At 38.1% G+C, this 253301-nt stretch overlaps 2 protein-coding genes and 1 long non-coding RNA gene across 10 annotated transcripts; 2 read left to right on the top strand and 1 right to left on the bottom strand.

Moving 5' to 3' along the window:
* Positions 1–3423: 3423 nt before the first annotated feature.
* On the top strand, positions 3424–11827 carry FAM217A (family with sequence similarity 217 member A). The gene is made up of 7 exons (XM_081057365.1): positions 3424–3767; positions 4802–4954; positions 6561–6645; positions 6812–6825; positions 7445–7519; positions 7615–7682; positions 10308–11827. The coding sequence occupies exons 2-7, from the start codon at positions 4856–4858 to the stop codon at positions 11524–11526; spliced, it is 1560 nt and encodes a 519-aa protein (XP_080913491.1). The 5' UTR covers positions 3424–3767; positions 4802–4855; the 3' UTR covers positions 11527–11827.
* Positions 11828–14940: 3113 nt separating this feature from the next.
* Positions 14941–52469, bottom strand: PRP4K (pre-mRNA processing factor kinase PRP4K). 8 transcript variants are annotated; one of them, XR_013993887.1, is made up of 20 exons: positions 52269–52469; positions 42897–44096; positions 40126–40302; positions 37584–37631; positions 36345–36500; positions 34055–34136; positions 32509–32719; positions 29732–29805; positions 28176–28266; positions 27372–27519; positions 26179–26316; positions 25409–25562; positions 22616–22730; positions 21869–22020; positions 20648–20734; positions 18787–19526; positions 18227–18272; positions 17636–17723; positions 16818–16863; positions 14941–15120 (listed from the first exon to the last, which is right to left on the bottom strand). XR_013993887.1 is itself a non-coding variant. In XM_081057798.1 (16 exons), the coding sequence occupies exons 1-16, from the start codon at positions 52403–52405 to the stop codon at positions 19323–19325; spliced, it is 3174 nt and encodes a 1057-aa protein (XP_080913924.1). In that variant the 5' UTR covers positions 52406–52469; the 3' UTR covers positions 17728–19322. The 8 variants fall into 8 exon arrangements, 2 of the variants coding, with proteins under 2 accessions (XP_080913924.1, XP_080913925.1); XR_013993888.1 differs by lacking the exon at positions 37584–37631 and having other exon boundaries at positions 18787–18919; positions 19249–19526; XR_013993886.1 differs by having other exon boundaries at positions 14941–16863.
* Positions 52470–55642: 3173 nt separating this feature from the next.
* On the top strand, positions 55643–213845 carry LOC308500760. Its single transcript, XR_013993779.1, has 4 exons — positions 55643–55920; positions 83787–83914; positions 125143–125235; positions 212128–213845. It is a non-coding gene; the product is annotated as an uncharacterized lncRNA (long non-coding RNA).
* The last annotated feature ends 39456 nt before the right edge of the window (positions 213846–253301 follow it).

The raw sequence follows: 253301 nt of genomic DNA, 5'->3' as shown, positions 1-253301 counted from the left end.
TGCATATTATTAATTGGAAACTATTGTCCTGACTTTCTAAAAATATTTATGTAATTACACTAATCAAGATTCTATTGCAGTAAAGGACCAGCCATGACCTCGGCAATAATGTAGGGAAAAATAAAGGGAATTGAAGGCAAGAGAAGGGGTAAATGTAAAAATGTCAGAAGTATTGAAAGAGGTAGACTGAAACAGAAAACTTTTCCCTCCAGAGTAAATAGAAATTGAACACTGCTGTTACAGACATTTCTTTGCACAACTCTGGACTATGGAAAAAAAAAAAGTATATCAAAGAGCTTTCCAAAATAGTTAGCTGGTGGTCGATATGATCACCTTTGTTTGTCATAGTGGGAGAAACGGAGGTGGGCAGCAAGGCATAACTTCCTACTAAGTGACTGGCAGAAGGCTCTCCTTTCCCACCAGTTCAGACCATCTTCACTGTAATCAATGCAAGAGGAGCTTGTTAAATGCCATGAGACGGAGAACAACTATGTACCCTACTCCACTGGATTAGCTAAAGAGGTATGGGTTTAAAGTAAGGACATCCTGAGGCTGCCACTAAAAATTGAATCTGGAGTGGCCTTGGCATGGTCTAGAAGAAAGATGTGTTCTTTTGGGGCAAGGATTGATGATAAAGCTGGACCAGACCCACTATGCAAAACAGCCCACTGTCCAACAAATCCCCTCACTCTCGAGGCTGGACGAGAGCCCAACCAGACTCAAGGGTTTGGAGAGTGCATAATTCTCACAGTTGTTGCCCTTCTATTCACACTACCACATTTCACATTTAGCTCTCTGTCTTAGCCTTGTGTCCTCACCACTTAGAATTTAGAATGGTGCTCCCCTGTAAACACTCTACAGGGACTGTCCTGTCACTATAGTTTTAAACCTGTAATACTAAAAACCTCATCAATTCAACAAGTGGAAGGGGGAGCACACGTGATTTTGAGGCTGATGTCAAAGTGTTCAAAAAGTCTCCAGGGAAGAGAAGAGGAGTCAAGTGGAGATGATAAAAGGAAAGGAAGGTTTTAGGAATATGCTCGTCAAGGAAAAAAAATCTTAAAGCATGCATTAATGGATGACAAATCTCAGAGGGACTTTAAGGGATCAGGCATCAGCTTGAGCCTCTGAAACAAAAGGAAAAAAGCAGAAACATAAAGCAAGAAAGATGGGAGATGCGTAAGCTAGACATGTGAAATGCACACATGCATACTCACACATACACACAATTCTTGTGTCCTACGCAGAGAACATTAAAAAAAAAATCTCAGCTAGCTACATTTGTAGAAAATGTTAGTTGGAAATACATGGATCCTCATATTTACCCAAGTCACTATTTTTCAAGTAATTGTAAGTTGGGAAAAGTTACTTAACATATTTAAGGCTCAGTTTACTTACTCCCTTATGAAATAGGAATAACTAGTAGTAGCAACTTCATTGTATTGTAGAGTGTTAAATTGGTTAATCTGAATGAAGTATTCAACATTATGCCTGGCACATAGTAACCACACCATACTCTCTAGCAAATGTTATTTTGGAGTAAATTAATTATAATATTTATTGAGTGCCTAGTATATGCCAGCACTCCTCTGGACCAAATAAGGCCAGGTCTTGTCTTCGAGGTACTGAAAAGAAAATGAATGAGATATTGTAAACTGATAGTTATAATGTAATAGTGAGTAAGGAACTCTGAACAAATCATTATAATGTAACCCAAAATAGGGATCTTGAAGGAGGTAGCAATTCTTACCAAGGGATCAAGGAAAATGGTTTGTGAGCTAGTGCTATGTAAATAGGACTTAATTTAGGCAGGTAAAAGAAGGGAGGAGATTTTAAAAAAAAAAAGGAGCTATTACAGAAAAAGTAAACATAATAATGCATGTTCTGGAAGAGAGAGGGTATTTAGAAAAATTACAAATGTCTTGACATGTTTTGCATGTTGTAGGCAGTGGAAAGGTGATGAGCAGACACTTGAAACCTGGCTACAAGAATTTGGACTTTATTCTTTAGGCATAGGAGGGCATTTGAGCAGATCTGTGATTTAGATTAGCAGTATGGAAAAGTCTGAAGAAGGAGAGTACTTAAAAGGGAGAAGTCCAAAGAAGCCCAGGCTAATCTTATCACCATTAATTTATACTTATTGTGCTCCTAGTATGCACCCAGCACAGTTTAAAGTAATGAGGGCTCAGCAATGAACTGGACAGGGAAGGCCCCTGCCCTCATAAAGTGTTATATTCTACTGGGAAGAGACAGACAATAAAAAAAGAAAATGACAAACAAACAAGATTGTAAAGAGGATAGAGAAGAAATAAAAATAGGGTGTTATGAAATAGAGTAATATGGATGGGAAGGGCTTTTTAAAAGTGAAGTTAGGGAAGACCTTTCTGAGAGAAGAATGGAAATGCAGAGGAAGGAGACATACACCTCTGAGCTGGGAGTGGAGATAGGAGAGCAAATATTTGAGAAACCCTTGAAACTGTTCAACATCTGGTGTACACTGTATGTGCGTTTTTTCTGGGAAGATTCTCCAAGGAGCATGGGATTCCCTTCCCCCCAAATGTTAAGAACCAGTGCATTTAGTTGCTTAACAAAACATTTTGGGGGTTGAATGTAGAACTTAGTGTTCAATCCAAAAGAATTCAGTAGAATTCATCAGCAAAGGATTGCAAAAATTTCTTCTTCAAATGTCAGTGCTTTATTATAAAGAACACGTCTGGCAAACATTTTTAGTATTTACTTACATATTTACTTCATTATATATGTATATATAGTAATTCATATATAACTATATACTACTGTATATGTATATATACATATATTTCCTCCTCCCACTCCACACACTTATTTCATGGAACTCAAATAAGTGATATGAATTTGGGGGGCAAAATTGGCCTCCAGGGATCTCAATGTATCCTAGACAGAAAAAAATCAACTTTTGTTCTTCCTGTTGTGATACTACTGAGTGACCTGGAACTGGCCGGAGGTGGGCTTGCTCTCAGCAGGGAAACCTTCCTTCTTTCATTTTAAGTATTTACTAGATTACATGTTATAAGCATGGCTAAAGCTTTACATATATCCATGCATGTACATAGATTTAGCTTTGTCTGGCTTAGCACAGAGCAGAGCTGGCTTTATGTGAACAAGCTATGGGATGGAGGTTGGTGGGTGCCAGGGGCACCCTGGCTGCCACGCGGGGCCCCTCAGCCCGGCCCTCGGGGTCAGGGCCAAGGCGCAGGGAGTCCCGGCCTGGGCGTGGGGCGGTGGGGGCGCCGAGGCCGTGACCCGGGCCGCTGCGGAGGCCCGAGGCGGCCGCCCACCGCCGTGGCCCAGGGGGCGCCCTCCCCGCGGACCTGGCGGCCTGGTGACCCCCGAAGGACTCGGGGCCTGGGCGGCCGCCGACGACCCCACGGCCCCGGAACGCCAGTGGACCCTATGGAACGCGGGGCCGTCGTGGGCGCCCCTGCTCGATGGTAGTCGCTGGGCCCCCCGGCCGCTGCGGCAGCCCGCGGAGCCGCAGCCCCAGCTCAGGCTGGTCTCGCCCGGCCCGGCGCCCACCCGCGGGCCTCGCAGGCCGTGCACCGCCCGGGGGATGCGCTCGCGGCCCGCCGCCGCAGGCTACCCTCCCGGTCCTCCCGCTGCAGGAAGGCCGGGGCGGCAGGCGCGCCCGTCCAGCCGTTCGCCCCGCCAGCGGAGGGGCCCGGGCCTCGGGGCCACAGCGCCCTGGGAGACCACGCCGGAGACAACACGTGGGCCCTCGGCCCCTTGGGGTAAGAGGCCGGAGCCCGGAGCGCCCCCGGGAGGCCCCACCAGCTGTCCCCTTGCCCCGAACTCCCCACTGAGCGGCCCACAGCCGGGGAGGGAGGGGGCCCCCTCACACGTGGGCTTTGCATCTCTCACTTGCACCTTTTTCCGGGCACCCCACTTCCCCCCCGCCCCACTTTTACTCCCCCCCCCCCCGCCCCAGCCCTAACGCTCCTTCCCGGGACTCCCAGTCACAAAGGCACCCTTGTCTGTGGGCCCTCCTCCTGGTGCGGTGACCTTTCAAGGCACCGGCGCCCTCCTTCCTGGCACACAGCTGGGTGGCCCCAGGCAGTGGCACCTACTCAGTGACCTCCCTTCTTCATTCTTCCATCCCGGTGCCTGGTATAGGGCCGGTGGATCCACACTTACTGATTCAAAACTTTCCTGTACTGTGTTTTCCATTTCTCCAGGATACACCTTTCCCTCTAGGAGACAGTAAAGGGTAAACTGTTGTCAAATACACTGATTACTGCAGTAGCTTTAGTTTGTGAATCTTCCCAGATAGCCATGATTGCTTTACTTGTTATTTTACAGTTCTCTACTACTTCTGTCTTAAACAATAGTGGGCTTGAATACCATGATGCTGTAGTTAGGTATGGAAAATAGTGTTTGGGGCTGTGGGCTTTTTAGTGTCTCTGAAAAATGCATGCAGTGCTTGCTCAACCTGTAAGTAAGGTTAATCCCGTTTTCAGGCGGAACAACTGTTTTCAGTGATTAAAAGCAGGGTTCCTGGCCCAGTTTTATAAGTCCCAGATAATTCACCATATTTTTTCCTATTTGTATTTTATCTTCCTATCTGATAATATCTTTCTTATCACAGACCTTAATTTCCTTATCTTCTGTCAGACAGATCTTCCAATTTGCTTTTGTCTATGTTCCCCCACCCCCTTTTCTTGGTTTGGCTTGCCTCTTGTTTCTCGTTGATTTTATATTGTTTTCCCCACCCTGCACTCATAGTCCTTTTCTCCTGCTTTCTAAGTATTTTCTTAACCTCCTTTAGATGGGGAGCCAAAGTTCGTCTTTTCTTTAAATCAGCGTTGTACCTTACCCATAAATGTGCCTGTCCCACAAACTGTATAGGATTTTAAGGAAACAGAGGAGAAAAATGGGGAGAAGAAATGGTGAGAACTGTGACACCAATCTGAGTATGAAGGTGAGTGTTTGGGCAGCAGCTCCCATCGTTAAGACCTAACTCCCATTGAATCTTACTGCTGAATCACTTGAAACTGTCTCTTTGTGAGCAGTTTGTTCTGAGTTTTCCTCTGGCACATTTGGAATATCAAATGGAAAATTTTAAATTTCTTTTAACAAAGGAAAAGTTAACCAGTTCTCTCCAAAACTCAACATCAATTATAATTGGATTTCGTTTCATTTTCTCACACATATTTTGTGAAAAATGTTGGTAATATAGGTGGAATATCAAAACGTATAACCAATTCCCAACCTGTAAGGAATTGCAATCTAGCTTCATGTGTGGTTGAAACCTTCCTTACCAATTGACAAATTTAGTTACATTAATTTTATTGTGTAATCTCAACAGCACAGTTCATCAGCTTCCCTTTACCATGTTAATTCCCTCACATGTTATTTGTACATTAGTGTACAAGGGTTACATACATAGCTGAGAGAAGCTTGAGAATCTGTAAGGGAGGTTTTAAAAATACAAATAACTGGACCATACCCTCATCCTATTGAATCAGAATCTGTAGTATTTTTTCAACTATTATTTTTTAAAAGCTCCCCAGGTAATTCTCACGGAGAGACTAGACCCAAAACATAGTATTTCAGAGAGCAGATAATAATGTATTAATTTTATCTTTCAAAAATCTCAAAAGAAAGAGAATCTGCAGCCTACCTCCCAAGGTTCAGGTATCCTTCCCATCAGGAGATAACTTCTTTGTGGATCAGTTAAATCTTCATACTGTATACAAGCTTATTTCTCCCTATTCTTACTTAGTGTGGAGATGCCTAATACTACCTAACATTCTATTTGTATTTTGCTTAGTGTTGAACTTACAAAGGATTTTCTCATTTGAGATGGAAAACAACTGAGTTCATTCCTAAAAAAAAAATTCCTTTTTAAAATAATAAACCAATCACGTCTTCACTTTTCCTTTTCCAGAATAAATTATTGCAATCTTTCCTTACACACCCCCCACATTTTTGTCCCCATCACACTCAGCACAATGTCTGGAACATAAATATTCAGTACACATTAGTACCTTTCCCTATTCATTTTTTGGTTTTCTTTTGAGTGTTTCCTGAGTGTTTCTCAACATCTGGAGTTCAGAATGAGTAGTGGGCTGCTCAGTGTTGAGTGTAATATGAGGATTAAGAATTTCCTTTGGTTGATGGAAAGATTTTATAGGCTTTCAGATCTGATACTCAGATACAGAAAATTTGGTGAATATGCCATTGTGTACCAGGGACACACTGCACTGGACATTTTATTATATTTTTTAACTCAATTTTGTAAGCCTGTGTACCATTATTTTTAACAAAATGAGAATGGAACCATAAATTATTGTAAATGCTTTTCCATTTCCTGACTAATAAGTGTTATGAAGCTGATAATAGTTTGATAAGAGAACATTGCATGCTCCTCAAATATGCTGGTATTAACCTTTTAAGAGGGAGAGGGGGGTCATGAAGCTTTGTGCCTTTTGTCACATTCTACCCAAAGGACATGTAAAATTATGTACCTGAGCTTTTAAAATGTTCTTAACATTAACTTTATCTTAAAAGAAATATTCTTTTAGAACTTACCTCACTGGATTTTGGACTCAGAAGTACCTGTTCCTGAAAATAAAAACCTCCCACCTGGAAAGGATAATGCAGCAGGTGGTAAGAAATTCTAGATGTGTATATTTATACTTATATTTATAAATATAGGAAAATTTATATTCATATTTGTATATGAATAACCACTCATATTAAAGGGGGTTTATTTTTAGTATAACCAGTTTATGTAACTATTAATTGTCATTTTTTTCCATGTACATTCTTTCAGGCAAAATTAACAAGGTAAGGATAAATGTTTGGTTTTAAATAATTCACAAAACGCATTATTTTAAAATTATATGCATGTTCTTTAAAAAAATTTTCTTTCCTCATAGTTAAACTTTAAATTTTATTTCTGTAGAGTTCTTCAATCAAGTCAAAGCCTTTAGTGTTTTACAGGGCTGCAAATTGGTCATTAAATTAATATAAAAGGAAATTAACTTTGTAGTGAATATAGTGTTTTCTAGTCATTGCCGAAAGAAATAGTTCTCAGCCTTTAAGATATCTTGAAGCAGTTGGAATGGTTAATATTGTGTTTTGAAGAAGTGAGAAAATTAATCTTTCATTTACTTTTTTGAATCAAAATGTAAAACACTTAACTGTTAGTAAAACAGACAATCTTAATGATATTCAAAGCTCATTAGTTAACACTGTTTAGTTGGTATTTATAAGATGATACTGATTCCTACTGAAATCAGTAAAAACAAGTTATGGCTGTATGTATATCGGGAAGTATTGTAGGATTTTACTATAGATTGTTTGGTTGGAACTATATATTCCTTGGTTATAAGAACTATACAGTCTTAGAACATGAGTAGGGAGCAGAGATATATTGTGTTTAAAAGTCTTCTGTGCTTTATAGAACCATTTGGAAATTCCAATAGAGAAACTGATGCTAGAACTTAATTTGTCAGAGCGTGCTCACAAAAGAACACAGGTGAGATTTTATTCATCATACTCTTTTCCTAAAGTATTATTTTTTAAAAATGCATGCAGTTACTAAAATGTTGTCCATGGCTTTTCTGTTATCAGAATAGTGAACAAGAGATATTTCACTTCTGGAGTTATCCTCTTAAGGAAAGAAGTACCATGGAGACCAGGTGAGAGGATATTTTGTAAGCCCCTAAATTAGTGAAATAAATTTAAATACTGAGGAGTTGACTACTCATCTGAAATACTAGGACAAAAAACAACCAGAATAAAAAAGTATTATGTGCAAATAATACTCACCCTAAAATAGGAAGTAGCTGGCAGACACCACAGAAATAATCAGTATGTGGGTAACTGAAAGTTTACTGGGCTATTACAATCAGGGTTTAGATGGATTAGAGTTTGGACTTCTCATTGAAGAAAAAATGAATTGTAAGAGGAAAGTAATACTACTCCATGTGCCAGAAACAATTTGAATTCCTTACGTGTACTAACACTTTTAACCCTCACAACAATCCTATAAGGTAGGTAGTGTTACCACCATCCCTGTTTTACATATGAGGATATTGAGGCAGTGTGACAAGCTAAGTAACTTGCCCAAAGCCATCCAATTAATGAATGATGGAACCAGAGTGTACAAGTAACTTGGTTCACGCTCATAAGCACTGTAGGATATTGCTTCTCAGACCTTACTTGGATTTGAATTCTTAGTTTTTGGTTCTTAAACTTTAGTGTGCGTTAGAATCAGCTATAATGCTTCTTAAAAGTACAGGTTATGATTATTTGGAAATTAACATTTATTGAAACTATTATGTGTCACTTTTACATATAGTATGTTGTTTAATGGAGAGCTTGAGTTCTGTTCCTCTTTAGTACCTAGTTTTGACAATAGGGTGGTTCACCTTATAGTAGCTATCTCCTAGTCAGAGGGTTTTACCTCTGTGAGGCTTAGGATAAACTCCCCTACCTAATGCTAAAATCTGAGGGGCAAAACCAAGAAGTGCTAAAGGGATTGTCCTAATGGCCTAAGGGAATGTTGGAGCTGATGGGAATAGGAAAGGCTACTTTTACTAGGAAGAACTCAGCTGGAAACGGAGATTTCAAGGTAAAAGATCAAATGAAACGTATTGAATTCTATTAGACTAACAGAAAAGCAAGCACTTTATGAGTCAGGCAGACTTACGATGCAGGTTACGATCATAGACATGGGATCCCACCACCTAGGTTTAAATCCCAGTTCCACCACTTAGTAGATGTGTTACCTTAACCAGCCTTGCCTCAGTTTCCTTATCCATAAAAGGTAGAAAGTTAAAAGTACCTATGTCGTGGGGTTGTTGTCAGAACTAAACAGAATAATGTGTGTGATACACATTTGCTGTTAATACTGGGAAGGCCTAATAATATTATGAGTTGGAAGATTGGTATCAATGAAATATTGTATTACTGAGATTGTTCTCCTCGATATAACGTCAACAAGTAAAAAGAATAAAAATAATGATTTTCATTTAGTGTTTAACATTTTGCAAAGTACGTTTATATAATCGTCTTGCTTCTTAAACCACCTACAAAGTAGGTATTCTCATTTCTCCTGCCTCCAGATTCCATGATCTTTTTACTGTATTACATGGATTGTTAATTAGCAATTGTAGATTTAAAGTAATTTTCCTGTAGTTTTTGAAAGGCAAGTCAGTATACCTAGTTTTTAGATAAATGAATAAATTTTACCATTTTCTGTAGAAATGAAAGTATTTTTCAAAATCTTTAAAGATTATTTTGCTGTCTTTAATATAAACTGGCTTTAAAAGAAGATAGTGAGACTATACATATTTGTCAATTAATAGATCAAATTTTTCTTTTTCCCCCCTTCTTCTGCCCCCCCTTCTTTTTTTCCCCCTTTCTTCTGCCCCCGTCCCCCGGTTCAAGCTGTTGTTTCTCAGTCTGGTTGTGTAGGACACAGCTCCCTGGCGCATGCTGGTGTTATGAATCTTGCACTCCGCTCAATCAGCAGCCCAGCTCCAGGGAGAGCTGCTGTTCACAATCTTTGAGCAAGGTGCTCCAACCACTTGAGCCCCCAGGCTGGCCCCAAATTTTTCAATGTCAGTATTTCTAATAAGCTTAAAAAAAAAACAACTAACTATAAACTCAGTATTCTATGGCCTGGCCTTTTTGGAGTTCTCATTTTAACATAATACCTAGACGTATTATTCCTAAAACAAAAGAGTACCATCAGATGAAAATTACTATAGACTATATCTGGGGTAATTTTGGTTTGATAGACATTGTTTTGCTTCCTTTTTTGTTAGAATAATTTTAAAAAAACACAATGGCTAAAGTAGAAGCCTTTATTAAGTAACCTAAATATGTTCTTTAAGAGTTTCCTTTTATCTAATTCTGGGTCAATAAACATTTCACTATAATTTCACTTTGAGGGGGATAGCCTCCTTTTCAGACGTCATAATTGCATCTACAATATATTCATAAGCAAACAGATATAATTAGCCACTTTTAACCTAGTGGCCATTCATAGCCACAGTTAGCCATATGTAGTTATAATGATCTCATTACCTGTGCCTGCACAAAGAGATGTCCAGTTAATATTTAATCAGTAGTTTTAAAAAATGTGTACACTTAGAGCATATTTGGAAATTAACATATTTCTATTACATATAGATACACATATGCCATTAGGAACTAAACAGTAACCAGTCTTTGATAAAGTTTACTTATTCATTATTATTTTAATAGCATTTTAATTTTAGTCAACAAGCCATTCATTAATTAAATCATTTTTTAAGGGATTTCAAAAAACCTTCAATGGAAACTGGCTTTAATGTGACCAATAATCCCAAAAGGCTCTTCACTCTGAACCACTCACTAACAAGTGCTTCAGTCGATAAACAAGTTGGTTCTTACTCTGGACTACAGACTCCATTAGGTCTCTGCTGGCCCTATGCTGATGGAGATTTTTTTAAGGACAGAAACGAGTCTCATATTAATTTATGTTCAACTACAGAAAACAATAATGGTGAAATTTTATCTGCTCCAAACTGGAATTTGAAATATGGAAACATCAGTGTAGAAGAAAATTTAACAGATGAAAGTGATTTATCAGAAGATGAAAAAACAAATGATAATTTACTCAGCTATTTTAAAAAGATGGACCTGAACTTAAAGCCAGAAACAATAGAAAATGTTGAAGAATCTTTCACGGAGGAACCAAGTGAAGTATTTCTGTATCCTGATTTTCTCCCTCCTCCTTTCAATACTCTGGACTTGCACAAATTAGCCCTCTCAAAAACTGAAAATTGGAAAGCAACAGTAGACTCTCTAGAAAGCTGTACTGAACATTTGATAACTCGTTTACTGGAAATGGAACGCTTACAGCATATGACTATACAAAAAGAGAGGCCAAGACTACAAAATACCTTCTGTACTCCAGCGGTAACCGTTCGACCCTCTTCCTCCAAAACTATACCCAAAATGAGACAGCCAAAATTTTCTGACTCTGTGATTCTTCAGACAACTTGTATAGATAAAAGTAGAGAAAAAAAGAAAAACAGTTCTGGTTATTGCAAGTTTGAACAAAATGCTTCAAAATGGAATTGGAGCAATGCTGACAGATATAAATGGAATTCTAGACCACCATCTCTGAAAAGTTCATCCACAACAAAACAACTGATGGCATCTTATGATGATTTTAAGAACCCCAAAAGCTCCATTTTAAATCCATGCCAAGAACTCTCAACCAAGCCTACTACTGCTCAAACAACTCAATCACTGGTTAAAGTGGTCTCAACAAGATCTTGCCTGCCAGCAAAGTCTCCAATACCAGTTTCACCCATACCTCTGACTTTTCCTGAAAATCTGAGGGAGGAAACTAAAGGGTCAACGACAAAAAAGAGATTTTACCAAAAAAACATACTATTGAGCAGACCATTCTACATTCAGAAGCTAAACTGTTTATCACCTTCATTTATAGTCAAGGATAAGTGCTCACCCATTGAGCAAAAATAACTTGTTTTTTCATACATCTGAATGTGAGCAAATGTATATCCAGGAATCCCAGCTAAAATATGGTTCATCATTCTGAGATGCAAGTATTAAACACACACACACACACTCACTGTGATATATGGAATAGAACTTGTGGAAATCACTGCTGAGGTATCTATATATCAATCCAAGGGCTTTCATACTGACATACTTGACAATCTTTTGCATGTTCCGTTTCACTTAGTAAACTATTCTATTTAAAAGATTTTTTCGTTGTGATTCCCAATATAATCCCATCATCAATAAATAGTATAATGGACTTATTGCTGCTATAATTTTCTTGTATTGTTATACACGTTACAGTTACCTCTTTCCGTGATTTTTTTTTTTTAATTTTTCCCACTCTGCTTTTTTCCTCCCTTCCCATCTCCACAAATCTCTTTTGTCTGTCATTTTGACTTATCCTTTGGGTATTTGGCCATTAAAAGCTAAAGAAGTTGCTATTTTCTTAAATTAATATACAAGATCCTGCAGACCCTCCTATGAATCCTTAGAAACTTTCCACTTCCCAGTTCCTTTGTCATTTGAAAGCAAGATCAATTTTCTTTGGGGCCTAATTACAGGTTTGGGCATGAAACAACCCCCTCTCCCCCTCAGATGTAGTAGTCTTTAAATGTCCAAGGAAAAACGGGAAAAGGTCACTGTCCACAGAGCATTCAGAATCTCATGTTAACAGGATTCCCTCCACCCCCCCCACCCCCCGCGGCTCCTTGTTGCTAGAAGTCTTAATCCTGGTTAGTTGAAACTCTAAGCTAAAGCTTAACTCATTAACTGGTGAAAAGGGAAACTACCTGATTGACACTTACTATACCTAAGAATCAGAGAAACAAAAGTAGACTCCTGGGTTTTACTGCAGGCTTACAGAAACAATCTTTTGGAATGGGGCCCAGGTAACGTTAACGCAAGTGGTCCACAGATGACACTGAAAAACACTGTAAAGGAAAAACTTGATGAAATGTGCATAGATCAGAGTTTGGATGTTTGGGGGCGGGGGGGGGGGAGGGTAGTGTGCTTTGGTTTTAGTGAACGGTTGGTGATTTCAAAGTAGTTTTTCTTAAACATTAAAGTAAAGCCACACATAATTAAAACTTCAAACATTACCCAACAGTAAAATGAAAAAAGGCCTCTTTCCATCCCTCAACCCTCCGCACAAAGGCAGTAAAATATTGTTTTTGTGTGTCAGCCCCCAAATAAGACGGAATATTTGAGTTAGGAATGGATGAGGTGAATTAAAGGACAATTCAAATAAATGTTGAAGAGAGCAACTGAAGTTTTAGTAAAAGAGTAAGGCTCAAATAGTTTTCTTAAGAGTCAAAGAGTATGCTTAGTTTTTAGGTTAATTTCAAAGAATTTTCTGGAACCATATCAACACAGCAATAAAAAATAAATTTAACTGTTCAGGATCCCTTGTTATGTAACAGAATTTTACCTAAATCCTATGCAATTTGTGTCATTATCCAAAGTGGTATAACATCCCTTTTGCAGAATAATACAAAAATTAACTTATACTTTCACTCAATTCCAATTGACAATGATCTTTCGTTTCTCCTATGAACTGCCTTGACTCTTCATTCTTAACAGTTCTAACTTGAGTCCTGAACCTTATTTACCAGCCCTTTATACCCATTCTCATTTCTACCTTCCTCATGTTTGGGTTTTATTCCTTCACCTTCTGGCTATAAAGATGTATTTTTCTTTGCAAAAACTTCAGGAAGGGACATGATTTATACCCCAATGACCCCAAAGGATCATTGCCTGGCATGCCTGGCACGTAGTGTATACCCTTCAAAGTATTTCATTAAGGGATGGACTTGATCCATCACTGAAGATTGTTATTCATGACATGGCACTTAGCACTGGCTCCATAGCAGACTGCTTAATTCACACCCAGGCTCTGCCACTTCACAGCTCTTTAACACCTTGAGCAGGTTTTTTAACCTCTGTTCACTTTCCTAATTTGTAAGGTAGGTAGAATACATATCTCATAAAATCATGTGATGATTGAGTAGTGGCAGATTTAAAAAATGTATCAAGAGAAAACAGGAACGGTGCAGGACTGAATGGGATGAGCCGCCTTAGCACCTATCACTGGAGTAACAATTCATAATAAATGCCTTGCTTCTTGCAAGGCATGTATCAGGCGCCAGGCAGGTATGGAGTAACAAAGATGTAAGCCCTGGTTTTCAGTAACAACGTAGTGGGAGAGGGCATGGGAAATAAGAGGTGGGGAGTGTGTTTTCGAGGCAGACGTCACAAGGATCAGTCTGTCAGGGGTTCCATGAAGTTGATTCCTGCACTAAATGAATGCTTTGGTCCTTTGGAATGTGTTGGGGGGTATGGATACTGATAGATAAGGGCAAATTTCTTATTGGAAACAACCAGGTTACTTTATGTAGGATGCCATTAGACCTAAACAAAGAGGAGCTGCTGTTAACACCAGATCGTTTTCAATTAGAATACAAAATTGCTTTAAATTATGTAAAACATTAGCAGCATTGCAAATCTCAATTATGAAGCAAAGTGACTAATAATTTTAACATGATCATTTAGTAAAAATAATAGTTGCTGGGGACTTTTCCTACGTGTTTAAACTGAGCCCTAAAATGAGGCAAGTACTAGTATGTAGCCATTTCAAATTCATCTTGTAGAATAATGGGGGCAAAATATTTGGTTCATTTAAATAGGCAATACATAGGAATTTGGTGGAGAGAAAAACTCACCACAGGCTGGTGGTGGCGGGGGACCTGCAGTTACTAATTTTAATGTCCTTTGTTAAGTATTTCATTCACTATTTTTAAAAGCTGAGGATGCTTCCTGAAGAGAAAATAAAGAGTGGGTAGGCTGAGGATGAGAATCAGGCCTCCGCATCTGCAATGGACCAATTTACTTAAATCATTACAGAAAAGGGAGTTATCTCATTGCTTATTGTGCTTCCATTAGCAGGAAAACCAAATCAGAAAACATGTAAGAACAAGAATGTAAGAACAGGAATACAGCATTTGGTGTGGTGTTCTGCACTTCGTTGCTCAGTATATGTTTTGTCTGAAAGGATGGTCATACTAAACTGGCAGTTTGCAAGCTGCAGGTTCTGCCAAGTAGTCTGGTGGTAAGCTTCTCACCACACTTCTCCCTCCCCTTCACTGAGATTAACAAAGCACATCAGATGTTTTCTGAGAACTTCTAAAGTAATTATTTAACTTTAACCTGGCAGTTCCCAATCATATTTTAGCACAGAATACTTTTTGAAGCACATGTGTGAAAACATGAGTGAAACAGATCTAAGAAACGGGTAAGATCTAAAATCGGGTACGAAATGGTGTCTTTCAAACTCAACGCAAAATACCAAACTCAAGTGAAGGAAAAATCAGGACACAATACAGTAACAAGATGCATATTTTATTGTTTTCCCAATCAGCTGACTGGGAACATTGCTGGTAAAATGCAAGTTACAATTCAAATACCACAAACAATTAGAATACATATTGAGCATGTTCAGATTTCAGCTTCCATATCTTGATCACTAAATGAAAAGATTCTTCAGAACAGTCCCTTACCCTACATATAGAAGGAAAAGAAAAATTAAAGATGCCATGATGTCATGTATCAAAATAACTGGAAAACATTTTAAAACTCAATTTAGTGTACATTATTGACATGTGAAAAACAGATGAATTTGTAGTGAACACTTTTATAAGGAGGACATTCCATCTAGGAGAAGAATGACAAAATTCATGTTGAATATATACTTGAACTACAATACTATGAAGAAACAAAGACTTTATAAAGGCCAATTTCTACTGATGTCTTTATAACTAAGGGAAGGAAATGATATATTTGAATATCTGGCTTTTCTCTTATCTCCAACATTTAAAAGAGCATTCTTTACTGTTTGGCCTAAATTTTCAGATATGTGATTTTTTTATTTCTACATTGCCAGCTAGAGTTCTGCTACAAAATGATGAAGATGATAACATTTAACTATAGTAAAAGAAATGCAGATATGGAACAAACCTAGGAACATTATATTTCACTGCCTCTACCACATACCATAAAATATTATATAGTTTTTTTCATATTATAAAAATGTCCTGACTATTTGTTTTAGTTAGGGAAAAAAGTGGTACTTAAAATGGCAAAACATAAAAATTATTTTAAAACAAAATTATTTTGAGAGAAGTAGAGTGGCACGAGATAGGCACTGGGGAATAAAGAAACAGGATGCTTTTAATAAGGATTTAGGGGCGAATATAAACACTGCGGTGGTCTTCAAATTTATGACAAGATGCTCCATCCCTTCAAAGCCTCAAAACTCCAACCTAATTTGTGATAACCTTCAAGAATAAGGTCTACCTGGAGAACGGTGTCTAAAATGGATATACTTTCTAAAATCTCAGCTATTGTCCCAACTACAGAAAGTATGACATCTTGAAAGCTATGGCCTAAGATTTATGAATCCTGAAGTCTGACAATCACTTGATATCTTTTTTGCCACAAAGTATAAGGCAAAAACTTAATGAGAGAGTATTGTATTTGAAAACTATATAGCTACTTTGAAACATGAATGCAGGTTTTTAAAGTATTCACTAAATGACCTCAATCTAACAGAGGTCTTGCAGAATTCCAAATTTCTGCCTCAGCAAAATGACAAATTCTAATAACATCTTACATATAAAGACGGCTTACAGGGATCCTGTCGAATACATCAATCCAGAAATGCTTAATTTGGGAATATCAAAAGTCTACAGCATGTAATCTCTCATTTCCCTTAAGAAAAATTGACAATGGCTCTAAATAGTTGGCCTACTTTAAGACCATGCATGACTGGAATGCTTGTTAAACAAAAAGTTATTAAAGGACAAGTTGGAGAACAGAGTATTAAATGAGTTGAATTGTGTTCTAAAAATCTCAGTTTCTGTTCTTTTGCATCTGCCATGGAGATAAGATACCTAAAGCTGTTTCCCTAATAATCCTTAGGAAACTATTTTGAAAACCATGTGTTAATGTGTGGAATCTCACGACCCAAGAGTCTTTTGTATCACTAAATTTGACCACTATTTTTATTTTGGGGGAAGGGAGAAGGCGGAAGAGGCAGGAAGCATGATAAAACAATCACTTTACAAATGAACACAATAGCACTACTATTCTAAGTACCAAACATTAATGAAACCCAAATCATAATGCTGAAAACTAAAAAAATCAGACAAAATTAAATGGAGGATTCTTTTTTTTTTAAATTTTTATAGGACAGAAACCTTAGCTCATGTCTTCTGGTTGTCATCATCTTCCACTGAGCTGCACCTAAAACACAAAGAACAAGTAACAAGCAACTTTGTTTTTAAAGAATATGCAACAGTTTTGAAGGCATAAGATGAACTGTTTCTAGTGGAAGTTAACTTACTTAAATAATTACATAAAATGAAGCCATGAAAATCACCAGAAGCATCAAAATATTAACTATTTTGAATGAAAATAACTACAAAAGACTTGAATATGCAGCATATTGTCACCAAAATAAGTAACGGTGGGAAATCACACCCGTGTCACTAAGGTCACAGCTGCACCGGTGATGCCTCACTTACAAGGCCTCACGCGACCTGACGATGAACACAACCTTGTATTATACTCTAGTAAGTCTAAACCGTGAAGAGATGGGGTGTAGATTCAAAGCTGGCTTATTATATCATCTATCACCTTCCTGGCTGTAGTCATTTCATGTCTTTAAATGGAGCAAAACCCACCAGAAGAATGCTGCTACTCTGATTTTCCATTCTTGAATGCACCAAAATGTGCATGCTTGTTGTAATTAGGTGCCTGGGTGAATAAAAAAATCCCATTTACAATTTAAAAATATTATTTAAGCCCCTAAAATATGATTACTTTCCATATTCCTTAGGGAGACAAGAATTATTTTTACCACCCAAACAGAAAAGATTATTACAAAAATTTCTGAAAATTCTCTTCTACCATGTTAAAAATACAAATTCCTTTGTGCTGCAAAACGAAGCTGATTTACATGATTTTGTTTTAAACTGTTGCTAAATGTTTATCTACACATGCTGTCAGAAATAACCTTGTTAAGAAGGTGAAGCTGGTGTCTCAGCAAATCAGACCCCTTGGAGAAGGCGTTGAATGGCCTGTGCCCCGTTTTCCTTTTTTCTCTTTCCGCACCATCAAAAGGAAAAGTGAGAAAATAGCAGAAACATTAGTTAAATCCTGAATTATACCCTATAACCTACAGGAATTATCTCACTACACTGAAAGCTGACACTATTTGTAGAATTTTTTGATGAAATAATTAGGATCCTGATTAATAAACTTTTGGCTAGGTTTACATCTTTAGCAAATAATTCTTTTAAAAAGACTTTAAGGGAGAAACAAAAGGTTGCTTTCAACTATTTATGGTTTACCTGACTTACCAGCACTGAAGACAAAAACTTTTAAAAATGGCTACAAATGCCTTGTTCACAAAAGACTTTATTATCTAGTGATGCATACTGAGAACATACAGAAGCCTGCATGGTCCACTTCACATGCAGTAGAACAATCTCCACTTTACAATAAGTGAGTGTCAACTGTTTTATGCAATAGACAACACTTTAAAGTCACAGTCTTAAAGAAAAGCTTCATTTACAAAAGAAATAAAAGGTAAAGAAGCAATTACCGCTTTTAAAAAGCAGCTGCTTTGTTCAAGAGTGGAAGGTTTATGCCTGTATTGAAAGACAACATGATCACAAATAATGAAAACAATGAACAAATGAAAAACACTTTTACCATAAAGCAGTACACTTTCAAAATGACATACAAATAGTTAAAAATTTCATTATGTCATCTATCTAACTTTTAAATATGAGGACTTTTCAGAATTAGACCTCAACATTTGTAATTAGTAAATGAAAACTAAGCATTGTTTCTATGTCACTAGGAACTGTATTTAACAAAATGTATATATAAAGTCTATAGCAAGTTGATTTTAAAAAATTAAAGTTAATTAGAAACAGTACACTGAAGGCGCTTTATCCATCAAGCGCATACTCTTCCAATTTTAAATGTGATGAACAGAACAGAAATTGTAACTATGCCACAGTTGCAATGCCAAAAATAAAACAAGATCAATTATCACACATGCAGGGAATTCTGCCACAAAGCTAATATCCCTCATTTGTCAATTGTTCCAATAAAATAACATCTTAAAACACCAGTGATGTTGATGGTTTAGCTTACCTTCAGTGTACTGAATGTTGTACACAACCTGCTTTAAAAGGAGACCATCCCTGCAGGCAGGCTCAAGAAGGAACAGACCCCTTTCGGCACTGACTACCCCAAGGGCATGCTGCTGTGGCCTGCACACACACACCTAGGAAAACGTGAATATAAACAGCATTTATGCTGGCCATTGTACTTGAAGACCAAAATGAAGCCAAGTCTGCTAAAAGTAAATCAACCACCCAGTATTACTACTTATTTTATAACAGATGCTTCTGTCTTTTATGTGAACTGCAACCATATACATTAGCACTGTAATGTTGTGCAGTCTTGGCAGTTAAAACAGTTCTACAGTGAAACTTCACATAAGACACAAAACAGATTAACTAACATTTCTAAAAGAAATATCACCCTTGGTGTTAATTCAAATATATCATGCTTCCTCAAATTTGCTGGAGAAATATTTATAAGTTTATATACATTAATAAACTGCTGTGAAATTTCTTCAGTCTTTGTATTTAATTACTCAAACCCTTGGAGCTTCTTCATCTCGTTTAAATTTTTTCCTGGATAAAGGCATGCTGTAGGGCCTGGTTGATGCTAATTCGTTTAGCTGGGTCCAACATTAGGATCTGGTCCAACAAGTCCTTTAGCTGGTGTACTTTTTTACGTTGGTCTTCAGGAAGTCGCTGGCACCCAATCAAGTCAGCCAACAGGTCCTTAGTTGGATTAATAGTGCTCATGACAGTAACTTTCTCCTAAAAATAATTTAAAAAATACATATCTCTAAATAAAGTTACTAAAGGCATATGACAAATCAGACTGTTCTGTCTACCAAAATATTAATATATAATATATTACCGTCTACTCATTTAACTTTTATGTCGCTTCCTCTATCCTCCGCATTTTTTCAATAAGCAATCAAAAAACTTAAATGAAAAAGGTTAATTCCAAGTTAGCTATGATACTTTAAAAAAGCAACATCATTTTGTAATAATTTTGTAAAAATTATGACAACTGAAAGGAACTCTAAAACATAGTTAGGTAATTAAAATTTGAGAATTCAAAAACATTTTTAAGTAATTAAAAATAACACAGTAAATCCTTGCTTTGAATTGTGCTTTCCCTACCCTGAAGTGGGAACAGACAAATATGTAAACTAGTTAATACCAGGAAGTGTTATTAAGTGCTCTGATAAAGTTAGGCACACATAATATAATGGGGCAAAAATAAAGAAGTCCTTTCTTCAACCTAGAGGTTTTAGAAAAGTTCGTACAAACTGTGTGTTTCACCTGAAGCTTGAAGTTGAATAATTTTTTTTTAGGGGATGAGGAAGAACAGGAAGCAAGTAAGCTCAGGGTGGTGTGTGAACAAAGGCACTGAGGTCTGAGACAGCATTCCCTTTAGCTAACTGCCAAGTGTGGAACGGTTGGTTTTATGCAGTACAGCAAAGTGAGGGGGAACTGTTGAAGATGGCAGAATCCATATCACAGAGGACTTAGTCTGTCATTCTGAGAAATTTAAATGTATTATCTTATAGGTAACAGGAAGCCAATGCAGGGAGAGTAATATGATCAGATTTGTTTTCAAAAAGATCACTATGACAGCTGTATGGAAGCTGGATGGGAGGCCAGACCATTCTTGGGATCCTTTGGGATCCAAAGGAGAAATGAGAATGGCCTAAATATGACCTATGATAAAAATGAACTCATATTATAAACATTTTTAAATCTCTTAATCTTTTCCGTAACTCGATGTTTTATTCAGGAATTGGTTAATACCAAAATTAAGTTATTGTTAATGTTTTAAAATATTCAGAGCTCCTAGCCCAGCTCATTCTTTAATAACATTTAATATGGCACCCTTAAAAGAGACTTACTCTCTCTGTTACTTTATCAACTTCTATGTACATGAAGTTGAGGTTTTGATCAAAATGTTGGTCTTTGAATACACCTTTCCGAATCATCTGGAAATAAAACAAAAAAAAATACAAAACTTAAGTTTTGAACTACCTCAAAACAGTCTGGCTTACTAACAATCTGATATATAACAAGTCACAAATATTTACTTTCTCTGGGTTTCTCATTTGAGCATAAAATTATTATATTTTCCCAGGCAGTGACTTAAACCAATTATGGTATCAACTTGTGCTTTCACTATGCCAAATTAAGGATTAAACAAAGACTTAAAATCATTTGTTCTTAGATAAGAAAACTGTTACACAATTGAGGCCTTTTCTCTAAGCAGTTAAGAAACAGTGACATTTTTCAAATTATGTTCGAATAGCCCTAACATGATACAGCCCTAAAACAAATACTAACATAGCTAATTCCTGTGTAACTTATTCTAAACAAGTCCAACATAACATAAACTGAAATCATGAAAGTCTAAAACATGGCCCCCAGACATTTTTACAAATCCCTTAAGTTCTTGCTTTGCGTTAAACAGAAACTGATATTACAGCCGAAGCATTATGGATTGAATTTTATGTTAGATGTCATTTCAAGTGAATTGTCTTGGTACCTCCTTTTCCCAAATAACTTCCAATCTTTAATAAACTGATCACCATCAAGTTCCTCTTTCAATGTTCACCCACTGCTTCTCTAACAACTGAGCCCTTCCTTACATCTAACTAACTTGACCTGCATCATTTTTCATCCCAGCTCTCAAGCACATTTGGTGCTGTTACCAATAGGGTGTACTCCCAAGAACACTGCTGCTTCTGGAAGAACAGACACATGAAACAGTCATTCATATAAGTATATGTTGTTTAACAAGTTTCCGCTCATCAACCTTCTTCCTTAATTATAATTCTACTCTAAAGTATAGGTCCATACTGTCTGCTTAATTCAAGAGGGAAAAGAAAAGCACAAAGACAGACTTTGGCGGGAAGAAGGAAAACAAAAGTTCTCTTATTCTATTCTGATAGCTCTTGGCTGATTAGAACCAGAAATTGAGAAAGAGCTAAACAATCATACCCACATATCTGCCTCTCGGACATTGTTTTAAACTCACTAGTGGTGCCAGCAATCCATCAGTGTGTCCAGAGGAAACTGCTGCTAAGACGTTGAAAAGACAAATGTTCACACTAACATCCTACCTTATTCGGCATCTTTCCTTTGAGGTCCATGGCGAGCTTCAACATGTGGTTATTGGTTTTGCCAGGAAATAAAATTTTTCCAGTATAGAGTTCATATAAGGTACAACCTACAGACCACATATCTATACCATAGTCATAGCTTTTACCTATAACTGAAAACAAAATGGAAGTTTTAACCTATGATGATAAAACAATCAACAACTATTGATTTCCATTAATGGGGGATTAATTTAGCTTGAACTTGTAACCAGAATCTGAACACCTCACTTTGGCATTAGTTTCATGTTCTTTCCTATTAATTCGTAACAGAAACTCTTAAACACATTCTTAAAAAATGAGAGAATGGGGAAGGAATTGAAGGGGCAGAAAAAAAACGTGTATTTCTTCTCTTTTTTCATTTCACCTTTGGTGGAGGTGCTAACCAGCCTCAACCAAGGCAACAGGAAGAGAAAAAACAAAGGTCCCACACAATTCATAAATTTGATAATCAGACCTTGAGTAATCAAGAGCAGTCTTCTAAAGTCGAGGATTTTCCACAACTGTTTTGCTACTCTTGCCAGACATGACCAAGACTCCTGTCACAACTACCATCATTCCACCTGAGGAGGATGAACTTGCTATGGTTCCCTTCCTCAGGAATGACTTCGTGCAGCTGCTGAAGTGCGACGAAAACAGTACTTAGACATTCAATAAACTGTTTCCACTGCATATGGTGGCCCAGGTCAAAGGACATTTGAAGAAACTTACTGATTTCAGGAGCACGATAAAATCTACTGACAAGATAAGGCGTTATGTCATTATCCGCAACATGCGAAGCCGACCCAAAATCGCAGAGCTTTAAAATAGTTTTTGATTCATTAACCTGCAAAACATTTTATCATGAGTTTAATTCATGCCAGGAATAATTCAGACAATCAAATAAAAACAATTGGCTTTGAGAAGTTATTTCCAATACTGAGAACAAAATCACTCATTTAAAAATTCCTTTTATAATTATTTTATAACTCAATTTCCTAATCATGAAAATTAAGAGCTACCATATTTTTGATTGTAATTAGTAAAAGAACTTTTTCCAGTGAGGAAATAGGGGCTAATACCAAGTAAAATTAATTTTAACCAATGCTATTTATAAAAGGGTGGGATAGTAAGAGAAAAGTCTCTCTGAAGCAAAGGCATCTTCTAAAAACCCCAGAATACCTGAATAAAGTCAAATTACTACTTAAAGAAACATGAAAACGTTCATTAACAAGGGATTGGACTTAGATTAACTTTCAGTTGACTTAAGCTAACTTTCAGTTACCAGAAAGTTGATGGCAATGACAACAGATGGATGATTCAGATTAAATTTGGACGCACACAAAAAAACCAGGATAAGCATTCTTCATCAGAAGATGCCACACAACATCCCAAATTTAGCAATCACTTAAGTCTAAAAATTATTAAATCCCTTAAATATAAAGAAGGTATTAGTCAAGAAAATGTTAAATATGTTTGGCAAAACCGATAAACATGAACTCTATATTAGTCGTTTCTTTTTTCCTTTGTAAATACTTCAACATACACAGTAACAGTGACATCTGCTGAGAAAGGCTGGAGTTGCTCCCATGACTGCTGCCACTCATGAGTCAGAAGCATGTTCAGGATTAACAAGTGCAGATAATTCATATTCCAGAGTCCCTTCCCCCCTTCAAAAGAGACACACACAAATTCCGAGTTGGGACTTGAACTTGGCCTACTGTTCCCACCCAAAAGAAACATAACACTTGAAATAAATAGCCCTAGGCACACTCTACTGGGACAACATTAAGATTGGTCAGTGTTACAGACTGGTCCATTATAGATATTAAGAATTAAGCTAGTAATAGAAATGATTATTTTCAACTGTCACATCAGTAAATGTTCTCTTCATCTGGGGGAATCAAGAAAACAGGTATCTTCAAAAGGAAAAGGACTTTCAAAGCTTTTTAAAGTATAAACTGTACTCAGCTACTTAAGAATGCAGTTGCAATACCCAGAGAAAACCCCAGGACCATTTTAAAATTAGAATCTACTAGTGGAACTCTAAAATGCTGTCAGTAATAGCAGGGGATCCACACGTGGGAGCACTTCAGTTTGGCTACACAGCTTCTACTGCCCGTAAGGAATGTGGTACTTCTACCACATTGATGGCTGAAATCGTCGGCTTAAAGATTTGGGTTTTCACTTAACAACTCCATGTGGTCTCTGATGTCTGTATCTTCCTTTATCAGGAAGATGGGAAAACATTCTGTGTCAGAAATCCATGTGAAAACCTATTCTAGTTTAGCATCAACTCAAGGAAAAATGAAATTTAAAAACAAAAACTTCTAAGATACTGGCAAATGTCTTATTCTTTAATTTCCACGTGGGGTGGTTCACTTCACTCTCTAATCATCTTTCAACTACATATTTTATAATTCTTTGATATAGATGGTATTTAAAAAGAAGAAAAATTTAAAAAGAAGAAAAAAGTTGAGGTAAAAATCAACTATGAAGCTGACTTAGGCAAGACAACAATTAATTCATAACGTACCTACCATTTCACTGTAATGACTCAGCTGCTCTAACCAAGTTATATTCGATATGTAATACATTATAAACTACAAACGCAGACCAAACATATCAAAATGGAATGCATCATTATTAATGTGGTAGTATGGAAGGAAATACTTTAATGGTATCATAGTCGTCTTCAAGTGTGGAATATGTTACTGGAAGAAGAGCTAGGAATTCCCCAAGTTGTGAACATGCCCCCAACTCTGACCACAGAATAACAGGGTGAAGAAATGGGAATGGGGAGGGGAGGAGTGTGTGGATATAAATCACTTCACTATGAGGATATATATTTCTCAATTTCAGAATCATAAATGTTGTGAAATCTGCATACTACCAGGGACCAGAAGCCCTTAGTTAGGAGAGGGCAAGACTGTGAAAGGGATGCCTTTCAATATAATGCCCATCCACAACTTGAGCCTTTACTGTGTTTGCGCTCCCAGAAGTTACAGCTTCTAAAGCAATACAGAATAAAGGAAAAAAAGAGTTACTCCTGGGGACCTTTAAACTCAACTCCAAGTATCTGCGTAAGAGGGTAATTCCCTTACATGTCCCTAACTCTATCAGTCTGTAAAATTCCATTAAATGTCCCTAATTCCATCAGTCTATAAAATTAGATAACAAAGAAGTACAAACACTTATTTCAAAAAGCAACATGTGCAGCACTTTTTTTTAGATACCACAGGAAGTCCATCATTACTACATTAGAGCATTCTTGGGATTTGTGTGTACTCTACACCCATCAATCAGAAAGAAAAAATTGGGACAGTGACCTATTTCCTCTTTCTATATACTTTAAAATTTCATGACCCAATTTCCAAAAAAGTAAAAATTGGTAAAGTCATTTTGAATGGGAAATAAATACAGTGAACTTTTCTTCTGTGATGTCATTTCTAGAATAATACAATGGTAATCTCACATTACTCGTAAGAAGATACACGGATGTACAAGGCAGCCTGACTGACTTACCAGGATATTGTCTGGCTTGATATCTGCATGCAGGATATTGCATCTTTTAAGGAGTTTCAATGCCAAGAACAACTGCTGACTATAGGATCTTACAGCTTTAATATGAAGACCAACATCCTTACCATATTTTTTTAACACCTCTCGTAAATTCATACTTTTAGGAGAGAAAAAAAAAGTTACGGGTTAGAATGCAAAATGAAAATAAACAGGCAGAAAACATTTAAGCATAAAGTAAAATCAAGTCAAATTACAATGAAAATGTCCTGTTCAATAACCACCCCCCAAAAAAAGTTTGATAAATTATTCCACACTGAAATGAGAGCATATGAAATGGTGTGTACATGACACAATTTTCCAAAACTCAATTTTCAAAACAAATAGAAGGAAAGATGTGCAATGGTAAAAATCATACTGATTTTAGAATGGGTTTACATTTGAAAGCCTAACAATGAAGCCATACTTTTGAAGATCAAAATCGTATTTCTAATTCCACTATTCCCTTTTCTTTTCAATTCTGGCTTAATTCTTCCTTGAAGTATTTAATTTTCAGAGAATCTTTCTGTTAAGTTGAAGGCTAAAAACGATTAGTGCCTGGCACATAATATACAGTATAATGTTTATTAACGTTAATGATTGTCACAAAGTCAGCTTTTATCCAAAAGTTAAAACAAAAACCAGAGCTAAAAGAAAAGAAAAAAAAAGAAAAACGAAAAAAAAAAAAACCCACACCAAATACCAAGAAAATCGTTGCACAGGTTTTGACACTGTACCTGAGAGGCTCAAACACAAGGCAGAGATGCTGTTTGTGATAAAAGTGTCTGAAGAGCCGCAAACAATGAAATTTGTCATCAGGATCAGCATCATTAAGTTTTTTCAAGAATTCTAGTTCTTTTAAACCAGTTTTTTGCCTGGAATGAAAAAGAAAATTAGGTCAAAATGAAATACATTTGCTAGTTTCAGTCTGATGTATCATAGGTGATATGTTAGTTTGCATTTTTTAAAGTAGTAATAAATCTGTTGAGAAATGACAAGTCTCTGTATCATTAACACAACACTTTATACTTAACCAAATACTGTTTTCATGGAGTTAATTTCCAAAATAACCAACCAACAAAACAGAAACACTGAGGAACAAACCCAGCTTGCTGGAAAGCAAATCAATCTTGCATTTTTTATCTCAAGTCTTATTGTATACAAGTCTTGGTTCCTTAAGAGTCTAATTAAGGAATGTCTTACCAAATTTTAATATTTGGTTATATTCTGAAATTCTAGTTATAATTTGTCAATAAGCTACATTTTAAAAAGTTAGTGTTTATAATACAAAGGTTGGGGATTACCATCAAAACAAAGCAAAAAGAATTTTCTAAGTCTCGGGCAGCCTAAGACTTCAGTATAAATCTACCTGTCCTTCCTGGTATTTCAAAACATGGTAAGTTGATTTTTAACACCAACTCAGTGTGTGGTATAGATTATGCTTTAAAACATATGTGTATGGCAATTACCTTTATTAAAGTAAAAAGGCACAACAGAGAAAAGATACAAATATTTCCCATAACTATCTGATAAAGCAGTTTTCAGTTTGCAGGCCACCATATGCTCAGTGACAGCTAATCAATATGATCCTTTTATTTCTCACCTCTGGTCTTGAGCTTAAGATATTCACAGCAAAAGATGGCCATAAGACAAGCAGTAGAAGGAAGGAGTCTAAGTTGATATTAGTGCACATAGTAGGAACTGAAATGCACTGAAATGAATTAAATACAAATCAGCCTATAGTTCTAGTACTTCACATATAACACAAGGCTATAAATTAAAATTGAGTCAAAAAGAAAGGCTTCTGTCATTTTTCAATTGCAATACTTGTTTTATACAGATCGTTACACTTTTTAAAATGGCATTTAAAAACGTTCATTTGTGAATACCTTGTTCCTAAAGGTTTCATCACATATTTTCCTGAACTTACATGAGCTCATTATTTCTGATGATCTTTACAGCCACTTCCTGGTTGGCTCTCGCATTATCTCTGGCACGTACAACATTACTGAATACACCCTGTCCAGTGTAGCCATACACATTGTAGCGCTTATCTAGTACTTCACCTATGTTCACACCTAAAAACGTAAATTAAAAAATTAGAATTTTTTACCAAACAAAACTGAGATACATAGAATAAATCAAAAAGTAGGAAACACAGTGCAGTTACTTTAAAAATGTATCAAATCTGTGTGCTTGGTTTCCTAAATACCATGGAGAAGCAAAGCCTTGCCTCACTGGTCTTTCTCTTTCACAACGCGATTAAAGTTGCATGTCCACTTCCAATCATTACAAGGAGTTTCTGCTGTCCTATCAACTGCTGATGATTTTAACACTGAATAGGGATAAAATGTGCCTGCTGAAGTGTTTCCAACTTGTAGGTCTGCATGACAAATACTGCATGACTGGTATGCCAAGTTCCCTATATGTTGTTTTTCTTGTCTTAAGATAAGTAAGTGACATACCTCATCCTCTGGAACATTATCTCATGGCTGAAAAGAACTGAACAGATTTCAGGTGCACATCACGTCTTTACCTGGCTTCAGTCTGTGATGTTTCTGAGCTCCTTACTGGAATACAATGTGGATTCAGCAGCAGCTAGATGTACCACACTTTTTAAGTGATGGCACCATGATGTGATTTTCAGAGTTCTTCAATGTGTGAGTGCATCAAGCAACATACTTCTACAAAATATTACAATGGACTCTAAAATTAGTAAGAATTGTGAACTTACGATAATAGCCTTCTGCATCAGTCCAGTTATCCCTGAGGTTGGGATTCTCTTTAAAATCTTTTCCAATGCCAGCAGCCCGAAGACGAGCACTCTGAAATTAAGGAGGCAACATGAGCTGTTTATCAACTAATCAGGCAGAAATTTAAAGCACTTCCTTTAAAACAAAAATGGGTGAAACCAGCTGTAATTTAATGGTCATATTTTTATGGCAAATTAAATAAAGTCTTATCACTCACGTAAATGTGACATAGATGAAACGTGATTGCCAAAATCTCTTGCATCACAAATCTCTTGCATTCATAACAATGCTCCTACCCACCCCCCCAAAAAAGGAAATGAACGAGTATCTTCAAGAACTTTTAGGAATATGACTAGGGCATCATAAATGAAAATAAAAACTTAAACTACATCTATTTTCCCATAACTAATGATAGAGGAGGACAAAAATTACAGATGGGTGGGTATTCAGTTAATAATCAGTGTCCAACTCTCTCTCCTACCAATTTTCACATTTCTTTTATTGCCTTGTCCATGTAACCACCCCTTGCTTTTCTTCCCTTATATGCATGAAATGTCACTGGCTGTACTAGATGAGTCTGTGTGGGAAACTTAAGAGTCTCCAATACTTCTGAAGAGCCTTTATTGAACATCACTCTCCATGGTACCCAGAAAATCATTCAGTATGATGCAGACAAATGATGATGGCTCAATAATTATTTCATCCTATCTTAACCCTTTTTTTGGGGGGTATTCCTGTTCCAAAATATATGTGACACATTACTTAAGCCAATTACCAACGTCGCTGAGTTCTGGGCACTGATTGCTTATCTTATTCCATTTTTAATTTCCGTTAGTATGTTTCTCCTTCTCACTTCCCCTTACCAAAGCTTCCTTATATTTCACGTTCTCTTAAATTTATAATGAAAGTGGTCTCATACTTTCATTAGTTTTTAAGACTTTTTTTAAAGAAAAGGCACTGATAAAAATGGCTAACAGACCAAAATTTCTTAACTCTGTCCTTATAACATTTTCAACTCTTCAATGAATCAGGCTCCAAATCATTAAGTTCTCCATCACCTACAGTATAAAAGCCCAAAGTGAGCTTTGTTCTAACAGACCTTTTGTTCATCTTGTCTCATCTATCTCACACACACACACACACACACACACACACACACACACACACACACACACCCCTTTGTAAATCCAAGAAAAAAGTTGTTTTACAAAAAGTACACGTTTAAGTCATTGTGTTTAATTTTTACGAAGCTCTCAAAGTGTTCTGCTGTACTTATTTTAAAATTTGACTGAATTTCAGACTTTGAAAAGTTGCAAAACTAGTACAGTTTCCAGATACCCTTCACCCAGACTGCCCAACTGTTAACATTTATTAATTTGCTTTATCCTCTCTCTCTCTCTCTCTCTCTCTCTCTCTCTCTCTCTCTCCATATATATATATATATATATACATATCTGTATCTGTAGCTATATTTAGTTATCTACAAATACATATTTGTTATATATACTTTTTGTGTTTTTATGACAAAATTACTTACATCAAAATATGCAGCAAACATATCATCAGATTCTGTAAACATATCAGGTGCCAAAAGCTTCTTCTGAGATGAACCTTAATGAAAATTAGCATTAATATTTGAAAAATGAAGACATACAAATTAAAGCACAAATAATAAGTCAATGGAAAATCACTAATAGCAATTCAAATTTTTCTTCCTCTTGCACATCAGTTTTTCATTAACACCCAACTTAAAATCACTTTATAACACTTAAGATATATAAAGCTATCCACTTTTTATTAAAAAAGGGTGCATTTCATAAAATTGAAAGACCTAATATCAATTATTTCACCAATGTTAAATTAATTTGCTAATAGCTAAACAATGATTATGGAGTAAAACAAAAAAACTCTTTAAAAAAATTACATTTCTAAATTCCAAGTTAAATCTCAAAAGGTTAATATCCTCACTACAGACATAGATCTATACATATTTCTCTCCTAAGAAGTCCAATAACCTCATAGAAAACTGGGCAAAAAAAGCTAAAGAGTTCCCAGAAAAAAAATAATGCACATTAAAATTGCAATTGTATGAGACTGGCTAAAAACCCCAAAGTATAACAACATTCTATTAACAAGTCTCTGGATAAACAAGTACTCAGACATTTGTTGTGGGATGGCAAAAATTGTGCAACCATTATAGTGGGAAATTTGGAAATATATAGCAAAACAATATATTCACTAACTCTTCTGACCCAGCTAGCTATCCCACTTCTAGGAAACCATCTGAAAGACACAGTAGCAAGCATAAAAAAAGATGTAATGTACAATACTATTATAACTAATGCTCCAACTGGGCACTCCAAGTTCCACTATAGAAGACGGATTAAATAAACTGGCACGTTATTTACACTGAACTAGTATGCAACTGTAAAAAATAATGAGTATATATAGTATGCTTTTTTGTGTGTCCATGTAGGTAGAACACAAATACATACACAGGAAATATGTTAATAATTTTTAAAAATCCAGAAATTAAAAATGAATAGCAAATGAAAATAAACCTAAACCTATTACACTGGCAGTGTAACCACACAGGAGAATTATTTCAAATGACTTTAAAACACATTTAAGACTTTATACCTTGGAATGCATCCTAAAGACAAAAAGAACCATTAAATTTCAAATTGCATTCAGATTTAATTAAATCATACTGACAACTGTGTATGAAAATTTCAAAATAATAACCTGAGTCACTGTGTTATCGGAACAAATTTTTCACTGTAAAAGAAATAGATATATAAAATCTAAAGTTAATAAAAACCCCACAATCTCACATTTTAACTGGCAATAACAGTATAAACTCCTCCTTTCCAAAAATGTATGTATTTCCTATCCATATCCACAAAAAAGGCCAAGGAGTAATGGGTACCTCTAAGCACCCTGTGATCTCTAAATGGTGTTTCCTAATAACTGGAACCAGGGTTCCTTGGAGCAACAGCTGATCTGACTGTGGTAAAAAAGGAGTCAGCTAACTACAAACTGGGCCAAATTTGGCCCTTGTTTATTTTTGCATGACCCATCTGTACACGTTTAAATGTTTGGGGGGAAAACATGAAGATTTTTTGACTCAGAAAAATTTCATAAAATTCAAATTTCAGTGTCCATACGCTTTTTTGGGGAACACAGCCCTACTCATTCATCCATGCTGGTTATGGCTGCCTCTGCTCTACAACAGAGGAGTTCAGTAGTTGGAACAGAGAGAAAAAGTTTCAAATAATTACAAAAGCCTACAATATTTACTATTTGACCTTCGACGGGCAGAAAATATACCAACCCTGACCCAGAAAATAAAAAAGCACACTATACAGTATGGGTCAAAAGACATTAAAAACCACTTAAAAGGGCTCCCTCCGTGCCTCAGATGAAGAGAGAACAATCTGAGCTTCAAAAAGAAAAATGCTAGAAATGGATTGAAACACAAGAACAAAACAATACCAACTAAAACCCAAGAAAAACAACCAAAATCTCACTGGTCATCTGTGGAGGTTGCTAGGGCATCAACTCTATTCTATGCCCAAAATTGGTCAATAAAGGAAAATAATCAAGCATTTACCATGCCTGTCCTGTATAAACGACATTTTGGAGTGACCAAAGAATGGAAAACACGACAAGCACACACCACATGCCACCTGATGTACACAAGTACACACCACCGCTGATGAAAAATGTTTGCCAAAAAAAAATTAAACCTAAATCTACTGAAGTCTCTAACACTAAGAAATACTGAAGATAGAGGAAATAAGACAAAAGACACAAGAATGAGGTCAGAAAGTCAGAATAGAAAAGTTTGCAGGACACATGACTGTGGTCTCTTCGAAAGTAAATGGCAGGGGGAGGATGAGGAAACAAACTATTACGACTCAGAAAGACTTAAGAGATATTCACCCCCAATATAGTTTGTGCATCTTATATGGATTATGATTTAAACCAACTATTGAGTCTTTAACAAAGATACAAACGGAAATATTTACAGATGAAATGAAAACATGGCTAAGCTTTGCTTTAAAATACCCTAGCAAGCAAAACAAAAGGTAATGAGTATGAGGGAATTCAATATACTTTTCTGATTATATAACTAATAAAATACATTTTTAGAGAATGTTCACTGGGATACACTGAATATTGTATTACTAAGATCAGCAGGAGCCACACTCCTAGTCCCTTTCACTTTCCCCATCCCAAAATAATCTCTCATGAAGTTTACGGAGCTAAAAATTCAGAGAAAAGCATGGGCAGAACAAAAATCTAACTTACCATTATTTTGTTCAACTGTCATTAGATTATGCTTGGCTTTTACCGAGGCCTCAAATGTATCAACATTTTCCCGTTCATACTCTTTAACATCAGCAGCTACCCTTTCCAGAATGTCGTCTGGAGAAGGTGACCGTGTACGAGTACTGCTCTGGGGGCTGCTTGGTTCAGATGGCACAGACATATTGCTATCTTCAGCAAGATATTTATATTTCTGTAATAACAATACATTATTTTCATAAAATCTGATGTTATCTAAATGCATTTGCTTAGAGGTGCTGCATTAAAAAGTTAAGAGTCAAATAAAATAATGTTAAACCTTTTTTAAAGGTACTGATGCCTTGATTCAGATCCACAATCCCTTATACAGAATTTCAAAATCCATGAAACTCTAAAAAATGTTTTTATGTATGGTGTACCTTCATTAGGTAGCAAAAGCTGACCAGAGCAGATGTGACACTATTTATAGTTTAATTTATCTCCTCAGCGTGAACATAACATGCCTCACTGCAGAAACACTAATATATTTGATGATGGGGTAATGTTCTAGACCCCACCGACAGGGTTAATACACACAGATACCTTTCTAAAATTCAAATATTACTGAGTTCTGAAGCATATTTGGCCCCAAGGGTTGAAGATAAAGGATTGTGGGCCTGAGCAAGAACAAAAAAAGATTCAAGCAAGTTTTAAGGGCTCTCAGTTTGAAAACAATTTCATCAGTGCCCCAGAAAGTTAAGTTTCCTCTGGAATTCCCTACAGCCTCTGGTGATTCAAGTTCTCCCTTCACTCTGACATACGACCACCTAATTTATGGTTTGCTATGTGTATTTAGGTGAGCTGCCACGACTGTCCTGTCCTTTGTCTGCTGTCCTTATAGCACCTACACATTTTTCATGTATTTCAAAACTCTTTGTTCCCATCATTAGAAGAAATTCTAATAATGATGAGAGAAGGCACTTTACAGGGACTGCCATCCACAAAGGATCTAGTGGCCATGGCTTTATCCCAGGACAGCCAAGGAAGAACTGACAATCTCCCAAGGCAGCGAACCTTATCATTAAATGATTTTATCAAAAACTATGTATAACACCCTTTCCCCACCTAATTTTTTAAATTGTATAGCTCTAAACTAGTCTTAAAATTATTTTTGAAATGTTCCAGTTAAAAAATCACATTTGCATTAGAAAATTTGCCATTTTATTAGACATTAAAATGTTTGATTTTTGTCCCCCCAAAGTAACAGGCATAATGTATGCTAAATTAAATTCCTCCAATTTATTCAATACTCATTTACGAGGGCTTGTCTGTTCAATTAACTTAAAAAAAGCAAATTACAAATTTTATGTCTTAGAAAAGAGGTTTATATCAGAATCCTATGTATAACAAAAAGGGCAACCATTTCAATTTTATTAAGAAACTATCATTTTTCAAGACCTATTGAAATCGTTACCACTATCACTTCTTTGTTAAAATAAAAAAACCTTTATCTTACTAAAATAGTGATTATTTAAAGAGGACTGAAGAAAATTTTACTAAAATCCCATACCTGAACAATTGCTTGCCTTTGTATCCTTCTCTGTTCTATCAGGGCCTCTTCATCTTCTTCCTCTACATCAAAGTCTTCAAGGCTTATAAAAATAAAAAATAAAAAATCACACATACATGTAATTAATTTCAAATATCCTTAGAGATTCCAAAATCATTAATTTTTATGTTTTAGAAATAAAAGCTGGAAAACCTAAGTCACCAGTAAGTTCGAGCAAGTTTTAAGCCATCTTACTCTCTTTTACTTTCTAAACTGTCTCCATGCCTGGTTTGGAATGCTGGCAAGTAACTTAACCTTCTGTCTCATTTTTCTCCTCACCTATTTCATGGCACCAAAACTGGGAACAAAAGAAAGATCCCTAAATTTAAAAAATTTCATCACTGGCTCTGCCATGGCCTTAATATTAGTAAAATCATTTCATCCCTCTACTATCAGTTTTCACACCTACAAAACAAGAGGGTTGGGACAGACAAGTAAATTTCTGGGTCACAGAACCCTTTGAAAGCTATAGTTCTTTCCCCTATCAAAAATGCACATGTAAGCATTTGCATACAGTCTGAAGGGGAATGTGGCTCTACTTCTAAACACTGCCCTAGACTGGTCCCAATTGTCCACAGAAGAACTCCTTCACAACCTGTAGGATCCCTGCAGGTGCAGCTTTTGCTATGATCTGCTCAATCTTCACTGGAGAAAAGTAAGCAAACTGTACTCTGAGGGTGTCAGATTCGATGCATGAGGTGTGATCAAAAACTTTGGTGACTGTTTAAAAAAGCTATTACAGTAAAAGACACACTGCATTAATCCCCCTCAAAATACTCCCTCTCACTTCAAACACACTTATCCCATTGTTCTTGCCACTTTCTGAAGCAGTTCTGGAAGTCCTCTTTCGTGAGTGTCTATAGTTGCGCTGTCATGGCTGCCTCGATTTCCTGAATCATTCTGACTACGGGGAAGAGCCGAAGTCACACAGTGCCAGATCCGGTGAATAAGGTGGATGAGGACACACCGTAATGTTTTTATTTGACAAAAATTGTCGTATACCAGACATGATGATTTATGGCACACTTCAAAACATACCTCTCAATCGTAGCTCACACCCGACTGACTACACCGAACAAGCTGAAACTTGTCACACACTGTTACTAAACTTCAATGTGCCACTTCCCAGATTGAAGATCCCTGCCTTTCTGTTGGATGGCACTTGGTAGCAGCATTCACCGTATTTTATAATCACAACAGAAAGGCTCTGTGTCACACATCACTTCTGGTACAGCAATTTCTGTCAAATAAAAACACTGCGGTGTGTCCTCATCCACTTTATTCACCAGATCAGGCACCATGAGACTTGTGGCTCTTCCCCAAAGTCAGAATGATTCAAGACTTCGAGGTAGCCACGACAGCGCAACTAAAGACACACACAAAAGGACTTCCACAATTGCTTCAGAAAGTGGCAAGAACAATGGGATAAGTGTGTTTGAAGTGAGGGGGATTAATGATAATGTATCTTTTACAGTAATAATTTTTTTTATTTAAAAATTCACCATATCTTTTGATCACACCTCGTATGACACATTTGTCCCACTCAATTTTCTTATCACCTAGCTCTTTAATCAGGATTTCCTGGTCTTAGCACTACTGACATTTGACACTTAGTTCATTGTGGGGAGCTGTCATGTGCACTGGAGGGTACTGAACAGTATCCCTGGCTTGTAGCCACTGGATGACAACATAAAGTCTTAGACATTGCCAAATGGGGAGGCGAAATTACCCCCATTTGAGAACCACTGCTCAAAATAAGTTTTACTTATTTTTAAGATGTTCCATTTCGATAACATTTTTAAAAATTTCCTCACTATACTGTTAAACACTGAAGTGTTTCTGCATTTTTCCATTTTAACAAGCATACCTGACACCAGACAGCTTCAGCTGCAAAGAATTGTATCATTTTACACAAACTAAAAAAATCTAAAATTAGTATTAAAATTTCCCCCACAAAATTGGTAACTCAGATTGGGAGGACTATCTAATACGTCTGTTGTTCCTAATAAAAATAAAGAAGGGAAAGTTCATAATAAAATGATGGCCCAATATTCACTCTAGCCAGTAAATTCAGAAAACAGTAAGCTCTGCCATATAACCTATAAAATATGAACAAAAGATTAACTTTTACATTTAGGACCAAATGAAGAAGGGCTTGCTTATAATATTCAGGTGGAAATTAAAGATTTTCAAGTCAAACAGTGTTTCTCTAAATTAGAAAAAGAAAATTATGAGAAAATTTCACTCTTACTTATCATCAGATGAAGATTCTTGTTCAACTTTCATTCCTTCAGAAAGACTTCCTTTAAATTTATCTTCCTTCACTTTGCTTCTACTCCTACGTCTACGGCCCCCCCGTGATCGAGACCGCCTTCTCATGCGTGATCTGCTCCTCCGACCTCTGTCCCTATTTGAGGGGAAAAGATGAAGTCTACATTATGAACGACCAAAAATCTAGTGCCAGCCATCTCTATGAAGTCTGACAATTAAGTTCGCAAACTTGCCATTGTGCGCTTACATTGACAGCACTATACAAAATGCTCAGTAAGGTTTCATGACCTTGGTGTATCAGTGTCTCACAGCTGTGTTCGTGTCAATATGTGGCAGTATCTTGCTGAGTTCATTGTTGTTGCATGTTTTTGAGTGCCGTCGTGAGAATGTCTAAGCTTGAATTAGAGCAACAAACAAACATTACGTTTCTTGTTAAACTTGGCAAGAGTGGAAGTGAAATCAGGGACATGTTAGTCCAAGTTTATGGGGATAATGCCATGAAGAAAATGGCAGTATACAAATGGATTAAACATTTTTCTGAGGGGAGAGAATGCATCGTTGATGAAGAGGGGTCAGGACTACCAGTAACAAGCAGGACTGACGAAAACACTGCAAAAATTTGTCGAATTCTGTGTCAAAATCGTCGGCTGACTGTGAGAAACATAGCAGACCAAGCAAATATCTACAGAGAAACATTTAGGAAAATCTTAACTGAAAATTTTGGCATGAGAAAGGTATGTGCAAAAATGGTACCAAAGGAGCTCACCAATGAACAAAAGCAAGCAAAGGAGAGTCAAAGCTTGCCAAGACCTTTTGGAGAGGCAAGACAATGTTTTGGGCCATGTTATCACTGGTGATGAAACATGGTGTATCAATATGACCCTGAAACAAAGCGTCAAAGTGCACCATGGAAGTCAGCCAATTCTCCTTGACCAAAAAAGTTCAGTCAGTCCAAATCGAGTCAAAACGATGTTGCTAACCTTTTCTGATATCAGAGGGATTATTTCTTATGAATTTGTACCAACTAGACAAACAGTTAACCAAGTTTACTATTTGGAAGTGCTGAAAAGGCTGTGTGAAAAAGTTAGACAACCTGAACTTTTCACCAACAATTCATGGCTCTTGCATCACGACAATGCACCAGCTCACATGGCACTGTCTGTGAGTGAGTTTTTAGCCAGTAAACAAATAACTGTATTGGAACACCCTCCCTACTCACCTGATCTGGCCCCAATGCCTTCTTTCTTTACTCGAAGAGAAAGGAAATCTGAAAGGAAGACATTTTGATGACATTCAGGACATCAAGGGTAATACGACAACAGCTCTGATGGCCATTCCAGAAAAAGAGTTCCAAAATGGCTTTGAAGGGTGAACTAGGCACTGGCATCAGTGCATAGCTTTCCAAGGGGTGCGCTTTGCAAGTAACCGTAGTGATATTCAGCAATGAGTTCTGTGGCACTTTTCTAGGATGAGTTCGCAAACTTAATTGTCAGACCTTGTATACTCTCCAGCAGGAGATAAGAGGATTCTGGAAAACTCACTAGCCTCAAAGAAAAGATGTATAGTTGCTGATATATTATTCTATATTATCAGAATGGAAGAAAGCTTCTATTCAGCTTTCTCATTGCTTAACTTTATATCATAACAAGCAGCAAGGAAGAATCAAGCTATCTGAGGAGTCTTCAAATGAAAAGATAAATAAGCAGCAAAAGAAATATGGGAAGAAAAGAAGTACAGCTGATTCTTGAACAACACTGTTTCAACTGCATGGGTCCACTTATATGTGGAATTTTTTTCAATAAAGGATTCTCTCTTAGGATTTTCTTAATATGTTCTTTTCTCTATTTTTATTGTAAGACTACAGTATATAATATATATAGCATACAAAACATGTTTTAATCAACTGTTTATGTCATCTGTAAGGCTTCCAATCAATAGTAGGCTATTAACAGTTAAGTTTTTGGAGAATCAAAATTTATAGGTGGATTTTTGATGTCTCCTATGTTGTTCAAGGGTCAAAACTACATGTAAGAAAATAAAACAGAACAAAAACTCCACAAAATAAACTCATCTTTGACATAAGAGGTGCTATTTCCATAACACAAAAGTTAAATGTTATAACAGCAAACCAGGTCTTGGAAATAAAATGAGCTAGGAGGAGGGAGCATCGGAAAGATAAGATGGTAGAATGAGAAAATCTTAAATTGAAAGTAGAACAAAATGACAAACATAAAAGATGAGTAAGAAAAAAAAAAATCTGTGGAGTAATACAGAAGGTCCATTGGAAGGGGAAAAGAACCCAGAAAACAATGGGAAAGCAAACAAAAACAGAAACGTAAAAGAGAGATTTCCCAGAATAAGCAGCCATAATCTCCCTGCTTTAAAGAGCCTATCTAGTGCCCAGCAAAATTAATGGGAAAAAAAAGTCACACATTAAGGCACATTATAGTAAAATTTCAGAACACAGGACATTTATTATAAAAAGAAGAGGAGAAGGGCAAAAAGGCAAGTCCTGTAAAAACTGCCCAGAATAGGACTTCTCAATAGTAATATTGGAAACTAGGAAACAGTGGAATAACAATTTCAAAATTCTTAAGGAAAAGTGATTTCAACCTGTAATTCTATTCCTTGACACATCAGCAATGAGAATAAAAGGCATTTTTTAGAAACACAGGTCCCCAAAAATGTCCTTTCATGTACTTTCTTCAGGAAGCTATAGGAGATGCATTACCAAAGCAAGGAGGTAAAACACCGAGTAAACATTGGACAGAGGAACTTGGAATCACAACATAAGAGAGAACAAGGCAGGGGAAAAGGGAAAACAAATACTACAATGACATAACCGTATAAATAGGCCCATTGGTCATTTTGGAGCCAGAAGACTAGGAGCATTAGAATTAAGGTCCCCCGACTATTTGCTCGGCAATGAACAATATGATCATAATGATTGTATCTGGAAGGGCACAGAAAGGTGATGAAATCAGGCAGAAGAGAAACATGTGAGGGATAATACTGCCCCAAGTAGAAAATCAATAGATAATATAGAAATAAACGAAAAACTTAAACATACACACTCTTAAGACAGCACATTTCTACTTCTAAGAATCTAGTATACAACAATACTCAAGATAAGTAAAGATATATCCAGTGGCTACAAGATAAGCATTTGGTGTAGTCTCTTTAATGTGTAGGTGTATTTTTAAATTGCTTCCCTGCTTCAGAAACCAAGCTTTTTGATTAACCAACTAACTACTGACCACTTGTGCTTCACATAAAATGGTTTCTACTACTGCGAATTAAAAATGTCTTTCACACTTACTGAGGATATCATCTCAAAGTTGTGTTCTTAAGGGGACCAAATACAAGTTAACAGAAAAATAAATACAGAATTACAAGACAGACAGGAAACGGGGCTGCTTATTTATTACCCTATGATCCATCCTGATAGTTAAAAAAAAAATTCTAAACCTAGTTCATTTAGTATTTATCTTTTTAAAAAATAGAGGGAAAAAAGTCCTACGTTTTAAATTGAGTTATTAATGAACACTGATTTATTTAAATTTGAAGGAAAACTATATTAAAGAAAAATCAATGCATATGAAATATCATACATTGGTAAAAGGAAATTACATGGGATCACAGCTAATTTTTTCACAGAGTAAACGGTCTTTAAGAAAACCTACCGACTGAACTGATATGGAGCTTCAAAAACATTCAGAGTTTAATGAAGCAAAAGGGTAACATATGTAATATGTCTTTACCTTCTCCGAGGAGACCTGCTTCTTCTTCTGGGAGACCTGCTACGCCTGAGTGGGGAACGAGACCTCCTTCTAATGGGAGATCTACTGGCTCTTCTTCGGGTTGGAGACCACCTACTGATCGGGCTGGCATCTTTTGATCTTTCACGTCTACTGAGGATATCATCTCGAGGTCGTGTCCTTAAGGGACCAAATACAATAGAAAATAAATCAAGTAAAAGTAAACGAATTTCTTCTACATGTAATGAACATCTTAAGAAAGGGCAAGCCATTACAATGATTATTTTTCAAACGCTTTTTTGTGCTTTTAGGTATTTTTTTTCTAATTTTCTATAACGTTTATAACTTTTGGAAACATTGAAAACAATGTTACTGGGGAAAAAAATTCTGTCTTTTCAAAATGTTAGAAAGAAGACACTTTTAAAAATAAATCATCAGGGGTGGCCGGATGGCTCAGTTGGTTAGAGTGCCAGCTCTGAACAGCAGGGTTGCTGGTTCGATTCCCACATGGGATGGTGGGCTGTGCCCCCTGCAGCTAAACATTGAAAACGACCACTGGACTTGGAGCTGAGCTGTGCACTCCACAACCAGATTGAACAACTTGGAGCTGATGGGCCCTGGAAAAATACAGTTCCCCAATATACCCCAATTAAAATAAAATAAAATAAATTTTCACACTAAAAATGAGAAGAAAGTAAAGATAGTAAACACAAATTAACATGTTTTGTAATGAAACAAATTCAAATGATTACAAAAACACTGGTATTATGGTAGGCACACAATAAAAAGTCTATTTACTCAGGTCTCACAATTTGAATAATTAAAGACTTTATATTGTTAAAGCCACCGATTTTAATTTCAGATAAACAACTCAAAACTTCTCAAATATTCCATTTTCTAAGTTTGAAGACTGTTGACATTTTTGCAATTAAGTCTTAATTTTACTATATCAATTACATATAATAGCACCTTACAATTAACATTATCACAGAACAAAGAAAATATGTAAGGGTTTAGGGAAAAGGACAGTGCATCTAGTCATGAAAGTACATATTGGTATAAATTTGGCACTAACTTTCTAAAATGTAAATGTACATAACCTTACACTTTTTGAGATTTCACTTCTGTGAATCTATTCTACAAAAAAACTCAACACATAACCTGTGGATATCTTTACATATAATCACAAGAAACTGGAATCAACATAAATTTTCATCAGTTTCAACAAGGGAATGATTAACTGTATTATGGAATATCTACACTGTGAAATATGTTGCTGTTATATACAGAATTTTAAAAGATCTTTATGTATTATCACAGAAGTGTTCAATGAAAAAAGCAAATCATTGTTAGAAATAGTATGATTCCATTTTTGTAAGAAAAAAAATTCATATAATTGTATGGGCATAGAAAAAGACTAGAAAGACATATTCTTCTTAAGAGTGGTAGTGGACGAAAGAAGGACAGAATTTACATGCTTCTGCATTATTTGAATTTTTAATATTTCTTCTATAGTTCAAAAAACAATTTTTGTTTCAAAAATTTAACTCTAGTCCTTAACAAACTCTTCAAAATTTCTTTCTCAAACTGAAAGAAAACTGACAGAGACCAGGATAATTAAGAAACACTTTAGGTAACATAACCCGTAAAACTAACAACGGGCTCAATGAAGGAAAGCTAAAGGAAGAAAGGAAAGGCCATTTTATTACAATGTCACTTAGAAGTAAAGAATCAAGAGGCTCTCTTAAGATAGAACATTTTGAAAAGAGCATTCTTGAAATTTCTTGAAAATATGACTTAAACTTCAGCTTATATTTATACACACTAAACATTAATATGCAATAATAAATAGCTAGGAATTCAGATTATCTTTACATAGAATAAGGCAGCAATATTTTTAAGCGAAACTTGGCCAATAATTTTACATGCCTAATTACTGAACATACAGATATTTTAAAAATCTGTTTCTAAAGTAGTTTAGACTAAACACTCCCCGCGCCGCCCCACCAAAATCCTTTCTGTGCCTTAACATATTAGTTCTATGATCCTAGTAAATAACCTCTCAATCTATTTTTTCATTTATAAATTAAATGAGTCACTCCAACTCATGAGGAGAGATAATTACCACAATTTATGAGAAAAGAGCCGATGGACCAAATGTGTGACACAAATATGATTTTCATTATTATTGGTAAAAAAGAAAATCTTTTCTTACTCTATTCTTCCTAAATTTAAGAGGACTATTTCTTTCCAACTATGAGATTATATATGAATTAGTAACAGAAAAAAATTTCCACTTCCAATTTTGGGGCTAAAAAAATTAGTTCCAATTTAATTGTTAGAATTCAAAACTACGCCAATTCAAGAGACTAGACAGATCACAATTCTTACAACTGATACTTCCCTTTTTCAAAGTTAAAAATACCAACCTATAATACTGTTCAATGAATTCCAACTACAGAAATTACTCCCTCATCATAAACGAGTATACATAGTTTTAACAGCCAAATTAGTTGGATTTAAAAGAATCTGCAAATTAAGACACTAAATTAATAATTTGAAAAAAACCTGATTCTGTCAACAAGTTCAGTATTTATAAATTACCCAAAATCAAGATACACACTGACAAAAGTGCGAGTATTAATATAGTGGAATGGATAATTAAAACTATAAATCTCATTACTTACTATCTCCTCTTTTATTGTCCACGAATTCTAGTTTCTTTAAACTCTGGTGCATTGGTAAAAAGCACTAGCGTTTTGAAAACACATTACCTTGGAGAAGAAAGTCGTCTCCTTTCTGGTTCTCTTTGTTTTCTTTCCAAGGACCGGCTCTTGGCTCTTCTACCAGGAGACAGAGTTCGAGAAGGTGATTTGCTCTGCTTAGACCTTCTATCATTTAAAAGTGGAGATCTACTTCTTCTTGATTTATCACGTTGTTTTGGAGACAAACTTCTTCTTTTCGGACTACGGCCTGGTCTTCTACTGGGTGACCTATTTTCTTTCCCAGAAGAAGCATCTTTAGAGGGAGATTTAACTGGCTTTTTTTCTTTATCAGTTTCAGACCGTTTTGATTTTCTCTCTTTGGACCGTGACCTTCTGTCTTTGGATTTACCTCTTAAGTCAACTGGGGACCTGGATTTTTTGCTTCGATCACGACTTCTACTTTCATTTATAATTGGGGATTTTTTCCTATCCTTTGACTTACTTTTATCGTCAATTTTAACCTTGTCATCAATAGGAGATCTGGCCTTCCCAACTTTCTCTTGAGATCGCCTTCTTAGGGTAGGAGATTTTGATTTTCTTGCTTGATCCTGAGACTTACTTCTTTTGGATGGACTTTTGGACTTTTTCCTCTCCTTTGATTTGCTCCTAGTTGTCTTCTCTTTAACTATTTCAACACCTCCCTTAGTTTTCTTTTTATCAGACCTATGTCTAGTCCGTTCTTTGGATCTGCTTTTACTTCGCTTTTTTGTACTATTTTTATTGTCTATAAGTTCAAGTTTCCCCTTTGCAGTTGAAGATCTAATACTAGACCTATTTCCATTTCTTGCCTTTTCATGAATTTCTCCCTCTTCTTCAGAGCCAGACTCATAACCTTGTAATATGAGCCCCATTCCAGATTGGACCTTTCCTTCCATTAACTCATTATCAAGTTCAGCTTTAATCAAGGCTCTCTGTTTTTCCAAGTCTTCCAGCAAAGCTAAGTCATCAAGTTTAGTTCTTTTTGCTGGAGACATCCCTTCTTTGTCAGAAGCATCAATAACCTCTTTTCTTTTGTGTTTCTTATGTTTATGCTTATGTTTATGTTTTTTATCCTTGTCTTCTTCTGAGGAATGTTTATGTTTCTTATGTTTACTTCTGTGTTTATGCTTCTTTTTTTTGTGACGACTGTGCTTATTTTGAGATTGATCTTCCGATACTTCTCCATTTTCTTCATTTACACTTTTTTCAGAATTATCAGCATCCTCCATCCTATAAATGTATCAAAAACATTTTAAAATCGTATCATTTACCAAGCATTCAGTCAATAAAATAATGATAAAATACATCTCAATGTAATACATGAAATATTTTTGTAACAGCTTTAGACATTTATTTTAACAGTATATGGCAAGAAATGAGTTAAATGGTGACTTAAACTTTAATTTGTTTCTAATGGTTGAACTCAACTACCAAAAGTAGTAGAGGAAATACATAACAGAAAAAGGGAATCCAAACCAGGTAAAATGTTAGTATTGATTTAGTTAAAGTCACTCAGTAACTTGATTAGTAAACCAGCATTTCCCACACAGACTTAACACCAAAGGAATCCCCCATTTTCTTTTTTCATAAAACATACATACATATATCGGGAGACAAATGTCTTTTTCTACTTGAAATTCAGAAGCATCTTTTTTTTTTTTTTAATCTCTAGAGCCAATATTGAGCCATACCCAAATAAGCCCTCTATCACATGCATTGGTGACTGATGTTGACAAATATAAATACACCTCCAAGGTAAACTAACCGGGGGTTTTAGAACTCTTAGCCTGCTGTAGCCACTGAGCAATCATGTGGTATTAGGTTGAACCACATCAAAGGGTCTTTTGCAGGTCAGCAAAATTAGCAATTACACAGAGTTCAACCCAATATTTGTTCAGTGGGCTATTTAATCGCTCTAAATTTCAAATGAGAGATTAGTTTCCCAAAATATGTGCATATTAATAGGTGGCTTTTGGGCTATGCTGAGTTAAAGAATTTATGCTTCTAAATTATTTTGTTAAATCCTTGCTGTTCAGTATTGCCAGATTAAACACAGACTACAACAGCAATATTTAATTTTCCACTTTAAAGTCACTCCATAGTAAATCATCACATCCTGGAACATGAGACCCAAACCAGACTTTAAATTATCTGGATTCAGGCCATCATATTACTTTTGTAGGAAAATACGGTTAATTTTGTACAAGTCCTTCAAATTATATACTCCTGTACTTTTAGTAAGTTTATTATTTGTGTGATACAAACAGCTTCTTGCAAGTTACGAATTAATGAATCTATTCACTCAATCTCTTTTAACATTTATTAAAATCACTTATACTTAGTGTAGACGTTAAGCTAGAAAGCAGGAAAACGAAGACGTATAAGACCAACACTTGCCTCCCTCAAGGAAATTACAGTTCAGTGGATAAGAAAGTTCCATAAAACACTGGAGAAGTGTAATGATAAAGATATGAATAAGGACGTTATAGGAACACTGAAGGATAACCTAAAATCATTTTGAAATGATCAAGGAAGGTGTCTTGTAGGAGATCACAGGAAAACCCAAGCTATTAGTTAAGCAAGATCTTTGTCTTTATCTGGCAGGTACATGGATTTAAAAATAACACTGTAACACTGTCCTAGAGAACAAGTAGATAATTACCAGAAGGGGAAAGGGTACTCTAGGGGGGGAAAGTGACAAAAGGAATAGTTACATGTAGCAAACTACAAGCAGATCAGTGTAGCCAGGGCATCAAACTTGTGAAAGAAACTGATCTAATAGAGGTTAAGATCTCAGTGGACCAATTCCAGGAGATGACAAGACATACTATGAGATTCTGAGAGTGAATGGTTTAGATAGAGTTACAGGCTCACTGGAGTCAAAGGCCCAGGAACTGCAAGGTCAGGTTGCTGGATGGGTTGTCTGTAATGACACTGCCATTCTGTCAGGGGCTGGCAAGAGGCTGGCTCTCGAACCAGGTCTGTGGTTCAATAAAGGACACACTGGAAGTATGCTTGAAAAGTTATTAACTGACAACAATGAGGAGGTATGGAAAACATATAACTACCACATGGCAAGAACTTTAAATTTTTAGATGTCAGACTGCCAATCTCCATTTCTGGTACTATACTGTGGCGGGGGAAAGTATTGAAGAGAGCTACAGAGAAAGCTGTGTCTACTGGTGAGTCAGGTTTTAGTTTGAGCTGACGTCTTTCTAATGGGGTATATAGGAGACATAGAATAGTGTTCCCTGGATCATCAAATATTCTCAAAGACTTGCAAAAAATAAAGTATAATATCTCTGTATTAACCAAAAAAAAAAAAAAAACCACACCCCAATATGGCTTGATTGTGGAGAAGGGAATCACAGATTTAAGTAGAAGATACAAAGACATTTCAACTTTGTATAGGGTACACCCTCATATAGGCAACTACGTTCCTCCCCAAGAAATCTACAATCCCACAATCCAGAAGTTGGGGTATATGTTTATTTCTCTGAACCTTGACTTGCAGGGGGAAAAGTCAGAGAAAAATTGAATTAGGCTAATTCAAGATATGGAAAATCTTTTTAAAGGTTAAGAATGATTTTCAGGTATGTAAAATCTAAGTGCTCAAAATACAAAGTTCAGGGCACGCTATCTAAAGACCCTCTAAATATTTAGAAGAAAAAGGATAGTTGGGTGGTTAAGCAGTCTCCAGAGCCAGACCACCTGGGTCCAAATCCTGGTCACACTACTTAATAGTTGTGTGGCCTTAGGCACTTTTAAGATCTCTGAGATCTGCGGGCACCCTATGTATAAAACAGAGAAAATATAAAAATAGCACCTACCTGGAAAGCATGTTGTGAGGATTGCTCAGGGTAATAGATGCTATTAAGGCTTACAACAGTGCCTAGCACGACCCAAGTGCCCCAAAAGTACAGTGTTATTAATGTTCATATACTGGATATATTTCCTTATCATGACACTGGAGCTGGCAGGGCTAATACTAAGAATCGTATTTTAAGGAATACTGTCAAAGAGCATGTATTCTAGAGTCTAACTTGTTAAAATGTATAATATTAAGCAAGATACTTTGTGCCTCAGTTTCCTCAACTGTAAAAATGGGGAAATAATATTGACAAATCAGAAGTTTGTCTTGGCAATGAGTTCACACTCTCAAGAAATGAGTTCAGCTCTCAAGAAATATTGTCTCTCTGTCTCTATGACAGATGAAATGTTAAGGTTTAGGGAGGTTTAAGGAACTTGTCTAAGGTCACACATGCATCAAGCTAGTGAGAAGGCTGACATTACATTCCAAGTTAGTCAAGAGCTCTTCCATTTGATGAAAGATGCTTTTAAAACAACAGAGCATATCACTACTCTGTGTGACACTGATTATCACTACTCTGTGTGAAACCGATTATTGCTTCCTACCTATCCAGAGTAAAAACAAAGCCTTTACAAGGCCCCATACTTGCCCAATCTCCCCAGCACTCTGAACCTACTACTTTCCTTCCTCACTCACTCTGCTTCAGCCACACTGCTCTCCTTGAAAAGGTATACTTGTGGCTCAGGGCCTTGGTACTTGTACCTGTTTCCTCTGCCTGGAATACTTTCCCCTGGTTCCTTTGTCAACCTTAGCTCTTTGCGTAAATTACACTTTCTTAGTCAACTTTCCCTGACCAATTATTCATTTTAATCACAACCCCCACCCTACCATACACACATTCCCTTTCTTTGCCTAATTCTTCTCCAAAGTAATTGCCACCACCTAATATTACTCCTGTTTGTCACTCCCTATCATCATATAAACCCTATGAGAGCACAATTTATAGTAGGTACTCGAGAAGTTGTTCTGTTCAATTAAATGATTTATATAGAATAACATATAATAACATTGTATTCATTAGACTACAGCTGGTTTATACTGGCTATACTATACACTCTTACCTCTTGACAGTAAACGTTTTGTTTTTGCTTGCGTATATATATCTCCAGTGCTTCACATAGTGTACACACCTATTTCTTGAATGCAATACCCAAACGATTTAATCACACCCCCTCAAACCCCCAAATCCGCACTTTTCTAATGTTTTCCACAATTTACAAGTCTTCCAAAAAGTTTCATTCAAAATTCTTAAGAGTTTACCCACAGAGGAAGTAATTTCCTTCAAAAGATTATCTCGCTCCTAAATATATGGTGATGGAAGGAGAACTGACTCTGGGTGGTGAACACACAATGGGATTTATAGACGATGTAATACAGAATTGTACACCTGAAATCTATGTAAATTTACTAACAATTGTCACCCCAATAAAATTAATTAAAAAAAAAAAAAAAAAAAAAAAAAAAAAAAGATTATCTCGCTCCTAAAGCTTCTGAGAATCAGGACCTACACCATGATGCCCAGTGTTACTTAGTCAATCTCTTGAGTGACCCCAGTATCTATTGTAATTTAATGAATGTTATCTCAAGAAATGAGTAGGGTACTGACAAAAATGCTACAAGCACTCAGGGCCAACTAGGTTAACCTTAATAATCCTAGAGTTCTCCTACAATGGGTTTGGGCACACCAGACCTTCACCCTCTTCAAGTGATCTCTAAGGCAAATTTCACAGAAAATAACAACTGAAGTCTGACTAGGTAAATCAGGAAAACCTGAACTCAACGAATCAATGACATAACACATTACATATAATAATCTTGTGCTAGGGCAGCTAATTTGTCAACAACTTTCTTCTAAAGCTTTAGGGAAAGGTTTCTTGTTAAGAAATCTGATAGTCTTCTTCACAAGTACCCTTATGGTAGCTACGTCAAAATGCTTACGTCATTCACCTCACTTCATCTCATCATGTAGTCACTATATCATCACAAGGGTGAGTACAGTAAAGATATTCTGAGAGCAAGAGACCACTCACATAATTTTTATTACAGTATGTTGTTACAATTGTTCTACTTTAGTAATAGTTATAACTATTAAGTTCTACTTTACCACAGATGTGTATGTATAGGAGAAAACAGTACAGGTATACCATGGAGATACTATGGGTTTCGTACTATACCATCGAAATAAAGTGAGTATCATGATAGTCACATGGATTTTTTTGGTTTCCCAGTGCATATAAAAGTTGTTTACACTATACTTTTGTCTTTTAAGTGTGTAACAGCATTATGTCTAAACCCAGTACAATCCTTTATTAAAATATACTTTACTGCTCAAAAATGCTAACCATCATCTGAGCTGTTACAATAGTAACATCAAAGATCACTGATTACACATCAACATAATATAATAACACTAACATTTGAAAGATTGTGAAAATTACCAAAATGTGACAGAGACATGAAGTGAGCAAATGCTGTTGGAAAAATGACATCGACAGACTTGCTCCAGGGCAGGGTTGCTACAAATCTTCAACTTGTAAAACATATTATCTGTGAAGTGTAATAAAGCGAGGTATGCCTGTATAGGGTTTGGTACTGTCCGTGATTTCAGGTATCTACTGGGGGTCTTGAAATGAATCCCCTGTAAGGGGGACGCCTATATATAAATTCCATACATATAAATTTACATTTTGCAATTTAACGTTACACATTTAGCAGGTACATATCTCTACCAACCTGGTCTGTGACAGGTTCATCATAAAACAAAACTGAGAGCTGAGTAACATCCTTTAAATCACATTATTTGGAACAGAGCTTAATTAGAAGTGCTGACAATATGGCACTGTTTAACAGTATATTATTTGTTTTTTCAAATGCAATATACAAGTTTCACCATTCAAACTATCCAGGTCTCAGGGTATCTAGCACAATGAGAATAGCCATAGAACAATTTTAAAATAAAGTGACCAATTACCAACCACTAGTGTTATTTTAACTTCCTGTCACATGTTGTTTTCAATGAATATTCTTTTTGACATCTTATTTGGAGGGCATGCAACTTACGCTTTGAAGACAGAGAATGGTGAGCAAAGCGAATGCCATTGCTTCTTTACAAAGAAAGTAATTCGGCCTGTTTCTCTAACAAGTTAAACTACTTTAATACAGAACTAGTTAGATGTAAAAATAAGAATGAATTAAAAAGACCAACTGGTGTTAAAACAAACTCTTCAGCCTACACCTTTTCCAGATTAAGTTTGGGAAATGAAGCTTCAAAGAATTAGAACTGTTACATCAAAAAATTAGAACTTTTCCAGATTAGGTTTGGGAAATGAAGCTTCAAAGAATTAGAACTGTCACATCAAAAAATGGCTTTTTCTGGGACACTAAAAATAAGTAAAAATGATTTCAAACCTTAAAGGCTACTTTTAAAATTATCCACAATGTGTAGTGGCAGACCAGACAGTATAGTAGTTAGGAGCAGGGATCTAGAACCAGACTGCCTGGGTTTAAATCTTGGATCTGTCACTTAGTATGACCTTGGACAAGTTAACTTAATTTCTGTGCTTCAGTATCATCATCTGTAAAACATGGGCGATAACAGTATCCACTACCATAGGGTTGTTATAAGGATTAAAGGAGTTAATATCTATTCAGTGCTTTGAACAGTACCTAGTACTTATTAAGTGCAAATAAGTCAATGCATATAAAAATGTAAATGTTTAAAACCATGAAAAAGGCTGAGCTAAAGAGACTGACAAATATAAAAGTCACTAAACAGCCTTCAGGAAACTTGAAAACTGCTTTTTATATATACTCTTTCTAAATGTTTTACTTTGAATAGATTCCATATAAACTATTCAGTGTCTTCTAAAGAACTGTTTAGACACTATATTCCAGCATTCACTATGAGTAGTATACACACTTGCTTTCATATCAAATTATTCTTTGCTAATCATTTTCAAATAATTGAAAGTGGAACACATATAGACCAAATATTCCATTTGTACCAAGTGTTCTGTGGGAAGTGGAGGTAGAATTAAAGACTATCTCAGTGTCATTCATATTGCAGAGACCTAAATAAAGTTATTTATTACTGTCAAATGTAGGATTTCAATATGGGAATAAAATATGCCTGAACCACTCCTCAAAATGAATCTGAAGCGTCCCTGAAATCAAATGATTGGCCATATCGCTTTAGAATTCTAAACAGATTACTACAATAATCAACTGCATAGCATTAGGTTTGTACTGTATTGGCATAAATACTGTAACTATGCCACACTGTGAACTCGACAGAAACAAAGGCAAAGTCCTGTTGAAACTTTAGAATCCATTTGCTTTCTTCTAAGTCAAACTGTGAAAATAATAAAGCAGCTTTCAAAAACCCTTTAAGAAAAACTTAGTGTAATTCTGTCTAGCTGAGTAAAGCAAATGATTGAAGGATCCAGAACTCTTGCACAGCAATGAAGTGTTGGGCCGTCTGGTGGCAAAGATTTCTCCTATCTTTCAATCCCAAGTTGCTGGGAGACTGTATCTACCTCTTTCCAAAAATGGCTGGTAACAAATCAGATAATGCTCATGCAAAGAACGGTCGCTACAGGAATATTGTTTTAAAATCTATCCTCTTTTATGTTCTTCAATTTTCCTAGCATAAACACAAAAAACAAAATACCGCTTTCAGTTAAGCAATGGTTAGTTAGCCTTTGCAGCATATACAAGTATGTTTTTACTCGACCACATCGATTCTTACATTAGCTTAATTATACACAAAGTACTTGGGTTTGGAAGTAGCTAACAATTTCCACTACTTTTTCCACTAGTTCTCCCAAAGAAGCCTTACAAACTCAGGACAAAAATGCCAGGTCTCAAAACCAAGGACTTAATCTTACTTTGTCTCACGTTAACAAATTAGCAAATGCTGTCGATGGGCAGGGGAGAGGGAAGGGGGTGGCCGGGGGATACCGGGAGAATGCTGGAATAAAGAAAACGGCTGGGGAGACGAAGTGCACACACTACAGCAGGGGATGGTCAACCAGGATGGCCTCAGCACCCCTTTTCCTCTCCGCTTTCTGGTTCTAAAACGGACACCAGTAGCAGGACAAGCCAAGGACCGCATGCCGAGAAAAGTCTTAGGGCTTGCTCCGCTGCCGCCACTGCCCCTTGGGTGCCCACCCAGGGCGCTCCGCTCGGTCCCGGAGGGGGGAACAGGAAGATGCGACCGCACCTTCGGGGTAGCCGCCGCGCGCACGGGACCTGTAGGGGCCGCTCGCGCCTATGCTTCCCAGGGCAACGACGCGCGGCAGGCCGCGGCCGCCTCCGACCCAACAGACGCGGCCTCGGGGGCAGCGAAGCTTGCAGGCCGCCCGCCTGCACCGCACGCTTCCCGCCCCACCACGTATCGAGCGGGGAAAGGCAAAGTTTGGCTCTCGCCGTTAGGCCTGAACTTTCCCGCCCTACTGTGCAAGTCTCCACCGTTTGCCACTCGGCAGTCCCCAGGGCTCCGGCCTGCCGTACCCCTCAAAGAGACTACTTACTCTGGCTGTTCCCGCAGAGACTGAGCCTCCGCAGCGGCCATCTTGAACTTCCTGACTCCTCGGCGGCGGTGGCGGCGGCAGCCCGGACCGTGGAGGCTAGTGGAAGTAGAGGAAAAGGGAGCAGAGCCGTCGCGCATGTGCTAACCGCGTAAAGAACCGTGGAGCTCTGAGTCCGCTCTAAGAATCCGGATATAAAAGTGCATCCGGGGACAGCGCGCACGAACGTCATGGCGCAACTTCCGGGACGAAGGGGCATCGGGAGGTGTAGGCGGTACCTGCTAAGGGGCTAAGGCCGGGTTATTTGGATTTACTAGTCAGTGTCCGAACCGAACCCTTAGTTCTCGAAACTTGCTGGGGACGAATACGAAGGGATTGAGATATCGGTATCAGGTGTGCGGCTCCGGGGACTCGTTTCACTGTGGGCGCAGAAGTTGAGTTAAAAGTCTCAAACGAGGGCAAACAAGGTGATACTGCTTCTGGACTGCGTTGGAGGCATAGTGAATGCCTTTTTACCGGCTAGTTAATTCTATCAGAGGGAAAGTTTGTGGAAAGGCATATTAAGAAGACCGTAAAGTTACGGCCTCACCTAGAAAATAAATGTGTTTTACTATGTAACTATTATTGATACATTTATTTGAAACATTTGAACTATGTTTCAGCTTTTGCTAAATCCGGGGGTAAGGATTCAGGAGTCATTAGGGTCAGTGGTTCTGTGAACTGAATTAGTAATGTTTTTGGTTCACATTATCTGATTTGTGTTTTTCTATAATAATGAAGTCTACAGTAATAGGACTAAATTAAATATTATATGAGAAAACATTTACTGGCTCTTGGAGAGATTTCAGCACCATGTAGGATTTTACATACTCTGTGTGCGCGTATCTGTCTCCTCTCTCTCTCTCTCTCTCTCTCTCTCTCTCTCTCTCTCTCTCTCTCTCTCTCTCTCTCTCTCTCTCTCTCCAAAAAAAAAAAAAAAAGAAAAGGAAAGTATTATTCCCCATAATCTAGAACCTGAAAGCAGACTGATGATCACTTTCATTCTTGTAATCAACTGATTTGGAGTTTATCCTAGAATTTTAAGGTCGGAGTATTGGAGCTTCTTATATATCTTGATTCTCAACAGGGAAGAGTTAGAAATAGTCTTACAAAATAAGTACAGTAGTACCCCAGTTTTTGAACGTCTCCGTTGACGAATATTTCAGTTTACAAACACTAAATTCTATGGATCTATGGTATCATTAGATAGTAAAATTCATGCTAAATTTGCAGTTTTAGGGTTCGATTTTAAAGGTCTGGAATGGATTAATCCATTTTGCATTACTTTCTATGGGGAAACCACGCCCGGTTTTTGAACGTTTCAGAACTTGAAGGGTCTTCCGGAACGGATTACATTCGAAAACCGAGGTACCACTGTACCTGGTTGGTTGATTCCCAAGCATGTTAAAATGTTAAACGTTTTCCCCTCATACACTCCATTAAAATAGAATACTAAATTAATTCTTGGATAATTATTGATTTTTGTGGTTTCCCCCCACCCTCCATTGTAGCATTTTTTTATAGTACAATCCTTAATTATATTGTTTTCATGAAGGATTTCTCTCTTTCTCCTTAACAATCAGGTTCAGGTATAATAATTTGAAAGATTTCTTTCAAAGGGAAAAATTTTCAGAAGTATGTTAAAAATGGTTTATATTTCAACCATATATTTATTTATGTACCAATAGTGTATATGTTGGGATTTCACAGTTCTAATTGTTCATAGCATTAGATTCTCATCCCTATATAATTGTTCAAAAGTATTATGAATTCAGCCTTGTATTTACCATTTATTATATTATCTGCTCCCTGTCTCCATGAAGGCATGGCCATGTGTCATTGTGTCAAGAAGAGCTCTAATGTTATTAAAATAACAAACATTAGTAAATTATTTTTAAACAATTTTAAAATTAAACGACCATAGTGTGTTTACTATAAACCTATTACAGATCTCTTCTTGGAAATAAATGCAAACTTATAAGACATCTCATATTGGATATAAAATTGAATAATATACTTTTAGGCAAAGGAAGCCTAGCAAACTGGTGTGAAGAAGTAAGATAACTTGCTTGTGATGACTCAGTTTTAAGTGTGAACCCAGGATTTGAACTAAAATCTAATTCCTGAGTGTGTGATCTTTACTTCTTACCATGCTGCTTCCCACTGAAATGTCATTTGTTTAGCATTTACTTATTGAGCACACAGCTCTTTGATATTTTTTTTTGAGTAATGGGAATGAAAAGACTACTGGATTGGCATCCAGAAATGTCTTGTTTTTCTCAAGGTCCGGAGGCTGTAGTCTCTTTCTTGTCGCTGACTAGTGGAGAGCACATAGGCCTAGCTCAATTTCTTCAACCATATTATCTTCCCTCCTCTACGACTCTTGACAGTACGCTTAATGTGAAGATTACACCAAGCACACTGAATATGGGGAAGCATAGGTGGGGGAAATAGTCGCTAAGGTTGTTAAGGATTGAAGCCAGATTATGACTGGCTAAAGTTTAGATTTGGACAAAGTATTCAAATTTTTAAAGAAAGAACATAGTAAAAATAAAGTTTCAGAAAATGATACTGGCAAAATATTTTCTTTAAAATTTTCTCACCAAATTGGCTTGCAAGGTACTACCAGTTTGGAGTACAGTAGGAAGGGGACTTGTGAAGGATTCAACGGAAACTGCAGACAGCCTGGATAGCCAGAAATAACGAACCGGGGAGTCCTAGAGCAAATTAAGCCTGAAACATCTCTGGAGGCAAATATGACAAAACTGAAGTTGTCCTACTATGGGCACATCATGAGAAGGCAGGGTTCTTTGGAAAAGACAAGAATGCTGGGGAAAATAGAAGGCAGCAGTAAAAGATGAAGAGCAAGTATGAGATGGATTGACTCCATAAAGAAACCATAGGCATGAGTCTATAGGAGCTGAACAGGGCTACTGAGGACAGGATGTTTATGGAAATCATTCATTCACAGGATTGTCAGTAGACGGAGCCAGTCAATACATAAAGCACACACACACATACGCACTATGTTGCTATTGTAATTTTGGAAGAAGAGCGTTTTTTGAAGGTGGAGTTAAAGCAGGCATGCACTTACAACTTTAATCATTCAGCAAGCATTTATTAAGCGACAAACTTCAGCCCAACTTTCCATTTTTCAACTTGAAGCACAGTGTTTCATTCTTGCTGCTTTCCCTCGGCTTGTTTGAGGACCTTTGCACCGGAATGCTGCCCTGGCAGGCGCCATTTCGTAGGACAGCGCCAGAGGCGCGGCTCGGCGGCTGAACACGCCCGCCGCAGTAGTTCCCCGAGGGGCGGGGCCTCGGCGCGCGCTCGCCCCCGGAGCCGCGTGCGTGCGTAAGTGCGTGCGAGCGTCTGAGGGAAGGGCTCGGCGGACCGGAGCGGGCGCTCGTTCCCGGTCAGGGCCGCTCCGGCCCGGAAACCGAGCTGGGCTGAGAGCTGAGAGCCTCTGGTCAGCGTCCGCACCGCCCACCCGAGGAATCCGCTCCCTCGCGCGCTGAGCCAGCTCTCTTCAGCCGCGGTCCGCCTCGGCGCTATGACCGCCATTACAGTCCAGGCAGTTTTCTGGAGTCGCCGGGCCAGCCGGCTGACCCGCCTAGTAAGTAGATGGAGAGGCCCGTCGGTCCTGCCAGGCTCCGCGTCCCTAACACACTTTCTTGAACCCCGCAGAGGCCGCATTCAGTAGAGCCGGGTGGACTCTTCTGCAGCAGAGTCTTGTGAAAGCCAAGGGTTCGGCTCCTTACCACTAAACAGTATCAGAAAAGTGAATGGCCCGGAGACAAGGTTTTGTGGACATGCATGCGTTTTTTTGAACATTTCGACTTTTGCTTACCATCTTTGCTTTTTAAGTATTGTTACTTTCATACAAGATACACATAGCAGAAATAGTTTGGAAATATCTTTGAATTATGTTCCTCCCGTGAAAAGGGATTACTAAACTAAGCTACTCTTGACATCCAGTTAAGCTGTTAAAAGGCTCATTATATCGTAGGCTACAAACAAAAATAGAGTATGATAAAATCCTTTGAAGAAAATTGCACATGGAGGGTCCCCAGATGTCAATTAAAAGAACGTAGATTATCTTTTCAATAATACTTAAGGTTTTATCTAGTTTAAATCTCGACTTGGAATTAATACTGTGTTTCCCCGAAAATAAGACCTAGCCGGACCATCAGCTCTAAGGCGTCTTTTGGAGCAAAAATTAATATAAGACCGGATCTTATAAGGTCTTATAGAGCTGATGGTCCAGCTAGGTCTTTGTCCTGCAGGGTCTCCTGCAAGGTCTCAGCTCCTGCTCCCCACATAAGAACACAGGACATGGTGAGGCCAAAACAGAACATCAACGGAGCCATAGGTGGGGAAGTCATACCACTATGGTCTCACTGGAGGCTGGGTTTACATGACGTGCGACCTGCTGTCCGCTTTGCTGCCAATCAACCGACTCTTCGATTCTCCTCGATTCTCCTTCACTCTCCTCGGCTTCCCTCTGTAGCGGCGGCAGTTATATCAGTGGCCAATGGCTCAAGTGTTACAGCTGACGGCCAACCAGCCACAGGTGAGGGCTATCTACTACTGGAGCCAGCACCTCTCCACATGAGGCCGAGAGCCTAGAACCTGCTCTCTGGGGCTCTGTCCCCACAGTCTTATTTTCGGGGAAGCACAGTAGCTGTTTGGGAAGACAGTTTTTTCCTTCATTACAAAACAAAAACCTTTGCCTTTGTTCCATGAAAATTAATTCTGTTTTTTGTTTTAAAACAGTCCTGATGTGTTCGTCAACATCTGGAAAATAGGACAAAGCAAAAGGAAACAAAAACCACTCAGTTCCATTACCCAAACTGAACCAACGTTAACTTACTGGCTAATTTTAGTTTTACTTCCATATGAAATATTAAATTTTCTTGTACTCATGTATATAATGTGATAGTTTGCTTTTTCATGTAACATGCCCATCAATTTTTACGTAATTCTAGTTTTAGTAAACGTTTTATAGCTACGTGATATTCCTTTCATTTATTACTGGATGTCCTTTCAGTTTTGCACTATTGTAAATTACTATGATGAGGCAGTATCTAGAATAGTATTTAGAACATTCAAATCAGGTAGACCTGGGCTTTTCCACTTGCTCTGCAACTTGAAACAACTTATTAAACCATTTTGAGCCTTAGTTTTTGCACATGAGTGACAAGTTCTCATCACATAGGGTTATTACGAGAATTAAATGAAATAATCAAAGTGCTTGGAGCATATGTTGGTTAATACTAGCTATGTCTAATAGGAAAGGTTTTGTTTTTGTTTTTATTAGTTTATTTTCTGTGTCCCATACGGTTTATTTCAAGAATTTGTATATAGTCAAATTCTATCAACACTGGATGTAAGAGATTTTATACACAGCTTTTCATATATTTTATTACATAGTAATACATAAAAGCATAAATAATACATAAGTTAGAAATCTTTTTTGCAATAAGAAAAATTGAAAATTGTCTATAATCTTATTACCTATAGATAACTTTTTATTCACATTTTATAATAGGACTTATCCTTTCTCACTTTTTATACATTTATATATATTAATGATATTTTTAAAAATAGTATTGCATTATAAATTCACTTTAATAACTTGCTGAGGACAGGAAAGAGGTCACTGTGAAGAAAATATGGTGATTAAAGAAGTAGGAAATAAAGCTGGAAAGGGATCTTGTAGGATTTGCATTTCATTTACAATTTACTGTACAGAGTAGAATAAGTCAGTAGAGGAATGACATTTAATTTGTTTTAGAAGGTTTGCTTTGCTGCTGTATGCAGATAGACTGCAGGGGGTCAGGGGAGGAAAGGTGGAATCCAAATTAGTGTAGGTCTGTAATCCTGGTGAGTGATGGTGATGGTTTAGACCAGGGTGGAAGTGGGAAAAAGTGGTTGGATTCTGGATATATTTTGGAAGGACAAGCTATAGAACTCACAGATTGATTGGATGTATGGCGTGAGAGAGATGTAAAGGTTTTTGGCTTGAGCAATGGATAGATGTAACTGCCAATTACAGAGAGAGACTGAAGGAGGAGCAGATTTTAAGTGGGAGGGGGGAGGCTAGAATAAGAGTTCTTTTTCAGTCGTATTACATTTCAGTCTTAGATGCCTAATTGAAAGTGGGGTCTTAAAGACTTCAATTATTGTTGAATTGTCCATTTATTCCTTTATTTCTGTGAGTTCTTGCTACATGTTTTTTGGTTCTTTTTATTATGTGCATACATGTTTATAAATGCAGTATCTTCCTATTGGATTGATACTTATTACAAAATGTCCTCTTTCTCTAGTAATATTTTTTAAAATTTTAAACTTCATTATTTTAAAGCCATTCCAACTTTCTTATGCTTGCTGTTTGCATGATTTGTGCCATTAAATCTAAAGTGTTTTTCTTGTAGACAGCATATAGCATATAGTTGTGTCTTCGTTTTTTTAGTCTATTCTACGGTCTACCTTTTTATTAGGTTTTTTACTCCATTTATGTTCAATGTTACTGATATAGTTGGATTTATGTCTCCCGTTTTACTTTTTGTTTTCTATATGTCTCATCGTTTTTTGTTCCTCTATTCCTCCTTTACTGCTTTCTTTTGCATTAAGTGAATATTTTTTAATGTAACAGGTTAATTTCTTTAAAGATTTTTTTTACTTTTAAAAAATTTATTTCCTTGGCGGTTGCTCTAGGACTTGCCATATGCATCTTAACCATCTAGAATCAGTTTCAAATTAATAGTAACTTAATTCCAATGGGATTAAAAACTTACTCCAATATAATTTTATTCAATTTCCCTGCTTTTGGTGATATAATTTATATATACATTGTATCTATAAATGTTATAAACCCAACAATCCATTGTTATAATGATTATATCTTTTAAAGAAAGGAGAGCACTACATATTTATAGCAATTGTTATATTAACCTTATTTATTATTTCTGGTACTCTTCATTTCTTGTTCTTGTGGATTCAAATTACAATCTGGAATAATTTTTTTTAGCTAAATACAGCTTTGCTCCTATCCACCTCTTCTGTACTGTTATTAGCAAATATGTTAAATTTCTATATGTTACAGGCCAAACTGTATACACAACACACTCGCGCGCACACACACATATACATACAGTTTCATTCATGTGTTCTAAATCAATTTTATTTAAAAAAATTTTATTTTTCAATTACAGTTTACATTCATTATTATTTTATATTACTTTTACGTATACAGGCATACAGCATAGTGGTTAGACATTTACATAATTTATCAGTTGATACCACCAATAAGCCTAGTAACCACCTGGCACCATACATAGTTATTACAATGTTATTGACTGTATTCTCTATGCTGTACTTTATATCCCTGTGACTATTTTGTAACTAACAATTTGTATTTTTTAATCCCTTCAGCTTTTTCACCCTGGCAACCCTCAGTTTATTCTTTGTATCTGAGTCTGTTTCTGTTTTGTTTGTTCATTTATTCTGTTCTTTAGATTCCACATATAAGTTAGATCACATGGTATTTGCCTTTCTCTGTCTGACTTATTTCACTTCGCATAATACCCTCTAGGTACATCCATGTTGTCACAAATGGTAAGATTTCATTCTTTTTTTATGGCTGAGGAATATTCCATTGTATGTATACACCACCTTTTCTTATTCCAATCATCTATTGATGGGCTCTTAGGTTGCTTCCATATTTTGGCTATTGTAAGTAATGTTGCAGTGAACATAGGGATGCGTATATCTTTTCAAATTAGTGTTTTGGATTTCTTTGGATAAATACCCAGAAGTGGTGACAATTGTTAGTAAAGTTACATAGGTTTCTGGTGTAGAATTCTATAATACATCATCTATATATCACATTGTGTGTTCACCACCCAGAGTCAGTTCTACTTCCATCACCATATAGTTGATCCCTTTTACCCTCATCTACCATCCCTCTCTCCCCTTACCCTCTGGTAACCACTAAACAATTGTCTGTGTCACCCCCATAAACTTTAATTTAAAAAAAAATTGCTATTTGAGTGTATTATGTATTACCTTGATAAAAATAAAATATCATTTAAAAAAGAAAAAAAAAATACCCAGAAGTGGAACTGCTGGGTCGTAAGGTAATTCTATTTATAATTTTTTGAGGCACCTCCATACTGTTTTCCATAGTGGCTGCACCAATTTGCAATTTCACCAATAGTGCACAAGGGTTCCCTTTTCTCCACATCCTCACAAACATTTGTTTGTTGATTTATTGATGATAGCCATTCTGACAGGAGTGAGGTGATATCCCACTGCAGTTTTAATTTGCATTTCTCTGATGATTAGTGACATTGAGCATCTTTTCATATGTATGTTGGCCATCTGTATGTCCTCTTTGAAAAAACGTCTATTCAGGCCCTCTACCCATTTATTAATTGAATTGTTGTTTATTTTGGTGGTAAGTTATATGAAATCTTTATATGTTTTGGATATTAACCCCTTATCAGATATATCATTGGTGAATATCTTCCATTGAGTAGGTTGTCTTTTTTTACTGTTTATGGTTTCCTTTGTTGTGCAAAAATTTTTAATTTGATGTAGTCCCATTTGTTTAGTTTTTCTTTTGTTTCCCTTGCTCAAGGACATGTATCAGAAAACAATATTACTAAGAGCAGTGCCAGAGAGTTTGTTTCCTATATTTTTTTCTAGGAGTTTTATGGTTTTAAGTTTTACATTTAAGTCTTTAATCTATTTTCAGTTTACTCTTGTATATGTTGTAAGAAGGTGGTCTAGTTTCATTTTCTTGCATGTACTTGTCTAGTTTTCCCAACACCGTTTATTGAAGAGACTGTCTTTACCCCATTGTATATTCTTGCCTCCTTTGTCAAAGATTAATTGACTATATAGGCGTAGGTTTATTTCTGGGCTCTCTTTTCTGTTCCATTGATCTATGTGTCTGTTTTTATGCTAGTACAACTTTGTTTTTCTTTCTCAAGATTGCTGTAGCTGTTCAGGGTCTTTTGTGGTTCCATATAAATTTTAGTATTTGTTTTAGTTTTGTGAAAAATGCCATTGATAATTTGATTGGGAGTGCATTGAATCTATAGATTGTTTTGGGTGGTATGGACATTTTAAAGGTATTCTTTCTATCCATGAGCATAGTATATGCTTCCATTTATTTGTATCTTCTTCAGTTTCTTTCTTCAATGTCTTACAATTTTCTGAATACAGGTCTTCTGCTTCCTTGGTTACATTTGTTCCTAGATACTTTATTCATTTATTTATTTGTGATGCAATTGTAAATAGGATTGTTTCCTTAATTTCTCTTTCTGATAGTTTGTTATTGGTGTATAAAAATGCAACCAACTTCTGAATATTAATTTGTATCCTGCTATATTACTGAAGTAATTTATCAGTGCCAATAGATTTTTGGTGGAATCTTCAGCATTCTCTCTATATAGTATGTCATCTGCAAATAATGACAATTTTACTTCTTCCTTTTCAATTTGGATGCCTTTTCTTTCATTTTCTTTCCTAATTGCTATAACTAGGACTTCCAATACTATGCGGAATGAAAGTGGTGAAAGTGGACATTCCTGATCTTAAGGAAAATGCTTTTAGCTTTTCACTATTGAGTATGATGTTAGCTGTGGGTTTGCTGTATATGGCATTTATTATGTTGAGTCCTCTACCCTCTAATTCCACTGTGCTGAGAGTTTTTATCATCAATGGGTGCTACATTTTGTCAAATGCTTTTTCTGCATCTGTTGATATGATAATATGACTTATATCCTTCATTTTGTTTATGTGCTGTATCATGTTAATTGATTTTACGGATGTTGAACCAACCTTGCATCTCAGGAATGAATCCCACTTGATAATGGTGTATGATCTTTGTAATATATTGCTGAATTCAGTTAGCTAATATTTTGTTGAAGATTTTTGCATCTATGTTCATCAGGGATATTGGCATATGTACAGAGGGTGCCAAAAAACGTATACACATTTAAGAAAGGAAAAACCATATTAAAATTACACTGATGGTAATCACTTTGAGCACCTTTTGTAACTGCAGAAGTCAAACGTGACGTATTCATCTTTTGTTATCGGTATATATTGAGTGTTACAATTTTAATACAGTTTTTTCCTTTCTTAAAATGCGTATACATTTTTTTGGCACACTGTGTGTGTGTGTGTGTGTGTGTGTGTGTGTGTGTGTACAGAGAAACACACAAGGTCTGACAATTAAGTTCACGAACTCATTTTAGAAAAAGTGCTACATACCTCATTGCTGAATATCACTATAGTCACCTTTGAAGTACTCCCCTTGGGAAGCTATGCACCAACACCAGCACCTAGTCCACCCTTCAGAGCCATTTTGGAACTATTTTTCTGGAATGGCCATCAGAGCTGTCATTGTATTACCCTTGATGTCTTGAATGTCATCAAAAAGTCTTTTCAGTATTTCCTTTATCTTTGAGTATAGAAAGAAGTCAGTGGGGGCCAGATCAGGTGAGTAGGGAGGGTATTCCAATACAGTTATTTGTTTACTGGCTAAAAACTCCCTCACAGACAGTGCTGTGTGTGCTGGTGCATTGTCATGATGCAAGAGCCATGAATTGTTGGCAAAAAGTTCAGGTCGTTTTTGTCTAACTTTTTCATGCAGTCTTTTCAGCACTTCCAAATAGTAAACTTAGTTAGCTATTTGTCCAGTTGTACAAATTCATAATGAATAATCCCTCTGATATCAAAAAAGGTTAGCAACATCATTTTGACTCTTGATTTGAACCGACGGAAATTTTTTGGTCGTGGACAATTGGCTGACTTCCATTGTGACGCTTTGTTTCAGGGTCATATTGGTACAGCATGTTTCATCACCAGTGATAACATGGCCCAAAACATCATCTCCCCTCTCCAAAAGGTCTTGGCAAACTTTGACTCTCCTTTGCCTTTGTTCATCGTTGAACTCCTTCAGGATCATTTTTATACACAGCTTTCTCATGCCAAGATGTCAGTTAAGATTTTTCTGTTTCTCTATCGATATTTGTTTGGTCTGCTATGCTTCTCACAGTCAGCTGATGATTTTGACTTACAATTTGCCAAATTTTTGCAATGTTTTCATCAGTTCTGCTTGTTACTGTCTGCCCTGACCCCTCTTCATCAACGATGCATTCTCTCCCCTCAGAAAAATGATTAATCCCTTTGTACACTGCCATTTGCTTCATGGCATTATCCCCTCAAACTTGGACTAACATGTCCCTGATTTCACTCCACTCTTGCCAAGTTTAACAAGAAATTTAATGTTTGTTCATTGCCCTAATTCAAGCTCAGACGTACTTGCAATGGCACACCAAAAACACGCAACAACAATAATGAACGCCACTCAGCAAGACACCACCAACCGTCGACACTGATATACCAAGGTTATGAAACCTTACTGAGCTGTTTGTACAGTGCTGGCAATGTAAGCACACGATGGCAAGCTCGTGTGTGTGTGTGTGTGTGTGTGTGTGTGTGTGTGTGTGTGTAATCTCTGTCTTGTTTTGGAATCAGGACAATGCTGGCCTTGTGAAATGAGCTTGGGAGCCTTCCCTCTTGAATTTTTGGAATAGTTTGAGAAAGATAGGTGTTTATTCTCCTTTGAATATTTGGTAAAATTCACCAGTGAAGCCATTTTTGTCCAGGACTTTTGTTTCTTGTCAGTTTTTTGATCACTGATTTGATTTCGTTAGTAGTAATCAGTCTGTTCAGATTTTCTGTTTCTTTGAAAGTTAGTTTGGAAAATTGTATTTTCTAGGAATTTATCTATTCCAGATTGTCCAATTGTTGGCATATATGTAGTTGTTTGTAGTATTTTCTTATAATCCTTTGTATTTCTGTGGTGTCATTGTCACTTCTCTTTCATTTCTCATTTTACTTATTTGTGTTGTTTTTTTTCTTGATAAGTGTGATTAAAGGTTTATCAATTTTGTTTATCTTTTCAAAAAACTGACTGTTGGCTTCGTTAATCTTTTGTGCATTTCTTTTTTACTTTATTGCATTTATTTCTGCTCTGATCTTTATTATGTTCTTCCTTCTCCTCACTTTTGGGTTTGTTTGCTGTTCTTTTTCTAGTTCCTTTAGGAATAAGGATAGATTGTTTATTTCAGAATTTTTCTTATTTCTTGAGGTGGACCTGTATTGCTATGAATTTTCCTTTTAGAACTGCTTTGGTTGTCTGCCATAGAATTTTTGGGGTGGTTGTGTTTTCATTTTGATTTGTCTCAAGGTATCTTTTTATTTCTTCTTTGATCTGATCATTAATCCATTCATTACTTAGTAGCATGTTATTTACCTTCCATGTGTTTGTGCAATTTCCAGGTTTTTTCTTGTAATTGATCTCTAGTATCATACCAGTGTGGTCAGAGAAGACAATATCATTTTAACTTCTTAAATTTATTTAGACTTGTTTTGTGGCCTAACATGTGGTCTATCCTGGAAAATGTTCCATGTGACTCAAAAAGTATGTATATTCTGCTGTTTTGGAGTGAAATACCATAAAAATATCAATTAAATCCATCAGGTCTAATGTATCATTTAAGGCCACTGTTTTCTTATCGATTTCCCGATTGACTGGAAGATCTATCCTTTGTTGTCACTGGGGTGTTAAAGTCCTCTGCTATGACTGTATTACTGTCCATCTCTTCCTTTATATTTGTCAGTATTTGCTTTATATTTTAGGTGCTCCTAAGATAGGTGCATAAATATTTACAAGTATTATATTCTCTTCTTGGATTGATCCCTTTATCATTGTTTAGTGTCCTTCTTTGTCTCTTTTTATACCCTTTGTTTTAAAGTCTATTTTGTCTTCTATAAATATTGTTACACCAGGTTTTTTTTCTATTTACATGAAATATCTTTTTCCATCCCTTTACTTTCAGTCTGTGTGTCTTTCGATCTGAAGTGGATCTCTTGTAGGCAGCATATGTATGGATCTTGTTTTTTTATCCATTCAGACACCCTATGTCTTTTGATTGGAGCATTTAATCCATTACATTTAAAGTAATTAAGGATGGGTATGTAGTTATTGTCATTTTCTTATTGATATTTATATTTTTTCCACCTTATTCTTCTTAAAGAATTTCCTTTAACATTTCTTGTAATACTGGATTGGTGGTGATGAACTCTTGCTTTTTGTTGTCTGGGAAGTTCTTTTTATCTCCTTTAATTTTAAATGATAGCCTTGCTGGGTAGAGTAGTCTTGGTTGTAGGTCCTTATTTTATCTCTTTGAATATTTTTTAAATTTAATTTATTTTTTTATTAGAGTTTACTGGGCTGACAATTATTAGTAAAGTTACATAGATTTCAGGTGTAGAATTCTGTATTACATATCTATAAATCCCATTGTGTGTTCACCACCCAGAGTCAGTTTTCTTTCATCACCATATATTTGATCCCCTTTACCCTCATCTACTACCCCCTCTCCTCGTTTACCCTCTGGTAGCCACTAAACTATTGTCTGTGTCTCTGAGTTTTTGTTTCTCATTTGTTTATCTTGTTCTTTTGTTGTTTTTGGTTTATATACCACATATCAGTGAAATCACATGGTTCTCTGCTTTTTCTGTCTGACTTATTGATCTTAGCATTATATTCTCATGATCCATCCATGTTGTCACAAATGGTCCTATTTCATCTTTTCTTACCACCAAATAGTATCCCATTGTGTATATATACCACAACTTCTTGATCCATTCATCTATCGAAGGATGATGGTTGGTTCCATGTCTTGGCCACCATAAACAAAGCTGCAATGAACATTGGAGCACACGTGTCTTTATGTATAAATGTTTTCAGATTGTTTGGGTACATACCCAGGAGAGGGACTGCTGGGTCATATGGTAATTCTATTTTTAATTTTTTGAGGAACCTTCACACTACCTTCCATAGCGGCTGCACCAGTTGCATTCCCACCAACAGTGTATGAGGGTTCCTTTTTCTCCACACCCTCTCCAACACTTGTTACTATTTGTCTTGTTGATGATAGCCATTCTAACTGGGGTGAGGTGATAGCTCATTGTGGTTTTTATTTGCATTTCTCTGATGATTAGTGATGTTGAGCATTTTTTCATATGTCTATTTGCCATTTGTATGTCCTCTGTGGAGAAATGTCTCTTCAGGTCCTCTGCCCATTCTTCATTTGGGTTGTTTGTTTTTTTGTTGTTGAGTTATGACTTCCTTGTATATTTTGGATATTAGCCCCTTATTGGAGGCACTGTTTGCAAAAATCTTCTCCCATTCAGTTGATTTCCTCTTTATTTTGTCGATGGTTTCTTTTCCTGTGCAGAAGCTTTTAAGTTTCATATAGTCCTATTCATTTATTTTAGCTTTTACTTCCCTTACCTTTGGAGTCAAATTCATAAAACGCTCTTTGAACCCAAGGTCCATAAGTTTAGTGCCTATGTTTTCTTCTATGCAGTTTATTGTTTCAGGTTTTATGCTTAAGTTTTTGATCCATTTTGAATTAATTTTGGTACATGGCGACAGATAGCAGTCCAGTTTCATTCTTTTGCACGTGGCTTTCCAATTCTGCCAGCACCATTTATTGAAGAGGCTGTCTTTCCTCCATTGTAAGTTTTTAGCTTCTTTGTCAAAAATTATCTGTCCATATTTATGTGGTTTTATTTCTTAGTTCTCAGTTCTATTCCATTGTTATACGTGTCTGTTTTTCTGTCAATACCATGCTGTTTTGATTATTGTTGCCTGTAGTACAAGCTAAAGTCAGGGAGTGTGATACCTCCAGTATTGTTCTTTTTTCATAAGATTGCTTTGGCTATTCAGGGTCTTTTGTGGTTCCAAACAAATCTGATGACTTTTTGTTCTATTTCTTTAAAAAATGCCATTGGGATTTTGATGGGGATAGCATTAAATCTGTATATTGTTTGGGTAATATGGCCATTTTAACTATGTTGATTGTTTCAATCCATGAGAACGGAATGTTTTTCCATTTCTTTGTGTCTTCTTTAATTTCTTTTATAAATGTCTTGTAGTTTTTAGCATATAGGTCTTTCACATCCTTGGCTAACTTTATTCCTTGCTAGTTTATTCTTTTCTCTGCAATTGCAAAAGGAATTGTCTTTTTTTTGTATTTCTTTTTCTGAGATTTCATTGTTAGTATATAGAAATGCAATGCACTTTTGTATGTTCATTTTTTAGCTGGCCACATTACTGTATTCGTTGATTGTTTCCAATAGGTTTTTGGTGGAGGCTTTAGTGTTTTCTGTATACAGCATTATGTCATTTGCCAAGAGTGACAATTTAACTTCCTCATTCCCAATTTGGATGCCTTTTATTTCTTTGTCTTTCCTGATTGCTCGATCGAGGACTTCCAACACTATATTGAAAAGCAGAGGTGATAGGGGACAGCCCTGTCGTGTTTCTGAAGGTAGAGCAAAGGGCTTCAGTTTTTTACCATTAATTATGAGATTAACTGAGGGCTGGTCATATATGGCTTTTATTATGTTAAGGTATTTTCCTTCTATACCTATTTTATTAAGTGTTTTAATCATAAATGAATGTTGTCTTGTTAAATGCTTTTTCTGCATCAATTGATATAATCATATGATTTTTGTTCTTTATTTTGTTTATGTGATGTATCACATTGATAGATTTGCATATGTTGAACAAACGTTGTGCCCCTGGGATGAACCCCACTTGGTCGTGATGAATCATCTTTTTAATGCATTATTGCATTCGATTTGCTGGAATTTTGTTTAGGATTTTGCATCTGCATTCATCAGAGATATTGGTCTGTAGTTCTCTTTTTTTGTGTTGTCCTTATCAGGTTTTGGTGTTAGGGTAATGTTGGCCTCATAAAATGAGTTAGGGAGCACTGTCTCTTCTTCAATTTTTTGGAAGAGTTTGAGCAGGATTGGTATTAGATCCTCTTTGAAGGTTTGGTAGAATTCACTGGTGAAGCCATCTGGTCCAGGACTTTTAATTTTGGGAAGGTTTTTGATGACTGATTCAATTTCGTTACTGGTGATCGGCCTGTTTAGATTTTCCAGTTCTTCATGATTCAGCCTTGGAAGGCTATATGTTTCTAAGAACTTGTCCATTTCTTCTAAGTTATTAAATTTGGTGGCATATAGTCCTTCATAGTATTCTTGGATAATCCTTTGTATTTCTGTGGTGTCCGTGATAACTTCCCCTTTTTCATTTCTGATTTTGTTAGTGTCTTCTCTCTTTTTATCTTAGTGAGTCTAGCCAAGGGTTTGTCAATTTTGTTAATCTTTTCAAAGAACCAGCTCTTTGTCACATTAATTTTTTCTATTGTTTTTTTTGTTCTCTATTTCATTTAGTTCTACTCTGATTTTTGTTATTTCCTTTCTTCTGCTGACCTTGGGTTTCACTTGTTCTTCTTTTTCTAGTTTTTTAAGGTGTAACATGAGGTTATTTATTTGGGATTTTTCTTGTTTCTTGAGATAGGCCTGTAATGATATAAATTTCCCTCTTAAAACTGCTTTCGCGGCATCCCAAAAATTTTGGTAGGATGTATTTTCATTGTCATTTGTTTCTTTGTATCTTTGATCGCTCCTCTAATTTCTTCTTTGACCCAGTCGTTCTTTAAAAGTATGTTGTTTAATCTCCATATATTTGTGTTTTTTCCTGCTTTCTTTTTGCAGTTGATATCCAATTTCAAAGCTTTGTGATCAGAGAATGTGCTTGGTATGATTTCAGTCTTCTTAAATTTGCTGAGGCTGATTTTGTGTCCCAATATATGGTCTATCCTTGAGAAGGTTCCATGTACACTCAAAAAGAATGTATAGTCTGATGTCTTAGGATGAAGTGCTCTATATATGTCAATTATGTCCATTTCATCTAATGTGTCATTTAGGGCTGCTATTTCGTTATTTATCTTCTGTTTGGATGATCTATCCATAACTGTCAATGATGTATTTAAGTCCCCTAGTATAATTGTGTTTTGGTCAATTTCTCCTTTTAGTTTTGTTAGTATTTGCTTGGTATATTTCGGTGCTCCCTGATTGGGGGCATAAATATTGATGACTGTTATGTCTTCTTGTTGTATAGTCCCCTTTACCATTATGAAATGTCCATCTTTGTCTCTTGTTATCTTTTTCACCCTGAAGTCTGTTTCATCGGAAATCATTATGGCTACACCTGATTTTCTCTGGTTACCATTTGTATGGAGTGTCAATTTCCACCCTTTCACTTTGAGTCTATGCTTGTCCTTGTAGCTGAGATGTATCTCTTGTAGACAGCATATGGTTGGGTTTAGTTTTTTGATCCAATCTGCTACTCTGTCCCTTTTTATTGGTGAGTTCAGTCCATTTACATTTAGGGTGATTATTGATATGTGAGGATTTTCTATCACTCTGTTTAGTATTCTGGTAAGGCTGTGTCTCCATTGTTTCTTTGCCTTTTTGTTGTTGTCTATTATTTCTGTGTGGTGGTATTCTACGATGTTTCCCTCTGTTTCTTCTTTTATTACAGAATATATTTCAGTTCTGGATTTTTTTTTTGAGTGGTTACCATTAAGTTTATGTAAAAGAAAGTTTGATATTTAGAGTATTCCATTTTCATCAGCATGCTTACTATCTCCATTCTCATATTCCGGTTCAGGCCTTTACTCTCCCCCTTTTTATGTTTTGGTTGCAACAAGTTGTACCTGTTGATGGTGGTTGAATAGCCTCCTTTAGTTTTTCTTGTAGTGCAGGTCATGTATTAGAAAATTCCTTCAGCGTCTCTACGTCTGGAAAGATCTTTATTCCTCCTTCGTATCTAAAGGATATTTTGCTGGATATATTATTGTTGGCTCATAATTTCTGTCTTGTAATAGTTTGGTTCCACTGCCTCCTGTCTTGTAGAGTTTCTGCTGAGAAATCTGATGATAATCTAATGGGCTTTCCTTTGTAGGTTACTGTCTTCTTTTCCCTGACTGCCGTGAGGATTCTTTGTTTGTCATTGATTTTAGTCAGCTTCAATACAATGTGTCTTGGAGAAGGCCTGTTGGGATTGAGATAATTAGGTGTTCTATTTGCTTCTTGGATTTGAGGATCCAGTTCTGTCCACAAGTTTGGGAAGTTCTCATCGATTATCTGTTCTGAATATATTCTCTGTTCCCTTCTCTCTTTCTTCTCCTTCTGGTATGCCCATTATTCTTATATTGCTCTTTCTGATGGAGTCAGAAAGTTCCTGTAGAGTTCTTTCATTTCTTTTAAGTCTCAAGTCTCTTTCTTCTTCCATCTGTGTAATTTCCAGGTTTCTATCTTCGATGTCACGGATGCTTTCCTCCATCTGGTCAACTCTACTACCTAAGCTTACTATTTCATTCTTAATTTCTTCTATTGAGTTCTTAATGTCCAGAAATTCTATTTCGTTCTTTTTTAAATTTCAGTCTCTTTGGTAAAATACTCATGTTGTTCTTTGTTTATGTTTCTGAGTTCATTAAACTGCCTTTCTTTATTTTCTTGCATCTCGTTGAGTTTTTTCAGAACCTCATCTTGAATTCTCTGTCATCTAAGTCACATATTTTCATTATCTTTCAATTCATTTTCTGGAGACTTTTCATTTTCTTCCTGAGTTGTCTTGTTGTCTTGGTTATTCATGGCAATTAATGATTTATTATTTCTCTTCCTAGACATCTATAGAAGTGGGTTTTGCAACAGGTTGATAGGAAGAGGTCCTTTTTTGTATTCCAACACGTGTTGGTAGAATGTCTTATTTTCTCTCTGACTGCAGCTCTTTTTCTTCTCTCACACTGTAGTGTTACGTTTTCTCTGCACTATTCCAGCTTCTCCAACAATGGGGGGATTCCTGGAAGGCGGGCTTCTCCTTTGTTAACAGTTCGCCTGCATCATAGGGCACCGCGTTCCTGGGGATGCAGAGAGCTTTTGAAGTTCCAAAGGTCCTCCTGCACCAGATTCAGAGCCCCTATGTTTCAGCAGTTCTGTTTACTCCTGCAGGGATCCGCCCAGATAGGTGGGGCCGGGGTAGGGGTGAGTTGTGAGAGGTGGCCCAGAGCAATGGCAGCTACCACCACCACAGCCGGTCCTGCTTCCATAGCTCCCTCCCCTTAGCCGGAACTAGTTGGGCTGTGAATCTGTGTCTGCGGACCACAGTTCTCAGAACTGCAAATATTCTGTTCTTTTGATCCGACACTGCTACTTCTACTTCTTCCGACACTGTTCTTCTTCTAATACTGGGCAGGTGGTGGCTGAGTGAGCTCTGGGAGTGCTGAGAGGGGGCGGCTAGTCTTAGTGCCTAAGGCTTCTGTCTCTGCGGAAGGAGGGCTTAAACCACCATTTCAGCCTTCTTCCCTCAGTCTTTGCTCTGAGGTCCCTGCCGTGAGGGTTGGGTTCAGCCGTGTTATATGCTATCCCGTCAGCCCTGTGCGCCATAAACGGAGCCCTAGCAGTCCGAGTTCTTCCCTCTCCCGCAGCTGCAGTACTTCTGGGATGCAGAAAGCTTGGATCACTGAGCTAGGTCTGCGTCCTGCGCCCATGTGGCTCCGTCACCGCACTTCTCCCTTCCCTCCTCCCCGCTCACGCGATTCGCCCACCTTTAGGTGAATTCATTAGTGAACCTCTTCGTCTTGGCTGTCTGCTGTGCAGGGAGTCCTTTGTGGAGTAATTGTCTAATTTGTTGTAAATTCCAGGGGAGATTTCTAAAGGCTCACGCCGCCATTTTGATGACGTCTCCTCTTTGAATGTTTCATTTCAATCCCTTCTGGCCTGCAAAATTCCTGTTGAGAAATCAACTGACAGTGTCATGGGACAGTGTCATCTCTTGTATATAGCTAGCTGCCTTTCTCTTGCTGCTTTTAAGATTCTATCTTTGTCTTTAACCTTTGGCATTTTAATTATGATCTGTCTTGGTATGGACCTCTTCAGTTCCTCTTATTTGGGACATTCTGCACTCCCTGGACTTGTATGTCTGTTTCTTTTGTCAGGTTAGGGAAGTTTTCCATCATTATTTCTTGAAGTAGTTTTTTAATTACTCTTTCTCTTCTTGTGGTACGCCTATTATGCGAATGTTATGCTTGATGTAGTCCCAGGTGTCCCTTAAACTCCTCATTTTTTTGGGTTCTTTTTGTTTTTGCTGTTCCGATTGGATATTTTCTGCTACCTTATCTTCCAAATCGTTGATTGAATCCTGTGCATCATCTAATTTGCTATTGATTCCTTCTAGTGTTAATTTGCTATTGATTCCTTCTAGTATATTCTTTATTTCAGTTATTGTATTCTTCATTTCTTACTAGTTCTTTTTTATGGTTTATTTGTCCCTTTTATTTATTTTTTATTTTATTATTATTATTATTTAAAGATTTTATTGTAGAAGGGGAACAGGACTTTTTGGGGGACAGTGTGTACTTCCAGGACTGTTTTCCAAGTCAAGTTGTTGTCCTTTCAATTTTAGTTGTGGAGGGTGCCATTCAGCTTCAAGTTGTTGCCCTTTCAGTCCTAGTTGTGGAGGGTGCAGCTCAGCGCCAGGTCCACTTACCGTTTTCTAGTTGCAGGGGGCACAGCCCACCATCCCTTGTGGGAGTTGAACCGGTAACCTTGTGGTTGAGAGGTCGCACTCCAACCAACTGAGTCATCCGGGAGCTCAGTTCAAGGTACTGTGTTCAATTTTAGTTGCAGGGGGCACAGCCCACCATCCCTTGCAGTTGTCAAGGAATTGAACTGGGAACCTTGTGGTTGAGAGCCCACTGGCCCATGTGGGAATCAAACCATCAGCCTTCGGAGTTCGGAGCATGGAGCTCTACCTCCTGAGCCACCGGGCCGGCCCTCTGTGTCCTTTTTAATGCTTACCTTCATTTTGGTGAAGTTCTTACTGAGTTCCTTGAGCATCCTTATAGACATTGTTTTGAATTCTGTATCTGTTAGATTGCTTGCCTCCTTTTCATTTAGTTCTTTTTCTTGTGTTTTCTCCTGTACTTTCATTTGGGACATGTGTCTTTGTTTCCTCAGTTTGGCTAGCTCTGTATTCTTATTTTTCTTTCTATATATTAGGTAGACTTGCTAGGTCTGCCAGTCAATATTGTGGCCTTATGTAGTAGGTGTCCTGTTGCGCCCAGTGATGCCATCTCCCTGATCTCCTGAGCCAGGTGTTCCAGGAATGTCTCTTGTGTGAGTTGTGTGTACTCTCCTGTTGTAAGTGGGTCTTGATTCATGTTGGCACATCAGTGGGTGGGATTGACCCTCAGGTTTACTGGCTTTGAGGGTTGCCCTTTCCCACAGCATATGAGCTGCTGTAGTGGGCTGACCCAGGGAGCAGGATCCTCCCCAGTGACCTCTGGGTTGTGGCAGGTGCCACAACCACCCTTTGGGTGTGCTGCTTGGGAGCTAATTGGGTGGTGTTCTGTTGTGGTCTGATGCCATCCACTGGGTGTGTTGGTTCTGGGCGCTCTTGAGAGGGGCTGCTGTACAGGCCAAGGTCAGTCACTGCCTGGGACTGGCCCAGGGCTACCTGTAGGTGCTACTAAGACATCCGTGTTTGGTTGCTGTCTGTGCTGGACCTGGAGGTGCGTGGGAGTGGCCACACTGTGATTTGAGGCTTGCTGCCACCAGTAATGGGCCTGGGTAGCTCAGTGAAATGCCCTGGGCACCCCAAGATCTGCTCAACATTACCCTAGGGCATAAATTGCTCCACAGACTAAACCAATCAAATTCAGACTCATTTGAAAGGATAGTTTCTGAGGTTAGTATTTGAAATTTGATCTAACCCCTGGTGGGTTCCAACCAGCAGTCTTTTTCCTTGGTTCTCTCTAAAGAAACTAGCTGGCCTTCAGTTTAGCCTATATGCTTAATGATTCTACCAAGTTCCTCAGTTGTTTTTCGCCACATCTTGTGTTTTTGAGAGCATCTGTATGCTTGAATTTCCTACACTTTGTTGCAAATGAAGTTAGTTCTTTTGGGAAGAGATTAGGAGCTATCTGTGTTACAGCCTACTGCACCCTCCTGGCCAATCTTTAATGTAGGACTGTGGAGCTGGGAGTAGGGACAATGGCATGCTTCTCCCTGAGTGACACCTGGTTTTAAGAGCTAAGTGCTCACTGGAATGTGACAACAGTAGCCTCAGGTCCTCTCTGCTTGCTTTTCCCAGGCCATCTGCCTTAGGAGCCATGGCAAGGCAGTTATTCTCATTAGTGCCACACTCAAGGTAAAGCCTTACCCCACAAATGGGAGCTGGGCCAAAGAAGAGAGTCTCACCTCTTGGCTGCATTCTCCTAGCACTTAGTCTTAACAACAGGGAGCTGGAGGCAGAATGAGAAATGTTGACTTCCCTCGAAACTAGCCCTCTGACTGGGAGCGGGGGGAGAAAGAGCCCTGTGTTTTGGGCTACACCAGTTGGGGTGGAGTTTCTGCCTCTAAGTTGGGAGGGTGAGAAGGAAGTAGCAGGTCTCCATTCAAATACCACAGAGTCTCACTGATTTTACCAAATTGTAGTAGATTTTGAATAAATGTTTATTTATTCGCTGTATGCCATTAGGATAATTTACGGAGGCTTTAAATGATTGTTTTAAAAATACTTTTTACCAGTTTTGCTAGTGAGTGGGTTTGTGGAATTCTTCACACTGCAATGCCTGTGAATGTCTAATGGTAGATATTAAATAGGCAGTTGGATAGATAGGTCTGGAGTTTGGTAGTGAGAATAGGGCTGGAGATAGAAAATTTGGAGACATGGTATGTGCATGGCCTTTTAAGCAATGAAATTGAAAGAGCTTACTTATGCTCTGGGAAAGAGGATAGATGGAGAAGAGGAGTATAGGCAAGGTTTTAAAGGCCGCGCTTATTTTAAGGTGGTTGGCAATAAGCACTGTCACTTATATGCTATTGGGAAAAAAATATTAAGTCTACATAAAGCATTAGGAGTCATTTAACAATTTCCTTAACTGTTCAGCTAAGTAACACATGTGACCTTGGGTGAGTTGTTTTATCTGTCCTCAACTAAAATGAAGGAGTGGAGCTAGTTGAATACCAAAGCCTGTTTTGTTTTCTCTTCCCCCCCATCTGCAATTCTTTAAAATCAAATTACTACAGAGTTTTGCTTTTTCAAATTTCAGGTTCTCTACAGATAAATGTTTACAGAATTTTTTTGGGTGGATACTCAGGAGAGGGATTACGAAGTCATATGGTAATTCTATTCTTAAGTTTTTGAGGAACCGCCATACTGTTTTCCATAGTGATTGTACCAATTTACGTTCCCATCACCAGTGTGTGAGGGTTCCTTTTACTCCACAGCCTCTCCAACACTTGTTATTCCTTGTCTTGTTGATGATAGCCATTCTGACTGGGGTGAGTGATATCTCACTGTGGTTTTGATTTGCATTTCCCTAATAGCTAGTGAAGTTGAGCATTTTTTCATATATCTGTTGGCCGTTTGTATGTCTTGGGAGAAGTGTCTATTCAGGTCTTCTGCCCATTTTTAATTGGATTGTTTTATTATTGTTGTTGTTGAACCGTATGAGTTCCTTATATATTTTGGATATTACCCCTTATTGGAGGCATTGTTTGCAAATAACTTCTTTGATTCAGTTGGTTGCCTGTTTGTTTTGTTGATGGTTTCTTTTGCTGTGTAGAAGCTTTTTAGTTTGATATTGTCTCATTCATTTATTGTTGCTTTTACTTCACTTGCCTTTCAGATCAAATTCATAAAATCCTCTCTGAACCCAAGGTTCATAAGTTTAGTACCTATGCTTGCTTCTATGCAGTTTATTGTGTCAGGTCTTATGCTTTAAAATTTTTGATCCATTTTGAATTAATTTTGGTACATGGTGACAGATAGCAGTCCAGTTTCATTATTTTGCACGTGGCTTTCCAGTTTTCCCAGCACCACTTACTGAAGAGGCTGTCTTTTCTCCATTGTATGATATATGTGCTCTGATGTTCATTGCAGCATTATTTACAATGGCCAAGACATGGAAACAACCAAAGTGTCCTCGATAGATGACTGGATAAAGCAGATGTGGTATGTATACACAATGGGTTACTACTCTGCCATAAGATGAAATACTGACATTTGCGACAACATGGGTGGATCTTGAGATTATCATACTAAGTGAAATAAGTCAAGACAGAAAATGTCAAGAACCATATGACTTCATGCATATGTGGGATATAAAACCGAAAGCAATAAATGAACGAGACAAAGATGCAAAAATTCATAGGCACAGACAACAGTTCAGTGGTTCCTAGAGGGTCAGGAGGGAAGATCGGGTGGTAGAAAAGAGTAAAGGGGATCAAATATATAGTGACAGAAGGAGAATTGACTCTGGATGGTGAACACACAATGTGATACATAGATGAAGTATTATAGAACTTGAAACCTATGTAATTTTACTAACCATTGTCACCCCAATAAATTTAATAAAAGGTATTTCAGGTTCTTATATATAGTCCTGTGCTCAGTGCTGGCCAAAATTGAGTGGAATGGGCTTGCTTATGCACTGATGGTAGGAGTGAGTTTAGTAATGTGCCTCAGGATCCTTACAGATGTAAATGCCACTTGACTCAGTAATTCCTCTTTGAAGAATATCCCTCAACTTTACATTTTGTTACAAAGTACTCTACCGATGTACTCTAGAGGGTTTAATATTCTATAGGCCTCCACATCACCAGTCAAACTAGAATGTTGATGTGTATGTCATTTCTCAATGACTTTAGAAGCTTTTTGAAGTTTAGGGAAAGATGATTTAATTTTTCAAGTAAAATATTTGCCTAGAAGTCAAAGCACTTTGTATTAAAATTTTTAAAATTGCAATTGAAAACACAGCAATTTGCGAAATAAACCTCTGTGTGTTATGTTCTTCAATAGGTGAATGGATAAGCAAACTGTGGTACATCCATACAATGGAATACTATTCAGTGATAGAAAGAAATGAACTTGAAACCATGAAAAGACATGGAGGAATCTTAGTCTGTATTGCTAAGTGAAAGGAGTCTGTAAAGGCTTCATACTGTATGATTCCAACTATATGACATTTTGTAAAAGGCAAAATGGTGGAGACAGTAAAAAGATCAGTGGTTGCCAGGATACAGGGGGAGGGAGGGATGAGTAGGTGCTGGAGTTTAGGGCAGTGAAAATACTCTGTATGATATTGTAATGATGGATACATATCATTATACATTTTTCCAGACCCCAGAATGTACAAGACCAAGCATGAACCTGAATGTACACTGTTAGTTAATAATGTGTCAATATTGGTCGTTAATTGTAACCAATGTGCCACACCAATATAGGATGTTAATAATAAGGGAGCTGAGGACGGTGGGGTGAGAGAGTATATGGTAACACTGTATGTTTTGCTCAGTTTTTCTATAAACCTAAAACTGCTTTAAAAAATAGTCTATTAAAAAAAATCTCAACTAGCAAATTTGTGAGGTAGACCTCTAGATGTTGTAAGTGTGTGTGGGGGATTGTCTTTGTATTAGTGGAAGGAGTCATAGATAACTAGATATAATTGAAGTAGTATTCTCTCTTTTATTTTTTTTTATTTTTATTTTTTTTAGTTCCAGGTGTACAAAGCAATGTAATAGACATTTACACCCTCACAAAGTGGTAAGCCCCTCCCAGTCTACTATCCCTCTGACACCATATATGGCTGTTACAATTCCATTGACTATATTCCCTATACTGTATTTTACATCTTGTGAATATACTGGGGATGCCAAAAAAATGTATACACGACTTATATTGAGTATTACAAGTTTAATAAAGGTTTTTCCTTTCTTAAAATTCATGTACATTTTTTTTGGCACACAGTGTGTGTGTGTGTGTGTGTGTGTGTGTGTGTGTGTGTGTGTTTATAGTTAATTATTCTACTTCAGCTTCAGGTGTATAGCACATTGGTCAGGTATCTACACCGTCTATGAAGTTATCCCCTTAATAAAACAACTGTCCATCTGGCACCCCATATAGTCTTTAAAATATTATTGATTATATTCCCTATACTGTATTTTATATCTCCGTGAATATATTGTAACTACTACTTTGTGCTTTCTAATTCCTTCACTTTTTCCCCCATTTCCACCCCCTCCCATCTTGTAACCATCATTTTTTTCCTATTATCTCTGAGTCTATTTCTGTTTTGTTTGCTCATTCTGTTCTTTAGATCCCACATACGAGTATAAGTGAGATGATATGGTATTTGTCTTTCTCAGTCTGACTTATTTCACTTAGCATAATGTTCTCTAGGTCCATCCATGTTGTTGCAAATGGTAAGATTTCATTCTTTTTTATGACTGAGTAATACTCCATTGTACAAATGTACCACAGTTTCTTTATCCAGTCATCAATCAATGGGCATTTCGGTTGTTTCCATGTCTTGGCTATTGTGTAAAGTGCTGCAATGAACATCGGGATGCATATGTGTTTTGAATTGGAGTTTTGGATTTCTTTGAATAGATGCCTAGGAGTGGAATTGCTGGATCATAAGGTAGTTCCATTTTCAATTTTTTGAGAAACCTCCACACTGTTTTCCATAGTGGCTGCACCAATCTGCAATCCCACCAATAGTGCACGAGGGTTCCCTTTTCTCCACATCCGCGCCAGCACTTGTTGTTTGTTGATTTATTGATGACAGCCATTCTGACTGGGGTGAGGTGATATCTCATTGTGGTTTTTATTTGCATTTCTCTGATGATTAGTGAGGTTGAGCATTTTTTCTTACGTCTATTGGCCATCTGTATGTCCTCTTTAGAGAATTGTCTCTTCATGTGCTCTCCCCATTTTTTAATTGGATTGTTTGTTGTTGTTTTTTGTGTTGAGTTGTATGAGTATTTTATAAATTTTGGATATTAACGCTTTATCAGATATATCATTGGCAAATACCTTCTTTCATTCAGTAGGATGCCTTTTTGTTTTATTGATGGTTTCCTTTGTGAAGAAAACTTTTTAGTTTGATGTAGTCCATCTTTATTTTTTATTTTGCTTCCCTTGCCCGAGGGGATATTTTAGTAAAAATATTACCAACGGTAATGTCTGTTAATTTACTTCCTATATTCTAGGGGTTCTATAGTTTCGGGTCTTACGTTTAAGTCTTTAATCCATTTTGAATTTATTCTTGTATATGGCATAAGAAGATGGTCCAGTTTCACTTTTTTGCATGTATCTGTCCAGTTTTCCCAGCACCATTTATTAAATGTACTGTCTATTCTAATGTAAAGTCTTGCTTCCATTGTCATAGATTAAATGAACATATAGGCAGCAACATTATTTCTGTCATATTATAATAGCTTATTTAAACAATTTTATGCCTTGTAGTGGAGTTAACACCAGCCCTTTTGTATGTCAATTATATCTCAATGAAAATCGAAGAAAAATAAGGATTTAACATCAACCCTTTAAAATGCCTTTTTATACATTCTTTTCTATTTTTTTTTTTTGCTATTTGTAGGTCTATATTATTAAATTAATGAATTCAAATATAAATTCCAGTACATTTCATGCGACCCTGACATTTATCAAAGGAAAGCATAATGTCCAGTTCTTTTTCTTTCCTGGGGGAAGGCTTTGAAGCTCAAATTGCAAGCTGGCAGAAATAGTTTCATTAGAGGTATATGAGCACAGGCTTTGCCAGTTTACTAGCAACACAAAGAGCACCCCTAGAACCACATTTTAATTTCATTTTAAAGGATAGATGCCATTATAGTTTTGAACCAGAAATGAATACCAACTCAGATGAAAACTTCAACAGCTTTAGAATGGAGATTATTCAGAAAACAAAGAAAATCTTGGAAGGATGCCTTTTCTGTTATCATTATACAGAGTGCTCCCAAACCCAAATTCTGTGTGCACATCCTAATCCCAGGTGGTCATGGTGATGGTCTTCATGTGCCTACACACGAGAGGCAAGTCCACTGAAGAAGCTGGGCAATTCCTGCTAAAGGGCCATTCTTTCTTGTGGCTAATGTCCTCCATGCTCAAATCAGGTGGGAAGGATAAAAAGATCCATTTGAGCACTTTATAGCTGTTGGTTTAAAGTTTCAGTATAAAACCTCAGAATCTTGGTAGCATTCAGTGTCCAAAGTAGTTTCAAAATAGAGAACTGATAAAAGGCAGAAAAGAAGGAAGAAATGACAGTAGAGCTCATCTCTTAACATGTGATGGAAGAAGCCTTTTTTGTAGCTTGATATTTTAGACCAAAGCTGTGCTTCAGTGACATTGCAAATGTCAAAAGAGACATTTTCGATTTACAAGTTACTATTGTAATTGAGATATGACTGCGTAGAACTTAATGGAAAGAGTTTACATTTTACAAAATGGATTAAAGACTTAAAGGTAAAAGTAATCATCACTGCTTGACATGGAAAAAGTATTCTTGACACAAAATGATTACGGTGGTGGAATCTTGTCATAAAGGAAAGAAATCAGCCATCATACTGTTTTTTTAGTGTCCACAACGTTTGCTTTTCTGTGAAGGTGAACATGGAAGAAATCGCAGGACACGTCTCATTATATTAACTTATTTAAGTTGCTGCATGGTAAGACTTGGAGCATACTGGTAAATTTAAGGCACTTCTTTTTAGTTTTTGCTCTTCTTATCTGGTCATCTTAAATGAAATTCAGCAAATTGTATTTTGTGTGTAACTGTTGTGGCACCTATGTTTTTTGGTGCAACTGGTTATGATTAGCCTCTTATAACTTGCATAATTTCAGGCAGTTTGATATAATTCGGTATGATCAAAGTATGTGGGAATAAAAATGATTTTCTAATGTATGCATTGGATTGTCTCTTCATCTGTTTTTGAACTCATGTCCATAATTTTCTACACGTCTTGACAAGCCTGCAGTCTGTTTACTAGAAGCGCACAGTGGTAAAGAATACAAGGACTGCTCTTACCATGTGGTGCCACTGCCTGATTTGTACTGAGGTTCTAGCAGTTTCACCACCTTTGATTTTGCATCATCAGTACAATATCAACATAGCCAAAATGGCAAACAGCATCTTAATGTTCTTATGAAAGTAGTTTTGACATTGTGAACCCCGTGAAAGGGTTTTAGGAACTCTGAATGAACATGGACCTCACTTTGAGGACCACTAGGGTAGTTAGAAAAATTAGTGAAATAGACAAAATGAGGAGGGATTACTTTTTTTTTTTTATTTATCTACCTAGGTTTATTTATTTATTTATTTATTTTTATAGTTTTATTTTATTTTATTTTATTTTATTTTTACATCCCTCACACCGTGAACCCCCTTCCCCCCATCCACCACCACCCCGACCTCACACCGAGCCATCACATTATACACATAAAATTATAGTTGGCATTCATTAATGTCCAGCCTCTGGTGTACAATGCCATGACCAGGCATCCACAGCATCCCTGAGGTGGTCTCCCAAACAGGACACATGTCCATCGGACACCCAACAAAATCCCCAAACACTATTGAATAAGTTCCCCAAAGTAATTCTCAAAAAACCCTGAGGCCATCCTGTGGTCACCAGCCGCCCCCCAATCCCTTTACTCTCCCCCCATCCCCAACCCCCTCCCCCGCCGCCCATCTAACAACTCTCGGTTTTTTGTGTCCCCAAAACTGTTTCTGATTAGTTCATACACATATTCTTTTCTTTAGATTCCGCATATAAGTGAGATCATATGGTACTTGTCTTTCTCTTTCTGACTTATTTCACTTAACATAATGTTCTCTAGATCCATCCATGTTGTTGCAAATGATAAGATTTCTTTCTTCTTTATGGCTGCGTAGTACTCCATTGTATAAATGTACCACAGCTTCTTAATCCAGTCATCTACCGATGGGCATTTCGGTTGTTTCCATATCTTGGCTATTGTGTAAAGTGCTGCAATAAACATAGGAGTGCATACAGATTTTTGAATTGGAGTTTTGGATTTCTCCGGGTAGATGCCTAGGAGTGGAATTACTGGATCATAGGGTAGTTCTATCTTCAGATTCCTGAGATACCTCCATACTGTTTTCCATAGTGGCTACACTAATCTGCAATCCCACCAACAGTGCACTAGCGTTCCCTTTTCTCCACATCCGCGCCAGCATTTGTTGTTTGTTGATTTATTGATGATAGCCATTTTGACTGGGGTGAGGTGGTATCTCATTGTGGTTTTTATTTGCATTTCTCTGATGGTTAGTGAGGTTGAGCATTTCTTCATATGTCTTCTTGCCTTCTGTATGTCCTTTTTAGAAAAATGTCTCCTCAAGTCCTCTGCCCATTTTTTAATTGGGTTGTTTGTTTTTTTGGAGTTGAGTTGAGTAAGTTTTTTATAGATTTGTGATATTAATCCCTTATCAGATATATCATTGGCAAATATCTTTTCCCATTCAGTAGGATCGCTTTTTGTTTTATTGATGGTTTCCTTTGCTGTGAAAAAACTTTTTAGTTTGATGTAATCCCACATGTTTATTTTTGCCGGTACTGTTAAGTAGAACACCGTGCGCGGTTAACAATTCTGGGGAAGACTTCGGCTACATGGGAGAGAGCAAAGCTCGTCACCATGCGAGCCACCAGGAATAGAAGTCCAAACACTTCTACCTGCTGCATTCTGGTACCACGGCAGTGCTTTCACTCAGAGAGGAGACAGTGCAAGATCAGCTCCAATAGTGTATGCTGGCCTTCTGTGGCCAGTGGGGCCACCCCCTGCCCCCGAACCCCCTCTCCTCAAGGCAGCTGATGCATGACAGATGCCCTGCACACACCCTTCTTGTGCTGCAGAAGGACCCAACACTTCCCCTGTGGAGTCTGAAATACTGAATGCTGGAGCTGTATCTGAGGGCCATTGAGACTCTCACTTAAGCAGAACAAAGGAGAGCACATTGAGCCTGAAACTGAAATATTTTCCCATGCCAGGTGATAAGCTCCACACAGGCTGTATTCCAGATAAGGAATATTCCAGGCCCAAGGCCCATTCTTGTGTGTCTGAGCAGGATGGAGGGACTGTGGCCATGAGACTGCCGTTCCTGACAATTATGTGTGACATGCCACCACTACAGTCTTACCTAAGGCTTCTCTATTGCTAACCTAGTCTAGTGGCTTTACTTTTTCGTTGTTCAAGTATTTGGCCCTATATTGTGTAATATTTTCTTGTTGAAAATTACAAAATGTAATTGCGTAGATGTTTGCTTTTAAAAATAAGAGAGGGAATTAAGCATAATTTAAAATTTATAACCCAATAGTAGTGAATCCAAAGTAGTAAATAAATGATGGATAGCTGTGTATTACAAATGTCCTCAAGACCAAAGAGCATACAATCAAAACTTCCAGGACATATGCCATTTTTGTGCATTGGGGAAGCGTACCATCAGTTTCTGTTATTGCTTCCTTCAGTTATTTTGTGCCTACTTAGACATTATGACATTAGTGTATATTGATCTGTAAATACAGATTTGACTTATATCTGTACTAACTATAATTCACAGAATTAAGATATTTCCCGTTGGTCTTCATAATTATTTTGAAGATTGTAGATCATGTAAATGTATATGTTCCTGTGCTTTTTTTTAGGCAGATAAAAATTGGCCTGAGATTCCCAAGCATCTCAATGTCCATGCCCGCAATTCCTATTCACATTTGTACACTGAATGTGAAGAAAATGAAACAAAATAACAACAGCAACAAAACTGCATGGATATGTAAGTGACTTGCTATTAATAGACAATCTAGGAATTATGAAAAACTATGAAATGAAAAATAAGTTATGTATAATTCTACCACCAAGAAATAGTTTCTGTTAACATTTTTCTATATTTCTTTCCAATCCTTTTTTTTCTGGGTTTTTCCTTTAAAAATTATTTTTTAGATCTAATATGACACTTATGTAGGTTATTTTTTGTCATTTAAAATTTGGGTAGAACCAGTGAAGAGAGCACAACTTGGACGAAATAAAAAAGCTATTTAATTTTTTTTAATTAAAATATTCCACATTACTATTTTAAAAATGGAACTTGGATTTAGAAATAGGAGTACAGAACCCCTCTTCCAACCATATACTTTCTTGCCTTTATCAGTATATTTTATGAATATTTTGATAGCATCCTGAGGCCAATGAAAAGGCAAAAACGCAGACCCTGTTAATTGTTTTTCACTGTATTGCTACTAACATATTTTAGAAGGTTTTGAAATATTTATTTTAATAGTTACTTTTCAGATACTCATAAGCACATTTAATACCATAATATGTGTCTCACACAGAATCTTTCAGTTGACTTCTTGAATTTCTCATAACATTCTTCCACTCTTTCTATATAATTAACTTTTTGTTTGGATTAGTTCTTCTCTCTTTGGAAAACGTTGCACAGAAGGAAGATGGACCCCACCCAGAATTTGATTCCATGTTGAGACTGATGACATTACAAACATACCAAGTGGGTATGGAAAAGTTTATTCACATAGTGAGGCTTTCTGGGGAGAGCAGGGCTGACTCCTAACCTGATCTGCAAGTGACAGAACAGAACAGGCAGGAGACTGCCTTGGGGTGTTTCTGGTGATTAGAGAGTGGGGTTCCCATATGTGGGCTGTGCTTGTGTGATTTAAACTTGTACCAAAAGTAGACAGCGTTTGGACTTTACTACGTATTAGCACGCTCAGATGTGAGGCAAGGGGCTTGAAAGCTGTCAGTAGTCAAGCATCAAAATTGCAATCAGACTCCAATCTAACCTTCCTAACCACTTTGTGTACCTAATTTTGAAAAATCTGTTTTCCTCTAGCACTTTCCAATAAAATAATAATATTGTAATGACAATGACTACCACTTATGATTACTATGTGCTAGACACTTTAAGTGTGCTTTACACATGTTAGTTCATTTAATCTTCATAATAAATCTATGTAGAAGACAATATTATCTTCATTCTACAGTTGAAAAATCTGCAGAACAGAGAGATTAGGTAATTTTCCCAAGTTTGCATTGCTAGTAAGTGGTAGAGACAGAATTTGAAGACATTGCCGTTAGTTTTTTCTTTCCAATCCTTTGCAGTGGCCTGCAATATTCTGAATTAATTAAAAGGGTTTTAAGAATAATTTGTTTTAAATAACTTCCAATTTTTCTGTGTGAATTACAGCAATTTTGGGTCCTCAGAAATGCTTTTACAAGGGAACCTGTATTTCTACTTACCAATTTAAAAATTTACTGCATACTATTCCTATCGAATGGTCCAGCACAGCTATAATTTAGTCTCTTTTTCACTGTTAGGCTATTATACGTATCTCTCAATTTTTTATATAATTAGATTTTCAGAAAACATCTATCTGAATTAGACATTCAGAAAGAGGGAATAGAACTGCCCACATCTTTAAATAATTTGTACTGTCCTTGAGTTGGTAATTTATGGAGGAAAAAACAGGTCTGATCTTTTATCTTCTTAGTGATGTAATTTTTTACTGATCCTCTTTCTTGTCTTTTAAATGTGATTAAAAAAGTGAATGTTTAAATTTTTAAAAATTTATTACAGGAAGAGACACATTGCCATTAATCTCCCTCAAAATACTCCTCCTCACTTCCAACACACTTATCCCATCATTCTTGCCACTTTCTGAAGCAGTTCTGGAAGTCCTCTTTTGTGAGTGTCTTTACATCATCCTCCATCATGACAATGCTTTGTGTCACACATTGCTTCTGGTATATGGCAATTTCTGTCAAATAAAAACATTACAGGGCTCAGGCGGTTGGAGCTCCATGCTCCTAACACCGAAGGCTACTGGTTCGATTCCCACATGGGCCAGTGCCAAATGAATCAGTTGGTTGGAACGTGGGCTCCCAACCACAATGTTGCTGGTTTGACTCCTTGATTCCAGCAAGGGATGGTGGGCTCCGCCCCTTGCAACTAAGATTGAACACAACACCCTGAGCTGAGCTGCCACTGAGCTCCCAGATGGCTCAGTTGGTTGGAACGTGTCCTGTCAGCCACTTGCTGGTTCTACTCCTGCAAGGAATGGTGGGCTGCGCCCTGCAACTAACAATGGCAACTGGACCTGGATCTGAACTGCGCCCTCCACAACTATGATTGAAAGGACAACAACTTGACTTGGAAAAAATCCTTGAAGTACACACTGTTCCCCAATAAAGTCCTGTTCCCTTTCCCCAATAAAATCTTTGAAAAACAAAACAAAACATTACAACGTGTCCTCATCCACTTTATTCACCAGATTTGGCACCCAGCGACTTCTGGCTCTTCCCCAAAGTCAAAATGACCATGAAAGGTAAACGTTTTGAATTAATTCAGGACATCGAGGTAGCCATGACAGCACAACTAAAGACACTCATGAAAGAGGACTTCCAGAACTACTTCAGAAAGTGGCAAGAACGATGGGATAGGTGTGTTTGAAGTGAGGGGGATTTTGAGGGGGTTTAATGGCAATGTGTCTTTTATTGTAATAATATTTTTTTATTTAAACATTCACCGAATTTTGTGATCACACCTCATATCATTCTTGGGAATTATGTTACTTTTAGCTCTGTGATTTAATATTTGATTTTAAAAGGTGGTTGATAATAGTTTTTAGATAAATACATATTTAATAGACTTTTAAAATAATTTAACTTCTCTAGACTTTGCTTAAAATAAATGATGAAGTTCTTTGAGAACTTAAAAAGCATTACTGAATACAGTTGACTGCTTTTAGGAGATCGTTTTATTTAAACTGCTTGGGCTGCCTTCAAACCTTTTGTTGCAATGCCCTTCTAAAGTCACATTAATGTTAACAATATATGACTCATTCCATTTTTCTTGAAATCTATAGTAACACAAAGTTTCTTACAGAAGAAATATATTTTCAATAAAGGAAACAGGTTTTTTTTTTTTAAATGTCTTTAGACATTGTGTAATTTTAGCTTGTTGAGGTGATGTTTTTCATTATATGGTAAGATGAGATGAGTCAAGATTCTTTTTTCTTTTTTCTTTTTATCATATGGACAACCAGTTGTTCCAACACCATTGAATTACCTTGGGCCTCGTGCTAAGAAATCAAATGGACATATATGCCTGGGTATATTTTTGGACTATCTGTTCTGTTTTAATGATCAGTGTGTTTATTCTTACTGTAGTTGTATAGTAAGTTTTGAAAACAGGTAGTGTAAGTCCTCCAACCTTGTTCTTTTTCAACATTGTTTGGCTATTCTGGGTCCTTTCCATTTTCATTGCCACATAAAGTTTAGAATCTATTTGTCAGTTTTCTTTGTATGAGAAACTATTTCTCCCTCCTTTTAAAAACAGTTTTGTTTTATTGTGGTAAAATATACATAACATAATATCTTAACCATTTGTACAAGTACAATTCAGTGACATTAATTATATTCACAATGCTTTGTACTCATCACCACTATTTATACCCCAAACCTTTTCATCATCCCCAACATACTCTATTCCCATTAAGCAATAAGTCTCCCTTTCTCCTTCCCCTACTTCCTAATTACCTCTGTTCTGCTTTTCATCTCTATGAATTTGCCTATTCTAGCTATCTTACATAAGTGGAATGATGCAATATTTGTCCTTCTGTGTGATTTATTTCACTTAGTGTAATGTCTTCAAAGTCCATGAGTTTTGTAGCATATATAAACATTTCATTCCTTTTTATGGCTGAATAGTATTCCACTGGGTGTATATACACCACAGTTTTTCTATTCATCCACTAGTGGACACTTGGTTTGTTTCCACCTTTTGGCTATGTAAATAATGCTGCTAGGAACACTGGTATAGAAATATCTGCTTGAGTCCTTGCTTTCATTCCTTTTGTATATATACAAGAGCAGAATTCCTGGTTCATATAGTAATTCTATTTTTAATTGTGTGTGTCTGTGTGTGTGTGTAAGTGTAACTGTCAAACTGTTTTCCACAGTGGCTGCACCATTCTCCTTCACTTTTTTTATACATTCAATTTTTATTAAAAGTCTTGCATGTCTTCCTTGTTTAAACACAGCAAATTCTACCTAGCCATAAGGTAACTGGTTAGTTGTTATATTAAGCAAAATTTAGTTCTGGTACAAAAGGTAAATATAATGGAGAAAAGTTAGACTATTTTAGGCTTGAAAGGGTGAGTAATTACAGTAGATATAATAAATTACTTTATTTCTTCTAATTATCCCATTAAAGAAATTTGGAAAAAAGAAAGGGAAAACAAAACAAAACAGAGCCTTGCTACCCCAAATTCTAACACTATAGCCACATCCCCTCCAATGTCTTTTTACTTACTTAACTTTGGTCACCTACTCACAAAGTTACCCTCTGGACCAGCTTCTCTTCCAAACTCAGTCATTCAAATATCCATTTCCAGCCACAACCACTATAAGCATTTTTCAACCTCATTGTGATCCCTCCATTTTTTTCTCTTTTTCTGTTCCTTTTCTTGCCATGTTTAGATTCCATGTTACATTATTTCACTTACTCTTTCTTGATTATGTACTCAATTCCCTTGTTGCTCTGCCTTTCCTAGCTCCTTTCTCCTAAAATTCTTACCCTGAGTAAACTCTGTTACCTACTTTCCTGTTTAGACATAGGAGTTTGAGCCTTGTCACTTTTGAAGGATAATCTTGCTGGATACAGACGTCTGGGTTGGTAGTGGGTGTTTTTTTTTTATTTTTTTTTAACATTTAAAATATTTTACTCTATGTTTGCATGGTTTCTGGTGAGAAATCTGATGTAATTCATATCCTTGGTTTGTTATAGGTAGGGTATTCTTTTTCGCAAGCTTCTCTCAAGAGATTCTCTTTGATTTTCTACAGTTTGAATATGATATGCCTAAGTGTATATTTTTGCTGCTTCTTGTTTCCCTGAGGTTCCTGGATCTGTGGTTTGGTGTCTGTCATTAATTTTGGAACGTTTTCAGTTACTATGATTCCAAATATTTCTTCTGTTACTTTTTATTTTCTTTCTGGAAGTTTCCTTATACATATGCTATACCTTTTGTAATTGTCTCAGTTTTTGGATATTTTATTTTCTTTCATCCTTTTTTCTCTTTACATTTTAGTTTCATAAGTTTGTATTGATCTGTCTTCAAGCTCCTGATTCTTTTCTTCGCTTTGTCCATTCTATTGATGAGCCCATCCATTCTTCATTTGTTTTACAGTGTTTTTGATTTCTAGAATTTCTTTTTGATTCTTTTCTAATGTTCTATCTCTCTACTTACATTATTTGTCTTTGCATCTTGTCTGCTTTTCCCATTGTAGTCCTTAGCATATTAATCATACTTATTTTAAATTTCTGATCTAATAATTCTAAATTCCCTGCCATATCTGAGTTGGTTTTTGATGCTTGCTTTATCTCTTCAGATTGTGCCTTTTGCCTTTTAGCATGCCTTAAATTTTTTTGTTCAAAGCCATAATAGATAGGCCTTTAGTATGAGGTTTTTATGTTCATCCAGCTAAAAGTTAGTCTTTGTTTACTGTTTGTTGTAGCTGTGGTGTCAGAGGTTAAAATTTCATCTAGTGTCTTTGTTTTTGTGTCTCTTTATATTTGGATATTTCTAGAGACTCCTTAAATAGGTCCTGAGACTTACTGTTATTTTAACTATAAACGCTTGTGATTATACAGGAGCTCAATTGGTAATGTATGGTGGAGGGGGAGCATTGTATAGCCCTATGGTTAGGTCTTTTAGTGATCCTTATTTGGGTATTTCCCTTCCCCTGACATCAAAGGCTACAGGAGGATGGAGTAATTTTCCTCCCCTTAGGTCATTTAGGCTCTGGTAAGTACTTGAGGGCAGACCTTGTTAACAAGATCAAAATACTTTGGGTGCATTTTTATAAGGTTCCTTTCCCAATCCCTGTCTTAAAAGCACATGGTGATTTTTCTCTGACCTTTACAGTGGTAAGACTCTTGGAGGTAAAACTCATGTAAGTGTGGGATTTTCCCCTAAGAATGGGTTCCCTTAAGTATTTTAGCTCTCCAGCGTCTCAACACCAGGACACTAGCAATCAATAATTAATTTAAAGGGTTCCAATATTGGCTCCAGCTGTCAGTTTCTGCTCCTAGGCTTTTGTTCCCAGTAAGCTGTGATTCTTTGTATCTATCTGTCTGTTTCTCTGCGTTTGGGGGCAGCAGTTTGCCCTGTGACCTCAATTCTTTGATGTATCAAAGAAGAGTTATTGATTTTCAATTGGTTTAGCTCTTTTTTTGTGAGGACGGGAATGTCACCTTCAAAGTACTTTACATGTCTGACCAGAAAACACAGAAGGGTGTTCATTGATTTTTCAAAATATCCTCCTGTGATTTTTATTGGAATTTTGCTAAATCTGTAGTTCAGCTTGGAAAGAACTGACATGTTAACAATATCGAGTCTTTCAGCCTACCGAATGGGAGAAGATATTTGCCCATGATACATCTAATAAGGAATATCCAAAATTATAAAGAACTCTTACAACTCCACACCAAAAAAACCTAACAATTCAATTAAAACATGGACAAACAATGCAAATTAAAACCTCAATGAGGTATCACCTCACACGTGGCAGAATGGCTATCATCAATAAATCAACAAATAAGTGTTGGCAAGAATGTGGAGAAAACGGGATCCTTGTGCACTATTGGTGGGATTGCAAATGGTGCAGCCACTCTGGAAAACATTATGGAGGTTTCCTCAAAAATTTAAAAATAGGGTGGCTGGATGGCTCAGTTGGTTAAAGTTCGATCTCTGAACAACAGGGTTGCCACTTCGAGTTCCACATGGGCCAGTGAGCTGCACCTTCCACAACTAGATTGAAGACAATGAGCTGCTGGTGAGCTGTCGCTGAGCTGCCGGAGAAGCAGCCGGATGGCTTAGTTGGTTGGTTAGAGTGCGAGCTCTCAACAACAAGGTTGCCGGTTCAATTCCTGCATGGAATGGTGGGCTGTGTCCCCTGCAACTAAAGATTGAAAACAGCGACTAGACTTAGAGCTGAGCTGCGCCCTCCACAACTAGATTGAAGGACAATGACTTGGAGCTGACTTGGAGCTGATGGGCTCTGGAGAAACACACTGTTCCCCAATATTCCCCAAGTAAAAAAAAAAAAAAAAAGAAGAAGTACCTTGTGACCCAGCAATCCCACTTCTGGGCATTCCCACTTCTGGGTATTTATCTGAAGAAATCCAAAACACAATTAAAAAAAAACATGCACCCCTATGTTCACTGCAGCACTGTTTACAATGGTCAGGATTTGGAAGCAATCTAAGTGCTCATCGATAGATGATTGGATAAAAAAGAGGTGGTACATATATACAATGAAATATTACTCAACCATAAGAAATGAAATCTTACCATTTGTGACAACATGGTTGGATATAGAAGGTATTATGCTAAGTGAAATAAGTCAGACTGAGATAGACAAATACCATATGATTTCATATGTACAATGTAAAGAACAATAAATGAATAAACAAAACAGAAACAAACTCATTGATACAGAGAACAAACAGGGTTGCCACGTGGGAGGAGGATGGGGGGCGGCTGGGTGACAAAGGTGAAGGGATTAAGAACTACAAATTGGTAGTTACAAAATAGTCATGGGGATGTAAAGTACAGTGCAGGGAATGTAGTCAATAATATAGTAATAACTATGTATAGTTCCAGATGGGTACTGGAGTAGTCAGGAGGATCTCTTCTTAAATTATATAAATGTCTAACCACTATGCTGTGTACCTGAGACTAATGCAAAATATTATTGGATGTCAACTGTAATGTAAAAAAAAAATAAAAAATTATAAAGTTGCTAAAAAAAAACCCGCCCTTGTACCAAGTCTTTAAATTCAGATATAGATCTTCATTTATTTAAATCTTAAAATTTTTCTGAGCAGTATTTTCTAGTTTTCAGTATACAAGTCTTACACATATTTTGTTAACTTTATCCTTTCATGTTTCACATTTCTTTGTTCCACGGTATTTGTTAAATATCAGTTTACAATTATTTACTGCCATATATGGAATTTAAATGATTTTTGAATATTGACTATATCTTGCAACTTTGTTAAACTCACTTATTATTTCTAGTAGTTTTCCTCCAGATTTTTGAGCATTTCCTATATATAATCATCTTATTTGCAAATAGACACTTTTACTCTTTCCTTTCGAACATATAAGATTTTTAAAATTAATAGACATTATTTTCTAGAACAGCTTTAAATTTACAGAAAAATTGAGCAGACAGTACAAAGAGTTCCCATATTCTTCCCCTCCCTTCACTCCCCATATTGATACATTATTAATTGAAGTCCATAGTTTACACTAAGGTTCACTCTTTGTATCTTACAATTCTATGGGTTTTGACAAATGTGTAATGTGTAATAGTTTATGTGTAATGTGTAATGTGTAATAGATCATATGTAATAGTTTCATTACTCTAAACACCTGTGCTCCACCTGTTCATCCCTTCTTTCCTCCCCCCCACCCTGAACACCTGCCAAACACTGATCTTTTTACTGCCTTAATAGTTTTGTCTTTTCTAGAATATCATGTATTTGGAATCATACAGTATGTAGTCTTTATAGATTTGCTTCTTTTATTTCACAGTATGTACTTAAGTTTCTTAAATGTCTTTTTTTATGAGGGGAGGGAAGCTTAGTAGTTATTGCTGAATAATATTCCTTTGGATATACCGTAGTTTATCCATTCATTTATTGAGGGACATCTTGACTGCAATTTTTGCCAGCTCTAAATAAAGCTGCTATAAAATATTTATGTGCAGGTTATTGTATAGTCATAACTTCAGTTCAATTGGGTAAATATGTAGGAGGACAATTACTGGATCATATTAGTCAACTCAGCTGCCGTAACAAGATACTACAAACTGGGTGACTTAAACAACAAAAATTTATTTTCTCGGAGTCTGGCAGCAAGAAGATCAAAATCAAGGTGTGGAAAAATTTGGTTATGGTAAGGCCTCTCTTCCAGCCTTGCCTTCAAATGACCTTTTCTCTGTGTGTGTTCCCAAGACAGAAATTGCTGGTGTCTCTTTCTTTTCTTATAAAGACAATAATCCTATCAGATTAGGGCCCCACCTTTAAGACCTCAGCTTATCTTAATTTCCACCTAAAAGCTGTATCACCAAATACAGTCACTTTGGGGGTAAGGCTTCAACATATGAATTTTGGGAGGGCACGATTCAGTCTATAACATACAATAAGACTATGGTGGGATGGGCAGTGGGAGATGGGGGAAGTGGGTGAAGGTAGTCAAGAGTATAAGCTTCCAGTTATAAGATTAATAAATTTTGGGGATATGCTGTACAGCATGTTAACCATAGTTAACCGAATTTTGCTGTGTATAATGCACACATTTTTGCCCAACTTTGTGAAGGAAAAATAAGAATGTGCATTATACATGGCCAGCACTAATTCCATATTTATATAAATGTTTTTAATTCTTTTATTTATGCTTATGAGTTGAAAGTGTAACTCTAGAAATCAATAACAATATCCATATGCAAAATAATACCCTGGAATATGACAATCGGTTTTGTTGAACTTATGACGAACTTTCAATGATGAAGAGTTCTTGGCCTTCTATGATGCGTAAATATTGTAAGTATGTTACTAGTATGTAAAGTTTCTTGTACCTTGTATCTGTTCTTGTTTTTTGTAATTATTTGTTACATAAAATTTCTTGTACCATAATATGTTAAAAAATAAATGTTAAAATTCCTTTATAATACAAAAAACAAGTCCCAAAGTAAACAAAAACTTGAATTAAAATGAAAGATTTTTCCCCTGAAAGTTTGGACCAAAAACATGGGTGTACATTATACATGGGAGCGCTATATATATACATGGCAAAATACGGTAACAATATTGTATTGTACACTTGAAAGTTACTAACAGATTTTAAAAGTTCTCACTACTCACACAAAAGAATTGTAACTGTGATGTGATGGTTGTATTAACTTATTGTGGCAATCATTTTGCAGTATGCATCAAATCACTATGTTGCACACCTTAAACATACACAATGTTATGTCAATTATATCTCAAAAAACTGAAAAGAAAAGAGATTATGTTTAGCTTTGTAAGAAACTTCCGAACTGTCTTTCAAAGCGGCTGTAACATTTTGCATTCCTGCCAGCAATGAATGAGAGTTTCTGTTGCTCCACATCCTCGCCAGATTTTGGTATTGTTAGTTTTTGTATTTTAGCCATTTTAATAGGTGTGTAGTGGTAGCTCTTTGTTGTTTTAATTTGCAATTACCTAATGGCATGATGTTAAGCATCTTTTCATATGATTATTTGTTACCTGTTTCTTTTTTGTGAGGTGTCTGTTCAGATCTTTTGATCAATTATTTGATAATGATTTTTCTTCTTTAGCTTGTTAATGTGGCAGTAATTGATTTTTTAATGTTGAACCAGCTTTGCATACTTGGTATAAATTCCACTTGGTTATTGTTTATAATTTTTTTTTACACATTGTTGGATTTGACTTGCTAATATTGTTGTAGAATTTTGCATCCATGTTCATGAGGGGTATTGGTCTATAATTTTCCTTTCTTGTAGTGTGTTTAGTTTAGGTATAAGGGTAATAGATAATAGAATGATTTAAGAACTTTTCCATCTGATCGATTTTCTGGAAGAGATTGTAGAGACTTAGTATAATTTTTTTCCCTTAAATGTTTGGTAGAATTCAGTAGTGAAATCCTCTGGACCTGATGCTTTCTTTTTTGGAAGATTGTTAATTATTGATTCAATTTCTGTAGTAGACATAGGCATATTCAGATTATATATTTGTCCTTGTGTGAATAATGGTCATTTGTGTCTTTTAAGGAATTGATCCATTTCATTTAAGTTATCAAATTTGTGGGTATGGAGTTATTCACAATATTCCTTTATTATCTTTTTAATGTCCATGGATTATTAGTAAGGGCCCCTCTTGAATTTCTTTTTTTTTTTTGATTAAAGTTTATTGGGGTGACAATTGTTTGTAAAGTTACATAGATTTCAGGTGTACAATTCTGTAATACAATAAATAAATGGTGCTGGGAGAATTGAATTTCTGATATTAGTATTTGTGACTTCTCTCTTTTTTCTTTAGACGGGCTAGAGGTGTACCAACTTATTGATTTATTAATCTTCTCAAATAACCAGATTTTGGTTTCATTGGTTTTTCTCTATTGATTTCCTGTTTTTAGTTTCATTGATTCTACTCTAGTATTTTATTATTTTTAATTCTGCTTCCTTTTGCCTTATACTCCTCTTCTCCCTACAGTTTTATAAGGTGGAACTTAGATTATTGGATATAGATGTTTATTCTTTTCTAATTTATGCATTCAGTGCTATAAATTTCCTTCTAAGCATTTTTTTGCTGCATCCCACAATGTTGATAAGTTGTATTTTCATTTTCGTTTAGTTAAAAATATATTTAAATTTCTCTTGAAACTTCTTCTTTGACCCATAAATAATTTAATCTCTAAATATATTTAGATTTTCCAGCTGTCTTTTTTTCATTTTGAGTTTTATTTGATTGTAGCCTAAGAGCATATTCTCTATGATTTCTACTCTTAAATTTGCTAAGGTGTGTTTTATGGTCTGGATTGTGGTCTATTTTGGTGAATGTTCCATATGATCTTGAGAAGAATGTGTATTCTGCTATTGTTGGATAACATATTCTGTAAATACTAGAATAGACTAGAATAAATTGTAATCTGTCAGTTAGATCCAGTTGATTAATAGTGATGTTTAGCTCAACTATATCCTTACCGATGTTCTGACTTGTGGATTTGTCTATTACTGACAGAAGTGTGTTGAAGTCTCCAACTGAAATAGTGGTTTCATTGATTTCTCCTTGCAGTTCTATCAGTTTTTGCATCATATACCATAATGCTCTGTTATTAGGTGCATACACATTTAGGACTGTTGCAGCATACTGGGGGATCGATTCCTTTATTGTTATGTAATGCACCTCGTTGTCTTTGATAATTTTCCTTGTTCCCAGCTTTGTCTGAAACGAATATACAAAGGTCTGACAATTATGTTCACGAACTCATTCTAGAAGAAGTGCTATATACTTTATTGCTGAATATCACTATGGTCACCTTCAAAGTACTCCCCTTGAGAAGCTATGCACCTGACCCCAATGCTAGTTCACCCTTCAAAGCAATTTTGGAACTCTTTCTGGGATATCCATCAGAGCTGTCGTTGTATTACCCTTGATGTCCTGAATGTCATCAAAATGTCCTCCTTTCAGTATTTCCTTTATCTTTGGGTAAAGAAAGAAGCCATTGGGGGCCAGATCAGGTGAATGGGGAGGGTGTTCCAATACAGGGAGGGCCTCTCCAAAAGGTCTTGGCAAACTTCGACTCTCCTTTGTTTTTGTTCATTGGTGAGCTATTTGTTTGCTGACTAAAAACTCCCTCACTGACAATGCCAGGTGAGCTGGTGCATTGTTGCAATACAAGAGCCATGAATTGTTGGCAAAAAGTTCAGGTTGTTTTTCTCTAACTTTTTCATGCAGCCTTTTCAGCACTTCCAAATAATAAACTTGGTTAACTCTTTGTCCAGTTGGTAGAAATTCATAATGAATAATCCGTCTGATATCAAAAAAGGTTAGCAACATTTTGACTCTTGATTTGAACTGACGGAACTTTTTTGGTCGTGGATAGTTGGCTGACTTCCATTGTGCACTTTGATGCTTTGTTTCAGAGTCATATTGGTACACCCATGTTTTATCACCAGTGATAATATGGCCCAAAACATCGTTTTGCCTCTCCAAAAGGTCTTGGCAAACTTCAGCTCTCCTTTGTTTTTGTTCATTGGTGAGCTCCTTCAGGACCATTTTTGCACACACCTTTCTCATGCCAACATTTTCAGTTAAGATTTTCCTATTTCTCTATCGATGTTTACTTGGTCTGCTATGCTTCCCACAGTCAGCTGACAACTTTGATGCACGATTTGACAAATTTTTGCAATGTTTTAGTCAGTTCTTCTCGTTACTGACGGCCCTGACCTGTCTTTGTCAGTGATATATTCTCTCCCCTCAGAAAAACATTTAATCCATTTGTACACTGCCATTTTCTTCATGGCATTATCCCCATAAACCTGGACTAACATGTCCCTGATTTCACTTCCACTCTTGCCAAGTTTAACAAGAAATTTAATGTTTGTTCATTGTTCTAATTCAAGCTCAGACATTCTGGAGACAGCACACAAAACAACAATAATTAACTCCACTCAAGAAGACACCACCACACATCGACACGAACTCAGCTGTGAGACACTGATATACCAAGGTTATTACCGAACTGTTTGTACAGTGCTGGCAATGTAAGCGCACAGTGGCAAGTTTGCAAACGTAATTGTCAGACCTCGTGTGTGTGTGTGTGTGTGTGTGTTTGTGTGTGTGTGTGTGTGCCACATCTTCTTTGTCCGTTTACATGTCAGTGGATACTTAAGTTGTTTTCTTTTCATATCTTGGCTATCATAAATAATGCTGCCATGAACATAGAAGCACATTTATGTTTTTGAACTAGTGTTTTCACATTTTTTTGATAAATTTCCAGATGAGTAATTGCTGGATTATATGGTAGTTCTAGTCTTAATTTTTTAAGGAACCTCCATACTATTTTCCATAGTGGCTGCACCAATTTAAAATCCAACCAGTAGTGTACGAAAGTTCGCTTTTCTTCACATCTTCTCTCTAAATCCTCACCAACACTTGTTTTTTTTGGTCTTTTTGATAATAGCCATTCTAACAGGTGTGAGGTACTTAGTTTTGAATCTCTTTTCTTACTCTGTGATTTCTTTAAGTGATATCATCCATTTTCATTACTTGTCATTTATGTACTGACTACTTGATATATTTACTTGTATATCTTCCAGAAATCTTAATCATGCCCAAGACTGAATTCTCATTCTCATTCTTGGTTATTTCAGTACATGAGATACCACCATTCATGAGTTGCTCAAACCAGTCTACATCTAGTCCATCATCAATTTTTATTAATTTTACCTTTAAAATATATTAAATTCATCTATTTTCTTTCTATTAATAATTCCATTGTAACCACCTAAACTCAAGCCTCTATCTTGTTGGAACTCCTGCAGTTGCCTCCCTTATAATTTCCTTATGATTTCTCCAGTTCTGCCTTTGCTGTGCTCCAAATCATTCTGTACCCAGAAAGTGGAGTAAGCTTTTAAAAGCATGGATTAGATCATGTCACATTCCTGCTTGAAACCGTTTAATGCTACCATGGTACTTTGAATGAAATCAAACTTCTTAACAGGGCTCTTTTAGGCTCTATTTTCCAGTTTCATTTTCCATCCACACTGTCCTTATGTTAATCCTAAAATATGCCATGATTTTTCTTCTCTTAAAACTTAGGAGTTTTGCTATTCGTCTACTTGGTTACTGCAACTTATTCTTCAGGTATTGACTTAACTGTGAGTTCCGGAGAGGTTCTTCTCCAAACAACAGCCTTCTCTCTGGTCCTAATATAAATTAGGATCTACCTTTCCTATAACTCTTTCTTAAAATATCCTGTTACTTTCCCTAATCAAACCTTATCAAACTATCAGTATATTTATTTGGATATTTGTTGGGTGTCTGTTTTCTCTTTCCAGACTGTAAGTTACATGAGATCAGACCATGTCTCTTTTGTTTGTCAGTCTGTATCTAGCTCCTAACAATACTTGCATGTAGTGCTTAGGAAATACAGTGTTTGAGGAATGAATCTAAGAATATAAGAGCCTGGACTAGTATGATACCATTGAGAGTGGGAAGGCAGATATAAATAGCAAAGCTCTTGAAGAACTCACAATGGGTTGTTGTGATGGAGTTACTGGAGAGATCAGGAAATATTTTTGGTGAGTACACTGTGTGTGTGTGTGTGTGTGTGTGTGTGTGTGTGTGTTTGAAATTTGTGGTGGCTACCCAACATGTAGAAATGATACACATCACACAACTCAGTGATGTGCATAGCCTTTCCCAGTAGAGGGACAGAGGAAGTCCAATTCAAAGGATTTAAACACTTAATTGCAGTGGAAAGCCTGGAGAATTTTCCTTGTCTAAGATTATTCATGACTTTGGATTATCCATGAATTAGTGAAATAATTACCTTCACCATTGAGCTACAAAAATCCCTGACTGTTTTGAAGTCATAAGGTTATAAGCTTTAATGTTTAGTATACTCATTAACAGCCTTATCAGTCTGAGGAAATAGCTAGGGTGATAACTATTTAACTACACTAAAACTTCAAGCAATGCTGTTCTTCATAAATTTTGTTGAGCATTGATCAGGCCTATCTCTTGCACAGTTCAAGACACTTAGTCTCTCTTGAGGTAGATTGAGGTCATGACCAACAGAGGCTAAACAAAGAGCAGAAAATGAGAAGAAATTCGAACCATTCACTTTGTTAGATTTGGGCTTTAAAACGAAGCAAAGGTGCTTGAAACAAGTGATTCAACTGAAAATTTTAGATTTTTGTGTACTTCGTAAATTGTATTTACTTATTGTGAATAAATTTGCTACATGATGCAATTTTATAATTTTAAGTAAACATGATATATGCCAATCCATATACTACAAAGATTAAATTGGAAGGTGTTTAGTCATTTAACTGAATAAGTCATTTATTATAGGATTCTTATAAAATCAAGCTCCTAGTACATATCAGAGATTCAGTGGTTAAAACTTTCATTTCAATTCTACATTCATGAATGACCTCTTATTTACTAGTTTTATTATTTTAGAAACTTGTCTAGGAACACCTGAAATAGTTTAGTTATGACAAAGTGAGACAAGTTATTGGCTCGGGATTTTTGTGTATTTGTGTACATCTTCCATAAGAGGGCAGCAAAGGATCAAAGCGTGTTTTTTTTCTTATTCATGTAGTCTTACACCAGAGATTGACTCACATTGCAAACATACTAAATAGAAATCTTCCAAGAGTAAGGGAAAATAGAGGGCATGGTTAAAATTTTACTTAGTTTCTAGCTTTTATATGGTTTCCGTATTGCATAGTAGATTATGTCACGTGGACTGTGGTATCAGTGATAGCCTAGTGATTGAATGTTGGCCATGGGTCAGTAGGGGTTTGAATGTTTGAAGCTTGACTCACCAGCTCCTTTCTGACCCTCAGTTTCCTCATCTATTAAAAAGATGGGGGGTAGGTGATAATACCAATGACCATTTCACAAGGTTTTAATAAACACGATAGAATTTCTATATCCTGGAGAGACTAAGAACAACTCAAAGCTGGAACTACAAAAACGAAAGCTGATACTCTACCAGTGTTGGATGTACTATTTTCTTAAAATCCTGTTCAGGGTCTGATAAAGGAAAGTATAAGCCATTACAGAGGTGGCTACTTATTTATTTTAAAATTAATTAATGTACATATTTGTGTAATGACCAATTATCATTTATTTATACAATTTCTAAAGCGATTGAATGCATGTGAACACTACAATAAAAACTTTTACTATCTCAAATGACATCTTAATTTGGTCACTGCAATTTTTTATTTTTTTTTTTATTTTTATTTTTTTTAACTTTTTTTTGAGAGCCCACTGGCCCATGTGGGAATCGAACCGGCAGCTTTCGGAGTTAGGAGCACGGAGCTCTAACCGCCTGCGCCACCAGGCCGGCCCCCAATTTTTTATTTTTTAAGTGAATAAATAAAATAATATTTGAGGGACTGAACTTGTTTTATTCTCATTGAATTCTAATACATTTATTGTGATAATTATGTTTCTTATTTTTGACTTTTTCTGTTTTTCATTTGTTCAAGTTTCTTGATTAGTTTTTGCCTTTGCCTATAAAACTTCATTAATTATGAAGTTTTTTTATCTCTTGCACTTAAATTTTTACTGTTCATATTTGAAACATATCTTTCTACCAATGTTGAGAATTAATAAGTATCTAACCTCCAACTCTCAAGTAAGATGAGACATTTAATTATATTTCTTTTTCCATTCCTCCCTTATGATACGACTATATTTTGAGAAATAATCTAAATTCTTTTCTGAGATTATTTTTTTGTGTCTTTTAAAAATGGACCTCAGAGTGGGTCCAAGATGGTGTATTAGGTAAATGCTATGCTCACTGCATCCCAGGATCACACCAAAGTTACAATTATAGAACAATCAACCTAAAGAATCATCTGATGACTAACAGAATAGAACACTTATAATTAAGGATATAAAGAAGCAGTCTCATCGAGACTGGTAGGAGGGGTGGAGATGCAAAATGGGCTGAACCCAAACCCACAGATAGTGGTTGGACATCAGGAGGGACACCTTGGAGGCATAGGTCCCCCTGGAAGAGGGAGGTCCCCAGCCCCACATGGGGCTCCCCAGCCCAAGGGTCCTATGCCAGGAAGACGAGTCCCCACAACATCAGGCAGTGAAAATCAGCAAGGACTCTGCCCGTCTGTCCTGGTGAGATGGAGAGTGGCTGGAAACCCAGACATCTCTTAATGGGCCTGCACATAGAATCACATGCAAACACTCACCTGGTCTCTGGTTGAGGAGTGGCAACTTGACAGCTGCCAGAACCATATGAGGAAAGACTGAGTTGTGTGGCTTCCAGGTGAGGGCTGGAGGAACAGTAGCCATTATCTTTGTGTGGAGCCTGCCTCACATTTAGTCTACAGGATGGTGCCATCTTTTCTACGTTGAACCCTCCCTCAAAGGGCTAAATCTGAGACTGCATTGGTCAGGTAAAATCATGTGGGCACCACCTTGGTGACACTCTGGGTCTCTAGCCCATCCAGCTAGTACTGCATCACCTGGGGTAGTACTCTCGGCTGCTGAATAGCAAGCCCCTACCCACAGTTTCAGAAGCCTTTTGCAGCAGCAGATGGCCTGCGTCAGCCTGTGGAAAGTTTGGTGGTGGTCAGTGAGCCACAATCTGCACTGCAGACACTTGGGTGGCTCTCCAGGACCTGTGGGCCTAAGATGAGCAGTGGCTGGCCGCAGTGTTCTCAGGGCATTTTTGCAAAGTGGTCACAGGTTAGCGCCGGTGAAAGAACTGAAACTGCATTAACTTTGTAAAAATGACTGCCCATACGCTGTAGTTCCCTGGAATCCCACCCCTCTTACCTAGAGCTGCATTGCCATGGGCACTCTCAGTGACTGGGTGACCAGCCCCACCCCATAAGCCATGGAAAACTTTTACAGCAGCAGATTGCCCAAGGGAACACTTGGTGATGGACAGTGAGCCACAACTTTCACCTCAGCCTCTCTTGGGAAACTCTTAGGGATTTCCGGTCCAAAGTGAGTGGTAGCAGGGCATTTTGCAAAGTGGTCATAGGCCAGGCACTAGCACAAGAACTGAACCTGCATGAACCTTGTAAAAACCACTGGCCATGGCTTGTGACTCCTGGGACCATACCCCACCCAGCTAGTGCTGCATCGCCAAAGGCACTCTCACCTGCTCAACCAACCCATTCTGTGCACCTAAGAAGGCTCTTTCAGTGGCTGAGACTTAAGGGCAGCCAGCAGATGGCAACAGGCATAGGGGACTCTGGTCCTTCTGCTAAGCTGTCCCAGGCCTCAAATTGGTGGCAGCCAACCACAGTTCACAGTGAGGCCACCCTCACACACCTCCATGTCTAGGACAGGCAGCAACTGACCACATATAGTTTTGTAGTTCCTGTCAGGTAACATCAGCCCAGTCACGGGCACGACTGAAATTGGCTTGCATAGGAGTCCCTCCCAAGAGAAACCAAAAACAGCACACCGAGAGGCCAGCTTCAGACCACACCAGAGCACTACCTGGTTAACCCCACAAGTGGCACACCCAAAAGGTGGTCTCAACAGGCACAAGAGCCTGCTGGGGTGAATCCCCCTACAAAGCACCTCATACACTGTGGGCATAGCCAACACAATCAGTCAACCTGGGAGTTAATCCCACCCACTGACATGCCAAAAACAGTCAAGGCTAAACTACAGCAGGAGGACACACGACACACTTAAGGGACACTCCTGGAACATATACACAGGAGACCAGGGAGACTGCACGATTGGACAACACAGGACACATACTACATATGGCGACCCAGCAAAGACACAGATCTATGCAACACAGAAGCAAACAGAGAGAGGCAGCCAGAATGAGGAAACAAACAAACGTGTCCCAAATAAAAGAATAGGAGAAACCTCCAGAAAAAGAACTAAATGAAATGGAGGCAACCAACCTACCAGAGAGTTTAAAACACTGGTTATAAGAATGTTTAAGGAACTTACAATTTTAACAAAGAGATAGTCAGCTTAAAGAAGGACTTAGGATATAGAAACCATAAAAAAGAACTAGTCCAAAATAAAGAATACAATAACTGAAATGAAGAATACACTAGAAGGAATCAACATATTAGTCCTGAAGCAGAGGACTGAATCAGTGATTTAGAAGACAAGGTAGCAGAAAACACCTAATCGGAACAAAAAGAAAAGGAATTTAAAAAAATAAAAGGACCTGTGGGACGACATCAAGCATAACAACATTCTCATTATTGGAGTACCAGAAGAAGAAGAGAGGGAGCATGGGATTTAGAATAATTTGAACTGAAAACTTCCCTAACCTGGTGAAGTAAATAGACATACAAGCCCAGGAAGCACTGAGAGTCCCAAACAAGATGAACCCAAATAGGCCCACACCAAGACACATAATTAAAATGGCAAAGGTTAGAGACAAAGAATCCTCAAAGCAGCAAGAGAAAGGCAACTAGTAACTTACAAGAGAACACCCATAAGACTGTCAGCTGATTTCTCAACAGAAACCTTGTAGGCTAGCAGGGAGTGGCAGGAATTATTCAAAGTGATGAAAAACAAGGGCCTGAAAACCAAGAGTACTCTACCCAGCAAGGTTGTCATTTAAAATCGAAGGGGAGAAAATGAACTTCCCAGACAAGAAAAAACTAAAGGAGCTCATTACAACCAAGCCAGTATTACAAGAAATGTTAAAAGGACTTCTTTAAGAAAAAAGAAGGAAAAAAGCAAACGAAGATGAAAAATATGAATCATAAAATGTCAATAACTATGTATGTACCTGTCAATTATTTTAAATGTAAGTGGACTAAATGCTGAAATCAAAAGACATAGAGTAGCTGAATGGATAAGACCAAGATCCATGCATATTTTGTCTACAAGAAGCCCACCTCAGGATGAAAGACACACATAGACTGAAAGTAAAGGGATGGAAAAATATATTTTATGCAAATGGATGAGAAAAAAGTTAGGGTAGCAATTCTTATATTGGACAAAATAGACTTTAAAACAAAGATTATAATAACAGACAAAAGATATTACATAATATAAAGGGATCGATCCAAAAGAGGACATCACCCTAGTAAACATCTATGCACCCAATGTAGGAGCACTTAAATATATAAAACAAATATTGACCAACATAAAAGCAGAGATCAACAGTAAGACAATCATAATAGGGGACTTTAACACCCCACTGAGATGAATGGACAGATCTTCCAAACAGAAAGTCAACAAGGAAACAGCAGCCTTAAATGACAATAGACCAGATGGATATAATTGATATTTTTAGAGCATTTCACACCAGGGCAGTACAATACATTCTTTTCAAGTGCACATGGAACATGTTCCAAGGTAGACAACATGTTCAGCCACAAAACAAGTATCAATACATTTAAGAAGATTAAAATCATATAAGCATCTTCTCTGACCACAATGGTATGAAACTAGAAATCAATTACAAGAAAAAAACTGAAAAAAACACACAAATACATGGAGGCTCAATAATATGCTACTGAGTAATGAATGGGTTAACAATGAGGTCAAGGAAGAAATCAAGGATATATTGAGACAACTGAAAATGAAAACACAGTGACCCAAAATCTATGGGACAGAGCAAAACAGTCCTACGAAGGACATTCATAGCAATGCAGACCTACCTCAAGAAACAAGAAAAATATCAAATAAACAGTCTAACTTTACACTTAAGAGAACTGCAAAAAAAAAAAAGCCCAAAGTGAGTATAAGGAAAGAAGTGACAAAGATGAGAGCAGAAATAAATGAAATAGAGGCTAAAAAAAAAAACAACAAACAAAAATCAATGAAACCAAGAGTCAAGTTGACAAAACTTTAACCAGACTCATCAAGAAAAAAAGAGAACCCAAATAAAAGTAGAAATGAAAGAGAGAAGTGACAATGGATGCCACAGAAATACAAAAAAATATTAAGAATATACTACAAACAACTATACACCAACAAATTGGGCAATCTGAAAGAAATGGATAAATGCTTAGAAGCATACAATCTTTCAAGGCTGAATAAAAAAACAGAAAATCTGAACAGACTGAATACTGCTAATGAAATTAAATCAGTAATCAACAAGCTCCCAACAAACAGAAGTCCTGGACCAGATGGCTTAACAGGTGAATATTACCAAACATTCAAAAAAAGAATTGTCATCTATTCTCCTCAAACTATTCCAAAAAATCCAAGAGGAGGGAAGGCTCCTGAGCTCATTTTATGAGGCCACCATTACCCTGATTCCAACACGAGACAAAGACATTATAGAAAAAGAAAACTATAGGCTGATATTCCTAATGAACATAGAGGCAAAAATCCTCAACAAAATTTTAGCAAACGAATTCAGCAATATATTAGAAAGATCATGCACCACAATCAAGTGGGATTCATACCTGGTATGCAAGGTTGATTCAATATCCATAAATCAATTAAATGTGATACATCACATAAACAAAATGAAAAATAAAAATTATGTGATCACATCAAAAGATGCACAAAAAGCATTTAACAAAATCCAGCATCCATTTATGATAAAAACTTTCAGCAAAGTGGGAACAGAGGGAAAATATCTCAACAAAATAAAGGCCACATATGACAAACCCACAGCTAATATTATAGTAAATGAGGAAAAGCTAAAAGCATTATTTTTAAGATTAGAAACATGAGAAGGATGCCTACTTTCACCACTTTTATTCAACACAGAACTGGAAGTCTTATCCACAGCAATCAGACAAGAAAAAGAAATTAAAAGGATCCAAATTAGAATGGAAGAAGTAAAACTGTCCTTATTTGCAGATGACATGATGCTACATATCTTTGGAGTATCCCAAGGTTCCACCAAAAACCTTTTAGAACTGATAAATTAGTAAAGTAGCAGTATACAAAATTAACACTCAGAAATTGGTTGCATTTTTATACACTAATAACAAACTATTAGAAAGAGATATTAAAACAATTCCATTTAAAATTGCATCAAAAATAAATAAATAAAATATTAAGGAACAAATTTAACCAAGAAAGTAAAAGACCTATACTCAGAAAATTATAAGACATTGAAGAGAGAAATTGAAGAAGATACAAACAAATGGAAACATACATTCATGGAAAGGAAGAATTAATATATAAAAATGTCCATATTTCCCAAAGCAATATATAGATTCAAGTCAATAACTGTCAAAATGCCAATGGCATTTCCCAGAAAACTAGAACAAATCCTAAAATTTATGTGGAACCATAAAAGACCCCGAATAACCATGGCAATTCTGAAAAAGTAGAATAAAGCAGGAGGTATCTGATTATGGTGTCTGATATCAAATTATACTGCAAGGCTATAGTAATCAAAACAGCATGGTATTGCCATAAAAACACACATATCAGTGGAACAGAATAGAGAGCCCAGAAATAATCCCATGCCTATATGGTCATTTAATCTATAATAATAAAAAAACAAGAATTTACATTGGGTTAAAGATAGTCTAGTCAAGATACGGTGCTGGGAAAACTGGACAGATACATGAAAAAAATAAAACTGGACCACCTTTTTAGACATATACAAGAATAAACTCAAAATGGATTAAAAACTTAAATCTAAGACCGGAAACCATAAAACTCCTAGAAAAAAATATAGGGAAAATATAGGAAGTAAACTCTCAGACATTACCATTACTGACATTTTTTTCTGATGTATCTCTTCAAGCAAAGGAAACAAAAGAAAAAAGAAATAAGTGGGACTACCTCAAACTGAAAAGTTTTTTCACAGCAAAGGAAACCATGAACAAATGGGAGAAGATATTTGCCAATGATACATCTGATAATAGGTTAATATTTAAAATTTATAAAAAAAGTATACAACTCAATATAAAAAAACTCCAAACCATACAATTTTAAAAATGGGCAGAGGACCCCAGTAGACATTTCTATAAACAGGACATACAGATGGCCAATAGACATGAAAAGATGCTCAACTTCACTAATAATCAGAGAAATGCAGATAAAAACCACAATGAGAGAACACCTCACTCCTGTTAGAATGACTATCATTAATAAATCAACAAAAAACAAGTGTTCACAAGGATGTGCAAGAAAGGGACCTCGCGCACTTCTGGGAGGATTGCATATGGAAATCAGTATAGAGATTCCTCAAACAATTGAAAATACCAAAATTAATTCAAAATGGATCAAAGACTTAAGCATAAGACCTGACACAATAAACTGCATAGAAGAAAACATAGGTACTAAACTTATGGACCTTGGGTTCAAAGAGCATTTTATGAATTTGACTCCAAAGACAATGGAAGTAAAAGCTAAAATAAACAAATGGGACTATATGAAACTTAAAAGTTTTTGCACAGCAAAAGAAACCATTGACAAAATAAAGAGGCAACCGACTGAATGGGAGAAGATTTTTGCAAACAGTTCCTCCGATAAGGGTCTAATATCCAAAATATACAAGGAACTCATGAAACTCAACAACAAAAAAACAAACAACGCAATTGAAAAATGGGCAGAGGACCTGAAGAGACATTTCTCCAAAGAGGACTTACAAATGGCAAGTAGACATATGAAAAAATGCTCAACATCACTAATCATCAGAGAAATGCAAATAAAAACCACAATGAGATATCACCTCACCCCAGTCAGAATGGCTATCTATCATCAACAAGACAAATAGCAACAAGTGTTGGAGAGTCTGTGGAGAAAAAGGAACCCTGATACACTGTTGGTGGGTATGCAGACTGGTGCAGCCGCTATGGAAGGCAGTGTGGAGGTTCCTCAAAAAATTACAAATAGAATTACCATATGACTCAGTAATCCCTCTCCTGGGTATCTACCCAAAGAATTTGAAATCATTTATACATAAAGACACGTGTGCTCCAATGTTCATTGCAGCTTTGTTTACGGTGGCCAAGACATGGAAACAACCAAAATGTCCTTTGATAAATGAATGGATAAAGAAGTTGTGGTATATATACACAATGGAATACTATTCGGCGTTAAGGAAAGATGATATAGGAACATTTGTGACAACATGGATGTATCTTGAGAGTATAATGCTAAGCAAAATAAGTCAGACAGAAAAAGCAGAGAACCCTATGATTTCACTGATATGTGGTATATAAACCAAAAACAAGACAAACAAATGAGAAACAAAAACTCATAGACATAGCCAATGGTTTAGAGGTTACCAGAGGGTTAGGGGGGTGGGGGGAGGGAGATGAGGGTAAGGGGGATCAAATATATGGTGATGGAAGGAGAACTGACTCTGGGTGGTGAACACACAATGGGATTTATAGATGATGTAATACAGAATTGTACACCTGAAATTATGTAATTTCATTAACAATTGTCACCCCAATAAATAAATTTAAAAAAAAATTGAAAATAGAACTACCTTATTATCCAGCAATTGTACTCCTGGGTATTTATGAAAAGATATACAAAACACTAATTCGAAAAAAATATATGCACCGCTGTATTCATTGCAGCACTATTCACAATAGCTAAGATATAGAAACAAACAAAAGGCTCATCAATAGATGATTGAATAAAGAAATTGTGGAGACGTCATCAAAATGGCGGCATGAGGTGAGCCTCTGTAAAGTTCCCCTGGAATTTACAACTAATCGAACAACAATAACTCCACAGAGGACTCCCTGCACAGCAGACAGGCAAGACAAAGAGGCCCACCACTGATTTCACCTAAAGGTGGGAGAATCGTGAGAGCGAGGGAGGAGGTAAAGGATAAGTGCGGAGACGGAGCCGCGTGGACGCAGGACCCAGACCTAGCGCAGTGCTCTGTGCTCGCTGCATCCTGGTATTACCACAGCTGCGGGAGAGGGAAGAACTTGGACTGCTAGGGCTCCGCTTATGGCCCACAGGGCTGAGGGGACAGCATATAACCAGGCTGAACGTAATGCTCATGGCAGAGACCTGGAAAAAAGACTGAGGGAGGAAGATTGAAAACGGTGGTTTAAGCCCTCAATGCTGAGCAGAGAACGGAAGCCTTAGGCACTGAGACTTGCCGCCCCCTCCCTTCCCTCCCAGAGCTCGCCCCGCCCCCACCTGCCCGGTGCTAGAAGTGGAACAGTAGCAGTGTCAGATCAAAAGGACAGGATATTTGCTGTTCTGAGAACTGTGAACCACAGACACAGATTTGCAGCCCAACTAGTTCCGGCAGGAAAACAGACACATAGACCAATGGAATAGCATGGAGAACTCAGAAATAAAACCACATAAATATGGACAGATAATTTTTGACAAAGAAGCTGAAAACATACAATGGAGGAAAGACATCCTCTTCCATAAATGGTGCTGGGAGAATTGGATAGCCACGTGCAAAACAATGAAACTGGACTGCTATCTGTTACCATGTACCAAAATTAATTCAAAATGGATCAAAGACTTAAGCATAAGACCTGACACAATAAACTGCATAGAAGAAAACATAGGTACTAAACTTATGGACCTTGGGTTCAAAGAGCATTTTATGAATTTGACTCCAAAGACAATGGAAGTAAAAGCTAAAATAAACAAATGGGACTATATGAAACTTAAAAGCTTCTGCACAGCAAAAGAAACTATTGACAAAATAAAGAGGCAACCAACTGAATGGGAGAAGATTTTTGCAAACAGTGCCTCCAATAAGGGGCTAATATCCAAAATATACAAGGAACTCATGAAGGTGAACAACAAAAAACCAAACAACCCAATTGAAAAATGGGCAGAGGACCTGAAGAGACATTTCTCCAAAGAGGACATACAAATGGCAAATAAACATATGAAAAAATGCTCAACATCACTAATCATCAGAGAAATGCAAATAAAAACCACAATCAGATATCACCTCACCCCCATCAGAATGGCTCAACAAGACAAATAGTAACAAGTGTTGGAGAGGCTGTGGAGAAAAAGGAACTCTCTCATACACTGCTGGTGGGAATGCAGACTGGTGCAGCCGTTATGGAAGACAGTGTGGAGGTTCCTCAAAAAATTATGAATAGAATTACCATATGACTCAGCAATCCCTCTCCTGGGTATCTACCCAAAAAATTTGAAAACATTTATACATAAAGACACATGTGCTCCAATATTCTTTGCAGCTTTGTTTACGGTGGCCAAGACATGGAAACAACCAAAATGTCCTTTGATAGATGAATGGGTAAAGAAGTTGTGGTATATATACACAATCGAATACTATTCGGCAGTAAGAATAGATGATATAGGAACATTTTTTTTTTAATTAATTTTATTGGGGTGACAATTGTTAGTAAATTTACATAGATTTCAGGTGTACAATTCTGTATTACATCGTCTATAAATCCCATTGTGTGTTCACCACCCAGAGTCAGTTCTCCTTCCATCACCATATATTTGATCCCCTTTACCCTCATCACCCACCCCCCACCCCCTTACCCTCTGGTAACCACTAAATTATTGTCTGTGTCTATGAGTTTTTGTTTCTCATTTGTTTGTCTTGTTCTTTTTGGTTTATGTACCACATATCAGTGAAATCATAGGGTTCTCTGCTTTTTCTGTCTGACTTGTTTCACTTAGCATTATTCTCTCGAGATCCATCCATGTTGTCACAAATGTTCCTGATATAGGAACATTTGTGACAACATGGATGGATCTTGACAGTATAATGCTAAGCAAAATAAGTCAGATAGAAAAAGCAGAGAACCCTATGATTTCACTGATATGTGGTATATAAACAAAAAACAACAAAAGAACAAGACAAACAACTGAGAAACAAAAACTCAGAGACACAGACAATAGTTTAGTGGTTACCAGAGTGTAAGGGAGGTCGGGGGAGGGAGATGAGGATAAGGGGGATCAGATATATGGTGATGGAAGGAGAACTGATTCTGGGTTGTGAACACACAATAAGATTTATAGATGACATGATACAGAATTGTACACCTGAAATCTGTGTAATTTCACTAACAATTGTCACCCCAAAAATTAAAATAAATAAATAAATAGAGTGAACAGACAAAAAAATTAATTGTGGCACTCTTATATAATGGAGTATTACTTCGCCATAAAAAGAATGAAATCTATTGTGGTTACCAGAGGGTAAGGGGGGTGAGGTTGTGGGAGATGAGGGTAAGGGAGATCAAATATATGGTGATGGAAGGAGAACTGGCTCTGGTGGTGAACAGACAGTGGGGTTTATAGATGATGTAATACAGAATTGTACACTTGAAATCTATGTAATTTCAGTAACAATTGTCACCCCAGTAAATTAAAAAAATTAGAATAAAAAAATAGAATGAAATCATACCATTTGCAGCAATATGCATGAACCTACAAGGTATTATGTTAAATGAACTATGTCAGACTGTGAAAGACAAACACTGTATGATATCACTTATATGTGGAATGTAAAAAACAATAAAAGAGCAAACAAAACAGAAATAGACTAATAAATACAGAGAACAAATTGATGGTTGCTAGATGGGAGAGGGATTGGGCGATGAGTGAGAAAGGAGAAGGGATTAGGAAGTACAAATTGGTAGTCACAAAATAATCTGGGGATGTGAAACACAGTATGGGGAATATAGCCAATGATGTTGTAAAACAATGTACAGTGTCAGAAGGGTAGTAGCCTTAGGGTTATCACTTTGTGAGGTGTGTAATGTCCAATCGTCATGTTGTTTTGGCATGTGAATCTAATAATAAAATAAATAAATTTTAAAAATGGACCTCAGGTGGTACACAGATTAATAGATTAATAATAATCTCTGGTTCATGACACATTCTTACTATTAGTCCATGCAAGACCCTCATTTATTTTTAAACTTATTTGTAGTACTGATTAAGCATTTATGAAGCTGCCATCCAGTTCAACAGCCAGGACCTTGATATTAACTCACAACCAGCTATGTGATACAGTCCCTTCCCATTCCTTGCCTCCCTGCATTTGGGGCAACCATCATTTCTTCATTTTTTGCCTTTTATTCCTTTGTTTTACATGGTCTTATTTTATCTATATGTTTCCTAAAAATATTATTTAAAATATTTGTTTTTAATTCTTTTTTTAATGAAAGAATCATGCTGTAAGTAATCTTCCAAGACTATATGGGATTTTCTGATACTACATTGTATGAATATACCAGAATTTATTTTCCATTCTCCTATTGATAGACATTTAAATTGTTTCAAGGTTTTTCTTACTTATTGTATGTAAGCAATAATTTCTTTTGGGGTTAAAACAAGGAGTGGAATTGCTATGAATGTTCAACTCTACAAATTGCACCAATTATTTCCCACCAAATTTGTTGTATGCAGTGGACTGAATATTTGTATCCCCCTAACATTCATATGTTGAAATCCTAACCCTCCATGTGATGGTATTAGATGATGTGGCCTTTAGGAGGTGATTAGTTCATGAGAATGGTGTTTTCATAAATGAAATTAGTGCCCTTATAAAAGAGACTCTAGTGAGTGCTTCCTCTCTTTGCCATGTGTGGATACAAAAAATGGCCCTCTGCAACCTGGAAGGGAGTTCTCACCAGAACCTGACCTTGGTGGCACCATAATCTTAGATTTCCAGCCTTCAAAACTATGATAAATATGGCACTGTACACCAGAAGCTAAACATTAATGAATGCCAACTATAATTTTATATATATAATGTGATGGCTCGGTGCGAGGTCGGAGGGATAGTGGATGGGGGGAGGGGGGTTCACAGCGTGAGGGATATAAATGATGAATGTCTAAGTATTACCTTGTGTATACGTGAAACTAATAAATTTAAAAAAAAAGAAAAAAAATAACACTAATAAACTCAAAAAAAAAACTATGATAAAGAAATTTCTGTTGTTTATAAGCCACCCAGTCTATGGTATTCTGTTACATTGTACCATTGGCTAAGACACAGTGCCAATTTAAAGTCTCATGGAATAGATAAAGATTCTGTAATCAACATCTCTAACACTTGGTATTCTCACACTTAACATTCTCAGGTGGAATAAGGGTAGAAGTTACCTTATTATATAGTCTTGATTAGTATTTCTTTTATCATTAACAAGGTTTAGCATTTTTTTCATGTTTATTGGCCATATGTGTTTTCTCATCTTGAAATGCCTGTTTATGTCTTTTGTCCACTTTTCTATTTTTTAAAATTGATCTGGAGTTCTTTCTATATTCTTGATACTAATTATGAGTTGTTTGAATTACAAGTATGTTCTCATTTGTAGCTAGTTTTTTTTTTTTGCTGTTTTTAAAATATATTTGATAAAAAATTTCCTAATTTTAGTAGTTAAATTTATCATTTTTAAATTTTGTAATTAGTGATTTTCTTCTTTTTTTCTTAAAGTAGTGACAAAGCGGTTTATTAGAACAAAAGATGCACTTCAAAGAAATAGAAGTGGGCCCAAGCAGTAGAGAATGGCTCAAAGGCCCAAAGTGGCATTGTAGGGGGCAAAAGAAGGGGCTCAAAGGCAAAAAGGTCCAGGGGCTCAAGGAAGAAACTCAAAAGGCAAAAAGGCCTAAAGGGCCGAGGGCCAAGGCTCAAAAAAGATGTGATTTTCTTGTTTAAATTAAAAAAAAATTTTCCCTCCCCAAGGTCTAAAATATTTTCATCTATAATTTCTACTAAGAGTTTCTAAGTTTTGTTTTTGACATATACGTTTTTAATACATCTGGATTTAGATCTCATATCTTGTTATAACATAAACTCTAATTTCATCTTTTGCCACATGTATAATCATTTTTTTCCACCTCCATTTTACTGAAGAGTCCCTAATTTCCCCATCAGTATGACATGTTTCATCTGACATTGCTAAAGGTTCATGAATGTGTTGGTCTTTTGTGGATCCTTACTGAATACTGTTAATTTGCCCAATTTGTTTCATGCTGCCTTAATTATCATAGTGTCACAGAAAGTCTTGATATCTGATAGGATAAGTTTCCTCATCATCAAAAATTTCCTGGCTTTTTTGCATGTTTATTCTTTATACTTTATTTTCGAATTATCTTAACATGATCTATTAATAGATCTAAGGACCTATTGGGATTTTTTATTTTGGAATTTCATTGAATCTATAGATCAATTATTTACAATATTGAGTCTTCTTACCCATGAACATGGTCTATCTCTCCATTTTTTTCAGGTCTTCATTTAACGTCTCTTAATGTCTTTTTATGGTTTTCATCTAGAGATATTTCATATCTTTTATTAGATTTATTTCTAGGTGTTTGATATTTTCTGATGCTGTTAAAAATGCTGTCTTCTTTTTAATTTTCCAGGCATTTGTCATCAGTGTAAAAAAATACAGTTGACTTTTATACAGCAATCTAAATATTCATTCACCTCATTAAATTCTCTTATTATTTCTAATACATTGTAGATTCTTTTTGGTTTTCTACAGAAATGATCATATCTAATAAAATAGTTTTATTTACTCCTTTGCAATCATTTTGGTTTCAATTTTTTAAAAATGTATATGCTATAGGACCTTCAACTTTGTGTTATTTATTTTTTGATTTGTAAAAGGAATGCTTTTGATGTTTCCACATTTAGGATGGTATTTGCTGTAGATTATTTAGAGATATTCTTTATGAAAATACTTCTATCCTTACTTTTTTTAAAATTAAGGTTTATTGGGGTGACAATTTGTTGTAAAGTTACATAGATTTCAGGTGTACAATTCTGTATTACAGCATCTATAAATCCCATTGTGTGTTCACCACCCAGAGTCAGTTCTCCTTCCATCACCATATGTTTGATCCCCTTTACCCTCATCCTTACCCTTTACCCCTTACCTTCTGATAACCACTAAACTTTTGTCTGTGTCTATGAGTTTTTGTTTTTCATTTGTTTGTCTTGTTCTTTTGTTGTTTTTGGTTCATATACCACATATCAGTGAAATCATATGGTTCTCTGCTTTTTCTGTCTGACTTATTTCGCTTAGAATTATAATCTCAAGATTCACCCATGTTGTCACAAATGGTCCTCTTTCTTACGTCTTTCTAAAACCTTTTATTATGAATTTAATCAAGTGCTTTTTCCACATCTATTAGAATAATCATGATTTTTCTCTTTCCATCTATTGTGATGATGAATCAAATTTATAGTTTTTAAAATATTTCTTGTATTTGTTGGATAAATACAATTTGGTTATTTTTTATTAATGTTAGCTATTAAGTAGATATCAAATTTTATTTGAAGGTCAAATTTGACAGGAAAAGTAGTGATATTAAGTCACAGAATATATGCTTCATTTTATAAAAAGAATATAACCTTCAAAAGTAAGAAAACGAATTTTAATTACTGCCTCCACTTTTATTACTATTTTTCCCTAGCCAAATAAAGTTATGTTACAGATTGGAAGCAGTGTTCAAATTTTTATGGGAAGATTTTTTTGGGTAACAGCTTTATTGGGACATAATTCATATAATGTACAATTCACCCACTTCAAGTTTACAATTCAGTGGGTTTCAGTATATCCAGAGTTGTGTAACCACCACCACAATCCATTTTAGTACATTTTTGTCACCCGAAAAGGAAACCCTGGACTCATTAGCAATCACTCCCCATTTGCTCCTAGACCCCTCACCACCCCCATGCAGCCACTAATCTACTTTCTGTCTCCATAGATTTGTCTATTCTACACATTTTATATAAATAGAATCATTAGATATGTGATCCTTTGTGGCTAGCTTCTTTCACTTAGCATAACGTTTTTAAGGTTCATCTATGTTGTAGCATATGTCAGCACTTTATTCCTTTTTATTGCTGAATAAAATTCCATTGGATGGATATACATCTTGCTCATCCGTTCATCAGTTAATTAACATTTGAGCTATTTCCACTTTTTGGCTATTATGAATAATGCTGCCATGAGCATTGATGTAAAAATTTTTGTGTGAACATGTTTCCATTTCTCTTGGGTACTTAGGAATGGAATTGCTGGATCATACAGTAACACTATGTTTGATATTTTGAGGAACTGCCAGACTGTTTTCCAAAGTGGCTGCATTATTTTACATTCCTACCAGTAGTGTATGAGTATCCCATTATCTCCATATTCTTGCCAACACTTGTTATTATATGTCTTTTTGATTATACCTATCCTAGTGGCTGTGAAGTGATATCTCATTGTGATTTTGTTTTGCATTTTCCTGCTAGCTCATGATGTTGAGCATCTTTTCATGAGCTTATCAGTCATTTGTATATCTTCTTTGGAGAAATCTCTAGTCAAATCTTTGCATGTTAAAAATTGTTTTAATATTGGTAAAATACACTTAACATACATTTAGTTTTAATAATTTTAAATGTATAATTTAGTGACATTTTTCCATTGATAATGTTGTTCAACCATCACCACTATTCATTTCCATATTACGTTTATCACTCCAAACAGAAACCCCATATCCATTAAACAATAACTCCCTATTTCCCCTTCTTCCTAGCTCCTGTAAACCTCTATTTTACTTTCTGTCTCTATCAATTTACCTATTGTAGGTACCTCATCTAAGTGAAATCATACAATATTTTTTTCTTTGATATCTGGCTTATTTTACTTAGCATATGTCTTCAAGTTTCATTCATATAAAAGTGTCTTTGTATGTAATGAGATGACTGGTGTCTGGGAGCCCCTAGACAGCTTCAGGATTGGGGCTGGTCACTAGAAAGACCCAGCCATAACTACAGGGTTGGAACTTTCAGCCTCATTCCCTAATCTCCATGGAGGGGAGAGTGTGGAGATTGAGTTAATCATTAATGGCAATGATCTAATCAGTCATGTTTATGTAATGAATCCTCCATGATATCATCCAAACAACAGGGTTCAGAGAGCTTCCCAAACAACAGGGTTCAGAGAGCTTCTCAGTTGGTGAACCCATCCGTGCGCTGGGATGGCGCTGCACCCAGAGAGGGCTTGGAAGGGCTGCACCCACCCCCACGCCTCACCTATGCATCTCTTCCATGTGGCTGTTCTTGATTTGTACCCCTTTATAATGAACGAGTCACAGTTAATAAAGTGTTTTCCGGAGTTCTGTGAGTCCCTTTAACAAATGATAGAGTCAAGGAGGGGGTTGTGGGAACCCTCTGAATTTATAGCCAGTCAGTCAGAAGTAGTAGTGATAAGCTGGGACTCGTGACTGGCATCTGAAGTGGAGGTAGTCTTGTGGGCCTGATCCCTATGTTGTGGTGCATAGCCATGCCAGCACATGGATGTATTCACCAACTGGGAAGCTCTCTGCACCATGTTGTTTGGTTTTTTTTTTTATGGAGGTTTCATTACATAAACACAACTGATTAGATCATTGGGCATTGGTGATTAACTCCAAAAAGATAGGGTCAGAATTAATTGAATTGTAGAACACCCAGCTGATGTTGGAGAACTGAAGTGGTGTTGGAAAAGACACAACATATTTGATGTCAAAAGTGCTATGAGTAAAACCAGTTCAGGTATACGAGTGTACCTAGAATTGAGATTGCTGGATCATATGGCATTTCTATATTCAACTTCCCCCCGCCCCCTTATTTCCCACATTTTCACGAAGGCCCGAAGCTCGCTCACTTTGCGGGGGTCCATGGTCGGGAAGTGGAGGGAGGCAGCGGGCGCAGCTGAGGCTGTAGCCCGATTCCAGGCCTGGGCACTAGCTTAGAGTGACCGTGTGGAAGGGGTATATTTAACTTTTTGAGGAACCCCCAAACTGTTTCTTACAGTGGTCCAATTCACATTCCTACCAGCAATACGAAAAGATTTCAGTTTGACAACATCCTCACCAGCACTTGTTATTAATATTTTCAGTTTTATTTTTAAGATTTGTAATTAAAGCTTAGCTAACATACAATATTATATTAGATTCAGGTGTATGCAAAAGTTATTCAACATTTATATACCTAAAGAAGTGATTACTGTAAGTCCAGCAACCATTTGACACTGTATCACGCTATCACATATTGTTGACTATATTCCCTACACTGTACATTACATCCCCATGACTTATTTGTTTTATACCTGGAAATCTGAACCTCTTATTCCCATTCCCATTCCCCCCTCTTTTTAATTTTTCAGTTACAGATGACCTTCAATATTATTTTATATTAATTTCAGATGTGCATCATACTGGTTAGACGTTTATATAATTTAATAAGTGGTCCCCCTGATTAGTCTAGTTCCCACCTGGCACAATACATATTTACTATATTCCCTATGCTTTACTTTACAGCGTCATGACTGTTTTGTAACTATCAGTTCGTACTTATTAATGCCTTTACTTTTTCCACCGTGTCCCCCAAACCCCCTCCCATTGATCACCCTAATAAATCTAGTACCCATCTAACATCATATATAGTTATTACAATATTATCGACTATATTCCTTATGCTATACTGTATAGCCCCATCACTACTTTGTAACTGCCAATTTGTATTTCTTAATCCCTTCCCCTTTTCACCCACCCTCAACCCCCTCCTGTCTGGCAATCATCAAAATGTTCTATCTATGAGTTTATTTCTGTTTTGTTTGTTAGTTTTGTTCTTTAGATTCCAAAAATAAGCGAAATCACATTGCATCTGTCTTTCGCTGTCTGACTCCACTCAGCACAATACCCTCAGGTCTATTCATGTCACTGCAGATAGTGAGAACCCATTTCCTTCCATGGCCAAATAATATTCCATTGTATACGTGTATGTACCACATCCTCTTTATCCATTCTTCCATTGACGAACACCCAGGCTACCTCCACATCTTGGACATTGTAAACAATGCTGCAATGAACATATGGATTCACGTGTCCCCTAGAAATAGCGTTTTGGGTTTCTTCAGGTAATTACCCAGATGTGGGATTACTGGGTCCTTCTTTGTCACTTGTTATAGCCTTTGTTTTGAAGTCAATTTTGTCTGGTATAAGTATTGCTACCACAGTTTTGTTTTTTTTTCCTTTCCATTTTCATGAAATGTCTTTTCCCCATTCCTTCACTTACAGTCTCTGTGTGTCTTTTGATCTGAAGTGAGTCTCTTGTAGGCAGCATATGTAAGGGTCCTGTATTCTTTTCCATTCAGCCACACTATCTTTTGATTGGATTATTTACATTTAAACTAATTGCTGATATATATGTGGTTATTGCCATTTTATTATTCATATTTTTAATTTTTTTTATCGTAAAGAAGTCCCTCTAACATTTTTTGTAATAGTGGTTTGGTGGTGATAAACTCCTTTGGCTTTTTCATTGTGGGAAGCTCTTTATCCTTCATTTTTAAATGATAATTTTACTGGGTAGAGTAACCCTGGTTGTAGGTCCTTGCTTTTTATCATTTTGAATATTTTCTACCAATCCCTTCTAGCCTGCAAAATTTCTGTTGAGAAATCAGCTGATAAGTCTTATGGGAGCTCCCCTGTAGGTAATTAATTGCTTTTCTCTTGCTGCTGTTAAGATTCTCTCTTTCTTTTTAACCTTTGGCATTTTAATTATGATGTGTCTTGGTGTTGGCCTCTTTGAATTCATCTTGTTTGGGACTCTCTACTTCCTGGGCTTGTATATCTATTTCATTTGCCAGATTAGGGCAGTTTTCCATCATTATTTCTTCAGATAGGTTTTCAATTTCTTGCTCTCTCTCTCCTCCTTCTGGTACCCCTATGATGCAAATGTTGGTATGCTTATTGTTGTCCCAGAGGCCCTTAAATTCTCCTCGTTTTTTTTTTTTTTTTGACTCTTTTCTCTTTTTGCTGTTCTGATCGGGTGCTACCTTTTCTTCTAAATCATTGATTCAATCCTCTGCTTCTTCTAATCTACTGCTGATTCCCTATAATGTATTCTTTATTCAGTTATTGTACCATTTATTTCTGACTGTTTCTTTTTTATATTTTCTATCTCCATTTTTATGTTTTCTATCTCTTTGTTGAAGTCCTCTCTGAGATCACTGAGCATCCTTATAACCAGGGTTTGGAACTCTGAGTCTGGTAGATTGCTTGTCTTTATTTTGTTTTGTTCTTTTTCTGAAGCTTTGTTCTGTTCTTTTATTTGGGGTATGTTTTTTTTGTCTCCCCATTTTGGCTGCCTCCCTGTGTTTGTTTCTATGTTATTATGTAGGGCTGTTATGCCTCCCTGTTTTAGTAGAGTGGTCTATGTAGTAGGTATCCTGTGGGAGCCAGTGGTGTAGTCTCCCTGGTCACCAGAGCTGGGTGCTCCAGGAGTGTCCCTTGTGTGAGTTGTGTGTGTCTTCCTGTTATAGTTGAGACTTGATTGCTGTTTGCACATCCATAGGCAGAATTGACCCTCAGGCTGATCGGTTGTAAGGACTGGCCATGACTACATTGGAGAAGTTATTCTACAGTGGAGAAGCTATTGTGCAAGGACTGACCCTACAGAGCAGGGTTCACTTTACTAAGGCTCTGGAGCCTTCCCAGTCATTCCTTTTATTGTGTCACCTTGGAGATGTCTGGTTATTGTTCTAGCCCTGTCCACGGGTGGCCACTAGGCCTTCCAGGCCCGGGGCCTCCTGGGAGGGGACCCACCAAGTTCAGCTGAAGTGTATGCCCTGCCCAGAACCACCTGGCATGAGCCACAAAATAATCCAGTGATGGCTGCCACCCACACTGTGCTTGGAGGTGCCCTGAGAGGTCAAGCCACAAACCAATACCAACTATCGCTAGTGCCAGGCTTAGAGCTGCTCAGCCAGAGGTAGATACTGCTTGTTTGGGTTTTGTGAACCTTTGAGAGATTTTAGGAAAGTCCACAACAAGAGCCAAGGCAGGCTGTTTATATGTTTTTATATGGAAAGCAGTTTGGGTGTGCCCAAAAGTTTGGTGGGGCATGGTCTCAGGGAATAACTACGGCGGGGCTGATGAAAAGGGATAGCCAGTTTGATTGAGACTCAGATGTGGCATCTGTCTGCATTTTCATGCAGGGAGGGAGAGGACTCAACAAAGGAAAAACACCTTCTGCCAGCTCCTCCGTCCAGGAGAAAGCTGTCGTTCCAGCCCTCATCCTGAAATTAGACAATTCAGTTTCTCCCCATATGTCCCTGGCACCTTTTGAGGTGCTGCCACAGCACTGAAGCTCAGAACAAGTGAGTATGTCAGTTGATAAGTCCGTGTTTAGGCCCTTTAAGAGGAGTGCATGGGATTGCAGCTACCCTCTGCCTCACTCAGCCACAGTCTCTGCTGGTTTTCACAACCAGAAGTTATGGGGACTTTTCTCCCCAGCTCTCAAACCCTGGACTGGGGAGGGGCCGGGAGCCGTTACTCCTTGGGGGGTCCTCTGCAGCCAAGCTATCCCCCACAGCTTTTAATGGTGACAGGTGGGTGTGGGGCCAGCCCATTCTGCATCTCCACCCCTCCTACCAGTCTTAAGGTAGCTTCTTTTGTATGTCCATATTTGTAGGGCTTTGGTTCCGCTAGACTTCAGGCAATTCTCAATCGTAGTTGTTCTGTGATTTAGTTGTAAATGATGTGGTCCTGAGCAGAGGCAAACACAGCATTTACCTACTCCACCATCTTGACGGAAAATCTATTTTCCCTTTTATTGATAATCACCATCCTTTGTGGTTGTCGAGGAATCAAACCGGCAACCTTGTGGTTGAGAGCCCACTGGCCCATGTGGGAATCAAACCGGCAGACTTTGGAGTTAGGAGCATGGAACTCCAATCGCCTGAGTCACTGGGCCGGCCCCACATTTTAGCTATTACATTTAAGTTTTTGATCCATTTTGAGTTAGTTTTTTTTAATTGGGGAATATTGGGGAACAGTGTGTTTTTCCAGGGCCCATCAACTCCAAGTCAAGTCATTGTCCTTCAATCTAGTTGTGGAGGGTGCAGCTCAGCTCCAAGTCCAGTTGACATTTTCAGTCTTAGTTGCAGGGATGTAGCCCACCATCCCATGCGGGAATTGAACTGGCAACCTTGTTGTTAAGAGCTCACACTCTAACGAACTGAGCCATCTGGCCGCCCCTCTGGCAGCTCAATGGCAGCTCATTGTCTTCATTCTAGTTGTGGAGGGCCCAGCTCACTGGCCCATGTGTGAATTGAACTGGCAATTCTGTTGTTAAGAGCCCACACTCTAACCAATTGAGCCACCTGGCCATCTCCCATGAGTTAGTTTTTGTATTGGGTATAACATAGGCACTAATTTTGTTCTTTTATATGTGAATATCCAGTATTTCCAGCACCATTTATTAAAAAGATTATTCTTTCTCCTATAGACTTGTCTTGATAGCCTTGTCAGAAATCAGTTCACCATATTGTATGGGTTCATTACTGGAATCTCAATTCCATTTCATTGATCTATATGTCTATCCTTATGCCAGCATCAGACAATTTTGATTACTATAGCTTTGTAGTAATTTTTGAAACTGGGAGTTGTCAATCCTCTAACTTTGTACTTCCTTTTCAACATTGTTTTGGCTATTTGGGCCCTTTGCATTTCTGTGTGAATTCTAGGATCAGTGTATTAGTTTTTGCAAGGTGGTCAGAGAATTTTCTTAATTTGTTGGGATAACATTGGTTAATAACATTATATAAATTTCAGGTGTACAATTTTATAATCTGACATCTGTACATGTGTGCACATGTGTGTATGTGTGTGTGTGTGTGTGTGTGTGTGTGTGTGTGTTTAATTGTAGTTGACATTCAATATTATTCTACTTCAGCTTCAGGTGTATAGCGCACTGGTCAGGCATCTACACAATCAATGAAATTATCACCCTGATAAGTCCAGTGCCTATCTGGCACCCTACATAGTCTTTAAAACATTGATTATATCCCCCATACTGTATTTTATATCTCCGTGAATATATTGTGACTACTACTTTGTGCTTTCTAATCCCTTCACCTTCTTCCCCATCCCTACACACTCCCATCTAGAAACCATCATTTTTTAATCTTATATCTCTGAGTCTATTTCTGTTTTGTTTGTTCATTTATTCTGTTCTTTAGATTCCACATATAAGTGAGATCATATGGTATTTGTCTTTCTCAGTTTGACTTATTTCACTTAGAGTAGTATTCTCTAGGTTCATCCATGTTGTTGCAAGTGGTAAGATTTTATTCTCTTTTTATGGCAGAGTAATACTCCATTGTATAATTGTACCACAGTTTCTTTATCCAATCATCGATGGATTAGATTGGGCATTTCAGTTGTTTCCATATCTTGGCTATCGTGAATAATACTGCAATAAACATCAGGCTTCATGTGTTTTTTTTCAAATTAGTTTTTTGGATTTCTTTGGATAGATATCCAGGAGTGAAATTGCTGGGTCAGAAGGTAGTGCCATTTTCAATTTTTTTAGGTACCTTCATAATGGCTGGAGGTTTTCCATAGTGGCTGCACCAGTCTGTAATCCTACAAACAGTACATGAGGGTTTCCTTTTCTCCACATCCTCACCAGCACTTGTTTGTACCACATCTTCTTTATCCATTGGTCTATCAATGGAAACTTAGGTTGCTTCCATATCTTGGCTATTTTAAATAATGCTGCAATGAACATAGGGATGCATATATCTTTTTGAATTAGTTCAAACTCCATTTAAATTTGGCTATTGACTTGAAATTTAGAGACAATTTTTCATTAGATTACCCTCAGTGCTATAATCCATACTTCAAAGAAACAAACTAGATCTAGTGTATTTTTCTTCACCTTCTAGCTTTTCAAAGGGGAAAAATCCATGGAAAAGTCATTAACTGTTATGAATACATTGTCACTTCAGCTGTGATGGTTATTTCTTTGTATTTTAAAATGTTTGTTTATTTTATATTTGTAAGTTAGTAAAATTAGTTGATTCAACCAGTTCTGAAAAGAACAGGAAGTAATAAAATAACAAAAAGTTACTTTCTCTGATCTTTTTTTTTTTGTTCTTTGTAGCTCATGCAATAGATCTGCTGTTTTCATTTGTATCTGCCCTGTAAGTTGGGAAAAAAGGAAAGGAGGAAAGAAAAAGAGGATGGGGAGGGGGAAAGAGAAGGAGGAAGAAACTAACTCTTAATTTTCTGCATTTTCTCTGAGCAACTTCTTTGTTTTTATTTATGTATACTGTGAATCTTTGTGCTGCCACACCTTTACTGCCCCACCACAAGGAAGTTTTGAAACAAATTTGAAGCTTATCTTTAAATACGTTGACTATAAATAGTTACTTATTTCCTCTTACCTTTAAAAAATATGAATCAGCATATGATATTACATCTGTGTGATCAGTATCAATTTCTTCATAGGGAAAAAAGATATGGATTAATAATGGTTGTTATGTTCTAGCTACTACTCATAGTGATTTACATATATGTGCCCATTTGGTTCTCAAAACAATCCTATGAAGTATTATTATTACCCTCATTTTACAGTTGAGAAAACTGAGTTCCAGAGAGTTAAGTCTCTTGCCCAAGGTTACATGGCTAGTGAAAAGCAGAGCTTCAGAGTTCAGTGCTCTGACCCAATGTGTGATTATCAAAGCCACCAACTAAGATTAAAACACAAAATACATGTCATAAGATAGGTTCCAAGTTGTTTCAGAGCTTCCCAGCAGTCAAACAAATAAACAAACAAAAAAGGAAGCATAGTTATTTGCAAGACTTACAGGATACCTACGATAAAAATAAAGGAATTGTTCAAGGGAAGTGCAACCATCCCAGGTAGTGGAACCTGGATAAAATTTCTTCTTCAAAGATTGATAATGCCATATGATGTTGTGAACAATATTTTTCATAACAACCCTAAAGTAAGAGGATGAAGCTTTCTTTTTCAGATGACAAATCTATGAGAAAGCAACATCTTATGATTCTGATGTGTGACTCTTCAGTTGTATGGCGTATCCAAGGAGAGATCCTACATTGATAAGGTAAACAGATGGATTCCATGTCTTCTGAGCGATCCTCCATGAATATGTGTTTTGAGACTGAAATTTTGATAAACATAGAATAGGAAGTAATTTGATTAGCAAGTAATTTGATTTTATCCATTCTGTCAGGAACCTAGACTGGAAATATTATGTTGTCTGTTAAAAGGCAGATCCTTGAATTTTAATAAACCCAGCAGAGAGTAGGATCCTTTGAAGTATGCCTGTACAGAAGTCTGTCTGACCTCAACACAGGGGATATAATCTTCTAAGGGTCTTTCTTGCTATAAGTTTCTGTGAGTCTATAGAAGTGAAATAAAGCTTAAGGTTTATAGAGTTCCAGTTTTCAGATCCTAGTGTCTTAATCAATTTATATAAGAGTACAATACTATGAGTTTATAGTTCTATGACAGTGATGTTATTTGTGACAAAAAACAACAACAGGGAGAACAATTATGGATTGCAATATTCTTTAATTGGATTGGAGCTTCTTCACTGATAAATACTTCCCCTTTCCATTTTGTTTTACCAATCATTGTAATTTCCAAAATTGTATGATACTATATCCTAAGCATAATATTTTAACATAGATTTCTTTTTATTGTAGGAAATTTACAAAATAAAAGTAAGCATTTATAAAAAATAAAAAGCACCCACAATCCTACTAGAGGTATAAATCTTCTCTGTCCTGTCTGTGCATTCCACATACATGTACCAAAGGGCAGAATATACACACTGTTATGTAATCTACCTTATTCATGTAATAATGTATCACGGAATGACTTGATGTCATGAAATACTGATGTATATAGTGGCTGCAGAGGTCTGTATTATGTAGACATTCTCAGGACTGGTGCTCTGCTGGTACCATCCACACTGCTTGTACAGCCATACTGGTTGTTGAAATATGAAAAGACTTCCATACTTGTTGGTAAATAGTGCTGCCTGAACCCTCAACATGTCTTGCCGTTGAACATCTCCACTGTCCAGCAGCTAAAGGGTAAATGCCTGGACCATCAGCGGCTTCCTAGATCCGCTCTAGTACCATGGCCAGCCTGCTCTTGCAATGGTCAGTGCCCATACCACGGATTTTGGATATCATCCCTGAATGTATTATAATTTACCATATTGTTGATAATATTTCACCTGTTTATTAGAAAGTATTTTTCTGTTAAATATATATTTTTTAAAGTATTCTGACATATTTCTTTGAAATTTTATGATATATTGAGGAATCCATAGGTTATCATAAAAAATTGGTCTCTGAAATTATCGCCGCAATTTAATATAATAATATCAAACTATTGAAACAATGGTTTGGACACATTAAAAACCCAATTTATGCATAAAACAGTTGAACATAGACTTAATTTTGTTCTCTATAGAGCAGAAACCATAGTATTTGGGTGGAATTCATTGTTTATGTCACTTAAAATTCAGACATTCAGTGCATTTCTCTTTTGAACAGAAAATGTTTTTACTGTAATGGTATACTTCACCATCCTCCAATACTGTTTTATACTTAATTTTCTTTCCTCAATAATCCATTCCTAACACACGTGTATGTATTTTTTCAGATATCTCTTTCATATTTTCTATCTTGACTAGAATTTCACATCTCACATTATTTGGTTTATTTTTTATAATCTGACCTTCTGCATTTGTCCTTATACTAGGTATCAGCTTTCATCTGTTTTAAATAAGCAGTTTTGTTACAAGACATATAAAAAGTAAAAAGAAAGAAACTTGCAAAATTTTATTTATCCAAATCTTCAGAACGTGTTCTTCTTGTTTTTTTTAAGCAGTTATGAAATTGCTATGAACTTTCTTTTTTTTTTTTTGCTATGAACTTTTGTTTGCAACTTTCCAAGTTGTCTCTTTTTGACACCAAGAGGAGAATTTTTCTTTAGTTCTCAAGTAGTATAATCTGTTGTTACTATAGTTAAAAAATAACTGTAAGGGGTGAGGTCAGCCCACTTCTTCTCCTACAATGACATTCTTTTCCTCAATTCATCTAGGTGAGAGGAAAGCAAGTACCTGCCCATCATAAAATATGTTTATTGCAAGATTTCATCTTATCTTCATCTCCATTTCTACCACTCTAGCCTAAGCCACCAAAATGTTTCACCTGGTCTCTCTGCTTCTATTCCTTTTCCCCCAAAGCAGCAGAGTGATATTTCAGGATTTTAATGAGCAAAAATCCATCAATGTTTTCTCATTATACTTCAAATAAGGTGCAAACCCCTTACTATGGCCTATAAGGCCCTGCATGATCTGGCCCTCCCTAAATTCTCTCTGGCAGTCGTTAGATCCAGGCATATCCTTTTTCATTTCTTATAATTCTCCAAGCTTATTCCTGCCTCAAAACCACTGTGTGTATTTTTCTCTTCCTTTACATCTGTGCATGGTTCATGTTTCCTGGCTTTCAAGTCTTAACTAAAGGTCGTGTCTTCTAAGACCTCTCAGTTTCAAGGAGCCTCCCACCCCTAACTCACAAGTCATCTTCATCACACTGCCCTGTTTTACTTCCTTCCCACTACTTAAGACTATATGCAATTGTCCCTTTTACTTTATTTAATATTTATTCTCTAAATAGATGTAAGTTCTACAAAATTAGAAATCTCCTTTATTTTTGTTGGCAGCTGTTTGCCTAGAACTTCAGTGTTTACCATATGATAGGTATACGGTAAATATTCGTTGTATTAACTAACTAATTGATTAGTTGTTAGTCCATACTCTAGCCTCTTTGGCAAAACAGTATTTATTGTCTTGGTATGAATTTGTCCAAGTTTTAGTTGTTTCCAATTAAATTTAGACCAAGAGAGATCCATGCCCCCCAAAGGACTACCCCATTTCAACCAGTAGATGAGGAATATCCAGCTTTACTTTAGGATTAAAATGCCACACCACAGTTATCTAAAGAAAGTGGCTGAATCTAACTACTGAATGAATAATAGTCATTCTTAGGAAAATTTTAGACACGTATTTTATTTCTGTAGTTGCTGACAAGTGTTTTATTTTACAGAATAAAAGCCATGTTGCCTGGGGTACAAGCAAAGGGCTATGTCTTTGTAGCGCTTTTCTTTCTGTCTTGGAAAGGATTTCTTTTTAGCTAGTGTGTGTCATGGGAATGTTGAATTCTCTGTTGAAGGCTAGGGCTCTTGGTTTCCTTGATGTTCCTAGGCTTTAGGGTTTTGTTTAAATTTTGTGTTTTTGGAAGGAACATTTCCATGGTTACACCCGTTCCTTCTACCATCCTTAAAAAAATGATGACAAGTAGAGTAATCTGATTCCTCGATTACTACACAGATGTCTTTTGTATCTGCCTACATATGAAACTCTTGTGCAAGTTCCATTTCCATGCATTTATTCCTTTCAATGCTTTTTTAAAAAATTAAGCATGCTTTAGGTTTAGGAATAATTTACTTGGATGGGCAATTTAAACAGGGGAATAGCCTGTACTATGTTAATGATCTGAACTCCATGTAAGAGGAATGTAGGGGTGCAGTATATGAAAGGAGAGACTGTTTCAGGGCGAAATTAAATAGCAGCTTTGGGCAGTAATCACACACATGTGAAGAATCAATGTATTCAGAAAGACATGTTTAAAAATAGTGTTCTGTTTTTTAAATATAAAGCTTCATGTCGGTATAATAAGCATATGCACTTTTACTGACATGGAGCAGTAAAACTCACTTTGCCTTGGAACAATTTATATGCTTACTGCTACTCCACTCGAGCATAGCTTAACAATGCATGCAATCTAGCGCTTTTTGGAGTGTGACAGAGCATTTTTTGCACAAACATGTTTGAATTTACACTTATGAGATAATTTCAAGTAAGATGAGGGAGCCAGAGAAGAAGTTCCTTCTCAGAATTAATGTAGTCTAAGTTATGAAAAATTAGTGCAATTTTTTTTGAACTAAAGTAGTGGTTAATTTGTACATTTCTTAATGAGTGTGTGACAAATTTAATGTGAATATTAACTATTGGTAGCAGACAGCTTGACTGGAGGTTTATTTTCAAGTATTTAAAATGACTTACAAGCTGGCATCTGCCTCTTTTGAGTTTTAGATCCCATCTCTTTTCCTTAGGAGAGACCACCTGTCACAGTTCAGTCTCTACTCTCCTCCCCTTACTTATTTCAATTAGAAGTTGTCATTAATACCTAATTATTATTAATTTATAAATTCTTATGTTTTAAACACAAAAATAACACTCAAAGGAGAAAAGTTTTATAATTTTAATATCTAGAGGTAGATATTTTTATGAGTATGCCATTTTTTTTACCAAAAGGGGATCAGATTATACGTTATTGTACAACTTGTTTTTGTACGTATCTTGAATTTCCATGATTGTATTTATAGATATTCTTTATTATTTGTAATTTTGGTTTTATCTGTAGCCATCCTTATGGATACTGCATGTTTTGCTTCCTTGAATACTATTTCAGTTGATAAATTCCTAGAAGTGAAACAGTGAGGGTAAGTAGGTGTGAACATTTAAATTTAATAAGCACCAATAAATTACCTTTAAAAGTATATCAATTTATGTTCCCAATAAAATGTAAAAGAATGACTTTTTTTTTTTTTTTTACTATATTCTTACTAGCTCAGGGCATTATCATTTTTTTAAAAAAGTCTTTGCCAGTTTGACAGGTATTGATGGGGTTCAGGGCACACCACACCAAGGTATGGCACCTTGACATGCTGACTATTTGAAGGTGAAGGGATTTGAGAAAATGGCAGAAGCAGGAAGGCCACTTTGACCTTTCTCCTGCCACTCTCCCCTCAAGTTGTCATAAAACCCTCATGTGAGAGGTGCCCTCCCTATATAAGCTCAGAGGAAAGGACCATCCTCATCTCCAAAACCAAGGGAATATTAAGAAGAATCTGAAGCAACTTCCATAGTTTCCCCCAGATTACTTTACTTATCATCTCTACCCTATCATGTCTTTCCATGCTTTTCCTCTCTTCATCAAGCCTAGCATAAAAACACACAAATTTAACTATTTCTTTGCGTCTTCATTTCCTTACGAGTCTTGCATGCCATATATTTATATTAAATAAATTTGTATGCTTTTCTCCTGTTAATCTGTGTGGGGACAAAGCCCCCAAAAAACAGTTTCCAGGCTCTCGGCCTCACATAGAAAGGTGCTGGCTCGAGAAGTAAATGGCCATCAACTGTGATCAGATGGCCAGCAGCTGTGGCTAGTTGGCTGTCAGCTGTAACCCGTAGGCCATTGGCCACTAACATAACGGCTATGGCTACGCTAGCAGAAAGGAATGGGGGCTAGCAAGAAGATGGTGGCTGGCAAGCACGGACTGCTGTTAGGCAGATTATGTAGATTCTGCTTCCTGTGTCTCCAGCCCAGCCGCCAGCGAGAATATATTGGTTTGACTCTCCTATCTATGGCTCCGTGGGTGTTCCCTTTTGGCCTCACCATGTCCTGCGTTCTTATGTGGGGAGCGGGAGCGGAGACCCTGCACGACAAATGGCGCAGTGAGCAGGGTCCCCTGCGTGACACTGTCTTTTGTAGTTTAATTTTCAGACCAGTCTGAAAACAGGCCTCACAGACAACTAAAGGCATGCCACAAACTATGGTAATATATCACCTTCCAGATTCTCTTTTAACTTTATGGATGATTTTTGTTTGTTGCACTATGAAGAAGTTTTAAATTATTAACTAGTAAAATTCCCTGTGGCTTCTGGGTTTCCTGTGTCGTGCGGGGAACCCTGCTCGCTGCGCCATTTGTCATGCGGGGCTTACGGCAGGGTCTCTTGTCCCATTCCCCACATAAGAACGCAGGACACGGTAAGGCCAAAAAGGAACACACACGGAGCCATAGATAGGGGAGTCAAACCAATACATTCTCGCTGGCAGCTGGGCTGGAGACACAGGAAGCAGGATCTACATAATCTGCCTAACAGCAGTCCGTGCTTGCCAGCCACCATCTTCTTGCTAGCCCCCATTCCTTTCTGCTAGCGTAGCCACAGCCGTTATATTAGTGGCCAATGGCTTACGGGTTACAGCTGACGGCCAACTAGCCACAGCTGCTGGCCATCTGATCACAGTTGATGGCCATTTACTACCTGAGCCAGCACCTTTCTATTGTGAGGCTGAGAGCCTGGAAACTGTTTTTTTGGGGCTTTGTCCCCACACCTGCCATGCTTATAAAAACTTTCCCTACCCCAATATTTTAAAAATATTTAACAGTTTATTTTTTGTAATACTTTTATATTTCAGTTTTTTAGAAGTCTTCATAGGGCACTCAATAGGCACCAATGAGTAATAGTTGCTGCTGTAGTTGGACCATCACCACTGGTGCCCAATATGAAAAAGCCAGAAAACATAGTGTTTGTGTTGTGGTCTGTCGTCTTCCATGGAAAAGTCCTGACTTCAGGTTCTCTTATCTCTACCAGACTTTATAATATTAAGTTGGCTTTCTATAGATAGAATACTTGGAAAATGGGTTTATGTGCCTGGAGGAAAAAGGGCAAATCTTACCAAGGGAGCCAGCTGGGCTTCTGAGTTGATTAAAGCATTAAGAACTGTAGAAGGGAGAAAGGGGGAAAAACGGCGGCGTGAGGTGAGCCTCTGTAAAGCTCTCCTGGAATTTACAACGAATCGGACAACAATAACTCCACAAAGGACTCCCTGCACAGCAGACAGGCAAGACGAAGAGGCCCACCGCTGAATTCACCTCCAGGTGGGTGAATCACGCGAGCGGGGGAGGAGGGAGAGGAGAAGTGAGACGGAGCCGCGCGGGCGCAGGACACAGACCTAGCTCAGTGCTCCGTGCTCATTGCATCCCGGAACTACCGCAGCTGCAGCTGCGGGAGAGGGAAAGACTCGGACTGCTAGGGCTCCGCTTACGGCCCACAGGGCTGAGGGGGCAGCATACAAAACGGCTGAACCCAACGCCCGTTCACAGGAGATCTCAGAGCAAAGCATAAAATAGAGGGCTGAAATCGGTGGTTTAAGCCCTCACTGCCCAGCGGCGACGGAAGCCTTAGGCACGGAGATTAGCCCCCCCTCCCTACCCTCCCAGAGCTCACCCCACCCCCACCTGCCCGGTGCTAGAAGCAATAAAGTAGCAGTGTCAGATCAAAGGACAGAATATTTGCTGCTCTGAGAACTGTGGACCACAGACACAGATTCGCAGCTCAACTAGTTCCGGCAAAGGGGAGGGAGCTGTGAAAGCAGGACTAGCTGTAGTGGTGGTCGCCACCATTGCTCTGGGCCACCTCTCACAACTCACCCTGCCCCTGGCCCCACTTATCTGGGCGGATCCCTGCAGGAGTAAACAGAACTGCTGAAACAAACAGGCTCTGAATCTGGTGCAGAAAGAGCTTTGGAACTTCAAAAGCTCTTCGTATACCTATCAACCTGTTGCAGAAGCCACTCCTGTAGATGTCTAGGAAGAGAAATAGTAAATCAGTGATTGTCATGAATAACCAAGGCAACAAGATAGCTCAGAAAGAAAGTGAAAAGTCTCCAGAAAAGGATCTTAGAGATATGGAAATATGTGATTTAAATCACAGAGAATTCAAGATTGCAATTCTGAAAAAACTGAACGAGATGCAAGAAAACACAGAAAGGCAGTTTAATGAACTCAGAAACACAATCAAAGAACACCATGAGCATTTTACAAAAGAGATTGAAATCTTGAAAAAGAACCAAATAGAATTTCTGGAGATTAAGAACTCAATAGAAGAAATTAACAATAAAATATCCAGCTTAGGTAGTAGAGTTGACCAGATGGAGGAAAGAATCAGTGACATCAAAGATAGGAACCTGGAATTTACACAGATGGAAGAAGAAAGAGACTTGAGACTTAAAAGAAATGAAAGAACTCTACAAGAACTTTCTGACTCCATCAGAAAGAGCAATATAAGAATAATGGGCATACCAGAAGGAGAAGAAAGAGGGAAGGGAACAGAGAATATATTCAAACAAATCGTCGATGAGAACTTCCCAAACTTGTGGAAAGAACTGGATCCTCGAATCCAAGAAGCAAATAGAACCTAATTACCTCAATCCCAACAGGCCTTCACCAAGGCACATTGTATTGAAGCTGTCTAAAATCAATGACAAAGAAAGAATCCTCAAGGCAGCCAGGGAAAAGAAGACGGTAACTTACAAAGGAAAGCCCATTATATTATCATCAGATTTTTCAGCAGAAACTCTACAAGCTAGGAGGGAATGGGACCAAATATTCAAACTATTGAAACAGAAATTATGAGCCAAGAATAATATATCCAGCAAAGATCTCCTTTAGATATGAAGGAGGAATGAAGACCTTTCCACACATCCAGAAGCTGAGGGAATTTTCTAATACACGACCTGCACTACAAGAAATACTAAAGGAGGCTATTAGACCACCATCAACAGGGACAACTTGTGGCAACCGAGACATAAAAAGGGGGAGCATAAAGGCCTGAACTGGAATATGGAAATAGAGAAAGTAAGCGTACTGAAGAAACTGGAATACTCTAAATATCAAACATTCTTTTACATAAACTTAAGGGTAACCACTCAAAAATCATCCAGAACTGAAATATATACTGTAATAAAAGAAGAAACAGGGGGAAACATCATAGAATACCACCACACAGAAATAATAGACAACAAAAAGGCAAAGAAACAATGGAGACACAGCCTTACCAGAAAACTAAAGATAGAATGACAGGAAACCCTCACATATCAAATCACCCTAAATGTAAATGGACTGAACTCACCAATAAAGAGACATAGAGTAGCAGATTGGATCAAAAAACTAAACCCAACCATATGCTGTCTACAAGAGACACATCTCAGCTACAAGGACAAGCATAGACTCAAAGTGAAAGGGTGGAAATTGACACTCCAAGCAATGGTACCCAGAGAAAATCAGGTGTAGCCATAATGATTTCCGATGAAACAGACTTCAGGGTGAAAAAGATAACAAGAGACAAAGATGGACATTTCATAATGGTAAAGGGGACTATACAACAAGAAGACATAACAGTCATCAATATTTATGCCCCCAATCAGGGAGCACAGAAATATACCAAGCAACTACTAACAGAACTAAAGGGAGAAATTGACCAAAACACAATTATACTAGGGGACTTAAATACATCATTGACAGCTATGGATAGATCATCCAAACAGAAGATAAATAACGAAATCGCAGCCCTAAATGACACACTAGATGAAATGGACATAATTGACATATATAGAGCACTTCATCCTAAAACATCAGACTATACATTCTTTTCGAGTGTACATGGAACCTTCTCAAGGATAGACCATATATTGGGACACAAATCAGCCTCAGCAAATTTAAGAAGATTGAAATCATACCAAGCATATTCTCTGATCACAAAGCTTTGAAATTGGATATCAACTGCAAAAAGAAAGCAGGAAAAAAACACAAATACATGGAGATTAAACAACATACTTTTAAAGAATGACTGGGTCAAAGAAGAAATTAGAGGAGAGCTCAAAAGATACATAGAAACAAATGACAATGAAAATACATCCTACCAAAATTTTGGGGATGCTGCGAAAGCAGTTTTATGAGGGAAATTTATATCATTACAGGCTAATCTCAAGAAACAAGAAAAATCCCAAATAATGACCTCCTGTTACACCTTAAAGAACTAGAAAAACAAGAACAAGCGAAACCCAAGGTCAGCAGAAGAAAGGAAATAACAAAAATCAGAGCAGAACTGAATGAAATAGAGAACAAAAAGACAATAGAAAAAATTAATGTGACAAAGAGCTGGTTTTTTGAAAAGATTAACAAAATCGACAAACCCTTGGCTAGACTAACTAAGATATAAAGAGAGAAGACACTAACAAAATCAGAAATGAAAAAGGGGAAGTTATCACGGACACCACAGAAATACAAAGGATTATCCAAGAATACTATGAAGGACTATATGCCACCAAATTTAATAACTTAGAAGAAATGGACAAGTTCTTAGAAACATATAGCTTTCCAAGGCTGAATCATGAAGAACTGGAAAATCTAAACAGGCCAATCACCAGTAACGAAATTGAATCAGTCATCAAAAACCTTCCCAAAATCAAAAGTCCTGGACCAGATGGCTTCACCAGTGAATTCTACCAAACCTTCAAAGAGGATCTAATACCAATCCTGCTCAAACTCTTCCAAAAAATTGAAGAAGAGTCAGTACTCCCTAACTCATTTTATGAGGCCAACATTACCCTGATACCCAAACCTGGTAAGGACAACACAAAAAAAGAAAACTACAGACCTATATCTCTGATGAATACAGATGCTAAAATCCTAAACAAAATTCTAGCAAATCGAATACAACAATGCATTAAAAAGATTATTCATCACGACCAAGTGGGGTTCATCCCCGGGGCACAAGGATGGTTCAACATTCGCAAATCCATCAATGTGATACATCACATTAACAAAATAATGGACAAAAATCATATGATTCTATCAATTGATGCAGAAAAAGCATTTGATAAGATACAACATCCATTTATGATTAAAACACTTACTAAAATTGGTATAGAAGGAAAATACCTCAACATAATAAAGACCATATACGACAAGCCCTCAGCTAATCTCATAATTAATGGTGAAAAGCTGAAGCCCTATGCTCTACGTTCAGGAACACAACAAGGTTGTCCCCTATCAACTCTGCTTTTCAACATAGTGTTGGAAGTCCTCGCCAGAGCTATCAGGCAAGAGAAAGAAATAAAAGGCATCCAAATTGGGATGAAGAAGTTAAATTGTCACTCTTTGCAGATGACATGATGCTATATATAGAAAACCCTAAAGACTCCACCAAAAAGCTATTAGAAACAATCAATGAATACAGTAAAGTTGCTGGCTACAAAATCAACGTACAAAAGTCCATTGCTTTCCTATATACCAACAATGAAATCTCAGAAAAAGAGATAGAAAAAACAATTCCTTTTGCAATTGCAGCAAAAAGAATAAAATACCTAGGAATAAACTTAACCAAGGATGTGAAGGATTTATATGCTGAAAACTATAAGACATTTTTGAAAGAAATTGAAGAAGACACAAAGAAATGGAAAGACATTCCGTGTTCATGGATTGGAAGAATCAGCATAGTTAAAATGGCCATATTACCCAAAGCCATATACAGATTTAATGCAATCCCCATCAAAATCCCAATGGCATTTTTTAAAGACATAGAACAAAAAATCATCAGATTTGTTTGGAACCACAAAAGACCCCGAATAGCCAAAGCAATATTAAAAAAAAAGAACAATACTGGAGGTATCACAGTCCCTGATTTTTGCTTGTACTACAGGGCTACAATAATCAAAACAGCTTGGTATTGGCAGAAAAACAGACACATAGACCAATGGAATAGAATTGAGAACCCAGAAATAAAACCACATAAATATGGACAGATAATTTTTGACAAAGAAGCTAAAAACATACAATGGAGGAAAGACAGCCTCTTCAATAAATGGTGCTGGCATAATTGGATAGCTACGTGCAAAGAATAAAACTGGACTGCTATCTGTCACCATGTACCAAAATTAATTCAAAATGGATCAAAGACTTAAGCATAAGACCTGACACAATAAACTGCATTGAAGAAAACATAGGTACTAAACTTATGGACCTTGGGTTCAAAGAGCATTTTATGAATTTGACTCCAAAGGCAATGGAAGTAAAAACTAAAATAAACGAATGGGATTATATGAAACTGAAAAGCTTCTGCACAGCAAAAGAAACTATTGACAAAATAATGAGGCAACCAACTGAATGGGAGAAGATTTTTGCAAACAGTTCCTCCGATAAGGGGCTAATATCCAAAATATATAAGGAACTCATGAAACTCAACAACAAAAAAACAAACAACCCAATTGAAAAATGGGCAGAGGACCTGAAGAGACATTTCTCCAAAGAGGATATACAAATAGCAAATAGACATGAAAAAATGCTCAACATTGCTAATCATCAGAGAAATGCAAATGAAAACCACAATGAGATATCACCTCACCCCAGTCAGAATGGCTTTCATCAACAAAACAAATAGTAACAAGTGTTGGAGAGGTTGTGGAGAAAAAGGAACTCTCATACACCGTTGGTGGGAATGCAGACTGGTGCAGCCGCTATGGAAGGCAGTGTGGAGGTTCCTCAAGAAATTACGAATAGAATTACCATAAGACCCAGCAATCGCTCTCCTGGGTATCTACCCCAAAAATATAAAAGCATTTCTCTATAGAGACACGTGTACTCCAATGTTCATTGCAGCTTTGTTTACGGTGGCCAAGACATGGAAACAACCAAAATGTCCTTCGATAGATGAATGGATAAAGAAGTTGTGGTACATATACACAATGGAATACTATTCGGCGTTAAGGAAAGATGATATAGGAGCATTTGTGACAACATTGATGGATCTTGAGAGTATAATGCTAAGTGAAATAAGTCAGACAGAAAAAGCAGAGAACCCTATGATTTCACTGATATGTGGTATATAAACCAAAAACAACAAAAGAACAAGAGAAACAAATGAGGAACAAAAACTCATAGACACAGACAGTAATTTAGTGGTTACCAGAGGGTAAGGGGGTGGGGGGTGGGTGATGTGGGGAAGGGGGTCAAATATATGGTGATGGAAGGAGAACTGACTCTGGGTGGTGAACACACAATTGGATTTATAGATGATATAATACAGAATTGTACACCTGAAATCTATGTAAATTTACTAACAATTGTCACCTCAATAAATCTAATTAAAAAAAAAAAGAACTATAGAAGGAAGACAGAGCTAAGTATCCAAGCATAGAATTTGTTACACGCATTCTCAAGAGTGCAGACTGGGCAGGAGAGACTGGCAGAAGGGGTGGAGGTGAGAGGCGGTGGTTACAGAAGAGGATGATGACTAGCATCAAGCTCAGTCAAAGTTGAATTCAAGGACAAACCAATGACAAAATATGTGGAATTCAACTGGGGCAACAAGGTTCCACCTTCCTCCTAGACAGACACCAGGACCCATGGCCAAGATTCCGTGTGGATTTAAGGGAACCAGAGGGCAGCACGTCCCCAACGGGGACAGCTGCCCATGTCTGGGCAGAAATCCCTCTCTCTCTCCCTCTTTCTTTCTCTCTCTCTCTCCCCTTTTTCCTTTCTTTCTACAGACACTCCCCATGGCGGTAAATAGCCTCTCGTCTTTCTTCAGAAAGCAAACCTGCCATCACTCTGCTTGTGTGCCTTACATTTGCATCAGCTTAAGTAGCGCTAATTCTTTAAAAGTACCGAAAATGTTATTGTTAGAGCAATTTGTTTCAAAGGAACGAAGACCACAGCTGGTTAGCATTATTTCACACTTTTTCCCATGACCCTCTAATCAAACATAATGACACTATTTCAAATGGATTACAATGTGGTTAATGAGATGTTTACAATGCAGATTACCAGAAGTGGAGAGGCCTAGATTTTAAACTAGTTGACTGTCAAGATTAACTTGATGCACTTTGACCAACCTTTTTTTAAAAAAAACTTTTATTTATTTAAGTGTGTTTTTCCAAGACCCATCAGCTCCAAGTCAATTAGTTGTTTCAATCTAGTTGTGGAGGGCGCAGCTCACACTGGCCCATGCGGTGATAGAGCTGGCAATCCTGGTGTTACGAGCATTATGCTCTAACCAACTAAGCTAACCGGTCACCCCTTGACCAACCTTTTAAAAGAAAAAGACATCTCTAAGTTTCACAGAAAAGGCATCATTTATTTGCATCATCAGGGTACAGTGAAATTAGCCTCACACACAGAACACAGAACATTGAGAAGAGAGTGAGGTAGGCCAGTCTGTACAGTCGTGTGCCCTATGACGATGTTTCGGTCAATGATGGACCACATGTGTGTCAGTGTTTGTGGTGATGCCGGTGTAAGCAGACTTGGTGCCTTAGCAATCATAAAGTCTAGCACACATAATTATGCATATACATAATAGTTGATAAAAATGACTATGTTGCTGGTTTAAGTATTTACTATACTACACTTTTTATCATTATTTTAGAGTCTACACTTTCTACTTATTAAAAAAAAGCTTGCTGTATGCCATGTCTTACCAGCAGCAGGCAGCTTTATACATCTGTGTTTACTGTGTGTCTTGATTGTATCATTTTCTCTTGTGCGAGACTTAATCTTGTGTTGTTTTACAAATGTAGCGTGGCCTAAGTGTGCAGTGTTTATAAGGTGTACAGCAGTGCGCAGTCATGTCCTAGCCTTCACACTCACTCCCCACTCACTCACTGACTCACCCAGAGCAACTTCCTGTCCTGCACGCTCCATTCACCGTAAGCGCCCTATACAGGTGTGCCATTTTAATTTTTTATATCGTATTTTTATCATACCTTTTCTAGGTTTAGATATACAAATATGTTGTATTACAATTACCTACAGTATTCAGTACAGTAAATGCTGTACAGGTTTGTAGCCGAGGAGAGATAGGCTACCCCATAGAGCCTGGGTGTGGTGTGGGCTGTTCCACCCAGTTTGTGTCAGTGCACTCTATCCTATTTGTACAATGAGGAAATCACCGATCCAGGCATTTCTCAGAACATGTCCCCGTCATTAAGCAGCATATGACTATTTATATAAATGCCCATGGTGGCAGTGAACGCAGAAGGAGATCTAAATATGAGACAGTTGTGAAATTTTCATTTGAATATGGAATAAAATTACCTCTTTGTAATTACTGAATCAACTATTCTTAGGACTGAAGTACTAGGTCTTGCTTTCTTGGTCCAGTCAACAGAAGTTAAGGCTAGAGATGATTAATTACATTCAACAAGAGAGAAAATGTATCAGACATGGCAACTCTTCTGTTAAAACAAAGTGACAATTAATGTTTTGTCTTATAGCTTCCATGGGAGTAATTTGAAAGTTTGGGAAAATGGGCCAGAGAAAGGAAGATTCTGTGAAGGGTTGTGGAAGAGAGTAAGGATTCCAGAAAGGTTGATCTAGGCATAGAACTCACACTGTTGCACTCCTAAATCTCCCCCATGGCCACTCTGTGAGTAAATACATTGCAGTTCTCAAGCTATGAACATATTCCCTCTGTTAACACTGCCTCCTTTTCAGCTTGTGCACTAATGACCCAAACAAGAGTTTATGATGGATGGTGCTCATTTAATTAGCTGAAATTGAATGATATGCACTTTCTGAATCCCATTATTTTTTGGGAGTTATCTATATTTTTGAGAATAATCTCATAAGAGACAGGTTACAAATACTGAATCAAAACTTTTCGGGGCTTGGTAATGCCAATGTGTTCAATGCTCTCTTGGAAGACTGAAAAGGAACCTTTGTATAAGTGTAATGCAATTGTGGTAAAATAATGGATTAAATGGCCTTCTTCATGAAAGAAAGGGCTTTTCTATATCTGAAAACAATTTATATAAAATTCAGATTTACATGCTTTTTTCCCAATGGCTAACCATTTTTCCCAAATGGCTAACCATGTTTTTTCCCAAAGGCTAATACCTTTTTTTTTCTTGTTTTAAAAGTTTATTGGGGTGACAATTGTTAGTAAAATTACATAGATTTCAGGTGTACAATTCTGTATTACATCATCTATAAATCCCATTGTGTGTTCACCACCCAGAGTCAGTTCTCCTTCCACCACCATATATTTGATCCCCCTTACCCTCATCTCCTACCTCCCACTCCCCTTAACCTATGGTAACCACTAAACTATTGTCTGTGTCTATGAGTTTTTGTTTCTCATTTGTTTGTCTTGTTCTTTTGTTGTTTTTGGTTTATATACCACATATCAGTGAAATCATATGGTTCTCTGCTTTTTCTGTCTGACTTATTTCGCATAGCATTATACTCTCAAGATCCATCCATGTTGTCACAAATGTTCCTATATCATCTTTTCTTACCGCCAAATAGTATTCCATTGTGTATATATACCACAACTTCTTTATCCATTCACCTATCGAAGGACATTTTGGTTGTTTCCATGTCTTGGCCACTGTAAACAAAGCTTCAATGAACATTGGAGCACACGTGTCTTTATGTATAAATGTTTTCAGACTTTTTGGGTATATACCCAGGAGAGGGATTGCTGGGTCATATGGTAATTCTGTTCGTAATTTTTTGAGAAACCTCCACACTGCCTTCCATAACAGCTGCACCAGTCTGCATTCCCACCAATAGTGTATGAGGGTTCCTTTTTCTCCACCCAAAGGCTAATACCTTTATTGAATTATCTTTTCCTCACAATTCAAGATTCCACCTTCATCATACACTACAGACTCCATATATCTGAGTCTATATGTGGACTCTCTTTTGGTATAAAGAAGTGCAGTTGATTTGTATTACATCTTACATTTATCCACATTGCCTAACTGTCCTATTATTTTAAACATCACGTCTGTAGATTCTTTGTGATTTTCTGTTAAATTGGTTGTATCCTCTAAATTAGATAATCCTCAATCCTTGTCAATCCTTTCTAATTATTTTGATTCAGTTTATTTTTCTTAACCTTGTATGCTATTAGATCCTTCAATACAATATTGTTTATTTTTTTATTTCACAGAAACAAAAAGCAAAATATTTCAACCCTCAGGCTGCAGTAGCTGAAAATTACATGGATGAATCTTGAGAATATTATGCTAAATGAAATATGTCAGAGGGAAGAGAATAAAAACAATGTTTTCACTCACATGTGGAATATAGAACAAAAAGTAACAAATGAACTAACATAACAAACAAAAACTCATAGATACAACAGAATGGCAATTACCAGAGGGGAAAGAGGTAGGGAGAAGGCTAAGTGGGTAAAGGGGGTCAACTATATGGTAGCTCAAGGAAACTAGATTTCGGGTGATGAGCACACAATAGAGTATACAGATGTCAAATTATAATGTTGTGCACCTGAAATGATATAATGTTGTTAATCAGTGTTACCTAATAAATTTAATTTAAAAAAAGAAAAATACAGGATATGAACAGATACACACCTAAAATTAAAGCTGCAATTCAGAGAACAAAAAAGTAAAATAAAATAAAAATTAACACAATTTGAAATTTAGGGCTGCTGGATTGCTGTATCAGTTAAAGTCAGCAGGTCATGTAAGTAAGTTAGGACACCGAATTAGTAAAAGTCAAGACTGCAAATTAGAATGGGACACTTAAGATGATACAGAGAACTGAATGGAGTACTCTGAACTCTAACACATAAGCCTCTCCTACTTGTCAAAGAATGCCTCCCGTCCTTCTAATCTTGCTGAGGGTCACCCCCCCCGCCCCCAAACACACACACCAAATACATGGTGTCTTTTTCAACACCAACCAAATTCTCTAATGCTCTAGACACCAACTGGATGTTTAACAATTCAATTCAATCCTGACACTATCTACTTGGAGTTAGCATCAGATTCCAAAAGTTAAAGGCTCAGTCCCATAAGACTGCCCCACTTCAGGTGCCAGCCATGTATGGGGTTCCTAGGCTTATCCACATTCTGCCCAGCTGACGAAAATCCAGGCGTTCCCTCAATCCCAACCCCTGAGGTTCAATAATTTACTACAATGACTCACAAAACCCAGGAAAGTGCTTTACTTACTATTACCAGTTTATTTTAAAGTATAGAACTCAGGAATAGCCAACTGGAAGAGATGCATAAGGCCGGGTTAGGGGGAGGGGTGCAGAGCTTCCATGTCGTTTCTGAGCATGCCACTCTCCCAGCATGTAGATGCCCTCTGGACCTTGTTATTTAGGGGATTTTATTGAGGTTTCATTATGTTTGATGAAATTGATCAAATCATTGGCCATTGGTGATTAAACTCAGGCCTTCTCTTCTCCCTGGAAGTTGGAGCATAGGGCTAAAAATTCCAACCCTTTAATCATGGCTTGGTCTTTCTGGTGACCAGCCCTCATCCTGAAGCTCTCTAGGGACCTCCAGCTACCAGTCATCTCAGTAGCATACAATAGATACTATTATTACTCAGTCGATTCCAAAGGCTTTAAGAGCTCTGTGCCAAAGACCAAACCATACCCCCTTTAAAAAAGGTGTTATAACTCCTTGTTTATGGGTTGAATTATATGCCCCTTACCCCCTCAAGTTCATATGTTGAACTCCTAACCCTAAGTATGGTACTTCAGTGCCATTTTGAGACAGAGTCTTTACAGGTAGTCAGGTTGAAATGAGATTATTAGGATGCATGGTATTCCAATATGACTCATGTCCTTATAGATAGGGAAAATTTGGACACAGAGATACGCATAGATATGGAGACATAGGGAGAAAATGGCCATCTACAGGCCAAGGAGAGAGACCTGAAACAGATTCTTCCCTCACAGCCTTAGAAGGAACCAACCCTGTCAACGCCTTGATTTTTGATTTCTAGCCTCAGGACTATGAGAAAATACGTTTCTGTTGCTTAATCCACCCAGTCTGTTTGTTATAGAAGCCATAGGAAACTACACACTTCTTTATCTGAGAAAATTAGTTTGCAAGAAGAAATAAATTTTCCTCAATACTCTCCCAACCACTTTCACTGTGTATAGACCAATAAGTAGAGTTAGATCCCAGTATGTCCCAGGAGAAAATTACAAATTTAATACAAGAGAAGGCTTATACACCGAAAGACACAACTCTTTGCTAATTTGTATCTCACTTTCTTGAGGTAGTTCTTCCAAGGCCTAGCATTCGTTGGCTTTTTTAAATGCTCCTTTCCACTCCCCTTTTCAATGCATTTAACTCATAGATCTCTAACTAGATCTTCTGTGCTAATTACTCATTTGAAACCTCCTGGACTATGTTAAGGCCATCTATATATTTTCCTATGGCACCCTGTACCTTTATTTTACTCAGTATTCTTCTCTAACTTTAATGCACATTTTTCCCAGTAGGATCTGACTTGTGTGAGGATTCCTAGTGGCTAGCACAATGCTTAGTACAAACGAAATGTTCAATAGATAGTTCTTAAAGGAAGAAGGGAAAGACGAAGAGGAAGAAAATTTCATTCAGGACTACTAATCAGGAATAATGTGGATTTTTCTTTCTCCCCATTTACTTAGGAACTATATTAGTGGTAGTACCCTTAGAACTTGAGCTGGAGAACTTTGTGATTTCTTCACCATCCAAATACTGTGTATGAGATAAGGGACTGTGAACAGCCTCATATGTTGTCTCCCTCCAAATACTTTCTCACTAAGTCTTGGGCATATCCCCTTCAATACTGGCCTTACCCTCCCCCACCCCCAGAATCAGGGCCAGTAATACTGATAAGTGTTACTGATTAGAACTCTGGGTCAGAAAGATTAAAGATGACTTAGTCTTATGGTCCTGCTTTCTGGTCTCTCTCCTAATATTCTTAGTGTGTAGGAACTCAGGGTTCCTATGCTGAGTGTTTCCACTTCTTTGGGGGCCTTCAATCTTTTCTCCAAGGTAGTATGGTGCTGCCTAGCCCTCTCACTTATGTTCTGAAATAGAATTCTACTAAATATTAGAATAAATGGGTGCCAACTTGCAGTTCTTTTGCTTGGCCCAAATTGCCTTATATCGTACAGATATTTTTCAGAATCTTCAATATGAGATTATGCTCATTTCCTAGTTTCAATACAGGTAGCTTTCTTCTTTTAGTTAATTTCCATGCATTTTTGGAAGAAGGAGATAGACAAATATTCACTTATTCAAACATTTTTCTGGACAATATTAGCTCTTTTTCGTCTACTTCTGAATATCCTTTGGACTCTTCTATATTGGAAAAAAGAAGGAGGTTGTATAATTATATGATTATTTTAATAGAAAACCACAAAAAAATCTATAGACAAGTTATTGGAAATAATAAAAGAGTTTTACAAGATGAATATTATAACATCTGTATCTTTAACCATATGCCCTCTCAAGATTCTAGACATCTCTCCCGTTTCCCGCCATGAATGTGTTCTTTACGTCAGTCTCCACCATTTCCTCACTAATGATTTTACTTTTGACTCCCATATTTTGACATATGTCCCCACCATATTGCAGAAGCTGATCTTTCCCTCCAAATTTAGTGATTTTCTTGGTAATTACAGCAACCTTTTTTTATCTTTATTTTTCTTGCCCTTGGAACCATATCTGATGCTGTTGATTAGCCTTTCATTAAAACATCATCCTTCTGTTACTTAAACAACTCTATATTGTACTGTTTTCTCTAAACTGGTGTTTTCTCCCTCAAGAATCTTTTTGGCCTTTTGCCCCGTATTTTCCTAAAGGAGCATAACGATCTCAATTTCAGCTATTTTTTTCTATGCTACGGACTTGACGATCTATATCCACAAATTTCCTTTTAACCCAACCTCCACTTCTCTGTGTTTTAATAGTGTACTGGATGCTATTGCGCAACATGAAAAGCAGAAGGGCTTGGTGATGCATGTGGGGGAAACGTTCAGGCTACTGTCCAGCCTGAATAATGGCAAGGACAGCGGTGCTGCTTCATATACACTAGGGAAGTAAGGGGAAATAGGGGTCCAGAGGGTCATCTCAGTCACAGGAAACAGGGAAAATTCAAACCATCTGACACTAATCCCAAACAACTGGTGACATTAGTTCAACCACTTAAAGGGATTCTGAAAGAAGTAGAAGGAAAAACTGACACAGAATTTAGATAACCAAATTTCGTTATCTTTTTATTTGACTCGTTGTATATTTCTGAGTGTAAGGTTATTTTGTTGTTGTTTTTAATAAAAACGATTGTGTTCTTTCTTTCCTTCCTTCCTTCCTTTCTCTCTCTCTCTCTCTCTCTCTCTCTCTCTCTCTCTCTCTCTCTCTCTCTTTACCTGACAGACTCCATTTTCCCTATAGGGGTCCTTGCCCTCAGGGTAGAAATCAAGAGAGTGGGTGAAACAGTTTTGCAGAGAGAAAGATTTATTAAAGTGAAAGCTTGATGCAGTAAGGGAGCACACTCTGAAAGAGAAAGGATGTAGTTCCCAGAGGTTTACAGGTACAGGAGTTTTATAGGCTCTTGGGATTGGGAGCCACCCCTTCCTTTTTCTCTTCTCCCTCCCCAAAGTATGTTGAGGCGGGTCCTACAACACACCTGCGCAATGTACCTACATGCCTCTTCATGCAGCGCATGTCTCATTAGTAACTCAAATCTCCAGCCAGGGGAGTGTTTTTTTTTTTTATGACAAAGAGGAAAAGTTAACTATAGGAGAGCTCTTTTAACTAATGTGCATGGGCATCTTTAGAAAATTTCCGTGGATGCTAGGTAGAGAATGTTAGTTTGGAGTTCCCAGTGTCTAGACCTGCAGCCCTCCTGAGGAGGTCGATTGTGTTCTGTCTTAAGTGATAATAATGACACTTGATATAAGTGCTACTCCGGAAAAAGAGAAATTTAAAATCTTTAGTGTATTTGAGCCATTATAAAATAATTGCAAAGAAAACAGTGACAGAGAAAACAACTGCTATTTAAAAATGAAACTTTCTGTGGGAAGGGGAAGTATATATTCCTTTAAGCAAAGTAAGGGGGTGGGGGGTGGGTGATGAGGGTAAAGGGGATCAAATATATGGTGATGGAAGGAGAACTGACTCTGGGTGGTGAACACACAATGGGATTTATAGACGATGTAATACAGAATTGTACACCTGAAATCTATGTAAATTTACTAACAATTGTCACCCCAATAAATTTAATTAAAAAAAGGCCACCCTCATTATATTAAAAACTGTATTTGAGGGAGACGAAAAAAAATGGCGGCGTGAGGTGAGGCTCTGTAACGCTCCCCTGGAATTTACAACGAATCGGACAACAATAACTCCACAAAGGACTCCTTGCACAGCAGACAGGCAAGACGAAGAGGCCAACTACTGAATTCACCTCCAGGTGGGTGAATCGCGCGAGCGGCGGAGGAGGGAGAGGAGAAGTGCGGAGACGGAGCCGCGCGGGCGCAGGACACAGACCTAGCTCAGTGCTCGGAGCCCGCTGCGCCCGGATCGTCCGCAACTGCGGGAGAGGGAAGGACTCGGACTGCTAGGGCTCCGCTTACAGCCCACAGGGCTGAGGGGGCAGCATATAAAACCGCTGAACCCAACGCTCGCTCACGGCAGACCTCGGAGCAAAGACTGAGGGAAGAGGGCTGAAATCGGTGGTTTAAGCCCTCAGTGCCGAGCGGAGAACGGAAGCCTTAGGTACTGAGACTAGCCGCCCCCTCCCTACCCTCCCAGAGCTCGCCCCGCCCACACCTGCCCGGTGCTAGAAGCGATAAAGCAGCAGTGTCGGATCAAAGGACAGAATATTTGCTGCTCTGAGAACTGTGGACCGCAGACACAGATTCGCAGCTCAACTAGTTCCGGCAAAGGGGAGGGAGCTGTGGAAGCAGGACTGGCTGTGGTGGTGGTCGCCGCCATTGCTCTGGGCCACCTCTCACAACTCACCCCGCCCCTAGCCCCACCTATCTGGGCGGATCCCTGCAGGAGTAAACAGAACTGCTGAAACAAACGGGCTCTGAATCTGGTGCAGAAAGAGCTTTGGAACTCCAAAAGCTCTTCGCATACCTATCAACCTGTTGCAGAAGACACTCCTGTAGATGTCTAGGAAGAGAAATAGTAAATCAGTGATTGCCATGAATAACCAAGGCAACAAGATAGCTCAGAAAGAAAATGAAAAGTCTCCAGAAAAGGAACTTAGAGATATGGACCTTTGTGATTTAAATGACAGAGAATTCAAGATTGCAATTCTGAAAAAACTGAACGAGATGCAAGAAAACACAGAAAGGCAGTTTAATGAACTCAGAAACACAATCAAAGAACACCATGAGCATTTTACAAAAGAGATTGAAATCTTGAAAAAGAACCAAATAGAATTTCTGGAGATTAAGAACTCAATAGAAGAAATTAACAATAAAATATCCAGCTTAGGTAGTAGAGTTGACCAGATGGAGGAAAGAATCAGTGACATCGAAGATAGGAACCTGGAATTTACACAGAGGGAAGAAGAAAGAGACTTGAGACTTAAAAGAAATGAAAGAACTCTACAAGAACTTTCTGACTCCATCAGAAAGAGCAATATAAGAATAATTGGCATACCAGAAGGAGAAGAAAGAGGGAAGGGAGCAGAGAATATATTCAAACAAATCGTCGATGAGAACTTCCCAAACTTGTGGACAGAACTGGATCCTCGAATCCAAGAAGCAAATACAACACCTAATTACCTCAATCCCAACAGGCCTTCACCAAGGCACATTGTATTGAAGCTGTCTAAAATCAATGACAAAGAAAGAATCCTCAAGGCAGCCAGGGAAAAGAAGACGGTAACTTACAAAGGAAAGCCCATTATATTATCATCAGATTTTTCAGCAGAAACTCTACAAGCTAGGAGGGAATGGAACCAAATATTCAAACTATTGAAAGAGAGAAATCATGAGCCAAGAATAATATATCCAGCAAAGATCTCCTTTAGATATGAAGGAGGAATAAAGACCTTTCCAGACATCCAGAAGCTGAGGGAATTTTCTAATTCACGACCTGCACTACAAGAAATACTAAAGGAGGCTATTAGACCACCATCAACAGGGACAACTTGTGGCAACCGAAACATAAAAAGGGGGAGCGTAAAGGCCTGAACTGGAATATGGGAATAGAGAAAGTAAGCGTACTGAAGAAACTGGAATACTCTAAATATCAAACTTTCTTTTACATAAACTCAAGGGTAACCACTCAAAAAACATCCAAATCTGAAATATATACTGTAACAAAAGAAGAAACAGAGGGAAACATCATAGTATACTACCACACAGAAATAACAGACAACAACAAAAAGGCAAAGAAACAATGGAGACACAGCCTTACCAGAAAACTAAAGACAGAATGACAGGAAATCCTCACATATCAATAATCACCCTAAATGTAAATGGACTGAACTCACCAATAAAGAGACACAGAGTAGCAGATTGGATCAAAAAACTAAACCCAACCATATGCTGCCTACAAGAGACACATCTCAGCTACAAGGACAAGCATAGACTCAAAGTGAAAGGGTGGAAATTGACACTCCAAGCAAATGGTACCCAGAGAAAATCAGGTGTAGCCATAATGATTTCCGATGAAACAGACTTCAGGGTGAAAAAGATAACAAGAGACAAAGATGGACATTTCATAATGGTAAAGGGGACTATACAACAAGAAGACATAACAGTCATCAATATTTATGCCCCCAATCAGGGAGCACCGAAATATACCAAGCAACTACTAACAGAACTAAAGGGAGAAATTGACCAAAACACAATTATACTAGGGGACTTAAATACATCATTGACAGCTATGGATAGATCATCCAAACAGAAGATAAATAACGAAATCGCAGCCCTAAATGACACATTAGATGAATTGGACATAATTGACATATATAGAGCACTTCATCCTAAAACATCAGACTATACATTCTTTTCTAGTGTACATGGAACATTCTCAAGGATAGACCATATATTGGGACACAAAATCAGCCTCAGCAAATTTAAGAAGATTGAAATCATACCAAGCATATTCTCTGATCACAAAGCTTTGAAATTGGATATCAACTGCAAAAAGAAAGCAGGAAAAAACACAAATACATGGAGATTAAACAACATACTTTTAAAGAACGACTGGGTCAAAGAAGAAATTAGAGGAGAGCTCAAAAGATACATAGAAACAAATGACAATGAAAATACATCCTACCAAAATTTTTGGGATGCCGCGAAAGCAGTTTTAAGAGGGAAATTTATATCATTACAGGCCTATCTCAAGAAACAAGAAAAATCCCAAATAAATAACCTCATGTTACACCTTAAAAAACTAGAAAAAGAAGAACAAGCGAAACCCAAGGTCAGCAGAAGAAAGGAAATAACAAAAATCAGAGCAGAACTAAATGAAATAGAGAACAAAAAGACAATAGAAAAAATTAATGTGACAAAAAGCTGGTTCTTTGAAAAGATTAACAAAATCGACAAACCCTTGGCTAGACTCACTAAGATAAAAAGAGAGAAGACACTAATTAACAAAATGAGAAATGAAAAAGGGGAAGTTATCACGGACACCACAGAAATACAAAGGATTATCCAAGAATACTATGAAGGACTATATGCCACCAAATTTAATAACTTAGAAGAAATGGACAAGTTCTTAGAAACATATAGCCTTCCAAGGCTGAATCATGAAGAACTGGAAAATCTTAACAGGCCGATCACCAGTAAGGAAATTGAATCAGTCATCAAAAACCTTCCCAAAATCAAAAGTCCTGGACCAGATGGCTTCACCAGTGAATTCTACCAAACCTTCAAAGAGGATCTAATACCAATCCTGCTCAAACTCTTCCAAAAAATTGAAGAAGAGTCAGTACTCCCTAACTCATTTTATGAGGCCAACATTACCCTGATACCAAAACCTGGTAAGGACAACACAAAAAAAGAAAACTACAGACCTATATCTCTGATGAATACAGATGCTAAAATCCTAAACAAAATTCTAGCAAATCGAATACAACAATGCATTAAAAAGATTATTCATCACGACCAAGTGGGGTTCATCCCCGGGGCACAAGGATGGTTCAACATTCGCAAATCCATCAATGTGATACATCACATAAACAAAATAAAGGACAAAAATCATATGATTCTATCAATTGATGCAGAAAAAGCATTTGATAAGATACAACATCCATTTATGATTAAAACACTTACTAAAATTGGTATAGAAGGAAAATACCTCAACATAATAAAGGCCATATACGACAAGCCCTCAGCTAACCTCATAATTAATGGTGAAAAGCTGAAGCCCTTTGCTCTACGTTCAGGAACACGACAAGGTTGTCCCCTATCACCTCTGCTTTTCAACATAGTGTTGGAAGTCCTCGCCAGAGCTATCAGGCAAGAGAAAGAAATAAAAGGCATCCAAATTGGGAATGAAGAAGTTAAATTGTCACTCTTTGCAGATGACATGATGCTATACATAGAAAACCCTAAAGACTCCACCAAAAAGCTATTAGAAACAATCAATGAATATAGTAAAGTTGCTGGCTACAAAATCAACGTACAAAAGTCCATTGCTTTCCTATATACCAACAATGAAATCTCAGAAAAAGAGATAGAAAAAACAATTCCTTTTGCAATTGCAGCAAAAAGAATAAAATACCTAGGAATAAACTTAACCAAGGATGTGAAGGATTTATATGCTGAAAACTATAAGACATTTTTGAAAGAAATTGAAGAAGACACAAAGAAATGGAAAGACATTCCGTGTTCATGGATTGGAAGAATCAGCATAGTTAAAATGGCCATACTACCCAAAGCCATATACAGATTTAATGCAATCCCCATTAAAATCCCAATGGCATTTTTTAAAGAAATAGAACAAAAAATCATCAGATTTGTTTGGAACCACAAAAGACCCCGAATAGCCAAAGCAATATTAAAAAAAAAGAACAATACTGGAGGTATCACACTCCCTGATTTTTGCTTGTACTACAGGGCTACAATAATCAAAACAGCTTGGTATTGGCAGAAAAACAGACACATAGACCAATGGAATAGAATTGAGAACCCAGAAATAAAACCACATAAATATGGACAGATAATTTTTGACAAAGAAGCTAAAAACATACAATGGAGGAAAGACAGCCTCTTCAATAAATGGTGCTGGCAGAATTGGATAGCTACGTGCAAAAGAATGAAACTGGACTGCTATCTGTCACCATGTACCAAAATTAATTCAAAATGGATCAAAGACTTAAGCATAAGACCTGACACAATAAACTGCATTGAAGAAAACATAGGTACTAAACTTATGGACCTTGGGTTCAAAGAGCATTTTATGAATTTGACTCCAAAGGCAATGGAAGTAAAAACTAAAATAAACAAATGGGATTATATGAAACTGAAAAGCTTCTGCACAGCAAAAGAAACTATTGACAAAATAATGAGGCAACCAACTGAATGGGAGAAGATTTTCGCAAACAGTTCCTCTGATAAGGGGCTAATATCCAAAATATACAAGGAACTCATGAAACTCAACAACAAAAAAACAAACAACCCAATTGAAAAATGGACAGAGGACCTGAAGAGACATTTCTCCAAAGAGGATATACAAATGGCAAATAGACATATGAAAAAATGCTCAACATCGCTAATCATCAGAGAAATGCAAATGAAAACCACAATGAGATATCACCTCACCCCAGTCAGAATGGCTTTCATCAACAAAACAAATAGTAACAAGTGTTGGAGAGGCTGTGGAGAAAAAGGAACTCTCATACACTGTTGGTGGGAATGCAGACTGGTGCAGCCGCTATGGAAGGCAGTGTGGAGGTTCCTCAAGAAATTACGAATAGAATTACCATATGACCCAGCAATCGCTCTCCTGGGTATCTACCCCAAAAATATAAAAGCATTTCTCTATAGAGACACGTGTACGCCAATGTTCATTGCAGCTTTGTTTACGGTGGCCAAGACATGGAAACAACCAAAATGTCCTTCGATAGATGAATGGATAAAGAAGTTGTGGTACATATACACAATGGAATACTATTCGGCGTTAAGGAAAGATGATATAGGAACATTTGTGACAACATGGATGGATCTCGAGAGAATAATGCTAAGTGAAACAAGTCAGACAGAAAAAGCAGAGAACCCTATGATTTCACTGATATGTGGTATATAAACCAAAAAGAACAAGACAAACAAATGAGAAACAAAAACTCATAGACACAGACAATAATTTAGTGGTTACCAGAGGGTAAGGGGGTGGGGGGTGGGTGATGAGGGTAAAGGGGATCAAATATATGGTGATGGAAGGAGAACTGACTCTGGGTGGTGAACACACAATGGGATTTATAGACGATGTAATACAGAATTGTACACCTGAAATCTATGTAAATTTACTAACAATTGTCACCCCAATAAAATTAATTAAAAAAAAAACTGTATTTGAAAAATGGCTGGATTATAAATATTGTCAATAACATTAATACTCTAGTTTTGATTTAAGATTCTCAATGAAATTTAAAACTGTGACTTTATGATGGATAGATTTCTTGAATTTGCATGATGGTTAAAGTTTGCTTATTATCACAATACTAGAAACTTGACCATAAATAAGAATCTATGTGTATCTTGTGCTCTGTACATGGACAGAAATTACCTGATAAGCACATCGTTATTTTAAAGCCCTAAGAGAGGATATCACAAAAATGTTCATCATTCTTTCGGAGAAAATCTGATATTGTGTGTTTGGACTAGTAAATATGACATATTTAGCTGGAAAATTATGTAGACATTTGGACTTCAAAAATATTTATCTCAGTTTATAAACTGAGGTGGGTATGTTTATAATTCTATGATGTCAATAATGCCAATTTTGTAGTTTTTTGGGATCACATATGTGCTTTCATGAATATAAAACCTTTCGTTATTTTTCTTTAAAAGGCACAATAGCACCATTTTAGTTAAACTGAATAAGTTTCACTTCATCTGAATGAGTCAGTGAAAGAAAATATGGCTTCTTTTTATAAAGACACCAGTGATAAACTTACTGGCTAATAGAATGCATCATTTAGTTTCTTCCTTGCAAGTACTCCCAAGGTTAAATTATTGGTACATTAGGAAAAATTACTGGTATATACATGTCCTAATTTTTATACATTAATGTTTACACTAGAATTTAATTAAACAATGCATATTTCTAAACTGCATGTAAGTAAACATATTTACTTCATGAATGTTACCTACATCCAATGATGTTATCCAGTTAGTGAAATACAGGTCATCTGTGCACAAAGCTCTTCTTTTGTCTTCTTGTTTCCTCTTCTCTAGTTTTTCTATCCTGTTATTTTGTTCTCTTATAACCTTTTTTAAATTCTTTCTTTCAGGAAAGAACATCTATATGGGGCTTAACCCAACAAAGCATAGCATCAGTAGGACTGGCACAAAATCAAAGAGAAATTTGAAAAAAAAGAACTGCCGGGATTAAATGTTAAAGCTTTCCTCATTGACTACATTTGGCTTGTGCAGAGTGGGATTATCCGGCTGACCATTGTGCTTTGTCCACTCCTGGGCGATTTCCTTGTTGTATACTAACTGAGTTATGTATGTAGTCTTATTTTGGCTTTACTTTAAACCAAAAGTTGGGGGACGTATACCCTTTAAATTTAAGTCACATTTTAAAAAAATTATGAGTCTAATTTTTAAATAAACGTAATAATATTTATATATCTTGAATGAGCCATTTGTCTCAGGAAAACATTGGCCAACATATTAATACTCAATAAATGCTAAGTGAATGTTTACTTTTTAATTTTATTTTTTTAACAATTCTGAAGTTTCTTGAAACATTTAATACTTCATTTTAGGAGTTGCCTTCAGAATCTTCAGCATATTTTTACAATTATTGTTACTCGTGATAAATCTTCATCCACTGGATTTGATTTTTGTGAATAGTCACAAAAAGTCATTCAGAATTAATTTTGTTCTATAATGCAAGTGATTAAGTGGGTAATGCCAAATTTTTATTTTAAGAAAGAAATGTGGCTATAACCTGAGTGACTAGATTTTTGTATGTGGTAGATAAATCCACTTGTAATCTGCTCCAGCAGAGGAATTATAAAAAGTATTTTACATAGAAACATTGTCATCATTCTAAGGCTAATTGAACAATGGATATAAGAAATTCTGCTGTTATATGTGTTTATAAATTTTTTGAAAATTTCTTAACTTTGTTGACTCCTCTCACAGATAGTATGTAATAGTGTTAGGATTTACTTAAGAACATTATCTTTTTCTCAGTCATACTGATTCGAAACTAAATTATGTAAATTTCAAGTAACATGATAGTGAACATTAGAATAGTGGGGTCCTGAATATGTAAATATAAATTTAAAAATTCTTATATTTCAGTCAAATTTGTAGAAAGATACTATAATTTTTAAAAAGCATAAAGAAAAAATGCCCCAAACTACCTCTTTTAAAAAGTTTATTAAAAAAAAACCTGTTCACTGCTTTACATTGTATAATGTATTTATCACATATATATTTTTTATAACAATCAAGGAAAATAGGTATTTGTATTATTCCCCATTGCAAAGGAGAATGCTGATTACACAGAGGTAAATTTGTTCAACTGGGGTAAGAACCTGGATTCTCTGACCCCAAATCCTATGTTTTTATAAGGTAATTTCCATTTGAAAAGGAAATGGAGTATAAAGGAAGGACGTCAGATAAAATCTAGTCCTAGCTGTGTCCCTAACTAGCCTGTGCGATCTTAGGCTACTTTTTTTCACTCCTTTAGGCCTCAGCATAGTCATTTCTCAAATAAGAGTTTGTGTTTTTCTGAATTATAGGCTAACTTCAGAAACTTTGTAAAGAAATATCACCAATGTTATTTAAAAGGGCAGGGTGGGGAGACTATTTAAATACGCCTTACAAACATTACAAAGAAGTCAGTCTTGGCTCTACCAAGCAACTTCATATAACAACCACTAAGGGTTAACACAAATTTTACTGAATAGCAATGAAGAATGTTTAAAAGCACGTGAACCACTGTGGAATCACAAAAGCTAATTAAAAATATTTATGATTATTTTATTAACTTACTCAAATTCGATGAGCACCGTGTGTGTGTGTGTGTGTGTGTGTGTGTGTGTGTGTGTGTGTGTGTGTGTGTTTGCTTATTACAAGACTAGCTCAGAGAATATACAGATGTGGTCATTGTAATTTAAAGGAAGAACAGAGACACAACCTACTACTATATCCCAACCTCTATTTCTAGACTTACATCCATATGTGTCTTAAGGCCAAAGGGTAGAAAAATGATGTGCATGAGTGTAAATGAAGTTATAAAATTCAATTACATGATGTCACAGATTGGGTTTCCCAAGAAGTAAACTCTGAAGGGGAGAATAGTGCATAGGAGGTTGACTAGGGAGTACACTTAAGAGTAGTGCTTGTGGAAGACAAAGGACCAGGTTGGGCACAGAGAGAGGTCCGGTTGAGAGGTAGCCTCAAGCCAACCCTGTGGGGAGAATTCTGATTACAGGATGCCCCTTCAGAGCTGTTCCAGTTCAGATTCAAAGGCTCGGCTTTTCTGCCTCTACTTGGATTAGTCACAGGATGTGGGCTAGGCCAATGTGACTTTAAATAACACATGGAGGAGTGCATACAGATTTTTGAATTGGAGTTTTGGATTTATCCGGGTAGATGCCTAGGAGTGGAATTACTGGATCATAGGGTAGTTCCATTTTCATATTCCTGAGATACTTTCCATTGTTTTCCATAGTGGCTGCACTAATCTGCAATCCCACCAACAGTGCACTAGCGTTCCCTTTTCTCCACATCCGCGCCAGCATTTGTTGTTTGTTGATTTATTGATGATAGCCATTTTGACTGGAGTGAGGTGGTATCTCATTGTGGTTTTTATTTGCATTTCTCTGATGGTTAGTGAGGTTGAGCATTTCTTCATATGTCTTCTTCCCTTCTGTATGTCCTTTTTAGAAAAATGTCTCCTCACCACCTCAGGGATACTGTGGATGCCTGATCATGGCATTGTACACCAGAAGCTAAACATTAATGAATGCCAACTATAATTTTATATATATAATGTGATGGATGGCTCGGTGTGAGGTCGGAGGGATAGTGGATGGGGGGAGGGGGGTTCACAGTGTGAGGGATATAAATGATGAACGTCTAAGTATTACCTTGTCTTGTACACCTGAAACTAATAAATTAAAATAAAAAAACAAAACAAAACAAAACAAAAACACATGTAGGTCATTAGTCATATTGTTTATTAATCTTGTTATTTCTTTTTATTAATAATGACAGTCATTATTTATTATTACAGAAGCCATAAAGTACACAGGCTCAGCTTAACCCTGTTATGAATAATAGTTATCCTTTATCTGGGGTTCAAAATTACCACCTAATTTTGACTCTGACCTCCTACCAAAATAACGCTAATTAGATCACAAGTTGCATTACCTTTAGATACCACTCACTTTATTTGCATGTGATTTTTCTCACTGTGATATCATTACAGGAATGTGGAGGCCTCATTGCCAGGGCAGTGAAGAATAGAACTCATGAAGTTGAACCTTTACTGAAACTTTAATTCTCTCTGTGTGAACTGCCACTGACTTCTGGCTTATCCTCTTCTGTAGTGGCTAGAAGACGAACACTCTGGAGTTCACAGTTCTGTTTCTCTGTTCCTTCTGTTTCCACACAATTGCATGGTAACCTACACAAGTCCTCATAAGTTGACTAACAACTAATTTATTTCCCCCACTTAATCTTGACACCTTTTCCTCCTCCAACTCCACAGCTCCCCTTTTTATTGAACACTACCTCTCAACATAGTCTAGAATGGCTGGACTATAGTTTATCTTCCACTACTCGTAACATTTGGTTTTTTACCATTTTTCAATGTTACAAAAGTTATTGCATGGAACAATTTTTGTGTACTATGTCTTTCTGTAATATCAGGTTTAAAATATCGGGTCTTTCTGTAACATATAGGGAGTGGCCAGTCAGCTCAGTTGGTTATAGCGTGGTGCTATTAACATCAAGTTGCTGGTTCAATCCCCGAAGGAGCCACTGTGAGCTGCACCTTCCTTAAACGAACAAACAAACAAACAAAACAGTCTTTCAAGAAGGCTGTTCCCAATTCACACTGTCACTAAGTGTTAATTAGATCATTTGTTTCCTTATGCTCTTCAAACCAATACACTATTCATCTTTTAAATATTTCCAATCTGGGAAAAATTAAAAATATAACTCATTAATTTGCATATCTGTGATTGTTAGAGTGCCCAAGTATCTTTTATATGTTTATTTATTCTTCTTTTTCAGTGAGTTGCCTGTTTGTATCTTTAGCATGCTTTAAAACAGGATAGTATTGGTGCAAGAAAAGACAGAGAGCTCAATAAAACCAGAATTTATGTACCTACCATATACTATATACCTATGTATATATAGGTACATAGTATATGTTAGCTCAGTGGTGAAAGAGTGGTTTATTTATTCATGGTATTGAAAAGTTGACTATCCATTTGTCGAAAACAAAGTTAGATCTCTATACCCACCACTCACAGAAATAAATTATAAGTGGATTAAGAACTAAAGGTAAAAACAAAATTATAAAAAAGTTATATATATATTAAGATAAAATATTTTTAAATTTAATTTTATGATTTATTTATGTTTATTACATTTATTGGGGTGACACTGACCCGTAAAATTTTATAGGTTTGAGTGTACAATTCTATAATACATCATCTATATATCGCATTGTGTGTTCACCACCCAGAGTCAGTTCTCCTTCCATCACCATATATTTGACCCCCTTTACCCTCTTCTTCCACCCACCCTCCAATTTAAAAATTGAAATATATTTGACATATAACATTGTGTAAGTTTAAGGTATACAAATGTCAATTTGATACATTTATATATTGCAATACAATTGCCATTGTTGCCTTAGCCAACACATCTGTTATATCATACACTTCTAATTTCTTTTTATGGTGGGAATACTTCCCATCACGTTTGATGTTTGTAATACAGTACTGTTGTCTATAACCACTATAGCCTGCATTAGGTCTCCAGAACTTATTTATCTACTAGTTGCAAGATTGTACCTTTAAACATCTCTCCTATTACCTCACGCTCCAGACCCTGGTAACCACCTTTCTACTACTCTTTGGTTTGTTTGTTTGTTTTTCCACCAGTTTGGCTTTTTTAGCTTCCACATATAAATTATATCATAAAGTAGTTGTCTTTCTCTGTCTGACTTATTTCACTCAGCATAATGTCTTCAAGGTCCATCCATGTTGTCACAAATGGCAGGATTTCATTCTGTCTCATGGCTGAATAATATCCCATTGTGTGTGTGTGTGTGTGTGTGTGTGTGTGTGTGTGTAGCACTGCCAAGACCAAGGTTGAGTTTCTTCCTTATGTTTTCTTCTAGGAGTTTCATGGTCTTAGGTCTGATGTTTAAGTCTTTGATGCATTTCAAATTAATTTTTATGAATATTATAACATAGATATCCAATTTCATTTTTCTATCTGTGGATATTCAGTTTTCCCACCACCATTTATTGAAGATACTATCCTTTCCCCATTGAGTGTTTTGGATCCCTTGTTTGAATATTAGTTGACTGTATATGTGGGGTCTTAATTTTGGGCTCTGTATTCTGTTCCATTGGGCTATAGGTCTATTTGTATGCCAGTCCCATACTGTTTTAATTAGTATAGCTTTGTAGTATAGTTTGAAATCAGGAAGTATGATGTCTCTGTTTATTTACTAATTTATTTATTTTGCCCTCAGGGTTGCTTGGGCTATGAGAGGTCCTTGGGCTATGAGAGGCTATGAGAGGGCTATGTGGCTCCATCTAAATTTTAGGATTGTTTTTTCTATTTCTGAGAAAAATGCTATTGCTTGGGATTGAGTTCAATCTATAGATAGATGGTTTTGGGTAGTATGGATATTTAAACAATATTAATTCTTCTGATTCATAAACACAATATGTCTTTCCATTTTTTGGTATCTTCTCCAAATTCTTTCAACAGAGTCTTGTAGCTTTCAGTATACAGATCTTTTACTTAGGTTTAATTTATTCCTAGGTATATTATTTTATTTTTTATGTTATTGTAAATGGGATAATTTTCTTTATTTTTTTCAGAATTTTTATTGTTCATGTATAAAAATGCAACTGATTTCTGTATATTGATTTTATATCCTACAACTTTACTGAGTTTGTTGATTAGGTCCCAACAGATTTTTGTTGTTGTTACTGCGTCTTAGGTATTTTCTATGTATAAGATCATACTATTTGCAAATAAATAACAATTTTATTAGGTTGATGCAGAAGTAATTGCAGTTTAAAAGGTTAAAAATAATCACAAAAACCGCAATTACTTTTGCACCAACCTAATCTTTCTTTCTGATATGGATGCTTTTAATTTCTTTGTTTTGCTTGATTGGTCTAGCTATGATTTCCAGTACTATATTTAATAAGAGTGGTGAGAGTGGGAAACAAGGTGGGAAACCTTGTTTTTATCCTGACCTTAGAGGAAAAGCTTTTAATTTTTCACTGTTGACTATGTTAGCTGTGGGCTTGCTATATATGGCCTTTATTATGAGTTATATTCGTTCTGTACCTAATCTGTTGATAGCTTTTTTATTGTACCATAAAAGGATGCTGTATTTTGTCAAGTGCTTTTTCTTCATTTATTGAGATAACCATATGATTTTTATCTTTCTTCTATTAATGTGGTATATCACATCACATTTATTAATGTGTATTGAACTCTCCTTGTATCCCAAGAATAAATCCCACTTTGTCATGATGTATAACCCTTTTAATGTGTTCTTGAATTTGGTTTGCTAATGTTTTGTTGATAATTTTTGCACCTATATTCATCAGGAATATTGGTCTATAGTTTTCTCTCTTTTTGTAGAGTTCTTATCTGGCTCTGATATTAAGGTAATGCGGGCCTTGTAGAATCAGTTTGAAAGTGTTCTCTTCTCTTCTAACTTTTGAAAAAGTTTTAGAAGGATGGTATTAATTCATCTTTGTTTGTAGAATTTGCCATTGAAACCATGTGATCATAGAGCTTTTATGTTGGGAGGTTTTTGATTATTGATTCAACTTTACTATTAAAATCTCTTTACTTATTATTGGTCTGTTCACATTTTCTATTTCTTTTCTATTCACTCTTACTAGGTTGTATGTTTCTAGAAATCTATCCATTTTTTTCTAGGTAATCTATTTTGTTGCCATATATTTGTTCATACTAATCTCTTATTAGTCTAAGTATTTCTGTATTATCAATTATAATGTCTGCATTCACTTATGATTTTGAGTGTTCTCTCTTTTCCCCTCGTTAATCTAGCTAAAGTTTTTTTCAACTTTGTTTATCTTTTTGAAAAACCAGCTTTTTTTTTGGTTGTTATTGTCTACTGTTTCTGGAGTCTATTTCATTTATTTCTGCTCTTTTCTTTATTATTGCCTTCTTTCTGCTAACTTTGAGTTTAATTTGTTTTTCTTTTTCTAATTTCTTGAGGTGTAAAGTTAGGTGTTTTAGTTGAGATCTTTCTAATTTCTTGATATATGTACTTATCACTACAAAATTCCCTCTAAGGACTGCTTTTGAAGCATACCACAGGTTTTAGTATATTGCATTTTCATTTTCATTTGTTTTGAGATTTAAAAAAAATTCCCTTTGATTTCTTCATTTTTTAAATTAAAATTTATTGGGGTGACAATGGATAGTAAAATTACTTAGGTTTCAATTCTGTAATACATCATCTATATATCACATTGTGTGCTCACCACCCAGAGTCAGTTCTCCTTCCATCACCATATATTTGACCTCCTTTGCCCTCTTCTACTATCTCTTACCTACGCTTATCTACTCCCCTCTTACTTTCTGGTAACCACTGAACTATTGTCTGTGTCTATGAGTTTTCGTTTCTTTCTTTGTCTTGTTCCTTTGTTGCTTTCAGTTTTATATCCCACGTATCAGTGGTCACATGGTTCTCAACTTTTTCTCTCTAATTTATTTCACTTAGCATAATAATCTCAAAATCCATCTATATTCTTGCAAATGTTAGTATTTAATCTTTTCTTATGGCAGAGTAGTATTCCATTGTGTATCTGTACCACATGTTCTTTATTTAATCATCTATAGAAGAACACTTTGGTTATTTCCATGTCTTGGCCACCGTAAATAAAGCTGCAATGAACATTGGAGCACATGTGTCTTTATGGATAAATGTTTTCAGATTTTTTGGGTAGATACCTAGGAGACGGATTGCTGAGTCATATGGTAATTCTATTTTTAATTTTTTGAGAAACCTCCACACTGCCTTCTATAGTGGCTGCACCAATCTACATTCCCACCAACAGTGTATGAGGATTTCTTTTTCTCCACAGCCTCTCCAACATTTGTCGTTATTTGCCTTATTGATGATAGCCATTGTAACCAGTATGAGGTGATATCTCATTGTGGGTATTATTTGCATTTCTCTGATGATTAGTGATACTGAGCATCTTTTCATCTATTGGTTGTTCAGAAGTGTGTTGTTTAGTTTCCACATATTTGTAAATTTTTCAGCTTTCCTCTTGTTAATTTTTACTTTCATATCATTGTGGTTGGAAAAGATAATTGGTATAATTTCAAACTTTTTAAATTTGCTAAGACTTATTTTGTGTCTTATCCTATGATCTGTCTTAGAGAATGTTCCATATATACTTGAGAAAAATGTGTGTTCTGATGCTATTAGATGGAATATTCTCAATATGTCTATTAAGTCCATTTGGTGCGAAGTATGGCCAATTCCAGTGTTTCCTTGTTGATTATCTGTCTGGATGATCTATCCATTCCTGAAGGTCCCTACTATTATTATATTGTTGTCTATTTCTCCCTTCAGGTGTGTTAGTATTTGCTTAGTATATTTAAATGCTCTAATGTTTGATGTGTGTGTGTGTGTGTGTGTGTGTGTGTGTGTATGGTTGTTATATCTTATTGATGAATTGTCCCTTTTATCATTATATAATGACCTTCTTTGTCTCTTGTTACTATTTTTCACTTAAATCTTATCTCGCTGATATAAGTATAGATACTGCTGCTTTTTTTGGTTTCCACTTGCATGATATATTATTTTTTCATTTCTTCACTTTAAGCCTATTTGGGTCCTTAAAGCTGAATTGAACCTTTTGTAGGCAGCATATAGGTGGCTTTAAAAAAAACCAAAAAACCATCCAGCCACATGGTGACTTTTGATTGGTAAATTCAATCCATTTACATTGAGAGTAATTATTGACATGTAAGTATTCATTAGTGCTGTGTTATTTATTGCTTTTTGTTGGTTTTATAGTTCCATTTTTCCTCTCCCCCCCACACCACCCTATCTTTCTGCCTACCTTTTTGAATTGATGATTTTCTGTGGTGGTATGTTTTCATTTCCCTCTGTTTATCTTTTGTACTATAGGTTTTTGTTTTGTGATTATGATGAGGCTTACATTAAACATCTTATAGATGAAACAGTACCTTTTAAACTGATAACAACACTAATAGCAACAGTTAACTCAATTTAATATTCTGTGACTTTCAGCTTGGTTGTTGATTTATTGATATCTTTTTGTGATAACATATTTTCTTGATTTTGTTCATGTTCCTTATAGTTTTGTGTTACTGCTTTAGCATTTGAAGCAGCAGACACCTCCTTAAATCTTTACTGGTTGCACCAGTAACTATGGGGTACAATTTATTGGTGTTGCTATATAGAGGGTTTCCTAAGTTATGTATAGGTAAAACTTTTCCACTCTTCTTACTTCCTCTTGTGGCAGAATTCTTTTTTTTCTTAAATTTTATTTTTTATATCAGTTTAAGGTTTACAAAACAACACAATTGATTAGACATTTATACCCCTCACATAGTGAAATCCCCCTCCCATTGTACTACCCCTCTGACATCATTATATAGCTGTTACAATACCATTGACTGTATTCCCTATTCTATACTTTACATCCCATGACTATATATGTGTATATATATATATATATATATGTGTGTGTGTGTGTGTATATATATATATGTATATATATATGTATATATATATATATATATATATATATATATATATATATATACAGTTTATAGTTGATATTCAATATTATTTTTCATCAGTTTCAGGTATTGACCAGTACAGGCATCTACACAATCTATGAAGTGATCTCCCTCATAAGTCCAGTGCTCATCTGGCACCCTACATCATCCGTACAACATTATATTCACCATACTATATTTCATATCCCCATGACTATTTTTTGACTACCAATTTGTAGTTTCTAATCACTTCACCTTACCCTCATCCCCCAAAGTCCCCCTCCCATCTAGCAGCCATTATATCTCTGAGTTTATTTCTGTTTTGTTTGCTCATTTATTCTGTTCTTTAGATTCCACATAGAAGTGAGATCATATGGTATTTGTTTTTCTCAGTCTGACTTCACTTAGCATAATATTCTCTAGGTCCATCCATATTGTTGCAAATGATAAGATTTCATTCTTTATTTGGCAGAGTAATACTCCACTGTATAAATGTACTACAATTTCTTTATCCAATAGCCTATTGATGGGCATTTCAGTTGTTTCCATATCTTAGTTATTGTGACTAGTGCTGCAATAAACATAAGTGGGCATGTATTTTTTTCAAATTAGTGTTTTGGATTTCTTTGGATAAATACTTAGGAATGGAATTGCTGAGTCATAGGTAGTTCTATTTTTAATTTTTTGAGGAATCTCCATACAGTTTTTCATAGTGGCCTAACCAATTTGCAATCCCACCAACAATGTACGAGGGTTCCCTTTTCTCCACATCGTCATCTATACTTGTTGTTTTGGATTTATTGATGGTAGCCATTCTGACAGTGTAATGGTATCTCATTGTGGTTTTTATTTGCATTTCTCTGATGATTGGTGATGTTGACCATATTTTCATATATCTAGTGGTCGTCTGTATGTCCTTTTTGGAGAAGTGTCTCATCATGTCCTCTGCCTTCTTTTTAAGAAGTTTTTTTTTTTTTTTTGGTGTTGAGTTGTATGAGTTTTTCAGAAATAAATTTTGGATATCAACCCATTATCAGATGTATGATTTGCAAATATCTTCTCCCATTCAGTAGGATGCCTTTTTGTTTTGTTAATGGTTTCCCTTTTTGTTAAAAAAACTTTTTAGTTTGATGTAGTCCCATTTTTAAAAAAAATTTTTTTTTGCTTCACTTGCCTGAGGGGATATATCAGTAAAAAATATTACTAAGGATAATGTCTGTGAGTTTACTTCCTATAATTTTTTTCTTGGAGTTTTTATGGTTTTGGCTCTTACATTTTAGTTTTTAATCCATTTTGAGTTTATTCTTTGTATAACTAAGAAGGTGGTCCAGTTACTTTCTCTTTCTTTCTTTCTTTTTTTCTTTCTTTCTTTCTTTCTTTCTTTCTCTCTCTCTCTCTCTCTCTCTCTCTCTCTCTCTCTCTCTCTCTCTCTCTCTCTCTCTTTCTCTGCATGTATCTGTCCAGTTTTCCCAGCATCATTTATGAAATTGACTGTCTTTACCCCAATATAAATTCTTGCTTTCTTTGTCATGGATTAAATGACCATATAGGCATGGATTTATTTCTGGGCTCTCTATTCTGTTCCATTGATCTATGTGTCTGTTTTTATGCTGATACCATGCTGTTTTGATTACTATAGCCTTGTAGTATAATTGATATCAGGTAGTGTGATACCTCCCCCACTTTGTTCTCAGGATTCCCATGGCTATTTGGTGACTTTTATGGTTCCATATAAATTTTGGGATTATTTGTTCTAGTTCTGTAAAAAATGTCATGAGTATTTTGATAGGGATTGTATTGAATCTATGTATTCCTTTGGGTAGTATATACATTTTAATTATATTAATTCTTCCTATCCATGAGCGTGGTATATGTTTCCATTTGTTTGTATCTTCTTTATTTTCTCTCTTCAATGTCTTACAATTTTCTGAATACAGGTCTTTTACTTCCTTGGTTAAATTTATTCCTATGTATTTTAATTTTTTTTGATGCATTTGTAAATGAGATTGTTTTATTAATTTCTCTTTCTGATAGTTCATTATTAGTGTATAAAAATGCAACTGATTTCTGAATATTAATTTTGTGTCCTGCTATGTTACCAAATTCATTTATCAGTTCTAATAGTTTTTCGTGGAATCTTTGGGGCTCTCTCTATGTAGTGTCATGTCATCTACAAATAATGACAGTTTTACTTTCTTCTTTTCAATTGGGATGCCTTTTATTTCTTTTTCTTGTCTGATTGTTGTGGCTAGAATTACGGTACTCTGTTGAATGAAAGTGGTGAAAGTAGACAACTTTGTCTTGTTCCTGATCTTAATAGGAGTGCTTTTAACTTTTTCCCATTGAGTACGATGTTAGCTGTGGGTTTATCATATATGGCCTTTATTATGTTGCTATATGATCCCTCTGTTCCTACTTTGCTCAGAGTTTTTATTATAAATGGCGCTGGATTTTGTCAAATTCTTTTTCTGCATATACTGATATGACTACATGATTTTTATTTTTTATTTTGTTAATGTGGTGTATCATGATAATTGATTTGTGGATATTGAACCAACCTTGCTTACCAGGAACTAATCCTACTTGATTGTAGTGTATGATCTTTTTAATGTATTCGGTTTGCTAATATTTTGTTGATGATTTTTGCATCTATGTTCATTAGGGATATCAGCCTATAGTTTTCTCTTTTTTTGTAATGTCTTTTTCTGGTTTGGGGATCATAAAAAGAGCTTGGGAAACTTCCCTCCTTCTGGATTTTTTGGAATACTTTGAGGAGAATAGGAGATAATTCTTTTTTGAATGTTTGGTAAAATTCGCCTGTGAAGCCATTGGGTCCAGGGCTTTTGTTTGTTGGGAGCTTGTTGATTACTAATTCAATTTCATTGGTGGTAATCAGTCTGTTCAAATTTTCTTTTTCTTCTTAATTCAGCCTTGGAAGATTGCATGCTCCTGGAAATGTATCAATTTTTTCAAATTATCTAATTTGTTGGCATGTAGTTGCTCATAGCATTTTCTTAAAATTCTTTGTATTTCTGTGGTGTTTTTTTTTTTTTCACTTCTCCTCTTTCATTTCTTATTTTATTAATTTGGATCCTCTCTTTTTCTTGAGAAGTCTGGCTAAAGGTTTGTCGATTTTGTTTATCTTTTCAAAAAACCAGCTCTTGGTTTCATTGATCTTTTTTTTTGGGGGGGGGTCTCTATTTCATTTATTTCCACTTTGATCTTTATTATTTCCTTATTTGCACTCCCTTTGGGCTTATTTTGTTGTTCTTTTTCCAGTTCCTTTAGATGTAAAGATAGGCTGTTGACTCGAGATTTTTCTTGCTTCTTTAGGTAGGCATGCATTGCTATGAATTTGCCTGTTAGGATTGCTTTTTGCTACATCTCATAGATTTAGGGTCATTGTGTTTTCATTTTCGTTTGTCTCAAGCTAGCTTTTGATTTCTTCCTTGATCTCATTGTTGATCCATTCATTATTTACTAGCATGTTATTCAGTCTCCATGTGTTTGTGTCTTTTTCAGTTTTTTTTTTGTGTAATTGATTTCTAGTTTCATAGGACTGTGGTCAGAGAAAACACTTGATATGATTTTACTCTTTTTAAATTTATTGAGATTTGTTGTGACCTAACATGTGGTCTATCTCAGAACATGTTCTATGTGCACTTAAAAAAAAAAAAAAAGTACATTCTGCTGCTTTGGGGTGGAATGCTCTAAAACAGGGATGTCCAAACTTTTTTCAACGTTTTTCACCAAGGGCCATATTCGGTAAAATACACAAACAGCCAGGCCACTCACTCGAGGTGAAGTATGTATTGCCTCACCTGGTTTATTTAAGTAAACTAAATATATTTTTGGAATTTGCTGAGAGCCAATAAAAAATGGATTGTGGGCTGCAGTTGGCCCACAGGCCGCAGTTTGGACACCCCTGCTCTAAAAAGATCAATTAAATACATCTGGGCTAGTGTGTCATTTAAAGCCACTGTTTCCTTGTTGATTTTCTGTCTGGAAAATTTGTCCATTGGTATCAGTGTGGTGTTAAAGTTCCCTAGTATAATTGTGTTACTGTCTATCTCTTCCTTTATGTCAATCAATATTTGTTTTATATATTTATGTGTTCCTATGTTGGGTGTATTGATGTTTAGTAGGGTTATGTCTTCTAGTTGGATCAACCCCTTTATTATTATGAATTGTCCTTATTTGTCTCTTATTATAGTATTTGTTTTAAAGTATATTTTGTTCAATATAAGTATTGGTATCCCAGCTTTTTTCTTGTTTTCATTTGCATGAAATATCTTTTCCATCCTTTTACTTTCAGTCTATATGTCTTTCGATCTGATGTGGGTCTCTTGTAGACAGCATGTACATGGGTCTTGTTTTCTTATCCATTCAGCTACCCCATGTCTTTTGATTGGAGCATTTAATCCATTTACATTTTAAGTGATTATTGATAGGTACATAGTTATTGCCATTTTATAATTCATATATCTTATTTTTATTTATATTTTATATTACTATTTATTTATTTGTTTTGGTTTTCCCCCTTTTTCTTTTTAAAGAAGTCCTTTTAACATTTGTGGTTGTACTGGCTTGGTGGTAATGAATTCCTTTAGTTTTTTCTTGTCTGGGAAGCTCTGTATTTCTCCTTTACTTTTAAATGATAGCCTTGTTGTGTAGAGTAGTCTTGGTTGTAAGCCCTTATTTTTCATCACTTTGAATATTTCCTACTATACTGTTCTGGCCTGCAAAATTTCTGTTGAAAAACCTGCTGACAACCTCATGGGAGTTCCCTTATAAGTTATTAGTTGCCTTTCTCTTGCAGCTTTTAGGAGTCCCTCTTTGTGCTTGACCTTTGCCATTTTCTTGATAATGTGTTTTGTTTGTGGGCCTGTTTGTGTTCATCTCGTTTGGAACTCTCTGCACTTCCTAGACTTCTATGTCTATTTCCTTCATCAGGTTAGGAAAGTTTTAAGTCCTTATTTCTTCAAATAGGTTCTCAATCCCTTGCTATTTCTCTTGCTCTTTTGGTATTCCTATTATATGAATGCTGTTATGCTTGATTTTGTCCCAAAGGTCCCTTAAACCATCTTCATTTATTTTTAATTTATTGGTGTGACAGTTGTTAGTGAAATTACATAGATTTCAGTTGTACAATTCTGTATTACATCATCTATGCTGAACCCAATGTGTGTTCACCACCCAGAGACAGTTCTCCTTCCATCACCATATATTTGATCCCCCTTACCCACATCTCCCTCCCCCCACCCCCCTTACCCTCTGGTAACCACTAAACTATTGACTGTGTCTATGAGTTTTTGTTTCTCATTTGTTTGTCTTGTTCTTTTGTTGTTTTTGGTTTATATACCACATATCAGTGAAATCATAGGGTTCTCTGCTTTTTCTGTCTGACTTATTTCGCTTAGCATTATACTGTCAAGATCCATCCATGTTGTCACAAATATTCCTATATCATCTTTTCTTACTGCCAAATAATATTCCATTGTGTATATATACGACAACTTCTTTATCTATTCACCTATTGAAGGACATTTTGGTTGTTTTCATGTCTTGGCCACAGTAAACAAAGCTGCAGTGAACATTGGAGCACACGTGTCTTTATGGATAAATGTTTTCAAATTGTTTTGGTAGATACCCAAGAGCGGGATTGCTGGGTCATATGGTAATTCTACTCGTAATTTTTTGAGGAACCTCCACACTACCTTCCATAAAGGCTACACCAGTCTGCATTCCCACCAACAGAGTATGAGGGTTCCTTTTTCTCCACAGCCTCTCCAACACTTGTTACTATTTGTCTTGTTGATGATAACCATTCTGACTGGGGTGAGGTGATATCTCATTGTGGTTTTTATTTGCATTTCTCTGATGATTAGGGATGTTGACCATTTTTTCATATGTTTATTTGCCATTTGTATGCCCTCTTTGGAGAAATGTCTCTTCAGGTCCTCTGCCCATTTTTCAATTGGGTTGTTTGTTTTTTTGTTGTTGAGTTTCATGAGTTCCTTGTATATTTTGGATATTAGCCCCTTATCGGAGGCACTGTTTGCAAAAATGTTATCCCATTCAGTTGGTTTCCTCTTTATTTTGTTGATGATTTCTTTTTCTGTGCAGAAGCTTTTAAGTTTCATATAGTCCTATTTGTTTATTTCAGCTTTTACTTCCATTGGCTTTGGAGTCAAATTCATAAAATGCTCTTTGAACCCAAGGTCCATCAGTTTAGTACCTATGTTTTCTTCTAAGGAGTTTATTGTGTCAGGTCTTATGCTTAAGTCTTTGATCCATTTTGAATTAATTTTGGTACATGGTGACAGATAGCAGTCCAGTTTCATTGTTTTGCACGTGGCTGTCCAATTCTCCCAGCACCATTTATTTAAGAGGCTGTCATTCCTCCATTATATTTTTAGCTTTTTTCTCAAAAGTGATCTGTCCATATTTATGTGGTTCTATTTCTGGGTTCTCAATTCTATTCCATTGGTCTATGTGTCTGTTTTTCTGCCAATACCATTCTGTTTTGATTATTGTAGCCCTGTAGTACATGCTAAAGTCAGGGAGTGCGATACCTCCAGCATTGTTAAGGGTTTGTCAATTTTGTTAATCTTTTCAAAGAAGCAGCTCTTTGTCACATTAATTTTTTCTATTGTCTTTTTGTTCTCTATTTAATTTAGTACTGCTCTGATTTTTGTTATTTCCTTTCTTCTGCTGATCTTGGGTTTCACTTGTTCTTCTTTTTCTAGATCTTTAAGGTGTAACATGAGGTTATTTATCTGGGATTTTTCTTGTTTTTTGAGATAGGCCTGTAATGATATAAATGTCCCTCTTAAAACTGCTTTCGCTGCATCGCCAAAATTTCGGTAGGATGTATTTTCATTGTCATTTGTTTCTATGCATCTTTTGATCTGTCTAATTTCTTCTTTGACCTAGTCGTTCTGTAAAAGTATGTTGTTTAATCTCCATGTATTTGTGTTTTTTCCTGCTTTCTTTTCGCAGTTGATATCCAATTTCAAAGCCTTGTGATTAGCGAATATGCTTCGTATGATTTCAATATTCTTTAATTTGCTAGGGCTGATTTTATGTCCCAATATATGGTCTATCCTTGAGAATGTTCCATGTACACTCGAAAAGAATGTATAGTCTGATGTTTTAGGATGAAGTGCTCTCTATATGTCAATTATGTGCATTTCATCTAATGTGTCATTTAGGGCTGCTATTTCGTTATTTATTTTCTGTTTGGATGATCTATCCATAGCTGTCAATGATGTATTTAAGTCCCCTAGTATAATTGTGTTTTGGTGAATTTCTCCCTTTAATTCTGTTAGTAGTTGCTTGGTATATTTCTGTGCTCCCTGATTGGGGGCATAAATATTGATGACTGTTATGTCTTCTTGTTGTATAGTCCCCTTTACCATTATGAAATGTCCATCTTTGTCTCTTGTTATCTTATTCACCCTGAAGTCTGTTTCATCGGAAATCATTATGGCTACACCTGATTTTCTCTGGGTGCCATTTGCTTGGAGTGTCAATTTCCACCCTTTCACTTTGAGTCTATGCTTGTCCTGTAGCTGAGATGTGTCTCTTGGAGACAGCATATGGTTGGGTTTAGTTTTTTGATCCAATCTGTGCCTTTTTATTGGTGAGTTCAGTCCATTTACATTTAGGGTGATTATTGATACGTGAAGATTTCCTGTCTTTCTATCTTTAGTTTTCTGGTAAAGCTGTGTCTCCATTGTTTCTTTGCTTTTTTGTTGTCTATTATTTCTGTGTGGTGGTATTCTATGATGTTTCCCTCTGTTTCTTGTTTTATTACAGTATATATTTCAGTTCTGGATTTTTTTTGAGTGGTTACCCTTAAGTTTATGTAAAAAAAAGTTTGATATTTAGAGTATTCCATTTTCTTGATCACGCTTACTTTCTCCATTCCCATATTCCGGTTCAGGCCTTTACTCTCCCCCTTTTTATGTTGCCACAAATTGTCCCTGTTGATGGTGGTCGAAAAGCCTCCTTTAGTATTTCTTGTAGTGCAGGTCTTGTGTTAGAAAATTCCCTCAGCCTCTGTATGTCTGGAAAGGTCTTTATTCCTCCTTCATATCTAAAGGATATCTTTGCTGGATATATTATTGTTGGCTCATAATTTCTCCCTTTCAATAGTTTGAATATTTCGTTCCACTCCCTCCTGGCTTGTAGAGTTTCTGCTGAAAAATCTAATGATAATCTAATGGGCTTTCCTTTGTAAGTTACCGTCTACTTTTCCCTGGCTGCCTTGAGGATTCTTTCTTTGTCATTGATTTTATACAGCTTCAATACAATGTGCCTTGGAGAAGGCCTGTTGGGATTGAGGTAATTACGTGTTCTATTTGTTTCTTGGATTCGAGGATCCAGTTCTGTCACAAGTTTGGGAAGTTCTCATCAACAATTTGTTTGAATATACTCTCTGTTCCCTTCTCTGTTTCTTCTTCTGGTATGTCCATTATTTTTATATTGCTCTTTCTGATAGAGTCAGAAAGTTCTTGTAGAGTTTTTTCATTTCTTTAAAGTCTCAAGGCTCTTTCTTCTTTCATCTGTGTAATTTCCAGATTTCTATCTTCGATGTCACTGATTTTTTTCTCCATCTGGTCAACTCTACTACCGAAGCTTGTTATTTCATTCTTAATTTCTTCTATTGAGTTCTTAATCTCCAGAAATTCCATTTGGTTCTTTTTTTAAAAATTTCAATCTCTTTCGTAAAATGCTCATGTTGTTCTTTGATTGCATTTCTGAGTTCATTAAGTTGTCTTTCCGTGTTTTCTTGCATCTCGTTGAGTTTTTTCAGAACTACAATCTTGAATTCTCTGTCATTTAAGTCTCATATTTCCATATCTTTAAGTTCCTTTCTGGAGACTTTTCACTTTCTTTCTGCACTATCTTGTTGCCTTGATTATTCATGGCAATTACTAATTTATTATTTCTCTTCCTAGACATCTACAGGAGTGGTTTCTGCAACAGGTTGATAGGAGGAGGTCTTTCTTTTGTTTTCCAATACTTGTTGGTAGAATGTTTTATTTTCTCTCCGACTGCAGCCCTTTTTTTCCTCTCTCACACAGTAGTGCTATATTTTCTCTGCACTATTCCAGCTTCTCACACAATGGGGGGATTCCCTGGGAAACGGGCTTCTCTTCTGTTAACAGTTCGCCTGGGTTATAGAGCACAACGTCCCTACGGGGATGCGGAGAGCTTTTGAAGTTCCAAAGCTCTTTCTGCACCAGATTCAGAGCCTGTATGTTTCAGCAGTTCTGTTTACTCCTGCAGGGATCCGCCCAGATAGGAGGGGCCAGGGGCGGGGTGAGTTGTGAACGGTGGCCCAGAGCAATTGCGGTGACCACCACAGCCAGTCCTGCTTCCACAGCTCCCTCCCCTTTGCCGGAACTAGTTGGGCTGCAAATCTGTGTCTGCAGTCCTCAGTTCTCAGAACAGCAAATTTTCTGTTGTTTTGATCTGACACTGCTACTGTTCCGCTTCTAGCACCTGGCAGGTGGGGGCGGGGCGAGCTCTGGGAGGGTATAGAGGGGGTGGCTGGTCTCCGTGCCTAATGCTTCCATTCTCTGCTCGGCAGTGAGTGCTTTAACCATCGTTTTCAGCCTTCTTCCCTCAGTCGTTTGTCTGAGGTCTCTGCCATGAGCGTTGAGTTCAGCCGTGTTATATGCTGCCCCCTCAGCCCTGTGGGCCATAAGCAGAGCCCTACCAGTCCGAGTTCTTCTTTCTCCCACAGCTGCCGTAGTTCCGGGATGTAGCAAGCTTGGAGCACTGTGCTAGGTCTGCATCCTGCGCCCCCGCGGCTCCGTCTCCACACTTCTCCCTTCCATCCTCCCCTGCTGGCGTGATTCTCACACCTTTAGGTGAATTCAGTAGTGGGCCTCTTCGTCATGCCTGTCTGCTGTGCAGGAAGTCCTTTGTGGAGTTATTGTTGTTCGATTAGTTGTAAAGTCCAGGGCAGCTTTACAGAGGCTCACCTCACGCCGCCATTTTGATGAAGTCTCATCTTCATTTTTTTTTAATTCTTTTCTCTTGTTATTGTGCTGATTGGGCATTTTCTGCTCACTCGTCCTCTGCTTCATCTAGTCTGCTGTTGATTTCTTCTAGTGTATTCTTCATTTTAGTTATTATATTATTTATTTTTGACTGTTTTTTTCTTTTTGGCTTCTGTGTCTTTCTTTATGCTTCCTATCTTTTTATTGAAGTTTTGACTAAGTTTCTTAAGTATTCTCATAACTGTTTAAACTCTGTCTCTGGTAGGTTGATTGCCTCCATTTCATTTAGTTCTTTTCTGGAGTTTTGTTTTCTTCTTTTATTTGGGACACATTTCTTTGTTTCTTCATTCTGGCTGCCTCTCTCTGTTTGCTTCTGTGTATTAGGTAGATCTCCTATGTCACTTAGTCTTTGCTGGGTGGCCTTATGTAGTATGTGTCCTGTCTGGTCCAATGTTGCAGTCTCTGATCACCTGAGCTGATGTTCTAAGAGTGTCCCTTGTGTGTTTTGTGCATACTATCCTGTTGTAGTTGAGCCTTGATTGCTCATGGCATGTTGATGGGCATGATTGACTCTCAAGCTGACTGGCTGTGAGCCCTGGCTATGCCCACAGTGTATGAGGTGCTTTGTGGGGCCTGATCCCTCAGAAGAGTATTTGCATCAGCAGGCTCTTGAGACAACCCTTTGGGTTAATTTAATTGCCTCAAATTAGTTATTTGTGGGGCTAATTGGGTAGTGCTTATGTGTGGTCTGAAGTCAGCCTCTGGGTGTGTTGTTTCTGGTTTCTCTTGGGAGAGACTCCTGTTCATGCCATTTTCAGTCTTGCCTATGACTAGCCCGTGGGTGCCTGGTAGGACCTTCAAAGCTATATGTGGTTGGTTGCTGCCTGTGCTGAACCTGGAGGCTTGTGGTGGTGGCCTTGTTGTGAACCAAGGCCAGCTGACACCAGTATTGAATCTGGGGCAGTTTAGCAAATGGTCCAGTGCTTCCCTAGGCCTGTTGACACCTGCCAGCTACCCATAAATCTCAGCCACTGAAAGAGCCTCTTAGGTGTGTGGGCTGGGCTGGTTTACCTGGTGTTGAGAGTGCCCCAGTGATGCAACACTATTAGGTGGAGGGGTCCCCGGGAATTATGGGGTATGGTCGATGGGTTTTACAAAGTTAATGCAGATTCTTGTGCCAGTGCCAGGCCTATGACCATGTCACAAAATGCCCTGAGAACACTGCAGCCAGCCACTGCTTGACTCACATCCGCAGATCCCTAAGAACCTCCTAAGAGAGGCCACAGCACCGGCTGTGACTGACTGGTTGCCACTGAAAGTTCTGTAGATTGCCACAGGCCCTTTGCTGATATGAAAGGCCTCTGCAGCCTGTGGGGCAGGGCTTGCCACCGAGGAGCTGAGAATTTCCCCAGTGATACAGCATTCACTGGGCAGGACGGAGAACAAGGGCGTCACCAATGTTGGTGTGCATGTACAGATTTTACATGGTGTGGTCTCAGATTTGGCCTTTTGGGGGAGGGTTCAACACAGGAAAGATGGCGCCCTCCTGCAGGCTACATGTGAGGTAGGCTCCACACAGGGACAATGGTGGCTGTCCCTTCAACCCTTGCCTCGAAGCAAAACAACTCAGTCTTTCCCCGTATATCTTTGGTGCCTCTCAAGTTGCCGTCCATGCACTGGAGCCCAGGTGAGTGTTTCCAAGCGAGTGAGTCTGGGCCCTTTAAAAGGATGTATTTCTACCTGCCTTCCATCTCACTGAGATGAATGGACAGAGTCTGTACTGATTTTCATGCCAGATGTTGTGAGGACTCCTCTTCCCAGCACAGGACTCCGGACTGGGGAACTTTATGTGGGGCTGGGACCCCCTCCCTCTTTAGGGGAGACCTCTACCACCACGATGTCCCTTCCAGTGCTCAACCACTACCTGTGGCTTTGGGGTCAGCCTGTTTTGTGTATTCACCCCTCCTATTAGTCTTAGCGTGTCCTTTATTTATATCCTTATTAGTAGGTTTTCTGTTCAGCTAGTCTTCAAATGGTTCTTGAGGTTGATTGTTCTATAATTTAGTTGTAATTTTACTGTGATCCTGGGAGGCAGCAGGCACAGCACTTACCTGTTCTGCCATCTTGGGCTCCCAATTGTGCTTCTTTTCTCCTGCTTTCTTTTCCTTAATATTAGCATGGTATATTTTTCTCCATTAATTTACTTTTAATCTATATGTATCTCTATATTTAAAGTGGATTTCTTGCAGACAGCATATATTTGGTTCATGTTTTTTGGTCCACTTTGGCAATCTGTTTTTCATTGGTGCATTTGGACCATTGACATGGGCCTGTGTTTTGATGAAGGTCTGGTAGATCTCAATAGCAGACAATCTTTGGATATATTTTCATGATAGGTGAGATAAGGCAAATAATGCACATAGTACAGTGTCTAGGACATAATAAATACTCAAACATTAGTCATTATTGTTAGGATTATGATTTTTACTTGTCAGCTTCAAAATTTACTGTTTGGATGTCCTTCCTGGTGTCTCAGTGTGACCAAAGAGATTGTTACTTATTTACCCATCTTGTTCCATTCATATATTATCACTTCCAAATGCTGTTTTAAGTCACATCAAAGTAAGCTTTCATTTAGCTGACAACCTATCACAGGGCATGTTTCCACATAAAATGAACAAATTTATAGTCATTGCCGACAGCTGTTTTTTGAAGGAAAACAGTTTATTGCAAAGAACAGTGATTAATTCAGCTCATCAGCCTGTAGTAGCAAATGCTTAAAAGGCCCTCATTGTGTAAGCCCCCTCAGTGTCTTAAAAGCTACATTTCTGAATTTGTCAGAATTTCCTGAGCTTAGACTAGATGTCCAGAGGCCACTTAATCCACTCTCCTGCCTCCTGCACTATTTTTAAAGACCTCTAAATAAAAATAGGGCTTGTTTTTCCTTGGCAATGGGCCATGAGGAGAAGTGGATTTGGCAGTATCTATGTTTCAGAATTTATGAGCATTAGAAGGGGCCCTTGCCTCAAATAGTGACTTGTCAGTGCCTAAAAGGGGACAAAGTCTGATGCTACAATTATAGGACATGTTTAAAGAACATATGGTACGACTGGTTTCCTTTTCCCTTCCTTGCACCTACTGGTGAGAGGTGGTATGTGATAAGATGGAGTTGAGCCAGAAACTTTCTTAGTATAATACCCAAAGGAGTTTAGCTACAACAGGCCTCAGTATAGCAGGAAAACATTCTGTGCTGCTCTTCCTGTGAGGAGAGCATTTGACGGCCATATTCAACATGACCTCCAGGGCCTTGCTGTAGACCCCCTGGTGGAGTCAGGACCCTCCAGGAGAACTGAGGGGGGAAAAACATAGGAGAATATGGAGGAAGAACTGAGAGCAAGAGCAGCGAGTGAAAAGACATCCAATCACTAATCCCTATGGAATGGATTTCAACCGGATGGGATGGGACAAGTGTTGAACTGTGTCTTGGATTCTGGTCAGCTGATACTGAGGGCATTTTCTTTCTAGCAATAGGTAGATCTGCTCACTGGATCAGACATTGCGGACACTGCTGAGTGACTTTCAGGACTTTCCTTTTCCATCTATTGGTTAAACTTAGACTGAAGCATCTAAGTCAGTCTGCAGAGCAGGAACCACAAAAAAGGGAAAGACTGGACTTGTCTGAGGGAAACTTTATGGCCTTTCTCAAGTGTGCTTGTAGGCTTTCCAGCAACTAGTCACTGAAGTCTGGCTCCTGCGAGTCATGGATTCAGGCACGGGGCCACAGCGTTGAGAAAGTTCTTGCTTCAATTTGTTGTGCAGTCAGGGAGGGAAAGTGAAGACAGAAAACTGACCTCCTCCATTTTCACCCAGATGAGAATTCAGGAAGTGAACTTGTTTCCTGTCATTCATTTTCTAGCAATTTGTTCTAGTCTGAGTTGTGCCTAATCTTTTTGTTATGCTCTTTTGTTTGTCTTATGCTCATGTATCTTAATTTGTTCTTCTTTATTTCTCTATAAATTAACAAAATTTTTGTCACTTCCTGTCCCTCGTCCTTTGCACAGCTAATCATTAGCTTTGATTCAGTAGGCCCGTATGTATCAATATCTGAGAACTATTTATTGTTTACGGAAACCATATTAACAGATTGGTAAAAACCACAGTGGTCAGTTTGTCAAATCCATGATACAAACAGGTTACAACTCTTTGGCTGAGTTTCGTAGTTTAGTAATATGATAATATTTTGTTTTTGGAGTTTCTAAGAGGCATCCCATACCTGTTTTCATTTATTTTTTATTCCTTGACCTCTCTGAAGGTGGCTTTTTTAGAATCCCCATTTTACAAGTATGGGAACAATGGTGCGGAGAAATCACCAGCTTGTTCATGGTGGGGCCAAGCTAGGAGCACCTGACTCCACATTTCATGATCACGTTGTTCCTACTGAACACACTCTGAAAAAGAATTCCATTGTCTCAGGGAGAAAAATGAAATTTGTGTGGGTTAAACATGGATATTAAAGACAGCTGTTGTTTTTTTGTAAAACTGGTTGAAATGTTGACTTTTAAAGTTTTTGGCCACCTGTGGTGGTGGGAGGATGAGATTTAAGGCAGACTTGTTTTCTTTTAGGAAGCAGTGAGTTCAACACGTTCTGCGTTGCACATCTGTATAACCACACAGCATTTCAGAGGGTCAGGTTTCCAGAACTGTTGGCAAGCATTGCACTTCATATTTCCCAGACAACACACACTGCTGTGAAAGAAAGAAATATTTGTTTTTTCTCTAACTGCAGAGCCATTAAAAAGCAAGAAGCCACATCTCCAAGGCAGCAACATTCCTTATTAAAAGCAGTAGGACCCTTTTTCAGCACAAATGGGAAGCTGACAAGTGCCCCTGCCCTAACTCACAAAACTGCTTAGCCTCTGGTCGTTCTGGGGCATTGTTGCCCAGAGAAGCCACAGGCTCTAAACAAAAGATGGCATTACAGGTACAGAGACATACCCTACACTCAGGGTTTGCTCCTGGGAGTACAGCTCAGGCTGAGTAGGGCCAGAGGGGACCACATTCCCCACCATAGCAAAGCAGCATCTTCCCATTACTGCTCAATGTACATGTGCTGGAACAAGCAATTTCACACCTTCTCCTTGGTTTGTCAAGACATTAAAAAGAAAAATGCTAATGTGATTGGAGGTAATTTTCTGAAGCCTGTGGAGAAGGTAGGTGTCAGTAACTGGCTATCAGGTTGTTATTTACAGACTATTTGTTGCCACGAGGGTAGTGGCACTTAAAAGTAGCTCAGAGTGCCTCAGGAACCAGGCCCAGCACTGCATAGAAAGCAACATCCTGCAATTTATCAGCACATGCGTAGAAGTTGAACCTTGAATCATTTGCTTGATGGATTTTTTTTCTTTCCCTGGAAATAGGAAAAAGAATCTGTTTTCTCCTTCAGCTTCAGGCAACAGGGCTCATACAGGAAGTCCCTTTCCCTTCCTTGTCTGGAAAACAAAGATGCATACATGTTCCCCAGCACTGCAAACACAGCTCTGCTTTCAGCAGCCGCGGGGTCCCCGGACCACTTGCCCCTCCCCTGGGCTGGGCCCATCTTGGGGTTCATGCCATCTTTTCACACAGTCTTCTTTGTAAGTGTGAGAAAGAATTCCTTTAGAACCTTAAACTCAATCTCCACAGGAACCAGGGGAGTTGGTGTACATTTGCAAACAAATCTGTGCATATCACAAAGCAACCCCGGAAGATAGTGGCCGAGCTGACTCCTAAAGATTCTTGCCAGCAGTGCTGCCAGCTTCATATCTTCAATTAGTTACCTTGGCAACCTGAAATGTCTTAAACCAGGTGATAGGACTGGGCTGGGCGGGCTCCCTAAGATGTTTTCTGAACCACTGGTCCTGCGTAGGAACCCCTGATTCGCAGCCTCAGCAGAGGGAGAAGCCTTGGGCACCCACGATCCATCGGTGCATTTGTGACACTGTTGCTGCCCGTTTAGCACCTCTTCTTGCATCTGAGGAGAGCTCAGAGGCAAGGACGAAAGCCACTAGTTGTCTCAGGAAATGTCCCGCCTAGTTTTCAGTTTTCCCTTTGGGTGTTTGCTAAAATAGCATCTTAGAAATGCGCAAAGACGGTGGCCATCCTGCTGTGACAAGGACGAGCGGGGTCTCTGGACTATGCTCCTAGGACGACGACTGTTTGGAGGACTTGCTCCTGCAGTTTTTCTCTCCACAGAATCAGGAAAGAGTGAAAAGGGACTGCCACCAAATCCCATGAAGCGAAGTCCACCATAAAAACCGGTATAAGCCGCCGCGCCGGCCCAGCCGTTTAACGCCGTCACCTCCGAGAACCTCCAGCATCATGCGTGGCTGTGCCTGGTGCGCTTTCCTAGACCTAACCTGAACCTCGAGGCCGTCTTCGTCTTCCAGACGACAGTCACCTCACCATTGAGAGCTCGGTAAAGGTGACCCTGACGTCCTTGCCCAGAAGAGAGAGAGACAGAGACAGAGAGAGACAGAGACAGACAGAGAGACAGAGAGAGAGACAGAGACAGAGAGAGAGAGACAGAGAGAGAGAGAGACAGAGAGAGACAGAGAGACAGAGAGAGAGACAGAGACAGAGAGAGAGAGAGACAGAGAGAGAGACAGAGAGAGAGAGACAGAGACAGAGAGAGAGAGTCAGAGAGAGACAGAGAGACAGAGAGAGAGACAGAGACAGAGAGAGAGAGAGAGAGAGAGAGACAGAGAGAGAGAGAGAGACAGAGAGAGACAGAGAGACAGAGAGAGACAGAGACAGAGAGAGACAGAGAGAGAGAGAGAGAGAGAGAGAGAGAGGAGATTCCGCCCTCATAGCTACAGTTGGCACTAGCACAAATACTGTTTTAAAATAAGAAATCTGTATTGATATCCTCCCTGGCAATGTGATTTCTAGCAGTGCCATTATAGTAATCACCTCGTCTTTTTTCTATATTCCCCCCTATATTTTCTATATTCCTCCCTTTATGAGTCTGTTTCTTTTGGGGAGTAATTGCCAAACATCTCCGTTAAGTTTACAGGGTGCTTTTGATTTAGTTTTTCTTTTTAAAGTAAACCTTTTAATTGAGCATAACAATCCTACAGAAAAACGATACATACCCTGAGGGTGCTGCTGAAAGAATGTTCACTAAGTGGAGCAAGCACCCAGATTAGGAAACAAAACATCACCAGCATCCCAGGAGCCCCTTTTGAGCCCCTTACAGTCACTCCACTCCACTCCCCAAAGGGTAACCCTCTACTGAGCTCTGTTATAGTAAATTGGTTTTGCTGATGTTTGAACTTTCCTTAAAATGACTCATGCATGTGGACTCATGCAGTAGTATGTCTCTGAGATTCATCCATGTCATTGAATGTGGAATTACTGAAGAGCACTCAAATGTGTGGTTTGCTCTGAAAGAATACTCAAAAAATGACAAGTAAAAGAAAATTACTTTAGAAAGGAATTTAAAACCAACTTGAGTGTTGTGGATGGGAGATCTTAGAGACCTTGGCTTTTCACGTCGAGCAGAGCTACAGGTGGAGGGGAAGTGAGAGCCAGCCGGCGCCCTGCTCTGGTCTGAGATGTGCCCCCTGACAATCCCAGCTTCTGCTCTCCTTCAATCCCTGACATGATGACTGAACATGATGACAAATCGAATATCGCTTGTTTGCTTAAGTGAGTTTGCATACTGAGCTACAGACATCTTACTGGAAGACTGCTGACCTGAGATCTGGATTCAGAGTAAAATAAATCAATTTAGAATCTAGTTCCAAGGAATGTGAGGTCAGAACTAACCAAATAATGAATCGATCAACAAGCTAAAAGTGCCTCTGCTTTTCCATCACTCACCTCTGTCCGCAGGCTCTGATCTAATTCCTTCATTTTTTTCAACTGTAAAATTGGATTAAAGTATTACAGAGTTGAAAATGCAAACAATGATTTCATATAGTATTGTTTTACACACCACTAAGAAGTAAAAATGTGCAAGATGGAGAATCTAGTAGAAGACCCCCACATAAAGCTGAGATGCCGTATCATTCTCTGTGTAAAAGTGAAGAGAAATAATTCTGCCATGCTCAAAGGTCAGTGAGAAAACATGCCTGCCTCCACCTAAGCACATGGGGGGAACGGAAAATTAAACTCCCAGGATTTGAATCTGATCAGTTAGTGGATTGCATTTACTCTGGCAAGCTCAGAATTGATTTTAAAGTAGCCTCTGTTTGGTAGTGCCCCCAGGTTCTGACAGAAGCAAATGAAGATCTTTCTGGAAGAATTAAGACTTCCATTGAGGCAACTGTAGTTGCAAGATGCCATCAACTGTTAATTTCAGAGGTCTTAGTACGTGAATCCATGACATGTGGTAATAGCGCCTGCTTCTCAGTCATATGGTGGAGCTCAAAGTGGAAACATATGCACTGCTTAGTCCATAATAAATTCAATAAATTGTAGTCATCACTGAGTAGAGTGCCTGACCTTTCCATATTTATGAATAGGTAACCTGGAGACCACCCGTAACTCTGGCCAAAGAGCAAAATAAAAATAATAAAAATATTTTTAAAATAAAATGAAAACCCTGGAATGGCCAGGGAAGGCTTCGTGGGCAAAAGAGATTTTGAGCCTGGTTGTGAAAGACAAACAAGTAAAGAGCCTATTCCAAGCTGTGGAAACAGTATGACCAAGATTTGGAGGTGGGTATAAACAGGCATTGCGTCCGAAGGAGAAGGAAGCAGAGAGCCCATGGAGATGAGCCAGTGGGCACAGGTGTGAGACAGAAGGCACCAGGGTGGGTGCAAAAGAACCTGTGCAAAATGTTTATAACCCCAGCGAAATGACAACAAGCTAGCACTCCTTCAGCAGGGGAATGAGGAAACTAGACTATTCAGTCACTATAGCAATAAAAATGAGTGAATTAGGTCTGCATGAGTTTCAGTAGTGTAATGTTGAAAGGAAAAATAAAGAACAAAAGGATACACTAGGTTATCATTTATGTACATTTCAAAAGCTCTCCAAACAACAGTAAATGTTTATGGATACCTGTAATACACAGTAAAAAGTACAAAATGAGACCTAGAACTAGGGCACTGCCTTCAGAACAATGGTGGCTTCGGCGTGTGCCTGTGAGTGGGTGGCTGTGATCGCAGGGTGGGAGCTTCTGCTCTCCGTTATGTTTTATTGAAAAGAGACAGATATCTGCAATTGTAGAGTAAAATGCTACCATGTTTGTTTTTATTTTAGTGGTGAGTGTATAGGTGACTGCTATGTTATTTTCTATGTCTGAAAGTTTCATAATTTTCTTTAAAAATTAAACAATGAAAAACTGTGAAGAAATACATCAAAATGTTCATGGAAATGTATTACAATGTTCACGCGGCTTGTGCCAGCATGGAGCTTTGTGTGACTCTTTTCTCCCCTTGATTTTCCAAGTTTTGTGACTATAGTACATTTATAATGACAAAATTATAGATGATTATTTCAATTTCTTTAAAAAGTATAGTTCTTGAGGTCTTCCTCTTTGTATCAACCTCTTAGCAAACAGGGGCTCCTTTGTAAAGTGTAGTTATAACGGCCTCTGGGGAGGGAATTAGTGAGCTGCTATTAGAGGGCTCCTGTAGTACAAAGAGCACAGTGTTGCTAATTGTGACACCAATATTTCCGCAGAACTGAATTGATGGGATCTTTCTGAATGTGGTATTTGTGGCACCAAATGAAAAAGAGCTTGTTCACTAGCCAGACTCTAGGCTGGAAAGGGACAGACAGATTTGTATTCAGGTTCTTATTGCCCAATTTGAAATCAGCATCTTCATAGTAACCAAAATTAATTCAGCAGTAATTTTGCTGAGTTAAGTCCTGGGCCTACAGGAGAGGGCGCATTGATTGGCCCAGTCCTCTAGCTGGTGGGGTCACTATAGCCTTTGAAATGTAAAGTTTTTCAAACCCCCAGTTCACAAATGTTGGGGAAAGCAGCATCCTTCTCATATTTGCAGGGAGGTGGAGGAGGTTTTAAGGTTCTTTCCAGTTACCCAGTTACCCCTAGCTTCTTGTTCTGGATTCCTCTCCCGAAATTACTGATCTTCTCACTGTATTGTTCCTCCTGAATTTGCAGCATCCGCACTGTGGAGTTGGGGGGTACCTTTCCCTCAGGGTCTGAGGAAATGTGTATGCCAGGGAGTGAGTGGGGACAAAGCCAGGAGTGCAGTTTCCAGACTCTCGGTCTCACGTGGAAAGGTGCTGGCTCAGGTAGTAAATGGCCATCAACTGTGATTGGATGGCCATCAGCTGTGGCTTGTTGGCCATCGGCTGTAACCAGTGAGCCATTGGCCACTAATATACTTGCCGTGGCTATGCTAGCAGCAGATGGTGGCTGAGCTAACAAGTGCGGATTGCAGTTAACAGTGAGGATTGCAGCTAGCAAGTGGGGTTGGTTGGTTGGCAGAGAAGCAGACAGCAGGTTGCAGATTGTGTGGGTCCTATTTCCTGTGTCTCCAACCCAGCTGCCAGCGAGACTCTAGTGGCATGACTCCCCTATCTATAGCTCCTTTGGTGTTCCTTTTTGGCCTCACCATATCCTGCATTCTTATGTGGGGAACATGACCAGAGACCCCGCATGACATCCGCATGACAGGGTGGTAGAGTGGCTATGTGACATTACCACCACCTAAAACAAACATATATCCCTGATATTTAAAGTCCTTCTTATTAAAAGTCTCTCTGTTCTCCTTGATGTCTGGAACTTCTCACTGGCCCTTCCTTCAACCAGAACCCTGCCTACCACTTTGTTTCTTTGCTCCTCTCCACCTACCTTCCCCTCCCTGCCTCCCGTCTAGGGTCTCCTTGGGTTATCCTGTAGAAATTTATTAGTGAGAATGATTTTGTTCTTATAGTTTCACTGCCATCCCTGTTGGCTTTACCCCAAGGGCTATTTTTCCCCCACAACAAAATGGTACCCCAAAGAGTATCATCAAAAAAGAATTCTCCACACTAAGTCAAATTCTGCCTACAGAAGTTAAATTATCACCACCCCCTTCCAACAGTCCTGCCACTGGCCTTATCCCTTGAAAATATAATTTGGGAATCAGGACATATCCAGAACAAAATTGAACCATATTGTGCTAAGTGTCAAATAAATGATGAAAGTGGTAAGTTCTGTAGGTATTGGTGTGGCATGGGGGAGAAAACTAAGGCATTATATGACCTAGTAAGAAATTATTTAAATTATTGAAATGATGGAAACTGAAGCAGATTTTTCAATAATAACATCCCTGAAACTGGCTTTTTGGATGTCAGGCTGACTTCACGTGCTGGGGGCAGTTCCCTCTTATATAAAAGATGCAATGGGCCCAGACTTATCAGCTGCTGCCTGGGGGAGGGCAGGTGGCGGGAGGGTCTCAAGTCTGCTCCAGTCTAATTGCCAAGGACAGAGGCAGGACTGTGTTTTCCTGCGTGAGGATGGGAGTAAAAGAAAATTCGAACTAGGAAACCCCTTAGAGTCCTAGTCCAGGTGAGCATGGAGCTAATTTCTGAAAGTGGGGCTCTAACAAGAGCCACCTGTGCCATAAGTGAAAAACCAGAACTGAAATAAGCAGATAACTTTTGACAATGCCAATGCAGCCTGAAGTCTGTTTTGGAGTGGCGTCACATTGACCAACTGTGAGCAAACATTGCCTAGCACAGTGCTTGGCCCACAGCAATTCCTTAGTTAGTTTGTTGAGTGGAAAAGGATAACCAAACTCAGGAATTTATGGAATCAATCATGATATAATTGATTGCACTTCTGAGGTCAAGCATTCCTTGGGCTTCACCCATGGCTGAGATGACACATGGCCCCACATGAACTGAGAGGCATCATCTGGGCTGCATCTGAGACTCCCTGTTACCAAAACCCATTTCCAGGGCATCAGGGTGAGAGGGGGCTGTGGCTTTGGTTGCAGACAAGTGAACCTGCAGCTAGTGGGAGAAAGGGGACATGAGCACAGTCGTTCTACTGAGGGTGGAGCGGGGTGGGGCTGGAGCGTTATTGCTCCTATTTTCTCTTTGGGCATTTGTTTGATTACGACAAAGAACAAGTTTTTCTTCAATGCTTCTCTTCACCCCTAGATTCAGGACAACCCTGGGATGGTCATTGCCAGTGTCAGTGTATTCGGTGGGGGACAAAGGACCACTTTGTGGAATCTGGGGCTTCTAATCTTTGAAATGCTCCCTTGACAGAATCATGGGAGCAGATCCTAAGAAGGGAAGCAAATGAGGTGGAGAGTAAAATACTATTGAGTCCTCAAAGTTGGTCCTACAAGAGCCCCTCAAGACCCAGTTCAGAACTGGCTCCCAATAAAGCAGCTTTCCCCCAAAATGGCAGCACTGGGAGCCTGATGCCTCACAGTGGTGTTGACCATCATTCCAAACACTAATTACCCAACATGCGGAAGCACAATGAGTGCTTGGGAAGGAAAGATTTATTCAAGGACACAGAGTTCCTGGGTTTTTGTGTTTTTTTTTTAATCTGAGTATGGATGGCTTGCTCTGAAAAGTTACCAGCACTGATGTGGAGGTGATAGTAGTTACACAGAAAGGCAATGATTATGTAGTACAACGCCACAAGCATTTCAGCCTTAGAGTCAGCCGGCACACTTCCACAGGACTTAAAGTTGCCTCTTCACTGCAATTTAAATGTCTTAATCAGAAACTGGGAACTGACATAGCAATATCTGGCAGGTAGGATTGCTTTGAAATTCATATTTCATAAGGTTCAGTAGCTGATTCGGATTGCCTGCAAACAGTGCCCTTTTTTATTTTATTATTATTTTTTAAGTTATTGGGGTGACATTTGTTAGTAAAATTACATAATTTCAGGTGTACTATTCTGTATTACATCATCTATAAATCCCATTGCGTGTTCACCACCCAGAGTCAGTTCTCCTTCCATCACCATATATTTGACCCCCTTTACCCTCATCACCCACCCCCTCACCCCTTACCCTCTGGTAACCACTAAATTATTGTCTGTGTCTATGAGTTTTTCTTTCTCATTTGTTTGTCTTGTACTTTTGTTGTTTTTGGTCTATATACCACATATCAGTGAAATCATAGGGTTCTCTGCTTTTTCTGTCTGACTTGTTTCACTTAGCATTATACTCTCAAGATCCAACCATGTTGTCACAAGTGTTCCTATATCATCTTTTCTTACCGCCGAATAGTATTCCATTGTGTATATATACCACAACTTCTTTATCCATTCATCTATCGAAGGACATTTGGGTTGTTTCCATGTCTTGGCCACCGTAAACAAAGCTGCAATGAACATTGGAGTACACGTGTCTCTATAGAGGAATGCTTTCAGATTTCACTTGTTCTTCTTTTTCTAGATCTTTAAGGTGTAACATGAGGTTATTTATTTGGGATTTTTCTTGTTTCTTGAGATAGGCTTGTAATTATATAAATTTCCCTCTTAAAACTGCTTTCGCTGCATCCCCCAAATTTTGGTAGGATGTATTTTCATTGTCATTTGTTTCTATGTATCTTTTGATCTCTCCTCTAATTTCTTCTTTGACCCAGTCGTTCTTTAAAAGTATGTTGTTTAATCTCCATGTAGTTCTGTTTTTTCCTGCTTTCTTTTCGCAGTTGATATCCAATTTCAAAGCCTTGTGATCAGAGACCATGCTTGGTATGATTTCTATCTTCTTTTATTTGCTGAGGCTGATTTTGTGTCCCAATATATGGTATATACTTGAGAATGTTTTATGTACACTCGAAAAGATTGTATAGTCTGATGTTTTAGGATGAAGTGCTCTATATATGTCAATTATGTCCGTTTCATCTAATGTGTCATTTAGGGCTGCTATTTCGTTATTTATTTTCTGTTTGGATGATCTATCCATAGCTGTCAATGATGTATTTAAGTCCCCTAGTATAATTGTGCTTTGGTCAATTTCTCCCTTTAGTACTGTTGCTTGGTATATTTCAGTGCTCCCTGATTAGGGGCAGAGTTTCTGTTTACTTTTACTTTTTTTTGTTTTTAATTTTTCAATTACAGTTGACACTCAATATGAGTGTCAATATGAGTGTCAATATGATATTAATTTCAGAAGTACAGCACAGTGGTTAGACATTTATATAACTTATGAAATGATCCCCCAATAAGTCTAGTACCCACCGGACTCCATGCATTGTTATTACATAATTATTGACTATATTCCCTATGCTTTACTCTATATCCCTGTGACTATTTTGTAATTGCCAATTTGTACTTCTTAGTGTCTCCACTTTTTCACCCAGCCCTCAACTCCCCTACCATCTGGCAACCATCAGTTTATTCTTGGTGTCTATCCGTTTGTTTTTCTTTTATTTGTTCATTGATTTTGTTCTTTAGATTTCACATATAAGTGAAATCATTTGGTATTTGTATTTCTCTGTCTGATTTATTTTACTTAGCATAATACCCTCTTGGTCCAGCCACATTGTCACAAATGGTAAGATTTCATTCTTTTTTATGGCTAAGTAATATTCCATTGTGCATATGCACCACCTTTTCTTTATCCAATTGTCTATTGATGGGCACTTAGGTTGCTTCCATATCTTGGCTATTGCAAATAATCCTGCAATGAACATAGGGATTAATATATCTTTTCAAATTAGTGTTTTGGATTTCTTCGGTAAGTACCCAGAAGTGGAATTGCTGGGTCATATGGTAGTTGTATTTTTAATTTTTCAAGGCACCTCCAAACTGTTTTCCATAGTGGCTGTACGAATTTGCAATCCCACCAACAGTTCATGAGGGTTTTCTTATCTCCACATCCTTGCCAATACTTGTTGTTTGTTGATTTGTTGATAATCAATCTGACAGGTGTGAGGTGATAGCTTATTGTCATTTTAATGTGCATTTCTCTCACGAATAGTGACTTTGAGCATCTTTTCATATGTCTATTGGCCATCTGTATGTCCTGTTTGGAGAAATTTCTATTCAGATTCTCTGTCCATTTTTTAAATTGGATTATTTGCTTTTTTGGTATTAAGTTGTATGAGTTCTTTAAAAATTTTGGATTAACCCCTTATCAAATGTATCATTGGAAAATATCTTCTCCTATTCAATAGGTTGTCTTTTCATTTTGTTGAAGGTTTCCTTTGCTATGCAAAAATTTTTTAGTTTGATGTCATCCCATCTGTTTTTTTTTTTTCTTTTGTTTCCTCTGGGCCCAAGGAGATATGTCACAAAAATTATTACTAAGAACAATGTCTGAGAGTTTACTGCCTATGTTTTCTTCTAGGAACTTTATGGTTTTGGGTTTTAAATTTAAGTCTGTAATCTGTTTTGAGTTTATTTTTGTATATGGTGTAAGAAAGTGGTCTAGTTTCATTTTTTTTTTTGCATGTATCTGTACAGTTTTCCCAACACTATTTATTGAAGATACTTTCTTTACCCCATTGTATAGTCTTTCCTCCTTTGCCATAGATTAATTGACCATATGGGCCTGGGCTTATTTCTGGACTTTCTATTCTCTTCCATTGATCTATATGTTTGTTTTTATGCTAGTACTATGCTATTTTGATTACTATGGTCTTGCTATATAGTTTGATATCAGGTAGCATGATATCTCCAATTTTGTTCTTCTTTCTCAAGATTGCTTTGGGTATTTGTGGTCGTTTGTGATATCATATATATTTTAGGATTATTTGTTCTGGTTCTGTGAAAAGAGCCATGGGTATTTTGAATAGAATTGCACTGAATCTATAGATTGCTTTGGGTAGCATGGACATTTCATGATGTTATTTCTTCCTTTCCATGAGCATGGTATATACTTCCATTTATTTATATCTTCTTCAGTTTCTTTCTTAAATGTCTTATGATTTTCTGAGTGCAGGTATTTTACCTCCTTGATTAAATTTATTCCTAGATTTTTTTTCTGATGGTATTTTAAATGAGATTTTCTTAATTTCTCTTTTGGATAGTTTGTAATTAGTGTCTAAATATGCAATGAACTTCTAAATATGAATTTTGTATTTTGCTATTTTACTGAATTCATTAATCACTTCTAAAAGTTTTTTTGTTTGGTTTGTTTTGTTTACTGGGTTCTTTAGGGTTCTCTCTACATAGTATTATGTCATCTGTAAATAATGACAGTTTAATTTCTTTTCAATTCGAATGATTTTATTTCTTTTTCTTGTTTGATTGCTGTGGCTAGGACTTCCAATACTATGTTGAATAAAAGTGGTGAACGTGAACATTTTTGTCTTTCTCCTGATCTTAAGGAAAATGTTTTTAGTTTTTCCCAATTGAATATGATGTTAGCTATAGGTTTGTCATATATGGGCTTTACTATGTTGAGGTATGTTTCCTCTAGTCCCACTTTGCTGAGAGTTTTTATAATAAATGGATGCTGGATTTTGTCAAATACTTTTTCTGCATCTATTGATATGATTATGTGATTTTTATCCTTCATTTTGTTTGTGTGGTGTATCATGTTAATTGATTTGCAGATATTAAAACAACCTTTGCATTCCAGGAATAAATCCCACTTGATCATGGTATATGATCTTTTTAATGTATTGCTGAATTCAGTTTGCTAATATTTTGTTGAACATTTTTGCATCTATGTTTATCAGGGATATCGCCTATAATTTCTTTCCTTCCTTCTTTCCTTCCTTCTTTCCTTCCTTCTTTCCTTCCTTCTTTCCTTCCTTCCTTCCTTCCTTCCTTCCTTCCTTCCTTCCTTCCTTCCTTCCTTCCTTCCTTCCTTCCTTCCTTCCTTCCTTCCTTCCTTTCTTTTGTAATGTCTTTGTCTGGTTTTGGAATCAGGGTAAATGGTGGCCTTGTAAAATGAGGTTGGGAGCCTTCCATACTCCTGAATTTTTTGGAATAGCTTGAGAACAATAGGTCTTAATTCTTCTTTGAATGTTTGGTAAAATTCACTTGTGAAGCCATTTGGTCCAGGACTTTTGTGTGTCGGGAGTATTTGGATTACTGATTCAATTTTGTTAGTAGTAATCAGTCTATGTGGGTTTTCTGTTTCTTCTTGATTCAGCCTTTGAAGATTGTATATTTCTAGGAATTTATCCATTTCTTTCATGTTGTCCAATTTGGTGCCATATAATTGTTCATAGTATTTTTTCACAATCCTTTGTATTCCTGTGGTGTCAGTTGTCACTTCTCTTATTTACTTTCTGATTTTACTTATTTGGGTACTCTCTCTTTTTTCCTTGATGATTCTGATTAAAGATTTGTCAATTTTGTTTATCTTTTAAAGAAGTGGCTCTTGACTTTATTGATCTTTTGTATATTTCTTTTTAGATTCTATTTCATTTATTTCTACTCTGATCTTTATTATTTCCTTCTTTATACTCAGTTTGGCCTTTGTTACTTTGTTCTGGTTCCTTTGGGGGTAAGTTTAGATTATTTAGTTGAGATTTTTCTTGTTTTTTTGAGGTATGCCTGCATTGCTATGAATTTCCCCTTAGGACTGGTTTTGCTGTGTTCCATAGATTTTGGATTGTTGTAATTTCATTTTTCTGAAGGTATCCTTTGATTTCTTCCTTGTTTTTATTATTAACCCATTCATTGTTTAGTAGTATGTTATTTGGCTTCCATGTGTTTGTATGTTTTTCAGTTTTTTCTTGTGATTAATTGATTTCTAGTTTCATATCACTGTGGTCAGAGAAAATGGTTGGTATGATTTCAATCTTCTTAAACTTATTGAGACTTCTTTTGTGTCCTAACATGTGGTCTATCCTGGAAAATTTTCTATGTGCACTTGAAAAGAATGTATATTTTTTTGCTTTGAGGTGAAGTGTTCTAAAAATATCAATTAAATCCATGTGATGTAATGTGTGATTTATGGCCACTGTTTCCTTATTGATTTTTTGTCTGGATGATCTATCCATTGATGTCAATGGAGTGTGAAAGTACCCCACTATGGCTGTTTTACTGTTGATCTCTTTCATTGTGTCCGTCAATATTTGTTTTATAAATTAAGTGCTCCTATGTTGGGTGAGTAAATATTTACAAGGTTTATGCTCTCTTGTTGGATTGATCCCCTTATCATTATGTAATGTTCTTTGTCTCTTGTTATAGCCTTTGTTATAATTTTGTCTGGTATAAGTATTGCTATCACAGCTTTTTGTTCATTTCCATTCGCATGAAATAATTTTTTCTATCCCTTTACTTTCAGTCTGTGTGTGTCTTTCAATCTGAAGTTGGTCTCCTGTATAGTTGAAGCTGGTCTCGTTGTATAGGTCTTGTTTTCTTATCCATTCAGCCACCCTATCTCTTTTGATGGGAGCATTCCATCCTTTCACATTTAATGTAATTATTGATAGGTATATAGTTACTGCAACCGCTTTATCATTCATATATTTTTTTCTTTCTTCCTTCTTCTCCACTGTTTCCTTTGTCATTGTCATTTTCCTCCTCCTATTTTCCTCCTCCTCCTCCTCCTCCTCCTCCTCCTCCTCCTTCTGTCCATTTAACATTTCTTCTAATACTGGTTTGGTGGTGAACTCCTTCAGTTCTTGTCTGTTAAGGTCTTTCTCTTCTTTGTTTCTAAGTTATAGTCTTGCTGGGTAGAGTAATTGATTGTAGGTCCTTGCTTTTCATCTCTTTGAATATTTCCTGTCAATCCCTTCTGGCCTGCAAACTTTCTACTGAGAAATCAGCTGACAGTCTTATGGGAGCTCCCTTGTACATAACTAACTGCCTTTCTCTTGCTGCTTTTAAGATTCTCTCTTTGTCTTTTAAGTTTTGGCATTTTAATTATGATGTATTTTGGTGTGGACCTGTATAGGTTAATCTTGTTTGGGACTCTCTGTGCATCCTGGACTTGTATATCTATATCTTTTGCCAGGTTAGGGAAATTTTCAGTCATATTTCTTCAAATAAGTTTCAGTCCCTTGCTCTCTCTCTTTCTCTTCTCTCCTTCTGGTACCCTGATGATGCAAATATTGTTACACTTGATTCTTTTCCAGAGGTCACTTAAACTATCCTCATGTTTTAAATTTTTTTTCTTTTTGCTCTTCTGATTGGGTGTTGTATGATACCTTGTCTTCCAAATTGCTGATTTGATCCTCTGCTTCATCTAATCTCCTGTTGATTCCTTCTAGTATATTTTTTCATTTCAGTTATTGTAGTCTTAATTTCTGACTGGTTCTTTTTTATGGTTTCTCTAAGTCGTTTTTTGTTTGTTTACTATCTCTTTGTGTATATCCTAACTGATTTGCTCTTTTCTTCCCTTAAGTTTGTTGAAAACCATTATAACCAGTGTTTTGAACTCTGTATGGGATAGGTTGGTAGTATCCATTTCAATTACCATATTTCCCGAAAATAAGACCTAACTGGAAAATAAGCACTAGCATGATTTTTCAAGACGCTCGTAATATAAACCCTATCCCCAAAATAAGCCCCAGTTAAGATCGTCAGCCAGACGGATGCTTTTAGTATGTCTGTTGCAATACACGACGGATGTATTAAATTATAAAATAATAATATTAATATATAATTAAATATAAATAAATAATATTATTGATATTAATACTTAAAATAAGTGATAATATAAATTATAGTTAAGTATTTGTAAATACCCAAGCAGGCACCTTTGGATGAGAGGTAAATGCCAATGTAAACAGATGAACTCGAGATTTACTGCCGAATGACCAATCAGAACAGACACAATGCACAAATAACGTGTGCACTTGATAATGAATGGACATGGTTGTGTCTAATACAAATCTTCATAATTCAGTACATCGTGTGTTGTAACGGATGTACTTAATGCACTCATGTGAAATAAAGAAATGTTTTCTGAATTTTGGTGCCTGCAGTTTTTCGTCACTTTTGTGTAGATGATCATTCTTAACTGTAGTCATTTTTGTTGCCACTCCTGTCTTGTAAGTCTTCAATTAACACTCGATTTAACGGTAGATTTAAAGGGAATACTGTTTTGACCCCCAGACAAGATGAGTGCAAAAAGAAAGAGCTATTCTGTCGAATACAAGAAAGGAATTGTGGAGGACTCCTAGGGCAAGAATCTTATGGCTTTCTGCAAACAGAAGACGTTGGATCTTCGAATGGTCCAAAAATGGTGAGCAGGATATGATAATCTCAGTCAACAGGAGGACAAGGGAAATGCTAAGAAGTGCAAGTGTGGATCGGGTCAGCAACCATTCTTTCCTGAGCTGGAAGACATCATCTGTGAATGGATTGCTGACAGGAGAACACAGGCTTTGGTTGTATGCAGGGCTGATACTCAGGCATTTGCCCTTGCAATGGCACCACAGTTAGAAATATCCCCAGAAGAATTCAAAGCATCACAACACTGGCTGGATGGCTTCCTTCAGCGATATGTACTGTGTCTAAGAAGATCGACAACACTGTTCAAGCTGGAAGATACTGAAGTTATTAAACGTGCACTTGTATTCAAGTCCTTTGTTGATGGCATCAACTTTTCTAAATACCAACTCTCCAACATGATTGCTATGGATGAAACTGCAGTGTTTATGGGCCAAAGATCTCAAACATCAATTGGTCTGAGAGGTGCCTTGTTAATCTATATTCCCTCCACCGGTTACGAAAGTGCACGTGTTACCTGTATTTTGGCAATTCGTCTGGATGGAAAGAAAGGCCCACCTCTAATTATCACTAAGGGCAAGAAAGATAAGGTTGAATGTGTTTCAGGCATTTATGTTCTTGAAACCGCAAAAGCCTGGTGCACACAAGCAGTTATAAGGAAGTGGGTCGATTTAATGCTGCCACTTGTTTTGTGAGGTGGCCAAAGAGGTCTGCTAGTCTGGGATTCAGCCAACAGTCACCACGCTAAAGACATGAAGAACTTCCTTGCAGAGAGAAGAATAGGTCAAATAATGATTCCTGTGGGAATGACTGCCTATCTCCAGACTCTTGATATTGCAATAAACAAGCCATTCAAGGACCATTTATGCATGGAAATCAATGACTACATTGAAAATAGAATGGAGAGTAATCAGTGTGGAAAGTTTATGAAGCCTAGCCTGCAAGAAATCGTGACTTGCGTGAAGACTTCATGGGACAAAAATCACTGACAGCTGTGTTGCCAATGCACTACGAGCAGGCTACATGGACAAGACGTGCTCATTTAAGGAGAGCTCTGTTGCTGGATATGAGAGATTGGGGCCAATGGTTCTACAGGAAAAGGAGTCGCAAGAAATTTAAGCCAGAATTCATGGTTTGGAGAGTTATGATGATGTTCCAGAAGATGACATGATTGTATTTGAATAAATGTAGATTGTTGTACATGAAAAAAATAAGACATCTCCTGAAAATAAGACGCATGTTTTTTTGAGCAAAAATTAATATAAAACCCGGTCTTATTTTCGGGGAAATATGGTAGTTCTTTTTTCTGGAGTTTTGTCCTGTTCTTTAATTTGGAACATATTTATTTGTTTCCTCATTTCAGTTGCCACCTTGTGTTTGTTTCTACATGTTAGGTAGGGCTGCTATGTTTCCCAGTCTTCATAGGGTGACTCATGGTGTAGGTGTCCTGTGTGGCCTAGTGTTGCAGTCTCCCAGGTGACTTGAGCTGTGTGTTCCAGTGATGTCCCTTGTGTGGATTGTACTTGTCCTTCTGTTGTAGTTGAGCCTTGATAGCTGTTGGCACATTAATGGGTGGAATTGACTCTCAGGCTGAATGGCTGTGAGGACTGGCCATGTGTACAGAAGATGAGCTGTTGTGTGTGGACTGACCCCATGAATTGGGATTGACTGTAATGAGGCACTGGTGCCTGTTGATTTCATCCTTTGGGTTTGTCATTGTGGAGCTAATGGTTGTACTAAGGGTGGTGCTTTGATGTGGTATGAAACTGGCCCCTGGATGTGATGGCTCTGGGCCCTCTTGGGAGGGGCACTGGTGCAGGTCCAGGATAACTGTTGCTATCATAATTAATTGTATAGAAATGTTGTGTATGACAGGGAAGATGGCTTATTTGGTCAGGACAGCTTCTTGCAACCTGGTTATGATAATAAGGGTGTATGTCATCCCGGAGTGACAGAGATGACCCCCACTTGGTATTGTGTAAAATTGCTAGGTGATGTGGTGAGTGAATATCACTTACCTATATGCATACCTGTTGTCTCTTGCCTACAAACTGTGTGGTAAGATATGTGTATTCAAAAGTAACTTCTTATACATATTTCATGCTTGACAGAGTATTGAATTAAAATTTGCTTATTTTGTGGACACTTGCCATATCTACCCTAGTAGGAGCCAGTGAATCATTAACCCAGGATAGAAATAGAGCTTATGTAGGTTGACTAATTTATCCACATCACTGTACAGGTTTGGATTTAAAAAAATATTTACCAAGTGAACTATATACACTAATTATCCTAGAGATACAAAATTTTAGGAGATAAACTTTATTATGAAAAACTTCATAAAATTTTTACAAACATAGATAAGGAAAATAGTATAGTATAATAAATCATCATGTATCCATCACCCAGCTTAACAATTAACTTATGACCAATCTTTTTTTTATTTTTACACTCCTTCTGGATTATTTTGAAGCAAATCTCAGATACCACATTATTTTGTCTATAAAAATTTTATTATGGCTCTCAAATAGCTTTTTAAAAAGGTAAGCACAACATCCATATCACACCTAAAATAATTAGCAAAAATTACTCAGTATCATCAAATACCCATTCATTTTAAAAATTCTGCTGATTATCTCATAATTTTTTAATAGTTTAAATGAAGTTTTAAAACAGATCAAATCATTACAATTGGTTGATATGCCTCTATAGTCTCTTTTAAATCTCTAACTGTTCTTCTTCTCCCTCCCCCAACCCCCATCTTTAGAATGTATTTATTGAAGAAACCAAATTATTTGTCCTGCAAGACCTCGATTTTATTAATTGCATTCCCATGGTATCTTTTAACACGTGTTTCTGTCTTCTGGATTTCTGGTAGTTAGATATTGGGTTCATTTTTTTGTTTGTTTGTCAAGAATATTTCACAGATGGTGCTGTGTATCTCAACTGGGGACCACAGAATGCCTGATTATTTATGATCATTGCCTAGATTATGTCACTATAGGTTGCAAAATGGTAATTTTCTAATTTTTAAATAATTTGTCTTTATCTTGTTTGCTAGAATGCTTCTATAAGAGAAATTTTCCCTCATCAACTGTTTGATTATCTAAGGTACAGTTTATACAGGAGAGGCCAGATAAATGCTTCATTCATTTCTTTTATTTACCAGTTTTCAAAATATTAAGTTGGTTTCCTATTATATACCAATTAGCAAATTGTTGTAGTTGTCATTGCTATTGTTTCTGAGTATCAGAATGAACAAACGGATTTAAATGTAGAGATGTGTTTCAGTCCATTGCTGTTTTTATTCTTATTGATGCTCAAATGGTCACATCTTCAGCAAATGACAGCCTTAAAGACAGAGCATCAATGATGCCTTCCATTTGTATAGCAATGAAAGTTATGTGCAGCTGTGTAGACATCCATGGTTATCTCATTCAGAAGTGCATGTCACAAAGTACAGTACCCTGACTACCTATTACATGTGAGGGACTAGCTACATCCCATGCCATCCCATCCCATTTTATGGCACTAAAAATTTTATTGCATATTTGCTTCATTCACACAAGTGCATTTCAGGTGAATGAGTAAATGGATGGGTAAACTTTGGTAGGCCATTAGCCAGAAGTTAATAATGTCAACTGCTCCTGAATATGTCTCGTATAATAACCATTTATAGCCTTAATAAGACACTAGTCTGAGGCAGTGAGATAGAAGTAAGCAGGCAGGGAGTTGGGAAAAAATATTTATTGATGCCTGTTGTATGTCAGGTAGCATTCTAGTCACTTAAGATATATCTGAATAGAGCAAAGAGCCTTAGTCTCATGGAACTTACATTTCTAGCTGAGGAGACAGTCAATAAACCATAAACAAAATAAATAAATAAAACAGGTTGTTTTAAAAGATGATAGTACTATGACATGCTGTGGAAAATAGAAAAAAAAGAATAAGGCAAGAGGAATTGTGTATGTGGGTTCTTGCAATTTTACACAGAAGGGTCGGTGGTGTCATTTTAGCAAAGATCTAAAAGAAGTGGGAGAGTTATCTATGCAAAAATCTAGGAGATGAATGTTCAGGTAAAGGAAATGACAAGAGTCAAACTCTAAGGTGAGATGCTTGCTATGAGTGTTAGTGAAAATGGTGTCATACTGGTTATCACCGTGAGTCATTTGTAAAATTCAACATTGTGAGAAACAAAAACTCATAGACACAGACAATAGTTTAGTGGTTACCAGAGGGTAAGTGGGTCGGGAAGTGGTAGATGAGGGTAAAGAGGATCAAATATATGGTGATGGAAGGAGAACTGACTCTGAGTGGTGAACACACAATGTGATTGTAGAGGATGTAATACAGAATTGTACACCTGAAATTTTACTAACAATTGTCACTCCAATAAACTTTAATTTAAAAAATTCAACATTGTGTTTCTAAAATTCACTTATATTTTAGAGGCATATGTGTGGTTCATTAATTCTCACTGTGGTATAACATTCTATTATGTGAATATACCACAATTTAATTAACCAGTTAACATTTGGGTGGTTTCTACTTCTTTGCTATTATATAAAATGCTGCTAGGAACATTTTTTCTTCTAGAACACATGACCAAGAGAGTCTCTAGAGCAGTGTACCCTAGCTTTTTTCACATCATGGAACATATAGAAAATGATCATCTATGTCACACATGGGGTAAACTGAGGTAATATGGGGCTATCTATAGAGATTTGGTGAAAAAACTCATTACATTTTCCATATATTATGTAATTGCAATAATAATTTTCTCTCTCTCTTCTCTTCTTCTGATTTTTTCCTCCCTTTTTTCACCCTTTCCCTATCTTCACTTATAAATTTTCTATTCCCAGAATTCCTGATCACAGGTAGGATATAGGTACAAAGTGATATAAACCGGTGTTTTTTAAAATGTAGTCTATGGATATCAAGTAATACTACATTAATGTTCACTGGTTAACAGGAAAGAAACAGATGTGGACCTCACTCATGGCAACTGCAAGCTAAGTGGCCTCACATTTTCAAGGCTGAGCAACGCTCCACAATAGCACGAATGAAAGAGCAATGGAGAGAAAATTGGGTTATCACACAACACATACTTCTGTGGCAGTTGCTGTAGCAACTTATTCACATTGGGAGTAGCTATTGGTGACAGTAAAACAATGTCATTTGTCACCTTAAATTAATTTTGACAACTAACTTTCATTAGGTTTGTATTTTTGTCCTTAATTTATAAATTCGTTTTAGTTTTATAGCTGTAGAAGAACTACTCATATACACAGAACATTATAATAAAAATGAAGTCCACACCCATTTAAGAATCCTTTTTTTTTGTATTTTTGTATTTGTATTTTTGCCCATTACTCAAGTTTGAGAGAAAGTGATCATTGTAGCCTACCCAACATCCTTTAGTGTTGATCTTGTTTAGATAGCCCACCTCTCTCATGCAGGCATGTGTTTAGGGAAGACTGGTACTTTCACCCACCAAGGTCCTGATGGGTCTGAGCCAGTCATGGGAACCTTATGTAACTTGCCAGTGATTGGTTTAAACATGAGCATGAAATAAAATTTTGTCCAGCAAGACACAAAGGATAGTTTGGTGAAAGGCTTCCAGGAAAATTTCTTTACTCTTAACCAGAAACAGAAGGAAGAGATAGCCCCTTTCTTCTTCCCATGACATTGTTGTGTCTGCACATGTCACTTGAAACTGTTTCAGCTGTCTTGCAAGCACATGAGAATAGCCAGCCCCGGGAGGAAGCCAGGTAGAGGAGCAGAAAGATGAAAATGACCCAAGTCCTTGGGGACCCTCTTAAACTTTTGTATCATGAGCCCTACATCCTGACGTCTTATTTTAGGAGATGATCTGTTTTCCCTGTTGTGGATCGGCAGAAGGTAGGTTTTTGTTACCTGTTCCTGAAAGCGTTCTAACCAGGACAGGGACAAAAGGGGGTCACAGCAGGATGGGTTCTGGGCCTTGGCAAGGCTTGCTGTGGCCAGTGATTTTCTTGACCCACCATCCTCAACAGGCTGTGCGCCTGGCAGCCAGTGGTTATTCAATAAATAGGTGCATAAGAAGGGAATGAGTATTGGTTATAGCAGAAGAAACCTAACCCTCTGGGCCACCCAGGATGTGGGCACATGAGGCCACTGCTGTGTCCCGTTCAGTGGCGGAAGAGATGCTGGGTATCTGAGTTTTCTCACACTGCACCAGGCTGAAGGAAGCTGCATATAGGCATACATTACCAACCACTGCAAATCAGCTGAGTAGAGGCCCAGACTGAATGGAAGTAGTTGGCACAATGAGGGGCAAATTAAAACGATTAATAAGACTGCAATCAGAAACTCTGCAGGAATAATGAGGTATACTAGATCATAAGTGAAGGATGGAATTGGCTCTGTGGGTATATTTCTAGCCCAGCAGGCAGCATGTGATTGTACAAAACAATGGACCTAACTAATCAGGCATATTTAGTTCTCTTCAAGTAGGAAGGAGGAAGCCACAGCTGACTGAAACAATTTAACATTCTCAATTCCAGATGAAGATTTGATAATGAGGCAAAAACAGATTTTTATAATTTGCATGTTGACTTGGTAAAACTTGCTTTCATTCCTAGGATTTAGTGAGAATTGTAATAGAAGTTACTGCAACCACAACTAAAGATGTACAATTAGGCATTTTAAGAACTGCTTAATAACTTTCATAAAGTATTAAGCAGGAAATTGATATTATTACTTTCTTTTTGGATAAAATGTGCAAAGAAAATGTGTGAAAGTCCAATTATAGGCCGATAGCTTTGCAACCTTAAATAAAACTCTGGTAGGGCACAGAAATAAAATAACCAAACACACAGTCTTGTCCTTCACGTGGGCTGTGGAACAAAGTGTGCCAAGCAAAAACTTCAAGCACTTCCTCTTGAAAATATGGGATCTTTCTCATTAAAAAAATAAATGATGTAAGCAAGTTTGTACAAGACACATATCGAGACTTGCAGACAAGACTTTGGCAGGAAACCTGGGTCGAGGGGGCCCGGAGCCTGATCATTTGTCCTGTTTCTGACTAGCTTCCCCAGGCTTGAAGGTGAGCCAGTCCAGGTGGCTGAGGACCGGAGGTAAAACATCATCGGTTCTACTGGTGGTCAGAATTTGGGGCCCTGGCATCATGATTAAGTCTTTCTTCTTTATGGCTGCGTAATACTCCATTGTATAAATGTACCACAGCTTCTTAATCCAGTCATCGACTGATGGGCATTTCGGTTGTTTCCATATCTTGGCTATTGTGTAAAGGGCTGCAATAAACATAGGAGTGCATACTGATTTTTGAATTAGAGTTTTGGATTTTTCCGGATAGATGCCTAGGAGTGGAATTACTGGATCATAGGGTAGTTCCATTTTCAGATTCCTGAGATAACTTCATACTGTTTTCCATAGTGGCTGCACCAATCTGCAATCCCACCAACAATGCACTAGCGTTCCCTTTTCTCCACATCCACGCCAGCATTTGTTGTTTGTTGATTTATTGATGATAGCCATTTTGACTGGAGTGAGGTGGTATCTCATTGTGGTTTTTATTTGCATTTCTCTGATGGTTAGTGAGGTTGAGCATTTCTTCATATGTCTTCTTGCCTTCTGTATGTCCTTTTTAGAAAAATGTCTCCTCAAGTCCTCTGCCCATTTTTTAATGGGGTTGTTTGTTTTTTTGGAGTTGAGTTGAGTAAGTTTTTTATAGCTTTGTGATATTAATCCCTTATCAGATATATCATTGGCAAATATCTTTTCCCATTCAGTAGGATCCCTTTTTGTTTTATCGATGGTATCCTTTGCTGTGAAAAAACTTTTTAGTTTGATGTAATCCCACATGTTTATTTTTTCTCTTACTTCCCTCGCGCGAGGGGATATATCAGTGAAAATCTTACTCTGGGTAATGTCCATGAAATTTCTTCCTATATTTTCTTCTAGATATTTTATGGTTTCAGATCTTACATTTAAGTCTTTAAGCTATTTTGAATTTATTTTTGTATATGGTGTAAGCAGGTGGTCCAGCTTCATTTTCTTGCATGCGTCTGTCCAGGTTTCCCAACAGCACTTATTGAACAGACTGTCTTTACCCCATCGTACAATCTTGCTTCCATTGTCATAGATTAGATGGGCATATAGGCATGTATTTACTTCTGGACTCTCTATTCTGTTCCATTGATCTATGTGTCTATTTTTATGCCAGTACCATGCTGTTTTGATTACTGTAGCCTTGTAGTATAGTTTGAAATCAGGTATTGTTATACCTCCCACTTTGTTCTTATTTCTCAAGATTGCTGAGGCTATCCGGGGTCTTTTATGGTCCCATATAAATTTCAGGATTATATGTTCTATTTCTGTGAAAAACGTCGTTGGTAGTTTGATAGGAATTGCGTTGAATATGTATATTGCCTTAGGCAGTATGGACATTTTAACTATATTAATTTTTTCTATCCATGAACATGGAATGTGTTTCCATCTATTTATGTCTTCTTTCATTTCTTTCTTCAGTGTCGTATAATTTTCTGAGTACAGATCTTTTACATCTTTGGTTAGATTTATTCCCAGACATTTTATAGTGTTTTCAGCAATTGTAAATGGAATTGTTTTTTTAATTTCTTCTTCTGATATTTTATCATTGGTATATACAAATGCAACTGATTTTCGAATATTAATTTTATATCATGCTACTTTACTAAATTCATCTATCAGTTCTAATAGTTTCTTGGTGGAGTCTTTAGGGTTCTCTCTATATAGTATCATATCATCTGCATATAATGATAATTTTACTTCCTCCTTACCAATTTGGATGCCTTTTATTTCTTTCTCTTGTCTAATTGCTGTGGCTAGAACTTCCAGCACTATGTTGAATAGAAGTGGAGAAAGTGGGCAACCTTGTCTTGTTCCTGATCTTAGGGGGAATGGTTTTAGCTTTTCCCCATTGAGTATGATGTTAGATGTGGGTTTGTCAAATATGTCCTTTATTATGTTAAGATATGATCCCTCTATTCCCACTTTCTTAAGGGTTTTTATCATAAAAAGTTGCTGTATTTTATCAAATGCTTTTTCTGCATCTATTGATATGATCATGTGATTTTTATTTTTCATTTTGTTAATGTGGTGTATCACATTAATTGATTTGCGGATGTTGAACCACCCCTGCATACCAGGGATGAATCCCACTTGATCATGGTGTATGATCTTTTTAATGTATTGCTGAATTCTGTTTGCTAATATTTTGTTGAGAATTTTTGCATCTGTGTTCATTAGAGATATCGGCCTGTGGTTTTCTTTTTTTGTGGTGTCTTTGTCTGCTTTTGGGATCAGGGTGATAGTGGCTTCGTACAAAGTGTTTGGGAGTCTTTCTTCCTTCTGGATTTTTTGGAAGAGCTTGAGGAGAATAGGTGATAATTCTTTTTTAACGTTTTGTAAAATTCACCTGTAAAGCCATCTGGTCCAGGGCTTTTGTTTGTTGGGAGATTATTGATTACTGATCCAATTTCCCTGGTGGTAATCAGACTGTTCAGGCTTTCTGTTTCTTCTTGAGTTAGCCTTGGAAGGTTGTGCGCCTCTAGAAAATTGTCCATTTCTTCCAGATTGTCAAATTTGTTGGCATATAGTTGCTCATAGAAATTTCTTAAAATTTTTTGTATTTCTGTGGTGTCTGTTGTCACTTCTCTTTCATTTCTGATTTTATTAATTTGGGTCCTCTCTCTCCTTTTTTTAATGAGTCTGGCTAAAGGTTTGTCAATTTTGTTTATCTTCTCTCAGAACCAACTCTTGGATTCATTGATCTTTTGTACTGTTTTTCTGGTTTCTGTTTCATTTATTTCTGCTCTGATCCTTATTATCTCCTTCCTTGTGCTCCCTGTGGGCTTATTTTGCTGTTCTTTTTCCAGATCCCTTAAGTGTGAAGATAAACTGTTGATTAGTGATGTTTCTTGTTTCTTTAGGTAGGCCTGCAGTGCTATGAACTTCCCTCTTAGGACTGCTTTCACAGCATCCCATAGATTTTGGGTCGTCGTGTTCTCATTCTCATTTGTCTCGAGATATATTTTTATTTCTTCTTTGATCTGCTATTTGACCATTCATTATTTAGTAACACGTTATTCAGCCTCCATGAATTGGTGTGTCTTCCTGGTTTTTTTTTTTCCTGTAGTTCATTTCCAATTTCATAGCACTGTGGTCAGAGAAGACAATTGGTATGATTTCAATTTTCTTAAAGTTATCAAGGCTTGTTTTGTGTCCTAACATATGATCTATCTTGGAAAATGTTCCATGTGCACTTGAGAAGAACGTGTATTCTGCAGCATTGGGGTGAAATGCTCTGAAAATGTCAATTAAATCCAACTGCTCCAAAGTATCATTTAAGGCTGTTGTTTCCATATTGATTTTCTGTCTGGAGGACCTGTCCCTTCTTGTCAGAGGTGTGTTGAAGTCCCCTACTATGATAGTGTTGCTGTTGATCTCTGTCTTTATGTCCATCAGTACCTGTTTTATATATTTAGGTGCTCCTATGTTAGGTACATAGATGTTTACTAGGGTTATGTCCTCTTGTCGGATTGATCCCTTTATTATTATTTTTTTTTTTTATTAATTAATTTATTTATTAGTTTCAGGTGTACAAAACAAGGTAATACTTAGACGTTCATCATTTATATCCCTCATACTGTGAACCCCCCTCCCCCCATCCACTATCCCTCCGACCTCACACTGAACCATCACATTATATATATAAAATTATAGTTGGCATTCATTAATGTTTAGCTTCTGATGTACAATGCCATGATCAGGTATCCACAGTATCCCTGAGGTGGTCTCCCAAATAGGACGCATGTCCATCGGATACCCAACAAAATCTTTACAACATTATAGAATACCTTCCCCAAATTAATTTTCAAAAGAAAAACCCTGAGGCCATCTTGTGGTTACCAGCTGCTTCCAAATCCCTTCACCTTTCCCCTTATCCCCAACCCCCTCCCACACACCCATCTAACCACTCTCGGTTTTTTCTCTGCGTCCCCAAAACTGACTCTGATTAGTTCATTTACATAGTCTTTTCTTTAGATTCCATATATAAGTGAGATCATATGGTACTTGTCTTTCTCTTTCTGACTTATTTCACTTAACATAATGTTCTCTAGATCCATCCATGTTGCTGCAAATGATAAGATTTCTTTCTTCTTTATGGCTGCGTAATACTCCATTGTATAAATGTACCACAGCTTCTTAATCCAGTCATCGACTGATGGGCATTTCGGTTGTTTCCATATCTTGGCTATTGTGTAAAGGGCTGCAATAAACATAGGAGTGCATACTGATTTTTGAATTGGAGTTTTGGATTTTTCCGGATAGATGCCTAGGAGTGGAATTACTGGATCATAGGGTAGTTCCATTTTCAGATTCCTGAGATAACTTCATACTGTTTTCCATAGTGGCTGCACCAATCTGCAATCCCACCAACAATGCACTAGCGTTCCCTTTTCTCCACATCCACGCCAGCATTTGTTGTTTGTTGATTTATTGATGATAGCCATTTTGACTGGAGTGAGGTGGTATCTCATTGTGGTTTTTATTTGCATTTCTCTGATGGTTAGTGAGGTTGAGCATTTCTTCATATGTCTTCTTGCCTTCTGTATGTCCTTTTTAGAAAAATGTCTCCTCAAGTCCTCTGCCCATTTTTTAATGGGGTTGTTTGTTTTTTTGGAGTTGAGTTGAGTAAGTTTTTTATAGCTTTGTGATATTAATCCCTTATCAGATATATCATTGGCAAATATCTTTTCCCATTCAGTAGGATCCCTTTTTGTTTTATCGATGGTATCCTTTGCTGTGAAAAAACTTTTTAGTTTGATGTAATCCCACATGTTTATTTTTTCTCTTACTTCCCTCGCGCGAGGGGATATATCAGTGAAAATCTTACTCTGGGTAATGTCCATGAAATTTCTTCCTATATTTTCTTCTAGATATTTTATGGTTTCAGATCTTACATTTAAGTCTTTAAGCTATTTTGAATTTATTTTTGTATATGGTGTAAGCAGGTGGTCCAGCTTCATTTTCTTGCATGCGTCTGTCCAGGTTTCCCAACAGCACTTATTGAACAGACTGTCTTTACCCCATCGTACAATCTTGCTTCCATTGTCATAGATTAGATGGGCATATAGGCATGTATTTACTTCTGGACTCTCTATTCTGTTCCATTGATCTATGTGTCTATTTTTATGCCAGTACCATGCTGTTTTGATTACTGTAGCCTTGTAGTATAGTTTGAAATCAGGTATTGTTATACCTCCCACTTTGTTCTTATTTCTCAAGATTGCTGAGGCTATCCGGGGTCTTTTATGGTCCCATATAAATTTCAGGATTATATGTTCTATTTCTGTGAAAAACGTCGTTGGTAGTTTGATAGGAATTGCGTTGAATATGTATATTGCCTTAGGCAGTATGGACATTTTAACTATATTAATTTTTTCTATCCATGAACATGGAATGTGTTTCCATCTATTTATGTCTTCTTTCATTTCTTTCTTCAGTGTCGTATAATTTTCTGAGTACAGATCTTTTACATCTTTGGTTAGATTTATTCCCAGACATTTTATAGTGTTTTCAGCAATTGTAAATGGAATTGTTTTTTTAATTTCTTCTTCTGATATTTTATCATTGGTATATACAAATGCAACTGATTTTCGAATATTAATTTTATATCATGCTACTTTACTAAATTCATCTATCAGTTCTAATAGTTTCTTGGTGGAGTCTTTAGGGTTCTCTCTATATAGTATCATATCATCTGCATATAATGATAATTTTACTTCCTCCTTACCAATTTGGATGCCTTTTATTTCTTTCTCTTGTCTAATTGCTGTGGCTAGAACTTCCAGCACTATGTTGAATAGAAGTGGAGAAAGTGGGCAACCTTGTCTTGTTCCTGATCTTAGGGGGAATGGTTTTAGCTTTTCCCCATTGAGTATGATGTTAGATGTGGGTTTGTCAAATATGTCCTTTATTATGTTAAGATATGATCCCTCTATTCCCACTTTCTTAAGGGTTTTTATCATAAAAAGTTGCTGTATTTTATCAAATGCTTTTTCTGCATCTATTGATATGATCATGTGATTTTTATTTTTCATTTTGTTAATGTGGTGTATCACATTAATTGATTTGCGGATGTTGAACCACCCCTGCATACCAGGGATGAATCCCACTTGATCATGGTGTATGATCTTTTTAATGTATTGCTGAATTCTGTTTGCTAATATTTTGTTGAGAATTTTTGCATCTGTGTTCATTAGAGATATCGGCCTGTGGTTTTCTTTTTTTGTGGTGTCTTTGTCTGCTTTTGGGATCAGGGTGATAGTGGCTTCGTACAAAGTGTTTGGGAGTCTTTCTTCCTTCTGGATTTTTTGGAAGAGCTTGAGGAGAATAGGTGATAATTCTTTTTTAACGTTTTGTAAAATTCACCTGTAAAGCCATCTGGTCCAGGGCTTTTGTTTGTTGGGAGATTATTGATTACTGATCCAATTTCCCTGGTGGTAATCAGACTGTTCAGGCTTTCTGTTTCTTCTTGAGTTAGCCTTGGAAGGTTGTGCGCCTCTAGAAAATTGTCCATTTCTTCCAGATTGTCAAATTTGTTGGCATATAGTTGCTCATAGAAATTTCTTAAAATTTTTTGTATTTCTGTGGTGTCTGTTGTCACTTCTCTTTCATTTCTGATTTTATTAATTTGGGTCCTCTCTCTCCTTTTTTTAATGAGTCTGGCTAAAGGTTTGTCAATTTTGTTTATCTTCTCTCAGAACCAACTCTTGGATTCATTGATCTTTTGTACTGTTTTTCTGGTTTCTGTTTCATTTATTTCTGCTCTGATCCTTATTATCTCCTTCCTTGTGCTCCCTGTGGGCTTATTTTGCTGTTCTTTTTCCAGATCCCTTAAGTGTGAAGATAAACTGTTGATTAGTGATGTTTCTTGTTTCTTTAGGTAGGCCTGCAGTGCTATGAACTTCCCTCTTAGGACTGCTTTCACAGCATCCCATAGATTTTGGGTCGTCGTGTTCTCATTCTCATTTGTCTCGAGATATATTTTTATTTCTTCTTTGATCTGCTATTTGACCATTCATTATTTAGTAACACGTTATTCAGCCTCCATGAATTGGTGTGTCTTCCTGGTTTTTTTTTTTCCTGTAGTTCATTTCCAATTTCATAGCACTGTGGTCAGAGAAGACAATTGGTATGATTTCAATTTTCTTAAAGTTATCAAGGCTTGTTTTGTGTCCTAACATATGATCTATCTTGGAAAATGTTCCATGTGCACTTGAGAAGAACGTGTATTCTGCAGCATTGGGGTGAAATGCTCTGAAAATGTCAATTAAATCCAACTGCTCCAAAGTATCATTTAAGGCTGTTGTTTCCATATTGATTTTCTGTCTGGAGGACCTGTCCCTTCTTGTCAGAGGTGTGTTGAAGTCCCCTACTATGATAGTGTTGCTGTTGATCTCTGTCTTTATGTCCATCAGTACCTGTTTTATATATTTAGGTGCTCCTATGTTAGGTACATAGATGTTTACTAGGGTTATGTCCTCTTGTCGGATTGATCCCTTTATTATTATATAGCGCCCATCTTTGTCTTTTAATATGTTCTTCATTTTAAAGTCTATTTTGTCAGATATAAGTATTGCAAGTCCAGCTTTTTTTTTTGCTGCCATTTGCATGAAATATGTTACTGCAACCCTTCACTTTCAGCCTGTGTGTGTCTTTTCATCTGAAGTGAGTCTCTTGTATACAGCATATACAAGGGTCTTGCTTCCTTATCCACCCAGCCACCCTATGTCTCTTGATTGGAGCATTTAATCCGTTTACATTTAAAGTGATTATTGATAGGTATATAGTTATTGCCATTTCTAAATTTGTAGTAGATTGTTTTCATCTTTCTTCTATTTACAGAAGTCCTTTTAGTATTTCTTGCAATGCTGGCTTGGTTGTAATAAATTCCTTCAGTTTGTTCTTTTCTGGGCAGCTCTTTATCTCTCCATCAACTTTAAATGATAGCCTTGCTGGACAAAGCAATCTAGGTTGTAGGCCTTTGTGTTCCATCACTTTGAGTATCTTCTGCCACTCCCTCCTGGCCTTCAATGTTTCTGTAGAAAAGTCATTTGATAATCTTATGGGAGTTCCCTTGTATGTAACCCTCTGTCTTTCTCTTGCTGCTTTTAAGATTCTCTCTTTGTCTTTAAGCTTTGCCATTTTAACTATAATGTGTCTTGGTGTGGGCCTGTTTGGGTTTATCCTGGTTGGAACTCTCTGCACTTCCTGGGATTGTATGTTGGTTTCCTTCATCAGGTTAGGGAAGTTTTCGGACATTATTACCTCAAATATGTTCTCAATCCCTTGCTTCCTCTCTTCGCCTTCTGGTATTCCTATGATGCGCATGTTGTTGCACTTGATGTTATCCCAGAGGTCTCTTAAACCATCTTCACTGTTTTTTATTCTTTTTTCTTTCTGTTGTTCTGTTTGGGTGATCTCTGCTAACTTGTCTTCTAAGTCACTGATTCGATCCTCTGCTTCATCTAACCTGCTGGTCATTCCTTCAAGTGAGTTCTTAATTTCGGTAATTGTGTTCTTTAGTTCTAGCTGGTTGTTCGTTAAGATTTCTACATCCTTTTTTAGTTCTAACTGGTTGTTCTTTATGATTTCTATATCCTTCTTTATGTCTTCTCTAAGCTCCTTAAACATTCTTATCACCAGTGTTGTGAACTCTGTCTCTGACAGGTTGGTTACCTCTGCTTCATTTGGTTCCCTTTGTGGAGGTTTCTTCTGTTCTTTTATTTGGGACATGTTTCTTTGTCTCCCCATTCTGACTGACTCTCTGTGTTTGCTTTGATGTATTAGGAAGATCCCCTAGAGCTCTTAGTTCTTGCTGGGTTATCTTATGTAGAATGTGTCCTTTATATTTGACTTGGAGTACTTCGTTCTTCTAGTCTGCATGTGCTCCAAAGGTGGTTCGTGTGTTTAGTATATTGTCCTGTTCAAGAAGAACTTTAATTGCTTTTTGCTTGTGAGTAGGTGGGTTTAACTCCTAGGCTGTCTAGTTGCGACAGCAGGGTGTTCTGCTGGGTGAGGGTTGGACACTTAAATGAGGTTTGGCCTCTATGGGCTCTTGTGTTTTCAGAGAATTCCCTCTGGGTGTGTGACTTGTAGGTCAAACCCGGTAGTACGCTGGTTTGGTCTAGAGTTGGCTTCTGGATATGTTGAATCTTGTGCCTCTTAAGCTAGGCCATGTTAGGGCAGTTTCAGCACAAATCAAGTTACCAAGTACAACAACAAGAAAGAAAACAAATCAAGTACATTCACATGTAAAATACAACCGACAATCCCCACTCAACATAGGCAAAGATATCAAAGAAATAAAGACAGAACAAATCAAATCAAAACAAGCAAAAAAAAAAAAAAAGAACCAAGCAAAGCAAAACAGGAAGCAGCACCAGTCTTGACTTAAGCCCACCAGGTGATCTCCAGGTTGTTCTCCGCTGTGCCAAATAGTTCCCTGCCTATTGCGCAGGTAGCACTGGTCACCTGGTGCCCAGAGTGAATTTGGAGTGTAGATTTAAATGCGAGGGGCTGAGGGGTCTGGATAACAGTTTTCAGAGAGTTCGTGCAGTTTCTGTCCTTTCCTGCACAAATGCACGCTGAGAGTAGCTCCACCAGCCCTGTGCCCAGTACTCCTGAGTCTTAGGGCCCTCCTTCCGTGGGTGTGTGGGAGGGGGCAGGCGGGAGATCTCTAAGCTGCTGAAAGCCGGGAGCTGCGTCTGCCGCTTACTGCTGAACTCAGGGAGTGCTTCCGTGGTTGCCCTTGCCCCGCCCCAGGCCAGCCAGAGAGGGTGGGGGCTGGGGATGGAGGGGTCTTCTCTCTCCCAGGCCAGCTGGGTCACACTCCTCCCCGCAGGCCCGAAAAAGTGGTGGCTGGGGGTGTGGGAGTCTCCTCTCTCCTCTCCAGTGAAAATCCCCTCCTCCCAGCCTCTTCCGAAGGTCAGAGCTGGCTGCCACTCTTACCAGCGCCTGAGCACAGACGCCCCTCTGTAATCTGACGCCACTCCTCAATTCAGGGGTCAGTTTCGGTTTCTGGAAAGGCCGGGGTAGGATTCGAAAAGCGGGGTGAGGGGCCTAGGTGTGGCGTCTGAGTTCTTTGTCTGCCCTAGGGCCCACGAGCTGCCTGCCCCTGCGGGAGCGATCAGCTGTGGGACACAAGGAAAGAGCCCACCTCCTGGACCCTGTACTCTCCACTGCACCCTGGGCTCCCGTGGGATTCTAGAGACCCGGGTGCTGCCTGCCACCGCTGCTGCTGTGGGCACGCTACAGGGCCGGGGCTCTACCTTAGGGGGTGGGAGCACGCTGCACGGTTCCTCTCACGCTCCTCCCCCGCTTGCCCAATTAGCGCTCCCCTAAGCAAACCTTCCACGAGCCTCTCAGCTGTACTCCTGGCTTCTATGTTTTCCGCTAGGCCCTGGGTGCCCACTGCAGCGGCGCTGGGCTTGTGGTGGGGGGAGCCGTCTCCACTTCTCGCCACTCTCTCCTCCCCCACTCGTCCAACTAGCACACCCCAGAGCAAACCCTCCACGAGTCTCCGCTCTGTCCTGGGAGCCGAGGGGCGGTCTCCGTCAGAACTGGGCTCCGCCGGTGGGGGAATGATTTTGTTTTCTGATTTACTTTTGGAGTGCTTAAAATTTAGCCATTTGAGAAAATGCAGAATAGAATAGTTACTTTAACCGGTATTCAGTTTTGTCACATTTTGGGTGATCTCTGCAGGTGTTTACGATTACTGCAGCACTCCATAGCTGGGGAGGAGGTGAGAGATCAGAGTGCGTGTATACAGAACATCCCCTGAAAGTCTGTTTGTTGGCAATGATGGATTTGTCTTTCTGCCTTTATTAAAAACAGATAATATTGTGTCAGCTTACTTTTCTCATTGGCTCTTTTCTAGAAGCAGAGGTGTTTATTATTATTATTATTATTATTATTATTATTATTATGTTTCAAATTACTTGAGGTTCCTGCAAGATGTGGCTTCTTGATTTTTCAGAGAAGAAATTCCTGTTTTAATTGTTGAACCATATATCAAAGATAATGTAAAGAGTTTGCTGAAATCTTTGTGCTAAAACTCATTAGACTCTAACCTACTGTAGATAATCTTACTATATTGATATCTTCATTTTTTTCTATATCCAGTTAAAAAATCTAAGTTTAGAAAACTACAGATGCAGTTAAAAGCACTGGACCCCATGATGGAACGAGAAATAGAAGAGCTTTGACAAAGATACAATGCAAAAAGGAAACCCATTCTGGATGCAATGGATGCGAAGAAAAGAAGGCAGCAAAACGTTTGAGTCTAATTTCTTCTCTTTTTGTTTCTAAAATTATTCTGGAGACCAAGATACCATTAAGAACTGAATGAATATTATGATTTCTTTTTAATCCCTAGGATTGGTATCTGCAACTAGGCAACGGTCAAAAACCAATGATAGTACATACCAGGGTAAGTTCCAAAAAGGCACAATTTACAACTGTATTCATTATGTTTTTATTTTTAAACAATGAAAACAACAGAAATGTATTCTTCTCTATATCCATCAGCTGCATACCAGCAGTAAAATTGTGTTATAAAATGAAGGCTGTGTTTAGAGACCTTGAAAATCCAAAGCTATCGTTTAATTGTACAGCACAGAAGGGCTTTATGTTACAATATTCTTGATTTTTTTCTAGTAACCTATTTATTATATCCCTTTAGGTAAACTTATTTATTTATGCTTTTTCACTTTGCTTTTTTTTTCTAAGGACAAGATCAGGATAGCTTTGGTAAAGGTAGGGATGTATTCATAGATCATAATGTTCAACCAACTTATACCTTAAGCAGGGAACTATGGGGTACAATCCATGATTTCCAGGATAGTTTTCCAATAAAAGCAAAGCAATAATAGCAATAGTACCCAGATGAGCCAGGCATTTTTTATACTGAAGCAACAATTCCATTTTTATCTCCTGAAATTTTAACCTTTTAATTCGTGATGTTTGGTACAAAAGGAACTATATGTATTTAGGTTGGACAGAGCTATAATGTTTAAAATCAAATAAATCAATGGAATCCCTACACAAAAAATGTGTGGTAAATATTTAAAACAAATAAATTCTTAGACAAATGCAATTTCTTCCCCCCCCCTTCCTCCACCTCAGCCCCCGCCCCCACTCCAGTTCAAGCCACTGTTTCTCAGTCTGGTTTTCTAGGACACAGCTCCCTGGCCCACACTGGTATTATGAGCCTTGTGCTCCCCCGCCCCCCAGGCAGTCAGTCTCTGAAGGCTGCTCACAGCGGCTTTTGGCTCAAGGCAACCTCCTGCTGCTCAGGGCTGCCCAGTACCAGGGAGAGCCCTGGTTCACAATCTTAGCTGTAGAGGGTGCAGCTCACTGGCGCATGTGGGAATCGAACCAGCGACCTGGGCGTTAGGAGCACGGCACTCCAAAAACATGAACCACCTGGCCAGCCCAACAAATGTAATTTCTTAATACTGTTCCATGTCTAGGACTGATAGCTAAACTGTGTCAAATTCTAATAAGCTCAGCAAATTTATTTCTGTGAAAGCGTGCTCAATTGTCACAGGACTTTTTTGTTGATTTCATTTATTTCCTGGGAATTGGTAAACATCATGTGCCTGACAATAACAAAATAGCAAAAACATTTGTACTGAACTGTGCAAGCCTAGGGACTGAAAAAAAGATAAAAACCATTGAAAAGAAATTCATTTCTAAGCTAAATGAACAACTGCGAGATTGAACGGGGACCAGTCATTTCCTATGCTACATATGGCCATCTTGACAGTGTTTGTTCTTTTGTGAGTTCAAGTACTATGTGTAAATCATAAAGACAAATAAATTTTACTGTGCCACCCCGTACGTTTCATCTTTATATCCTTTTCTAAAACTCATCACCTGGACTCTGTCTGTTCCAGGGAAGGGAGGTGTATTAGTCAGGACAGGCAAGATTATGCAGTGATAACAACCCTGAAACTTCCGTGCCTTCTGACTTGCGCTCCATGCCCATCCCAGGTTGGCAAGGCGCCCTGCTCCTGCCACTCACACCCAGAGACCCCGCTGATGGAGCCTCCACCATCTGCAACATTGGTGGTCACCACAGCAAGGGAAGGAGCACTGACAAGTGTCACATTAGCTCCAGCCAGCCCCAGTGATGCCCGTCAGGTCAGCCCAGTCAGTATTCATAACTAGTCACACAGCCACTCCTAATTTCCAGCCAGCAGGGAAATGCAACCTTACCATGTGCCTGGAAGGGAGAGGAAGGAAATGCTGGCAAGTTGGCTAATGACAGCCACAGAAAGTGCATCAGCTCTGGAAAGGTCCTACTCCTTCTTTGGCATTTGTGTCCCAGGTAACTCCTTGGAGTAACATTTCTCTCTGCTGTGTTGAGTCCTTACAATTAGTAAATTGTCCAATTAGGTACAAATGGTAAGATTTTTAAAATGGGGGTAAATATTGAAATTTTTATAAAGGTTTTTAAAAATGAAGACTGAATTTACGACATACGCTTCAGCTCCATGTTTATCAGAATCTATTTGGGACAGTGAGCTGAGTCAAGCAACTCAAATACCCTACCGTTAGTTTTTTTCCCCCTTAATTGTTTTTCTTTTCGGTAACCTGTCTAATACCATGCCAAATTTGATGAAATCAAATGAATGATTTGCTGTCATCCAAGTGAAACCACCCATGTGAAATGCCAAGACACTTATGAAGATTATTTCTCTCCAGTTTGCTCAATTAGAAAATTTACATAATTCTTACTAATTCAGTTCTTAATAAGAGTCCTCCTTTTAATAGTAAATACCGAATGTTCCAATCACATTATAATGTTTATGTAAATAGACTTTGTGCCCTACTGTTATATTTGTCTTATTAAATACACACACACACACACACACACACACACACACACACACATACACACACACAATGAAGAGAATTAAGAACAATGGGCATGGTTTCATTTTAGGGTCTTAGAAGTTCCAGAACATTTTAGGATCTTCTGTTTTAAAATTTGTCCTGTGTTCTCACTGCCTGTCCCCCACCAATTAACAAAAGGAACTTACATAAGTTTTGAAGAACCAAAAGCCATGAAAGAAACTTCAAGTCTAAGTAAGCCTTGATTTATTATGTGGCTTCGGATAGAGTGTTTTCTAGTTGTTTGAATGAGTGTAAGAAGAAGCCTCTTATCATTTTAACCTTGGTTGCTGAGAATGTTCCAAAAATAGGTACTTTCTGCACATGCCCGTTCATCAATAAATATAGTATTGTAACTGTAATTGAAGTTAATGAGTAAGAGTTTCATCTTACTAAAATGTCAGCATCGTTGAATATGTTGTTCTGTAGATGAAAAAGTTTTTTCTCTGATTTCGTGAACTTAAATGACTCATTTTACAGACTTACAATATACTTAGCTTATTTTAGCATAAATAATTGAATTTACAAAATATGAACTAATGTTGCCAATATAAACTGGAGAAAATAATGTATTTAGGTGGATTTCAAAATAATAACACCTATTGGGATACTTACTACGTGCCACACACTATGTTAAACAACCTTACATATTGGTATGTTACTGACATGCTTTTGTATTTCTTTCCTCTGCTTATTAACAGAAGCACATCCCCAAAGTTTAAAATATGTCTCTACTCACTAAGGATATGTAGCTTCTCTAGAGGTAATTATATAATACATTAATAATAGATGTTCTCTTTTCGATCCCAAAGCCCAGGAATCTGGGGTCTAATGAGCAGTCTGACCAGATCTGGAGCCAAGGGTGTCTGTCCACCTTAGTTGGGAGTCTCTGCCACTGAGTGGTGGCTTATCCTCCAGGGAGTCAATCAGCTTCTCTCTGTTCCACATCCCCACAAAACACTCTCAGCCAACCACTTCCCACAGTCACCCACAAAAAGCCCCCAAGAGAGAAAACAAATGACCACTGCAATTCTTCCACCAATCTTGGAAAAACAGCTCCAAATCTATTTTGTTCTCACACTGGACCATATCATTAGCCAGCTTCCCTACCACCATTTTTTTCACTCACTGGAGATCCTTAACATTCTGATTTTGGGGGGCTCTCTCTTCCATTCACAGAACTTTACCTACCAAGTTAAGAATGAACTTTGCCTCTTGGCATTCCAGACCTGCAAATTGCTCCAACTGACATGACCTCATCTCACATTATTGTCTTATGTGAGTCCTTTCTTCCACCAAACTGAACTGCTTCCAAATTCTATTACAATTATTTATCTTATTACTGGATTATAAGATTCCTGAAAGCAGAGACTTGGTGTTTATCCTTCTTGTTTCCCCACTATGCTTACCAGGATATTAAATGTAATTGGTAGTAAAGTTTCATTGAATGAAATTAGCTCAAACAGCAAAATTATCATCATTAATCATATAAGCTAATCTCTCTCTTCTTACATCCAGGTAACAACAATAATATCAACTGGTTTTGAGCATCTATTAAGCCATGCACTTTTGATATATTAATCCCAAACCTTCACAACAAGATGTATGTTTTTTTTCTTAGAAAAAAAAATATTGGAGAGATTAAAGAGGTCACAAAGCCAGTCAATGTCAGCCTGACTGAGCTTTAACCTGCTGTTTGTCTGCAAAATCATTGCTTTTTCCACTAGACCACATCACCTAATAAACACAGGAGATCTGTCTTTAGTATGCTGGACAGGGTTGCTAAGGCCGCCTGCTGATCTATCTTAGAAGGAGAAGCTTTTCAATTAAAATTTAGAAGAATATTATGCTAAGTGAAATAACTCAGATGAAGAAAGACAAATACCATACGATCTCACTTATATGTGGAATCTAAAGAATAGAATAAACGAGCAAACTAAACAGAAATAGAATCAAAGATCTAGAGAAAAAGCCTCATGGTTGCTAGATGAAAGGGGGGGTGGAAATGGGGGAGAAGTAAAGGAATTAGAAAGTACAAATTAGTAGCCACAATATTGCCACAGGGAAATGAAAGACAGTTTGGAAAATATAATCAATGATGTAAAGACTTTGTAGGGTGACAGATGAACCCTTGTCTTATTATGGAGACCACTGCATGGACTGAAGCTGAATAATCTTGAATGCCAAATATAATCATATATCTATATCTATATCTACATATAGATATAGATATATTCACAGGAAGTGGAGTACACTATAGGAAATAGAGTCACTGGAATTGTCACAACTATGTACGATGTCAGAGGGGTAATAAATTGGGGGAGGGGATTATCAGTTTCTGAGGGGTGTAAGTGTCTAACTATTTCATTGTTTGGTACATCTGAAAATAATAATAAAGTTAAAAAAAACAAAAAACAAAAAAGCAGGAGAGGACCATTGTTACCTGCTTTGTACCTTTTTTCCATTTCAATGGAACTTACATTTTCTGAAATGCCATTATTTCTATATGTGGGGGGAGAAAAGCAGGTTGCATTTACTTAAGTTCCAAGATTAGTTGTACAAAAACATTTTCCCCCCTCAGTATTAGGATATGTTTGCCATTATTGTGCCTTGAAAGCGTTGTTTTTGTAAACTAAAACATATTCTATTGTCTCCCTTACAAAAGTTTGTCTTTGGTAATGAGTACTTTAAAGAAAACTTAATCAGCATAGTGGAAGCTGAATGATCTCAGAAAGTAAATTATCTGGGTTTCAATACTAGCTCTCACTTTCCACTTTTCTAACCCTGGCCAAGAATAATTATTCAGCTTTCTCTAGCCCTCAAGCTCTCTGGTCCTCCCTCTCTCCCTCTTTCTCTGCCCCTTTCTCTCTCTCTTTCTATGTGTGTGTGTGTGTGTGTGTAAACATATACGTATAAATATACATATACATACATATATATGTATATATATATATACACACACACATGTATCCTCCCTCCCTCCTTCCCTCTTTCCCTCCCTCTTTCCTCCTCTCCCCCACCTCTGCTAGGCCAGTTCTCTTCCCTAAGGATGTATCACTAATAAAAACTGCTTAGATGTTAAAAAAAAAAAAAAGAAGCATTCACAAAAGGGTTTTTAACAGCCTAGGATTGGAATTAGGTTGAGAGCTTGAGTGACTTGGGAAGAGAATTTAATGTTTCGGGATTAGGTGAAGCAGGTGGGTACTTAATTGCTACAGTGGTACAGAATGGGATTTCAAGCAATTTATGAAAACTTTTAGGGTTTTAGGTTTTCTCTCCCAGATCACTTTGTGGCAATAGGTACTATGTCTTGCCTGAGTTAGTTTTGGTAAATTTTCATTTTTAGTTTTCTAAATTCAGTTCTCATTTCTGTCTTTGTTTGTCCTAAGAAACCATAACAACAGATTATTTTAAACTTTTGTATTTAAAAAAACCACATTTGCATATCACCCATAGAATGGTTCGTGCATGTGAAATCTGTTTTATCCTGTGCTTTGACAAGTTGAAATCTGGGATGATTTTGCTTCAATCACCTCCATTTGATACAAACGTTACTGAGTTCTGGAAGTTCTCCAGCACCTCCTGGGCCACCTTATTCGTAGGGTTTCTGATTTTAGAGGTTTGAGTCATATTACCTTGTCTACCACTGCATTTTTTAAAGGAACAATATTTTTAATAGATAAATATATACAAACAATGGGGGAAAGATAAGGGTCTAATGAGGCAAGTGGGTAGGGGGAAAAGAAGCACCTGGAAACAGCAGAGTGCCTCCTGACAGTTCCACCACTAGGTCGGGGGATGAGACCAGGGATAGCAGTTGATGTGCACGCAGCTGTCTTTCCTCCTCCACTGTAGAAAGTCTCATGTCCAGTGTAGTTCCGATCATGTGGCTCATGTGCCTCTTACACACACACACACACACACACACACACACACACACACACACACACACGCAATACACATACAACACAGCACACCACACTCCTGAGGAGCTGTGGTCCTCTGGCTTTCTGTAAGAAGACAGCACGTAAAATGTCCCTTATGGGCCTCAGCCCCTTTGCAGTGGAACAAAGCCATTCATGGTGGAAAACTTGGGTCTCTGCCGACTCATTTTGTGGGTGCAGACATCAGGAGATGGAAGGCTGATGCTGGGTGGTGTGATTTCAGAACCAGGGAATGGTATATAAAATAGGAAGCGGTTCTTCCCGGAGATGGGTGGAGACTTGAAAATGACCGCCTAGGGAGCAGGCGTGGTGTCCATAGGCTCGGAGTCATCGACAGGTTTTGCAGAGGAGCTGTGGACTGGAGCGTGAGTGGCTGCAGACTTCACGACAGGCGAGTTGGTGGAAACAGCGGCAGGGACGAGAGAGGTTTTCAGGTTGCCAGCACCCCGGGTCCTTGATCCGGGCTGAGGGGTGGTTCGGCGGCCGCCCTTGTACTTGGAAGCAAGGCGGGAGCACTTCGCTACAGGGGGCTCGGTGGAGGACACCAGGCGGGAATAGACTTGGGGTTTGCGACCTCTCCTTCCGGGGCTTGGGCAAGCTGTGAGTACGAAGCCCTTGAAAGGCGGCGGAGGAGTCGTGTCCATGTCAGTGACGTCTGAGTCTGAAGCAGGCTGGCCTGTCGGGTTGGCAGATGCTTTGGCTGAGGTGGAAGGCACGGCCACAGAGTTGGTGGGCAGGGCAAGAGGGCCCCTGGCAGGAGGCACCGGCAGAGGGCCGGGTAAGGAGACAGCAGGTGGAGGAGAATCCACGCACATCGGGACCGGGGATTCGCTGTTGCAGGAGGGCGGCTGGCCGGAGACGGCCGAAGGCATAGCAGGTGCGGAGACGTCAGAAGTAGGAGACGTTGAGGTTATGGCTGGCTGGAAACGGCCTCCATTCTCACGAGGTGGAATTCCCAACATGTGGTTAGCATCAGGAGGTGGAAGGCAACGGGCACGAGCGAGCAGAGGACAGTGATCCACACGATGAGTTAGCGACGGAGGGGCAGACTTGGTCAGCGGCCGGGCAGCCAGGTCAGCCGACTTGGCCCTCGTGGCCGGGACCGGGCGAGTGTGAGCAGCCACCCCAGGTCGGGTCAAAGGAGGGGCGTGCTGAGCGGCACTGCAGTCCGCCAGGACCTTCGCTTTCTCCTCCACGACCTCATTGCACTGACACGTAGGGACCTTCAAGGTGTCCGGGCTTCTGTCAGAGGCTGCGCCAGTGGGCGTGGATGGGGGCAGGGGCAGCGCAAGGGGCCCGCGCGTTCTGCGTGTGCGGAGACTACTGCTGGCAGATGGCGGTGAAGCGGAGCTGCGGGGGGCGTCTGAACGAGGTGGGCTGCGGGTCGGCTCACCGGACCTGGCTGCGTCCCGACCGCCACGCCGAGGCTCTTCACCCAGCGCCTCCTGTCCGGGGCTCTGCGGCGGCAGGGCGTCTCTAGCACGGCTGCGGGACTTTGTGACCCGGTGACTTCGGGACGAACTCTCGGAAGACACCCGGGCGTTCTCACTCAGGTTGGATGCTGGGGGCTTGGGTGCGAGGTCCAGAGGCGCAGGACTGCCCTTGACGGAATTCAGGACTCCCTTGGTCTTTGGGGGCCTAGTGGTTAAAGGTAGACGCCCTCTGCTCTGGTGGCCTTTGGTCTCCACGCGATGCTTTTCATCTTTCGCCGTCACTTGTTTGGGCTCTTGATGGATCTTCACCGCCATCTCCTTCGAGCGAGGAAGGGGGATGGTCCTGGAAGGTCCTGGCATCTTCCACTTGACTAGCCACTCGGGTGGTGGAGGCTGGCGATTAAATGTTCGACTTAGAGGAGGGATATATACAGTTCCCCAGGTAAAGTACATCCTGGAATTGGAGGTGGACAGGACAGGCTTCTTTGGAGGGTCCTTCACGCTCCAGGCCACCGGGCGGAGGCTCCCCACAGGGGGATACGTGCCCTGCGGCAGCCATGCCCTCCTCCTCCCCGGGGTGTGAGATGCAGCTGGTAACTCACGTTCTGGGCGGCCGAGACCGGGGCGAAGGACACGTGCTGGAGCAGCAGGCTGGTTCTGGCCAGGAGGGCCATCTTCGCGGCAGACCTGGGAAGCCACCGGGCGACGGCCACCGGGCACGGGGCGACGGCCACCGGGCACGGGGCGACGGCCACCAGGGAAGCGATGGCGGCAGCGGAATAGAAGTAAAAATGCAGAAAACAAAATGCCCATAGAGAGCGAGTTATGCGCCAAACGAACTCGAGAATAGAGCACGAAACTTGGAGAGCCTCTCCTTAGCTTCTCTCTTCTCTCGGTACAGCAGGCATTGAACCAACTGGCCAGCCAGGCGCTTTGTGACGTCTCCCTGGAACGCCTCACAGTGGGGGGTGCACTCACAAGTGCAGCACGTGAACACATGACTAAGAGGTCAAAGGGCACGGCCTCGATGGCCAGCTAACCCCTTCCGGGCTTCCCGGAGCCTGGGACTTCCTGCAGCGGGTTACAGGTGTTTGGCAGGGCCACCGTCTGGGGACCATTCTGAGGCCCCATCCACCACGGAGGCCGCATCCGCCAGAGCTCAGCCGCCTGGGCAAGGTCTCTGCAGGTCTCCCCAGGTCTGGGAGGCCGCGGCTTGATCAAAGCCCAGAGCTAGAGCGACTCAGAGCCAGCCCGATGTGGCCACCTTTCCGGGCTTCTCCCCAGCTTCTATGCGAGGCCTGGAGCCAAGTGCACTTTCTCCATGGCCGCCCTGCCTGCCAGCATCACCAACCAGGTGCAAAAGTTTCTGAAGCGTGGGCAGGAAGCCCTGACCTGACTGGGTGCTGCACCTCGCGACATCCTTTCCTAGCGGCAGGTTCTTTCTTTCTTCACTTCTTTTTAGAAACTTGGTAAAACAACATTTAACAGACCCTTCCACAGTCGTACAGTTGGTATGGCTTAGCCAGGACTGAAACCAAGCTGTGTCATCACAGTGTTTCCTTAGCGCATATTCATTATGTGTTATCATTATCCTTCTTTCTTTCTTTTTCTTCCTTCCTTGCTTTCTCTCTCTCTCTCTCTCTCTCTCTCTCTCTCTCTCTCTATATATATATATATATATATATATATATGTAAACATATACGTATACATATACGTATGTATACACACGTACACAGTCATATATATATATATATATATATATATGTATACATCCTCCCTCGCTCCTTCCCTCCCTCTTTCCTTTTCTCCCCCACCTCTGATAGGCCAGTTCTCTTCCCTAAGGATATATCACTAATAAACCCTGCTTGGACCTTAAAAAAAAAAAAAGAAGCATTCACAAAAGGGTTTTTATCAGCCTAGGATTGGAATTAGGTTGAGAGCTTGAGTGACTTGGGAAGAGAATTTAATGTTTCGGGATTAGGTGAAGCAGGTGGGCACTTAATTGCTACAGTGGTACAGAATGGGATTTCAAGCAATTTATGAAAACTTTTAGGGTTTTAGGTTTTCTTTCCCAGATCACTTTGTGGCAATAGGTACTATGTGTTGCCTGAGTTAGTTTTGGTAAATTTTCATTTTTAGTTTTCTAAATTCAGTTCTCATTTCTGTCTTTGTTTGTCCTAAGAAACCATAACAACAGATTATTTTAAACTTTTGTATTTAAAAAAACCACATTTGCATATCACCCATAGAATGGTTCGTGCATGTGAAATCTGTTTTATCCTGTGCTTTGACAAGTTGAAATCTGGGATGATTTTGCTTCAATCACCTCCATTTGATACAAACGTTACTGAGTTCTGGAAGTTCTCCAGCACCTCCTGGGCCACCTTATTCGTAGGGTTTCTGATTTTAGAGGTTTGAGTCATATTACCTTGTCTACCACTGCATTTTTTAAAGGAACAATATTTTTAATATATAACTATATACAAACAATGGGGGAAAGATAAGGGTCTAATGAGGCAAGTGGGTAGGGGGAAAAGAAGCACCTGGAAACAGCAGAGTGCCTCCTGACAGTTCCACCACTAGGTCGGGGGATGAGACCAGGGATAGCAGTTGATGTGCACGCAGCTGTCTTTCCTCCTCCACTGTAGAAAGTCTCATGTCCAGTGTAGTTCCGATCTGGGCTCATCTGCCTCTTACACACACACACACACACACACACACACACACACACACGGGCAGGGGGAGGATTCGAAAAGTGTGGTAAGGGGCCCAGGTGTGGCATCTGAGTTCTTTGTCTGCCCTGGGACCCACGAGCTGCCCTCCCAGGCGGGAGCGATCAGCTGTGGGACGCAGGGAAAGAGCCCACCTCCTGGACCCTGCGCTCTCCGCTGCACCCTGGGCTCCCGTGGGACTCTAGAGCCCCGGGTGCTGCCTGCCGCTGCTGCTGTGGGCACGCTGCAGGGCCGCAGCTCTACTGTGGGTTGTGGGGAGAGCGCGGAGCCTTTCCTCTTGCCCTCCTCGCTCCTCCCCCGCTTGCCCAACTAGCGCACCCCAAAGCAAACCTTCCACTAGTCTGTGCTATGTCCTGGGTACCAAGCGGCAGTCACTATCCGGCCTCCACTCGGCAGTTGTGCGGGGCGGGGGGGGGGGGGGGGGCTTCCTCTTTGCTCTCCTGCCTCCTCCCCTGCTCGCAATCAGCGCACACCTTCAGGTAATTCCTCCACGAGTCTCACTGCTGTTCTGCGTGATGAGCAAAGGACTCCTGATGTTCTATATGTCCCGATTGCCAGAAAATCTCAGGGAGGATTCAAAAATAGCTCCCCGCTGCCACCATTCCCATGACGTCACTCACCTATAATGTCTTTACGAGCCCATCATGGAATCCTTTTGTTAAAAAATATTGTTTCTTGCAATTTTATTCTATAGTGAAAGATTTGATTTAAAATGCAAATATAGACACTTAAATTACAGAAAATTACAGACATAACAGAAAATTACGTGGGGGTGGGTGGAGGTATGTGTACAAAAACCTGTCACTCTACAGTTTTGTGTTTTTTTTTGTTAAAGTGGTGAAAGAGCAGTTTATTAAAAGAAAAAGTACAGTTCAAAGAGATAGAAGGAGTCCCGAGCAGAAGGCAGTGGCTCAAGGGCCATTATTAGAAGAGAAAGTACACTCCAAAGGGTTAGGAGTGGGCCACGGCTCAAAGGCTCAAAGGCCCTACTCTACAGTTTTGCCCAAGCCAAGACATTTTCATCAGCTTGGCTCCAGTATGGATTTATTTTAGTGAACTAAAGATAGTCATTTACCAGAAAGTGGATTAAAACCAAAACACCCCTTTCAAGCCAGATTTACAGGGAGCACGGTAAGGGCCCAGCACTCCTGGCCCATGAGGGCGGAGGCTGCAGCCATGTCTGCTTGCTCCCTTGCCTTCCACAGCAGCCCGGTCTCTGGAAGGCTCTGTTTAGAGGTGCTTATATCACTGGTGAGCAGCACTTATGCGCATATACAGGCTGTGTTGAAGCACCTTTTCTGGCCATTTTTCATGATAACTATGTTTTTATTGTCTACACAGATGAAGCAGAATTGTTTGTGTTTTCCTGGGATCACAGGTCCAGAGGTGACACCTGCAGGGTTTGGAACTCATAAGTTGTAAACTTGTTGCTCTCCCTCTGAAACAACATTCAGAATTTGGGGTCTGAAAGAATTAGCTAAGTGCTTGTTCAAAGTGCAGAACTTGGGCCTTACCTCTGCTATTCTAGTTTAATAATTCTTGCATGGGACCTGGAAATCTATAATTTCTACAAGGAGCCCAGGTGATTTTTCACTTTGCTAGTGCAGGAACCAGAGTTTTGAGAAACTTCATTTCCTCGCCAGGTCATTCCAGTTGCTTCATTTCCCCAACGTGTGGTCATACTTGTCAAAACAAAATGCGTTGTCTCTCTCTGTTACCTTCTGTATTTGTTTGCTAAGGCCCCCATCACCAAGTCTCACAGACCAGGTGGCTTAAATAACAGAATTGACTCCCTCACAGTTCTGGAGGCTGGAAGTCCGAGATCATGGTGTCAACAGAGGGCTTCAGTTGGGAACCTCCTTTAAACTAGTGCCAGGTGGCACAGTGGCCTGGGTTTAGACTTGGCAGCTTAGGTAATTTGTACCAAACTTCCTAGAAAAGCAAGACAAAAATAGCTATTCAAGACCTCAAGTGAGTCTAGTAAACGGGCTGCTTCTCTGTTAGAGGCTTCTGCTGATTCTGCAAGGGAGACCGGGGGGTCTAGGTACAGGGAACATTCTATTCTTGACCTGCTCCTACTGCTGGTTACACAGTGTGTTTACTTTGTGGTGATTCACTGAGCTGGACACTTAAGATCTGAATACTTTTCTCTAGATGTTTTATGACAAAACAAACAAAAAATGACGTCATTTAGAAAAGACTTTACTCATTAACAGATTAGGGTTTGAGGCCCAGCGCTGCTACTTGGAAATGTGCCCTCAAGACAGTTATATATTTTTTTCAAAACCTGATCTCTTTATATTAAATGCAGATCCGTCAGTGTATTTCATAGGACTGTCCTGAGATGCAAATGAGAACATGCCAAGTGCGTGGAAGCTAGTACGTAGGTGCCCAGTTAACAGTGGCAGTCATAACGTATTGCCATTTATTGAGAACCTATTATATGCCTGACACTGTACTAAGCTCTTTACTGATATCTCAACCTGTGCAGTCTGTGCCATTTCATAGATAAGAACATCAAGGCTCAGCCTGGGCATAGCTAGTAAGTAGCAGAGCTGGACTTCAGACTCAGGCATTATCCAAAAGCAGGGCTGGGAACCCCTGTTTATATGGCCTGTCGATTACTCAGGACATGGAATGTGCCACTTCTCCTCCAGATTCTGTCCTGTGTTTTTACTAAGTGAATACAATCTCAAGGTTAACTTCTCGAATTCAGCATTGCTAAACTTCCAGTTTTCCCAGAATAAACTTACTTGTTCCAATAAACTATATAAAAGTGAGGCATTTTGACTTTTGTTCATCTCAAGGTGAGATCGAGACATGCAGTAAATTAGAAAACAGATTCTATCCCAGATTAACCAAAATAAATCTTTGCCAAGCTGAGATGTAAATTAAGTGTTCATTAATCTAAAAAGAGAAGAAGGAGGAGGAGGGTGGAGGAAGAGGAAGAAAGAGCTTCTGTTTTCCAGGGCCAGGAGGGAGGGGGCTGCATAGGAGCTGGGGACAAGGATGCCGTGAGCACATCCCAGAGCAGAGTTTAGGAAACAGGCTCTAGAATGTACTGCAGATCTTAGCAGGCCCAGCAGTGACATGAGCCCCAATCTTCCTCAGCTTGGCCTTGCACCCCTGGAGACACGTGGGGCGAAGGAGCTAAGGGTCTTGTGCACTGAGAAGGTGCTCTGGCCAAGACAGCCCGTGCAAGAGTTCAGGTGCCTGTCACATTGACTAAGGCTCCTCTCAGCGACATAGTCTTTATAGACCCTGTGTTTCATTTTTTGCTTTTGTTTTTTTCCTTCAGTTGCCTAGTAAACATTTCTACTGGAAAATTCCAACCTTGCCTTGGATGAACAAAGAGGAAAAGCAATGTGTCCACACCCAGGCCAGCCTAGCCAGGGAGGGCAGAGAGCCCCAGAGGACAGGCTTTGTCAGTGTCACAGCTGCAGCTTCAACTGGAGCTCTGAATCAGAGTCTGGAGAGGGGCGCCAGTGAGATGCACACTGGGGTGTCACATGGCCTTCTCTTCTTCCTTCTCTAACATTTCTGCACTTGTTGCTCACTTATTACGTAGACATATATCCGCTGACTCCTCGTGGGACAGGATCTCAAAGCCAGAGGCTCTTCCTGTTCATTTGCATATGCCCAGTGCCTATATAGTATTTAGTATAAGAAATGTTTCTTACAAGAAAAAAAAATGGTATGACATTGAAGTGAGGGAGGGGCTGCATGAGCAACACAGTGGTCAATCCCTCCCTCCCAACTGGGAATCCCTATAAACTGAGAAGAATGGCCTCTGAGGATGACAAGTGTGTCATAGTGCAACCTCCCTGTAGCGTGAATAGGCACACGGCATCTGGTAGACCCTGCTAAGGGAAATTAGAGTTGTTAGCTTTTAAATTACTATATTTTTTTTTTTAGATATTTTCTTTTTTTTGTTTTAAGATTTTATTGGGGAAGGGGAATAGGACTTTATTGGGGTACAGTGTGTACTTCCAGGACTTTTTTTTTTTCCAAGTCAAGTTGTTGGACTTTGTTTTCCAGGTCCAGTTGCCTTTGCTAGTTGCAGGGTACACAACCCACCATTCCTTGCGGGAGTCGAACCGGCAACCTTGTGGTTGAGAGGACGCTCCAACCAACTGAGCCATCTGGGAGCTCAGCGGCAGCGCAGCTCAAGGTGCCGTGTTCAATCTTAGTTGGAGGGGGCGGAGCCCACCATCCCTTGCAGGACTCAAGGAGTTGAACTGGCAGCCTTGTGGTTGAGAGCCCACTGGCCCATGTGGGAATCGAACCGGCAACCTTTGGAGTTAGGAGCACGGAGCTCCAACCGCCTGAGCCACCGGGCCACCGGGCTGGCCCTCTAAGTTACTATTATTTTGAAAGAGTTGAAAGAATGTTGCCACACGTATGCTCACAACGCACTTGAGTCAGATGATGGTGAAGATTGGGTGAATTTGGCAGATGCTTCCATTAGGAAGACGTTGGAGGTTGGCCCCACACCACGCCGTTCTTCCCACAAGAGGGCGCTCATCTCTTGTTCTTAGTTCCTATCAATGAAAAATTTGTCATTTTTAAATTGCTGCAGAACAATTAGGATGACGACTTACATTTCCTGTATCTGGTTTCATACACCATTCTGTCACCTGTGCTATAACATTTTAGACATTCACATGTTGTTTTATTTCCCAGGGAACCTGGGACATTGTGATGGTAGTCACATTTGACGCTGAAGTCTGGCGTGCCCTTAGAAGGCACAAGTGCTGTTCCACCCCACATAGAACCTAGTCCCCAAGGTAGCTCAAGCACAGGTGTTTGCCATGGTGTCAAGAGAGACTGGTTAGAGTCTCTTGCTTTATTCGACCCTGTTGACTCAGCTAGTGGAACCACTGTCATTACTCTGTAGTGCTGCCGAGGTGACCTCTCACACTGACCTGGTCACTGAAAACATGCCTGGGCTTTTACTGCTAATGAATGTCAATTTACAAGAGAAAGATGCATGATCTCTGAACTTCATGAGAGACATTTTAAAAATGCAGACTGAACAGCCCAGTATAAACAATGAACTATCAAAACTTTTATACCATCCTTTTGAACACAAGCTGCCCTTGAAGAATTATTCTGTTATCAGAGGTAATGTACTTCATTGAGTTTCTTCCCTTCATACAGTTTTTCAAAGGCCTCTAGCTGGGAGGTTGTCAAGGCATTTCATAGAATACGACAGATTCCAGAGCTGTTCATCTGGCCTCCTTGACAGATCTCCAGAATCTCTAGGTCTGCCCCAATTTTCACTAGTTTTGAAAAAATTTGCAGCGGCCCGTCTGTCCATATTTCATGCCATAGGGCTGAACACTTTGTGTGCTGGAGATGCATGTCATAGTGGCTGTAGCAGTTTCATTTCCTATGAAGGCCGCAGGGGGAACATTCCCAATGTGAAACCACTTGAAACAGCGTATGTGCAGGCAGTCTTTTCAAATGTCACCGACTAGTGATAATAATCTGTCATGTTTCTGCACTGCCTTACAATAAATGTACACTTATACCTCAATTCATCCTATGGCAACTCTGTAAAGTGGTCAGCTGATGGATTACTATGGCCATTGTGGAGAGGAGGTAATGAAGACTCAGGCAAGTCAAGTGATTTGCACAAGGTCACAAAACTGGTGAGTCTCAGGATTGAGAGAAAAGCCTGCATCGCCTGCGTCCTGGCCCACTCTTGCTTCAGATCCTTTGCTCTTCCTAGGTGCTAAGTCTTGTCCTAGATCTTAGGAACACAGCAGCAAAGAAAATGGACAAAATCTTTGCTTCCATTTACAATCTAGTGGAGGAATGTGAATAAACAGATGAGTGAGGAAATAGGTGTTGTATTAAATGGGATAAGGGCTTTAGAGAAGAATAAAGCAGGGAAATGGAACACCCGGCTTGGATATGGTTGGGTACAGTTTTATTATTTTTAAAAATTTATTTAAAAAAATTTTTAATTAGTTTCAGGTGTACAGAACAATGTAATAGACATTTATTATTTATATCCCTCACACAGTGATAACCCCCCTGCCCCCCATCTACTACCCCTCTGACATTGCTCACAGCCATTACATTTCCACTGTCTCTATTCCTAATGCTGAACTCCACGTCTTGTAAATATGTATATACATACATATATATATATATATATGTATATATATAAAATTGTAGTTGACATTCATTATTGTTCAGCTTCAGGTGTACAGTGCAGTGATCAGACATCTACATCACTTATATGTGGAATCTAAAGAAAAGAATAAATGAATGAACTAATCAGAAACAGTCTCAGAGACATAGAGGAAAAACTGAGGGTTGCTAGATGGGAGAGGGGATGGGGATAAGGGGGAAGATGAGGGGATTAGAAAGCACAATCGGTAACCACAAGATTACCACAGGTATACGAAGGTCAATTTGGGGAAATAATCAATAATGGGGTACAGTTTTAGATAGGAACCTCAGGCGACATTTGAACAGAGGAAAAGCTTTTGGGCAGAGGGAAAAACAGTCACCGAGGCCCGCATGGAAGTGGCCTGGCCTGTCCCAGGAGCAACTCAGAGGGGAGGCTGGGGAGAGTGGTGGGTTGTGAGGTCAGACAGGCAATGGAGGTGGCCTGTGGAAGGGCTGGGAAGCCACAGCCCTGGCCTCGGCTATTGCTCTGACTGAGATGGAGCCATTAAAGGGTTTTGAGGCAATGGGTGATATATTTCTTACGTTGTAACAGGGTCTCTCCAGATGTTTCCTGTGTAACATAAATTTCAAGTAAAAATCCAAGGAAAGAGTGACATTGGAAGAGATAATAAATTACATTTATTACTATCAGAGGCCTTTGAATGAGATAACGGTAACAAACACTGTTGTTGAGTGCCTGCTATGGGGAGATACTGGACAAGGGGTCTCTTTATCCACCTCACTGCATTCTATCCTTGCAGTTGGCTGCAGGGTGAAATTGTTGGTGTGTCATTTTACTGATGAAAAAACCGAGACTTAAGAGAGGTTGTTGGCTCAGTGGGTCAAGTTCACAGGCTAACCAGTGACATCTCTTGAGCCTAAACTGTACTCTCACTTCTTTTGTGAGCAGGTGCTCATCATTAGTGGCTCAAATGATCTTATCAATGGAAGACAATATAATCCTTGCCAAAGTGCCTCGTAAGAAATACTCTTATAATGAAAGTGAATATTTTAAATGTTTAGTGAACACAATGGCAGTGTCTTCCCATGCCATGTGTACATGCTATTCAACCTGCAAATCTTATTTTTTAACAATTAATCTAATATTTAATGATTTTTATGGGGGCCTTTGATTAATCTCTGCTCCTATCATCAAAACTAACTAACGTTTAGAACAGCATTTGTAAATGTAATCATTTGAGTTCCTTAATTGTGTGACTAACAAACATATCTTCCCAAATACTTAAGTAATTATTTCTGGAAAGATAACAGAATCTGGACACATGGTGAATTTTACATTCTCCTAAAATGTCAATGTAAAGTGTGGGGACAGAGCCCCAGAGAGCAGTTTCCAGGCTCTCGGCCTCATGCTAAAAGGTGTTGGCTCGGGTAGTAAATGGCCATCAGCTGTGATTGGATGGGCATCAGCTGTGGCTAGTTGGCCGTCAGCTGTAACCAGTGAGCCATTGGGCACTAATATGACTGCCGTGGTTACGCTAGCAGCAAATGGGGGGCTAGCAAGAAGATGGTGGCTGAGCTGGCAAGCGCGGACTGCTGTTAGGCAGATTTTGTAGATCCTGCCTTCTGTGTCTCCAACCCAGCCACCAGCGAGAATATATTGGTTTGACTCCCCTACTTATGGTTCTGTGGGTGTTCCTTTTTGACCTCACCATATCCTGCGTTCTTATGTGGGGAGCGGGAGCTGAGACCCCGCAGGCTGCCCCGCATGACATAAAGTCATTATCTAACTCAACTATTTAACAGCACATTTTAAACTAGAATTACAGGTTTGACTTGATCTGATACCCCAGAACATAAAATGCTCTTAAACATAAAAAATAATAAAAATGCCAAATATCCACAAATTATTTAACTCCAATATATCAAAAATAAGTTTGACTTACCTTTATCACTTTTACACTTACTTCTGTATCTTTTCAGTATTAAAAATTATGTGTCCACTAAGGAAACAATTGTATCATTACAAACAAATTTGGGATTGAGTGCCCAAGTGAATTTCTGGACTTCTTACCAGCTGGCTGAGGTTGTCTCATGTGCAGAAATATTAGGTAGGAAGTGTGAGCTAGAGGTAGAGACTTCCAGGATGATTTTTCTTGACTGTCAACCTGAACCTGGTTCTATACTTGCTTTGTCATTGTCTTGCAAATAGGTTGGTTCACAGTCCTCCTCTCCTCCATTCAGTTCCTGCCAGGTCTCTGTACCACGTGACTGGACTTCACAGTGCTATTTCTGGTTTAATTTTATTGTAAGTTCTTTTCATATTCTACAAATTTGCTGCAGCACTGTCATGCAGGACGGCCTGCAGGATCTCTGCTCCCGCTCCCCACGTAAGAACGCAGGACATGGTGAGGCCAAAAAGGAACACTCACGGAACTATAAGTAGGGGAGTCATATCACTATATTCTCACCAGCGGCATCCGCCTCTCTGCAATCCGCTCTTGCTAGCCCCTGTTTCTTCTGCTAGCGTAGCCACGGCAGTTATATTAGTGGCCAATGGCTTACGGGTTACAGCTGACGGCCAACTAGCCACTGCTGATGGCCATCTGATTACAGTTGATGGCCATTTACTACCCGAGCCAGCACCTTTCTATGTGAGGCCGAGAGCCTGGAAACTGCTCTCTGGGGCTCTGTCCCCACACTCCACCCTTACAGGGTCTCGTCTCACAATCTACGACGTGCCAAGTGTCTTCCACGAGGGGCCCTGTGCAAGGAGCCTGGAGGTGAATGCAATATTCTGGACACAGCCAGGGTCTCTGAGCACAGCCAGGGTTTCTCAGGGCACCACCACAGTACTTCTGGGCACAACCAGACTTCCTGGGCTTCTTAGGGTACCACCTGTCTCCCCAGGCACAGCCAGGGCTCTCAGGGCACTGCCATGCTCTCTGGACACAGCCAGACTTCCTGGATTCAGCCAGGGCTTCTCAGGGCACTGCCACTCTCTCTGGGCACAGCCAGACTTCCTGGACACAGCCAGGGCCACTCAGGGCACTGCCACTCCCTCTGGACACAGCCAGGGCTCTCAGGGCATTGCCACACTCTCTCTGGGCCTCTCGGGGTACTGTGCTGGAACAACAGTGGCTCACAGTCAAGGTGCTTATATATTCTTGATGGCGGCCAGTCAAAACACAAAAGCAAACATCCGCCAATTCCACCACTATATTCTCGCAGGCGGCATTCGCCTCTCTGCAATCCGCTCTTGCTAGCTCAGCCAGCATCTTCTTGCTGGCCCCCATTCCTTTTGCTAGCGTAGCCACAGCAGTTATATTAGTGGCCAGTGGCTCACGGGTTACAGCTGACGGCCAACTAGCCACAGCTGATGGCCATCCAGTCACAGTTGATGGCCATTTACTACCCGAGCCAGCACCTTTCTATGTAAGGCCGAGAGCCTGGAAACTGCTTTCTGGGGTTCTGTCCCCACAAGCACTAACCTATTTAAGTGATGCTGGATTAGTTTTCCTGTTCTTCCAAGGCTTTGAACTTGATCAGTTTTGAAGTCATTCCAACATTGAGACCTGGGCTTGTGTGGAAGACAATGATAGTGAGAAAGAAGAAAGAAAATCTGGAAGGCCTGCAGAGAGGCATTGTGGGAAGACTTAGAGACGATGCAGATGTGGGGGAAGAAGAGCTATCAAACAGCTAAAGGGAGACGCCAGGGCTGAGAGGACTCCGTCCGCTACAGCTGGGGTCGGCCATGCAGAGAGCACGGAATTCTGAAATGAAGCGTGAACAGAGGAGTCGGTCCACGGTGGGTGAGGGTGAGCTTCTCTGAGACCGAGCTCCTTGGCAGTTCTGAGAGGAGGAGTAAGGTCGAAGCTGGGGAGCCTGACAAAGAGCCAGTGAAAGGAAACGAAGCGGGAAGAGTAAGAAGGAGCTTAGGAACGTTTGCACACAACAAGGAGGAAATTTGAACAGTTTTTCAAGCAGGGTGTAGAGGAGCCAAGGAGGAACTCGGGGTCAAAGATAAGACTCAGAGCTAGACATTGGAGGGAGGCCAGGCAGGGTCAGAAGTGCAGATCAGGTCACGCGCGTGCGCGTGTGTGTGTGTGTGTGCGTCTGTGTGTGTGTAAGAAGAACTCGTGGCCAGGCACAGCTTGCTGAAGGTTGCCATGGCTCGTCCTCCTCGTTTGCTTTTGGGTATGCAAGAGGAAATTGTACAAACAGAACACGTGTACATCTGAATAGTTGCACCCTTAGGAAGATCTGCCTAATGCAGTGACATCATGAAACTGGAATTGCTTTCCCTCTGGAGGAGATGGAAATAGCTGCAGAAGATTCTTTAGGGACTGATAGTTACAATTCTCTGTTTATGAAGTTTTCTTTCACTTTAAAATACATTAAATATTGACATGGAAATATAAACAAACCCTATTCTTTTTTTTTTTTTTTTAAAGCAAGGAGTCTCTTGAATTTGTATTTGTTTTGCTATTTAAACCAAATCCTGAGGAAGACCAATGCAAATTCAAGTTCAGTACTCATCACACTTCTGTGGTCACCCAGCAGAGACACCATGCTCCCGCTAAGGTGCCAGCAGCCCCTGGCCTTCTTTTCTCCGGTCTGGTCTGCTGGGGGCTAGGGATACGGAAACACATTGCCCAGCTCTTCCCTTGATCAGGACTCAAAGCTGCTGGTACTTGGCTGTATTGCACACTCACCTGCAGGGCTTATCACACAGATGGGTCCCTGAATGTTCCCTTATGTCCTCCGGACACAGGAGCATTTCAAAAGCAGAAGCCATTGACACAATCACTCTCGTTCTGTTTGCAGGCGAGTTGCCATCCACGCAGAAAATTATAGTTTTTACACATGTGGGTTTGGAATTTGTACAAGTTATTTTACTCTGGAAACACTTTATCATAGCTCTAAATTACGACTTCTGGTGTAATTATGATTTCTCTTTGCCACGTTACCAGGAGCACAGAAGGCAAAGTGAGCGGAAAGCTCTCTGTCTGCTGCTTGTGAAACTCAAAAGCCACATGAGGAATGAGGCAGTCGTCCGAGCCAGCTTCTTGTCTGGAAATAATTATACCTAGTGAACAAAGCTGTGGAAATCTGCAGCGCACAAAATACAGTATCCATAGTGCCTAAGACTCATGGGGCATAAACAGCGGTTTTACCCACGACCCACTGCTTCAATTAGGAACCTTAGAATTAAAGAGGCATTTATTACCCTATTAAATAACAAGAGAAGCTCCCCCGAAAACTGAAGTTATCTTTTATTGTGCAGTTTGACACTAGAGTTCTCACAGTATTAAAGCCATTCCAATTCTTCTAGTATGTCACTTCTGTCTATACGAGAAGCATGTGATCAAAAAAAAAAAAAAAGTAGACTGTGCAGATGCCACTCGTTAGTTGGGAAATTGAGACAAAAGAAGATGCACGAGGTTCCTCATTTGGTCTGGACTCAGTTCCTTTCCCAAAGCAAAGAAAATGTCCTATATTGCTGACTTGGTGAGAAGTTTTGCTTTTCATGCATGCTGTGTTTGAGGTGGTGGCAAGTATGGGATCAGGCAATGTGTCCTGTTTCCATCATCTGACTCTTTTCCTCTCTATTCTGCCAGCAAAGAGACTAAACAGAGTTCACAGTCCCAGCCCAGTGGGGATGAGCCACATAAGTCTGTTAAAGAACAAGCCCAGATGCATGTTTGATTTTGAGTTATACAAGAAAGTAAGCTCTGGTAAAATTGCAAGCCTTAGAAGTGTAATAGGAGAATTTTTGTTGTACTTAATTCTGGTCCTGCCATCAGTTGCATTCAAGAATGTCAATGCACAAGAAGCTAGGGGTGGGGGTGGGGGCAATTAGTGTTTAATAGGTTCAGAGTTTCATTTTTACAAGATGAAAAGAGTTCTGGAGATGGATGGTGGTGATGATAACAGCAATGTGAAGGTAATTGATATCACTGAATTAACTGTATAAAATGATCAACTATATTATATTTTACCACAATTAAAAAATACATTTAAAAAAAGATAAGTAAGCAGAGTTCTAAGAAGGCCAATGCCCCCTCCCCCTGAGCACATGTTCTGTATCAATCTCCTGTTGAGTGCGGCAGGACTTCTGAGAATGATGGCATTTCACTCCTGTGATTAAGTTGTTTGTATGGTAAAGATAAAGGAATTTTGCAGATATAATTAAGGTCCCTAATCAGTTGACTCTGAGTTCCTTAAAAGGAAGATCATCTGCCTGAGTGGGCCTGACCTAACCAAGTGAGCCTTTTAAAAAAAGGACTTCCTGCAAAGAGAGCTTTGAAGCAGTAGCACGCTTGTTGGCCTAGAACTGCCATATTGTGGAGTGGGCCACGTGCCAGGGAACCGGTTCTCCAGGCAGGGGGCGGTACGGAGGGCTCTAGGGCCTCACTCATATCATCACAAGGACCTGAATTCTACCAACAGCCAGTGAGCTAGGAAGGGGACCTCGGGCCTCAGTGTGAGTACAGCCCCTGGCCTGGATTTCAACCGAGGACACCCTGCAGGGGACCTTGCTACCTTGTGTTTGGACTCACAGGAACTACAGTTAATAAGTTTGTGTTATAAGCAGTTAAGTTTTTCGTAATTTGCAGGCAGCAGAAGACGAACGCAACCCTCACAGTCTCTGGAATGTTTCCACCAGGTGTCTGTTGCAGTTCATTCTCTTTGTTTGGTCTCTCACTGGATCCTGCGTGCCACGGCGGCTTCTCTCCTGTGGGTGGGGTGGGGGCAGAAGAGGACAAAGGTAGACACCCAGCGAAGGGAAAGCATCATGTGGAAGACAAGATGATGACTTTGTTTTGATTCAATAAATGTAAAGCTGAGGGGATCCAGAGGGAGAGCTCCAGGGAAAGTAGAGCTTGTGTTCTACAAAACACATTAACCTCTCAAATGAGACAAAGGCAGAAGTTTTAATATATACGTTAACACACTTCTAAGCGTGGGCCCACAAGCGTAGACCTCTCCTCCTGTCACCAGACGTACAATTTAAATTTTATGTCTACCTAAAGATGCATGCTAAGGACAGGGACAGAGCTGGGTTGCAAGGGCTTGGAGCTGGAAAACATTGACATGGGAGGTGGAAAACAGTAGCAAGAGGATATGGGTGATGTCTGTGACCAGACCCGTCACTTGGTTTCTCTGTTTCTGCACCTATAAAATGAAAGGATCACATCAAAGCATCCGATGAGGTTTTATTCAGACTGTGAGGGATGAGATACATTCAGAGAGCAGTGGTCCTCTTATCCGAGATCAGAGGCTGCACAAGCACTCTCCTCCTAGAGACTGTCCCAGATCCAAACTGCAAAGGGCCAAACATCTATGAAGTGCTCACAGTCGTTTATGACTAATAAGCGTGTACTGGACCAGGAGCCTGGGGAGGGGTGCTGGACACAGAGTCCCTGTGAAGTCAATTCCCTCATGTCACCTGACAGTGTTTCATGCTTCAATAGAAGCTAGATGAGTGAGTGAGTGAATGAGAATTATCAATTTAATCTGGCATCCTAGTTTCTGGGGGCTGGAATTCAGCATTGAAATAAATAAAGGTTGTGAGTATAACTGGTCCATGGCTCACTGGGTGAATGCACAGTGTGCTACCCTCTTGTCTACTGTCTGCTTCCGTTCCTGTCCTGCTACAATCCGCCCTCCACAGTAGCCCGAGTGATGTTTTAGATCTATCCATCAAATCATGTTACACCCTACTTAAAACTCTCCAGGGTCTTCCCCTCTCACCAAGGATAACCCCCAAACTCCTTACCTGGTCTGTAACGGCAGCCCCACTGCTTTCTCTCAACACACTGAGCCCACTCATTCCTGAGGCATTGTCCTTGCTACTTACTCCCTCTGCCTGAATCCTCTTTTACCATTTCTGGTCAGGTATGCTCACCTCCTCAGAGAGGCCTTCTCTGAACAACCAATCTAAAGTGGTCTCCCCACTTCTCCAGGATTCTCTATCATGTATAGCTGAGGAGGGTTCACCAATAAGGAAAGGAGGAAGGCTAGAAGGAAGCTTGAGGTAGTGGATCGAAATGAGAAATATTGGTATAAACTCATGTTGTGTGTGTGTGTGTGTGTGTGTGTGTGTGCATGCACGCAGATTTACACACATATTTCCAATCTCTGTTGGCTAAAAGGCCTAGAAGCAATGACACCTCAGTAGGAATGAGCACAACTAGCACTCAGACCTTGGTTGGAGAAACGGGGCTAATTCCAGGGCTGGAGAAGGAAAAATACAAGATGATTTTGGACCATCTTTTTGTGCCAGAAAGTAAGGAAGCACCCAAGAATAATGGGAACATGTCAAAAAGACACAAGAACCACCTTCAAAAGGCTCGCACTGGCCAATTTTAGAATAATTTAAGAATCAAAATAAATAATTGGAGTACGAGTATGAGATAAAAGCAGGGACCTTGTCCTCTTATTTCCTGCTGTATTCCCTATGCCTAGAACACCATAAATATCTCTGAATAAATAAGTGAACTACAGAAATTAGGTTAATTTTACACTTCTCTCATTATAGTATCATGGTGTATATTTTTTCTTGTAAACTGACTTGGATTTAGTTTTTTAGTTTTTCAATTACAGTTGATATCCAATATTATTTTATATTAGTTTCAGGTGTATAGCACAATCGTCAGACATCCACATTATTTACAAAGTGATCCCCCCATCAGTCCAGTCCCATGTGTTTTTGATTACTACAGCCTTGTCGTGTAGCTTGATATCAGGGAGAGTGATACCTCTAATTTTGTTCTTCTTTCTCAGGATTGTTGTGGGTATTTAGGATCTTTTGTGGTTCCATATAAATTTTAGAATTATTTGTTCTAGTTCTATGAAAAATGCCTTTGGTAGTTTGATAAGGATTGAAATGAATCTGTAGATTGCTTTGGGTAGTGTGGATATTTTAGTGATGTTAATTCTTCCTATCCACAAACACAGTGTATGCTTCCATTTGTTTGTATGTTCTTCAGTTACTTTCTTCAATGCCTTATAATTTTCTGAGTACTGGTCTTTTACCTCTTTGGTTAAATGTATTCCTAGGTACTTAATTTTGTTGATGGAATTGTAAGTGGGATTGTTTTCTTAATTTCTCTTTCTGATAGTTTATCATTGCTGTATAGAAATGCAACCAATTTCTGAATATTAATTTTGTATCCTGCTACTTTACTGAATTCATTTATCAGTTCTAATATTTTTTATTTGTGGGATCTTTAGGGTTCTCTTTATATCAGCCAATAGTGACAGGTTTACTTCTTCCTTTTCAATTTGGATGCCTTTTATTCTTCTTTTTCTTGTCTGATTGCTGTGGCTAGGACTTCTAATACTATGTGAAATAAAATTGATGAAAGTGGACATTTTTATCTTGGTCCTGATCTTAAGGAAAATGCTTTTAGCTCTTCCCCATTGACTATTATGTTAGCTATAGGTTTGTAATAGATAGCCTTTATTATGTTGAGGTATGTTCCCTCTATTTCCACTTTGCTGAGGTTTTTTTTTAATCATAAATGGATGTTGGATTTTGTCAGATGCCTTTTCTGCATCTAATGATATGATCATATGATTTTTATTCTTCATTTTGTTTATGTGATGTATTACATTAATTGATTTGCAGATATTGAACCACCCTTGCATTCCAGGAGTAAATCCCACTTGATCACGGTGGGTGATCTTTTTAATGTATTGCTGAATTCAGTTTACTAATGGCTTGTTGAGGATTTCTGCATCTGTGTTTATCAAGGATATTGGCCTTGATGTTTGTTTTTAATGTAATGACTTTGGTTTAGGAATCAGGGTAATGGTGACCTTGTAAAATGTGCTTGAGACTCCACCCATTTTAAATTTTTTGGGAATAGCTTGAGAAGGATAGGTGTTAACTCTTCTTTGAATGTTTGGTAAAATTCACTTGTGAGACCATCTGTTCCAGGACCTTTTGTTGTTTGGAGTTTTTGGATTCAATCTCATTGATGATAATTGGTCTATTTGGGTTTTCTGTTCCTTCATGATTCAGTCTTTGAAGATTGTATGTTTCTAGGAATTTATCAATTTCTTTCAAATTATCCAATTTGTTGCCATGTAATTGTTCACAGTATTTTCTTATAATCCTTTGTATTTCTGTGGTATCAGTTGTTACTTCTCCTATTTCATTTCTGATTTTATTTGTGTGGGTCCTCTCTCTTGTTTTCTTGATGAGTCTGGTTAAAAGTTTATCAATTTTGTGTATCTTTTTAGAGAACCAGCTCGTGGTTTCATTGATGTTTTGTATTTTTTTAAACTTGATTTTGTTTATGTATATTCTGATTTTTATTGTTTCCTTCTTCCTACTTACGTTGGGCTTTTTTTTTTTTTTAATGTTGCCTTTGGGTATAAGGTTAGATGGTTTATTTGAGTTTTTTCTTGTTTCTTGAGGTAGGCCTCTATTGCTTTGAGTTTCCTTTTTAGAACTGCTTTCTCTTTGTTCCATAGATTTTAGGTCATTATGTTTTTATTTTCATTTGTTTCAAGGTATCTTTTGATTTCTGCCTTGGTTGTTAACCCATTCATTGTTTACTATTATGTTATTTAGCCTCCAAGTGTTTGTGTATTTTCAGTTTTTTCTTGTAATTGATTTCCAGTTTCATACCATTGTGGTCAGAGAAAATGGTTGGTATGATTTCAATCTTCTTTAATTTATTAAGACTGTTTTGTGTTCTAATATGTGGTCTATCCTGGAAAATGTTCCATTTGCACTTGAAAAGAATGTATATTGTACTGCTTTGGGTTGAAGTGATCTAAAAGAATCAGTTAAATCCATCTGATCTAATGTATCATTTAAGGCCACTGTTTCCTTGTTGATTTCCTGTCTGGAAGATCTGTCCATTGGTATCAATGGGGGTGATCTCTTCCTTTATGACAGTCAATATTTGCTTTATATATTATATAGGTGCTTCTATATAGGGTACATTAATGTTTACAAGGATTATATCTTTTTGTTAGATTGATCCCTTTATCATTATGTAATGCCCTTCTTTGTCTCTTATTATAGTCTTCACTTTAAAGTCTATTTTGTCGGATATAATTATTGCTACCCCAGTTTTTTTTTTCCATTTCCATTTGCATAAAATATCTTTTTCAATTCTTTTACTTTCAGTCTGTGTTTTTCTTTTGATCTGAAGTGGGTCTTTTGCAGGCAGCATATGTATGGATCCTGTTTTCTTACCCATTCAGGCACCCTATCTTTTTTTTTATTATTAGTTTCAGGTGCACAAGACAAAGTAATACTTAGATGTTTATCATTTATATCCCTCACAGTGTGGACCTCCCTCCCCCCATCCACTATCTCTCTGACATCGCACTGAGCCATCACATTTCCACTTGTCTCCACTCCCAATTCTGTACTCCCAGGCACCCTATCTTTTGATTGGAGTATTTAATCCATTTACTTGGAAAGTAATTATTGATATATAGTTATCACCATTTTATTATTCATATTTTTTATCTTTTTTCTTCTTTTTAAAGAAGTTCCTTTAACATTTCTTATAATACTTGTTTGGTGGTGATGAACTTCTTCAGCCTTTTCTTGTCTGCGAAGCTCTTTATCTAACCTTCAATTCTACTTGATAGTCTTGCTGGGTAGAATAGTCTCAGTTGTAGGCCCTTGCTTTTCATCTCTTTGAATACATTGTGTTATTCTCTTCTGGCCTGCAAAGTCTGTATTGAAAAATCAGTTGATAGTCTTAGGGGAGCTCTCTTGTAGGTAACTAACTGCCTTTATCTTGCTGCTTTTAAGATTCTCTCCTTGTCTTTAAGTTTTGGCATTTTAATTATGATATGTCTTGGTGTGGGCCTGTTTGGGTTCATCTTGGTTTGGACTTTTTGTGCTTCCTGGACTTGTATGTCTATTTTCTTTGCCAGTTAGGTAAGTTTTCAGTCATTACAAATAAGTTTTCAATCCATTTGTCTTTCTCCTCTCATTCTGGCACCCTTATGAGGTAAATGTTAGTATGCTTAATGTTATCCCAGAGGTCACTTAAACTGTCCTCAGATTTTTTAAATTCTTTTTTCTTTTTGTTGTTCTGATTGGGTGTTTTATATTACCTTGTTCTCCAAATTGCTGATTTGATCCTCTGCTTCATCTAATCTGCTGTTGATTCCTTCTAGTGTATTCTTCATTTCAGTTATATTCTTCATTTCTTACTGGTTCTTTTTTTTAAAATGATTTTTATGTCCTTTTTTATGCTTACTTTCTCTTTGTTGAAGTTCTCATTAAGTTTCTTGAGCATCCTTTTAACCAGGGTCATCAACTCTGTGTCTAGTAGATTGCTTACCTCCATTTTATTTAGTTATTTTTCTGGAATTTTCTCCTGTTTTTTAATTTGGGATGCATTTTTTTGTTTCCTCATTTTGGCTGCTTCTCTGTGTTTGTTTCTATGTATTAGGTCAATATGCTACATCTCCTAGTTTTGGCAGGGTGGCCCTATGTAGTACATGTCCTATGGGACCCAGTGTCACAGTCTCCATGATTACTTGAACCAATATTCCAGGAGTGTCCCTTGTGGGGACTGTGTATGCCCCCCCTGTGGTAGTTGAACCTTGATGGCTGTTGGCAAATCTGACCATCAGGCTGATTGGCTGTGAGGATTGACCGTGACCACAGCTTACAAGCTGCTGTGTAGGGGGCTGATCCCATCAAGCAGTATTTGCCCCAGTGGGCTCTGGAGCCTGGTGAGACCATAGTTAGGTGTTCTGCTTGTGGGGCTAATTGAATAGTGCTGTGTTGTGGTCTAAATATGGCCACAGTGTGTGTTGGTTCTGGGGCCTCTTAAGAGGGTCTCCAGTGCAGGCTAATGTAATCTACTGCTTGTGACCAGCTCAGAGCTACCTGGTAGGAGCTACAAAACAATCCATGGTTTGTCACTGCCTGTGCTGCACCTGGAGATGCATGGGAGAGGCTGCACTGTGAACTGAGGCCAGTTGCCACCAGTACCAGGAGCTGCTGGAGCCCAGTACCCAGGGCTGCTGGGGCAGCTCAGCAAAAGTCCCAGGGCACCTCTAGGCCTTCCACCACCTGTTGATTGCTTGTAATGCTTAGTGGCTGAAAGAGCCATGGGGCAGTATGCAAGTTGGGTGAGGTAAGGTCTCAGGGAGTCACAGGGGTGGAGCAAGCAGCATTCACCAGGCCACTGCAGATTCACATTTGACTATGTCAGGGGAGGGCTCAACACATGAACAATTGTCGCTGTCTTTCCAGCCCTTGCTTTGAAGCTACACAACTCAGCCTCTCCCTATATGCCTCTGGTGACTTCCAAGCAACTGTCTCTGCCCCAGAGCCCAGGGTGAGTGCCTGGGAGTGAGAGAATCTTTGCATGGCCCCTTTAAGAAGATGCCTGGGTTTCCAGCAGCCCTCCATCTCACTTGGATGGATTGAATCCCCATTGATTTTTACAGCCAGATGCTGTGGGCGTTTCTCTTCCTGGCACTGGTGCTCAGGGCTGGGGATCCCAATGTAGGGCTGGGAGCCCTCGCTCCTCATGGGGAACCTCCACAGCTGAGATATCACTCCCAATTCTCAACTGCCACAAGTGCGTGTGAGGCAATTTGCTCCCTGTCTCTGCCCGGCTATCAGTCTCCACATGGCTTCTTCTTTACATCCTCAGTTTAGGACTTCTGTTCAGATAGGCTTCAGATGGTTCTCCTGGTTGAGTGTTGCATAATTTAGTTGTAATTTTAATGTGGTCAAGGGATGGAGGCAAGTACAGCATTTATCTGCTTCACCATCTTGACCAGAACTCCATGATTTATGTGTTAGTAAAGGGAAATGTTTTCTCTTAGAAACTTTTATAATCTAATCGTCAATTTATTACTCAAATAATTAGTAATATATAACTAAGTATATACTAATATGTAATCAAATGTAATCATATGCATGGTAGAATTTGATCACTTCCTTAGCATAGGGGTTGAAGATAACTGCTATTTAAATAAAGCAGATAATATCTGAGGAATAAGTACGCACTTTCTGTTATAGACACGTACTTCAAGGGCCGCTTAAAATAACCTAGGATGACATAGGGCATTACCCTATTCAGAAGTAGGACTTGGGTTTTGTATTTTCACATAAGCCACCACTGTCTGTCTCAGAGTAAAGAAGTGGCCTATGAAGAGGTTTCTAGCAGACAGACTCCTCTCTTTGTATAACATTTTGGGTGAATTTTCAAGGGTGGTGCAAAGTCACAGCAGGACCAGTGAAGAGAGGAAAGAAAAGGAAAGAAATATTTGTTCATATCAGAGCCAAATCAATGTGAATGATTTTCCAGTTTGTCACTCCAACTGCTAAAACAAAACATTCTAGGAAGATGAAATTTGCCCCATTGCTCAACTGGAAACAGTGTGGGCAGGGTTGAGAATCTGGTTCTTATGAAAGGACAACTTCAGTTCCTTAAGACCAAAAACGTAGTCTGAACAGTTAAGAGAGTGTGCCTGATGCAGGGCATTAGTATATATGCCTTTTATTCTCTTGATAAAAATATACCCTACAGAAATAGTTCTTTTGTTCTTTTTTCTATTCCTTTTCAAGATACCTTCATAAATTTCCACTGGGATTCCTCTATTTTCTTTTTTCTCTAACTGGGGAAAATACCTCAATTCTCCCCTTTCCATTCCTCCACTCCAAAACTGTTGCTTTAATCTTGAACATGTATTTAAATTAATCTTAAGAAAAAAACAGAGAAAGGATTTAACATAAGGACATAAAATCTGGAGAATATGCTCAAACACTGATATTTCAAGATTAAGTAGAATCATGGATACAAGAAACCTCTGGAGCATGAAAACATGTCACTGAGTAATGTGACTCAAATATCTATGTATCTGGCTCCATTTTATATTTCTGTGCTTATTTGGCCTTTTCTCTCTCACCTACATCTAATTTATGTCATCTGTTGAATTTCATGTATCCCTCTAGTTCACCTTAAATTCTATTTATATATGTAATAAATCACTAACCAATTTGTGAGCAATCCTAGTTGCATTTTATTTACTGCACAATCATCAATAGATGTACTTACTGTAATATTGAAATCACTTTCATAAGCCATCTGTTGACAATATTCTAGATCTTCTTGGAAGTCATATCTTGGTAAAAATCTAATTCATACAAACCAAATGTACAGCAACAAGGAAATGGCTTAATAAATTATTGTACATCAAGATCATGGATTATTATGCTGTCATTAAAATTATAATTATGCAGTCTATTTTGAAACAGGGCAGTGTAATATTTTCTGGAAAAATAATACATAAAAGATATATATATAGATAGATAGATTATAACTATGCTAAATATTAATATTTATGTATTGAAGAAAGAGTGAAAGGTAATACACAAAATGGTGAAGATACACATTAAATATTTTTAAAAATTGTTTAATCTTGATGATACATTATCTTTAAATAATTTTTTAAAAAATATTTGTGAAATTTCTGAGGAAAAGTGTAACCCGTAAGATTAATCCTGAGCTTTACTGCTATGCACTGAATGGCATTTGGTCTTAATACTGCCTGAGAACACTGTGGCATTTTCATTCCCTCTTTTTGTAATGTTCTAAGTTTGTAAAGAGAGTTAAGTATATCTGATTTTCCCAGAACTATAAGAGTCATATCTATGAATGAAGTAATGGGAGAAACAGTGGGCAAAATTAATTCATTCAAGAAATATCTATTGACACACTCATCATGTACCGGGGATACCATGGCAGCACAATTCCTCCCCTCATAGGGTATATGTTCTAGCGAGGACCTAGATACATTGATTTCAGGTAGATTTGTTATGTTTACATTGCAACTCTACAGTTTTTTCATAAGCAAAGACATTTAGATTTTAAGAGCTTGATGGACATTTGACGTGCTTTACTGTCTGGTATCCATAACTCTAATTCTCCCCTATTATATGAGGACTTGGTGGGAGGGTAAATTCAGAGCCTCTCTTCCAGTATAGAAGCTGATCATCCTTCTTCCTATGGGGATGTATCTGCAGAGGTGAGCATGAGCCCGAAGCTTTCTGGGACTCTGATTCTTGAATGAAGACTGAGAGAGAAGGCTGGGTCATTCTCAGAAACAGAGGCAGAAGGCCTGGCTACCTGCCTCTACAGGGAGACTGCTGCTGCATCTCAGGATTTCAGAGATCCCTTGTTTCTGCTGGCTCCCTAGCTTTCTTCTTGTGATCTTATGAGTGACATTCATATCCTCCCATGCTCTCCACTAACCCCCTTTTCATCCAACAAATTCTTCTTTGCTTTATCTTTGCCAGTTGTTTTGTTTTACTTCTTTTTTTTCATATATGTATATATATGTTTATATCCTTACTGAGCTATAATAGATATATAACATATTAGTTTCAGATTCAGATGTACAACATAATGATTTGATAGCTGTATATAATGCAAAATTATCACCACAATAAATTAACATCCATCACAGTCACAAATTTTTGTTCTTGTGATGAGAATTTTTAAGATTTATTCTTTTAGCAACTTGTCAACATACTGTACATCATATCCCAAGGACTTATTTATTTTATATCTGGAAGTTTGAATATTTTGACCATCTTCACCCATTTCACCCACATCTCACCTTCCACATCTGGCAACCACCAATCTATTCTCTGTATCTATGAGTTTCGGTGTTTTTATTTTTTTTAGATTCCACATATAAGTGAGACAATACAGTATTTATTTTTCTCTGTCTCACTTATTTCATTAGCATAATGCCCTGAGGTTCCATCTGTGTTGTTGCAAATGACTAGATTTTTTTTTCATGGCTAAATAATATTCCATTATATACAAGTATATATACCGTGTTTCCCCAAAACTAAGACCTAGCCAGACAATCAGCTCTAAAGCGTCTTTTGGAGCAAAAATTAATATAAGACCAGGTCTTTAATATGATATGATATAATATGATATGATATGATGATATGATATGATATAATAATACCAGGCCTTATATTAATTTTTGCTCCAAAAGACACATTAGAGGTGATTGTCTGCCTAGGTCTTATTTTCAGGGAAACACGGTATATTCACATCTTTTTTATTCATCTATCAGTAGACACTTAGGTTGCTTTCATGTTTTGGCTATTGTAAATAATGCAATGGATATGGGAGTGTATATATCTGTGTATATCTTTTCAAGTTAGTGTTTCATTTTCTCAGATAAATACCCAGAAGTGAAATTGCTGGATAATATGCTAGTTCCATTTTTAACTTTTTGAGGAACATCCTGTTTTCTACAGTGGCTGAACTAATTTACATTCCCACCAACAGTTCATGAGGGTTCCCTTTTTCCACATCCTCACCAGTACTTGATGTCTCTTGTTTTTTTTCCAGAGTTGTTTGCAGTTAAGAACTCTAATAGATACGAAGAGAAATGTTGTCTATTTGGTTTAACATAGTGCTTAGGAATAAGGCAGACCTAGGGTCAAATCCTGCTTCAACCACTTAGAAATCTGAACAAGTTAATAAAACTGTGAATGCCTCAGTTTCATCTAAAAGTGGAGAGAATGGTACCCACCTATGTAGTGAAGCCTAAATGAGAAATGCAAACAAAGAATCTGGCAAAATGCCTGGCTCATTCTAGGGCCTAAATGGTTTTCTTATTCCCCTTTCTTTCCTTTCTGTCCTTTTCCCTCAAGTAAACACTTGGTGATCTGTTGGCTGGTAGAACTTTAAAACCAAATCAAGGCAATGGAATCTGGAGTTCTCGGTTCCCTAGTTTCCAGTTTCCTCAACAAATAAATTTTCAGGATAATCACTGAGTGATGTTTATATTTCTAGAACTTGATAACTGGATTTAGTAATTCTAACATCAGCAATTTGTTAATGGAATAATATGTGTACTTGTTGACCTTAGTAAAAAATGGAATAATATATATATGTTGAAAATATTAAAAACCAAAGCTGAATAAGCCTTTCAGCTCATTGTAGCCAAACAAACACACACACAAACAAACAAAAAACAAAAAAAGGTGAGGGTGGAGATATAGGGAATTTAATCCATTGTTAAATGATAATTGTATTTAAAACACACAATAACAAAAACAAAACCCCCAAGCTAACTTGCCAAATCTCAGGGCCAAAAAAGCTGGCTCCACAGCTTAGTAGCAGAGCAACAGGACCAGCAAGAGCAGGGCTTCCTGATTCCTTGCTCTGGGGATTTACACATTTGATTTCCCACCTCAGTAAGTGCCTCACTACGGAGCAGTGCATTCAGCCTATTTAGGAAAAGCATCAGATTCAGTTTTGTAAAGGGGAAATGATATTCGAGTTCTCCTTAAGCCTGTGGAGGTGGTTTAGACCCATATATGAGTCTGAATTAACATAATTATTCCTCAGTTCACTTCACGACATTGACTGAGCAAGAGACTGCGACCCTCTAAAGCGCATTATTACTTCTCCTATGGACCTGGCCAGGCTATAAGGGTAGTTTCCTAAAAATTATGATCTCATTGCTTTGAAAACAGGAGCTTAGTTTCCAAAAATTAGAATGTGATAGCTGAGACTCTCTTTGGGACCAGCATCTCATTCTACCACACAGCTCACGCTATTGTTTCAATATGTTTCATATCCAGTAATGGAAGTATTATGAATGATTTAATTTCACAAGACAATTTTATATAATAAGTAAACAATCATGCTGAGTTTCATTTTTCACTCTTTGACCTGGACCCTAGGGAACTGTTCTCAAGGGAAGAAAAAGGATTTGCATATCTACTCCAAATGTACTCAGTAATCAAACATCAAGAATAATTACTAAATAAAGAAATCAACTAAGCAAATCATCCCAAAACATAGTGGCTTTTAAAAGATAATCATTATTTTCTTTATCTTTCTTCGTCTCCATGGGTTTGCATCTGGGCGGTTCTGGCTTCCATGAATTTTGTTGTCAATTTTTGGTCAGGCCAACAGTCATCTGCTGGTTTGATTCACTCTCCAGGTGGCTCACTCACAAGGGATGACAAGTTGGTACCGGCTGTTGGCTTGGGGGCCTCCGTTCCTCTCCACCTCCTCCTCCACAGTGCTGCTACCTCACAGAGTGTGTCACATGGCTCACTGGTTGGTTTCCTCCAGAGCTAGCAAGTCAAGAGTCTAGGGTCAACGGCCCTCAACTAGGGATAGTTTTGCCCCCTCACTCCAGGGAAATTCAGCAAATTCTGGATACATTTTTGGTTTACAGTTGAGTAGGAGGTGCTACTGGCATCAAATGGGTAGAGGCCAGAGATGCTACTAAACATCTTACAGTGCACAGAACAGCCACCCACAAAAAAAGTGTTAATAGTGCTACTATTGAAAAACCCTGATTATAGGTGGAAGCTGCAATATCTTTTATGAGTGAGCCTTCAAATTTACACACTGTCATTTTCACCATGTTCTATTTGTCATGAAGGGCCAACCCTGATTCCGTGTGGTAGGAGGCTACTTAAGGATGTGAATACTGGGATAAAAGGATTACTTGGCACCATCTTGGAGGTTAGTTAACACAATACCCACATCCTAAAAGTGGTTATCTTTGTGTGGTAGGACTATGAGTGACTTTTCCCCCCTTTTTTGTTTGTTTGCATTTTCTGAATTTTCTAAAATAAGAATGTACATTTATATCCTAATGTATACACATAACTTTCATGTAATACAAAATAAAACAATGTATGAAATTCTTTTAACACTGTCTTATGCTTTGTGATGTATTATTATCCATTGAGAATTGTTGGGTCATTGGCCTCAAATAAATTACAATCTAACTATAGACCATTGCTTCTTGGAAGCTGGTACCATCTGGGTTCTGACAACTAGAGCTTTGCTTGGTATATATTTTCTTTCTAAATACTATTTCCTTATTTAAGCAGTTCAAGTAAGACCAAATGACCAAGCAACACTGTTAAAGAAACTTAGATGACACCATCCATCCATTTCCTCTTATCTCAGAAGGTTATTATTCAGATTGCCTTCTGACTCAAAGGATAAATTCCCTTCCTCCTCTTCAAAGCTGGTGGTCATCCACTGGGGGTTGTCCACTGAGGGTTCACTGGATCTTAAACTTTCTCTGGGGCCTAGCCTCATTAGCCATCTTTCATGCTCTTGTTATCTTCAACCTTTCCCTCACTATTGTTCCTTTCCTCTCAGCATATAAATACAACTTAAATCTTTCCTTTCTTTAAAACTAAAAGAAAAAGGTATGCATCTTTTGTCTCTCCCACATTTACCACTAGCTATTGTTCGATTTCTTTCCTTACTTTCCCATATTTCTTTTTTCTTTTATTTAATAATTGTTTTATTTTTCAATTATAGTTGACATACAATATTATATTAGTTGTAGGTGTACAACATAGTGATTAGACATTTATATAACTTATGAACTGATCATCCCAATAAAGCTAGTACGCATACATAGTTATTGCAATATTATTGACTATATTCCTATGCTATACCCTATATCCCCTTGACTACTTTGTAACTACCAATTTGTACTTCTTTATCCTTTTCCCTTTTCATCCATCTCCTCAAACCCTCTCTCATCAAAACGTTCTATGAATCTATGAGCTTGTTTCTGTTTTGTTTGTTTATTTTGTTTTTTAGATTTCACATATAAATGAAATCACATTGCATCTGTCTTTCTCTGTCTGACATAATCCACTCAGCACAGTACCATCCAGGTCCATCTATGCAGCTACAGATGGCAAGACGCATTCCCTTCCGTGGCTGAGTAATCTTCTATTGCATATATATACCACCTCCTCTTTATCCATTCTTCCACCTATAGACAGGCTGCCTCCATGTCTTGGCCATTGTAAACAATGTTGCAATGAACAGATGGATGCACAAATCCCCCTGAAGTAGCATTTTGGGTTTCTTCAGATAAATACCCAGAAGTGGGATTACTGAGTCCTTCTTTGTCTCTTGTTATAGCCTTTGTTTTAAAATCTATTTTGTCTGGTATAAGTATTGCTACCCTAGCTTTTTTGCTTGTTTGTTTCCATTTTCATGAAATATCTTTTTCTCATCCCTTTATTTTTAATCTGTGTGTGTCTTTCAATCTGAAGTTTCTTGTAGGCAGCATATGTAAGGGTCTTATTTTCTTATCCTTTCAGCCACACTGTCTTTTGATTGGAGCATTTAATTCATTTACATTTAAAGTGATTGTTGACAGATATGTAGTTATTGCCATTTTATTATTCATATTTTGATCTTTTTTTCTTCTTCTTTTTAAAGAAGTATCTTTAACATTCTTTTTAATACTGGTCTGGTGGTGATGAACTCCTTCAAGTTTTTATTGTCTGGGAAGCTCTTCATCTGTTCTTGAATTCTAAATGATAACTTTGCTGGGTAGAGTAATCTTGGTTGTAGGCCCTGGGTTGTCATCTCTTTGAATATTTGCTGCCAATCTCTTCTTGGCCTGAAAAGTTTCTGTTGAAAAATCAGCTGATAGTCTTATGGGAGTTCCCTTGCAAGTAGCTAACTGCTTTTCTCTTGCTGCTTTTTATATTCTGTCTTTAAGTTTTGGCATTTTAATTATGATGTGTGTTGGTGTAGACCTTTTTGGGTTCATCTTGTTTGGGATTCTCTGTGCTTCCTCAGCTTGTATGTTTATTTCCTTCACCAGGTTAGTAAAGTTTTCTGCCATCGTTTCTTAAAATAGGTTTTCAATTCCTTGTTCTCTCTCTTCTCCTTCTGGTACCCCTATGATACTTATGTTTGTACACTTGATGTTGTCACAGAGGCTCCTTAAACCATCTTCATTTTTTTGGATTCTTTTTTCTTTTTGCTGTTCTGATTGGGTGTTTTCTGCTACCTTAACTTTTAAATCACTGATTTGATCCTCTACTTCATCTGATTTGCTGTTGTTTCCTCTAATGTATTCTTTAGTTCAATTATTGTATTCATTTCTGACTGGTTCTTTTTTATGTTTTCTATCTCCACTTATATGTTTCTTATCTCTTTGTTGAAGTTCTTACTTAGTTCATCTACTTTTTCCCTAAGTTCATTGAGCATCCTTATAATCAGTGTTTGGAACTCTGCATCTGGTAGATTGCTTGTCTCCATTTTGTTTAATTCTTTGTCTGGAGCTTTGTTTTGTTCTTTTATTTGGGACACGTTTCTTTGTCTTCCCATTTTGGCTGCCTCCCTGTTTTTGTTTCTGTGTATTAGGTAGGGCTGCTATGTCTCCTGGTCTTAGTAGAATGGCCTTATGTAGTAGGGGTCTTGTGGGGCCCAGTGGTGCAGTCTCCATGGTCACCTGAATCAAGTACTCCTGGTGTGTCCCTTGGGTTGTTTGTGCCCTCTTGTTGTAGTTGAGCCTTGGTTGCTGTTTAAATATCACTGAGAGGGATTGACCTCAGGCTGATTGGTTGTGATGACTGGCTGGCATCACAATAAATGACTACAGTGGAGAAACTGTTGTGCAGGGGTTAACCTTGTAGAGCAGGATTAGTGTTAGCAGGGCTCTGGTACCTGCCCAGTCTGCCTTTTGGGTGTGTCTCCTGTGGAGGCAGCTCAGTGGTGCTCCAGCTGGATTTGAAGCCAGCCACTGGGCATGCCATCCCTGAAATCTCCCAGGAGGGGCCTTGCCACAGGCCAAGTTCAGCCATAGTCTGTGCCCTGCCCATGGTCAGCTGGCATGAGTCACAAAGCAATCACAGATGGCAGCCACCATTGCTGGGCTTGTAGGTGCCTGGGAGAGGCCAAGCCCAGAATTGAGGCTGGCTCATTTGCATTAGAATCACTTGAATCTTTAGAGAACTAAATGTCTCAGGGTGAGTACAATGCAGGACCATACAGGTGTGAGGAGCTCCCTATCACTCTTGCTCACAGAGCCCCGGGCTTGTTCTTCAACATGAGCCTCATAGATGAAATGCCCCTCCTTCCCACAAACTGTATTTCAGTGCTTATTTCAAAGGCACAGCTTGGTCTGACTTGTAACAGATTCTTATGATGTGAAATCATATACAATGAGAAAGGAAAAAGAGAATACAAACACACATTTTGTCCTGAAGAAAACTTGAAAAGTTTACTCTCATTTTCTTTTTCTTTTTTGCTAAGCTCCTTACATTTGAAATTCAGATTAGTCTTGGCTTTATAGATTTTCAGTATGAGGTGGTGGTGGAATTTTGAGTCTCTACTGAATAACACAGATCAGAATGGCCCATCTAATATTTTGCACGGGAGGACGTTGATGGAAGGAAATGATTATGCAAAGGCAGAAGTAGGTTTGGAAGATCAAAATGTTTATCTATAAGTCTGTCTCTTCATACCCTACAGCCTCAGATTTTGTAAGTAATATTAGATATTTGACACAGTTAGAAATGTGCTATCTTGAAAACTACAACTTCCTTAAAAAGACAAAACTAAACTAACATGTCAAACCAAACCAACACCCTTATCTCCTGGTTAAATATTTGCATTTCTTAAATCTGAAGGCTGTAGACTGGTGGCTGACAGAGCTTTCGGCTGCAGTTATGGTGGGGACACATGGTGTGGAGATGACCAATTGGCATTGAGCCTAAGGTCAGCATCATCAGGATAACACAGACTTCTTGGTAGGCTATTCTCCAGGAAGGAATTCTTGCTAAACCTGACAGGATGCGGAGGCCATGTCCTCATCCAAGTCCCCTGTGATTCTGAGCAGGCAGAACGTTAATGGTTCTGGGCTCCTTTTCCTTCCTCAAACAGCCTTTTTCAGCTCATCCCCTTCTCTCCCACAGGTGCCACAGCCTGGTCCTCTGGTGACAGAAAAGAGGAAAACTCCCAGTCTTCAGCCCCAATCAGATTTGAATATCTTTTCTAGAGGACGATGTTGCTTTGCACTGGCTTTCAAAGGCAGTCCTGGCCCTTGGTTCATAAGCATCGATGGAAACATGGAGGGAATTTATCTAGTGCCACCTTAACTCACCCAGGTAAAAACCCCAAAGCAGCCTACTTGCTGCTTCATTGAACACACTCATTCAAAGCTACACAAGGGCCCAGTTTGAATGGCATTTTTTTCTCCCCTGTCAGCCTTCTGATGGGTGCCACAAAATGTCTCAGAGGACCTTCATGTCCTTACTTCCTCTTGTTTGAAGAGTGCCTCATGGTGGAGAGATGGGGTAAAGCTGCCTTTA

Source organism: Rhinolophus hipposideros (genome assembly GCF_964194185.1).
Source record: "Rhinolophus hipposideros genome assembly, chromosome: 8".
Lineage (NCBI taxonomy): Eukaryota > Metazoa > Chordata > Mammalia > Chiroptera > Rhinolophidae > Rhinolophus > Rhinolophus hipposideros.
The sequence above is the reverse complement of the archived record's forward strand: the minus strand, read 5'-3'. Positions and strand labels throughout refer to the sequence as shown.

Excerpts from the sequence above, each read along its gene's own strand:
- FAM217A (XM_081057365.1), top strand. The coding sequence starts at position 4,856 with ATGTGCCTGTCCCACAAACTGTATAGGATTTTAAGGAAACAGAGGAGA. Across the intron at positions 7,520-7,614 it reads GTGCTCACAAAAGAACACAG|AATAGTGAACAAGAGATATT; the intron begins GTGAGATTTTAT and ends TTCTGTTATCAG. Across the intron at positions 7,683-10,307 it reads AGAAGTACCATGGAGACCAG|GGATTTCAAAAAACCTTCAA; the intron begins GTGAGAGGATAT and ends TCATTTTTTAAG.
- PRP4K (XM_081057798.1), bottom strand. The coding sequence starts at position 52,405 with ATGCGCGACGGCTCTGCTCCCTTTTCCTCTACTTCCACTAGCCTCCAC. Across the intron at positions 36,501-37,583 it reads AGGCATTGGGGCCAGATCAG|GGACAGAGGTCGGAGGAGCA; the intron begins GTGAGTAGGGAG and ends CCCCTCAAATAG. Across the intron at positions 22,021-22,615 it reads TTATCGTGCTCCTGAAATCA|TTATAGGTAAAAGCTATGAC; the intron begins GTAAGTTTCTTC and ends TTTTGTTTTCAG.